Genomic DNA, 288358 nt, shown 5'->3' with positions numbered 1-288358 from the left:
CATCACTCACCCCAATGAAGCTTCGTACACCTTTCCTGAACATATTGCTGCTCAATGTCTGAAAAAAGCCCAAAGCCAGGTTTTAAAAATATCTAGCAACATACCCTAGCTTGCATTTGCTGAGAAGATGGACCATGGACTGCTCTGTGCTTTGTGTGTGGATTACCTAACATTTATAATACCCTGTGAGCTAGAGATCCCAAATTTGCAAGATGAGAAAGTTGGGACCTGGAAATGTAAACCAGTTTGTCTCCACTGTCTCACAGGAATTAGCAGATGTAGAATTCTAATTTTGGCCTGGCTGACTCTAATGCTTGAGGAATTAACATTACCCTATGGCAAAGTGTGTGTGTGTGACAGGTGACGGACTTGTCAGGAGTCCATTTGTAAGGGGATTGTGATATCTCCCAGGAGATAGCTCATTCTGAGTGAAGAACGTGGTAGGCATGCCCACACCAAGCCAGCTAGGAAACTGGTTGTCAGAGCGGATAGGGAATCTGGAATATAGCGTCGTATGTCCCGTATCCGTCTTTATTATCTGAAGCCTTAGAACAGCAGTCCCCAACCTTTTTGGCACAAGGGACTGGTTTCATGGAAGACAATTTTTCCATGGACCAGGGGTTGGGGGCGAATGGTTTCAGGATGATTCAAGTGCATTACATTTATTGTGCACTTTATTTCTAATATTAGTGCATTGTAATATACAACAAAACAATTACACAACTCATCATAATGTAGAATCAATGAGAGCTTTAGCTTGTTTTCCTGAAACTGGACTGGTTTCATTGAAGACAATTTTTCCATGGACCAGGGGTTGGGGGCGAATGGTTTCAGGATGATTCAAGTGCATTACATTTATTGTGCACTTTATTTCTAATATTAGTGCATTGTAATATACAACGAAACAATTACACAACTCATCATAATGTAGAATCAATGAGAGCTTTAGCTTGTTTTCCTGAAACTAGACGGTTTCATCTGAGGGTGATGGGAGACAGTGACAGATCTTCAGGCATTAGATTCTCATAAGGAGCATGCAGCCTAAATCCCTCGAATGCACAGTTCACAATAGGGTTCGTGCTCCTATGAGAATCTAATGCTGCTGCTGATCTGACAGGAAGCAGAGCTCAGGCGGTGATGTGAGTGATGAAGAGTGGCTGTAAATACAGATGAAGCTTCACTTGCTCACCCACCGCTCCTTCCTGCTGTGCAGCCCTGGTTCATAACAGACCACGGACAGGTACCAGTCTGCCTTAGAAGACATCAGGGCCAAATAACCCTCCCCTCAGCTGATACAAAAGTGGAACAACATGTTAGTTTCCTGAGGCTGCTGACAAATTCCCACAGACTTGGGGGCTTCAAACAATAGAAATTTGTTCTCTTATAGTTCTGGAGACTAGGAGTCAAGGTGTTGGCAGAGCTGCACTCCCTCAGGAGGCTCTAAGGGAGATATTGTTCTTTGCGCCTTCCAACTTGACAGATGCCAGTGTTCCTAGGCTTGTGGCTGCATAACTCCAGTCTCTGCCTCCATCTTCACCCGGCCGTCTTCCCCTGTCTCTCCTGTGTGTCTCTTATAAGGATACTTGCCATTGGACTTAGGGTCAACTCAGGTAATTCAGGATGATCTAATCTCCAGATGCTTAACTTAATTCCATCTGCAAATACCCTTTTTCCAAATAAGGACACATTCAGAGGTTCTGGGGATTAGGACATAGACATACATTTTGGGGGGCCACCATTCAACCCTTTACAAGCAATATAGGGCTGTTTTGGATTTATGTGACAGACCACTGCCCAAGTTAAAATAAGCCAAAGGGAAATTTGCAGGTTCATGAAAATGGAAATCCTAGGAGAGGTTCAAGTTTCCAATGGATGGAAGGCTCAAACAATGTTAGCAGGTTTCTTTTCTATCTTTCATTTTGTTTCTCAGCTTTGCTTGTCTCAATTTGACTTTATTTCTTCTGCAGACCTTCCTGATGGGCTGTGACGATGGCCCCTAGAAACCCTCCACACATAACCTTGCAGTTGAAAAAGACAGTCTTCTTTGATAGCTGTAAAGAAAATTCCTAAGGAAAACTCTGATTGGCCATTTTGAGTCACATGCCCATTTCTGCATGTGTTGGGTGGGGGGGGCTTTACAGTGATTGACAAACCCACCAGAACTATATGGAAGAGAGGAAGTATAGTTCCTCCAAGGAAGAGCTGCTGGATGGACAAACTAAATATGTCTACTAAGGACATTCTTCTCCCTCCACTATTAAATGACGTGCAGCTTTACATTTAGAGGGCTCCAGAGGCCTTGCTTCCATGGGAGATAGCAAATACCATACTACACTGAAAATCTGTGAAGGATGTGGTGGGACCAAGGTGGCACTGAGGAGATGAACTCTGTCAGGATTACATGAGGAGTCATAAGGAAGATGCCCATGTGGAGTCCACAGAATCCTCACTGAGGAAGACCTCAAGGGAAATGAGATCCTGTGCATATATTTACAGACTGGTGAGCCCTGGAAATAATAACAAAAGATATCTAGAAAAGCCCTAGATGCTTGGAAACTAAGCAACACACTTCTAAATAATCCATGGGTCTAATAAGAAATCCCAATGGGCATTAGAAAATATATTGAACTAAAAATTAATGAAGTTGTGACATATTGGAGCTTGTGGAAACTGAAGCCGTGCTTAGAGGGATAGCTATGGATATATTTGGGGCAGGGGTCGAAAAAATGGCCTAGACGCAAATTTCAAAAAGATTGAGGCTTGGCAAAAATGGGGGAATTATTGGCTCCTGTAACTGAAAAATCTAAATGGGGGTTCTGTTTTCAGGCACATTTGGATCAGGTGTCAGATATCACCATGAGGACTTAGTAGCATCCCAGCCAGTTTCTCTGCTAGCTTCGCTATTGACTTCCTTCTCAGCCATCTCATGTGATGGCTCTTGACATCCCCAGGCTTATATCCTCTAAGCTTAGCAATTTCAGTGGAAAGAAGATTCTTTCCAAATAGTTCCAGTACAAGTTTCTGGATTGACTCTGATTCTTCTGGCTTGAGTCATGCCCATCTCTGACTCAATCAACGGGGCAAGGGGATAAAATACTCCCATCGGACTTGAGTGGGAAACAGATGGTTTGTGGACAAATGATCACTAGGAATCAGCATGTGTTTTTTAAAAACAAACCAACATCATTTGTTGTTGTTGTTTTTTAAGGGTATTAGTTTTGTTTTTGATTTTTCTTTGACGGGGGGATGGAGACTCACTCTGTCACCCAGGCTGGAGTGCAATGGCGCGATCTTGGCTCACTGCAACCTCCGCCTCCCGGGTTCAAGCAATTCTCCTGCCTCAGCCTCCCGAGTAGCTGGGACTACAGGCACGCCGCCACCACGCCCGGCTAATTTTTGTATTTTTAGTAGAAATGGGGTTCCACCATGTTGGCCAGGCTGGTCTCAAACTCCTGACCTGAAGCAATCTGCCCACCTCGGCCTCCCAAAGTGCGGGGGGTTACAGGCGTGAGCCACCGTGCCCAGCCAAAGGTATTAGTTTTTAAAGTCAGGAGACTGATCCTTGACATGATTTGATTTTCATGAAGCGTTTGACAAAGTCTACCATGATATGTTTGTGGGTGAGATGGAATGTTACTCACAGTATTAATAGCTGATTGAGTTAACCAGCTGGTTGACTGATGGTGATCACATCATCCGTTTTCTAACGAATTTCCAAGCCATCTGCTTAGAATTTGTTTATGATTAGCATGGCAGGCCATCTCTTCAGTTGACCTTCTTCTGGAGAATTCTCTTTAGTGGATAACCCAGATGCTCTGGCAGAATTTTTCAGTATTTTTCTTGGGCAAATGTGTGAAGGGAAATTTTTTTTTAGATTTGAAGATAATATGAAGTGGAAAAGATAAAATAATGCCGTTGATATGGGAACATGTTGAATTTGACTAGAATTTCCTTTAAAAGGGATTAAGAGGATTTTAAATAGTCATCAATATAAAAGCCTGCATTTAGATCTAAAAACTCTCTTGTCCAAGTTTAGAATGTGGGAGAAACATAACCAGCAGCAGCTTATGTGAGAAGAGCAGATTGGAGTGAGCCAACAGGGCAACCCAGCTCTTAAGGAAAATAAATGCAGCTCACACCCAGGGAACTCAGACGACAGTCAGCTCTGACAGGGGGTTCAGTCCCTGGGGCCTCATTTTAAAGGGGATATTGGCAATCTTGAGAGTTCTCCTATCAGGACAGCCCGAATGGTGAGGAATTCTGAACCATCCTGTTGGAATAACAGATGGAATAACTGGATATATTTAGCCTAGGGAATTAGAGACTGAAAAAAAGAACAGCTGCTTTTAAATATTAAAGGGCTGTCATGTAGAGGAGGAAGCAGTCTTGATCTTGTTACTCCAGAACATGCACGAAGAGAATGGGAGAAAATTTTAATACAGTAGATTTGACTCAGGATGTGAGGACGCTTCCTAATAAGTCAATTTGTTAAAAGATGGAGTGAGCCCCCATCCCTCTTTGCTAGCCTGCTTTAGCAGATGCTAGGGGAATTTTTTCAGGCAGAGATGGTGTTTTTAGGAGTCCCCAGATATCCGTGTGGGCTGGAGAGATGGAACCAGTTGATTAAAATCTTTTCCTAGTCTAAGTCCAGGGTGCAGACTCTGAATGGTATGAGCCAGGGTGCAGAAGTGGGGCTGTTGGCTGGCCATGGAAGAGGACCCCTCCACAAATGCCCATGAGCACTGGTGAAGGACAGAGCATCCACTGGGGAAGGCAGCAGGCAGTCTCTTACAACAATGACACGTTATTTTACCAAGGGACACACCGAATGCATCTACTGGAATACAGGCCAATAGGAGTTGGATTTTACTATGCTGGGCAAGCAGGCCCTCCTTGGAAAAATGGTTTGGTTGTGTGGCTTTTGTTTTGCATGCTCTCAGGTGATGTCCTGGGGATACCTCCCAGGAGGAGGTGCAGCGGGCCTCCCTGCAGTGGGTTTGGCACGGGGGCAGGTCTGGCTCTGGTCCAGTAGCTGGCACTGACCCTCACCACCGGCAGCCTAAACAATGCCTGGCCTCCTCTGACTCTAGCAATTTGCAGAACAAACCCATGGCTTCTGAGGAGGAAGCAGAAGAGGCCGCGGTCGTGGAGGGATGAATACAGAGCAGCGGCTCCCCTTTTAAGAGACCTGAAGGGGACCAGGGAAGGGGGGCTATGTCTGTGCCAGGAAGGCAGGCTATGTACCCACTGAAAAAGTAGGACCCCTGTAAGAGACAGTGACGTGTATGGGAAAGAACAGCCTTGAGAGGCAGCTGGGGCCAGGCTGCTGAAGTGAATTTGTCACTGCCATGCAAACCTGTGTGAATTTGGGCAAGTGGCTTAACTTCTTTGTGCCTTAGTTTCCTCATCTACACAAGGGGGGCAGTCATGGTACCTACTTCATAGGGTTGTTAAGAGGATGACATCAATTAATGCTTATTTAAAAAGTACTCAAAACAGTGCTGGGAGCATAGAAAGTGCTAGAAAAGTGCAAAATGAATCAGACTCAGGTTCCTACTCCAATCCTGCCGCTTTCTGGATGTGTGAACTTGAGCAAGTGCCTCAACCTCCCTGGGCCCCTTCTTCATTCATGAAATGGAAATAATAATGCTGACCTCGCAGGGCCACCGTGAGGATCAAGGCGCTGTGCCTATAAGCTCAGTGGGATGGGCAGGCCCTTCGTAAACAACCCTTGTTAATAGCCACATGCCCCGAGGACAAACAAGATTAAATCCTGGACCTCACAAATGCTTTTTTTCCCTAAGATTCCAAATAAAAACAGGCTCAGAGTGTCAGAGATCATTTTCTAAGAGTTACAAAGAGGCCCTGGAGGGCCAGGTGACCTGAAACAATAATAATAGTAACAATAACAACAGCAGAAGCAGGAACAACAGGTCCCAGGCCCTGGGCCAAACACTTTACATACCTTATCCTGTTGAACCCTAATAAGACTGTGAGGCAGGGGCAGGGTGATTAATGATGATGATGATGTTGATGATGATAGTAATAATGATCATTTTATAGATGAAAAAATTGAGCCTCAGAATAACTTGTTCCACCTCACACTGCTTTTTAGGGTGAAACCTGGGGTGGAATAGACATCTCTCAACTCCACACCCATGCTCTGAACCACACGTCCTCCTAAGACACTAAAGGCAATTTCATCAGAATGCAGGGGACCCATGAGGAAGACCGCAGGGTCTTCACTGAATACCAAGATTAAAATGAGCCGAAATTGTGACACGGCTAGTAAAGAATTAACTGTGATGATTTCACTCAGTGCTAGGTTCCCCCAAATGACGTGCTCCTTGTCACCTGCCCTGCCCAAGGCCTGGCTCTGAATATGTGGATACAGCCACATTTGCTTGGTCTTGGTTGACTGGAATTTTTCATTGGCCTGGAAGGCCTTGAACCAGAGTTTCATTCAAGTAGAACTAAGCCTTCAAATGCAAACACTCCAGGTCTGGATTGTGCCCGGACTTAAGCCCACTGATGCTGAGGAGCAAAGGGCCAACAACATCTTTCCCTCTGCTCAGCCTCTGAGCCACACTTGGCTGCTTGCCAGGACAGAAGAGATGAGAAGGTCCCAGCATGGGAGGCTGGGGGCTGTGGGATGTAAGTTCTCAAGATGACCTTTTCCTGCCTGGGAGGGAACTTCACAGCAGGTTGCAGGCTATTCTCTGCAAGTAATGTCTCCAAGGTAGGATGGTTAAGAGCTAGAGATATGTGGGCTTGTGGTTGGGGTGGTGGAGGGGGAGTGTAGGAGAGAAGAGAGAAAGGAGGGCACGAAGGCCAGATCCCAAATACACAAGGGACTCAATTTTGGTGGGGGAGCTTCAGTTCAGAAGGGGAGGGACAGGAGCCCATGAGGCTGGACACGACACAGGAGAAGATCAAATGAAAGGCAAGGCACAGGCCGGGTGCAGTGGCTCACGCCTGTAATCCCAGCACTTTGGGACGCCGAGGCAGGCAGATCATGAGGTCAGGAGTTCGAGACCAGCCTGGCCAATATGGTGAAACCCCATCTCTACTAACAATAGAAAAATTAGCCTGGCGTGGTGGCGTGTGCTTGTAGTCCCAGCTACTCGGGAGGCTGAGGCAGGAGAATTGTTTGAACCCTGGAGGCAGAGGTTGCAGTGAGTCGAGATCACACCACTGCACTCCAGCCTGGGTGACAGAGTGAGACGCCGTCTCAAAAAAAAAAAAAAGAAAAGAAAAAAAAAGAAAGTCACAGCCACCAACAGCAAAATGGGGAGGAAGGGACTTAGAAAAGCAAGCGTATCTGATGAAGATTGGTAATAGCTGAAATAACAATGATGATAATGATTATGATGATGACTAACATTTACTATGTATTTGATTTGCTGTGTGGCAGGCTTGATATTCCTGCTCAGCCTCATTTTACAGAGGTATCTCTTGTCATGCGGAGAAGACAGGTAAAGAACAAAGTTACCAAGAAGAGGTTAGTTCGAGTCGAACTTTCATGCTTGGCAGAGACCAAGAATAACAACCCTAGTAGACAGGAAGCGTCATTGTCTCCAATTTGCAGAAGAGAAAACTCAGACACAGAATTTAATTCACTTGCTCAGGATCACACAGTAAGTGGTAAAGCTGAGATTCGAGGCTACATATTTTGGCTCCAGAGCTCATTGTATCATGGAGAACTGCTAAAGACCTGCATGGGCAGTTGGCATTGAGGATATGATATAAACATTCTATCTTCCCTGTGAGATCTTCAGTAAAATCAATATTTATCATCAGTTCTTCTAATGCAATGGCCTCTTTCTGGCGCCTGGGAAGAGACTGCATCCTGCCTTAAGGTGGACCAGGGATAAAAATAGGCTGATATGGTTTGGCTGTGTCCCCAACCAAATCTCATCTTGAATTGTAGCTCCCATAATTCTCACATGTGGGAGCAACTAGGTGGAGATAATTGAGTCATGGGAGTGGTTTCCCTCATCCTGTTCTCATGGTAGTGAATAAATCACACAAGATCTGATGGTTTTATAAGGAGTTTCCACTTTTGCTTGGCTCTCATTCTCTGTAGTCTGCTGCCATGGAAGACGTGCCTTTCTCCTTCTGCCATGATTGTGAGGCCTCCCCAGCCACATGGAACTGTGAGTCCATTAAACCTCTTTTTCCTTATAAATTACCCAGTCTCAGGTATGTCTTTATCAGCAACGTGAAAACAGACTAACACACAGGCACATATGGAAACAGATAACATTAAGGTCATTCCAGGGCCAGAAAAGAGAGCGGAGTAGGGGGCGGGGAGTTCTGTTCTTTCTAAAGCCTAGAGCAGAGGTAGACTAATCTATCCACACTATATTCTCATGATGCAGCAGTCTCCTTGCATGCCCAACCCAAGCCCAACTTACCATAGCTTCATAGAAAAAGAGTCTGAGATCATTTCTATGTATGTTCTAAAATAGTCGGGACAGGTTAGATTATGCTACAATAACAACATGCCCAACCTGCAATGACTTACAGTCAGAGAGGTTTATGTCTTGCTCAAGCTGCCCATCTGTCATGGGTCAACTATATCCCTGCTTCATGTTATCTTCTTTGGGATCCAGGCTGATGAAGCAGCCCCTTTCTGGACCATTGTCCATCTTGTGGAAGAGAGAAAAGACACACAGCAAACCACACACTGGCTCTTAAAGCTTTTTCCTGGAAGTGACACGTGTCACATCACTTTTGCTTGCATTTCTTGGCAAGAGCAAGTCACAATGTCAAATCTGATGTCAGTAGGGGGCAGGGGATAGGGAACTATCCTCTCCTTCAGGAAGGGCCGGGAAATGTTTTTGAATGATGATACCATCTATGACAGTCTCAATGCATTAAGCCCTTAAGGACAGACAAAAATTCCACCCCTAGCACCATGACCCCCAAAAACGTCCTTGCCCTTGATTAGAATGCATCCTAGGGGGAGGAGGGAAGGAGAGGGAAGCGGGAGCAGAGGGGAGCCCCCTGGAGGCCAGTAGCATAAATTAGAAACAAAAGAAAAGGGGACAGCTTAAGCTGGTGACAAGGGCAAGTGCCCTTGGCCCAGGAAGGAGGGCAGGTGCAAAGGAGGTCTGTCCACTCCCAGCAGGAGGGACTTGCTCAGCGGCTTCCTGGGGCTTCAGAAAGGGGGCAGAGAGGAGGGGAACTCTGGCACTGCCTGAAGCTATTGTCTGGTTAGAAAATGGAACAACTATGTCTCTATGACCCAGTTTTAACACTGTGAGTTTGTAAGGAAGCTAGAGGAAACCAACTTTAATCTCTAAAGAAGCTTAACTTCTCCAAAAAGGAAAAAAAAAGAAAAAAAGCTTCTCTACAAATAAATGCAGTACAGTTCAGTCCTAGAATAGAAAAAGTCCGTCAGAGAGGGGGCCAGAGGGAGCAGCTTGGAGGGAGCAGCTCGGAGGGAGCATCTTTCTGTCCCCTGAGTTTAGACCTTCCTGAGTTGGCAGGAGGAAGACCAGAGAGGGCAAGATGACATGAAGGGATGACAATCACCTGAGGGGTACATAGGGACTGCGACCACATTTCTCAACAAAAACCATGGCAAGTACACTTACAAATACGTTTGTGGGAACTGGGCCAGAATAGTTTAAATTAGAATTGTCCTAAAAATCTGAGATATAAGGTCATAGAGCCCACAGGGCTTCTTACAACTCCCCAAAACAAGGTTCTCTCTGAGGGTTCCTCTCTGAAGGTAAATCACCCTGAATTGACCTTTCTATTAGCTGTTTGAGAATATGATCATTTTTAAAGGGTTCTGAGTTAGCTTCCTGGATCTAAGAAGCCCTTTATGAGAAAGTGGTGTGTGGTGTTGGTTGGCAGGAAAAAACAGGTAACATGTGAGCAAACTTTTGACAAGATTTAACACTCATGTTTTTTGGAGACCAATATATGTGCATGATAATAAGCAAAATCACAGCACAAATTACTTATTGATCCAGTTTGTATATGTTGGTTCAGTTGCTTTAGCAGAGATAAAAATAAGACTGACTTAAACAAGTGGAATGTTCATTTTTCTCTCCTTTAAAGTTTGAGCTGAACAGGGCAATTTTGGGAGAGAGGATGGAGGGCAGTTGCTCTGATCTGGCAGGTCATACAGGGATCCAACTTCCTTTCATTTCACTGTTCTGCTGTTCCCTTTGGTTACATCCTCATTAGGACTGGTTCATTACCCCAAGTTCACCTTCTAGCCTTGGTAAAAGATGTGGAGGGCAAGCAGCTTCCCTGGCAGCTATACACACATCACTTCCATAGCATCCCATTTGTTGGAATTTAGTCACATGACCATGGTTAGGCGCTGGGGGAGCTGGGAAATGTAGTCTGAGTGGTTCTATAACTACCAGGAAGAAGGAAGCATGAGAGAGAGAGGTTCTCATGGGAGAACCATAGTCAGCAAACAGGAAATGATCTATGTTCCTACAAATTGATAAAACAAAAATTGTGTCTTACAAAGTCCCTAAATAGGGTGCTATAACTAATAACTGCCTTCGTGAGTGTTTTTCCACGCTAAAAGAGTTCATGCATGGTCTTCAGCCCTGGGGCCTCTCTGTGGCACCTCTGAAGGCTTCATAACCATTTACTCACACGGCAGAGTGAGATGGGAGATGCCCTTTGTGAATCTGCCAATGGGCCATCTGCTGACTGGTCCCAAAGTCTTCCACGGAGAGTAACCAAAGCCTTCAGAGGTCCTGAGCTGCACCGTGACCCAGGGAAGAATTGAGGAGAAGAGGGAGTCCGAGATTGGCTTCCTCCACTACTGCATCATCTGGGCCCCTGCAATGGCCAAATCTAAAATGCCTCTTATCAAAACCAAGCCTTCTGCTTCTTCTTGTACCTCTCTCTACATCAAAGAATCAGGCCCCACTCCCTCCTCCACCTTTCCATCCCTCTTCTTACAGCTATCTCCATGGACAGCAAAAGAAAGTCCCATGCAAATGACAAGATAATCCCTTTAAGTGTTAGTTTGTGTTCCTGCTGCTTCTGTCTCCTCTTACCCTCATTTCAGGCAGGTGGCCAGGCTTGGCAATTTCTCACTGCAGAAGCAAGCTGAGGCCCAGAGAGGGCCCCTTGCTGCAGAGTGAGTGACATCCCTCGGGTCATAGATCACAGACCTCACTCAGGTGGTTGACCACCATTCTCTAGCCTCTCTCAGAGCCTGCCCCATGGTGGGTTAGAGTCCCCACTAGAGTCCTTACAGGCACTCAGGTTTCCACAGAAACTGCAGCATTGTCCTCGGCTGTCCAGGCAGATGCCTCACAATGTCAAAAAAGCAGGCTGGCTGTCAGCAGGTGGTGAGTGTCCCGTGACAGCAGGGAGGGAGCGCCCAGGCATCACCTGCAGGTCTGGGATGGCAGCTGAGGACCAGGGCAGTTTCCCTGCAAGTTAAGCTGCTGCTAAAATTGGCAGCAGAGGCAAGGCTCATAAAGCAGAAGGGCATTCAGATTGAGGAGGCTGGCCTCCTCCCTTCCCTAGGGCCCATGGAGCCGCTTGCAAGCAGTCAGCTGACTGGTGCCATCATAGGCAGCCTGACATTCCTCATCTGTGCACCTCACTGGAGGCCTTCTAAGGAGAGGGATGGATGGAGGGGAAGAGGACGTGGGGGCAGGAGTAATGGAAAGAAGGAAGAGAGGGGACAGGAGAGAGGAAGGGAAAGAAGGAAGGGAAAGGATAAGAGGAAGGGGTAAGGGAAGGAAGGAAGGGAGGGAGGGAAGGAAGGAAGAGGGGAAGGGAGGGAGGGAAGGATGGGAGGGAGGGAGGGAAGGAAGAGGGGAAGGAAGGGAGGGAGGGAGCAGAGGAAGGGAGGAAGGGAAAAAGGGAGGGAGAGGAGGAAGGGTAGGAGAGAGGGAGGGATTATCTCCTTAGCCCAGTTTAGGGGGCTCAGGCATTTCCAGTTCATACTCCTCATCATCCCAAGTGTTCTGGGTTAAATTGTGCCTCCCTCTGACATGGTTTGGCTGTGTCCCCACCCAAATCTCATCTTGATTGTTGTGGGAGGGACCTGGTGGGAGGTAATTAAATGATGGGGCAGATCTTTCCCATGCTGTTCTCATGATAGTGAATAAGTCTCATGAAATCTGATGGCTTTATAAGAGGTAGTTTCCATGCACAAGCTCTCTGTCTTTGCCTGCTGCCATCCATGTAAGACATTGCTTGCTCTTCCTTGCCTCCCGCCATGATGGTGAGGCTTCCCCAGCCACATGGAAGTGTAAGTCCATTAAACCTCTTTCATTTGTAAATTGCCCAGTCTCAAGTACGTCTTTATCAGCAGCGTGAAAACAGACTACTACATCCTCCTTGCCAAAAAATGGTATTTGAAGCCCTAACCCTCAATATCTTAGAATGTGACCTTATTTGGAAATTGGGTCACTGCAAATGTAATTAGTTGAGGTGAGATCGTCCTGGAGCAGAGTCGGTTCCTCATCCAATATGACTGTTTTTCTTTTCAAAAGACACAGAGGTGTAGGGAGAAAGCCACGTGAGGATGGAGACAGAGATTAGGGTGAGGCTGCTGCAAGCCAAACAATGTCTGGAGCTACCAAAAGCTGGAAGAGGCAGGGAAGGACCCTTCCCCTACAGGTTTCAGAGAGTCCATGGCCCTCCTGACAACTTGATTTTGATCTTCTGGCCTCCAGAACCAGGAGGCAGTAGACTTCTGTTGGTCTAAGCCCCCCAGGTTGTGGTACCTTTGCCACAGCAGCCCTAGGGAACCTGGATACCAGGTATGCTGACTGTCTTCAATCTTACAGTTTTCTTGGAATAAGAGCTGGGGGCTTTGAAGAAGGTGACCCCATCATGGAGCTGGGAGATCCTGGTCAGGCATCGCCTCCCTTCTTGGGGGTTTGTGGCCACAAGAGTGGTGCTCAGTGAAGAGCCCACTTGTAGGGAGGTGACAGAAGAGTGTGAGCCCAGAGCGAGGGCATGGGCAGGTGATGGACCATTCACATCCCATGTAGCTGGAGCAGTCAGCTGACCATGCCCCTTGCTGCAGAGTGGCTAGTGGATGCCAGGACAGTGCCCTGCAGCTTTGGAGTGGCCATGTGTTTGGAATCTCTTCAACTCCCTTCATTCTGGCCTCTTCCACTTCTACCTCTCTACACAAAAGCTCTCATCTCCTCTCCCACAGTTGCTTTTGCGGCCAATTCCAGAGTCCTTGGTTGTCTACTAGAATTGGAGAATAAATCAAAGACCACAGGAATTACAAAAAAAAAAAAAAATACGGGCTCACATTCCCACAGTCTTCCCTGGAGGGGAGGGAGGGCTCTTCTTCCAAAATGCACTTGCTCCTTGCAAGAGATGGGGTGCTTATATTCTCGCCTGGGAAAGAGTTTCCTCCCCCCTCCTCCCACCAAGAGCCAAATGACACCAAAAACAAAGATCAGTTTGGAAGGAGAGGACAGGGTGGGGCAGGCAGTTTGCCTCTCTCAAGTCAACCATGAAAATTATGTCTTCCTTCTTCTTGTGGTCAGGAAAATAATCTCAGGTTGAAAATTTTTAGACGTTCATCTGGATGGAAACTCTGACTTTAAGTCTATTCAGTGGCCTTCACATTAATAAGCCTGTGCTTCTAAAATAGGTTGAAAATCCCTCCACACAAGTGAAGTGGGGGTGCAGGTGGAGGTGCAGCAGCAGCACTCGAGGAGCAGGAGTTCTGGCCTTTCCAGATGCCAGGGCAAGGCATGACAGTCCCATTCTGTCCATCAGAAATGTTGTTTGAGTGCCAATCACCATAAAAACTGTTAACCAAGGATCAAGCCCATGCACTCTATCTAAAATACTCTCTATAAAAACTGACTTCAGTCCTTCTCTCAAAATACCATTTCCTGAGCCCCTCCACAGATCAATCAAGTCTCAATTTCTTGGCCAATAGGGTGCAGGGATCTGAGTTTTCTTAAAAGCTTTCCAGGTGACTCTGATCTACTGTGAGCATGAGATTCATTGGTCTGAGTTCTGTTTACAGACAGTTAAAGAGAGGAAGAACTCTTACTTAACAAGGTGATTCTTTCTAGAGCAGGAATACAGAGCAACACTTCCCAGAAGGAAAAGACATTCACCCATTGGCCTCCTGGAAAACTTTGTTTCCCTTTTTCTTCCTTGTAGCTTATGAGTCAAGAAGTTTCCCCCGATTAGTCATGGTTGCAGGATTGATAAGGACAGTCCCGTCAGTTTGAACCATGGTCCTTACAAGGGTGAAAAGAAGCTGGTATGGAGTCAATTGCTTCTCAACATGTGCAATAAATCTGACTGAGGAAGCAGCTAAGGCTTGTTCTTCAGTTTGGAAACCGAGGTTACCCTGTAAACTCAACTCCAAACCAGGGCTATTTGTCTCACAGAACCCCTGAATGTTCAGATGATCACAGACCTCATTGATCTTGTCCAAGATTGCCTATCTTGCTAGGAACAAGACTGCAATTAAAACGTGAGACTCATAGGAGAGGAGTACAAATCCTACTCTCTTATGGAGATGGCAAAAAGAAATAAAAGCATTGAGGCTGGGCACAGTGGCTCATGCCTATAATCCCAGCACTTTGGGAGGCCAAGGGGGGCGGATCACGAGGTCAAGAGATCAAGACCGTCTTGGCCAACATCATGAAACCCCATCTTTACTAAAAATACAAAAATAAGCTGAGTGCAGTGGCGTGTGCCTGTAGTCCCAGCTACTCGGGAGGCCGAGGCAGGAGAATCGCTTGAACCTGGGAGGCGGAGGTTACAGTGACCCAAGATCGCGCCACTGCACTGCAGCCTGGTGACAGAGGGAGACTCTGTCGAAAAAAAAAAAAGCGTTGAAAAATCAAAGAGCAAGTATGATGCAGATTGGAGAGAGAAGTGCATCTATGTGCTCAAGTTCCTGGGATGCCCCTCCCTGGTGAGCTAGCTGCCCCTGCCAACTTCACCCAGAGTTATTCATAATGACAATGGCTGCCACTACAGAGGCCCACCATGTGCCAGGGACTAAGGTGCAGACTTCTGTAAATACCATCTCGACTCTTTATAATAGCGCTACCATTTTCCCCATTCTATAGAAGGAAACAAAGAAACAGCAACAAGAAAAAACTCACAGGTCCAGAGAGGTAAAATAATACACTCAAGGCCATTTAGCCAGTGGCATGCTGGTGTACAAATCCCGATCTTTCTAAGTCCCAGGATAGCTATTCTTGCCACAAAGTCTCCCACCATGTCTTACACTTTGGGTGCCATCCAGGTCAGAACCTGCATGAGAGATTCCATCTCCTTTACTACTCTGAAGAATTTTATTGCTACACATTGGACTTCTATAACAAAATTTTTCCATAATACAATGGCTTAAATGAGATAAAGGTTTCTTCCCTTTGAAAAAGTCCTGGCAGGTGGCCCAGGGTCACAGGTGAACGCTATGTGGACCCAGGCTCTTATCATCTTGTTGCTTTACCATCTGTACAGGCTTCTTCTTAAACAAATGATCAAAGGTGACTCTCCACCACCTCCACATTCCAGCCCAGGAGAGAGGGAAGAGGAAGGAACGCAGCGCATGCCCCTTTCCTTTTATAGGAACACCCTAGAAATTGCACACACTGTTTCTGCTCACATCCCAGTGGGCTTGAACCTGGCCGTACACTTAGTCATATTTAGACCCAAGAGAGGCTGGATAACTTAGTTTTTGACTGGATTGATCAAGCTGAAACTTTTATTACTATAGAAGGGAGTGAAAGATATTGTGAGAGGCAATAGCAGTCCCCACCACACAATAAATGGAAAAGATTACTTTTTTTTTTGAGACGGAATCTTACTCTGTCGCCCAGGCTGGAGTGCAGTGGCACAGTCTCAGCTCACTGCAACCTCCGTCTCCCAGGTTCAAGTGATTCTCCTGCCTCAGCCTCCTGAGTAGCTGGGACTACAGGTGAATGCCACCACACCCGGCTAATTTTTGTATTTTTAATAGAGGCGGGGTTTCACCATATTGGCCAGGCTGGTCTGGATCTCCTGACCTCATGATCCGCCTGCCTTGGCCTCCCAAAGTGCTGGGATTACAGGCGTGAGCCACCGTGCCTGGCCATTAAAGATTTCTTAACTAGAGCACATACAGAAAAAAATGGAAGCTTGTACTGGAAGTGGAAATCACCAGCTGACCTGTCTTCCAGCTTGTGCTCATGGTCTCCATAGTAACTGCTCTATTTGGATCCTCAAGCCGAAGGACTACTTCACCTATTTCATCATTGGTTTCCTTAGCCGCTGTCTCTTTCTGATACCATTTTTCTGCATCAACAGCATTCTAAGTTGCATTGTAAAATGCAAATCTAATTACATCACTTCCCTGCTTAAATCCTTTTGATGGCTCTTCACTGCCTGCAGGATCAAATCCAATCCACTTAGCAAAGCATTAGTATCTTGGTCAGTTTTTAACTCTCATCTTCTGCTGCCCCTACATTATTACTTTAAGCTCTGAGCAGATGGAGACATCAGCAATTGTTCAAATGCTACAATCTCATCCTTCTTTGCTTTGGATGTGATGTTTCTTCTGCATGGAAGGCCCTTCCCTGCTTTGTCCTTCTAATAAGTGGATTCAGCTCAATCTTCCAGGGTTGAGGCTCAAGATGTAGCTTAAATATTCTTCCTTTGTGCAGCTAAGCTCCCCCCGAAGCCCTCAGGCAGAGTCAGTCAAAGACAGTAGTGGAAAGATGCCAGGTGTTATAATCCGTGGGATCTAGACGCAGAGCTCATCTCTGCCACTTACTAGCTGAGTGAACATGGGCAATTTCTTAATTGCCTTAAAAATTTCATTTTTCTTATCAATATGACAGAGCTAATCATACCTACACCATGACTTTATTGTGAAAAATAAAATATGCATTATGTAATCCCTGACACATAAAAGATGTTCAGCTCTTCTAACTATTATTAATATTATGACTCTGTATATGATTTAAGGTAAAGCTAAGCTGCTGTAACAGAAATACCCTAATAGAACTTCTGGGGAAATTGAATGATCTTGATCTTGATAGTGGTTTGGGTTATGTGGGTGTAATATTCGTCAAAGCTTAACAACTACACACTTAAGATTTATGCATTTCATTGTACATAAGTTTTTTCATCAGAAGAAAGTCTAGTTAATAATTTGCATGCCAAAGTATTTAGGTGGAAATGTAGAGAGGTCTGCAATATACTTTGAATTTTGTTCAAAAATTAAGAAGGACTGATGAGTGAATAGATGGGTGGAAAAATAGGTAGGTCTATAATTTTAAAAAGGAAAGTGCAGTAAAATTTTAATGGTATAATTTAAGCTGTAGATATATAAATGTCTATTGTACAATTTTTTTTAGCTTTTCTATATGTGTGAACATTTTCATAATAAAAATGAATAAAAAGACCCTATCATAAAGTGGTTTTAAAATTATAGCTGTTTCTCCTCCCCCTCAAGTAACAGTTCTAAAGTGAGTGGGCCAGGTTCGTGGGCAGTTCTGTTCCATCTGCCCATTCAAGAGTGCCAGGCTTGTGGGCAGGGACTCAATTTCTTCCAGGTTGTCAAGTCTTTGCTCCATCATCCTCTAGACCCAATGGCATTGTCCTCATCTATGGTCAATGTTGGACTATTCTGCCCCAGTTACAAGGGGAAAAGAGGCAGGAGGTATGCCCATCACCTAAGCCTAGACCCTACCTAGGCAGAGGTAGACATGACTTCTGTCTACATGCCATTGGGAGAAGTGAGTCATGTGGCCACATGTAACCTCAGAGGAGGCTGGGAAATATTGAACTCTACACTCAGGAAGAAGGGGAGTGTCCTTCACTCCGTGCTGTCTGAGAACCCACCAGGAGGCTATTTGCCACATGGAATTGTTGTCATTTGAAGAGTCCTAGTGGACTGCAAATGCCTTGAGGGCAGAAATAGTGTTTTGCATATCTTTGATCACCAAAACCAAATATGGGGCCTGAAATAAGTCTTAAAGAAATGTTTGCTGAACAAATCAATGTGTGAATGAATACATAAATAAATGAAATGAAGTATTAATAGTACTATCTTGGACCACACATTTGTTAGTGTGAATCGACTTTTATCCATGAAAAACAAGCCCTCTCGATTTTATAGATCTATAATATGCCAACTCATTCTAATCAAGTAATTCCTTATTAACTTAGGCCTTCCTCCCATCCCGCCTCCTCCCTCAAATTTGCCTTCATGAGAGATGAGAATTACTATTTATACAAATTTACTAAACACAATCTCAGATGCCTTGGAAGGAAAATATTTGATCTGATTAAGAATGGGGACTATTTTTCACATTATTAAAGCACTTGAGTAGCACTGATTGGATTAAAATAATGTGAACTGGCACATGAAAATTGTCTACTTACTACAATCGTCCCATAAGACTTCTACTTGGTTGTTTTTTAAAAATCTATGTAAATATTTGGAAGTAATTTTATTGTGTTTCTTCCACTATATTCTGCAATTCTAACTTTCATTAACTCATATTGAGCTCTTTACCAATTGATCCAAATTACTGTGTTTTTATTGTACTTCCCCATCATTTAATCTGGGATTTAAAGAAACATGATACTATTGTAGATGGTATTTAGCTCAAGTATTAATTGGATCACTATTGAAAAAGCAGAATAGGAAATCTAATTTTCTCTCTTGTGTTTGATGGATTGTCTTATGAAAACTGCAGAACTGTCCTTCCCAATTCTCATGTTATTTCTTTCTGTGTGATTCCGGAGCCTCCTGCTTTTCTGCATTTACATCAAGACCTCTACTTGTCATTCTGTAATAAATAGTGAATTTCCTGGGCTCTTTTAACTGGATCTCCTTGTGTCTGTATATTGGAATTTATTTTCAGCAGACTGATATTATATGGAAATGCCAGCTCAGAAGATGTGGTGAGCTTTGATAATTCAGGAATTGACTGACAGAAGGAGGACCTCATTTGGGCAGGTATGAGCCTGATTATGTGCCTGATAAGAGAAGGTAATGATACAGAAAAGGGAGATATCTCTAGAAGAGGATAAACAGAAAGTGGGAGGGTTTAATCTGGTTTGGGGATGAGGTAGGAAAGGCTCCAAAGGGAAACTAGGAGGTCAGACTGTTCTAAGTGTGCAGTGGCTGAGAAGAGACCGGTTGACCAGAAAAGGAGGAAAAACAGAATGTCCCCAGGTTCTAGGATGAAGATTGCTAATCGCTTTTCATGAGAGTTCTGGCCAAGTGAGTTGATGCTGGGGTTCTACTTTGAAGGTTGCAAAGTTCAGGTGTCTACAAGATCCTTCTCACTTCTGACACCAACAACAAGTTGAAGGTCCCCAGGACCATCTCAGATTCAATAATTTGCTAGCAAGATGCACAGAACTCAGCAAAGTCATTATATTCATGCTTATGCTTTCTTACAATGAAAGGATACAGATTAAAATCCTCCAAGGGAACAGGCATATAGGTCAGATTTTAGAAGTCATTAAACATGAGTCGTGCAGAAAGCACCTCTCAGATACAACATTTGACATCATGCACAGAGTATTATTAACCAGGAAAAACTCACCAGAGTCTTAGAGTGCACAGTTTTTATTGGGACTTGTTCACGTAGACATGATTGACCATCTGCTGGGCTGACCTTGGTCACCAGCACTTCCAGAGGTCAGGTTGATACTGTGTGGTTCAAAGTCCCCACCATAAATCACATTGGTAACATAGACCCTTTGGGCTATCTCAAGCCCCCCATATAAACAAAGGCATTCTTTTTTTTTTTTTTTTTTTTTTTTTTTTGAGACGGAGTCTCGCTCTATCGCATAGGCTGAAGTGCAGTGGCGCGATCTCGGCTCACTGCAAGCTCCACCTCCTGGGTTCACACCATTCTCCTGCCTCAGAAACATTTCAAGGGCTTAGAAGTTACCTCCCATGTGCTGAGGGCAAAAGTCAAACCTCTTTTGGACAAGGTGAATTCTTTACTGCACAGGAGTCCTTCTTGATCAGGGAGATCTATTCCCAGGGCAGATCAGAGGCTCAAATCTCTGGCAGAATATCAGACTGAAATGAAATGTCCTTGTATCCAGGGGGTAATCTCAGGATCATTACAGGGGATAAAGGCTCAAAGTCTGGTCAGGGAAGATGGGCAATAATGAGAAAGGAGCTGCACCTAGGGCTGAGATACCAGGAGCTTGTTCTGATTTGGGTGCTTATCCTACGATGCTTGGATAGGTCCTTCTGCTTAAAATATCCAGGACTGGGATGACTGAAAACACTTTTTAAAAAAATCCAAGCAGATAGATGCTTGAATCACATTGGTTGTGATTACTAATCGAGCACCTGAAAATTTCTAAGCTATATATAGCTTGACCCAGTCATAGAGAAGATAGTTATATCTAGAATGACTGACACCTCTCATGTGCCGACGTCCTCCCCAAGTGAGGATGGTCTTGGGGACACGTGGACTTTGGACAGCCACAGAGGCCTGGGTGTGGGAGTAGGCTGTAGGCTCCCAACTGCATCCAAGAGGACAAGCTTCTCTTCTCCTTGGGGTGGGGAGAAGGAGTGGTCACAGGTGAGCTCAAGGTTCCTCAAGATTATTCATAAGCTCATGATTAGCAAGGTCTGCTGTCATGCCTGCCTTGCCAGAAGAGTCCAATCCAGAACCAAGCTCCTCCTCCATTCCTCAGGGTAGGCCATATTGGATTGGGATGAGATTACTGAGTATTGAGTGTCTCTAAGACAAAAATAAGGTGGAGAATCCTTCTAGAAAGACTTCAGGGCTGGGTGTGGTGGCTCAAGCCTGTAATCCCAGCGCTTTGGGAGGCCAAGGCAGGTGGATCACTTGAGGCCAGGAGTTTGAGACCAGGCTGGCCACATGGTGAAACCCCATCTCTACTAAAAATACAAAAAAATTATCTGGGCACTGCGGCTTACACCTATAATCCCAGTTACTTGGGAGGCTGAAGCAGGAGAATCGCTTGAACCTGGGAGGTGGAGGTTGCAGTGAGCCAAGACTGCACCACTGCACTCCAGCCTGGGAGACCCTGTCAAAAAAAAAAAAAAAGAAAAAAAAAAGAAAAGAAAAGAAAGGAAGGAAGGAAAGAAAGAAAAGAAGTAAAGAAAGAGAGAAAGAAAGAAGGAGGAAAGAAGGAAAGAAAGAAAGAGAAAAGAAAGAAAGAGAAAGAAAGAAAAAGAAAGAGAGAGAGGAAGACTTCAGCAGACGGTAGCCAACACAACCTCTGTAAGAAATAGTGAATTAGTACTTAGGATCCAGTTGTCTCTCCACCTCCTAACCAGAACAGACTCCAACCATGACTTTCGTATCAGGTGTGTTTCCAGTTTTCTTGGCCCTGTTCCTGATGACTTTCTCTTGGTCACCAGGGATTCTAGACTTCTCTGAAGCTTTGAAACCTGTCAGGTTCTGATTGGTCAGGTCCATCCCATACAAGTGGTTAAATACTTTGAACATCACTTCTAGCTGGGTCCTTTCTTTATCTTCCCCATCAAGGGCTTTCTCTTCTCAAAGAGGAATCCTTGGTCTTTCTGATAGACAAGGATTGCTCCAGAAGCACTTTATGAAATCTTCCACTCCACTCCTTGGATGGTGATCTCCCCTGCCCCCTTCCCCAGAACTTCACAAACCCTAAGGATTCATCTCTGGACAATGAGCAAATCTTCACTGGTTTCACTTTAGCTCAGCACCTAATGTAGTGTTTGGTTCTGAAAAGGCTCCTTTGCGTGTGAGAAACTGTTCTTAAATCTCCCGACAAGAAACTGAGTCACGTTATTTTGCTTTGTATGGGAAATCCATACCATTTCTCCGCCTACCAGTAAGGCTAATCACTGCCAATTCATGGGGATGTTGTGAAAATGAGCCATTTGGGAGGATGCCAAAATAGGCAAAGAAAAGAGGAAAGCAAATTGGCCTGATGGATTTGGTGGCATTAAACACCACAGATGGAGGCATAGCAGCGCACTTAGTAGTATAATGTTTTTAATCCTTGCTTAGAATGTTTATTAAAGAGAGAAGTTACTTAGATTTGTGACAATTGTTAATATGATTATATCACCCTTAAAATTTTTAATTTTTGACTAGATAATATATGCACATATTTTAAAACTCAAAATGATAGGAAAATGTTCACATTAAGAAGTCTGGCTCCTAATCTCCTCCCACTACCCTCCCCCACAGGTAACTACTTCCGTCAGTTCCTTTTGTATCATTTCATGCTTTTTTTTTAATGCAACTATGAACAATAAACTTTCTGCTTTGATTTGAGGGCTGCCACACTAGAAGGCAGAACTTGTCTTCACTCTATAAGCTCAAATTAACAGATACATTCCCAGCCTCCCCTGCAGCTAGGGCGAAGGCATAAGATTTAGGCTCAACCAATGCAAAACACCCTCCCCAGACTTTGAATTGAAAGGTGGTGACAAACTAAAGCAGACATAGTGAAGAATCTTCTCTAGGGCAGCAGCAGCCATATCTGATTTCCAGAGACAGCAGCGCTAGTGTTTCAAGCTGCAGCAGCGTCTTGGGTTCAGGGTCAAGGGGGTCTGCAGCATACACTAAGGCATTTGCAGAGCCAGATTAATGGTTAGTCTAATGACTTAAATTTGGAGGTGACTTACTATAACAAGCCTCTTCCAAGGCCTAGGAGGGTGTTCCAGAAATGTGTTCACATGTTTTTATAAAACCTGCAAAAGCAAGATATTTGAACTGTAATTTGTTAAGGCTGATCATTGTCTCCTTCCACTCCAACGTACCATTTGTCGCACTTCCTTTCATGCTATGTGGTGTTGGAGTGACTGTGGCATTTTTGGGGACAAACTAAGGGGAGGATGCGTTAGGATACATTTCATTTGAGTTCAGTGTGGCATCATTTTTATGTGGTTCCTAATTACTTCTACAGTCTTTGCTGGCCTCCCCGGGGTCAGAATAGCTGCCAGGAAATTTCTACTGTCCACTGTGCCAAATTAACAAACTTCATGATAAGAAATTGAGTTGCAATATAAATATGTCCTGAGTACCAGGCTGTGGAATTACGTGGGGAGTGGAGAGGAAACAAGATCCAAAATGCATGGAGCTAGAAGCTAGTCTGTGGAAAACCCTTCTAGGGGTTGCAGATGAAACTTGATAAGGTTGTTCCAAATTTAACGACAATCCTATAACTTTATATGACAATACCCATAATGGGTATGAAGTTAAAGGAGACTTTTTTTTTTTTTTTTTTTGAGACGGAGTCTCGCTCTGTCACCCAGGTTGGAGTGCAGTGGCGCGATCTCGGCTCACTGCAAGCTCCGCCTCCCAGGTTCACGCCATTCTCCTGCCTCAGCCTCTCCGAGTAGCTGGGACTACAGGCGCCCGCCACCACGCCCGGCTAATTTTTTTTGTATTTTTAGTAGCGATGGGGTTTCGCCGTGGTCTCGATCTCCTGACCTCGTGATCCGCCCGCCTCGGCCTCCCAAAGTGCTGGGATTACAAGCGTGAGCCACCGCGCCCGGCCTAAAGGAGACTTTTCTAAATCATAATTAATGTAAAACAAATTTGGATCTCAGACAGATGATCAAGATTGACATTATCGGTGACAGCATATAATATGATGGGATGAAAACGGCATTTCGCCTCTGTGGCCTTCCTCCCAAAGGCCCATAACCTCAGTCTAACCAAGAGAAAAATGTCAGACAAACCCAAATGGAGGGACGTTCTACAAAATACCTGACCAGCACTCCTCAAAACGGTCAAGGTCAATCAAAAACATAGAAAGTCTGAGAAACTGGCACAGTCTGGAGGAGGCTAAGGAGATAGGATGATTAAATGTAGTATGTTATCTTGAATGAGATCCTGGGACAGAAAAAGAGATGAGAAAACATCTAAGGAAATGTAAATAAAATAAGGAATTGAGTTAATAATAATTTATCAATATTGGTTCATTCATTGTAACAAATATACAACATAGGAAACTGGGTACAAAATATGAAAGAACTCTCTGTACTATCTTCACAACTTTCTGTAAGTATAAAACTATTCTATATGAAAAAGATTACTTAAAAAAGAAATTTGGATCAACCATGCTAAAAGAAAGACCAAATTATCTATTCTTTCTACAGAAGATATTATAAAATTACATTTTATAACCATATTCTTACATAGCCTATTATTGACTGAATGTCTCTCTTCCCCAAATTTATATATCGAAGCTAACCCCCTGTTGTGACTATATTTGTAAGTAGGCATTCGAGAAGTAACTTGGTGTAGACGAGGTCGTGAGGGGCAAAGCTTGACCAAGCCGATACCCTAATTTTGACTCCCAGCCTCCAGAATTGGGAGAAATAAATGTCTGTTGTTTTATCCACCTAGTGTATGACATTATGTTATAGGAGCCCAAGCTGACTAAGACACAGCCAAAAGCAAAATTGAAAAATACACGGGCACAGTGGCTCACGCCTGTAATTCCACTACTTTGGGAGGCTAAGGCAGGTTGATCTCCTGAGGTCAGGAGTTTGAGACCAGCCTGACCATTATGGTGAAACCCTGTCTCTACTAAAAATACAAAAAGTAGCCGGGCATGGTGGCGTGTGCCTGTAATTCCAACTACTTGGGAGACTGAGACAGGAGAATCACTTGAACCTGGGAGGCGGAGGTTGCAATGAGCCAAGATCGCACCACTGCACTCCAGCCTGGGTGACAGAGCAAGACTCTGTCTCAAAAAAGAAAGAAAGAGAGAGAGAGAAAGAAAGAAAGAAAGGAAAGAAAGAAAGATACATTGTAGAGTGGTGTCGTGTAAAAAATTAAAATATTATGTAATATTTCTAAATTTCGTGATGCTTTTATGGGGCATTTGGGAGGTAATTTGGTTTAGATGAGGTCTAAATATTTAACTCTAATGATATTAAATTGGAATTTTTTTTCTCATTATGAATATTTACTTTGGTGCCTTATTTTCTGTTTATTATTTTTATTTTTTCGTTAGAATGGCTCCCAAAACCCAGCTGTGTCTCTGGGTGCGTATGCCCAACAGCAGGCAGTGTGTCAGCGCTGTGTCAGTTCTATGGTGTGATGTGCGGAACCAGTACTGGAATGTAGGCATCAAGGCTGGTTCTTCGGCTCTCCCAAAGGCCAAAGATATCTATTTAAATATCATTTACATAAACCCCTTTATTGCTTAAATCATCTATAATTTGTTTCTGTTGCATATAAATAAGCATTTGATGAATCAGTTGGGCACCATTTAAAGAAGTGGGTCTTAGCCCTGGCTGCACATCAGAATCAAATTCCAAGGGAGTGGAGGGGGCCAGGGGTTGAAATGTACTGATGCCCAATCCCAGACAGATTGACAGCATCTCCAAGGCATTGGTAGTATTTAAAATGTCCAAAGATGATTCTAATATTCAGTCAGGGTTGAGAACTGCCAAATGAGTTTGGTTTCCTGGTGGTCCAAATCAGGTATTTATTTTATAGAGTCCTAATTTTGTGACCATTGTTACAAAATCTTCGGTAGCCATGATACATGCTCAGAAGTGTGAAACAGACCATCTGGGAGCTTTCAGTCTGAACATCCTAAAGTGGGGCCGGGGTGTCTGGGTCTTCCTTTAAGGAAAAACCAAAGAGAAGTGAGCGCCAACTGTCGGCACCGGGAAGTGAGTGAAGGATGTTCAGGACAGCTGTGTTTTGCTGTCACATCTAGGGGTATTGAGAGATTCCAAGAGGGTGTTCTCCAAATTCCCAGAAGCTTCAGACAAATTTGAGTCTATAAAAAACCTTCTATCAGAACTCTTAGTTTTGACATTAATGGGGAAAAAGATGATCTTAAATGGCTTATAGACCCGAGTCCCTGTCCTCATGGAGGAGAAATACAAGAGACTAGCAATTATTTGTGTGACTGTTAAGAAAACAGAAAAGATTCTGTTCACAAAAATATAAGGTATTGAGGGGTTAAAAAAGTGTACAGAATCTAGAACCAGAGATCTACAAACTTTATTGAAAAATATATTTTTAGTTTTTTAGAAATCTACTTCATAAAGTAGACACAATAGCGTTGGGTTTAACATTGTAAACATGTTTATTCAACCCAAACTAACTATATATATTCATTACAATTACAGTCCCTATCCCAATAAAATTATTTCTGGAACTTGATAATGATTTTAAAGTTAATTTGGCAGAATTTGTGAAACTAGTTAGTTTTTTAAGAAGAAAAAGAATAAAGAGGGGCATTTGTTTTTCCAGATATGAAAACATATTTTAAAAGAAAATATAAATAAAATGATACTATCTTAGAAACAGATAGGTATAAAAAGCACAGCTACATCCCTGATCCTGTATAAGTAATGAGGATGAGCTAAAGATGCTGTTCCAATTAAGTGAGGAAGAATGAACCATTTGATAAATGGATTTGGAATAATTAGCTATCTGGAAAAAAAAAAGTGAGATTCCCTTCTCATAACATGTGATAATAATTTGCATATGATTTACATATTTTCTAAAAACATAAGAGTACCGAGAGGAAAAAGAAGTAAAATTTTATGTAAACTTGTAGTAAGAAAAACTTTTAAAGCATAACACCAAAGGAAAAATCAATAAAGTAACATATTGGGAAATAGGATTATAAAAAATATTTTACCCATAAATTTTTAAAAAACATGAAAACACAAAAGGTAAATTACATCTGGGAAAATAGCTGTGACAAATTACAAAGATAGGGTTTAATATCCTTAAAATACAGAGAATTCTGACAGACAACAAGAGAAAGACAGCCCTGTAAAAAAATAAATGGGAGGTCGGGCGCAGTGGCTCACGCCTGTAATCCCAGCACTTTGGGAGGTCAAGGCGGGCAGATCACTTGAGGCCAGGAGTTAGAGACCAGCCTAGCCAACATGACAAAACCCCCTCTCTACTAAAAATACAAAAAATTAGCCAGGTATGGTGGCGGGCACCTGTGATCCCAGCTACTCAGGAGGCTCAGCCAGGAGAATCGCTTGAACTTGGGAGGTAGAGGCTGCAGTGAGCCAAGATTGTGCTGCTGCACTCTAGCCTGGGCAACAGGAGCGAAACTCCATCTATAAATAAATAAATTAGAATAGAATAGAATAGAATAAGAACCAACTATTCTTCCAGTAAGTACAAATAGCCAATTAATGGATGAAAAAAAGTATTCAAACTCATTAGTGAATAGAATGCACACGAAACAAAGAGGAGACACTTTTTGCCTAACAGGTTGACAAACAGAGTGTGGAGAAGACAGTTCACCCCCAAGAAATATAAACTGATAGGTCATTTCTGGAAAACAGTTTGGCACTATGTCTCCAAAGTCATACGAATATGCATGTCCTTTGACTCAGCAATGTCCTTTTGTTTGTTAAAAGCACAAAGAGATAAGGATGTTTAGATATCTGCGAAACGAAAGAATCAATTTTTTAAATAGACAAACCAGAATTTTGTTGAACTTTCTTTATGGTTTGCTATTGTTTTTCTTTTTTCATCTGAATGAGACAAAGGAATGAAGTGACTAAGAAACCATGATATTTTCACTGTTGTCTTCAAGTCTGTTGACACTCTGTTTAAGGATGTTCAATCTAATGTTAATACTTTCAGTAGTGAAAAGTTAGAAAAATCCAGTACATGAAAAACAAATGATTAATGTATGGCACAGTCCTAGAATAAAATACTAGGAGCTACTAAAAATTGTAATTGCAAATTTGCATGTATGGTTATGTTGATTGATACTGTAAGATATTTACCACTCAATTAGGTAAAGCATAAAGTTGGAAAACAATAACCAGGCAAGATCCCATGTTTGTTAAGTAAATATCTTAAAGTGTATTGAGGCTCGGGAAAGAAGCCCAGAAGAATAAACAGCAGAAGCATCCAATATTTCGCTGTGCAGGAGACTTGAGGAGATGATGAGTGGGTTGGTTTTTTTAAAAAAATTATCTGTATTTTTAAAATTTTCTACATTGAAAGTGAATTGCTTTGGTAATGAAGAAAAGATGCTACTGGAAATTTTTGGCTGCCTGGTTTTAATAATTTCTGGAACAAGGCAGAGTCCAAATTAATTATTTAATTAAAAGAAAACTAGAGCAGCCGGCTCCCTCCCCCGATCCTATCTATCTGGGAATAATGAGGCGCTGCGGGCAGTGCCGTGTGTGTGTGTGCGTGTGTGTGTGTGTGTGTGTGTGTGTGTGTGTGTGTGTGTTAGAAAGTCATCGATTCCGTGCCTCCTGTCATTCTCCAGCATCTGTCATCTTGGCTTTCTGTGCTGCCCTGAAGGTGCCTGGGGAACACCCACACATTGTCAAAGAGAAGAGTGCAGAATCCAAGAGAGGTGGAGCGACTGGCCCAAGGTCACGAGCTCCCGAGTCCACGCCGGCCTTGAATCCGGGCCCTTGGGCTGCTGCTTCCCGCACAGCGCGGGACTCACGCCTGCCACGGAAGAGTCAGGTGCCAGCCGGTGCTGTGTGCTCTGCTCAAGTGCCTCCTTTGGCCGTGGGGCTCTGGACCTTCCCTCTCCTCCTTTACTGCTTTCTTGCCACACGGGGGTTGGAGGCGAGGGTGCCTTAAACATTCAAGGCTGTGGAGCAGGCTCAGGCCCTCAGCATCGTGGAGAATGCACCGAAGCCCGCAGAAGCCCACCGTCCTGTGGCAGGGAGAAAAGACGAATGGGTCATAATGCTGTCTCAGAAGGAAATCACAGAGGGCTGGATGTGACCCTTTGCAAGGGACCGAGGACCTTGAGGAGCTGAGAGTTTCCCAGACAGGGTGACACTGGAGCGTTGGAAGAGAGCAGCCTACAGACACCAGAGCTGGGGAGCTGGAGACCCAACAGGACCCTCATGCCTCCTTTGGACCATGGAGCCCAATGCACCCCTGGGGCCTCGCCAGCCTCACAGGGAGGTTTCACAAGCACTGTCCCCAAGCCCCCCTCCTGGTGGCCTGTGATCACAGTCTGAGCAGCCCACGTGTCTGCCCTTCTTTGCCTCCTCCTGTGTCTCCTACCATCAGCTCCCAGCCCAAAGCTTTCCAGAATGGAAGTGGGCTTAGCTCAAGCGGCCTGGAGCATGGAGCCCGTGATGGGAGAGAAGTCACCTCAAGTCCTGTCTGTGATGCACACACAGCTGGATACACAGAGCAAGGCCCAGGGAGTCTGCTGCACCTGAGTTGTTCTTAGAATCTCAGCTTCTAAAGTGAGACATTCTCATGCCCCGCCCCCCTCCCCTCCCGCCAAAGTAGGGGCACTGAAGCCTCTAGGCAGAGCTGTTGAACTAAATGAGCAAGTTCATGTAAAACACCTGGAAGGTGGGAGGCTCTCAATCAATGGCAGTTGCCACTGAGACCACAGTCTCTTCATCAGAAGTGTTGGTGGGATGGCTTTGGTGGTCCCAGCCAGCTTGGCTCTCGGTGAACTAAAAGCGTGAAAGCCTCTCTCCCTCCCTTCAGGAAGCTAACCCAGTTTTCAAACGAAGGAATGACTCTTCACATTGCCATTAATTTTCCTGAAAAGATTTTCTTATATCCATTAGCTATCCACTATAAATAGATTGGGATCTTTTGTTTTTCTAGAAAAAAAAATCATTGTAGCCTTGTATTCTGGGACATTAGATTGTTCTTTTATCCTTGCTTTTTAAAAAACCTTTCAAACGGCTTGCCTTCCATGGAAGAATAAATAGTCTGTCATTTCTGGAGATAACTTGTAAACTAATATCTTAGTTTAAAACAAATTTAGTGGAATAAGATGACTGCAAAGCTAATATTGACTTTTTTGCCGCTTGGCTTCTGTCTCAGCTACTTTGACAGCACCTTTTTCTTTCCCCCTCAACTCTGTCTCACTGTGGAGAGCTCAAGTAAGAAACCAAAGTGTGGCCAGGCAGGGTGGCTCACACCTGTAATCCCACCACTTTGGGAGGCCGACGTGGGCAGATCACCTGAGATCAGGAGTTCAAGACCAGCCTGGCCAACGTGGTGAAACCCCATCTCTACTAAAAATACAAAAATTACCCGGGCGTGGTAGTGTCCGCCTCTAATCCCAGCTACTCGGGAGGCTGCGGCAGGAGAATCGCTTGAACCCAGGAGGCAGAGGTTGCAGTGAGCCAAGATCACACCACTGCATTCCAGCCTGGGTGACAGAGCCAGGCTCCATCTCAAAAAAAAAAAAAAAGCTTCTCCTTTAAGGAAAGGCCAAACGCCAAATGCTATGGGTTGAATTTTGCCCCCACTAACTGCCCAAAATCGTATGTTGAAGTCCTAACCCCCGTACCTCAGAACGTGACCTTATTTGCAAATAGAGTAATTGCAGATATAATTAATTAGGACAAGGTCATACTGGTGTAAGGTGGGTCCTAAATCCAATATGACTGGTATCCTTATAAAAGGGGAAAATTTGGGCACAGACAGGCCCACAGGAGGAAAATCCATGTGAAGATGAAGCCGGAGACCACGGTGATGCATTTATAAACCAAGGAAGGCCAAAGGTTGCTGGAAACCCCCGGAGGGTAGGTGAGAGGCCTGGGACAGATTCCCCCTCGCAGCCTCAGGAGGAACCAGCTCTGCCGACACCTTGATCTTAGACTTCCACCCTCCTGAACTTAGACGACCCATTTCTGCCGTGTGAGCCCCCGGCCTGTGGTGTTTTGTCACGGCAGCCCCCGCAGACCGAAAGGCCAGCTGAGCGCTCCTTTTCTCAGCATCAGCGGGACGGCAGCATTTTCTTCCTCTGTGGGTGGATGGACCCCTTTGCTGCCTTGTTGCTCGAAGGTGCACAGGAGTCCAGCAGCCAAAGGGTTGCTGGTTGGAGACAAAGCCACTTTCAAAATGTTCCGATAGGGAACAGCTGCCTCCTCCAAGCCCACTCTGTGCTAAAGCAGCCCTCCTGGGCCCAGAGCTCTGGCTCTGATGCAGTTCAGAATAATTGCCACGCGGGAGGACAGCAGCCATTTTCGCCGTCAGGGGTCAGAGCCCCTCTGCTCAGATAAAAGCAGCCACAGGGCCACAAGAACAAGGGGAGAAAATAGAGGAAAGGGTGTTCAGGCATCCCAGAGAGCTAGGAACGGCCCCTGCTCCATGTGGGCTCCCCCTTTAGCCAGACAATGGTTTAATTCAAGCTACTGGGGCCCCCTATCCTTGGCCCAGGCACACATCAGGAGTGTGGAGGCTGAACGTGCCTTTAAGAACCAGGACCTGCAGATCTATGAGTCCTGGTATTGAGGCGGCTCTCAGGGAGGTCTCAATGGCTAAGAGGTCAGAAACTGTGGCTTCTGCCATCAGTCTCTCATAAACACCATCATCATAACTCCCATCTCTCCAGCACTTCCTCTGCATTTGGCACTGTGATAAGCACTTTCTGTGCATTTTGTCCTTTCATCCTCTAACTGCCCTATCAGGTGGGTCCCTTTGTTATCTCATCTTATGCATCAGGAAACTGAGGAACAGAGAGGTTAAGGAACTTGCCGAAGGCCACAGAGCTAGTGGGCGACAGAGCCAAGCTCCGTGCTGGTAACCACTGTGGGCTGTGTTCTGCTCTCCGTGGGAAGTCTGTGGGCAGACAGAAGGGCCAAGCAGGAGGATTACAGGGAAGGGCCTCTGAAGTCCGTCATGCAGGGCTAAGTTGGGGTCTTAGAGCCTGCGGCCCTGCAGAACATAAAATCATGCCTTGCAGAGCCGAACAGGGCCTTGAAATCATACAGTCCCCATTTTTCTCACAAAGATGCTAAGGTCTAGGGAGGTGAAGTGGCTGGCCCCAAATCCCAGAGCAAATTAGTGGCAGAACCAGGCCAAGAGCATAGATGTCCTGGTTTCCAACCCAGCGATCTTTGTTAAATACCACGCTGCATCTTAACAAGAGGTAGTAATTTTCTTCCATAGCTTTAGAGATTTGTAAAGGATGCTGAGAAACCCTTCCTGATCCCAAAGGCTGTGACACATTTGGTTGAGTTTGCCACGGCAGTTCTTCTATAGGAGTTGAAAGAGTTGGACAGACACCAGGATTCCAACTGGGATAAGCATCCAAACTGCCATAGGCTGACTCCCCTGGAGAAGACCAACTGCAGGCCAAAATCTCCTAAGATCATATTTTAGATGTGGCGTTGAGTGAATTAACCTTTCGCTAGAAGTCCATCAGTCCTCCTATGCTCATTGTACCAATCACTGATAAATGTCAGCTGAAGACAAGGGAATCATTTTAGCACAGTAGAGACATTGAGAGACTGGATATTAACTATTGATGGTTCTTGAGACGTGTCTACAAAATTCTCCCATCCATTCAACCACTTAACTGTCCATCCTTCCATCCATCCATCCATCTGTCCTTCCATCCATCTATCCATTCATCATCTTTTCATCCATTCACCCATCCTTTCATCCACCCTTCCATTTATTTACTGGATCCTTACTCTGTGTAAAGTATTTTGCTAGACCTTAGGATTTGTGAAAGAACATGGTCTAGCTTCTGACCTTAGAAGAACTTAGATTCAAATGATGGAATCAGGATGGAAAACTATAAATATAACTCTATGCATTCAGTAAAGGAAACAGCCAGAGGCCTGGGGAGGCTAGAGAGGGCTTCTTAGAGAGAGGGATACTTGACTGGATCTTCAGTAGGAATTTTTTAAGCAGAAAAAAGGGGAGAATGGAGGGTATTCCAGATATGGAGGCAAAGATAAACTAAAGCAAGATGAAGGTTAGGGAGGTAATTATGATGATCTGGGCACTAGTGTGGAGTTTGAATCACATTTACAAGATGTGTTCATGACCCTTGTTGCAATTAATTCTCCAACAGCCAAATAAGTTAAGGAAGGTGATGCCAGGGAAGGACATGTGGCACTTACAAGATGAAGTAATTACAAGGGACAAAGAGTAAGACCAAATAGCTAACATCTTTTGAGCTCTCATTATGTGTCAGATCTTCACAAACACTCCTTGAGGTATTACCTCTATTTTCCAGATGAAAAACCAAGACTTAGAGAGCTTGGCCTTGGACTCACCCAAGGTCACTGATATGGCTTGGCCGTGTTTCCACCCACATCTAATCTTGAATTGTAGTTCCCATAATTCCCACGTGTCATGGGATGGACCCAGTGGGAGGTAACTGAATCATGGGGGTGGATCTTTCCCCTGCTGTTCTTGTGGTAATGAATAAGTCTCATAAGATCTGATGGTTTTATAAATGGGAGTTTCCCCTGCACAAGCTTCTCTCTTGCCTGCTGCCATGTAAGACATGCCTTTCGCCTTCCACCATGATTGTGAGGCCTCCCCAGTCACATGGGACTGTAAGTCCATTAAACCTCTTTTTCTTTGTAAGTTACCCAGTCTTGGGTAAACTTTCTTTATCAGTAGTGTGAAAATGTACTAATACAGTCACACAGCCAGCAGGTGCCAGAGACCCGGATTGGGTCTTCAGAGCCCTAGTCCAGATTAGATACAGCCAACTTCTGTTCCGCTGATGAGAGAGCACAAGCTCAGATGACAAGGTTAATAGCAACCTCAATCCTGGGGTTCAGCTTTGAGTTTAAACTTCCTCTTCTGCAAAATGCTCAAATAAGCAGCTGGACTGACCGGAGGAGAAGCTGTGAGCAATGGAATCGGCAAAAGCCAAACCCCAGGCCCAAAAGAGACACCACATCTGCCAGAAGCCAACCTACTCTTGATTATCAACTTACTCTTGATAGCCTGAAGTTATTTGTTCCCCCTACTCTCTTTTTCCTTCTCTCTCCATATGGATTTTATAAACAAGATAAAATCAGAACTCAAAAACTAAATAGACTCTGCGAGTCCTCTGTTACCAGCCAGGGCAGCCCAGCACTGTTTTTGCAGATGTTTTGCAGGTCTGTGTCTGCAAGAGGCCAGAGGCAGGAGGTGAGGGCAGTTCAGCAAGTGCTGGAAGGTAGGGGAGATCAGTTACTGGAAGGCCATGGAGGGTGGAAGATCCTCTGAACAAACACGGCAAGAGGCCTCTGCTTCCTTATCTTTAAGTTTTATGAGTGCCACCACCCCTGCTGTCCTCCTTGCTCTGCCCCCGTAACCTTCATAGTATCCTGATAGCTGTCTTCCTGGCAAAGACTTCGATAAAGATCCAGTTACATGTAAGGTCGGCCCCATTCTTCTTGATTCTCAAGCACAGGCAAACAAGGTTCACATCAGCTAATGGGAATGTACCTTGAGATTGGGCAGGGATGGGCCAGCTTTCTTTGTTGGAGGAGGAACAAAGCTACTCTGTGTGTACCCAGAGAAGCTTTTCGGGAGGGAAGGAAAGCCTCAAAGCTGGGGGTTGTTGTAGGACCAGTGCCTGGAGTGCGTCTTGAGTTTCTTCCTATCCTACTGACTCGATGAGGATTGTACTATAAACGGAGGCTCCAGATCAGTATCAAACTGTGAAGCCACCAGGGTATTCAAACCAACACATTCATATTTTGCTGTTTAAACCTGAAATTCTGGGAAGAGGTAAAATCAAATCTGCTATTGGATTGGCAAGTGGAGCAAGTCCACCATATGTCATGTCAGAAGATGATACCACAATTGCAGAAGGAAAGAAATAGTGTGACATGCAGTTGTAAAAACAGTCATTGAAAGACCAAGCTGGGATTTGAACGCTACACAGTGTGGTTAAAGAGTCCATCAGCTTAGTCAGTACACCATGGGAGCTAGAAGGCTTCACATGTACCTTTCCTGGCATTAAGTGTTTGGACTTCAAGAGGCACAGCCAGTCCAGGGCACTAACCGGGGGGTAAAAACTGGCCCCCCTTGCTCTTAACTTCAGGACTTGAAGGACCTCATGGGAAAATGGAGAATGGAGTTGGGCCTGGTCTGGAGGCTTGGGGGCCATCCTGTAAGCTGTATTTCCCAAAGGGCCACCTGAAGTAGAATCACTCTGAGGCATTGTTAAGATACAGACTTCTGGACCCGGACCCGTAGATTCAGAACTTCGGAGGATAGAACTCTCAGAGGCTGCATTTTAAACAAACTCTTCCTACCCCATACCTGTCACACCCCCTACAGTGACACTGACACATAGTCAAGCTGAGAAGTACCAAGGTGACTGCTTGCTCCCAGCTCACCATTCTGACTTCACATCGCTCCTTCCAGGGGCCGGGAGCAGGGCATGTGGGTAATCGAGTGACATTTGACAACATACAGCTCTTTTATTTATTACCAAGCAATTGTCATCCACATAGATGACTGTGCTCTTTGGGATGCATATTAGTTAAGAGAAACAGAACAAATGGGAGATAAATATGTACAGATAGATGTCAGGTAGATATAGATCGATAGGTAGGTAGGTAGAGATAGATACAGATCTCTCTCTCTCTCTCTCTCTCTCTCTCTCTGTCTATCATCTATCTAAAGAGATTTATTTTAAGGACCAAGCTTCTTCAATTATGGAGGCTGTCAAGTCCAAAATCTGTAGGTTAGGCCAGCAGGCTAGAAACTCAGGCAAGAGTGTGATCCTCTAGTCTTGAGGCAGAATTTCCTCTCTGGGAAATGTCAGTCTTTCCTCATGAGGCCTCTTCCAACTGATTGGGAGCGGGCCATTCACAGTGTTGAGAATAAGCTCCTGTACTTAAAGTCTCCTGATTGTAGATGTTAACCACATTTACAAAATATGTTCACAGCAACATCTGGATCTGTGTTTGATGAAATAACTAGGTACTAGAGTCTCACTAGATTGACACATAAAACTAACTGTCACAGAACATTTCTTAATTGGTTAACCTATTTACCCAAGGTAGAATTGTAGGGAAAGAACATTTGTTGAATAACACACAATAAGGTAACTCTGCAGTTTATGGTAAAAACTGGCTTCAAAGAAAATTCAAAGAGCCCATGTCTGCTGCCAGAGAGAATCTTCCTTAAGCTACCCAAGGCAGAGGGTCGCTTCAGTAATGAGAATCCCAGGTTCAATAAGCAGTGACCTCTCATAATCCTAAGGGGTTTTCTGTCTTATCCAGTCTCCTGGCAGCCCCGAACACTGGCCTCATAATGAACACTTTAATTAAGATGGATGTTTGTGAGTACCAAAGGGAAGGAAAGTTGTGCCTTAATTACTTTGACTCCAATCAAATAATTTTCCTAGCTGTGCCTCCCTTCTTACTGAGAATTTCAAGAGACAAAGAGATGAGGGGTGGGGGGAACCTCAGTTTAGGGAAGATTCATGTATTCATGTAGGTTGGGGTTCTCAACATGGCATCCACAGATTTCCTGGGCATTCTTGCTATTACATATTAAATGTGAATAGGTGTCTTTTGTTATGTGGGCAGAATCCACACTTTCACTGGATGCTTAAGGAGGTCACTGACTCCCAAATAGGTTGAAAACCTTATTGAGTTTGGGAAGATAATACCCTATCATTTACAGGGCAGCAAGTTGGCTGACCCATGGTCATAGGAATTTTATAGATTAACAATATTTGCTTTAAGCTGATGACTTCCAAGTGAGCACTAATTAGCCCAGTAGGTTGAAAAGCCATTCCTGATGTCCGGTTTTCAAGTGGACAGGCTTCTCTGTCTGAGACAGGAGGCTCCCAGGCTGGCCTGGCAGAGGGCTCTGCAGCCACTCAGCCTGGGTTCAGATCCCAGTTCTTATTAGCTGTGTGACCAGGGTGCGTTCCCAGCCCTCTCTGCACCAGTTTCTTCATCTGTAAAATGGGAACAATGATAGTAGCACCTACCTTGCAGGTGTTAACTCTAAGTGAGTTAACACATATAAAGTGAGTTGAGCAGTACTTGGCACAGAGTGGGAGTTTTGACTAAGTTTGGGGGTACATAGGGGTAGTCCCAGGAATTTGTATTTTAACAAGCTCTCCTGGTGATTCCATCTGCAGGTGTTATTTAACCACGCTGTGTCAAGACCCAGTGAAACTGAACTTGCCTATTCACAGTGTAGGGCCCTGCTTTGTAAGTTACCACTCGCCATGCAAAGAAATAGCCGGCGAGCTCCTGATCCCTGGTGCTGGTGCCCTCTGGAGAGCCAGCTGGGCACAGCCAGCTGTGGGCAGGAGGGAATGATGTCCTGGCCCTGCCTGGCCCTCTTGGCAGGGCTTCTTCAATGGTAGAATGCAATCCAAATGTTTCCTGGCAACACGGTGGCAACAGAGGTGATGGGCGGAGCATCTTGGCCAGGATACAGAGCCACCTGCAGGTGCAGCTCCCACCCGCCCTACTGCCGCAGGAACAGGTGCCTCCAGGTGCCTCCTCTCTCCCTCTGCCTCCCAGTCCCCTCCCTGATCCTGATTTCTCCCCCTTCAACTTTTTACTGAGGTTTTCCCCTCTCTGCCCAAATTACAGTGGCTCCAGGGAACATTTAGATTCCAAATTGTCCCAGAAGCTTGATGGCCTCTCGGCTCTGGTTTATGGCAGCCTGTAAGCAGGTGACGCTTCCCAACACCACAAGTTGGCCAGAGCCAGGCCCTGACAAAAAGATGATCTGCAGAAGAGCCCAAAGCAAACAGCCAGGTCCACAGGGAGCAGCATCGGCTCACGGTGGGCAAGAGTGTGGCCTCACGTCTGGGAAAGGTGGAAGGCTGAGAACTAGGACCAAGACAGGCCCCAAGTGGAAGGACAGAGGCAAGTAGGCAGGAAGAGGGAGGAGAGGATCCTTGTCAGAGGAATCAGGGTCGCGATCCACCTGGAGGGACTTAAATTGTCCCCCGCCCTAAGCTCAGCATTGCTCGTGAAAATGGAGGCTGCCCCTCGAGTGGACATCGAGTGGCTGCAACTGCTAGAAGGAGGTAACATACAGGAGTCAGGACCCCATTAGGACATAGCCCAGGGACAGCTGGGGTTGTTTTGTGTTTTTCTGGTTTGTTTGGGTTTTTTTTTTGAGACAGTCTTACTTCGTCACCCAGGCCGGAGTGCAGTGGCACGATCTCAGCTGACTGCAACCTCTGCCTCCTGGGTTCAAGCAATTCTCATGCCTCAGCCTCCCAAGTAGCTGGAATTACAGGTGCCCACCACCACGCCCAGCTAATTTCCGTATTTTTAGTAGAGACAGGATTTTGACATGTTGGTCAGGCTGGTCTCAAACTCCTGGCTTCAAGTGATCCGCCTGCCTCAGCCTCCCAAAGTGCTGGGATTCCAGGCGTGAGCCCCCACTCCTGGCCAAGGGGAGCTCTTTCACAAGCAAGTCACACATTCCAGCAATGGCAACTACCACCATTAAATTTGGAGGCACTTAGTAGGGGTCAGACATACTGTTAGACCCTCTACACCAACCCCATAAACCAAGCTTCAGTGTCAGAAGCAGAATAGCTCTAATAGTTAGGAGTGAGGACTCTGGAGCCAAAAAGTCTGGTTCAAAACCCAGCTCTGCCACTTGCTAGCTATGTGACTTTGGGCTTGTTTCTTAATTTCTCTGATCCTCAATTGCCCATCTGTAAAATGGGTATGACAAAAGGAGCTCCCGCCTCAGCGGTTGTGAAGGTAAATGAGATGATTCATATAAAGCACCAAGCATAGTACCCAGCACCTAGGAAGGAAACAGAAAAATGCTGCTGTCACAGGGTCATTGTTGCTATTATTATTCCTTTTGCTTGGGCTGTAAAGGCTGAGCTCACATGGCCCTGTCAGGGGAGGAAGAGGAGCAGAGAGGTAGGCAAATTGGTGCTCCTTGAACCCATGAGATCTGAGCCCCCAGAAAAGAAACCGCTTTAAACAATATCTTATGTCTGTTTCCCTCTGCCCACACTTTAGAGACGTCAGGAACACACTGCAAACCGCTTTTCACATTTCACACCTCCGGGCAATAGAAACAGCCGGACTTTCCTTGAATAATCTTCCACGAAGACTGCAGAAGACAAGAGTCTTTCTTTGGGAAATAATAATAATACTTCACTCAGAATGTCAATAATAATTAAGCTGGGGGTGTATAGGGAAGAAATAAAAGCAACATCCTTCAAGGCTTATATTACTTCCAATGTGCAAATCTTTGCACACGTGACCTCTCTGCCCCGGTGTGTTATCGATGTACACCCATCAAGGCTTAAGGTAAAGAACTACCACACCCGATTATATGTGTAATGTGGCTGCACCCTTTTAGGCTGAGGGCAAAATGCATCTTATGCAAATATCATCATTGTGCAAAGGCAAATGTAAATGTATAGGGAGAAGGAGCTCTTTGGGGATGGGCGGTCATGCTGGTGGATGTGAGGAAACAGCAAAATAACTGAAAGGAAAGAGAAGACATCTGAATGAGGTCTTTAGAGTTAGGACATGCAAAAGCTGGTGCCTGGTGCGTGGCAATGGATACGTCAGAGGATGGGATGAAAGGGGGAATGATGATGGGTCAGACGCACTGATCCATCATGAGGAAGGACCATGAGCCTGGGAGAGCAGGTTGCTTCAGGGTTGACCCCCAGGGCTGCCATTTCCCAGGGTGATTTTGAGCAGATACCTACTTAACTTGGCAATGCCTTAGAAATCTAGCCCAGAAAGACTTTATACATGATTCTGTTTATTTATATACAAAATAAGAACAAGTATAATTGTAATAATATTTATAAGTTTATTTATATATCTATTTTTTTTTTGCCTAACGTATCAGTAATTATTTTATTTATTTTTTTTTGTTTTTTTTATTGGTAAATTTTTTTATTTTTTAATTTTTTTTATTTATTTATTTTTTATTATACTTTAGGGTTTTAGGGTACATGTGCACAATGTGCAGGTTTGTTACATATGTATCCATGTGCCATGTTGATTTCCTGCACCCATTAACTCGTCATTTAGCATTAGGTGTATCTCCTAATGCTGTCCCTCCTCCCTCCCCCCACCCCATAACAGTCCCTGGAGTGTGATGATCCCCTTCCTGTGTCCATGAGTTCTCATTGTTCAATTCCCACCTATGAGTGAGAACATGCGGTGTTTGGTTTTTTGTCCTTGCGATAGTTTACTGAGAATGATGTTTTCCAGTTTCATCCATGTCCCTACAAAGGACACGAACTCATCATTTTTTATGGCTGCATAGTATTCCATGGTGTATATGTGCCACATTTTCTTAATCCAGTCTATCGTTGTTGGACATTTGGGTTGGTTCCAACTGTTTGCTATTGTGAATAGTGCCGCAATAAACATACGTGTGCATGTGTCTTTATAGCAGCATGATTTATAGTCCTTTGGGTATATACCCAGTAATGGGATGGCTGGGTCAAATGGTATTTCTAGTTCGAGATCCCTGAGGAATTGCCACAATGACTTCCACAATGTTTGAACCAGTTTACAGTCCCACCAACAGTGTAAAAGTGTTCCTATTTCTCCACATCCTCTCCAGCACCTGTTGTTTCCTGATTTTTTAATGATGGCCATTCTAACTGGTGTGAGATGGTATCTCACTGTGGTTTTGATTTGCATTTCTCTGATGGCCAGTGATGATGAGCATTTCTTCATGTGTTTTTTGGCTGCATAAATGTCTTCTTTTGAGAAGTGTCTGTTCATGTCCTCTGCCCACTTTTTGATGGGGTTGTTTGTTTTTTTCTTGTAAATTTGTTTGAGTTCATTGTAGATTCTGGATATTAACCCTTTGTCAGATGAGTAGGTTGCAAAAATTTTCTCCCATTCTGTAGGTTGCCTGTTCACTCTGATGATAGTTTCTTTTGCTGTGCAGAAGCTCTTTAGTTTAATGAGATCCCATTTGTCGATTTTGGCTTTTGTTGCCATTGCTTTTGGTGTTTTAGACATGAAGTCCTTTCCCATGCCTATGTCCTGAATGGTATTGCCTAGGTTTTCTTGTAGGATTTTAATGGTTTTAGGTCTAACATGTAAGTCTTTAATCCATCTTGAATTAATTTTTGTATAAGGTGTAAGGAAGGGATCCAGTTGCAGCTTTCTACATATGGCTAGCCAGTTTTCCCAGCACCATTTATTAAATAGGGAATCCTTTCCCCATTTCTTGTTTTTGTCAGGTTTGTCAAAGATCAGATAGTTGTAGCTATGCGGCATCATTTCTGAGGGCTCTGTTCTGTTCCATTGATCTATGTCTCTGTTGTGGTACCAGTACCATGCTATTTTGGTTACTGTAGCCTTGTAGTATAGTTTAAAGTCAGGTAGCGTGATGCCTCCAGCTTTGTTCTTTTGGCTTAGGATTGACTTGGCGATGCGGGCTCTTTTTTGGTTCCATATGAACTTTAAAGTAGTTTTTTCCAATTCTGTGAAGAAAGTCATTGGTAGCTTGATGGGGATGGCATTGAATCTATAAATTACCTTGGGCAGTATGGCCATTTTCACGATATTGATTCTTCCAACCCATGAGCATGGAATGTTCTTCCATTTGTTTGTATCCTCTTTTATTTCATTGAGCAGTGGTTTGTAGTTCTCCTTGAAGAGGTCCTTCACATCCCTTGTAAGTTGGATTCCTAGGTATTTTATTCTCTTTGAAGCAATTGTGAATGGGAGTTCACTCATGATTTGGCTCTCTGTTTGTCTGTGATTGGTGTACAAGAATGCTTGTGATTTTTGTACATTGATTTTGTATCCTGAGACTTTGCTGAAGTTGCTAATCAGCTTAAGGAGATTTTGGGCTGAGACAATGGGGTTTTCTAGATATATAATCATGTCATCTGCAAACAGGGACAATTTGACTTCCTCTTTTCCTAATTGAATACCCTTTATTTCCTTCTCCTGCCTGATTGCTCTGGCCAGAACTTCCAGCACTATGTTGAATAGGAGTGGTGAGAGAGGGCATCCCTGTCTTGTGCCAGTTTTCAGAGGGAATGCTTCCAGTTTTTGCCCATTCAGTATGATATTGGCTGTGGGTTTGTCATAGATAGCTCTTATTATTTTGAGATACGTCCCATCAATACCTAATTTATTGAGAGTTTTTAGCATGAAGGGTTGTTGAATTTTGTCAAAGGCCTTTTCTGCATCTATTGAGATAATCACATGGTTTTTGTCTTTGGTTCTGTTTATATGCTGGATTACATTTATTGATTTGCGTATGTTGAACCAGCCTTGCATCCCAGGGATGAAGCCCACTTGATCATGGTGGATAAGCTTTTTGATGTGCTGCTGGATTCGGTTTGCCAGTATTTTATTGAGGATTTTTGCATCAATGTTCATCAAGGATATTGGTCTGAAATTCTCTTTTTTGGTTAAGTCTCTGCCAGGTTTTGGTATCAGGATGATGCTGGCTTCGTAAAATGTGTTAGGGAGGATTCCCTCTTTTTCTATCGATTGGAATAGTTTCAGAAGGAATGGTACCAGTTCCTCCTTGTACCTCTGGTAGAATTCAGCTGTGAATCCATCAGGTCCTGGACTCTTTTTGGTTGGTAAGCTATTGATTATTGCCACAATTTCAGAACCTGTTATTGGTCTATTCAGAGATTCAACTTCTTCCTGGTTTAGTCTTGGGAGGGTGTATTTGTCGAGGAATTTATCCATTTCTTCTAGATTTTCTAGTTTATTTGCACAGAGGTGTTTGTAGTATTCTCTGATGGTAGATTGTATTTCTGTGGGATCGGTGGTGACATCCCCTTTTTCGTTTTTTATTGCATCTATTTGATTCTTCTCTCTTTTCTTCTTTATTAGTCTTGCTAGCGGTCCATCAATTTTGTTGATCCTTTCAAAAAACCAGCTCCTGGATTCATTAATTTTTTGAAGGGTTTTTTGTGTCTCTATTTCCTTCAGTTCTGCTCTGATTTTAGTTATTTCTAGCCTTCTGCTAGCTTTTGAATGTGTTTGCTCTTGCTTTTCTAGTTCTTTTAATTGTGATGTTAGGATGTCAATTTTGGATCTTTCCTGCTTTCTCTTGTGGGCATTTAGTGCTATAAATTTCCCTCTACACACTGCTTTGAACGTGTCCCAGAGATTCTGCTATGTTGTGTCTTTGTTCTCGTTGGTTTCAAAGAACATCTTTATTTCTGCCTTCATTTCATTATGTACCCAATAGTCATTCAGGAGCAGGTTGTTCAGTTTCCATGTAGTTGAGCGGTTTTGAGTGAGTTTCTTAATCCTGAGTTCTAGTTTGATTGCACTGTGGTCTGAGAGACAGTTTGTTATAATTTCTGTTCTTTTACATTTGCTGAGGAGAGCTTTACTTCCAACTATGTGGTCAATTTTGGAATAGGTGTGGTGTGGTGCTGAAAAAAATGTATATTCTGTTGACTTGGGGTGGAGAGTTCTGTAGATGTCTATTAGGTCCACTTTATGTAGAGCTGAGTTCAATTCCTGAATATCCTTGTTAACTTTCTGTCTCGTTGATCTGTCTAATGCTGACAGTGGGGTGTTAAAATCTCCCATTATTATTGTGTGGGAGTTTAAGTCCCTTTGTAGGTCACTCAGGACTTGCTTTATGAATCTGGGTGCTCCTGTGTTGGGTGCATATATATTTAGGATAGTTAGCTCTTCTTGTTGAATTGATCCCTTTACCATTATGTAATGGCCTTCTTTGTCTCTTTTGATCTTTGTTGGTTTAAAGTCTATTTTATCAGAGACTAGGATTGCAACCCCTGCCTTTTTTTGATTTCCAGTTGCTTGATAGATCTTCCTCCATCCCTTTATTTTGAGTCTATGTGTGTCTCTGCACGTGAGATGGGTTTCCTGAATACAGCACACTGATGGGTCCTGACTCCTTATCCAGTTTGCCAGTCTGTGTCTTTTGGTTGGAGCATTTAGCCCATTTACATTTAACGTTAATATTGTTATGTGTGAATCTGATCCTGTCATTATGATGTTAGTTGGTTATTTTGCTCGTTAGTTGCTATAGTTTCTTCCTAGCCTCGATGGTCTTTACAGTTTGGCATGTTTTTGCAGTGGCTGGTGCCGGTTGTTCCTTTCCATGTTTAGTGCTTCCTTCAGGAGCTCTTTTAGGGCAGGCCTGGTGGTGACAAAATCACTCAGCGTTTGCTTATCTGTAAAGTATTTTATTTCTCCTTCACTTATGAAGCTTAGTTTGGCGGGATAGGAAATTCTAGGTTGAAAATTCTTTTCTTTAAGAATGGTGAATATCGGCCCCCACTCTCTTCTGGCTTGTAGAGTTTCTGCTGAGAGATCAGCTGTTAGTCTGATGGGCTTCCCTTTGTGGGTAACCCGACCTTTCTCTCTGGCTGCCCTTAACATTTTTTCCTTCATTTCAACTTTGGTGAATCTGACAATAATGTGTCTTGGAGTTGCCCTTCTCGAGGAGTATCTTTGTGGTGTTCTCTGTATTTCCTGAATCTGAATGCTGGCCTGCCTTGCTAGATTGGGGAAGTTCTCCTGGATAATATCTTGCAGAGTGTTTTCCAACTTGGTTCCATTCTCCGCATCATTTTCAGGTACACCAATCAGACGTAGGTTTGGTCTTTTCACATAGTCCCAAATTTCTTGGAGGCTTTGTTCATTTCTTTTTATCCTTTTTTCTCTAAACTTCCCTTCTCTCTTCATTTCATTCATTTCATCTTCCATCAGCGATACCCTTTCTTCCAGTTCATCACATCTGCTACTGAGGCTTCTGCAATCTTCGCGTAGTTCTCGAAACTTGGCTTTCAGCTCCATCGGCTCCTTTAAGCCCTTCTCTCCATTGGTTATTCTAGTTATCCATTCTTCTAATTTTTTTTCAAAGTTTTTAACTTCTTTGCTATTGTTTTGAATTTCCTCTCGTAGCTCAGAGTAGTTTGATCGTCTGAAGCCTTCTTCTCTCAACTCATCAAAGTCATCCTCCATCCAGCTTTGTTCCGTTGCTGGTGAGGAACTGCATTCCTTTGGAGGAGGAGAGGTGCTCTGTTTTTTAGAGTTTCCAGTTTTTGTGCTCTGTTTTTTCCCCATCTTTGTGGTTTTATCTACTTTTTGTCTTTGATGATGGTGATGTACAGATGGGTTTTTGATGTGGATGTCCTTTCTGTTTGTTAGTTTTCCTTCTACCAGACAGGCCCCTCAGCTGCAGGTCTGTTGGAGTTTACTAGAGGTCCACTCCAGACCCTGTTTGGCTGGGTGTCAGCAGCGGTGGCTGCAGAACAGCGGATTTTCGTGAGACCACAAATTCAGCTGTCTGATAGTTCCTCTGAAAGTTTTGTCTCAGAGGAGTACCCGGTTGAATGAGGTGTCAGTCTGTCCCTACTGGGGGGGTGCCTCCCAGTTAGGCTGCTCAGGGGTGAGGGACCCACTTTAGGAGGCAGTCTGTCTGTTCTCAGATCTCCAGCTGCGTGCTGGGAGAACCACTACTCTCTTCAAAGCTGTCAGTCAGACAGGGACAATTAAGTCTGTGGAGGGTCTTGCTGAGTTTTTGTTTGTCTGTGCCCTGCCCCCAGAGGTGGAGCCTACAGAGGCAGGCAGGCCTCCTTGAGCTGTGGTGGGCTCCACCCAGTTCGAGCTTCCTGGCTGCTTTGTTTACCTAAGCAAGCCTGGACAATGGCGGGCACCCCTCCCCCAGCCTCGCTGCCGCCTCGCAGCTTGATCTCAGACTGCTGTGCTAGCAATCAGCGAGACTCCATGGGCATAGGACCCTCCGAGCCAGGTGCGGGACACAATCTCCTAGTGTGCCGTTTTCCAGGCCCGTTGGAAAAGCGCAGTATTAGGATGGGACTGACCCGATATTCCAGGTGCCGTCTGTTTCCCCTTTCTTTGACTAGGAAAGGGAACTCCCTGACCCCTTGCGCTTCCCGAGTGAGGCAATGCCTCGCCCCGCTTCGGCTCGCTCACAGTGCGCTTCACCGACTGTCCTGCACCCACTGTTAGGCACTCCCTAGTGAGATGAAACCGGTACCTCAAGCAGAAATGCAGAAATCACCCGTCTTCTGTGTCGCTGGGGCTGGGAGCTGGAGACCGGAGCTGTTCCTATTCCATATATATCTATTATATATATTTATTTATATATATTATATCTATAATATATATATTTATTTATATATATTATATCTATTATATATTTATTTATATATTATATCTATAATATATATTTATATATCTATAATATATATTTATTTATATATTATATCTATTATATATATTTATTTATATATATTATATCTATAATATATATATTTATTTATATACATAAAGTGTATGCACTCATTTTTCCCCAATCCCTCATGCCCAGGTACGTCATAGGTACTTAGGAAATGCTGGTTTAGTCTATGTTTAGGTTTAGCAGCTGGGTCCAGGGTTGCAGTCCCAAGGAGACAGGCCCTGCTATTCATCCTCTAGCATAGGGTACGAGTAAAATGTCTACTGGACACAAACAATTTCAGACTGTGAATTCCTGGAGGGCAGGGAGGGGCTCTGTGTCACAGTTGAGATCTCACATTGTCCACACAGTAAATATTTAAATGAATAACACGGCAGAGTGGAAACCAGCAAAGGGAGCTCATAGCCAGCCAGGGCAGTGGCCAAGGCTCTGGTCTCTGGGATACAGGTGGAAAATTTCTGGGTAACAGCATCTGTTTCCACACATAGTTGGGGGAGGTGGCTGAAGGGAGCATCTTCTCCTAGAAGGTCCAACGCCATTCTTCAACAAAGCACTCTGGAACTTATGCGAGTGCCTGAGAGACAAAGACTCTTGCCACCTCCCCCCAACCTAGGTTGATAATTCAGCTTAAATCTGAGTTGTGTCAGCGGACTTGGAGTTGGGGTCAGAAACGGCCTTGGCCAATTGTTTGTTGCTCCACTAAGCATCGAAGTTCTGGAGTCAGCAGCGCCCTTCAGTACATCGTTAGGGATCACATGTGGTGATCACACAGTTAGGGACAAAAGTCTCTGCAGCACCTACAGCTGTGCAACTTTGGTGTGTGACTAAAGAATCTCTCCCCATTCCTCCTCCCCCTCCTCTCTCTTTCTCCCTCTCCCTACCCCAGTCCAATACTGCAGAGTGGGAGAAAGTCATGCACATTAGGAGTTTGGAAAGGATTAGTCAATAGAGCCAGGTCAGATGGTTAGCTTTGGGAGGCTGGGGGGATAAAGTTAGATCCTTCACTTCAACCTAGACCAAAATTAATTCCAGATGGCTTAAAGAATTAAATGTAAAACATGAAGCCATTAAAAACGAAACTTCAAAGGTGCTATGGGTTAGGAGATGATCCCACAGATGAACCTCCCGAACATGAAAGTAAGAAAAGGAGTCAAAAAGAAAAAGCTTGCTAGATTTGGGTACATAAAAATACAAAACTTCTGCATGCCAGAAAGACATCCAAAGCAAAATTAAAAGGCAAATCACAAAATGTTTGCAACACTGTTTACACCATATACAATAGGTACATATGCAATATGGCTCATAGTATGAATATTTACAGAATTCTTACAAAACAATAAGAAAATGGGGGGAAAACAACAAAATGGAAAAAAGAATGTGAATACATATTTCACAAAAGAAATGCAAATAAAACACATAAGAAAATAGTTTTTAAAAAGCTAGAAATTAAGTCAATATTATTTAAACCAACAATAAAATGTCACTCAACCTGTCAAAATTAGCAAATATTTTGAAAATTACATTATCCTAAAGATGTGATAATGATCACACTAGTACACTGCTGTAAATGATGGCAGCCTTTCTGGAAAAACAAAGTAAAGTAGAAATATGTATAAAAGATATCAGGTACACTCCTACTCCGTGAGCTGAAACCCCCACTTTTGGAACCTATTCAAAGGAAATAATAAAAGATATAAAGACATGAATGAAGACCTGCATTTAAAGATATTTCCTATGGCATTATTTATAACACTGGAAGACTAGTAAAGGCCCAAATGCCCATCACCTGGGAATTCACTTGAAAAAGCTACTTCCTTGTGATGGGATATGAATTAGCCAATGACATTCATAACTAACGCTAAGTGAATAAACTTATGCCACACTGTATACAAATATGATGTCCGTTTTGGAGTGTCTCTCTTTCTTTCTCTATCTCTCCCTATCTCTATCTCTCTCTTTCTATCACACAGGCACTTACAAGGAAATTAACCAAAATATTAGTAGAGGTTCTGTCAGCAGGGTGAGTGTATTAACACTCTGTACTTTTTACAAGTATGTAGTACTTCTTTAATAAGAAAAAAACCAATTTTTATAATGTAAAACACACAAAATCTTACATGAGCCCCCATCTCCTAACAGCAAGGTGACAAGCACAGGGGTCTCTGGGAGTTGGATGCTGCGTAGCTGTGAATATTTACATGACTTCCTGCACACCACCCACCCATCTACCCATGCCATGGTTGGAATATTCTTTAATAGGTCATACAAAATAAAGTTCACCAAATGATGGCAACCTAGGATTCTAGTAAATTCCTCCATAGGGGACTTTTGTGGAAAGTTGTACCCTAAGCATTACCCAGTGTGGACTCACTACCCTGACTTCTAAAAATTATCCACTGAAGTGCCTCAAGCAGAAGGAGCAACCGCTTAAAGCAGCAGTCAGTGAGCTATGGCTTGTGGGCAAATGGACTCACCACTGGTTTTTGTACAGTTAGGAGTTAAGAAGTTATGAGTTAATAAAATAAAGACTTAGGTTTTGGGCATGTTGGGTTTGAAGTAACTGTGAGGCATCTAGGTGTTTTACATTTTTGCATTCTTATATAAATACCTACATAATATTCTCAATTGTGCCTCTTGCATCTCAGAATGTAAAATGTTTACTAGATGCACGCCCCGCCCCCACAACCACTCTGACTTGGTGTTTGATTATTTGGAGTTGAAACACACGTACCTTAGCCAAACACTCATAACAATTGTCAAACAGTAGTACCTTCTTTGAAAACCAAAGAAAAAAAAGTAATATTACCTACATGTAAGACCATGTAAGGGGGAGAAAGTAATTATCTTATATTACCAAGGAGGCTGATCACTTTTGAGAGTAATTTGAAATTTTATATTGAAAAGCCTTCACTATATGCAAACTTATTTACTAAGCAATTTCACTTTTTGGAATTTATTCTAAGGAAATAATTCTGTATGTACATGAAGATTTAGCTACAAAGATGTTCAATGAAGCATTCACTGTGGAGTTGAAAAATTGGAACCAGCCTCAACGTCCAGCAGTAAGGAATTTGTTGAACAAATTATGGAACATCTATTTGATGTAATATTATGCATTCATAACACATGCATTATTGATGGACATGCAAAGATGTTCGTGATAGGATGTCAAGTAAAACAAAATAGGTTACAACAATTATACAATATGAGCCTATTTTTAATGATTATTAATATGTAGAAAAACCATGAAAGAATATAAACAAAAATGCTAACAGTGGTTACCTCTATGTGATGAGATTATGGATAATTTTTATTTTTCTCCTTTTTTGCTCATCTGGACTTTTGAATTTTTATGCAATGAACATACATTATTTATGCCCCCACTCCCTTTCCACTCCCAAATCCCCAGAAGTAAACTAAAAGCTGATGAAAATACAGTCTGACATGTCTTACAGCATTTTTCAGAAGTGTTGTGCAAATATTATTTGGAATTAATTTTCATCTAGATTGAAGTGAAAGATCTAACTTTATCCCTCCCGTCCCCACCAAAGGCTAACCAACTGATCCAGCTCCATGGACTAATCCTTTCCAAACATTTCATGTACATGACTCTCTCCCATTCTGCATATTTAAAATGAACCAAATGCTGGGCGCAGTGGCTCATACCTATAGTTTTAGCTACTCAGGAAGCTGAGGCTGGAGGATTGCTTGAGGCCAGGAGTTCAAGACCAGCCTGGGCAACATAGTGAGACCCCCAACTCCACAAACAAACAAGCAAAACGTGCCAGAAAGCACCATGTTTCTGTTACCTATTGCTGCAAAACAATATACTCAAACATAATACTCATACCTAATACTCATAATACCCATACGCATACTCAATATACTCATACTTATTGCTACAAAACAATATACTCAAACATAATACTCATACCTAATACTCATAATACCCATACGCATACTCAAACAATATACTCATACTTATTGCTGCAAAACAAGATACTCAAACATAATACTCATACCTAATACTCATAATACCCATACGCATACTAAAACAATATACTCATACTTATTGCTACAAAACAAGATACTCAAACATAATACTCATACCTAATACTCATAATACCCATACGCATACTCAAACAATGTACTCATACTTATTGCTACAAAACAATATACTCAAACATAATACTCATACCTAATACTCGTAATACCCATACGCATACTCAAACAATATACTCATACTTATTGCTATAAAACAATATACTCAAACATAATACTCATACCTAATACTCATAATACCCATACGCATACTCAAACAATGTACTCATACTTATTGCTACAAAACAATATACTCTAACAATATACTCAAAATTTAGTGGCTTAAGACAGCCATCATTTTATTATTCGCTCCAGCTGTTGCAGTCTGGGAAGAGTTCAATGGGTAGAGCTTGTCTTGCTCCACGTGGTGTCAGATTGGGTAGATTGACCAGCTAGAGCTGGCTGGAATGGCTCAACCTGGGTAATCAGCTGGGGCCTCAGCTGTCATGGTTGCCCAGTGGGAAGTGGGTAGTTCCTTGATTCTCCCGCTGTGGCCTCTTCACATGGTGAGTGTGGGCTTTCCTCCTGGCATGACATCTCAGGGTAGCTGGACTTCTTACACGGCAGCTGGCTCCCCCCAGAGGACAAAAGCAGATGCTTTGGGGCCTTTGAAAGACGTTGGGCTGAGCACAGTGGCTCACATTTATAATCCCTGCACTTTGGGAGGCCGTTGGGGGAGGATCACTTGAGGCCAGGAGTTTAAGACGAGCCTGGGCAACATGGCGAAATCCCATCTCTACAAAAAATACAAAAGTTAGCTGGGTGGGGTGGCGTGAGCCTATAGTCCCAATTACTCAATGGGCTGAGGTGGGAGGATCACTTGAGCCCAGGCGGGGGAGGCTGCAGTGAGCTGTCATCATGCCACTGCACTCCAGCCTGGACAACAGAGCAAGATGTTGGCTCTAAAAATGAAAAAAAAAAAAAAAAAAAAGATGTAGATCTAGAATTGGCCCAGGATCACTTCTGCCACACACTTGACTCATTAAAGCAGGCCCAGGCAAGGCCAAATTTAAAGTGAGTTCTGGGAGGTGCAGTTCATTGGGAATCACCAGAAGAGCATTCTCCCACACTCAGCATTTACAGGAATATGTTAGCAGATTCTCTGGATATGCAGACTGCTGGACTACCAATGTATCAGTCGCAGTAATTTATATCCCCTCTACTGGATTTCTCAAATTTGGCAATACCTGTAAAAGGACAGTTTGTTATATATTTTACTGCTAATTTGCACCTCTCATTTGACACGGTGCATGACTGATCTGTTGAAACATCTTAAAATGACTATTTTTATATATGCCAGCCAGTGACATAACTGTCATTAAAATATCAACTTCTACTTATGATTCTCTTAGAAAGAGCTAATAGCATCAATAAATTTGAGTTCAAATATTGCTTCAGAGCCAGACTTCTCTGGTGAGATTCAAATTAGGCTATGTATTTTGGATGCACGTTCAAAAACCATTTCCAGCCAGATCAGTGTCTATCCCAAATTGGCAGGAATGACCAGAGTAGCCCACAGACATTCAGCTGAAGTCACTCTGGCTATGGAAGGCAGGTGAGATGTTGCCTGATAGGGAAAGGGGAATGTGGGAACTGGGGTTCAGGGACAGCAGTGAAACTTCTTGACCTCCCCACTCCCCCCACCACAGCACCTGCCTGTACCATTTTCCTTAGGACAAAAATTGTGTTCCTTGGTTCTCTCTGCTGTCTACTGTCTTTTCCGTCTCCCCCTGTCTGCTGGTGATAAGGTTTGGCTGTGTCCCCACCCAAATCTCATCTTAAATTGTAACTCCTACAATTCCCATGTGTCATGGGAGGAACCTGGTGGGAGGTGATTGAATTATGGGGGTGGGTCTTTCCTGCACTGCTCTCATAATAGTGAATGAGCCTCATGAGATTTGACCTTTTAAAAACTGGGAGTTTCCCTGCACAAGCTCTCAATCTTTTTGCCTGCTGCCATCCATGTAAGACATGACTTACTCCTCCTTGCCTTCTGCCATGATTGTGAGGCCTCCGCAGCCACCTGGAACTGTGAGTCCAATTAAACCTTTTTCTTTTATAAATTGCCCAGTCTCAGGTATACCTTTATCAGCAGTGTGGAAACAGACTAATATAGCTGGTAATTGACGCAATATTATACAACTCAAGTCTTTCTGGGATTAAGACAATATGAGGTGTACACTCTAACTGTCTATCCCTCAGCTCTTTGCACACCTTCCACTACTCCTGCTGGAGTTTTCCTCTTTCCTCATACCCAAACCCCTGAAAGAAGAGCCTGCACTCATGTCTCTTCCATCTCACTTCCCACTCAGTTGTTAGCCTACCCTGTCTCCATCTCCCCCTTCCCCAGAAAGGTCCAGGCAAAGCTTACCCATGACCACCACCCTTAAATCCCTAGTAGACTCTCATCAGCCCATGTGGCTTAACTTCTCTGCAGCTAAAACACCATTGATCCTTCCATCCATTCTTGGCACATGCTTTTATTTGCTTGGTTTTTAGAGCACCTCTGTTCTCTTCCTGTCTTTCCATCCAGCCCCTCTCAGTCTCCTACATGGGCTTCCTCCCTCTGCCCACACCTTGCATGTTGATGTGCCCATCTACCTGTGCTTGGCCTTCCTTTGACTCATAAATTCATGCTAGGCCAAAAGTTCTTAATCTTGAGTCCAGGACTTCATGAAACCCATGATTCCAGAACCAAAAGCCATATGAAGATTTTTGAGTGTGTTATTGTTCTGAGGAGAAAGCCAAAGCTTTCAAAAGATTCCTCCAGGCTGCTGTTACCTACACAAGGACAACCCATTGTCTTAGGCCATGTCATCTGCTGTCCTGGCTTCATCTCAACCCCAAAGGCTGAAGATTTGTTAATATTCATTTCCAACCTGTGTGTCTTTCCTACGCCCCAGTCCTGTGTATGGGTTAGGCCTGTGAATACTTTTCTAAAACTCCTTCTGAGCCACTGAAGTCCCAGGCTGCTGGTGACTCAGAGGTGCTCAAAAACTCTGCTGCAAAAAGCAAGTGTCATAATATTATTCTCTAGCCTGGGTTAATTATAGTGATTTTTCTCTATTCAAGGCAGCTAGAAAATCCTCTATGGCATGCAAGGATTAAGGTTGCTGGGATCTGGGTGCATCTTGCATTTATTGTCTTCCCACTAGCTTTGGTTTTCCTTTTATAGGTTGGCCTAGTCATCTCACAGTTACTTCAAACCCAATATGTCCAAAATCTAAGTCTTTATTGTATTTTTTGAGACAGGGTCTTGCTCTGCCACCTGGGCAGAAGTGCAATGGCACGATCACAACTCACTGCAGCCTCAACCTCCTGGGCTCAAGTGATCCTCCTGCCTAAGCCTCCTGAGTAGCTGGGACTACAAGCACATGCCACCACACCCAGATAGTTTTGGTATTTTTTGTAAAGACCAGGTCTCTCCATGTTGCCCAGGCAGATCGCGAACTCCTGGGCTCAAGCAATCTACCTGCCTTTGCCTCCCAAATTGCTGGGACTACAGGCATGAGCCAGTTCACCTAGCCAATCTGTCTTTAAACCCTAAAACCTGGCTCTTTTTTCTCTCTTACCAAAGCTCCCAAGCTAGAAAATGATCTCCTTTCCTCACCCCATAATCAATCAGTGGCCAAGTCCATTAATGCCACTCCTCTTATGTCACTCCTGGGCCTATATCTTTCTGTCGTCTTCACCTCTGTTGCCTTGGTTTAAGTCAGGGGCTGACCAACTTTCTCTATAAAGGGCCAAATAGTAGATATTTTAGGCTTTACGGGCCATATGGTCTCTGTTGCAACTACTCAGTTCTATCGTTGTAGTGCAAAACAGCTCTAAATAATGTGTAAATTATTTAAATGAGAGTGGCTGAGTTCCAATAAAACTACGTATGAACATTGAAAGTTGAATTTTATATAATTTTCACATATCATGACACATTATTCTAATTTTGATTTTGTTCAACCACTAAAAAATGTAAAATGTACTCTTAGCTTGTAGACCTACAAAAACAGATGACAAGCCAGATTTGGACCATGGGTCACAGTTGGGCAACTCCTACCTTAAAGCATAAGAGCTCCTGCCTGAAATGATCTTCCTTCTGCCAGGGTTTTCCCCTCTGATCATGTGCTGCGGTGCTACTACAGTCATCTTCCTAAGAAAAAAGCTGGGAGCGCCAATCCCCAGCTTAAACCCCCCAGCAGTCCCCATTACCCTGGGAATAAGTGATGTGGTTTGGCTGTGTCCCCACCCACATCTCACCTTAAATTTTAATAATCCTCATGTGTCAAGGGCAGGACCAGGTGAAGATAATTGAATCATGGAGGCGGTTTCCCCCTACTGTTACAGAAGTAGTGAATAAGTTTCACAAGATCTGATGGTTTTATAAATGAGAATTCCCCTGCACAATCTTTCTTGCCCACCGCCATGTAAGAAGTCCCTTTGCTGTTCCTTTATCTTCTGCCATTGTTGTGAGGCCTCCCCAGCCATGTGGAACTGTGAGTCCATTAAACCTCTTTTCTTTACAAATTACCCAGTCTCGGGTATGTCTTTATTAGCAGCGTGAGAACGGACTAATACAGTAAGTTTCTCAACCTCGGCGCTAGTTGTAGGGGCTGTTCTGTGCGTTTAGCAGAATCCCTGCCCTTCACCTATTAGATGCCAGTAGCATTCCCAACTCCCTGGGAGCGATAGTCAAAGACGTCTTCAAGCATGGCAAAATCATCCCTGGGTGACAGCCTCTGCCCTAAGAGTGGAGTCCAAGTCCCCTCCCCTGGCTCTGCCTCCCTCCCCACATTGCTTGTTGTGCCCCTTGCTCCAGCCATGCTAAGCCTCCTGCAGTTTCCCAGGCCTGCAAGGCTCTTCACAGTTCTGTGTTTTTGCTCATCTGTCCCTTCCAAGAATGTCCTCCCCTTCCTGTCACTGGGTAAATGCCCTCTCACCTTTCTTTTTTTTTTTTTTTTTTTTTTGAGATGGAGTCTCGCTCTTGTTGCCCAGGCTGTAGTGCAGTGGAGTGATCTCAGCTCACTGCAACCTCCACTTCCTGAGTTCAAGCGAATCTTCTGCCTCAAAATCCCAAGTAGCTGGGATTACAGGGGCGTGCCACCACGCCCAGCTAATTTCTGTATTTTTAGTAGAGACAGGGTTTCACCATATTGGCCAGGCTGGTCTCGAATTCCTGACCTCACGATCCACCTGCCTCAGCCTCCAAAAGTGCTGGGATTACAGGAGTGAGCCACTGCGCCTGGCCTCACCTTTCAACGTAATTGCACTTGTGTCTTGTGTGTCTCCCCAGACAGGGAGAATTGAGTTTTCCCCACTGTGTTTTCATGGCCACCCCTATGTACTTCTGTCAAAGCACCTAAAATGCCTTTGAACCCTTGTGTAAGTGTTTGTCTCCCGTCCTAAACTGCAAGCCTTTTGAGAGTTTGGGCTGTTCCTGATTCCCCTCTGGATCCTCAGCCTGTGGTCGAATAATTATATGGGTAAACTGAGGCTCAGAAAGTCAATGTCTGTATTGGTGGAGCCTAAGATCAAGAACTTTCATGCTGAGCCCAGGCCAGAAGGTAAGTAAGTCTCCTGGCCCCAGACTTTCTGCCATGTGTACCCCCCAGGCCTTGGCTGACGGTTTTGGTGTCTGAAAACTTTGCTCTTACAAGTAAGAAGGAACCATTTCCACGTGAGAAGGACAAGTTGGGGAAGACACTTTGGACATATGTTGCTGCATCCTATGCTGATCAGTCCCCTATCAAAGCTCTGGAATTTGCTAGCTCTGCCAGTGGGTGAGTCAGAGTGGCTTACAGTGAGATGGATAGGCATCTTTACAAACCTAGCCCGAGGTAACCTGAAGGTAGAAAGACAGCGGCCTCTCCCTGGAGGCTGAGAAAACCAAAGCTAGTGGCAAGACAATAAATGCAAGATGCACCCAGATCCCAGCAACCTAGATCTTTGCATGCCACAGAGGATTTTCTAGCTGCCTTGAATAGAGAAAAATCACTATAATTAACCCAGGCTAGAGAATAATATTATGACACTTGCTTTTTGCTGCAGAGTTTTTGAGCACCTCTGAGTCACTAGCAGCCTGAGATTTTAGCGGCTCAGAAGGAGTTTTAGGAAAGCTTTCATAGGCCTAAGACATCAGGCATCTGGTTTTTATTTCAGAAACCTTAGTAAGTCATGGAGGTCGCTGAGAGGATTATAAAAGCAAAGGCAAGAAGTCGAAAAGCAAGCCAGACCTTCTGAAGGCTGGGGACAGTCCTGCTTTGCTTCTCAGAGGGGGCAATGCTGCAGGCAGCAGACATCTGGACACTTGCTCCATCCAACACCCCAAGCCCTCGGTTTGGACATGGCGGTTGGTGCCTGAGTGTTCAGCCATCTGGACCTCATTCAGAAAGCTTCCTCGGCCCTCTTCTCTGGCTTTTATCAAATGAATCAAGATCCTCTGCCTCTTCCCACACTTCCCTCCCACACATGCAAACCACCATCAATCTGTGACCCCATCAGGGAGCAGGGGAGGTCAGGGCCACCCTCTCCTATCCCCTCGACCCCCATGTAAAACATACAGGAAGAATCATTTGGGAGGAGTAGACCTGAATACAGTAGGCTGTGATCATCTCCCCAACCATCTGCTTTACAGAGGAGGAGCCTGGGGACAGACACTGAAGCACCTGCCCAGGGAAGGCCACTGGCCTGAATATGGCTGGATGGGCTCTAAGGCTCTGCTCTCTCCCAAATTTCCAGCAATAGAGGATGGGTCCCCTAAAATGTGATATTCCACCCCCATGCAATGCTGCGCAGACTTTGAGAGAATGCAGAACTCTTGAAGGGGTGATACAGAAGAATCTTTTTTTTTTTTTTTTTTTTTTGAGATGGAGTCTCTCTCTGTCGCCCAGGCTGGAGTGCAGTGGCACGATCTCAGCTCACTGCAAGCTCCGCCTCCCAGGTGATACAGAACAATCTTGGAGGCACATTGCTAAGTGAATAAAAGCAAGGTATGGAACAGTGACCACTTGGGTGAAGAATGGAGCAAATACATATATTTGCTTGGATGCTACTGTGTGTTGAATTGTATCTCTCAATTGGACGTATCTACATCCAAGTCCCAACCCCCAGTACCTGTGAATGCGGCCTTCTTTGGAAATAGTATCTTTGCTGAGGGAAGCAAGTTGTGGATCTCAAAATGAGATCAGCCTGGATGTAGGATGGGCCTAAACCCACTGATGAGTATCCTTATAAGAGAAAGGAGAGGGAGGTTTGAGACATAGAGGTGCATAGAAGCAGCCATGTGAAAACAGAGGAAGAGATAGGAGTGAGGCTTCCACAAGCCAAGGAACTCCTGGGGCCACCAGAAGCTGGAAGAGGCAAGGAAGGATGTTCCCCCAAAGCCCTCAGAGGGAGTGTGGCTCTGCCAACACCTGGTTTGGGGGCTTCTGGCCTCTACAACTGTGAGAGAATAAATTTGTGTTGTTTTAAGCCACCAAGGTTGTGATACTTTGTTGTAGCAGCCTAGGAAACAAATCCAGATGCCCAGAATATTTTTGGAAGTAAATTTAGATTTTACTGAATACTAGATCATTATTTTAAAAAATCAATAATCAATAGTACTTATATACTAGTAATAAATAGTTAGAAAATAAATATTTTAAACTATACCATTGATGATAGGATCAAATATATTAAGTACATAGGAATAAATATAACAAAAGATATATAAGGCCTCCACATAGAGAAACATAAAATATTATTAAGAAGATCTAAATAAATGAAAGTATATGTTACGTTGTAGACTGGAAGGTTCAATAGCATAAAGATACCCATTCTCCCCAAATGAATTAATGCAATTAAAGTGTAGATTAAATGCAACCAAAAATCAGAATCTAAGTAGATATTTGTAAAAATTGATAAGCTGATTCTAAAATGTGTAAAGAAGTTCAAAAGTTTAAGAAAAGTCAAGACAACCTTGAAGAACAAGAACAAAGAGTTACCCTAGGAACTTACCGTACTGTCAATCCAGACTTATTATTAAGCTACAGTAATTAAGGTAGCATGTTACTGGCACAGAGACAAATCTAATGATGGAACATCCAGGAACAGAATCACATACATATAAACACTTGTTTTTGATTTATAAAAAAAGATCCAGCCGCGTGCGGTGGCTCATGCCTGTAATCCCAGCACTTTGGGAGGCCAAGATCACCTGAGGTCAGGAGTTCCAGACCAGCCTTGCCAACATGGTGAAACCCCATCTCTACTAAAAATACTAAAATTAGCTAGGTGTGGTGGCAGGCACCTATAATCCCAGCTACTCGGGAGGCTGAGGCAGGAGAATACCTTGAACCCGGGAGGCAGAGGTTGCAGTGAGCTGAGACCATGCCATTGCACTCCAGCCTGGGTGACAAGAGAGAAAATCCATCAAAAAAAAAAAAAAATCCATACCTCAGAACAGAGGAGAAATGGGAGCTTTTCCATGAATGATTCCAAGTCAACCGGTTATTCCTAAGGAAAAATATTTCTCTTGCCAGGCACCTCGCATCATACACAGAAATCAATCCCATGTCAATTGTAGACCTAAATGTGAACACCAAAACAGTAACAATCCTAGAAATACAATAGGGAAATGTCTTCCTGAGCTAGGAATAAACAAAATTTTCTTAAACAAGACACCTAAAACAATAACCACAGTGGAAAATACTGATTTACCAGATTTTACAAAAACTGAGTTCTGTTCATCAATAAACACTATTAAGAGAGTGGAACAGAGGCTGAGGTGGGAGGATTGCTTGAGCTCAGGAGTTCAAAACCAGCCTGGGAAACATAGTGAGACACTGTCTTAACAAAAGAGACAGAGTGGAAAGCCACAGTGTAGGATAAGACGTAAGGAAGGACTTGTATAAAGAACCCTTCTACTTAAACAAAAGCAAAAAGACAATCCAAAGGAAAATGATGGGTAAGAAAATGGATCAGGCACTTCATAAAAGAGGCTACCCTGATAAACATAAAAACAAACAAGAAGATGTGGAGCCTCACTATTCAGCAGACAAATGCAAATTAAAACCATAAGAAAAACCATCCTTACCCATCAGAAAAGCTACATTTAAAAAGACTGACAGTATCATTTATTGAAGGATATGGAGCAACTGGAACTCTCATATGCTGCTAGAAGGCAAAAACTGTGCACCCCTTTGGAAAACTGTTTGGTAGTATCTACTAAAGTCACACCTGTATATAGGTTTACCGAAAGACATGAGCAAGAATGTTCATAGCTGCATTATTAGTGAAAGCTGAAAGATGAAACAACCCAAATATCCATTAGCAAGTGAATGAATAGACAAATTGTGATATATTCATATATGGAATACTTAAGTGACTGAATGAATCACTGCTCTAAGCCAAAACATGACATAGGGGGAAGGATGCCAGAATCAAAACAAGACAAATACTTTATGTTCAGACACTAATCTGTGGTGTTAGAAGTCATGAGAAAAGGAAGGGGTAGCGATCACAGAGTGGAGGTGGGGAGGAAGGCTGAAGATAATGATAAGGTTCCATTTCTTCACCTGGATTGTGGTTACATGAGTGTATTTATTTTATGGTGATTCATTGAATTGTACATTTATGATATGCTATGGTCTGAATGTTTGTTGCCCCCCAAATTCATATGGTAAAGCCTAAGCCTAATCCCCAGTGTGATGGAATTAACAAGTATAACCTTTGGGAGGTAATTAGGTCATGAGGGTGGGGCCCTCACCAATGGGATTAGTGCCCTTATAAAGGACTAAAGAGAACAGAGTTTTCCCCTTCCACTGTGTGAGACACAACTAGAAAGCACCATCTATGAACCAGGAAGCAGGCCCTCACCAGACACAGAATCTACTGGTACCTTGATCTTGGACTTCTCAGTCTCCAAAACCATGATAAATAAATTATGTTGTTTGTAAGTGTATTAGTCCGTTTTCACACTGCTATAAAGAATACCTGAGACTGGGTAATTTATAAATAAAGGAGGTTTAATTAACTCATAGTTCTGTACAGTTGGGGAGGCCTCAGGAAACTTACAATCACGGTGGAAGGTGAAGGAGAAGCAAGTACCTTCTTCACAAGAGGAAAAGAGAGCAAAGGAGGAATTGCAAAACCATCAGATCTTGTGAGAACTCACTCACCATCACAAGAACAGCATGGGGGAAGCTGTCCCCATGATCCAATCACCTCCCACCAGGTCCCTCCCTTGACACGTGGGGATTACAATTCAAGATGAGATTTGGGTGGGAACACAGAGCCAAACCATATCAATAAGCCACTCCAGCCATCTGGGTATTTTGTTATAGCAGCCCAAGCAGGCTAGGACATGATGAATATGTGTATAAGGTGCATAAGAAATGTGTATGTTGCTTCACTATTCCCAACATCTACCTATTTATTGAAATGTGTGCGTTGGGTCACTGTGCCTCTGTATCTACTTGTTGATAGAAATGTGTGTTGGGTCACTACGCCTAACTGAGGGGGAACTGAGGTTAGAAATTGACGGGGGGAAACTCAGTCTGGTTTTCCTCTGCTCTCACACCACAACAACCAACACAGAAGACTTCTGTGATCAAATGTGTGTGGGTTTTTCCCCACACGCCAAGGGAGCAATCCGTTCTGCAGCAGACAACAACTGGGTGTCCTCCAGTTCAGTTCCGATGCCATCTACCTGGAGCTAGCATCAGACCCCATAGAGTGAGGGCTCAGTCCCACAAGGCTGCCCTCTGCTTCTGGGGCAATCACAAGCCCCAGGTTATTTTGCCTGTGCTTTTTGATCCACCGGCTATAAACTGGGGTTCCATGACCCCCTTCTTGAGTTTGATTAATTTGCTAGGACTGCTCACAGAACTCAGGGAAACACTTAACCTTTACCAGTGTATTACAAAGGATATTTTAAAATATATAAATAAGCAGACAGATGAAGGATACATAGGTCGAGATCTGGAAAGATCCCAAGCACAGCTGCCTCTATCCCAGTGGAGCTGGGGTGTGCTACCCTCCCAGCACGTTCCTGAGGGCTGTCAGCCACTCAGTAAAGTACGAATCCATCAGTTTATCTTCATCCAAGGCCCAGCTGATAAGTATCCAGGAATAGGGGCCTCGTGAGTGGAAGGAGCAGGGGAAAGTACTATTTTTAAACAAGCCCAGGAGGGAGAAGTCAGGCTCAGATGGATGATCAACCAGAGGCCTCTGGCCAGCCACGAGGCGGCATGGAAGCTCCAGGCACATGAAGACAATGGAAAAGGAATATCTAAGAGCGTAGAAGACAGGATCAGCCGGCTTCCTGGTATTGCCAAGTGTCTGCCCAGCCAGGGATGTTTCAGTCTCACTTCTCCTGGGCCCATCTGTGAAGGTCATTAGAGAATTGGCTTTACTGACAAATCCCACCTGAGCTGGTGGTGCCTGCCTCTATAGGTGACCGGCATGACACCCAGCTCAGTTCAGCCCCAGAGGAGGAGCATTTAACCTGCAGCTCAGCCCTGCCCCACCCTTGAGCACCAGAGGAAGGGCTAGTCAAGGGGGTCCAGTGGTTCAGAGAATAATGGTAGCCTGGGAACCTGGATCCCAGTCTCCAGCCCACACCAGCTTCCCAGTAGCTGTCATTACCTCTTGCAGACCTGCTGAGCCCCCTGAGTGTCCCGTCTACCTTCTGCCTGTCATTACACTCTGCTTGGCCAGCCTGTGCCAGCCTGGCTGCGCCTCCTGCGTGCCCATCAGCCAGGCTGGATCTCCATGCATCTGCCTCACCTCTTTGATTTCTAGGCATGGCTCTTTTTTTTTTTTTTTTTTTGAGATGGAGTCTCACACTCTGTTGCCCAGGCTGGACTGCTATGGCACAATCTCAGCTCACTGCAACCTCCATCTCCCAGGTTCAAGTGACTTGCCTGCCTCAGCCTCTGAGTAGCTGGGATTACAGCCATGTGCTGCCACACCTGGCTAAATTTTGTATTTTTAGTACAGACGGGGTTTCACCATGTTGGCCAGGCTGGTCTTGAACTCCTGACCTCGAGTGATTCTCCCACCTCAGCCTCCCAAAGTGCTGGATTGCAGGCATGAACCACCATGCCTGGCTCTAGGCATGTCTCTTTACCCCAGAGCTCCATGTGGTCAGGAGGAAAATTGCTGTCAGCAAACATGTACCTGGGTTCTGCTGTGAGCCAGGCACTGTTGTAAGCACTTTCCCTGTGTGATCACATGGCCCCACAACAAACGTATATGACATGTACCACATATTAGCATTCCTGTTCTACAGATAAGAAACTGAGGCACAGAGAGGGTAAGAAACTTGGTCAAGGGCACGCAGCTAGTATGTGTAGTACCAGAATTCACACTCTAAACCCTCGTGCTATGCTGAATCAGGCAATAAGGAGGCTGAGTAGTTCAGCACAGTGAGACACTTGCAAGACAGGGGAGTGATCACATACAGCAAGAAAGACAAAAGACTTCCAATGGTGAAGAAAGCATGATGCTTCCATCCTGGCCATTGCTGCCAGCCAGCATGAACACAGCATGAACACAGCCTGTCTGCATCAGGCTGGGACTCCAGTGATGGCAGGAAAAAGAGAAGCCTCTGTTAAGGAAAGAAGCCTTGTTAACAGAGCCGCCTGGCTCCATGCTGGGCTTTGAAGCTGCCTCCCAGCAAAGTTCTGTCGTGGGTCAGGCCCTGCCGAGACCACAGCCAAGGGTCCCTGCAGAGGTAGGAGGGAGCCAGCCCTGCTACAGCTCCAAAGCCAGTCTTGTGATCTTGTCATCTCCTCCTCTGCCTCCTCCTTTCCACCATCACTGGGCTCAGATGACACCACTTGCTCCCTCCTTCCTTGGGGCCTAGGTGGGGGAGGGCAGTCATCCCCCTATTGCTGGCGTCCGAGAGCCTCACCATCCCTGGTCAGTTCCTTATCCCCACCCACTGCTCGGGAAACTGCTTTCATCAACATCTCTTCATCTGCACGGTTTGGGATGAACTGCTTCTTGTTTGAATCCTGTTTGATACATTAGCAGCCCTCCTTTTGTGTGTTTATGATTTAGATCTCTTTTCTGTATGTACAAATTTGGTGTGCACTCAATTTTTTCTTTCTTCACTTATTTATTTTAAAAATGTTTTTAAAATTGTGGCTCTTTTTGTTTTTACATTTTCCTCAAGCACTGACATAACAATTGAAAGTGCCTTATATCTGCATTGTGGAGTGTGTGTGTCTGTGTGTGTGTGTGTGTGTGTGTGTGTGTACAGGTGCACATGACATTAAGGGAAAGCTTTTTTTTTATTTTACTTTAAGTTTTGGGATACATGTGCAGAAAGTGCAGGTTTGTTACGTAGGTATACATGTGCCATGGTGGTTTGCTGCACCCATCAACTCATCATCTAGGCTTTAAGCCCCTCATGCAAGGGAAAACTTTTGACCGTAAAAAATTTAGAAATGTTTAAACAACAAACAGTATCTTAAACAAAACAACAAAGTCTTTAAAAATTACAAAATAAGAAAAAAAGTGGTTGCAAAATACCGACTCCCCTAAATCAATCTATGAATTTAGGGCTAATCTAATAACAACATTATGATGTTTGAGTGGGGAATTGTTGTTGCTAACGAGTTTTTCCCCTCGACTTTTTAAAACCAATCAAAATGTATTGTGGTGCCGGGTACGGTGGCTCACACCTGTAATCCCAGCACTTTGGGATGGCCGAGGCGGGTGGAGCACGAGGTCGGGAGATCGAGACCATCTTGGCTAACACGGTGAAACCCCATCTCTACTAAAAAAAATACAAAAAATTAGCCGGGCATGGTGGTGGGCAACTGTAGTCCCAGCTACTTGGGAGGCTGAGGCAGGAGAATGGCGTGAACCCGGGAGGCGGAGCTTGCAGTGAGCAGAGATTGCACCACTGCACTCCAGCCTGGGTGTAAGAGCAAGACTCTGCCTCAAAAAAAAAAAAAAAAGTGTATTGTGGTAAATATGAAATTACTTGAGGAAATGTCTAATAGCAGTCCCTAGCAAACAGAAATGGTCTTTGTTGTTCTAAACATCTTTATTCAATGATAGTTTAAGTAATAGTGGACCCTCCATTTAAATTAAAATACAATATTTTGCTGGGCATGGTGGCTCATGCCTGTAATCTCAGCACTTTGGGAGGCCAACGTGGGTGGATTGCTTGAGGTCAGGAGTTTGATACCAGCCTGGGAAACATGGCAAATCTCCATCTCTACTAAAAATACAAAAATAAGCTGGGCGTAGTGCTGCACACCTGTAGTCCCAGCTACTCAGGAGGCTGGGGCCCGAGAATCTCTGGAACCCAGAAAGTGGAGGTTGCAGTGAGCCGCGATTGTGCCCCTGCCCTCCAGCCTAGGCAACAGAAAAAGACTGTCTCAAAACAAAACAAAACAAAACAAAACAAGATTTCTATGGCCTAATTGTAGAGAGTTCAGCAACATGAAAAATAATGTATTCATAAGTGTTATATAAAATAAACCTTTATTTGAAAAATACTATCTTAAAGGCCAGGTGCAGTGGCTCGCGCCTGTAATCCCAGCACTTTGGGAGGCCAAGGCAGGTGGATCACATGAGGTTAGGAGTTCAAGACCAGTCTGACCAACATGGAGAAACCCCATCTCTACTGAAAATACACAAAATTAGCCGGGCATGGTGGTGCATACCTGTAATCCCAGCTACTCAGGAGGCTGAGGCAGGAGAATCTCTTGAACCCGGGAGGCGAGGTTGCAGTGAGCCAAGATTGCACCATTGCACTCCAGCCTGGGCAACAAGAGCAAAACTCCATCTCAAAAAAACAAACAAACAAACAAAAAACTATCTTAAAATTATAATACTACGTCTACTCGAATAAGAGCAATGGTAGCATCCATTAAATAAGAGCAGCTGAACTAAAAAGAGATACATCAAAATCACTTTAAAGAGACAGCACAGGCAGATGTCCTGCTGTGGTTGTGGGTGTTCAGGGCCCCCCTGCTGTGAGAGCTGAGTGAAATCTGCAGGTGACCCAGATCCTTGAGCCTCATAGTACCGTCCTCCTCCTTCCTGGAGAACGTGATGATTCAGGGGACCCCCTGGTAGTTCTGGGCCTCTGTGCGTTGTGCTTGGTACAGCAGGAACAAAAAGGCCACTTGGGAAAGGTGAGACTTGAACTTGACATTAGCCAGGATTTTCCTGCTGCGATCATTTTTTTTTTTTCTTAGCACATTGAGTTTTCTCTCAGTCAACAGAACTGCCATCCAATTTTCTTGTACTGTTTCCTCATAGAAGAGAATCTCCTTTTGATAGAAGAAAGTTCTTCGTCATTCTTTGTCCATGTCTTGGGCCATCTTCTTGTAGAGGTTGTGAATCTGATGTGTGTAATTCACATTTCTACACACGCTGGGAAGTTTCTTCTTAATTTCCAAGCAGTGTATTTCCTCCTCAGCCATTTTCTCTGCCATTGCATTACATGTTCTGGATGTAATTTAGTCAGTATTTGAAGCTTCAGCTAAAGCTTCTATATCTCATTTTCAAGCTGTGAATTTTCACACTGCCAAAATGCTTCAGTTTGGGGCCTTTTTATTTGTCCTGCAAGCTCTTCATTCATTTTTATTTTCCTCGCACTATTTTCTGTATAGTTCTTCTTCTTTTCCTTCAGGCCTTTCAAAGGACACTTTAAGTCAAATCATCAATGTGACTCTTCAAATTAACTTCTGACCCATAGATGGGTGGTCTTCAGCATGGTTCAGCCAAAGATTCCAACGGGCTCATTTTATCATTCACAGCCGGTTTCATTTGTGTGTTCAAGGGTTTCAGCATTTGTTCCTTTTTATCTCAAATTCTTTGCTTCCATGCTACAGTTGCTTGTTCAAGAAGTTCTGGACTTCACTGAAGGCCAGCGTCTTCAGAAGCACTGTCTCCAGAAAGAAAAGTGTTTTCATTCAAACCACCTGGCATCTCCTTCTGAAGTTGTTCTTTATGTATGTAGTGCTGAATTTCTGACGTGTATCATTTTTGTTCTCTCTTAAGAAATACAATTCTTGCAAGGCAAATCTACTTGAAACAAATTTCCTCAGTCTTTGTCTGGGAAAGTCTTTCTTCCTCCACTTTTGAAGGGTAATTTTCCTGGGTACAGAGGTCTAAGTTGGTGATTTTTTTTTTCTTCTTTCAACTCTTTAAATAACTCTCTTCTTGCTTATATGGTTTCTGAAAAGACGTCTGATGTAATTTTTATCTTTGTTCCTCTATAGGTAAGGTGCCTCCCCGCCGTCTGGCTTGCTTCAGGATTTTCTCTGTGCCTTTAATTTTCTGTAGTTTAAACATGAGATGCCTGGGTGTAGAGCTCTGATCTTCTGCACACGGCTTTATGACTACCAGATTTCTGTGGTTTTAAAGTGGGAATTTTCCCACATACACCAAATCATGTCAGGAAATTCTAAATCAGAAAAATAAGAGGTTCCCTCAGCATCTATAAATATTCCCCTTTATGTGAACAAGTTCCCAGACTTTTTTTTTTTTTTTACTGGAAACCTGAGCCAAGGCACTCCACAGCCGTTCTGTCTATCCTTGGGCCCCACAAATAAACGCCTTGAATTATGTGGTGCTTTGGGTTTCGGCAGCACGTTTCGCCCAAACTAAACATGTGTGTGCACACATGCTTCTCAAGTGTCCTTCCCCGGGGAGACGGGTGGCCATGGAGAGAAGGTTGATGGTGCTGCCTGCATCAGGGCAAGGGTCAATGTGGCCGAGGGGATGGCTGTCCGCAGTCTCTGGACACGTGGGGATGCTGCGTGCTCCAGCTGCGTGTCAGGGGGACCAGGTATCAAGCAAGTTCGTGTCTTCACGTTTCACACATTGTGGAGCGGGGAGGCGGGAGGGAGTAACACCCCGGGCTAGAGCAATGTTTTGATTGACACCACATGTGTGGGGGTCCAGGTCACACCATGGAAGATGCGGAGAGTCCCTGGCCTTGGAGTGACCCCATTCCCTTGGCCGGCATCTGTCCAGGGTGCATCTGTCAGCTCCCCTGCACAGCGGAGTTCCGCCTTTCTCACTCCTCGGCCTCCCACGGCGTGGAAGGGAAGCCTTGGGCTGTCTTGTGTCCACACACCATCCTGTGCGGGGCCTAGCAGGCTCCTGAGCCAGGCCAGGGGGTACTTATTTCAAGATCTGGAAGAGCCGTCTATAGTTGAGTCCTGTGAACAAAGGCAGGATGTCCTTTCAAGGTGCCAGGTGACAAGGGCCTCCACCCTCAGGAGAGTCTTGCAAGGAATGAAATCCAGACAAGTCTGTCAAGGGGAGGGGAGCCAGGCCCCTGCCTGCTCCGCTGCGCTGCTCCACGTACACACACACTCATGTGTACATGCTCACACACTCACATGTGTACACTCAAACACGTACAGTTACGTGTGCACTCACACACATGCATACACTCACACTCATTGTACACACACTCACGCATATGTACACATGTACATGCACATGTGCATTCACACGCTCACACTTATATGTACACACACTCCCACGTACACACGTGTACACTCACACATATACATACAAGTATCCCACTTGTGTATGCTCTCACACACGTTTACACTCACACCTGTATACATTCACACACGTGTGCACACACGCATACACTCACACAGACATGCGTATGCTTACACACGTCTATGCTCACACACTCATGTACTCATACATGTATGCTGACACGTGTACATCACACACCTGTACACCTACACACTCACATGTACAGTCACACATTTGTGTGCTCACACTCATGTGTACACACTCACATGCTTACAGTCACACATACACATGTGTATACTCACACGTGTACACTCACATACGTGTACACTAACATGCTCACATGTAGTCACACACATTTGTATGCTTACACTCGTGTACATGCTCACACACTCACATATGTACACACATGTGTAAGTCAACACTCATGTGTATACTTACACACATATGCACGCTCACACACGTACACTCACAAACTCATGGGTACACACGTGTATGCGCACACACATATGTGCACACTCACATATGTATGTGCTCACACATGTACACTCATACACAAGTGTGAATTCACTCAACACTCCCAGAACTTACCCACAGTTATACTCTTGCACATTTTCACACATATATAGACACATATATATACTTATACACACATTCATGGACACGCACAAACACATGTGCACTGTCATGCTCACACACTCACATGCACGTACACACTCAAACACACACACTGTCACATATGTGCACACTGTCATGCTCCCACGCATTCACTCACACACACCTCGTTTCCCTACTGGAGACAGAGCCCCACCTAAACAGGTCATTGACTTGTCTTGAACAAAGCCTTTCAAGTCAAACCTCTCCTTCTGCCCTGGCAGGACATAGCAGCCAGGCCAATCCACAGAGCGTGAATCAGGGAAGACCCCCTCAGCGAGACCACTCTAATTTTCTCGAAGCTACCGAGAGGCCGGCTTGCAGGTGGGCTACAGAACACCATCTGCTGGTTGGAACGGGCTTCAGTACCAGCTCTGCCCAGCCGGGCGCCATGGGCTGGGGGACTCCAAGCCTAGTGTAAGCCTGTGTGAAGGGGGTTACCCCAGGCAGCCCTCAAACAGCCGCCCCACCCACCCCCTTCTGCCCGCCCGGGTCCTCTTGCATGTCTCTTGGCCACTGTCATCAAGGTGATCAGCTTTTTTCCCTCGAAGCCCATATTCCTGGGATGCCAGACTTCCCAACACTTTTTCTGCCTGTCCCAGCGTCTCAGCTGTGGCTCGCTGTTGTTTGGGAGATCGCAGAGGACGAATTAAACCATTCGTTGCTCCTTCATTCTTTCTCTCATTCAGTAATAAACACTCACCTAGCACTCCTAGGAGCCAGGCTCTGCTCTGGGAGCTGAGAATACGGCAGTGAACAAAGCAGAGAGGGCTTTGCTCCCATGGAATGGATGTTTCAGTTGTGGGGTTGAGTGGAGGAGCAAAACATCAATAGAGGAAGTGCAGATGCCCATTCAGTATGATATTGGCCATGGGTTTGTCATAAATAGCTCTTATTGAGATATGTTCTATCAATACTTCTTATTGAGAATATTTAGCATGAAGGGATGTTGAATGTTATAGAAGGCTTTTCTTCTTCTGTTGAGATAATCATGTGGTTTTTGTCATTGGTTCTGTTTATGTGATGGATTACATTTATTGATTTGCATACGTAGAACCAGCCTTGCATCCCAGGGATAAAGCCGACTTGATTGTGATGGATAAGCTTTTAATGTGCTCCTGGATTCGGTTTGCCAGTATTTTATTGAGGATTGTGGCATTGATATTCATCAGGGATATTGGCCTCAAATTTTCTTTTTTTGTTGTGTCTCTGCCAGGTTTTGGTATCAGGATGATGCTGGCCTCATAAAATGAGTTATGGAGGATTCCTTCTTTTTCTATTGTTTGGAATAGTTCCAGAAGGAATGGTGCCAGCGCCTCTTTGTACCTCTGGCAGAATTTGGCTGTGAATCCGTCTGGTCCTGGGCTTTTTTTGGTTGGTAGGCTATTAATTACTGCCTCAATTTCAGAACTTATTAGTCTATTCAGGGATTTGACTTCTTCCTGGTTTGGTCTTGGGAGGGTGTATGTGTCCAGGAATTTATCCATTTCTTCTAGATTTTCTAGTTTATTGGCGTAGAGGTGTTTATAGTATTCTCTGAGGTTAGTTTGTATTTCTGTGGTATCAGTGGTGATATCCCCTTTATCATTTTTTATTGTGTCTATTTGATTCTTCTCTCTTTTCTTCTTTATTAGTCTAGCTAGTGGTCCATCTATTTTGTTAATTTTTTCAAAAAACAGCTCCTGGATTCGGTGATTTTTTGAGGGGTTTTTCACGTCTCTACCTCCTTCAGTTCTGCTCTGATCTTAGTTATTTCTTGTCTTCTGCTAGCTTTTGAATTTGTTCACTCTTGCTTCTCTAGTTCTTTTAATTGTGATGTTAAGGTATCAATTCTGGATTTTTCCCACTTTCCCATGTGTGCATTTAGTGCTATGAATTTCCCTCTTAACACCGTTTTAGCTGTGTCCTAAAGATTCTAGTATGTTGTCTCTTTGTTCTCATTGGTTTTAAGGAACTTCTTTATTTTTTCCCTAATTTCGTTATTTACCCAGTAGTCATTCAGGAGCAGGTTGTTCAATTTCCACGTAGTTGTGCAGTTTTGAGTGAGTTTCTTAATCCTGAGTTATAATTTGATTGCATTGTGGTCTGAGAGACTGTTTGTTATGATTTGTGTTCTTTTGCATTTGCTGAGGAGTGTTTTACTTCCAATTATGTGGTTGATTTTAGAATACGTGCTGTGTGGCCCTGAGAAGAATGTATACTCTGTCGATTTGGGGTGGAGAATTCTGTAGATGTCTATTAGGTCCACTTGGTCCCGAGCTAAGTTCAAGTCCTGAATATCCTTGTTAATTTTCTGTCTCATTGATCTGTCTAATATTGACAGTGGGGTGTTAAAGTCTCCCACTATTATTGTGTGGGAGTATAAGTCTTTGTAGGTCTCTAAGAACTTGTTTTATGAATCTGGGTGCTCCTGTATTGGGTGCATATATATTTACAATAGTTAGCTCTTCTTGTTGCATTGATCCCTTTACCTTTGAAAACCAGCACAAGACAAGGATGCCCTCTCTCACCACTCCTATTCAACATAGTATTGGAAGTTCTGGCCAGGGCAGTCAGGCAAGAGAAAGAAATAAAGCGTATTCAGATAGGAAGAGAGGAAGTCAAATTGTCTCCGTTTGCAGATGACATGACTGTACATTTAGAATACCCCATCTTCTCAGCCCCAAAACTCCTCAAGCTGATAAGCAACTTCAGCAAAGTCTCAGGATACAAAATCAATGGGTAAAAATCACAAGCATTCCTATACACCAACAATAGACAAGCAGAGAACAAAATCATGAGTGAACTCCCATTCACAATTGCTACAAAGAGAATAAAACTCCTAGGAATACAACTTACAAGGGACGTGAAGGACTTCTTCATGGAGAACTACAAAACCACTGCTCAAGGAAATAAAAGAGGACACAAACAAATGGAAAAACATTCCATGCTCATGGATAGGAAGAATCAATATCGTGAAAATAGCCATACTACCCAAAGTAATTTATAGATTCAATGCTATTCCCATCAACCTACCAGTGACTTTCTTTGCAGAATTAGAAAAAACTACTTAAAATTTCATATGGAAACAAAAAAGAGCTCTTATAGCCAAGACAATCCTAAGCAAAAAGAACAAAGCTGGAGGCATCATGCTACCTGACTTCAAACTATACTACATGGTTACAGTAACCAAAACAGCATGTTACTGGTACCAAAACAGATGTATAGACCAATGGAACAGAACAGAGACCTCAGAAATAACACCACATGTCTACAACAATCTGATCTTCGACAAACCTGACAAACAAGAAATGGGGAAAGGATTTCCTATTTAATAAATTGTGCTGGGAAAACTGGCTAGCCATATGCAGAAAACAGAAACTGGACCCCTTCCTTACACCTTATACAAAAATTAACTCAAGATGGACTAAAGACTTAAATGTAAAACCCAAAATCATAAAAACCCTAAAAGAAAACCTAGGCGATACCATTCAGGATATAGGCATGGGCAAAGACTTCATGACTAAAACACCAAAAGCAATGGCAACAAAAGCCAAAATTGACAAATGGGATCTAATCAAACTAAAGAGCTTCTGCACAGCAAAAGAAACTGTCATCAACATGAAGAGGCATCCTACGGAATGGGATAAAATTTTTGCAAGCTACCCATCTGACAAAGATCTAATACGCAGAATCTACAAGAAACTTAAACAAATTTATAAGAAAAAAAAAACAACCCCATCAAAAAGTGGGCAAAATAAGACATTTATGCAGCCAACAAACATATGAAAAAAACCTCATCGTCATTGGTCACTACAGAAATGCAAATCAAAACCAAAATGAGATACCATCTCATGTCAGTTAGAATGGCGATTAATAAAAAGTCAGGAAACAACAGATGCTGGCAAGGCTGTGGAGATATAGGAACGCTTTTACACTGTTGGTGGGAGTGTAAATTAGTTCAGCCATTGTGGAAGACAGTGCGGCGATTCCTCAAGGATCTAGAACCAGAAATACCATTTGACCCAGCAATCCCATTACTGGGTATATTCCCAAAGGATTATAAATCATTCTACTATAAAGACACATGCACAAATATGTTTATTGCAGCACTATTTACAATATTGCAAATACTTGGAACCAACCCAAATGCCCATCAACGATAGACTGGATAAAGAAAATGTGGCACATATACACCAGTGAATACTATGGAGCCAGAAAAAAGAATGCATTCATGTCCGTTTGCAGGCACATGGATGAAGCTGGAAGCCATCATTCTCAGCAAATTAACACAGTGACGGAAAACCAAACACTGCATATTCTCACTCATAAGTGGGGGTTGAACAATGAGAACACATGGACACGGGGTGGGGAACATCACACACCGGGGCCTGCCAGGGCATGGGGGGAAAGGGGAGGGAGAGCATTAGGACAAACACCTAATGCATGTGGGGCTTAAAACCTAGATGATGGGTCGATGGGTGCAGCAAACCACCATGGCACATGTATACCTATGTAACAAACCTGCACATTCTGCACATGTGTCCCAGAATGTAAAGTAAAATAAAAATTAAAAAAAAAAAGAAGTGGAGATGAAGCTGAGTGCTGTGGACAGACATAAAGTCTGGAGGAGGCACTGCGCCTTGGAGCAGGGGCTTTGGTGAAGGTGCCAGGGCAGGGCCTTGGCTTCCTCCCTGCTAAGGTGGGAAGCTGCGGGACAGTGCCAGGCTCATGCTCCCAAGGGGTCACTCTGGCTGAGGGCGGGACAAAGGTGGAAGAAGGGAGAACAGCCCAGGAAGAGGACGGTGGTGGCTTGGAGCAGGTGTTTGGGGCAGAGCTGGTGAGCAAGGGTTGGGCCTTCTGCCCAGGCACTTGACATAGGGGTCATTGCATGCCCGAGCCCTGCTCTTCATTTTCCCCGGGCATACAGCCCCTCACGCTCAGGCTTGGACTGCTCCATTTCAGTTCCTCCCCCCCGACATCAACCCTTTCTCCTGATGTTGTCAGTGGGTTATTCAGGTTCTCGACTTAGCTGCTTAAGAGATTTTGAGAGTGAGTCAAAAGTGAAAGTAAGTAGTTTATTGCAAAGTGAAAAGTACACTCTGATAGCTGGGTCAGAGTGGGCTGCTCGAGATAATGAGACAGTGCCCACCGACATTGGGGAAGCTCCCTTTACGGGAGTCTTGCACAATATTCATGAAGGGGTGGGAATGGGCATTGTTGTTAAGCATGCCGTGGGAGGTCTCCCGGATGCCCACACACTATTGCTGTACACGCTAGCACGTACATCCCATGTCTCATTAGCATCTTAAATCTCTACCCAGGGGTGTGTGTTTTAGCATAAAATGAGCATGGTTCAGCTTAAGGACATTGGTCATGGACTTGTGCACCTGTGCGGGCTTGGGGATTTTCCCTTTTGCCCCTGCTCCTCTCTGCTCTAGGATGTCTTAACCACGAGCCCCAGATGCAGTTTGTGCACTGTCGGGTGGTTTGTTCTCTCCATCAATTTGGCAAGTTTCCTGTTTCTTTTCAAGGGAGGCTATGACCACCTTCTCCAACCTCCCTCCCGACACTCTGTCTTCCAGCTGCCCTAGTCCTCTAAACCCAACTGGCTGCATCTCCCATACTCCAGAGTCCTTGCCCTGGGGGCCTCGAACTCCAACCAGACACCGGGGAAGTCTGGTCACTTTCCCACTCCTGTTGCCCAGTGACAGCCCCGGAATTTGTATAGAGGAAAGTCTTGGGGGCAACATCTCATTGGAAGCAGGCCTTGAAGCCATTGATTCACTATGATGGAGATAATGTTGGTGGTCCATATCAAAGAAAGGTGGGGGAAGGGTGAAGACGGGTGCTAAAGCCCCTTCCCAAGCTGCCCTTGGTGTTGCTATTGTGTGCTCTGCTACTCATCACCCCTAGACCGGGAGCAACTTAGTGCTGTGATGTCACATCACTTTGGAAACCCCAGCTCCTAACTCAGGCCAGGCTCCCAGTAAGCAAAGACACGAAGGATGATTGGATCTCAGAATTGGATTGGCGTCCAGGCAAATGTGAAGAGAAGGAAATTGTCCTCATATTCAGACACTTCCTTGTATTCCAAACTATAGTCCATCCTAAAGCTCTGAGATTCATTGCAATAGAAGCCAACTCTAGCCCCTGGGGCCCACTAGGTCTCGCTGAATTCTCAGACGACATTTTATGTCACATTAATCTACTGCATGCACAAAAACACCTCAATCACTCCCATTCCAGCTAGACATGAATTGTTCTCAAGCCACTAATATCTTCTGCCACAGAGAATCTTTTCTGATGCTTTCTTCATAAAATAAGATTTAAACTCTGCTGTGCCTGTGGGGTATATGTGTAGGGGGAGAATGGGAAGGCACACGAGAAATGGTCTTTGATAAGAGCGTGATTTGACCAGGAATACTTCAGTGATGAAGCATCACATGTCAGAGGGTCAGGGACATTTTGCTGAGCTATTTCAGTATGCATTCAGCTTCTCTGAGCTGAGACTAAATTTGCAGGACAGATCCAGTCAAAAGCCCAGAGTAAAGTGCAGACGCTCAAAATGTGAGCTGGACACATTTAGCTTCTTTATGAAGGCTATTGCTGAAGCTCGATGATGTCAAGCAATCAATTCTGAATTATCCACTTTAATCCAATTAAATAAACGTATGTATCTTATAGCAAGATACCCTGTTAGGTGCTAGGGAGGGACGCTGAAATCCCTGCCCTTGAAGGACTCGTAATTGGGTTGAGAGTCAGATGCCCCACAGCAAGCTCTAATACAAGACAAATTAAGCAAAAAAGGACACCCCTTGAAATTACTAGAAGCATACAGAGGACCCAGGTGGACTTCATGGAGGTGGTGGCATTTGAGCTGGTCTTTGAAGGAAGGTGAGATCATGCTCAGGTGAAGGTGTGGGGGAGAACGCTGCAGATAGAACCAGCCTGTGAAGTAAGGACCTATGCTGATGGATGTCCCGTTGTGAAGGTTCAAAATGGGGGGGGAGGATCAATTGTTTGGGGAGGGAGGGTGGAAAAGAAGGGCATCATCAGGTGATGTTAAGGGAACATCTGCAAAAGGGTAGGCATGGGGTAGCCCAAAGGGGTCCAGCAATTCTTCAGTGTCATGTGGACCGTGGAGAAGATGAGAGAGAATGCTGGTCCTCCGCCCTCCAAGGCTGATGTAACAGCCTTCAGCATCTTACATCTGTGCTCACTTTCTTTTCTCTACTCCTTAACCTAACAGAGGACCCCTCCTTTATCTTCCCAAGCCCATTTAGCATCTGATGTGCAGACTATAATAAGAAAAACCTAGAATCATATAGAAAAACCTTCCCCAAACTAGGAGGGAGCCAAGAGACCACAGAATGACTCGGACACGAGTCATTCTTAGTGAGTAGATTAGTTTATTAGAACTTACGTGTGAGGCTCTCCTGGATGGCAGCAGAATAGCTTTAGAGATCTGCACTGCCTCCCATCCTTTAGCTAATTTTCTGGCTCTTTGCCCGCTGTGTGTGTGATGGGACTGTTTTCCTTGATGGGTTCTCAGATACACTACAAGCTGTTTGGGTTATCAGGGACATCTGCCCTTTGGCTGGGCATGATGGCTTTGGCTCATCAACTGGCCTTCAGGGTTCAGGCAGTGGACATACACCCTTAAGTAACCTGGTGGGGGGCCTGCCACACTGCACCGACAAGCATAGGGTAACCTGGTTGTTGGCTTTGCCCAGTACTAGCTGGGTGACATTAGGAACCTACTGTCTCTATCTGAGTCAACTTCCTTGTGTGTCTGTCAGTGATGGCAATACCTGCTTCCCAGGACTGTTGTGAGTGTTAAATGAAGTAATGCACGTAAGGGGACAAATAGTATATACACAATAAGTGGTGGCTGCCATTATATCAGCCTGCACAGACACCAGCCACGGGCAGAACAACCTAACACACAACTGACCAGACAAGGGACCGTCACTCAACAGCTCTATATATATCAATGCAAGCGTCCACAGTGGTTGAGCACAAGCACTTGAAGCATAACCAGTGGTTTCTTTGTGTGGCCTGGCTGTTATTAATAACAGCCAGTTTATTAATAATGCTGATGTTGGCCTCTGGGCTTTGGCAAACCCTTTTGATCAAAGCATGAATCGACTCGGCAACCATAATGAACTGCTCACATGCTGAGGCAGAACCCACTCATCCCCTTATCAGTCTGTTCTTGACACAATGTACTTTACTATGACATTATCAAAAGCAGCCTCAACTTGGCTTTCTCATAGAAAGCAACTCCCCACCCTCAAAAAAGGCAGTTTCTGTGACTGCAAAGAGCACAGTATATTTTATGGGTGGTATGAAATGGATGAAAGAGGGTCAGGAAGACCTAAGCTTGGGACATGGTGTGGCAAACACCATTAGCTGAATCATCAGCAGTCATTCCATTTAATTTCCTGCAAAAATAAAAACTAAACAATGGACTTTGCAGGTAAGTGGGTGAGCATACAAAAACACTGCACCCTAGAGAATGAGTCTTGATTGGCCAAGCCTATCTTGCAATCACCTTCCCTTTGATTAGTGATTGGTCTTGAAGTGAGCATGTGACACCTTGCTGGCCAATGAGAGATAGGAGGAGTCTGCTGGGGACTTTCTGGGAAAGACACTTCATTTGCAATCAAGAGTGAGGCTCAGTAAGGACCGCTTTTAGGCACCTACTTTTTGTCTTCTATCCAGTCATTTGTGGGACATTCCCAGTCCCATATTGCAAGCTCACAAAAAACAGGGATAATGTCTTAGTCACACTTTTACCCCTCAAGTTCCTGGTTCAGGTGAGATGTTTAAATGTTGAATGATCACACAGGTATTTGATACATATTTCTTGTTTGAAAAAAATTGCTCTAACAGCAATGGTTCTCAACCATGGGTGGTTCCCCACCTCCACCGCCCCGGGGACATTTGACAATGTCTGGTGACGTTTTTGTTTGTCATGAGTGGCTGGGTGTAGCGGGTGCTACTGGCATCTGGTGGGTAGAGGCCAGGGATGCAGCTCAACATCTTACAAGGCACAGAACAGCCCCTCTCCAAAGAACGATCAAATCCAGAATGTCAATGGGCCAACGTTGAAGATCCCTGCTCCAGACAACCAGATAGGAATGCATTCTCTAGATTCCTTTTGGAAAGGCTGAAATAAATGTTTGAAATTTTTTTAAGGGTAAAATTGTAAGACACTAGACCCAGGATCATCTTAGCTGATTAACAAACATACATGAACTGTTCTCTGTCAGTGGGGAGAACCCTGTGTAGTTAGTCTATGCTTCCTCAACACACCAGCAGCATCTCATGGCAAGAAGCTCCAAGGTGATTCTTCAATAAAGAGGTGGGTACAGCTGGGGCCTCCCAACCTCAGGGTCGTGTTCTGTAGCTTACAGGTGCAGTGAGTCATGGTAGCCACACTTCTGGGCCACGTAGGGGGATATCTACTGAGGGGGATGCTGGGAACTAAAATCTTTCCCTTCGTTACTCAGAAGAATGACCTCCTAACCAACAAAGCGCAGCCTGTGAGGAACATTTCTCGTGTGGCCTTTGAGGCAGGGAGGGCCCAGAAGAACACATTGGGTAGACTGCCTCTGGCAAAGGCTATGTGGCAGGGCCTCCTGCAGCGTTGGGCGGTGACCTGGGGGCTGCTTGAAGAAGATCAGAAGATGGCTAGTCTGGTCATGCTGAACAGGATGGAGGCCCAGCCCCCGCCAGTGGACAGAGTCCTCCCTGGGGCCTGAGGATGACAGGTCTGCCCCTCCCAGGCTCTCATCCCACCCAGCTTGTATGGCAGCTTGTTTTCTTTTCACCCCCAGAAAAGCAGCCCTTGCTGTTTCTTCTGCCTGATTTCACAGTCTTGGGTGATTAGTGAGCCTCTACCCTGGCCCTTCTGGAAAATGCAACCCTGGCCTGTACAATACAGGCAGAATTCCTTGTGGAAGCATGGTTTCTGTGTGTTGCCTCTCTCCTCCCCCACCAGTTGGCCAGTGCAAGTCTAGCTCACAAGCAAGGTACTTCCACACATCATGAGCGTGGTGGGGCTGTCTCTTCTCACACGTGTTGAATCCCACTTTTAGTTCCAGGAGCACTTTGGCCAACAAAGATTGTCTCTGGATTACCATTTTCCTAGTTAAGTCCGGGACTTCCCTGGATGAAGATGAGATGAAGGAGGAAGAGGGTGCAGGTGTTCTCACCCTGCCTGAGCGGACAGGAAAACTCACACTCCCTCTAGAGAAGGCCCCAGGGGCTCCTGGGCTGTCTGGTGAGTTTCCATCTAGGATTTTAGAAACAGATGCTGGGCTTGGGTAAGAGTCTGGAATAGCCGAGGTCCATCTTAACAGCCTTCACCTCTCCCTGTCTCCTCCCAGGTCTGGGGCCCCCTGCTTCCATGCTATAAGCGCTGCTCCTGCCTGAGACACAGGGGACCTAATAAATGCATGCAAACTGAGGCACCAATGACATCATGCTACATTTTCAGGATTTAAAAAGCAGCAAGGGGCCTCTAAAAATGCTATCCTAGACTCTGCCGTCAGAGTGGAAACAGTTTTGTTTTGGGTCTTGGGAAATGTTCCCTAATTATTCCATTCTCTGGATTCTCTGTTCATCAAACCTCCAGCTTCCCTTCACACACCCTAACCTCCCGCACACAAAATTGGGAACTCCAACATCTGTAGTGTCAGACAGGCTGAGGCCTTCCCGGTACGTCTGGGGGTGGGGGGCGGGGGGAGCAGGGAAACAATTGTTAGGAGTATCTTCCAGCAATTCTGCTTCAGCTGCACGTGACACTGAGCAGTGCTTACCCTTGCGAGGAGGAAAGTGCATGAGGGAGAAACCTCCTCTTCATTTCCTGGGGCTCAGTGGCCACCAGCACCAGCAGCAGCTTTGACCACATGCTGGAGCCCATCATCTCCAGAAGAGTCCGTTAGTGAGACCTCTGTGGCTGTCAACCAAGCACTATGGACCAAAGACACACATGCATGCATGCACATCCCACAGGTGGCTAGCACTACAGCAGAATGGGAAGAAAGGAGTCATCTGAATGAATGACTTGGAAGAACCTCATGCAATTTAGCAGCTTTCTCTCTCCAGATATTACTCTGGATCACCCACAGAAAGGATAAGAAGGGGCAAGTTCTCTGTAGCTACAAGGGGCTTAGTTGTATAGCTGATGGAGGGGAGGGTGTTTGGGTTCATGAAGGCCTGGGCTTTCAAAACCCTTTCCGTGGGAATATGGTCCTCTGGATATGCTATGATAAATGGTCATGCCGGTGATTTCCATCTATCCTCCTGCCTTCGGCACTAAACCCTGCAAGGTGGGCCTGACCCACTTAGGCTGTATCACAACCTCCCTCCACTCTGGCTTCCAGTGGGAGGCACCAGCGCAGTGAGAGGGAGCAGAGGACGGATAAGAGAGAGAGCTCCAGATATTTATTTTCCCAGCTCCTTTCCTGTTGAGTTGCTCAAAATTGGCTGTGTCAAGCCAGCAGATGACACAGCCCCTTTCAGATAGCTCTTGCTGTTCTGCTGCCCTCTTTGATTGGGGGTAACCACTTTCTGTCTTTGCCCCTCCAAGAAAGGGGTGTGTACTAGTCCATTTGCCCTGCTACAAAGAAATACCTGAGGCTGGATCATCTATAAAGAAAAAGGTTTATTTGGCTCATAGTTCTGCAGGCTGTAGAGGAAACAGCACTGGCATCTGCTTCTGGTGAGGGGCTCAGGAAGATTGCAATCATGGTGGAAGGTGAAGGGGAGCCGGACTGTCTCATGGCGAGAGAGGGAGCAAGAGAGAGGGGGAGGAGGTGCCATGCTGTTTTTAAACAGCTAGATCTCTTGTGAACTCATAGAGTGAGAACTCACTTTACCACTATAAAGACAGTGCCAAGCTACTCGTGAGGGATCACCCCTGTGACCCAAATACCTCCCAGTAGACTCCACCTCCAACATTGCGGATCACATTTCAACATGAGATTTGGAGGGAACAAACATCCAAACCATATCAGGGTAGTAACAGCACTCTGCTCTTGCTGGCCCCCGGGCTTCTGCACTGTCTTTTGTGGTTTCTCTAAACCAGTCCACATCTTTGTCAATAGGTTTTTTCTTTTAAGAAAACATCCCTCAGTTTGGGTATGCCCATGCCAGGACCTAGATAGAGTGGACCTGGATAGAGTGGACCCAGATAGAGTGGACCTGGATGGAGTGGATGGAGTGGATCTGAATGGAGTGGACCTGGATGCAGTGGACCCGGATGGAGTGGACCCAGATGGAGTGGATCTGGATGAAGTGGATCTAGATGGAGTGGCTCTGGATGAAGTGGATCTGGATGGAGTTCACCTGGATGGAGTGGACCTAGATATAGTGGATCTGGATGAAGTGGACCCAGATGGAGTGGACCCGGATGGAATGGACCCAGATGGAGTGGACCTGGATGGAGTGGATCTGGATGGAGTGGACTTGGATGGAGTGGATCTGGATGGAATGGACCTGGATGGAGTGGATCTGGATGAAGTGGATCTGGATGGAGTGGACCTGGATGGAGTGCACCTGAATGGAGTGGACCCAGATGGAGTGGACCTGGATACAGTGGATCTGGATGAAGTGGATCTGGATGGAGTGGACCTGGATGGAGTGGATCTGGATGAAGTGGATCTGGATGGAGTGGACCTGGATGGAGTGCACCTGAATGGAGTGGACCCAGATGGAGTGGACCTGGATACAGTGGATCTGGATGAAGTGGATCTGGATGGAGTGGACCTGGATGGAGTGGATCTGGATGAAGTGGATCTGGATGGAGGGGACCTGGATGGAGTGCACCTGAATGGAGTGGACCCAGATGGAGTGGACCTGGATACAGTGGATCTGGATGAAGTGGATCTGGATGGAGTGGACCTGGATGGAGTGCACCTGGATGGAGTGGATCTGGATGGAATGGACCTGGATGGAGTGCACCTGGATGGAGTGGATCTGGATGGAATGGACCTGGATGGAGTGGACTCAGATGGAGTGGACCCAGATGGAGTGGACCCGGATGGAGCGAATCCAGATGGAGTGGACCTGGATGGAGCACACCTGGATGGAGTTCTCTTGGATGGAGTGGACCGGGATGGAGTAGACCTGGATACAGTGGACCTGGATGGAGAGGACCTGGATACAGTGGACCTGGATGGAGTGGACCCGGATGGAGAGGACCTGGATGGAGTGGATCTCAATGGAGTGGACCTGGATGAAATAGACCTGGGTGGAATAGACCTGGATGGAGGAAATGAGCCTCTGGGATTCCAGCTGGGTCTATGGAGCCTGATGTGAACCATCACTATGATTAAAATAACATGGTATTTTCACCCTTCTAGCTCATTTCCACCCCTCACCTGATACTGAACTAGCCAGCAAGACCTCCTCTCATTCATTCTGGTTTTGCCTCAAGAATTAACAAGCCACACCTATTTCAGCAACTGCCCCAGTGCGTATCCTCTTTAACAGGCAGAGGTAGAACTCAGACTTCTTCCACATGAAGCAGGAATCCTCTACCCCTTATTCTTCAGTTGTAGAGGAAGGGGAAAAATGTTAAAGAGAGAATGACAAAGTCCATTAAAATATTATATTTCATTCCTGGGAGAGTATCTTCCTAACAATTCTGTGTCCTTGAAGTTACCACTTCCCCAGAAAACATTGTCGTTCTGTCCTCACTGGGGTAGAGGCGCCCTAAGGGCAGAGATGTTTGTGATGTTCATTTCTATATCTCAAGTGCTTAGTACAGTACCTGGTGCATAGTGGGTGTGGGGTGTGTGTGTGTGTGTGTGTGTGTGTGTGTGTGTGTGTGTGTGTATGAGATAGAGAGGGGCGGGGAGAGAGAAGAGGAGCAGGAGGAGGAGGAGGAGAGAAACAGACGGGTGGATGAATGGATAGACAGATGATATAGTTGGCCCTTGGATAATGCAGAGGTTAGGAGTGCTGACCCCCATGCAGTGGAAGACCCCAGTATAGCTTTTGACTCCCCTAAAACTTAACTTCTAATAGCCTACTGTTGACCCGACGCCCTGCCAATAACACAGTTGATTAACACACATTGTATGTTATATGTATTATATCCTGTATTCTTACGATAAATAAACTATTGAAAAGAAAACGTTATTAATACAATCATGAGAAAGAGAAAATACATTTACTGTTGATTAAGTGGAAGTGGAGCATCATAAATGTCTTCATCATAATTGTCTTCGGGTTATGTGGGATGAGAAGGAGGAAGAGGAGGGGTTGGTGTTGCCGTCTCAGGGGTGGCAGAGGCAGAAGGAAATCCATGTAGAAGTGGACCTGCACAGTTCAAATCATGTCATTCAAGGGTCAACTGTGCATGTAATCAGACCTGTCCCTTAGGCTGAGAGGAGGTTTGAGGTATTTCAGAGCTCCAACATCCCACGAGATGTGAGAGTCAGAGCAAACCCGAGACACGGAAATCCAAAGGGATGGGGCCAGTGCTGCCAGGGAGACCAGCCTGCTCCATGTGGTCCCTGGTCAGTGATGGGGGTGGCCAGCCTGGGGTAAGAGATGTGAGAAAAGGGAGGTCACCGACCCTGTGCCCAGGCAGCCAGGTTGAGTCCCTTGGCTGGTTCTCAAACTCTGGGCGCATAGCAGACATCTTAGGGAGAGGCTCTTGTTTAAAATGTTGACTCCAGTGATCTAGCCGCAAAGAGTCTGAACTGGTCTAGGGTAGGTCCAGGACCTGCACTGAAACAAACATCCCTGTGTTGTTTAGAAGCAGGTGGTCCCTGGACCATATCTCGAGAAACGTGGCCCTAGAGGACAGAGAAAACTGTTTTTCCAGGTGGTGTCGAGAAACGTGGCCCTAGAGGACAGAGAAAACTGTTTCTCCAGGTGGGGACCCCAGAAAAAGTGCTCTCCTCCAGGTAATTGCAAAGAGCTAAGAGGGGTCTGCAGGTGAGCCCACCTGGGAAAACCACCCAGCCCCAAGGGCACCTGAAGATGCGCACTGTCACTTGGAGGTATAATCCCAGGTACAGCTGTGCAGAGCGATGGGCACGGGTGGAAAGGAAGCAGAGTGGCTACGAGTTAAGGGAACAGGGCTCCCTGCTGTCCCAGGATCTCATCAGTGCCTGGCTCATGGTCAGCCCCTGGTAAGAGTCTGTTAAATGACTGTGGCCCATGAGGAGGGATGACTGATGACTTAGTAAAACCCACATATTTTAATTTGTTTTAGAAATTCTCAGCCTTGACTGACTCTTGAAACCTCCTGGGGAGTGTTAAAAATCTTGTTGCTTGAGTTCCAACCCTAGAGATTTCAATTTAATTGGTCTGGGGTATGGCCTGGATATGGTTTTTGTTTTGTTTTGTTTTGTTTGTTTTGAAAGCTCCCCAGTGTATCTTATGTGTATTCAAACTGAGAACCACTGCTTTAGCTGTTGGTGAACTTGTATGTATGAAGTTGGACTGTATAAAATTGGCCTACAAAAATGGCAATTTTGTATGGTTGAAGTTGATACTGCCGTTGATGGGTTGGCTTTGCTTCTCTTTGATTCATTTCTGTGTTCGGTTGTTGAAGTAAAAACACCTGAAGCCAAACAAAGCCCAGGTGGTTCTTATTTGCAATGCTGAATGAGATATATCTGAAGATGAGCTGGTCCCAGCTCAGGCACGGCAGAGAAACCCTCCCTCCTGGGAGCAATGACCCTTCTCATTGGAAGCTTTGAGATGCTTGCTCTTCGCTGGGGCCAAATCACAAACCTATTCTGTGCCTGAGAGCAGACAAAAGGTGTCAGTATGAACCCGGTTTCCTAATTCACCTTCTAATGTAGGAAAGCCTTAACTGGATGCATGTGCAAAACGCTCTGAAACCAAGACGCTAAGTGCTCTGCCAAACATTTTCACTTCTTCATTGACAACTGGTAATCTGGCCCCAGTGGGGTCCCATGCAAGACAAATAGGGGGAAGGGAAGGGGATGATGGAGAAGGGGAAGTCCCAAAATTAGCCATAAGGGAAACACTAAGCTTCATTCTTTTCCGTCCTTTTCCTGTCTGTCTCTTGCTTGGAAAGATGCAGTGTGGGAGCTATCCATCCACAAGAGTCTCTCTTCTGACACCAACTGCAAAGTTCAAGGGAACACAGTACCTATCCTGAGGCTCCATAATTCACTAGAAGGTCTCACAGAGTTCACTGAAAGCTGTTATCCTCATGGTTATGGTTTATTCCAAGAAAAGGATACAGAGTCAGCCAAGGGAAGAGGAGCATTGCGTGAAGCCCAAGAGTTCCCACTGTGGAGCTTCCATTAACCTCTCCCATGGAGCTGACAGTGTCACTCTCCCAGCATGGGTGTGGGACAGTATGCACAGACTGTTGCCAACTACGGAAGCTCTCCTGAGCCTTGATGTCTAGAGTCTTGAATGGGGCTCCATCACTTAAACTTGGTTGGCTGCCCACGTGGCTGACCTCAGTCTCCAGCCGCTCCAGAGATCAACAAATACCACATGGCCCTAAGCCCCCACCCTGTATCACATTTTTGGTGTTGCTCAAAACTTCCGGGCAAACAAAGACACACCATGACATGAAATCTCAAGGGCTTAGAGATCATCTCCCAGGAGCCAATGGCAAAGGCCAGGTCTCTCTTTGAGCAAGGTTCAAGGTTTTACTACACAGAAGGTGAGATTTCTCTCTCCCTTCAGGGGAGTCTCATCCAGTTCTCTTCACTGAGCCTCACTCATCTGGACGTACTCAATTCCTCAGGCTATTTATCTTTTTTAGATCAGATACCACCTCCAAACCCTAATCTAGATAAGCCCTGGGTCTTTGGGGCCCACCGGTGATATGGGCAGAGACTGATTAGAACTGCAATGTGTGCACTCTGCCAAAACGTTCCATGCAGGTGATGTCTAGATGCCTTAAGTATAAGCCAATTCTAATTCACTTCTTTTTTTTTTTTTTTAATCTTGGAGATTTGTCACCTTCACTAAAGTGAAGTTACAACAGGAATTTGTCATATTAATTGAGGATATTCAATTCTGAAATAGGCGACAGGAAAACGAATGGGTTGTATAAAACCGAAAACGTGAAGTGCAGAGAATGAGTAAGCAAGTAGCTTGTAAGATGAGCAGGAGCCATAAAAGATGTCAAGTACAGATAATAAGTTAGTGACATGTAAGAGATGTGTGAGTTTTTAAAAAGAACGGAGTAGCAAGAGCAATTATAGATAGAAAAGGATGGAAAGGAATGAAAGACCAAGTTATAAGGCAAGGGGTCATGCAACTTCTAACCTGATGGTTTTGTCATTTTTTTACTGGCCACCCATTGGTAACACTCAGTATGTCCCACTCGAGATCTCACATGCTCTGCCCAAGGAATACAGATAAGATCCGTAACTGTTCATTGAACTGGTTGGCAGACTACAGGAGTACCCCTTTATCCACAAGAGATATGTTCCCAGGCCCCCAGTGGATCCCTAAACCACAGATAGTACTGAACCTGGTCACCATCAGTCAAGACACATGTGTGTTCATATCTTCCACCCACAAATTTAATATATTTTCCATCTTAACTGAGCTCTGTCATCATGCACTGTGGCCATAACTTCTGCAGTTTAAGCTGAAACAGCAAAACTAGCACACACTTCTTTTTCTTTCTTCACAATTTCATGGATAGAAGATTCATCTTTACCATAGATCTTAGCAACCTCAGTCAATGATCTTTTTCTTATTAAGTCAAGAACGTTCACCTTTTCACTTATAGGAAACACCTTACGGCTTCTCTTTGGCATATCTGAACTGCCAGCATCACTACTCTTATGCTTTGGGGCATTATGAAGTCAAATAAAGGCGATCTGAAGGCAAGCACTGCAATACCTCAGTGGATCTGATAATCGAGATGACTCCTAAGCATCTACAGGGTGGAGACGCTGGACAAAGGAAGGATTCACATCTCAGGTGGGATGGAGCAGAACAGTGCAAGATTTCATCACACTAATCAGAATGGTACATGATTTAAAACTTATATATTGTTTATTTCTGGAATTTTCCATTGAATATTTCATTTCCATTCAATATTCTCAGACCATAGGTAAATGGAACTGCAAAAAGGAAAACCTCAGATAAGGGGGGGCTACTGTGCTGCTGTGACCAGGTGTGATTGCTCCCGCATCTCTCCCATAAAACAAGCAAGTGTTGATTGCAGGCACCTCTGCCTGCTGAGCCACTGTTCAATATTCCTTGGGGGAGGTAGATGCAGACAGCAGAGAAACAGGATGCACGAACATCATGTAACTCCGGATTGAGGTGGGTGGTCTTTCCACCCCACCTTCACACTATACTCAGTGTGGCTACCTGTGATGGTTAACACTGAGTGTCAACTTGATTGGACTGAAGGATGCAAAGTATTGATCCTCGGTGTGTCTGCGAAGGTGTTGCCAAAGAAGATTAACATTTGAGTCAGTGGACTCGGAAAGGCAGACCCATCCTCAATCTGGGTGGGCACCATCTAATCAGCTGCCAGCATGGCTAGGATATTGAGCAGGCAGAAGAATGTGAAAAGACTGGACTAGCTTAGCCTCCCAGCCTCCATCTTTCTCCTGTGTTGGATGCTTCCTGCCTTCAAACATCAGACTCCAAGTTCTTCAGCTTTGGGACTCAGACTGCCTTCTTTGCTTCTCAGCTTGCAGATGGCCTGTTGTGGGACCTTGTGATTGTGTGAGTTAATACTACTTAATATACTCCCCTTTATATATATATATCCTGTTAGTTCTGTCCCTCTAGAGAACCCTGACTAATACACTACCTAACCCATCCCTATCCCCTTGCTTCTTGTTGTGTGTTTCATGTTAATTTAATAAACCATGAGATTTAAGCATCTTAATTGGGCCTCTGTGCTTTCTGTTTTGAGACCACCAGAATTGTTTTCAGGGTGATATACTTGGAGGCTACCACTGGATCGTGGTATTTCCTACAGGATGACAGCAAGAATTAAGTGTTACAATCTATTTTATTTTATTATTTTTTTCTTTTTTTATTTTATTTTATTTATTTATTTATTTTTTATTTTTTATTATTATACTTTAGGTTTTAGGGTACATGTGCACAATGTGCAGGTTTGTTACATATGTATCCATGTGCCATGTTGATTTCCTGCACCCATTAACTCGTCATTTAGCATTAGGTATATCTCCTAATGCTGTCCCTCCCCCCTCCCCCCACCCCACAACAGTCCCCGGAGTGTGATGTTCCCCTTCCTGTGTCCATGAGTTCTCATTGTTCAATTCCCACCTATGAGTGAGAACATGCGGTGTTTGGTTTTTTGTCCTTGCGATAGTTTACTGAGAATGATGTTTTCCAGTTTCATCCATGTCCCTACAAAGGACATGAACTCATCATTTTTTATGGCTACGTAGTATTCCATGGTGTATATGTGCCACATTTTCTTAATCCAGTCTATCGTTGTTGGACATTTGGGTTGGTTCCAAGTCTTTGCTATTGTGAATAGTGCCGCCATAAACATACGTGTGCATGTGTCTTTATAGCAGCATGATTTATAGTCCTTTGGGTATATACCCAGTAATGGAATGGCTGGGTCAAATGGTATTTCTAGTTCTAGATCCCTGAGGAATCGCCACACTGACTTCCACAATGGTTGAACTAGTTTACAGTCCCACCAACAGTGTAAAAGTGTTCCTATTTCTCCACATCCTCTCCAGCACCTGTTGTTTCCTGACTTTTTAATGATGGCCATTCTAACTGGTGTGAGATGGTATCTCACTGTGGTTTTGATTTGCATTTCTCTGATGGCCAGTGATGATGAGCATTTCTTCATGTGTTTTTTGGCTGCATAAATGTCTTCTTTTGAGAAGTGTCTGTTTTAAAAGCAAACTTGACATCCAACTAAGGGGTGAACCCAGCTATCGTGACCTTTAAGGAAGGGAAGAGGAAGGTGTGGGCAGGGCTCCCTGAGGCTCCCGCAGTAGCATTTGCTCCGTCACAGACCCGAAAGGAGACTGAATGTTCAGGCAAATGTTGCGCCAGAGACAACCCTTGGCCTTAGCAATTCCTAAGCAAAAGGAAGATTGAGAATGCCAGAATCTGACTACTTAGTTTGCTTATCCCAAATTATACTACCAGTATTTTACTTTTTAAATGAGACAGGGACACTGGGACCATCTATACTTTGTTCTCAGAGGAAGTTTCACCTAAGAGGAGGTCAGGATCCAAGACTAAAGGTCCTCTCCCTTTACCTGGAATGATTAAAAGCAAAACAAATTATTATAGGAATCGCTTCTCAGCATTTCGGCTAAGATCAAGAGTAGTAAGTTATTAGAGGAGAAGAGGGACTTATCCTAAGAGACTTGACATGGTCTTCGAGGAAAAATAGGAGTGGGGTGGAGGGAATCTAGCCCTGGGGAAAGAAAAGTGAGAGGGGGCTGGGGCAGGGCTTGAGAACTGTGCTCCCCACCGAGTTTCACCTCTCTCCCTTCATCCCCTACTGTGCACTTCTTCTCTTTCCCTTAATAATTCTCCATAATTCTAAAATGATTCTAGGAGAGAGTTAAGAAAACAGATGTGGGTCGAAGGCTCTGGAAGAATTGCAAATGGTTAAACAACATAAGATGTTCAACCTTGCCAGGCTCAGTGGCTCATGCCTATAATCCCAGTACTTTGGGAGGTCGAGGCCGGCAGATCACCTGAGGTCAGGAGTTCGAGACCAGCCTGGCCAACATGGTGAAACCCCGTGTCTACTTAAAATACAAAAATTAGCCAGGTGTGGTGGCAGGCACCTGTAATCCCAGCTACTTGGGAGGCTGAGGCAGGAGAATTGCTTGAAACTGGGAGGCAGAGGTTGCAGTGAGCCAAGATCGTGCCATTGCACTCCAGCCTAGGGAACAAGAGTGAGACTTCGTCTCAAAAAAAAAAAAAAAAAAAAAAAAAAAAAAAAGATGTTCAACCTCACAAGTAACTCCAGAAATAGGAATGAAAAACAACATGATTCCTTGGGAAAAACAACAGAGGGATATGGTTTTCACTCTTACCAAATAAGGTAACTTTAAGCCTGTAACTTGCTGGGTATGCCTCAAGATGTAAATGATTCTGATTTTGGGTTTTTTTAATGATAGTGAAATAATATTATATCAACAAAAGCTGCAGGTATTTGGAATTTAATAAAAGCACAGTAGCTAGAATCTACTGAAATCATAACTCAAGGCAGTTTTGTGAGACGACAGTGCTTTCTCTTTGCCATTGGTCATTTGGAGATTTCATTTGGTGAAATCGAAGCCGACAACAGCACTGAATTTTATAGGAGAAAGTTATCCAGTCTCTGTGTTGCTCAGACTCTCCCGCACTCTACTGGCCTGTGCAGCCCTGAGCCTGAGTCGGAATAATAGAACTAATAAGCTGTCAAAACTTAGGTACCTTCCTTGTTAGCAGCTCTTCTTCCGTCCCTGTTCACAGAAAACTGGAATTTGGAGGTACAGCGAAGAGGCTGGGTTTCCTCTGAAATGACAGCTTAGCATCGTCTAAGAACAGGAATATGCAAGATGAAATGTTCACATGTCCCTTTCAGCCTTCATTTGTTGAAGGACAGATTTTATTCTGTATGCCGGAATGAATTTCCTATTCCCCTTTTTTCTCGACTTCCTCTAATTCCACTAAAAAAGAGGAAGTGGTTAAGAAATGAAGCTCTTGCGTCGCAGAAATGCCATAAAGCATTGTTCTTGTGCCTTGGTCTATCCACATCCTACCTCCCAAAGTGGCAGTTCTACAAGATATCAGGGTTCCAGGATGAGGGACAGCCCCAGGGAATCAGGCCAATCCCTTGGAAAGTTTTGCAATAGTTCTGAATGGTGAAAAGGGGAAAATTACTGCATTGTGATCATTAAGGATTCTCCAGCCATGTTCTGGGCAGAATTAGTGCAGTAAGGTTTGGTAGGATTTCACTGGCCACCAGCATCATGACCATCAGGGCAGTTCACCAAAACATTTAAATCAAAGAACAAGACGATGTGAAAGAAATACTGGCAAAACCTCCCACCTTGGTCTTCTTTTATAAACTGGTCTAAGTTGTTATAGTGGTACATTTGGCCTCAAGCCTTTGAAACTAACAAGCTGGGGATTATGGCCAGCAGGGAGGACTGCAAATATAGGCCTTGCCTTAAAATTCCCAATTGTGTCTGCCCAGGAGCTGTTGGCACCACATGGATGGGGCGGGCTGGGTGCCAGAGCAGCCTGCCTGTTCCCGGCTACAGATTATGATGTCTGTGCAGCTGCCTTTCATTCACAGCTTCCCTGAATGGTGCCAAAGTTAATTCCTCCAGGAATAGCCCCACCAGTCACAATGAAGGGGGGTAATGCCCAGGATGCCCCCATCATTCTCACTCCTGGAACGGGCTTGCTGCCATCAACAGCCAAAGGGAGAGGTCAGGCAGCAGAAAAGCCTGGGAGGCCCTGGAAACCCCCTAAGCTTCTCCACAACAGTGCCGGTCTCATCTGTTGCAGCCAAGGCGAGAGTCCCACATCATCCATGTGAATACAGAGACATGAACCTGATGCCAAGGGCAGGATGACCACTCAGAAAGGCTCCTGCTAGGCTCCTGTGACTTGATAGTGTGTCTATGACCCACCTTCATGGGGACTTCAGTGCTAAAACTGGGAAAGGCCTGGGCAAACTGGGATGCGGTTGTCCCCCTGCCTAGAGGACCCCATGCCCTGTATTTCTCTTTAAAGCCTCAGGTGGGAACCCTGCAAGCCTGTATTCCACCCTGGGGAGACCAGCATGCTGTGCATTGGCTCCAGGGAGCACCACGCAGTCCCCGGCACTTCCAACTCTATGTTCTTTGCAGGCGAAGCAGCTCTATTAGCAGGTGTCTGAAGAAGGTCGCAGGTGCGAGCAGGTAGAAGGAAAGCACACCGAAGCTGGGGGATGCACACACAAAATGGGTAAAAGCGATCCCTGGAGGTCTGGGCAGAGCACCGGGAGTATCCTGGGGTGCTCTTACCCTCCCACTGGACAGATGAGCAAAGTGAGGTACAGGGACATTAAGTAACTTGCCCAACATTAAAGAGCTTTGGTTTAGATGCCTTGATTTGGAACTTCTGGCCACCAGAACTGTGAGAGAATAAAATGTGTTGCTCTAGGCCACCCTGCTAGTGGTACTTTATTACAGCAGCCACTGAAAACTCTGGCAGGAGGGATCCGTGATGATGGACTTGGAGGCATGGTTGCAAGCGTTGTTTCACTGAACAGACACAGCGGGGGCAGCTGCTGGGGGATTGAGGTCGAGGTCAAACACGGTCACTGCTGGAGCAATTCTGTAATCAGCCATGGTTAGCTGAAACCTCATTCTCTATGCAAACCCCAAATGACTGTTTTCCCTTTTGAACCTCAAGAACACACGCTAGAAGTCAGTGCTCCCTGTCAGCCAGCCACTTATGGTGAGATTTCCAGGTCTGGTGGCTTATTGCACCAATAAGCTAATAAGGAGATTGGCAATGCCAAACACACATCAGGGAGCCTCTGTCCTCCCACTGGGCACCCCTGTTCCAGGTCACTAGGCTTGAGAAGTCACCCAGAACACAGGAAACCCAGTGACCTGCCGGACTCGCAGCCCAGGGAGAGGGAAATTGGGCATCTTGGAAACTCCTCCCTGCTCCTTCAAGTTCACTCACAGTAGGGAAGCCAGGGCCCCTTGAGTCCCTAGAGTAGTCAGACTCACAGAGACAGAAAGTAGAACGGGAGTTGCCAAAGCCTGTGGGGAGAGGGAATGTGAAGTTGTTTAATTGGCACAGAGTTTTCATTTTGGAAGATGGAAAAAAGGTCTGGAGATGGATGCTGGTGATGGCAGCATAATACTGTGAATGGTTTTTTTGTTGTTGTTTTTATTGTATTGTATTGTATTGTATTGTATTGTATTGTATTGTATTGAGAGAGAGCCTCACTCTGTCTCCCAGACTGGGGTGCAGTGACACAATCTCGGCTCACTACAACCTCCGCCTCCCGGGTTCAAGCGATTTTCTTGCCTCAGTCTCCCGAGTAGCTGGGATTACAGGCGCCCACCACCACACCTGGCTAATTTTTGTATTTTTAGTAGAGATGGGGTTTCTCCATGTTGGCCAGGCTGGTCTTGAACTCCTGACCTCAGGTGATCCACCTGCCTCGGCTTCCCAAAGTTCTGGGATTACAGGCATGAGCCACCGCGCCTGGCCTGAATGTTCTTAACGCCACTGAGCTGTGCACTTCAACATCTTTAAAATGGTCAATTTTGTGTTACTTGTATTTAAAAAAATTTTTTAAATGTTATTGCTGTGGAACCTGGGGAAGAGTACAGAGGAATTTTCTGTACTCCTTTTGCCACTTATATGTGAGTCTAAAATTATTTCAAAATAAAAATTTTTTTAAATGAACAAACCATATAAAAGGGTAACACATGCATTTCTAAATGTATAGAAAAAAATTATAAGAGGATACACTAAATTAGGTCATGGGATTTGGTGGTAACTTTTTTTGTTTTTTTTTCTGCTCTTCTGGGCTTATTAACTATCACAATTAGGGTGAAAAAACTTTTAGGAAGTCGCTTGCTACCTTTCCAGTAACACGTAAAAATGTTATTCTCTTTTTGACATTCAAGGACCACAACGAAGTCACAGCTTAAAATCTCCAACAATCTTCACAATGCCCAGCATGTTTTAGATGCAAATAAATTTTCGTTGAAGAAATTGTAATCACTATTCCTTTTATAATCATGCTAAGATGAAAACCAGACAGACCAGTGGCTATTAAAGGAAACAAAAGGCATCAGTCCCAGCCGATGCTATATCCTGGGCAGGAAAGAATGTCATCGCCATAAACAAACTAGTGGCCTTAGCCACTGGCGATCAGGAAACTTTTCTATAAAGTTCATCACAACATCGGGGCTCTGGTATCTTTCATCAGATCCTCTGTCCCTTTCCACACTCCCACCCCCAAGCCAGCCCACCCCACAAATTGCAGAGAAAAGTTTTCTCTAGAGTCACTGTGGGAAAGTTTGAACAAAATTTCTCACCCCCCAGCTAGCTGGCTGTTTTGAATTGTTATCTCCCTTAAATCGATATGTTCAGGTGAGAATGAGACCTTATTGGAAGATGGAGTTCTGTTATAGACCGAATATTTGTGTCCCCCCCAAATTTATATGTTGAAACCCTAGCCCCCAAGGTGATGGTATTAGGAGGTAGAACCTTAGGGCTAAATTTGGTCATGAGAATGGAGGCTCCATGATGAGATTAGTGCCCTTATTAGAAAAGGAAGACATTAGATCTCTCTCTTTCTCTGCTGTGTGAGGACACAGGGACAGAGGAGAGAGGAATCTCACTGGAACTCAGCCATGCCAGCACCCTGACCTTGGATTTCGAAACGTCCAGAACTGTGAGAAACAGATGTCTGTCGTTTAAGCCACCCAGACTATGGTACTTTGTTATCACAGCCCAAGCAGAATAAGACAGGGTCTTGAGAGAGGTAATCAAGTTAAAACGAAGTCATCAGGGTGGTCCCTAATTCAATATACCTGGCCTCACAACGTGCTGGGATTATAGGCGTGAGCCACCACACCTGGCCCCCTGGTGTTCTTATAAAAGGAGAAGTTTGGACACAGAGACAGACATGCACGAGTGGGGCCCTCAGAGAAGACAGCAGATGCACGGTAAGGAGCACCCTGAGCATGGCTAAAGCACAAAGTTGCAGGCAAAAAAGAGTAAAAGCTGAGCTTGGAAGGTGAGCAGGGGCCACACTGCACTGGGCCCCATATTCTTGCTAAGGAGTGAGGACGTTAGCTGAGAGTTATTCCAGAGGCACCAAAGATGTTAAGCTTTAATGTTTAACGTCAAACATTAAGGATTGACATGGTCAAAGTTTAATATTGGTTAAGAGCAGTGGCCAGTTGGACAAGGGATAGATTTGAGAAAGCCCATCAGATGGTTGCTGTGATAAGCTTGGCCAGAGGCAGCAAAGGCCTGTGTGATGGCTACTGAAGAACGGGAGAGGCTTCAGTGAGGATGGGACAGAGCAAACTCTTGAGGCTTGTTGAATGTGGGAACCGAGGGAGAAGAGAACTTAGCACAATGGCCAGGATTCTGGCTTGGGGGCCTCTGGGAAATATAGATAGAGGCCATAGGCATGGGAGCAGATTTAGAGGCAAAACAGGTGAAACGGGGCCAGGTGTGGTGGCTCACGCCTGTAATCCCAGCACTTTGGGAGGCCAAGGTGGGTGGATCACCTGAGGTCGGGAGTTCGAGACCAGCCTGACCAACATGGAGAAACCCCATCTCTACTAAAAATACAAAATTAGCTGGGCCTGGTGGCGCATGCCTGTAATCCCAGCACTTTGGGAGGCCAAGTCGGGTGGATCACCTGAGGTTGGGAGTTCGAGACCAGCCTGACCAACATGGAGAAACCCCGTCTCTACTAAAAACACAAAATTAGCTGGGTGTGGTGGTGCATGCCTGTAATCCCAGCTACTCGGGAGGCTGAGGCAGGAGAATCACTTGAACCCGGGAGGCGGAGGTTGTGGCCAGCCAAGATCGTGCCATTGCACTGCAGCCTGGGGAATGAGTGAAACTCCGTCTCAAAAACAAACAAACAACAACAACAAAAAAAAACAGGTGAAAACAGGTCAGTTCAGCTTTGTTGAACTGAGGTTGACTTTGAGGTTCCTATGGGATACCTGGGAGACTTCCAACCAGAAATTGGACACTCGCATCTGAAGTTCCAGGGGACATAGATGTTCATGACTTCGGCTTGGGAATAGGAGTTGGAATGCTTGAAATGCTATGAGTGAGAAGGCTGTGGATGGAAGACAGAGACAGCAACACTCAGAATACTTGAAAGAGGAAATCTCCAGGAATCCTTGGAAAGGTGGGAGGAGAATCACAGAGCTGGGATAATAGAGTGTTTCTAGAAGGAGTGTGTGTTAGTCTGCTCGGGCTCCCATAGCAAACACAAGGCTGGGTGCCTTCAATGAGGCATTGATTTTCTCACAGTTCTGGAGGCTGGACGTCCATGATCCAGAAATTGGCAGGTTTGGTTTCTCCTGAGGCCTCTCCTTGGCTTCCAGATGTTCACCTTCTTGCTGTGTCCTCATGTGGCCTTGCCTTTGTGCACGCATCCCTGGTCTGTCTCTCTCTCTCTCTCTCTCTCTCTTCCCACCCCCACCTCCTTAGAGGGACATCAGTCCTATTGGATTAGGGCCTTGCCTTTATGATCTGATTTAACTTTAATTATCTCCTTAAAGATCCTATCTCCAAATACAGTCACATGGGAGGTCAGCGCTTCAACACATGAATTGGGGTGGGTGGCAGGGGACACACAGTTTCAACCATGACAGAGAGAGAGCCCAGAGAAATAAATGAAAAATGTCCATTATATTTTGCCACAAGGGAGCTGGTGAAGCTAGAGAGCAATTTCAATGAGGCAGTGGGAGAAGAATCCAGAATGCAGGGGAGCAAGATGCACTGAACAATGTTTAAATATGGGAGCAGCAATTTCTATTTCAGTCAGTTTCAATTTCAGCATTTTCATTAAATTTGGGTAAGTTGGGATAAGAAGGGAAAGAGAGAAGAGACTGACGCTGCAACTGTGTGGGATTGATCTAGGGCAGTACTGGCATGGTTTACTGTCATTGATGGGGGCTCTATGGAAGAGTTTGATGGGGAATTTCTGGGGGTGTCTCCTAGCTGAGTGACATGTAGTGCTTCTAAGGACAGCACAGACATTTCTAGCTCTGCACCGTGAATATCTGTCCAACCAATGAAATGGATTTCTGTGTACCCAAGGAGGTGTCCCTTGAGGCCGGGGGAAATCAAAGACCAGTCTTAACGGGGACTTGCTACAACCTGCCTTGCAGGCAAATTTGTGCCAGAGGGTAAGGAAGTGCGGGTGCCTCTTGCCTGAGTAAAAATGATAGCAGTTTTAGGAACAAAGAGTTTTGCATTTTGCATAAAGTAACGCAGTGGGGCCAGCAAGACATTTGACATGTTAAAAAGGAACATTTGGAGAAAGAGCCAACCACGGATGGCAAAGACAAGAGTTAAGGGTTGTCATGGAAGGTTTAAGGAAGGAAAGAGATGGCTCTGCCATGGTGCCTCATCACTCACAAGGGCTGTGGAAGTGCTGAACCGGGCAGTGTGCTGAACAAGTAATTGTGAGCATGTTGGCCGGAGTGTTACATTCAGAGGGAAGAGAACTGGGACAGCAGGGAAACTTCTGTGAAAACTTGCCAACGATTTTGAATGATAAACTTACACTCAAAGCCTTGGCATTTGCTCTGATTTTTCAAGGGAGGTTTGAAAAAATATAAAGCACACATGTTTTAGAGAAAAATAATGACCGATCATAGAACATAGTGTTTCTATTATGATCCAGAAGTAAAGCATCAACGTTTGCCATAGAAAGCCTCAACATCCCTGAGACGTAAGAAAAATACCTATTTCAGGCCGGGCACGGTGGCTCACGCTTGTAATCCCAGCACTTTGGGAGGCCGAGGCGGGCGGATCACGAGGTCAGGAGATCGAGACCACGGTGAAACCCCGTCTCTACTAAAAATACAAAAAAAAAATTAGCCGGGCGTGGTGGTGGGCGCCTGTAGTCCCAGCTACTCAGAGAGGCTGAGGCAGGAGAATGGCATGAACCCGGGAGGCGGAGCTTGCAGTGAGCCGAGATTGCGCCACTGCACTCCAGCCTGGGCGACAGAGCGAGACTCCATCTCAAAAAAAAAAAAAGAAAAGAAAAAAAAATACCTATTTCAAAAGTGAAGAGAATGCTCATTTGCTCCTTTAACATCAATGACATTGTTCATGTTCAATGCATCCCACAAAAGCAGAAAGCTGATCAGATTGTTTTAGGCATAAATACTAAAGTGACTGGAAAATGTTAAAGCCTTTTTCTTTTTTTAAGACGGAGCCTTGCTCTGTCACCCAGGCTGGAGTGCAGTGGTGCCATCCCGGCTCACTGCACCCTCCACCTCCCAGGTTCAAGTGATTCTCCTGCCTCAGCCTCTTGAGTAGCTGGGACTACAGGCACCCGCCCCCACGCCCAGTTAATTTTTTGTATTTTTAGTAGAGACGGGGTTTCACTGTGTTAGCCAGGATGGTCTCGATCTCCTGACCTCGTGATCCACCCGCCTTGGCCTCCCAAAGTGCTGGGATTACAGGCATGAGCCACCATGCGCGGCCAAGTCTTTTTTTAAAAGAAACTCTGGCTGTGTTTGCTTCTCAGCCTTGATAATTCTTTGGGCTCAATGCTTACTTCCTGTCACACAGGGTTGTTTTTTGTTTGTTTGTTTTTTAATAATTAATTTTTATTTTATTTCAATGGTTTTTGGGGTACAGGTGGTTTTTGGTTACATGGATAAGTTCTTTAGTGGTGATTTCTGAGGTTTTAGTGCATCCATCACCCAAGCAGTGTACACTGTATCCAATGTGTTGTCTTTGATCCCTCACCTGAGAGAGAAGGTTGGGAAGGGGGGTGAGGGATATATGAGTCCATTATATAATTCTTATGTTTTTTCATTCTCATAGCTTAGCCCCCACTTATAACTGAGAACATACAATATTTGGTTTTCCATTCCTAAGTTACTTCACTTAGTTAGAATAATGGCCTCCAGCTCCATCCAAGTTGCTGCAAAAGATATTATTTCATTCCTTTTTATGGCTGAGTAGTATTCCATGGTGTACATATACCACTTATCCAGTCATTTGTTGATGGGCACTTAGGTTGGTTCCACATCTCTGCAATTGTGAATTGTGCTGCTATAAATATGTGTATGTATGCTGTCACACAGTTTTTGATGAAAGATGTTATTTAATGCTCTTGATTACCAATCTATTTCACCAGATATGATTCCAATTGACTTTTGGTTGTTAATTCCACTCACAAAGAAATTGAATTTGCCACTATTGGTAACATTCAAAAGAATGTAATGAACGAGGGCTCCTTGGAGAAATGGCTGATTCTAGGGCTGGAGCAAGGGAAATACAACATGAGCTTGGAGCATCTTGTAGTGCCAGGAGGTAAGGAATGCTCAAAAATCAAAGGGAAGGAAGCATGTTAAAGAGAAACAGGAATCAGCCTGAAAGAGCTCCCAATGGCCAAAGCCGCAACAGTTTGAGCAACAACATAAATAATGCTGTATTGGATTATAACCCAAACTATAAAATAAATATCTATGAGTCCATACTGATATAAATAAACGATCAAGTAAATAAAATAATGGGGGAAAAGAGACACATCTTCCTTAAAGGAGAATTTGAAATAATACATGTAAATATTCACCCCTCTAGGGGGTGGCACTCAATCCCTCCCACACCTTAAGGGTAGGCTAGACTTAGTGACTTACTTCCAAAGACTAGAGAAAGGGAGAAATAGAAGCTTTGCAATAGAGAAACCTGGGAAACTCTACCTGAACTGAGTGATGGTTAAGGTAAACTCTTCCTTAACCGAGGTCAATACCATAAGTAATATGTGGCTATCATGTACTCCCTGATATGATGTGATGAAAAGGACACTTCACCTTTATGGCATTCTTAACAAAAATCCATAACCCCAGTTTATTCATGATGAAAGCAACAGGCAAACCCAGACTGGGGAACCTTCAGTAGGATACTGGGCTAGTTCTCCTCAAGACTCTCAAGGTCATGAAAAACAAGAAAAGACTGACCAATTGCTTCAAACCACAGGAGACTGTAAAGATGTAACAACTGAATGCAATTGAGTACCCTGAGTTGGATCCTGGAACAGAAAGAGGACATTAAGGAAAAAAACTAGTGATACCCAAGTAAAACCTGGAGTTTAGTTAATAGTGATAACCCAATGCCACTTTCTTCATTTTGACAAATGTAATGGATTATATAAGATGCTAACAATGGGGGAAACTGAATGAGGGGTATGTGGGGACTCTCTATACTATCTTTGTAACTTTTCTGTGAATCTTCAATTATTGCAAAATAAAAAGTTGATTTTTGTTAAGAAAAAAAAAAACATGATGAATTCCACAGGCAAAACAGAATTCCACAAAAGCATTTTGAAAAAGGGTAGTGACACTAGAACACGTGTTCAGTCTCTCAAGGGGCCAAAATCAATTCTGATTTTGTTTTGTTTTGTTTTTGTTTTTTATTTTCAGTGAAGAATCTGTCCTTGGCAGGGGGGCAACTTGTCCATAGCTGCTTAATGCAGATCAAGGTTGAGAACCAGACCCCTTGACTCTGTCCAATAGCACAATAGCACAGCCACCATGCAATAGCTAATGCTTCTGTAGCACCCACTTGGTACAGCCTGTCCTAAGTGTCTTGCATATATTAACTCTTTAATCATAGCATTGATCCTATGTCTTAGTCAATTTTCTGTTGCTGTAACTGGGTACCTGAGACTGGGCAATTTATAAAAAAATTTATTTCTTACAGTTCTGGAGGCTGGGAAGTCCAAAGCCAAAGGGCTGCAACTAGTGAGAGTCTTCTCCTGGTGGGGACTCTGTAGAGTCCTGAGGTGGTGCAGGGCATCACATGACAAGGGGCTCACGAGAGACAGCCAACCTGCTTTTCTACAACTAACCCATTCCAGTGATAAATCACTAATCCATTAACCCATTAACTGGGGAATGGATTAATTCATTCATGAGGGCAGAGCCCTCATGACCCAATCACCTCTTAAAGGACCCCCACCCCAACACTGTCACATTGGGGATTAAGTTTCAATATGAGTTTCAGAAGGGACAAAAATTCAAGCAATACCACCTTATTACCTCAAATCCCTGTTTCGTGGATGGTTCCTGATTTGATGTGTATTTTACTGCACCATGCTAAATGTCAAGCGTAGAAAGAGAGTGGGCTTCATCCTCCCCTCTGGAGTTGGTACTGGTGGCCCTTGATAGCCCTTCATCTTTGGGGCACTTGACTTAGCAAGAAGCAAACAAGAGGTAGAACTGGTAAGATCTGTAAATGGACTAGATGCAGGAGATGAAGGGAGAGTGTGGTTCAGGATGATGCTCAGGTTGGGGCTTGGGCAAAGTGGAGTCTGTGATGCCCTTCATCATACAAGAGGGAGCACAGGAAGACCTGGTCTTGGGGAATGAGCTGATTGGCTCTGTACATACTGAATTGAATGTGGATCTTCTCTGGGGTTTGATAAACCTGCCTGATGCTCCAGAGAATATTCTGTTCTAGAGATACAGTTTTGGGGTCAACAAAATGTTGACAATCTATGTGCTTTTTGAGGAATCACAGGTTATGTCAAGACTCCATAAACGCTTGGCACAGCATTCCCACAATCAAGAGCCCCCACTCCGACCCCCAAGTCATCCTAGTTGTCTCTCTGATTCCTTTGTGCAAGTCTGTGTTAGGAGGTCACCAGATCATCAGCTTGGCCCCAGGATATGTGTTCCTTGGAGTGGGCCTGTCAATCACTCCAAATGATCAGATGTGGATTCCTTTCCTCCCTTTTGTAAGGGTCCCAAAGTTTCCACCCAAAAGGTCACATCCTACCATCTTCTACTCTGGATGTCCCGAGACGTCACAGAGTTGAATCCCCCATTGTGGCCCCATGTCAGGTCCTGACTCATCAGGCCTTCAGCCCCGGTGACAGCAAAAGAGGGCCCTTAACTAGTATACTGGGTTGAATAGTGTCTCCTCCAAAATTCATGTCCGCTGGGACCTCAGAAGGTAAGCTTATTTGAAAATAGGGTTATTGAAAGTGTAATTAGTTCAGGTGAGTTCATACTGGGTTGGGGTGGATCCCTAACTAGATCCAGTGACTTGTGTCCTTATAAGAAGGAAATGTGAAGACACACACAGGGAATAACACCATGTAAAGATGGCGGCAGAGAATGGAGGAATGCTCCTATGGCCAAAGAATGCCAAGGATTGCTGGGAGCCACCAGAAATAGGAAGATGCAAGGAAGGATCCTTCCCTACAGCCTTCAGAGAGAGAATGGCCCTGCTGACACCTTGATTTCAGACATCTTGTCTCCAGAATTGTGGAGGAATACATTTCTGTTGTAAGACATCAAGTGTGTGAGAATTTGTTATAACAGCCCTAGGAAATGAATGCAGCCAGGCAGACATGAGTGAGAAGACATCTCGCCACTCCTGTAAGACACTGAATACATAAACGGATGATGGCCAGATCACATACGACAATAGAACTCAGGCCCTCAGCCTCTGCAGTAACCGATCCATGAAGCCAAATCTCTGCAGCTGTGGGCCCGGAGTGGCCAGGACTTGGTCAACGACTGCCAGCTTTCCGACTTTTGCCCTCACTTTCATCTCAGAAAAAAAGTCAAATATTCCCCCAAAACCAAAATCACATAAAATGTCTGATATGGTTTGGGTCTGTGTCCTAGCCTAAATCTCAAGTCAAATTATAAGCTCCAGTGTCAGAAGTGGGGCCCAGGGGGAGGTGACTGGATCACGGAGGCGAGTTTCCCCTTTGGTGCTATTCTCATGATACTGAGTGAATTATCACTAGATCTGGCTGTTTAAAAGTGTGTAGCAGCTCTCCCATTGCTCTTCTCCTCCAGTCATGAAAGACAAGCCTGCTTCCTCTTCACCTTCTGCCATGATTGTCAGTTTCCCGAGGCTTCCCCAGAAGCGGAGCAGATGCCAGAATCATGCTTCCTGGACAGCCTGTGGAACCATGAGCCACTTAAACTTCTTTTCTTTATAAATTACCCATTCTCAGGTAGTTCTTTATAGCAGTGTGAGAATGAACTAATACAATGTCCTACTGCTAGTTAGGCCACCTCCAGTTTCCCTGTGCCAACAACCTCCAGTCAGAGCCTAGCTGAAGCCTTCTTTTTTCCCCCAATGACACTTTCCCCCTCCTCTGCCTGCCTTTGAGTCTCTGCCCCGTGCAAGTGATGGTGGCCAACTCCCTTGCTACAGCAAGCTCTGAATAAACAGCCTGTTTGTTCTCTGTGAAGGGGCTTCATTATTTCCACACCTGGGCTTGTGGGTGTATCAGTTTACCAGGGTTGCCATAACAAAACACCACAGACTGAGTGGCTTAAACAACAGAAATTATTTTCTCACAGTTCTGGAGACTAGCAGTCCAAGATTAAGGTGTTGGCAGGTTCAGTTTCTCCAGAGGCCTCTCTCTTTGGCTGGCAGACAGCTGCCTTCTCACAGTGTCCTCACATGGTCTTTCCTCTGTGTGCCTGAATTCCTGGTGTGTCTTTTTGTGTGTCCCAATTTCCCCTTCTTATAAGGACACCAGTCACACTGGATTAGGGCCCACCTTAATCACTTAATCACCTTTTAAAAGCCCTAGCTCCAAATGCAGACACATTCTGAAGTACTGGGGGACAGGCTTCCACATGAATTTGGGGGGCATAATTCAGCCCATAGCAGTGGGGAAGTGAGCAGGTTAGCTGGGGTGAGACATAGCTGTGTGAACATCATCTTGATTAGCTACCCATCTCCTGTGAAAACGCCTAATTAACCAACTATAGCTTCGAGATGTTTTTGCGCAACACAGCTGGAAGCTTGGGCTGACGAGGCATGAAAGTGAGGCTAACACAGTACTTCAGTCAGGATTTACTTTGACTTTACAGAGCAGTTTGGGCCCAGTACACTGGCCTCAAACAGCTGTGTGGGTGGAGAGTGTGGTAGGGTACCTGTTCTGGCTTATTTGATAGTCACCTTATCTCCTTGCCAAATCCCTATAAGGTCACCAAAAGAAAACAATCAAATAGACACACATGCGTTTGACGACAGGGCAATGGCTTCACCGTGCAACCGGGGCTTGTGATTCCTTGCTTTCAGGGTGGTGAGTGGATCCGTGGTAGGAGGAGGCAATGCTGTAAAGGCTATTTGTACCCAAAGTTAGAGCTCTATTTGTTTTCCAGACCCTCTATTTTTTTGTTTATTGTGTATTTGAGGGTTTACACCGTGGATTAAGGAAGTATTTCCTTTCTTTGAACTGCCCTCCCAGAAATCCACTAATCTAATTCATCTAACTCCCCTTAACATTTATTATCAACTTAATTCATCCATCCAACCATCCCTCCATTCATTCGCCCACCCATCCATCCATTCATCACCTACCCATTCATCCATCATCTACCCATTCATCCCAGCAACCATCTATCATCTACTCATCTATCCTTCCATCCATCCATCTAACCATCTATCCATTCACCTACCCATCCAACCATTCATCATCTATCCATCCTGCCATTCATCTATTCACCATCTACCCATCCTCTATACATGCGTCTATCCATTCACCCATTCACCATCCATCCATCATCTACCCATCCATTCCACCAACCATCCATCCATCATCTACTCATTCATCCATGTGGTTGGATCACTGGGTATAGTTAAAAAGATAAGTAAGACAGTGCCCCAGAGCCCTGGGAGAAATAGTAATGTAACAATTATTACACGTAATCATTGCTGCTAGGAGTACTCAGCGGAGGGCAAGACAAACCAAACTCAGGAAGGTGAAAAGAGCACTCACATACACCCTCTTCATTCAAACACTCCTCACAAATCAATTTCCTTCTTCCTACTATGGCCATCACCATGTCCACCCTTTCTGTTGTGCAAAATTTTGCAAAAGGGACTGAGTAGACCCCAGACATCATGACACCCCAAAGCACCCCAGATCCTCTTTTAATTCTGGGTTCTTTGTCCAGGTTCCTGGGAGGAGAACTGAGCTTGAAGGCAGAAGCTGCGACTGACAAATTGTGAGTTCTTCAATGAATCATTTCTCCATTCTGGTCTCAATTGCATCATCTGCTTATTAAAATGATTCCCCGAATGTCCCAAAGCATAGAGGACAATAAGGGTTTTACTCACAAAATTCAACTGATTTTGCATCCGGGATACATAATACATTAGTTTTAGGTAAAAATGTTTTGTTTTGTTTTGTTTTGTTTTGTTTTAAAAGTAGTAGTGAGGCTGGGTGGGTTGGCTGACACCTGTAATCCCAACACTTTGGGAGGCTGTGGGCAGATCACCTGAGGTCAGGAGTTCAAGACCAGCCTGGCCAACATGGTGAAACACCATCTCTACTAAAAATACAAAAATTAGCCGGGCATGGTGGTGCACACCTGTAGTCCCAGCTATTTGAGAGGCTGAGGCACGAGAATTTCTTGAACCTGGGAAGTGGAGGTTGCAGTGAGTCAAGATCGTGCCACTGCACTCCAGCCTGGGTGGCAGAGGGACACTCTGTCTCAAAAAAAAAAAAAAAAAAAAAAAGCAGTGAGTTGCAAAATGCAGCCCCAACAAGCTGCATTGTGCTTAGCCTGAGAATCTGAAAATCCAAAATTTCTTCATTCAAACTTCTGGAGATCTAAGCTCAGGGCTGGGTGACCACCATTGTTCCTGTGATTCTCTGAGTTGGCCTAATGGTCTGAACGTGAGAATGGCTCAAATAATTCAAGAGGCTGTGGGTGGTAAGGACTCTGAATGGCTCTTTGAAATTCTCTAACTCAGATGACATGAGTCATCTTTCACTGGCGGGTACACTTGTCCATCCCAATGGCCCGCACGTCATCCAGTTGTGAGTAATGGTAATGATCTGTCTACAAGCATCATCCAGCTTCACATCTGCTCCAGATTTAGACTTGTTTCCTGAGACTTTGAGTAAGCTCTGTCTTTTTATAAGCAATTAAGAGCCCATTTTTGAGAGGCTATTCACAAAAGAGAAAAGGGAAAAAGCTTGAATGGAAAACAGCTTGGGAACTAGGGCCACGTTCCATTCTGCACAGATAAGGCAGGATTGAATCTAAAGGTGGGGACCAAATGGTAATGACAGACTCAAGACCAGGATGGCTCTCCTGAAGCACTGCCATTCCTGTGGCTGGCAACCAACCGTGGAAATCTACCAAAAGCAACGCAGGAAGGAGTGGCAAAGAAAAGAGCCAGGGTCTCTCCCCACCTCCAAGTTCCCTTAGATTGAATCATTTTGCAACTCTCTTAACAAGTTTGTTACCATTAGCCACAGGCCCTTCTGAGAGCCCACTGGCCCAGATGTCACAAAAGGAGGCCTCTCTGTCTTTCAAGTGATGAGTTCCTAACATGAACGTTTGTGGTGTGTGATTGCAGAAGTCCTGATTGTGTCAACTGGGCGTGATGGCTCACGCCTGTATTCCCAGCAATTTGGGAGGCTGAGGCAGGAGGATTGCTTGAGCCCGGGAGTTGGAAACCAGCCTGGGCAATATAGTGAGACCCTATCTCTACAAAAAAACTTAAAAAATTAGCCGAGCATGGTGGCATGTGCCTGTAGTCTCAACTACTTGGGAGGCTGAAGTGAGAGGATCACTTGAGCCCAGGAGGTCGAGGCTGCAGGGAGCCATGGTTGCACCACTGTACTCCAGCATAAGTAACAGAGTGAGACTCTGTCTCAAAAAACAAACAAAAACTAAAAACAAAAACAACCCACAAAACTAATCTATAAAATAGAGAAAATATGACACTTCACGGAGTTTTTGTGAAGATTAAATCAGGGGTTAGCAAAATAACTACCCAAGGGCCAAAATCTGCTATGGCCTGTTTTCGTAGGTCCACCAGATAAGAATGGTTTTTATATTTTCAAAGGGTTATAACAAAAACAAAAACTAAACTTAAAAACAACACAGAGTAATATGCAACAGACTAATATGCAACAGTCACCTACCAAGCCTAAAATATTTATTTTCTGGTCCTTAACAGAAAAAGTTTGCAGACCTCTGGATTAAAAGAAGAAAGCAACTTGAAAATAATTGGCATACTGAGCTTAAAGCACAGGAAACACTTAGAAAAGGTGGAATTTCAGGCCGGGCCCAGAGGCTCACGCCTGTAATCCTAGCACTTTGAGAGACCAAGGCAGGCGGATTGCCTGAGCTCAGGAGTCCAAGACCAGCCTAGGCAACATGGTGAAACTCTGTCTCTACTAAAATACAAAAAATTAGCTGGTGTGGCGGTGGGTGCCTGTAGTTCCAGCTACTCAGGAGATTGAAGCAGAATTGCTTGAACACGGGAGGCAGAGGTTGCAGTGAGCTGAGATCGCGCCACTGCACTCCAGCCTGGGTGACAGAGTGAGACTCTGTTTCAAAAAAGAAAGAAAAGAAAAGGAGAGGAGAGGGCAGAATTCCACTCCAAAAAAGAGAAATTTTCTGAGAGTGATTTAGTCAGAAAAGGATAAATGGAAATTTGGCATATAAGGCAAAACATATGAGATTCCTAGAAGATGTAAATTTTACTATCTGACCTTTTCCCCGTGTTAGTCGGCTTGGGCTACTGTTAGGAAATACCTGACTGGGATCTAAGCAACAGACATTTATAGCCTCCCAGTTCTGGAGGATGGAAGTCTGAGATCAAGGTGTTGGCAGAGCTGGTTCGTTTTGAGGCTTCACTCCTGAGGCTGCCTTCTCTGTGTCCTCACCTGGTCTTTCCTCCGTCTGGTGTCCCATTGTGCGTCCATATCTCACTTTTTTTTTTTTTTTTTTTTGAGATGGAGTCTAGCACTGTCGCCCAGGCTGGAGTGCCAGTGGTGCGATCTCGGCTCACTGCAACCTCCGCCTCCCGGCTTCAAGCAATTCTCCTGCCTCAGCCTCCCAAGTAGCTGGGATTACAGGTGCCTGCCACAACGCCCAGCTAATTTTTTGTATTTTTAGTAGAGATGGGGTTCCACTATGTTGGCCAGGCTGGTCTCAAACTCCTGACCTCGTGACCCGCCCACCTCAGCCTCTCAAAGTGCTGGGATTACAGGCATGAGCCACCACGCCCGGCCCAGACCTCACATTTTTATAAGGGCACTTGTCAGATTTGATTAGGTTCCTTCCTAAAGGCCTCATTTTAACTTACTCACCTCTTTAAATGCCCTATCTCTAAGTAGTCACATTCTGAGGTACTGGGGCTGAGAGTTTCAACATATGAATTTGTGGAGGAAAGAATTCAGCCCAAAACACTCTCCTTAAATATTAACATTTACCAATGCTAATTATTTTATTTTAAAAAAGTAACTGTTTACTAAGAGCTGCTATAATTGTGTGACAATTGGAAAAGGCTAGTCCAGTTTTAGGGTACCTTTAAATGGCAGGCATCTCGGCCGGGCACGGTGGCTCATGCCTGTAATCCTGGAACTTTGGGAAGCCAAGGCGGGCGTATCACTTGAGGTCGGGAGTCCGAGACCAGCCTGGCCAACATGGTGAAACCCTCGTCTCTACTAAAAATACAAACATTAGCTGGGCATGGTGGTGTGTGCCTATAGTCTCAGCTACTCAGGAGGCTGAGGCACGAGAATCGCTTGAACCCAGGAGGTGGAGGTTGCAGTGAATTGAGATTGCGCCACTGCATTCCAGCCTGGGTGACAGAGGGAGACTCCATCTCAAAACAAAAGCAAAGGCAAAAACAAAAACAAAGAACAAATAAATGGCAGGCAGCTGTACTTTCCCTAAGATGGGAGAAACATTAGCTGCACCCCAAATAGCCCTATGCTCCCGTATTTCCCAGCCTCTTACTCACAGACAAGGCAGTATGACCAGTTCCAGTCAATGGGCTGTGGGAGAAGTGATGAGCCCCCTCATAGAGAATTTAAGGGCTGGTGGAAAACTCTCCAGCTGTGCCTTCCTGTGCTGGAGCAGCCAAAGACGTTTCATTCTGAAGGGACAGAGCCACAAGCTGGATGTAGCCTGGATCCCTGAGTCACCATATGGAAGACAGCCGTTTTGTAGTCAGCCCAGCCTCATAAAAATATTTTAAGAAATAAACCTTTATTGGGCAAGTCACAGAGATTTGGAATTTAATTTGTGATCATAGCAAAGCCTAATCTGTCTAGCATACTGGTTGCCAGAGGAGGTGACCACTGAACACTGATGAAGGAGTCAGGGGAAGGCATTCTCATCTCAGATCTGCCAAGAACTTCACTGCCCTACTTTCGGCAAGAAGACTTGTTCCCAATATAGGCTTGCAATTTGCCCTTTCCAGCTGGCTATAGTCACAAGACTAGAAAGAACACATTTTTAAAAAAATATATAGAGTTTAAATGTAAACCAAAGCCTTTGCTTTCAAAATTGCTAATGGCCCATCTTCCAAGTAGGAAATACAAAGAGCTGAGGCCCTGAAGTCAGACCCGTTTATTTTTTTCACCTGTAAATGATACAGCTTCCTGTGCCATCTTTAAGTTTTAAATCACTCAACTCCAATTGATCCTCAAGTTTGCTCCACATAAAGCTATTCTATCCTTCCAAAATTGTTTGCCCCAAATGCCTCATTATTGGAACACCATCAGCTCAGATGTGGATACCTGTGGAGGGGGACTTCAAATTCTGAAATGTTCCTCACCTTGTCTTCCAAAGCCTCCTCAGCTTTCTCCCCCAACCCCGGTCCCTTAGTGCCCACAGACATCAACTCCTAGAGATAACTGTGTGTCACAAAAACATGTCCACAGAGAGGAAGTACAAATATATACCCCATTTGTCTTTGCAACCAGATGTCTGGAAAGCTCCCTTGACAGAAAAGCTGCCACAAATAATATACTCATTTACTACTCAGGAAATACACTCCCTTCATTGAAAAGTGATGACATGAAATTGAACCAACTCCCAGTACCGCTCTGAATTATTCTTACTGTGCCTGTAGCTCACAGAAGACCCTACAAAGAAAATAAATACAATAACCAACAGGCTTCCAGACTCCCCCTAAAAGATAGCAGTTTTGCATTCTTTTTTTTTTTTTTTTTTTTTTTTTTTTGGAGTTTGTATGAGTTTGTTTTATTTACTTGTTTCTTTTTTTTTTTTTTTTTGTTATACTTTAGGGTTTTAGGGTACATGTGCACAATGTGCAGGTTTGTTACATATGTATCCATGTGCCATGTTGATTTCCTGCACCCATTAACTCGTCATTTAGCATTAGGTGTATCTCCTAATGCTGTCCCTCCCCCCTCCCCCCACCCCACAACAGTCCCCGGAGTGTGATGTTCCCCTTCCTGTGTCCATGAGTTCTCATTGTTCAATTCCCACCTATGAGAGAGAACATGCGGTGTTTGGTTTTTTGTCCTTGCGATAGTTTACTGAGAATGATGTTTTCCAGTTTCATCCATGTCCCTACAAAGGACACGAACTCATCATTTTTTATGGCTGCATAGTATTCCATGGTGTATATGTGCCACATTTTCTTAATCCAGTCTATCGTTGTTGGACATTTGGGTTGGTTCCAACTCTTTGCTATTGTGAATAGTGCCGCAATAAACATACGTGTGCATGTGTCTTTATAGCAGCATGATTTATAGTCCTTTGGGTATATACCCAGTAATGGAATGGCTGGGTCAAATGGTATTTCTAGTTCTAGATCCCTGAGGAATCGCCACACTGACTTCCACAATGGTTGAACTAGTTTACAGTCCCACCAACAGTGTAAAAGTGTTCCTATTTCTCCACATCCTCTCCAGCACCTGTTGTTTCCTGATTTTTTAATGATGGCCATTCTAACTGGTGTGAGATGGTATCTCACTGTGGTTTTGATTTGCATTTCTCTGATGGCCAGTGATGATGAGCATTTCTTCATGTGTTTTCTGGCTGCATAAATGTCTTCTTTTGAGAAGTGTCTGTTCATGTCCTCTGCCCACTTTTTGATGGGGTTGTTTGTTTTTTTCTTGTAAATTTGTTTGAGTTCATTGTAGATTCTGGATATTAGCCCTTTGTCAGATGAGTAGGTTGCAAAAATTTTCTCCCATTCTGTAGGTTGCCTGTTCATTCTGATGATAGTTTCTTTTGCTGTGCAGAAGCTCTTTAGTTTAATGAGATCCCATTTGTCGATTTTGGCTTTTGTTGCCATTGCTTTTGGTGTTTTAGACATGAAGTCCTTGCCCACGCCTATGTCCTGAATGGTATTGCCTAGGTTTTCTTGTAGGATTTTAATGGTTTTAGGTCTAACATATAAGTCTTTAATCCATCTTGAATTAATTTTTGTATAAGGTGTAAGGAAGGGATCCAGTTGCAGCTTTCTACATATGGCTAGCCAGTTTTCCCAGCACCATTTATTAAATAGGGAATCCTTTCCCCATTTCTTGTTTTTGTCAGGTTTGTCAAAGATCAGATAGTTGTAGCTATGCGGCATCATTTCTGAGGGCTCTGTTCTGTTCCATTGATCTATGTCTCTGTTGTGGTACCAGTACCATGCTATTTTGGTTACTGTAGCCTTGTAGTATAGTTTAAAGTCAGGTAGCGTGATGCCTCCAGCTTTGTTCTTTTGGCTTAGGATTGACTTGGCGATGCGGGCTCTTTTTTGGTTCCATATGAACTTTAAAGTAGTTTTTTCCAATTCTGTGAAGAAAGTCATTGGTAGCTTGATGGGGATGGCATTGAATCTATAAATTACCTTGGGCAGTATGGCCATTTTCACGATATTGATTCTTCCAACCCATGAGCATGGAATGTTCTTCCATTTGTTTGTATCCTCTTTTATTTCATTGAGCAGTGGTTTGTAGTTCTCCTTGAAGAGGTCCTTCACCTCCCTTGTAAGTTGGATTCCTAGGTATTTTATTCTCTTTGAAGCAATTGTGAATGGGAGTTCACTCATGATTTGGCTCTCTGTTTGTCTGTGATTGGTGTACAAGAATGCTTGTGATTTTTGTACATTAATTTTGTATCCTGAGACTTCGCTGAAGTTGCTAATCAGCTTAAGGAGATTTTGGGCTGAGACAATGGGGTTTTCTAGATATACAATCATGTCATCTGCAAACAGGGACAATTTGACTTCCTCTTTTCCTAATTGAATACCTTTTATTTCCTTCTCCTGCCTGATTGCTCTGGCCAGAACTTCCAGCACTATGTTGAATAGGAGCGGTGAGAGAGGGCATCCCTGTCTTGTGCCAGTTTTCAGAGGGAATGCTTCCAGTTTTTGCCCATTCAGTATGATATTGGCTGTGGGTTTGTCATAGATAGCTCTTATTATTTTGAGATACGTCCCATCAATACCTAATTTGTTGAGAGTTTTTAGCATGAAGGGTTGTTGAATTTTGTCAAAGGCCTTTTCTGCATCTATTGAGATAATCATGTGGTTTTTGTCTTTGGTTCTGTTTATATGCTGGATTACATTTATTGATTTGCGTATGTTGAACCAGCCTTGCATCCCAGGGATGAAGCCCACTTGATCATGGTGGATAAGCTTTTTGATGTGCTGCTGGATTCGGTTTGCCAGTATTTTATTGAGGATTTTTGCATCAATGTTCATCAAGGATATTGGTCTGAAATTCTCTTTTTTGGTTATGTCTCTGCCAGGTTTTGGTATCAGGACGATGCTGGCTTCATAAAATGTGTTAGGGAGGATTCCCTCTTTTTCTATCGATTGGAATAGTTTCAGAAGGAATGGTACCAGTTCCTCCTTGTACCTCTGGTAGAATTCAGCTGTGAATCCATCAGCTCCTGGACTCCTTTTGGTTGGTAAGCTATTGATTATTGCCACAATTTCAGAACCTGTTATTGGTCTATTCAGAGATTCAACTTCTTCCTGGTTTAGTCTTGGGAGGGTGTATTTGTCGAGGAATTTATCCATTTCTTCTAGATTTTCTAGTTTATTTGCATAGAGGTGTTTGTAGTATTCTCTGATGGTAGATTGTATTTCTGTGGGATCGGTGGTGATATCCCCTTTTTCGTTTTTTATTGCATCTATTTGATTCTTCTCTCTTTTCTTCTTTATTAGTCTTGCTAGCGGTCCATCAATTTTGTTGATCCTTTCAAAAAACCAGCTCCTGGATTCATTAATTTTTTGAAGGGTTTTTTGTGTCTCTATTTCCTTCAGTTCTGCTCTGATTTTAGTTATTTCTAGCCTTCTGCTAGCTTTTGAATGTGTTTGCTCTTGCTTTTCTAGTTCTTTTAATTGTGATGTTAGGGAGTCAATTTTGGATCTTTCCTGCTTTCTCTTGTGGGCATTTAGTGCTATAAATTTCCCTCTACACACTGCTTTGAATGTGTCCCAGAGATTCTGGTATGTTGTGTCTTTGTTCTCGTTGGTTTCAAAGAACATCTTTATTTCTGCCTTCATTTCATTATGTACCCAATAGTCATTCAGGAGCAGGTTGTTCAGTTTCCATGTAGTAGAGCGGTTTTGAGTGAGTTTCTTAATCCTGAGTTCTAGTTTGATTGCACTGTGGTCTGAGAGACAGTTTGTTATAATTTCTGTTCTTTTACATTTGCTGAGGAGAGCTTTACTTCCAACTATGTGGTCAATTTTGGAATAGGTGTGGTGTGGTGCTGAAAAAAATGTATATTCTGTTGACTTGGGGTGGAGAGTTCTGTAGATGTCTATTAGGTCCACTTTATGTAGAGCTGAGTTCAATTCCTGGATATCCTTGTTAACTTTCTGTCTCGTTGATCTGTCTAATGCTGACAGTGGGGTGTTAAAATCTCCCATTATTATTGTGTGGGAGTTTAAGTCCCTTTGTAGGTCACTCAGGACTTGCTTTATGAATCTGGGTGCTCCTGTGTTGGGTGCATATATATTTAGGATAGTTAGCTCTTCTTGTTGAATTGATCCCTTTACCATTATGTAATGGCCTTCTTTGTCTCTTTTGATCTTTGTTGGTTTAAAGTCTATTTTATCAGAGACTAGGATTGCAACCCCTGCCTTTTTTTGTTTTCCAGTTGCTTGATAGATCTTCTTCCATCCCTTTATTTTGAGTCTATGTGTGTCTCTGCACGTGAGATGGGTTTCCTGAATACAGCACACTGATGGGTCCTGACTCCTTATCCAGTTTGCCAGTCTGTGTCTTTTGATTGGAGCATTTAGCCCATTTACATTTAACGTTAATATTGTTATGTGTGAATCTGATCCTGTCATTATGATGTTAGTTGGTTATTTTGCTCGTTAGTTGCTATAGTTTCTTCCTAGTCTCGATGGTCTTTACAATTTGGCATGTTTTTGCAGTGGCTGGTGCCGGTTGTTCCTTTCCATGTTTAGTGCTTCCTTCAGGAGCTCTTTTAGGGCAGGCCTGGTGGTGACAAAATCACTCAGCGTTTGCTTGTCTGTAAAGTGTTTTATTTCTCCTTCACTTATGAAGCTTAGTTTGGCGGGATAGGAGATTCTGGGTTGAAAATTCTTTTCTTTAAGAATGTTGAATATCGGCCCCCACTCTCTTCTGGCTTGTAGAGTTTCTGCTGAGAGATCAGCTGTTAAGTCTGATGGGCTTCCCTTTGTGGGTAACCGGACCTTTCTCTCTGGCTGCCCTTAACATTTTTTCTTTCATTTCAACTTTGGTGAATCTGACAATAATGTGTCTTGGAGTTGCCCTTCTCGAGGAGTATCTTTGTGGCATTCTCTGTATTTCCTGAATCTGAATGCTGGCCTGCCTTGCTAGATTGGGGAAGTTCTCCTGGATAATATCTTGCAGAGTGTTTTCCAACTTGGTTCCATTCTCCCCATCATTTTCAGGTACACCAATCAGACGTAGGTTTGGTCTTTTCACATAGTCCCAAATTTCTTGGAGGCTTTGTTCATTTCTTTTTATCCTTTTTTCTCTAAACTTCCCTTCTCTCTTCATTTCATTCATTTCATCTTCCATCAGCGATACCCTTTCTTCCAGTTGATCGCATCAGCTACTGAGGCTTCTGCAATCTTCGCGTAGTTCTCGAAACTTGGCTTTCAGCTCCATCAGCTCCTTGAAGCCCTTCTCTCCATTGGTTATTCTAGTTATCCATTCTTCTAATTTTTTTTCAAAGTTTTTAACTTCTTTGCTGTTGTTTTGAATTTCCTCTCGTAGCTCAGAGTAGTTTGATCGTCTGAAGCCTTCTTCTCTCAACTCATCAAAGTCATCCTCCATCCAGCTTTGTTCCGTTGCTGGTGAGGAACTGCGTTCCTTTGGAGGAGGAGAGGTGCTCTGTTTTTTAGAGTTTCCAGTTTTTTTGGTCTGTTTTTTCCCCATCTTTGTGGTTTTATCTACTTTTTGTCTTTGATGATGGTGATGTACAGATGGGTTTTTGGTGTGGATGTGTTTTCTGTTTGTTAGTTTTCCTTCTACCAGACAGGACCCTCAGCTGCAGGTCTGTTGGAGTTTACTAGAGGTGCACTCCAGACCCTGTTTGGCTGGGTGTCAGCAGCGGTGGCTGCAGAACAGCGGATTTTCGTGAGACCACAAATTCAGCTGTCTGATAGTTCCTCTGAAAGTTTTGTCTCAGAGAAGTACCAGGTTGAATGAGGTGTCAGTCTGTCCCTACTTGGGGGGTGCCTCCCAGTTAGGCTGCTCAGGGGTGAGGGACCCACTTTAGGAGGCAGTCTGACCGTTCTCAGATCTCCAGCTGCATGCTGGGAGAACCACTACTCTCTTCAAAGCTGTCAGTCAGACAGGGACATTTAAGTCTGTGGAAGTTCTTGCAGAGTTTTTGTTTGTCTGTGCCCTGCCCCCAGAGGTGGAGCCTACAGAGGCAGGCAGGCCTCCTTGAGCTGTGGTGGGCTCCACCCAGTTCGAGCTTCCTGGCTGCTTTGTTTACCTAAGCAAGCCTGGGCAATGGCGGGCGCCCCTCCCCCAGCCTCGCTGCCGCCTCGCAGCTTGATCTCAGACTGCTGTGCTAGCAATCAGCGAGACTCCGTGGGCATAGGACCCTCCGAGCCAGGTGCGGGACACAATCTCCTAGTGTGCCGTTTTCCAGGCCCGTTGGAAAAGCGCAGTATTAGGATGGGACTGACCCGATATTCCAGGTGCCGTCTGCTTCCCCTTTCTTTGACTAGGAAAGGGAACTCCCTGACCCCTTGCGCTTCCCGAGTGAGGCAATGCCTCGCCCCGCTTCGGCTCGCTCACAGTGCGCTTCACCGACTGTCCTGCACCCACTGTTAGGCACTCCCTAGTGAGATGAAACCAGTACCTCAAGCAGAAATGCAGAAATCACCCGTCTTCTGTGTCGCTGGGGCTGGGAGCTGGAGACCGGAGCTGTTCCTATTCGGCCACCTTGGCTCCACCTCATCCAGTTTTGCATTCTTTCTAAATTTGCTTCAGTGTATGATATGGCTCTATAGGAAATGTTTTATTGATTTAATCTAGTAAAACCCAGTAGCCTCTTAATAGCTAAAGTAGATAACAAGGCTATCCAGGGGTTTGCTGTTTACTTGGGAAGTCAATTGAGAAAGACAGAGTTCCCAAAGAAAGCTGTCTTCCTCCAGCATCAAGAGTGGATGGGACAAAGAGCGTAAGGCTCAGGAAGCTGCACAGTTTTGAAAAGGTCTTAAAAATGCAAGACCTGGTCCCTGCAGGAACTTCAAAAATACCTGTTGCAATGACAGCTTGATCTGTTGTTGACATCCCCCTCTGACCATGGCAGCCACTGATTTCTCCGTGTTCTTTGAGGGAGAAACTCTGTTCCAGGCCAGCTCTAATGCTAGCTCATCTGGGGATTCTGGGGTGTCCTTAAACCATCTGGGGCCCTAGTTTTCCCTTCTTCAGAAAGGCTAGGGCTGAGCCAGAGAATCTTAGATCCTTTTCTATTCTAAAGTGTTGTGATTCTTACAAGAAAACATTGTCATCAAAACTAGATACTTGTTCTTTTCCCCCAGAATCCAACTATTGAGGGCTTCATGCAGTCAACAGTGAGCTTCTCCACTTTCTATGTGACCCTCTAAGGCTTCATCCCCTCACCGTCCAGGGAGAAACAAGGGTTAAAGCAAGGTGGTATATATGAAAAACGTTTTGTGAACAGTTATGAAGGAAGCAGTAACTGGGACAATTTCAAGAGGTCATCTAGATCCCACCCTCCCATTCCATCCCAACATCCCTCTTCCCCTATCCATGACCAAGTCCTCCTACAAAGACAAAATCTAGAAGTCATGTTCAGACCTGTCATTCTTCATGTGCCATTTTCAGAGTCTCCAAGGAAGATCCTAATCTCCCCAAATGAAAAAGGTTGATTCTTCTCGAACTGCCACCTGCAGTGTGTATGGCAGAAAGACTCTTGTAGGCACACCTGTTGCAGGAAAAATAAGGCAGGGAAACTGGCCCAGAAAATGCCCCCCAATGCAATTCCCGCTTGTTTCCTGTCAGATGCTAGGTCAAGAGCTTTACGTAAGGCCAGGTGCAGTGGCTCACGCCTGTAATCTCAGCACTTTGGGAGGCCAAGGTGGGCAGATCGCTGGAGCCCAGGAGTTTGAGATCAGCCTGAGCAACATGGCAAAACCCCGTTTCTACAAAATACAAAAAAAATTAGCTAGGCATTGTGGTGCACAACTGTAGTCCCAGCTACTTGGGAGGCTGAGATGGGAGGATCGCTTGAATCTGGAGAGGTTGAGGCTGCAGTGAACTGTGATTGTGCCACTGCACTCCAGCCTGGGTGACAGAGCAAGACCCTGTCTCAAAAAAAAAAAAAAAAAAAAAAAAAAGAACTTCACATAAAAGATGGCACCTGTACTATTATTTGCAATGTACTTAGATGTTTTAAGATTTATCAGCAAATAAAGAAGCAGTCATAGTGAGGGAAAAGTGTATTTCACAGTCATTACAAAAGTACATATATCTAATAATGGTGACATAAATATAGTCCTTACTTATGACCAAATCATACGATTAAAATGGACATTTCCTCCTGGACTTCACACAATGACAGTCCAGTCAATTTCTGTCAGTAACTACAGGGTGACTGGAATCACAGGCACAGACTGAGGAAGACAGTCACGGTCGAACAGACAACACGCTTCGGACTTACCAAAGGGAGAGTCAAGCTTTCCATATAAATATAATAAAATAATAAAGAATCTAACATTTCTCCTTTCACTCAGTTTCATAGATTTGTCGGGTGCTCACACACACACACAAATACAGTTGATCCCCTTTCCTCACTCCCCCTCCCCCTCAGCTCTCACTGGGTTTAGAATAAACCTGAGTTCAGAGTCCAGGTCACCAACGGCAACGCGGTCAGTTAGCGGCACATCTGCAGCTGTTCTTGAAGCATGCCAGGAATGAGAAGCACGTTCTCCACGAGCTAACGGCAAGGCGGAAGCACTCCTGTTCTCAAGGAAAAGGTATCAGGGGCTCCAGAAAGTTCCCAATGCACAGGTATACACCCTGCAAGCCTGCAAAGTGGAGCCATTGCAGCTGGAAACCGTCTTTAGAAAAGGTACACTTCATGTCAAATGGAGAGACGGTCTTAGATGATTATTTTCCTCTCTCTGCTTATAAAGTTCTATTTTCTTTTTTTGGAGACAGGGTCTCACTTTGCCATCTAGGCTGGAATGCAGTAGCATGATCTTGGCTCACTGCAGCCTCGACCTCCTAGGTTCAAGTGATCCTCCCACCTCAGTCCCCGAAGTAGCTGGGACTACAGGCACGTGCCACCACACCCAGCTAATTTTTTTGTATTTTTTGGTAGAGATGGGCTTTTGCCATGTTTCCCAGGCTGCTCTCAAACTCCTGAGCTCAAGCAATCCACCTGCCTCAGCCTCCCAAAGTGCTGGGATTACAGGCGTGAGTCACCACGCCTGGCCTAAAAGCTCTGTTTTCAATGGTAAGTTCTGGAACCCAGTCTGAAGCTATACAAAAAATAACACCAATGGCCAAGGGGTCCTGACTTCATCCTAGAATGCCCTAGAGCTGCAGTGATCCCCTAGGGAAGAAAGAGGCAGCTCCAGGTCTCGACAAGGTTGGCCAAATATCCATTCTCTCCTGCTCTGTCAGAGACGTGAGGGACTGAAGGATGTCACCACTGGTGAAGGAGAGAATGACTCAGAACTACCTCTCTGCCCTCTGGCAAGGCTGCCTGCCAGGGAAACAAAGGCTGGCTTTGCAATTCTAGATTTGGGTTTTGGGATCCATGGACTGAGATAACTATACGAGGTGGCCACAGAGGTGGTCTCTGGTCACACCTGCACCGGTCAAAAGTTGAAGACTCCAGGCCATTCTGTAACCAGTCTCCTACACTAACCCCTATCCAACCTGTGCTGATGAGTCTTCTTTTTCTGATTCTTCTCACCAATGATTGCACCCTCTCAAGTGCCAGCTGGATACAGTCAGACAACACGGGGGTTCACAAAACACACACAGGGGGCACAGACACAATACTGGAGACACATCTTTGGTTCGATCCTTGGAGAAAGGTGTGAAAACACAACGTGGACTGAACCCTGTTGGAGGAGCTCGGCTTTCCTCGAAGAAGAAACCGGCCTGTATCTGAACAGGTTCTCTGCCAGGCAAGCCTGCTCCCAGCTCCCAGCAAACTCACTGAGCTCTGACCCACACTAGTTCTGTGGGCAGCTTGAAATCTGCATCGCACAGAGGTAATGCTGCCTTCTCGCCATCTGAATTATGCTCTGAATTGTCACAATCATCTTTTCTCTCTTTCTACAGAACCAGCTGTAACCATGTTCTATGCCTTCCAGAAGGATGAGGGCTATGCCTTAAACAACAGGATGAACACAGGACCACCAAGACTTGCCCTGCCTGTGGGCCACAGCACTCAGCACATCACCACAGTCAGCTTGTTTGCTCTCCACCCTGAACCCTCCTGTGAAAACGTGAGTTTGGTGGAATTGCTTCTCATCTCTCCATCCAAGTTTTAAAAAATTATGTTATTTCCATTTACCGACATCACATTTAAAAAAAAATATCTTTGGAAAAGATAATTCAATTATTAGCATGTTTCAACAACAATCTGTCAAAATCTTGCTTGGGAAATGAGTGTCTCCTTCAGTCTTTCTCTTCTGTCGGGGTCCCCACTGTTTGGTTTGATCTTGGTCCAAAGCTCTTCTCCGTCTTCCTCTGAGGATCCCGGGCCTGTCCCCGGCTCCTGCTGGCCTTCGGGGTAATCCCTGCTATGAAAGGCAGGGCTGCTACACTCCGCAGGGGAAACGTGGCCTGGATGAATGACTGTGATATTGTTCTCTCCCTGTGACTGTGGCCGACTGCTGTGAGAGGCACACATGTAGCACAGCGTGAAGAAATGTGGTAACAGTCCATAATCTGAGTGCCCCAGAAGGCTCATGCCCCGTTCTCCCCCCAAGCCTGGGGGAAGTGGGAACCGGAAAGGGTTGGTGAGTGCTTGGGAGGAGGGAAGATCTGAATGATAGGAATTGGCTGCCCCTGGAGCCAACCCTCCTAGCGATTCCAGCATCTCTGAGGGTCCCTAAGCGAGGTTGGGTTGTGCAGGCTTTGGGTCTGTGGATTCAGCTACAGGTGGGACACTGCATGGCAGGAACCAATGGGGCAACTAAGGATGCTCTACGCGGGGTCTTGGAATGTTCACACCCTCACAGATGTGTGGAGCTCTGTTCCGTTGCTGTTTGCTAGAGATACCCCAAATCCCGCTGGCCCAAGTTAGCACTGGGTCTTGACCCCATCGGCCATGTCAAAGGCAAGGTTCACGGGGGCTAGGGGCTGCAGTGGGGGCAGGCTGGCCTCCAGGGGCCTATCTGCAGATGGCTGCAGACTCTGATGGCGCTTCCTCAACATCTGTCCGATGCCCATCATGGGGAACCGGCCTCGGCTTTTCACACAATTCGGGCTCCCCAGAGGCTGCATGGGGCCATTGCTGGAAACCGGAGGTGGGGAACACAGGCCCTCCTCTTTTGGGGAGCTGTTCTTATCTTCATGAGCAAAAGAGACCAGAGTTGGATGCAAAGGAGTATGGAGAGGCGACATGCTTCCAGATGGCAGACCCGGGGACAGCGTCCTCTCGCTGGAATTTCTGCGAGCCAAGCTGACCGGGGAGTTCAGAACCCTGTAGTGATGAGAGGGAGACAGCACTTCTATGTGGTCGTCGCGCTCCACAGACTCGAAGGAGCACACCATGTCCAGCATCAGGGGGTCTTCCTTGTGGGGGATGCCAGTGCTTCCGGGCCCTGGCTGATGGGGCTCCGGTTTCTTCACAATCCTCGGGGTCCTGGGAGGTGGCACAGGGATGAACTCCATGGAAGAAGAAGCCACACAATTGGAATCCGAGGTTTTGCGGAAAATATTGCGGCAGCCAAAGGAATCTGCACACCAAGAAAGCGTAAACAATCATGAGGGTGCCTGGACAGTGCTCACGACCCTCCTCCTGCCTGCTGTGACCTCCAGCTTAACTGACACAGTTCCCCGCCAAGGTCAGAAGAAACCAACCAGCAAACAGCCTTGGCTACTTTGCAAAAGTCACCAGCAGCGTGTCACTCTCCCCACAGAGGGCAGGCAGTCTTTCTAGGACGGAGGGACAGAGGGCTGGCGACAGGAGGTCTCCTGGATTCCAATTTGCCTCATGGCCCCAGCCTAACATCATCCCTGCTTTTGGTTGCTTAAAATTCTGGACCCTAGGCAGTAGTGGCTCACGCCTGTAATCCTAGCACCTTGGGAGGCCAAGGTGGGAAGACTGCTTGAGCCCAGGAGTTCAAGACCAGCGTGGGCAATACGGCAAGACCCCAGTCTCTAAAGAAATTTTTAAAAATTAGCCGGGTGTAGTGGCATGCACCTGTGGTCCTAGCTACTTGGGAGACTGAGGTAGGAGGATCACCTGAGCCTGGGAAGTGGAGGCTGCAGTGAGCCGTGATGGCACTACTGCACTGCAGCCTGGGTGACAGAATGAGACTCTGTCTCAAAAAAAAAAAAAAAAGAAAAGAAAAAAAAAAATTCTGGACCTTGCCAAAGGATCTTGGAATAAAAAAGTACATGCACTCAACAGCACATCCACAAAACTCCCAGAAGCACACCAAGGTCCCCTGACTGAACTGCTGCCAATCTGGTCCTTGGACAGCCCACAGTGGAAGGCGTGTTTCCCTCATGACTTTTAAAAAATTTATTTATTGTGGTAAAAAACACGCAACAGAAACGTTATCATCTGAACCATTTTTAAGTGTACAGTTCAGCAGTAATAAGTATATTCACACTGTTGTAGAATCAATCTCCAGAACTGTCTTCCTGTTGCAAATCTAACACTCCATATACACCCCCACTCTCGGAAACCCCCAGCAACCACCATTTTACTGCCTGTCTCTATGAATCTAACCACTCTAGGGACCTCATATGAGTGGAATCACACAGTATCCGCCATCAGTGACTGGCGTGATTCACTTAGCATAATGTCCTCCAGGTTCATCTGTGTTGGAGCATGTGTCAGGATTTCCTTCCCTTTTAAGGCTCCCTCATGACTTCTGATCTGGATGGAGCCTCATCCAATTCCGAATGGGGGTAGAACATCATCCATCCATACAGTTAAGGCAACCTGCCAGATCCCCATGGTTTCTGTCTCTGGTTGGCATAGACTAGAATCCAGATTTGCAAACTGGGCCAGAAAAGAAAGGGGAAACCCCCTACAGATTTGGGGGTTAAAGCCAAGTTCATGCGGAATAAGCTCTGTCTTAGCTTCTTTCTTCTCCCATAACGTTTTATAGGCTCTGTGGAGGCCCAGTTGCAGGAGCAAGCTCCTGCCCACTGGGATCAATTTTGGGAGCAGCTGAGGACACTGGGAAGCCTCCCTGCCTTGCAGAAATAAACACACAGGCACCGAAATGAAACAGGCCGGCACAGGCACCTGAGATGCATCAGCAGAAAGAAGTAAAACTTCATTAATGGCCAAGGTCTCCAATGTTCCAGCTGCCACATGGACACTGCTGCCCCTCCCTGATCCACTGCATGCTCTGCCCCAGGGAAAGCAGGTTGCTTTGGGCAATGTGGGGACAGTGGCCTCTCTCCGGGAGCAGCATGGGAGGTAGAAGGACAGGAGGCAGATTCAAGTCCCGCTCAGGGACTAACTGCCCACTACACCTAAGTGTATCTCAGCCAGCCACGGCCCTCTCTGAACCTGGTTCTTCATATTTAAGGAGATTGAGTTCCAAGAAGTGTCTCATCCCCCTCAGTAATAAGAAGCTCTCCTCTACCTCACAGCTCTGCTTCAGGATGCCCTCAGCTCCTGTGTCCCCTCTTGGTGTTTCTACCATGTGTTAAGCCTGTGCCCAGTAAGGTCTGCTTTTTGCATCTTTTAACACTCGTCCCAGAGGAGGGAAACCCACATTTGTCAGTTCTCTGGGATGGGCTGGATTCTGACTCAGGTGAGGGAGCTTATATATGCATCTCATCTCATCTACCCAACAGCTCTGACAGGTGGGAGCCCTTACAAATAATCCAGTGAAGATCCTCAGCAGTAAAGGAACTCGGACCTCGGCTGGCAGTAGAGCTGGGATTTGAACTCAGGGAGATACCCGGTCTCTGCTCTGCACCCCATCTCTACTCCCACAATTCCTTACAGCCTCATCTCTGCCCCTGCAGTACCACACACCCTGACCTCTGCTCCTGCAATACTGTGCCTCCCAACCTCTGTTCTGACAATATCATCCACCCCAATTTCTGTTTCCATAATACTTTGCACCCCATCTCTGTTTTCTCAAATCCTTCCTGCACAGGTGGCTAATGCCACACAGCTTGGTCCCGGACTGTGCTCAGGCAACCTCAGGTCCATTAATCCTGCTTTTCTGTGGGCACAGGAATCATCTCTGCTCTAGGGCCCATTTGATCATCCCCTGTGGGGGCTACACAGCGGACACACAGCCCAACACGAGTGGCCTGAGAGAGTCCCCAGAGCTGACCCACCTTTGTCGGGGAAGCTGGACTTGGAGGCCTTCCGGTCCTTCAGGAGGGCTTTGGTGTTCTGAATCTGTGTCATGAGCGAGCCTGAGGGCTGTTTGTGCGAGGGAAGGTTCTTGTCCAACTTCTTAGAGAATGGTCGATGAAGAAAATCCCCTCTTTTTTCTTGTTCTTTGGGCTTTTTATCCTGCAAATCAGAAGCAAACATACGCACTTAGACACACACTAGAAGATACAATGAGATTCCTCTTTGAAAAGTCATCCAAACCGATTAGAGAAACTCCAGCTTTTCAATACTCTATGCTCTCAATGTGTGTTGAATGAGGGAGGAGCTGTGGCCCAGCCAATGCTCCAGGAAGCCCATCTCCCTCTGCCTGGGCAGTGAGTGGCCTTCAAAGGACCCCAGCTCCCTTTCGCTGTGCTCTTTCAAGGCATTCCAGCAAGGGCAGGGCATTCCTAGGAGGTCAATTCTTCTGGAACAAGCCCAACAAACTAAGATGAAGCAGAGCAGGACTTCTGGAAACCTACTGTCTGCATGTAAAGATTGTGCCTACAGTAATGGCTTTGCGAAGGCAACTGGAAACATAACTGCTTCCACCTTCACATCAGGTTCTATTTGGGGCAGTCAAGCCAACACAACACATACAACAAATCCAGAGAGCCCTGAGCGGTCCTGATGGGCTTCCAGCCCTTTCTACCCTAATTGTGTGAGCACTTACTTGCGTGCTTAGGACTCGTGTGTATGCACGTGTGAAGGAGGTAGCAGAATTTGCCTCGTGGTGGGTCATGTCTTTAGTGCAGTGTCTGGCAGCCTGCATGTTCTCAAAAAAGGCTGGCGGCATCTGAAGGTTTCATACATATGAAACTTTTTTTTTTTTTGAGGCAGGGTCTTGTGCTATCACCCAGGCTGGGGTGCAGTGGTATCATCATATCTCACTGCAACTCGAGCTCCTGGGCTCAAGTGATCCTCCCACCTCAGCCTCCTGAGTAGCTGGGACTACTGGTGTGCACCACCATGCCCAGCTATTTTTTAAAAAAAGATTTCTTGTACAGATGGGGTCTCGTTATGTTATCCAGGCTGGTTTTGAACTCCTGCCTCAAGCAACCCTCCTGTCTCAGCTTCCCAAAATGCTGGGACCACAGATGTGAGCCAAAACGCTTGGCAGTGGCCATTCTTTTTTTTCTTTTTTTTTCTTTTTTTTTTTTTTAAGACGGAGTCTCGCTCTATCGCCCAGGCCGGAGTGCAGTGGCGCGATCTCGGCTCACTGCAAGCTCTGCCTCCCAGGTTCACGCCATTCTCCTGCCTCAGCCTCTCCGAGCAGCTGGGACTACAGGCCCCGGCCACCACGCCCGGCCAATTTTTTGTATTTTTAGTAGAGACGGGGTTTCACCGTGGTCTCAATCTCCTGACCTCGTGATCCGCCCGCCTCGGCCTCCCAAAGTGCTGGGATTACAAGCGTGAGCCACCGCGCCCGGCCGTGGCCATTCTTTTGGTTTAAATCTTGCCTTCGTTGTACTAGATTATAATCCATCTGATAGGAATGAATTTGACTATTTTATATACCTTCAAGTCCACAGCCTCTGGCATAAAGCCAGATGCTTACAGAAAGCTTAATAAATAGTTATTAAAATGTTTTTTAAAAGGGCTGGTAGAAACTGAACTGAATTAAAACTAACTCAGTTCAAGCTTCTGGGAAGGGTGATGTCACTAAGAAGCAGCAGCAGTTCTTTTTCCAGCCCTAAAGCCTGTGTTTGGTGTTTACTATTAAAGCGACTCCACCTCTGACCTCACCGTGGGTGAGGAGGAAAAAAAGACTTTTCTTTTTCACATTTTTGCCCTCAACTTTAAGAGCATTTGCAAACCAAGAGAGCTCATCTATTTTTTCATTCATGTTGTTGAGAAGCTTCTCAGGGAAATATCTCTTTACACTTTCACAGCCCGTTCTAATAAGGATGTTCAAAGTCTGCAGATTAGAGTTCATGATGTCCAGTTTTTGAGTGGGAAAGACGACAGGGTAGATGTGGGAAGTGGGGATGCTGAGCCTCGTGGCAAGTGCCACTGTGAGGGGCTACAGCTCCCTGGGGCCCTGGCCTGTAGCTGATGTGGCTCCTCCCCAACAAAGAGGTGACATGGGAAGACAGGAGAGGCAAAGCTTCCTCAAACTCCCTCCTCGGCACCTTCACAGCTGCCACCAGCCTTTTTTGAGAACATGCAGGGTGCCAGACACTGCACTGAGGGCGTGACCTACCACAAGGCAAATTCTGCTACCTCCTTTACATGTGAAGAAACAGCCTGCAGCGCTTATGTAATCCACCCATGAGCCCGATGGAAACGCGGATTTTCCCAGCCCCGAAGTTGATGTTGTCAACCCTTGACTTGACACCACAGTCTCAGAGCCGGGGGCAGGGTCAGGCGGTTCCAGGGATGGAAAGGCCCAGAGGCAGGAGCATGCCACAGTCCTAGGCTCCTGCAGTGGGATCCGAATGTTCCAGAGAAGGTTCTGTGCTCCAGGGTGTTGTCTGGGATGCCATGAAGGGGAACGTGTCCTCCGGGTCACCTTGGTTGAAGCCAGCAAAGGACAATCACCGTTTTCCACGGCTTTCCTCTCCCTTTGTGTGCATGACACACCAACAGGCCACCTTCTCCAAGGCAAAGGAGAACAAGCTTTTGCACACACACTTACACACACAGAGACACACACCCATCCAGCAGCAAAGGCAATGTTACTGGCTTTCCTGAAAAATCTGGCACAATCTCCTTTTACTTGGTTCCCTTTCTCTACTTTTATGCAAAAGTCACCAGCTCTACCTGCTAACACCTTCTACAGGAAAACGTAATCAAATGCACCTTTGTCATACATTTCCAAACAATATTTGGCAGAAAAGACAACACTGCAGTTCCTTCTGTTTTAGGATTGCTTTTTAAATCGATCAGCAAACATTTTTTTTCAGGCTGCTCTGTGGCCCATAGCCGTGAGAGCTGCCGGTGGCTGTCTAGGTTTCTTTTCATTGCTTTCTAACTCTCCTTGGGTTCTCAAAAGCTTAACAATCAAGATGCAAAACTTCTGCGGACCAGTATCACCACCCAGTTACGGTCTATGGGCACCTAGTGGTGTGTAATGCGTGGGGGTTTGCTGTGGAAAGAGACCAAGGTTGGCCTGTAAGACCAAATTTCTCCTGTCGCTGACAAGGGGGCTATTTGGAAATGAGCAGAAAGCTGCTATGCGGGCAGAAAAGAGGAAAAATGCACCCCCGGGCAGAAAATTCCAGGAAACCCTGCCAAGGCCACCAACTTCATCCCAACATCCTGCACCCTGGTATGTCCTCCAAGAACCCCGAGAATATCCTTCTCCAGCTGAAAAGAATCAGTGATTTCATAGTAACCGGTTTCTAAGGAGAAATCAAGAAATTCACCCCACCTGCTCCCTGTCGGGGACAAACCTCAGAGTCAGTCCACGCAGAAGGGTCAACAGCCCAGAGAAAGCATGTTTATTTACAACTAGCCAATCTCCCTGCCCTCCAAGCACATGTTACCAAATGCAACCAATCACCCGATTAGACTTTTTCATTTGCATGGCCTGTTTTCTCCAAAAGAAATTTCCTAGGGAGCAGGATGCTAAATTGCCTTACATAACAGAAACAGATCTTCAGAGGGACTATCACCTCCCCCTTCCACATGCAAGCTCCTCACACGGCAAGGCTGCCGCCTGCAGAGACTCCTGGCTTCCCTCCGATGTGCTCCAGCACCCACATGGACTTGAGGGTGGGCGATGGAATTCAAGCTCTCGGTTCGAAGCCCACCCTCTCGCACCTTCATGGCACAGTTCCAAATCTCCCAAGGCAGATCAGAGAAAAGACCACATGAGGCCCCAGAGGCAAGCCATACACTAAACAGCTTCTTGTTCTCTATCAACTATTTCCACCCACTGCAGATGTGCACAGACATTTGCAAAGTGGGACATTTTGAAAACGCGGCCCCATGAACAATCATTTACCCAGGATCCTTCATGTTGTGTATTGTCCCGTGGAGGAGACAGAGATGCCTACAGGAGGAGGAAACCCATCCTTAGCCTCTGAGGTCCAAGCTCCAGAGAGCTGGTTCCCTTCGGAGTCTTCCCTGATGGCTGCGCAACTGGGGGTATGATGGCCACTGAAGAATGACCCCAGGCTTCAGTGTTCCAAAGACCCACACCACCCCCTTCTTTCCTGGCGTGGCTGCTGCGGGTGCTCCACCTGAGGACCCCAGCCATGGTCACAGCTCGGCAGTACCGAAGTCTGGAGTCCATTCCTCGCTCTCTCCATAATGTGTTGGGTGACCTTGGGCAATTCACTTCTCCTCGAGGGAGTTGTTTTCCCACGTGTAACCAAAAGTGTGGATCCTTCCCAGCTCTGGGAGGATAACAATGAACACACATCACATCTGCTTTATTGCCTGAACAGCAAAGGCATCCATTTAACAGGGATGGACGCTTGCTTTGCATCCTAATCACCCCAGGCCGGAGGATGGATGGCTGCCTGGGAAATCTGCCTCTTTCCACGTGTGGCAGAGGAGCGCTGGGAGCTGAGGCGAGTTTTCTTTGAGTAGCTCTATCAAGTCCAGCTCAACACAGGCTTTTCTGGAGCTTTCCTTCCCTCTGATGATTAATAAACCTCACCAGGCTGTTTGGTGTGTCAGAACCAAGTGCTGACCACTGCCACCTGGGATGGCCCAAGGCCCAGATGTCGTTGGCTGGTTGGTTTTGGTTCCTTGTTGCCCATCACATAAGAAGGAACCTGATTTTGCTGCAGAAAAACCTACAAGTGAGTGGATAAAAAGAGGGCTTTGGGCCGGGCTTTGGCTCATGCTTGTAATCCTAGCACTTTGGGAGGCCGAGGCGGGCAGATCACTTGAGGTCAGGAGTTTGAGACCAGCCTGGCCAAGATGGTGAAATCCTGTCTCTACTAAAAATACAAAAATTAGCCTGGCATGGTGGAGAGCGTCTGTAGTCCCAGCTACTTGAGAGTTGAGACAGGAGAATCACTTGAGCTTGGAAGGCAGAGGTTACAGTGAGCCAAGATCATACCACTGCACTCCAGCCTGGGTGACACAGCAAGACTCCACCTCAACAAAAAAAAAAGGGGGGGGGGGTTTGTTCATAAATTAGGCCATTGAGCCAGGAAGCTCTAGATAGCTGCAAACTCCATTTCTCATACAGGTGGGAACAGAAATGCACAGCCAGGTGTAGAGTTGTAACAAGACAATAAAAAACGGTCAATTCCACATAGCAAGAACCAATGTGATCTAAAGGGATTCTGATAAACTCACTCACAACAGGATTCTGCATGTTTTAATTCTGGGTAAGGATGGGGCTAGCAGAGCCTGCTGCCCTGGGCAGAGACTGACCAACCCTTAGGATCATATGTGATGGTTAATTTCATATGTCAATTTGCCTAGGCCATTAGTACCCAGTTGTTTGGCCAAACACCAGTCTAGATGGTTCTGTGAAGGTGGTTTTAAAGATGTGATTAACAGGCCAGGCACAGTGGCTCACGCCTATAATCCTAGCACTTTGGGAGGCTGAGGCAGGTGGATCACTTGAGGTCAGGAGTTCGAGATCAGCCTGGCCAACGTGGTGAAACTCCATCTCTACTAAAAATACAAAAGCTAGCCAGGCATGATGGTGGGCACCTGTAATCCCAGCTACTTGGGAGGCTGAGGCAGGAGAATTGCTTGAACCCGGCAGGCTGAGGTTGCAGTGAGCCAAGATCATACCATTGCACTCCAGCCTGGGTGACAGAGCAAGACTCAATAAACAAACAAATAAATAAATAAAGTGATTAACATTTAAATTAGTAGATTTCAAGTAGATTATCCTCCATAATGTGGGTGGGTCTCATTCAATCAGTCAACAGCCTTAAAATAAAAAGAATGAGGTCTCCTGGCAAAAGAAATTCTGCCTCTAGATGGCCTTCGGACTTGAAGCTGCAACATCAACTCATCCAACCTACTGGTCTACCCTGCAGATTTCAGACTTGCCAACCCCCACAATTGTCTGAGCCAACTCCTTAAAATAAATCTCAGTCTCAATCTCTCTCTCTCTCTCTCCATTCTCTATTGGTTCTGTTTCTCTGGAGAACCCTGACTAACACATAATAATCCCCCAAGTTCTTACCTGCACGGCATGGAATTCAAGATCTCTTGTCCAGGTGTCCAGAGAGGCCTGTGAAAAGGAACATCCTTCAACAATTCGAGAATCTGCACCTGCTATTTATTCCCTAAATGCTTCCCCTACGGCCCTGCAGCTCTGGTTGAGAATTATTCATTTCAGTTTTCATAGACAGAAAGCAAATCCTAAAATTGCCATGGAAGTAGACAGCAGATGTCCTAACTTGTGTGCTGAATGGATTTTCTAGGTAAACTTTTTATTAAAATCTAAGATGCCGTATGGAGGAGTACTCTAATGATAAGTCAGCAGCTCAATGTTTTCTCAAACGGCAAAGACACCCACAGAAATGGCACTTGGATCAAGAAACAGAACACAGCCAGCATCTGGAAGGTCCTCCCTGCCATCCCCATGTCCTCTCCCAGGCATTCTGTCCCTCAAAGTAACCACACTTTTTTTTTTTTTTTTTTGAGACTGAGTCTCGCTCTGTCACCCAGGTTAGAGTGCAGTAGCACGACCTTGGATCACTGCAACCTCTGCCTCCCAGGTTCAAGCGATTCTCCTGCCTCAGCCACCCGAGTAGCTGGGATTACAGGTGTGCACCACCACACCCGGCTAATTTTTGTATTTTTAGTAGATACGGGGTTTCACCATGTTGGCCAGGCTGGCCTTGAACTCCTGACCTCAAGTGATCCACCCGTCTTGGTCTCCCAAAGTTCTGGGATTACAGGCATGAGCACTGAGCCCGGCCAAGTAACTATACTTCTGATTTCTAACAGCTCAGATTGCTGGATCTGATTCTGATTCAACAAAAAATACATAAAACTGCCTTTAAATGTTTCATTCCTATTTGGGTTGAACTGTATTCTCCTAAAATTCATAGGTTAAAGTCTAACCCCAGGACCTCAGAATTTGACCTTATTTGGAGAGAGAGTCTTTACAGAGGTAATCAAGTTTAAATGAGGCTATTAGGGTGAGCCCTAATGCAGTATGACTGGTGTCCTTTAAAAATGTGGAAATTTGGGCCAGGCACGGTGACTCACATCTGTAATCCCAGCCACTTGAGAGTCTGAGATGAGCAGATGGCTTAAGCTCAGGAGTTCAAGACCAGCCGGGCAACATGTTGAAACACCCTCTCTATGAAAAATTAGCCAGGCATAATGGTGCATGCCTATAGTCCCAGCTACTAGGGAGGCTGAGGTGGGAGGATCACCTGAGCCGGGGAGGTCAAGGCTGAAATGAAATATGATTGTGTCATTGCACTCTAGCTTGGCCTGGAAACAAAGAAAGAAAAAGGAAGGAGGGGAGGGGGAGGGAGGGGAAGAGAGAGGATGGGGAAGGGAGAAAAAGAGAGAGAGAGAGAAAGAAAGGAGGGAGGGAGGGAGGGAAGGAAAAAAGGAAGAAAGAAGAGGAAGAAAAAGAGAGAAAGAAAGAGAGAGAGAGAAAGAAAGAGAAAGAAAGGAGAAAGAAAGAAAGAAAAAAAAGAAAGAGAGAAAGAAAGAAAAGAGAGAAAAATGAGGGAGGGAGGAGAGAAAAGAACAGGGAAATTGGGACACAGATACACACACAGGAGAATGCTGTGTGAAGATGAAGGCAGAGATTGTAGTGATGCATCCATAAGCCCTGAACCTGGCCTCCAGAACTGTGAAAAGTTACATTTCTACCCATTTTGTGGTGCTTGTTAGAGCAGCCAAGCAGACGAATCCAGTTCCCCGCCACCCTCTCTGTCAGTTTTCTTCCAAAACTCCAACATTACTCTGTCATTGCAGAGGAGACCTCCTAGCTGGATTTGACATTTTCCCATACATTAACATTATTTTTCAAAAGACTTGAACAAAACTTGCTCTGGGCTCTCTATGGCTTTGATAAGCCAATTTAAAAATGATAACCTCCCCACCTCGACCCCCAAAGTCCGGAGGGTTATCTTTTTCAGAAAAAGGAGTCTGTCGGGCACACACGATAGGCGTCCTCAGATGAGAAATGCACCCCACTTTTATAGAAACGGTCTCTGCCTTTGACAGGAAAAAGAGGTAGAGAAAATGGTAAAGTTGTAAAATCACTGCACGGTAACCCCAAGAGGGAAGTTTTTGCAACTTAATTCAGCTCCTTTGTCTCCTAGGAGAAAACGAACCGGAATCAAAAGGAACAAAGAGGCCACTGCTTGCACTCAGTGCCCGGGACACGGCTTGATGACAGCCCTGGGGGACACGAGCCCTGGGCCACACCCTGGTTTGCTCACAGTCTGAAACCTCTCCACCACTCCCTCTCCCCATCCAGCGCCACCCCCTGCCATGTGGTGCGGACGACGACTGGAAGGTCCTCTGGCTCTGAGTGGACCTTCCCTGTGAGGCCTGGGCCCTTCCCTTTCCTGAACCAGCCCCACTCCACTTTCTAGGTTCCTCGGGAGACAAGCTGGATCATCTGGTAATAGCTGTCATTTAATTAGAGAAGTATCGCTGCAGTTTAGAGGAAACAAATGGATCATAGAAAATGGAATGCTGTTTGCCCATTAGTGTTCCTATTTAAATCCTAACCGTTAAATATTTCAACAAATGTTTAAAACGCTCGCCGTGTGTCTTCAGGACAGAGGAAATAATAGAGAAAAGGAATCGGGATGAAAGAAGGGCCACTTTCCCACTCTATTTCTGGCCCCTTCCGACACACACTCGCAGTGGGGCGGGTGTGAGGTCAGGGTGGACCAGGGTATCGGCAAGGTGGCTTAGGGGCCACCTAGAGCACACACATTGGGCTCTCCATGCACCTAAATTTGCACTGTTATTTGAGGCCCTTATGAGTGACATGCAAAGCACAAGGGAGGAAGTCTAACAGTGAATTCTGCATCCCCTGGACTCTGGCTGGGGAGACCACCCTCAATGCAGGTGACCATAAGAGGTCCCTCCCTGCCATAAGGCACGGCCATTTGCTGATGATAACGTCATATGTGTGCTAGGCTGCAGGTATCCCCCTGCCTTTAATCCAGCCAGGTATCCCACCTGGAATGTCCTACCTATGCCGGTTGCTTATTCCAGTCCTATCCATTTTCTGAGACTCTGATCAGGGCCCACTTGATCTTTTCATTTGTTTATTGAGCAAATATTTATTGAGCACCTACTACATGCCAGGCATCGTGTGGCCTCTGGGAATATTGTGAGGAGCAAAAGGGACGCAGAGCCCACTCTTCTGGAACTCACAGCCCAGAGGGGAGAAATGTTAATCAAACAACCCCAAAACAAATAAACAGCTGCAAATGGGACAGGCCCCAGGATGTAGAACGTGGTAAGCAGATAGGATCGATAGGATAAGACTGGATGGCAGAGGTCAGGGAACAGCAGGGGCCCATGGGGAGGTGATCTTGCTCTGGGGTCTGAAGACACTTAGGTTTAGCAAAGAGGAGCAGGGAAAACATTCTGGAAGAGGGAGTGGCATGTGCACAGCCCCCGCAGGCAGAGAGATCACAGCAAGCCTGAAGGCTGTGGACTGAGCACAGGGCGGGATGCAGCGCTGTGTGTGGGCCATGTGGCTAGGAGACAAGGCAGGAGAAGCAAGCTGGGGCTGAACCACACAGGGCGACCATGCACGGAGTCTGCCTGGCAAATGAAGGAAGCCTCCGAAGGTCTCAAGCAGGAAAGTGATATGATGCGGTGTGATGGTGAAAAGCTCGCTCTGATGGCCAGGCAAGAGAGAGTGGCGGGCCACCATCCCGAAAGCAAGAGAGTCAGTTAGGAGGGCATAGCAGAAGTCCAGGACAGAGGTGATGTGGCTGGGACCAGGTGTGGGGATGGAGACGGAAAGAGTGCAGGGGTTGGAGGGGTTTAGCAGTCAAATTGGCAGAATGTGGCGATGGGTTGGCTCTGGGGGTAAGGGGAGGGTCAAAGTCAAGGACTCTTGGGTTTCTTCCCTGCACTGCTGGGAGGATGGGGCTGCTACTGTGGTGGGGGACGGAGGGGGTAGGGGGAGAGTCTGGTTCAGAGCGTGCTAGATTCAAGACCCCTTCGTTCATGCAAGAGGGGGTTAACATTTAGTAAGCAACTGGCCAGAGGGGTCTAGAGTTCAGGGGGCATCTGGGTCCCTACCACCTGGCTCTCTGGCTTTAAGCCTGAAAGCCACACCTGGGATTGTGGCTTAGCTTCTGCAGCTGCAGCTGCAGCCCACCTTCCAAAGGGCTTGTCTCCATCCTCATCTTCCCCGAGCCCCACAGCCTGTCTTGAGGAAGGGGGCATCCAGCCTGGGGTCAAGGCTAAGGCCCACCATTCCTGCCTGGCCTCGAGCATCCTTCTATCGAGGTCATGTTCTCTCCCTTCACTGCAGTGTCACTGACGGAGAGGCAGATGCTCACTGACTTCAGTTCCCCTCTCCCACCCCCCAAATCCATGCAACCTCTCTTCTGCCTTTGGCACTTCACGAAGCTGTTCTTTCTAACCTCCTCAGGACAACTAGCTGCCCAGTAGACAATGCTGACCATTTCACGTGTGACCTTTCCTCTGTTCCCACGGGCCCCACCCCAGCATCACTGCCTTCTGGCTGCTCTGCCCCCTGCCTGCCACCCCCAGCCCTGTCTTTGCCTGTTTCTCCTCTCTCTCTGCCCCAGGGTCTGTCTGAAATGGAGACCTGTGCCATTGCCCACCTCGATGCTGGGGGCAAGTCCCTCTCCTGAGCTCCCCTCACATTCACAACAGAGCCCTGCATCTGGGCACTCCCTGTCATCAGTGTCTCTGGACACCTGCTTCACTGGCTGCCTAAGAGCCCAGTGTGGGCCCCGGTAACCACCAGGCTCCACTGTAGCCCTGCGTGCAAGACAAGCCCAGAGAAGAATCTTCTAGGGTGATGTGCACCGCTCATGGGATCAGGATGAAAACTTTACGTCGGAAAAGGAAAGAGGGGAGAGGCCAGGCTCAGTGACCTCGCTGGGGCATAGACAAAGGGTCCCTTTTTGATCCCTTCTCAAATGAAGGAACTTCTGGGTGGGTGACATGATTTGTCCCCACCCAAATCTCCCCTTGAATTGTAATAATCCCCATGTGTCAAGGGTGGGGACAGGTGGAGATCACTGAATCATGGGGGCAGTTTCTCCCATACTGTTCTCATGGTAGTGAATAAGTCTCACAAGATCTGATGGTTTTATAAAGGGGAGTTCCCCTACACAAGCTCTCTTGCCTGCCGCCATGTAAGACGTGACTTTGCTCCTCATTTACCTTCTGCCATGATTGTGAGGCCTCCCCAGCCATGTGAAACTGTGAGTCCATTAAACCTCTTTCCTTTATAAATTACCCAGTCTCAGGTATGTCTTTATTAGCAGCGTGAGAACAGACTAATAGACCTGGGTGTCCCAGGAGAGAGGTTCCTGTGGCAAGGACACTCAGGGGACATAAACAGGCTCCAGAGGGAAAAGGGAAGGAGGTTCCCAGGAAAATCACTGAGGGAAAGAAGAGCTTGTGTGGCAAAAAGTGGATGAGGGGCCCTGAGGCCACACCCCACCCCTGGCCCCCTCCCTGGATCTGGAATTCACAGGCACAGTTTCCTAACAAACATGGATGTGGGATGTTTGCTGCAGGAGCCTAGTTTTTATTCTGAAATCAAAGAGTTGTGTTCTTTTTCTCTAGGTACGTCCCAGGCTACATCAGGTCACCAGGGACAGCTGGCCAGGAAAGCCTGCCTGATCCCAAACTTTCCCGTTCCTCATCTCACTTTCTTCTGATGCCACGTGCTACACTCAGCTCTATTTTTAAGCATCTCATTTTTTTCTAGCATTTGCATTTTTTTCCTTTTATTTTTAGTTGACGCATAATCATTATACATCTTTTTTATGGGACAGAGAGTGATATTTCCATCTATGTATTCAATATGTAATGATCCAATCAGGGTGATCAGCATATTTATTACCTCAAATATTTATCATTTCTTTTTATTGGGAACATTCAAAATTCTCTTTTAGCTTTTTGAATATACATAATAAGTTATTGTTAACTATAGTCACCCTACGGTGCCACAGAACACCAGAACTTACTCCTTCTGTCTAGCCGTAATTTCATGTTCGTTAAGCAACCTCTCTCTACCCTCCCTTCCCCCTGCCATTCCAAGCCTCTAATAACCACAGTTTTACTCTGTACTTCTATGAGATCAATTTTTGCTACTTTCACTCACATATGGGTGAGACACTGAAACATCTTTTTCATTTTGGGAGATCCTGACAGTAGTTTTCAACTTTGGCTGCTCATTGGAACATCCAGGGAGCTTTAAAAACTCCTGATACCTGAGTCTCACTTCCCAAGATTCAATGGAACGGGTCTGAGGTGCGGCCTGGGCATCCAGATGTTTAAACGCTCCCCGTGACTTTAACATGCAGCCACAGCTGAGAACCATGGTTTAGACACCGCGAAGCCGGTTCCGCTGTAAACCATTTCTCAAGGGCTCAGTTATGAGCGTAAGTATGTGTCTTTTGCTACTTCAGTGTCCCACAGTAATTGGTTTCTTTTCCAATTACTGCAAATGGAAATCCACCCTTCCTAAGACACCCTGAGGTTTGCTTCAGGAGACACTCACCTCATAGGACTCCTTGGGGGCCCTGTACTTTTCTATCTGGTAAAGCCGGGTCTTGTAGCAGAGGCTGTCCTGGATGTCAGATTTCTACCAGAGGAGAAAAGAAAAAGCACAGCTCAACTCTCAGAAATAGAAATGCCCATTAAGCAGTCATTAATTTTTAAACCAGCGCTTGGCTGAGAGAACGCTGGAAATGTTTGGCAGGCCAGTAAATTGCAGCATCAAGTCTGACCCCAGGACGGCCTGCAGGCAGGATGCAGCGTGGGGAGAGCCCTGGGCGCAGAGTCGGGTCACCTACTTGCGTTACTATCGCTTCCAGCAAAGGGCCAGGTGACCCTGAGTAGATCACTGCCCCCTGCAGGGCCTCAGTTCTTTTATCTGTGCAATAAGACTACTCAAAAACACGAACGTAGAAACCAAGAAAATGAGCTGGAAAGAATAACTTATTTTATTGAACCACTACATAGAACATGGATCTTGCTTGTTTGCTTTATTTTAAAACAGCACAGGGCTGGGCGCAGTGGCTCTTACCTGTAATCCCAGCACTTTGGGAGGCCGAGGCGGGTGGATCACCTGAGGTCAGGAGTTCGAGACCAGCCTGGCCAACATGGCGAAACCCTGTCTCTAGTAAAAATACAAAAATAGCCGAGCGTGGTGGCACACGCCTGTAGTCCCAGCTACTCGGGTGGTTGAGGCAGGAGAATCACTTGAATCTGGGAGGTGGAGGTTGCAGTGAGCCAAGATCACGCCACTGCACTCCAGCCTGGGTGAGAGAGTGAGACTCTGTCTCTCAAAAAAATAAAAATAAAAATAAACAAAAAACAAAAAACAGTGCACACACACACACAAACACACACACAAACACACGTACACACTGCTCCCCACTACCACCACCCAAATGAAAGCCACAACAATTCATAACATGGCTCAAAGAAGAAGATAAACAGCTGAACCTAAGCTGAGGCAGGTGCAATCCTGTCTGGAGATGGGTAAAATAAAAACATGAATTAATTAATCAACCAACAAATAGTTAATAAATGCCCTTACAGGCTCTCTATCTTAAAATACAAGCTTCGTATTTAAAAGAGGAAACCAAAAGAGAAGGGAAGAGATGACAATTAAGAGATAACATTTTACTTTTTAGTTCACTAGATTGGGCTTCAAAATTATACACAGGGTGTAAATAATTGGTTGATAAAATTAATAACCGGGACAGTGCATACAGTACAATTAAATTAGCCATGTGCAGAAATTACTGAGCAGTTGAGTTGTCTGTAGGGATTAATTCACTCTAGTTAAAAACAGCCACTCGCCTAGAGTATGGATTCTCAGACTAGGTAAGCCCTATGATTTAAGAATTAAATGTCAAACAGACATCATAAAACTCACAACTGGTCTGAGAATCCACACTCTAGGCAAGCAGGTGTTTCTAACTAGAGTGAATTAATCCCCACAGACAACTTGTTCAGGAATAAGACACAGAAGCCCACTCTCACCACTTCTATTCAACATAGTACTGCATGTCCTAGCCAGAGCACTTAGGCAAGAGAAAGAAATCAAAGGCACCCTCAGGAAGAATAGCTAAGGAATGCTGGGATTAATACCTAGGTGATGGGTTGATCTGTGCAGCAAACCACCATGGCACATGTTTACTTATGTAACAAACCTGCACATCCTAAACATGTACCCCGGAACTTAAAAGTTGAAGAAAAGATAAAAATATTTGGGAAATTGTTAAAATAAATAAATAAGTAAATAAATAAATAAAAGGAATCAAAATTGGAAGGAAGTTCAACTGTCCCTGTTTGCAGATACACAATCTTATATATAGAAAACCCTAAAGACTCTACCAAAAAACTGTTTGAACTACTAAATGAATTTGGTAAAGTTGTGGAATGCAAAATCAATATACAAAAATCAATAGTGTTTTCATACACTAACAACAAACTATTCAAAAATGAAATCAATGCCACTTACAATAGCCATAAAAAAATCAAATGCTTAGGAATAAATGTAACCAAGGAAGTGAAAGATCTGTACACTGAAAACTATAAGACATTGATGAAAGAAATTGAAGAAGACACAAGTAAATGAAAAGATTCCATGTTCATAGATTGGAATAATTAATGTGATTAAAATGTCCATACTATACTAAGCAATCTACGGATTTAATGGAATCCCTGTCAAAATTCCAATGACGTTTTTCACAGAAACAGAAAAAAAAATCCTAACATTTGTATGGAACCACAAAAGACCCTGAATAGCCAAAGTCATTTTGAACAATAAGATCAAAGCTTAGGCATCACACCACCTGACTTCAAAACATATCACAAAGCTATAGAAACCAAAACAGCATGATACTGGCATAAAAACAGAGACACATAGACCAATGGAATAGAAAAGAGAGTCCAAAAATGAATCCATGCACTTATGGTCAACTACTTTTTGACAAAGCTGCCAAGAACACAGAATGGGGAAAGGAGATCCTCTTAAATAAATGGTGTTGGAAAACTTGACATCCACAGAGAATGAAATCAGACCCCATCTCACATCATCTGCAAAAGTCAACTCAAAATGAGTTAAAGACTTAGGCCCAGGCCACAGTGGCTCACGCCTGTAATCCCAGCACTTTGGGAGGCTGAGGCGGGCAGATCACCTGAGGTCAGGAGTTCAAGACCAGCCTGACCAACATGGAGAAACCCCATCTCTACTAAAAATACAAAATTAGCTGGGCGTGGTGGCGCATGCCTGTAATCACAGCTACTTGGGAGGCTAAGGCAGGAGAATCGCTTGAACCTGGGAGGCGGAGGTTGCAGTGAGTGGAGATCTCGCCATTGCACTCCAGCCTGGGTAACAAGAAAGAAACTCCATCTCAAAAAAAAAAAAAAAAAAGACTTAGGACCGGGCCGGGTACGGTGGCTCACACCTGTAATCCCAGCACTTTGGGAGGCAGAGGCAGGTGGATCACAAGGTCAAGAGATCGAGACCAGTCTGGCCAACTTGGTGAAACCCCATCTCTACTAAAAATACAAAAATTAGCCGGGTGTGGTGGCAGGCAGGTGCCTGTAATCCCAGCTACTCAGAAGGCTGAGGCAGGAGAATTGCTTGAAGCTGGGAGGTGAAGGTTGCAGTGAGCCGAGATTGCGCCACTGCACTCCAGCCTGGCAACAGAGCGAGACTCCGTCTCCAAAAAAAAAAAAAGACGACGACGATGACTTAGGCCCAGTGCGGTGGCTCACACCTATAATCCCAGCACTTTGGGAGGCCGAGGCGGGTGGACCACAAGGTCAGGAGTTTGAGACCAGCCTGGCCAACATAGTGAAACCCTGTCTCCACTAAAAATACAAAAATTTGCCGGGGATGGTGGCGTGCACGTGTAATCCCAGCTACTCGGGAGGCTAAGGCGGGAGAATCGCTTGAACCCGGGAGGCAGAGGTTGCAGTGAGCTGAGATCACGCTACTGCACTCCAGCTTGGGTGACAGAGTGAGACTTCATCTCGAAAAATAAATAAATAAATAAACAAACAAGATTCGAAACTATAAAACTGCTAGAAAACAACCTACGGAAAAAGCTCCATTACATTGGTCTGGACAATGATTTTTTGGACATGACTCCCAAAGCACAGGCAACAAAAGCACAAATAGACAAATGTAATTACATCAAACTCAAAAGCTCTGCACAACAAAGGAAATAATCAACAGAGTAAAGAGACCTATGGAATGGGATAAAATATTTGTATAAACCATACATCTGACAACATATAAACAATGCAAACAACTCAATAGCCAGGAAACAATCCAATTAAAAAGTGCACATAGGATCTGAAGACATTTCTCAAAAGAAGACATAGAAATGGCCAATAGGGGCTCGGCGCAGTGGCTCACGCCTGTAATCCCAGCACTTTGGGAGGCCGAGGTGGGTGGTTCACGAGGTCAAGAGATCGAGACCATCCTGGCCAACATGGTGAAACCCTGTCTCTACTAAAAATACTAAAATTAGCTGGGCGTGGTGGTGTGCACCTGCAGTCCCAGCTACTCAGGAGACTGAGGCAGGAGAATCTCTTAAACCGGGGCGGCAGAGGTTGCAGTGAATAGAGATTGCAGTGAGCCGAGATCATGCCACTGCACTCCAGCCTGGTGACAGAGTAAGACTCTCTCTCAGAAGAAAAAAAAAGAAAAAAAAAGAAATGGCCAATAGGTATGCTCAACATCACCAATCATAAGAGAAATGCAAATTAAAGCTACAATGAGATATTGCCTTACATCTGGAAGAATAGCTTTTATCATAAAGATGGAAGGTACCACATGCTGGAGAGGATGTGGAGAAGAAAGAACCTTTGCACACTGTCGGTGGGAATGTAAATCAGTACAACCATTATGGAAATCGGTATGGTTCCTCAAAAAAGTAAAAGTAAAACTACCATGTGATCCAGCAATTCCACTTCTGGGTCTATATCCAAAGGAGATGAAATCAATATGTTGAAGACACATATGCACCTCCACCCCATGTTCAATGCAGCATTATTTACAATAGCCAGGAAATGGCTATTGTGTCCATCAACGGATGAATGAATAAATTAAGTGTGTGGTACATATATATAATGGAATACTATTCAACCTTTAAAAAGACAGAAATTCTGTCATTTTTGACAATCTGGATGAACCTAGAGGACATTATGCTAAGTGAAATAAGCCAGGCACACAAAGACAAATAGTATATGGTCTCACTTACTGTAGGTCATAGAAGTAGAGTAGAATGATGGTTACCAGGGGCTGAAGGGGATGAGGGAAAGTGGGCAGAAGCGATATTGGTCAAAAGATACAAAATTTCAGTTAAACAGGAGGAAAAAAATTCAAGACATGATTGAACAATGTGGTGACTATAGTTAGTAACAGTGTATTTATTATTGTAAATTGCTAAGAGAATAGATTTTCAATGGTCTCACCACAAATAAATGATAAATTTGTGTGGTTATACATATATTATTTAGCTTGATTTAGCCATTCCACAATGTATATATATTTCAAAGCATCATGTTGTACAGGATAAATATATACCATTTTTTTGGTCAATTAAATAAATTTAATTGAAAACGACCCCCAAACTTTTTCCAGTTAGAATGACACCAGCTGAGTTTCCAGATAATGTTCTCAGATGACAAAGCCACACTCTGCTTTGCAACACTTGCAACCTGGATGCTGGGCAAAGCAGACAGGCAGAAATGCAGCAGCTGGCAACACACCCAGGCACATCAGGACACAGTCTAAGAGCTTCAGGCCAGGCGCAGTGGCTCATGCCTGTAATCCCAGCACTTTGGGAGGCCTAGGCGGGCAGACTGCTTGAGCCCAGGAGTTTGAGACCAGCCTGGGCAACAGGGTGAAACCCCATCTCTACAAAAAATACAATTAGCCTCCACTTCCCAGGCTCAAGCGATCCTCCTGCCCCAGCCTCCTGAATAGCTGGGACTATAGGAGGATGGCTTGAACCCGGGAAGTCGAGGCTCCAGTGATCCATGATTGTGCCACTGCACTCCAGCCTGGGCGACAGAGTGAGACTCTTTGTTTTGTTTTGGTTTTAAAAGACAAAAAAGCTTCAGACAAAATGTCTCTCTTGCTTAGCATTAGCTATGTAATTGTTTAAGAAGAGCGTGAATGACAAAAGCTTGTATCTCTAAATGTGGAAGTAAACATAGGAAAGTTTTTTAAAACCTAAGACCCCTCCATCTTACTTGGTCAGCACCTGAAGAACTAGTTCCACCAAAAGAAGAATGTTTGGAACTGTTAACTTACTTGGGAAAGTAGCAATGTCATTCTCTAATAAGTGAAATCATGAACTTTATAATATAGTCAGTTTCATGAAAACACATTTGAATAACTAAGTTTTGAACAGCATTCATCACCTAAAAAAGAAAATCAGTGCCTTAACCCTCTTTTCTTCCTTTTATCTGAAGACTATTTAAATTCTTAACTTTTATCCTCTATAGCATGGTGGTGTCCAAATGGTATGACCCTAATCCCTTATGTGTGACAAACTTGTAAGCAGGCACCTACAATATATGCATATTTATAAATTATAAGCATGTAACATTGTACAAATATATCATGTATGCTATAAGATACATAATAAATAGAAATTTTAAAGTATGAGAAAGAAGTTTGGGGAATACAGTCTTTTTACAAAAGAGAAATGAGGCCGGGCATAGTGGCTCACAGCTGTATTCCTAGCACTTTGGGTGGCCAAGGTGGGCAGATTGCTTGAGCTCAGGAATTCAAGACCAGCCTGGGCAACATGGCAAAACCCCATCTTTACCAAAAATACAAAAATTAGTTGGTCATGGTGGTGCGTGCCTGTAGTCCCAGCTACTCAGGACACTGAGGTGGGAGAATCGCTTGAACCCAGGAAGTAGATGTTGCAGTGAGCCGAGATCACGCCAGTGCACTCTAGCCTGGGTGACACAGTGAGACCTCAACTCAAAACAAAAAAGAAAGAGGGCCAGGTGCTTTGGTTCATGCCTATAATCCCAGCACTTTGGGAAGCTGAGGTAGGAGAATCACTTGAAGTCAGGAGTTTGAGACCAGCCTGGCCAATACGGCAAAACTCCATCTCTACTAAAAATACAAAAATTAGCCAAGCGTGGTGGCACGTGCCTGTGGTCCCAGCTACTCAGGAGGCTGAGGCAGGAGAATCACTTGAACCTGGGAGGCAGAAGTTGCAGTGAGCCGAGATTGTCCCACTGCACACCAGCCTAGGTGACCGAGCGAGACTGTCTCAAAAAAAAAAAAAAAGTCTCAAAAAAACAATTAAAACAAGAGAAATGAGAGAGAAACAGCTTCAAGTCCAGTATGTCTTTTATGTTCCTCGTGATGAGAGAACAGAGAACTGCTGTGTGATGCAAGAGATTTTCTGAATCTCTCATCATATAATAAAATAAAATAAATAGTATACTATATGTTGAAAGTCCTGCCTTTCTGGATTTGATATCTCTTCTCCAGTAGCTTTCTATGAGCAAGGCAGCCACAGTGACACCATCTGTGAAATCTAACTCAAAGCATTGACTCTGTCCCCATCAGAGAGGTGCCACCCCATCATACAGAGCACGTTTTTTCCCCCATAAAACACTGTTAAAGCTTTTTACTGTTGAGAGTATTTCTTCTCATGTAGATCTTTCCTTTGGTGGTTCACAAAACAAACAAACAAACAAACAAAAAAAGTAGTTCTGTGGATAATTTCCTGCGGAAGCACAATCTAGCCAATATTCTGAGCTAAATCAGCTTAGAAACATCTGTACTTTCATCCAAATGTTTAACCAACCTCCCGTGGAGCATCTTCATCTGTTCAGCAATGCTTTCTAGATGGCTCCCAAATCGATTTGCTAACAAAAGATACACACTGACCAACTTGTCCTCTGGGTATTAATTTGGTCATCTCCACCATGCCAGCGAGAATATCATTTCCCCAACTGCAGGTAGATTTTCATCTTTAGCTCTCATATAGAAACCTCAAAAAGGTTTCTAAGCCTATTGTCTAGTGAAATTTGGTGACATATTGGGCTATCACGTGACTTCAAATAGCACATGTTCTGGATGGTAAATGTCTTCCTAACAGTGACAACTCCACGCCATCAGATGTCAAGGCGCAAGAGGCCCAGGGTGAAGGTGGTCCTTCGTGAAAGTGAACACTCAGTCAAATTTCAGATAGGCTTCCTGGCAATTCTGAATTTCTTTGGGTGACTCCCTGTTAGAGCTGGTCAGCACCCACCATTCTGAGTAAAAGCATGAGCTGCTGTATGCAGACTCCATATTGTCTTGGATCCAATTTGCAGAATTCTTTTTAAGCCATTGTCCATTTGGAGAGAGACAATTTAAGGCACATAAATTCTCTTACTCAGGCACACAGAAACTGCCTGTGGCAAAAATGATGAAGAGGACAGGGTGTCAGGGTCCCACCATCCACCCCACGCTGTGGAAACCCCAAAGGTACCTCGCAGGTGACACCGGACACTTGGACTTTCTGACACTCAGACTGAGGGAAGGTGCCAGAGTCAGGCCAGGGAAGTCCAGTTTTGTTCTTATTTTTTGGAGAAGTTAAACCTAAATAGTGGCTTTCTCATATATAGTACCACAGTTCAGAGACAAATGCCCGGGAGGCACTGCCACCTAAGTTTTATGACCAGAGAACCCTCCAATGCCTCCAACATGGAGAACCCAAAGAGCTAAGAGGGAGCAGAACAAAAAAAAGGCAACAGAGCTGTTGAAGGAAAAAGAGGCTTGAACCCATCCCAATTCTGCCCAAGGCTTAACTCGGTGGGAGAGTATTTGAAAAACATTGCGGATAAAAGGCACTCCCTGAGAAGCAGGTTTAGCTACGACTTTATCCCACATTCAGAAAACTCAGCCTCACATTAGATTAAATTAGCAGCTTGGATCAAGTGTCAGCAACTGAGAAACACTTTGGGTGTAGGAGCTCTTTTTTCCTCAGGCAGCAGAGATGATCGCCTCTAGGGTCACACTTACCCCTGACAAATAGCGCTCCAGTTTCTTGTTTAAGAGGAAGTAGATGGCCAGGATGTGGCAGGCGCGGTTGGAGAGCACGGTGTTGATCACGTCGCTGTTCTTGTAACCCAGCTTCTCGGTCATGTGCAGCACGACGCTCGGGCTCAGGTCTTCCAGAGAAATCCTGCGAGGCGCACAGAGAGAGGACCAGTCACCCCTGCACTTCACAGAGAGCCCCACACAGACCCCCTGGGCACAATCAGCTTCATTCATTCACTCATTCATTCATTGACTTGAGTTTTTATTTTGAAAATGTTCACATATTCAGAAAAGTGGAGGGAATAGTACAATCACTTTATGTATACCATCATCTAGATGTACCAGTGATCACTTTGCTATCCTTGCATTTTTTTTTTTGCTGAAGTATTTTAAATTACAAACATCATGACATTTTACCCCTTAATCCTTGTGTGCACCTTCAAAAACCAAAGATGTCCCCCGCAGAACCACAACACCATCAACATACCCAATACAATTTTAATAATCACTTAATAGCATCTAATACCCAGATTATACTCAAATTTCCCAACTGTCCCCCAGATTTCCTTATGATCACACATTCTTTCCTTAAAATGTATTTGTTGCCATAGCAGAAGCCACCCTGACTCTGGATTTTGGGGTAGAAAAGGAAGGTATTCTGGAACTAGCCAGATCATGTTTAGGGGAACAGAAAGAGCTCATAAGTTCATACATGGGGGGTTCAGGGCTCAGCTGCAAAGTGGGGTGCTCTCAGAGGAAGAGAGTTAAAGCTACTTCACAGGGGTACTGTGAAGATAAACTCCTTGGGATAAAATGGCAAAGAAATACCGGGCTTCATTCATCTACTCATTCATTTGTTCACCCTCCCAGTGGGGAAGAGAGAATGTAAATTCACTTAGTCATCCTGATAGTCCTATGAGTAGGTACTATCATTACCCCAACTTTACAGATAACAAAACCAAAGCCCACAGCAATGCAGTACCTTGCCCAGGGTCACACAGGCAGGAAGTGACAGCCCTAGAATTAAGAACTGGCAGCCGGGTTCAGTGTCCAGATGCTCACTGCTTCCCAAATAAACAGACACATCCATCATCATCATTATCATCATCATCACCACCACCATCACCATCATCCAATGGCTACGGGGACCAAGAAATCAGGGGGAGGGCTCTAAGGGAGTGTGTGTTGGTAGTGGGGCTGTGTCAAAAGAACATTCTAAATCCCTTAAGAGTGATACAAAGAATGATGCATTCTGAGCAAACTATCGCAAGGACAGAAAACCAAACATCGCATGTTCCCACTCATGGTGGGAATTGAACAATGAGAACACTTGGACACAGGGTTGGGAACATCACACACCAGGGCCTGTGGTGGGGAAGGGGGAGAGATAGCATTAGGAGATATACCTAATGTAAATGATGAGTTAATGGGTGCAGAAAACCAACATGGCACATGTATATATATGTAACAAACCTGCACGTTGTGCACATGTACCCTAGAACTTAAAAGTATAATAAAAAAATAAAAAAGTATAATAAAAGCATAATAAATAAATAAATAAATAAATAAATAAATAAATAAAAAGAGTGATACAAAGAGGGCAATCGGAGCAGAAGGCAAGCTTATCTGGCTGGAGAGCCACTAGCCTCCATGTCAAGGGGTCTGAAGACATTTTGGACGGAACCTCAGAACCACAATGCCCAGAGAGGTAGCCCCACAATTATAAAGAAGAGGAGACTTTGCAAGTTCTCCTGTAAGAAGAGAACTTGCCCAGTTCACACGGCCGGTTGGCAGGGGCACCGAGAGCAGAACGAGGTCTCCTGACCGTTGCCTGCCACCGGTCGGTGTAACCTACATCAGTTCTCCCTCCACTACTTTTGCCTAAGTGCTGTCCCAAAAAGCAAACAAATGAAAACACACCCAACAAACAATGAGATCAGCCTTCCTCATTCCTGTTTGTCCCAAAATTACACATTCCAGATAACACATGGGAGAGGGACTGGCACGATTACTGGTTTAAAAAGTATATTAATAACATGTTTGTTTTTTAAAGTAACTACTTGAGGTCTACCAAAACAATGCAGAGGGAACAGTGGTCTGGAAATACCTGGGAATCCCAAGAGCAGGGCACCCCCAGAGGGCATGGGGTGTTCTGGAAGAAAGGTCAGCAGCGTGGAAAGGAGGGGTGTGCACAGGGGTAGACACCCCATCTCTGCCTTTTATGTCCAGTATCTTCAAAAACGAGCTCTGCCAAAATGTAAATGGTCAACTGACTCTGGACTGAGAGGAATAGTTTAAACATTTTCCCATAAACAATGCATAAACCTGGTGCTCTCCAGTATCACTTATCAAATCTGTATATGGCTGCATGTTTGGATGACACAGAGAATGGTACAATGTTCCAGAATACTAGATATAATCTGAATTGAGCAAATTCACATGCAATCCATTTTGATACCATGGATCTAATTTGGTCTAATTCTGTCCCGTATTGCCTGCGACCTCCTCCCTTCCCACCTGCTCAAAAGCTAACTGGAGGGGTGGAGAGACTGTCCAGGCCCTGCAGGGAGACAGAAAGAGGCAGCAAGGCTGGCTCTGTACAAATGTCTGAAACCCAACACTTTAGGAGACTGAGGCACGGAGATTGCTTGGGGCCAAGAGTTTAAGACCAGTCTGGGCAACAGAGCAAAAGCCCCATCTCTACAACAAAAACAGAAACACTTAGCTGGGGATGGTAGCACATGCCTGTTGTCCCTCTACTATAGAAGCTGAGGCATGAGGGTCACTCGAGCCCAGGAGTTCTAGGTCACAGTGAGCTGTGATTGCACCACAGGACTCCAGTCTGGGCTACGAAGGAAGACCTGTCTCAAAAAAAAAAAAGGCTGCACCTGGATCAGGACAGGAGCTGGGCACCTAGCAAACATCTGTTGACTGACTGACACAAACATTTATTTATAAAAAATTTACTTCCAAAGACATTACCCTCTTTGCTTTTAGAGATCAACTTGGAGGCTGAAATGACTTCATAGGAGAAGGCTTTATAGAAGAGTAATGTAAAATACGAGACCTTTATTTTCCTTACTTTCTCAAAAGGAAAATATTGACAACATTTAAAATACATCTGGGGCTAGGTATGTTGGGAAACTATAAAACATACTTTATAAAGAAAATATCCCACACTTTGGGAGGCCGAGGCGGGCGGATCACGAGGTCAGGAGATTGAGACCACGGTGAAACCCCGTCTCTACTAAAAAATACAAAAAATTAGCCGGGCGTGGTGGTGGGCGCCTGTAGTCCCAGCTACTCAGAGAGGCTGAGGCAGGAGAATGGTGTGAACCCGGGAGGCGGAGCTTGCAGCGAGTCGAGATTGCGCCACTGCACTCCAGCCTGGGTGACAGAGCGAGACTCCGTCTCAAAAAAAAAAAAAAAAAAAGAAAAAAGAAAATATCCCTTTCTCTGCTTGTATGTTCTCACTCCCTTTACATGCCAGTAAAACCAGAAAAAATAAATTTAAAAAATACATTTTTTGTCTTAAAGATAAATGTTTTTCAAAATCAACACTGTAAATAACATGTACCTCCCCCAACAGCTTAGAATTCTGGTTCCAGGCCAGACACGGTGGTGGCTCATGCCTGTAATCCCAGCACTTTGGGAGGCTGCAGCAGGCGGATCACTTGAGGCCAGGAGTTTATGACCAGCCTGGGCAACATGGTGAAACCCCGTCTCTACTAAAAATACAAAAATTAGCCAGGCCTGGTGGCACTAATCCCAGCTACTCAGGAGGCTGAGGAAGGAGAACCGCTTGATCCCGGGAGGCAGAGATTGCAGTGAGCCGAGATTGCACCACTACACTCCAGCCTGGGTGACAGATCAAGACTCTGTCTCAAAAAAAATAAATAAATAAAAATAAAGAAGAATAATTCTGGTTCCACTACTTAAAAACCAAACACTGATTTGCCTCTAGTATAAAACCAGCAATGGGCCTTACACAGAAGACACTGAGTGCTGTTTTCCTTAGCATGTGAGATCTCAGCCAGTTTTACAATCCACTTAACCAGTTTCATGTGCAGCCATTATGCTTCTGACCAAGTCCAAATGCAAAAACCATTACGTTCATCTGGCAACAACAGGATAGGAGTTTGAATTTAAGTTTTAATCTATCAAAGCCTGTCTGCAAACTATGAGAAAGCTACAAAATGAGATGTCACCTCGTAATTCTTTGTGAATGAAGATGCAGCCAACAAGGAGGGGAAATACCGTCTTTCTAACACCAACTCCACTTCCTTCAACAGCTGCCGCATTGAGTGGATTGATTATGCTCATTTAGGCGGTGATTACATGAGCTTAATGACTCATGTGGCCACCAGCGAGGCCCCCTCCTTTAACAGAAAGCATACCTGTGTGCTGCTCTCCATCAAGAGTATGGATAATGAGGTAAGGTCCTTTCAGCTTTGCTCCCTGCCTCGCTTTGGAGTAGTATTTCTGGTGTCTGTTTCAGATCCTGGCCCACATCGAGCTGTTATTGGAAAACAGCAATCTATTTCCAGGTTCCCTTGGTAACCTAAGTCACCTAGACTTTGTTTAAATTACCTCCCATGAGCCAAATGCTAGAATTCTAGACGGCAACGGAGTGAAACCACCTCCTCTCTGGGCACAGTGAGTGTAAATTCGGCACTGAAGTGTGGATGCAGACTCCCACGCCCCTTTAAAGTTTTTCTAGAGCTTCCATCCCAAGCAGAGCCCTCCCTGGCCATCTTCTTTGAAGGACTCAGCACTTCTGCTTTCATAAGACTTGGTGGGTGTTTCTAGAGGCATTGAACCTATGACCACACAAGACACCCCTTTCTCTGCCCTTTCAGTCTCCCATCTGCCCCTCTGGGTAAGCAGTTCTCTTGTCTTCATCCAAGCCCGGTCAAATGTGCAAGCCACCCTAGGTCTGAAGGAAGAAGGAAAGTGGGTCCCAGTTTCGGAAGGTACTGAACCCATGTGGTCTCCTTGTTTGCTCGAAAACAGCCAAAATAAGGGTCCTCATTCCCTTGCTCAGGTTAGTTAGAAATAGGACAAATGAGTAGAAAAAAATACACAAGGAAATGTTTTTGACCGGGCGCGGTGGCTCAAGCCTGTAATCTCAGCACCTTGAGAGGCAGGAGGATCGCTTGAGCCCAGGAGTTTGAGATCAGCCTGGGTAACATGGCAAAACCCTATCTCTGAAGAAAAATAGAAAAATTTGCCTGACATGGTGGCTCACACCTGTGATCGCAGCTACTCAGGAGGCTGAGGTGGGAGAATCACTTGAGCTCAGGAGGTGGAGGCTGTAGCGAGCCACGATCATGCTACTACACTCTAGACTGGGTGACAGAGTGAGGTTCTGTCTCAAAAAAAAAGAAAAAAGAGAAATGTTTTTGAATCTGTAGTTAGTGCACCAACATGGAGAAGCGTGGGCTGCCACAGGGAGCCCATCAGTGCTCCTATGCTGTGGGTTCCTGTCTGCAAGCTTTGCTTAAAGAACCCGCTTCATGGAAACTGATAAAGTGAAGCCTTCACGGAAAGTCCACAGGGACACCCGGCCTACAGCAAATGACTCCTATGCCTTTCCTTCCCGCCTCCCACATTTTAAGGCAGGGGTCTTAGGACTGAAATAAACATCAAGAACAAGGCAGAAGAAGGCATCTAAGGGTGGTTTGGAAAGGGCGGGGCGATCCCATGTTTCTCTCTGATGTTGGCAAGTGGGCTTGTGAGCTGATCTCACACACACAAGCACACTCACACAAAGACCGGCCGGGCATGTTGGCTCACACGTGAAATCCCAGCACTTTGGGAGGCCGAGGCAGGCGGATCACTTGAAGTCAGGAGTTCAAGACCAGCCTGGGCAATATGGTGAAACCCCGTCTACTAAAAATACAAAATTAGCCTGGTGTGGTGGCACGTGCCTGTAATCCCAGCTACTTGGGAGGCTGAGGCATAAGAATTGCTTGAACCCAGGAGGCAGAGGTTGCAGTGAGCTGAGATTACGCCACTGCACTCCAGCCTAGGTGACAGAGCCAGACTATGTATCAAAAAAACAAAACAAAGACACACACACACACGCACACACACACCCAGACACACACAGAAATTTACACACAGAAAGACACACAACACATACACACACACAGACACAACACCCGTGCATATGGGAGACCCAAGCAGACATAGACACTCTCACACACACACACACACTCAGGCCACAGCTAGTCTCAAAGGTCCCTTAGTGTGAACTAGAAAGAGGCACCCCCTGGGAAGATACAGACCCTCAAAGCCTGGATATCAGCCTCCACTCACCTCTCCTCCAGGTGCCCCTGCAGGGCACACGGCATAACAGCACACGGTGGCCCTGTCTACGCTTCCTCTTGTGGATGTGTGGGTGTGGGTGTTAGGGGGAAGGGGAGATAGCCAAGAGAGAGTGCGGCTTTTCCTTCAATCACGGGCAGCTTTCCGTCCGGAACTGCTCAGGGCTCGCAGGACAGGCCGCATCTCTCCCGAGGAGTCCCTCTGGGTGCACGAAATTACCTGTTGGGATAGGTGACATTACAGGGCACTTTGCCCGTGTAATTCTCATTAAGCCAGCGATTCGCCAGTGCCTGCTGAATATTTGGCCTCTTCACAGGATCCGGTTCCAGGAGAGAGCGCAGGAAACTGATGGCACCTGGGAGACATTCGGGAAAGAACGCACGCATGTTACAGGCTGAACGCAGACACCAATGAAAGCCGCCATCACAGGGGACTCGCCACCTCGCCTGCCCATCCCGAGCCACTGCTGGGGTGATCTGTTCTCTGGGTCTCTGGGCAGGGTGCTGATTCAATGATTCGTGGAGCTTGGTTTCAGCCCCACCTCCCTTCAGACTGGAGGGGTGTGGAAAATCCCATTTCCCCCTCTCCCTCTTTAAAAAAGACACACCACATATCCAAAGAATTTAATTTCCCTGTCCAAGGGGAGCAACTGGTACATGATAAAGCAAGAACCAGTTTGGGTCTCCCCATTCCCTGTGTTTCCCAAGAAAAACTGTGGTCTTTTCTTGTTGCTTATAGGTGAGCCAAAGAGATGTTCTATTGACAGGCTTGTAGGAACGAAAGAAAATAAACAGAAAATGCCTGCTCGCAAGGTAGGTTTTTGAGCACTCAGGGAGAAGCCAGAAGTGTACAGGCATCCTAAGTTAGACCTCCCAAGTGGGGACCACAGGACACTCAGAGTCTCAAGGGGCCAGAGAGGTCCTGCTTTCTGATCCTTTCCTTTAAAGCCTTTCTGCACGGCCGCCCACCTCCCTGCTTTGGCCTCCCAAAGTGCTGGGATTATAGGTGTGAGCCACCGCACCTGGCCAAAAATAATGCTTTAAATGCCCTGGGTTTCCTTTCATTTCAAATATTTACAGAGCACTTGTTGTCCATTCAAGCACTGGAGATAAGAAGCTAATTCATCTCTAAGCAGAATATTTGCATCCTTTAAGATTATAACAATGGAAACAACTGTATGAGAGGTAAAAATGCGTTTATAATGCACATGAAGCCTTTTATTTTGTATTTATTTTATTCATTATTTTTTATATTTTGGAGACAGAGTCTCACACTGTCGCCCAGGCTGGAGTGCAGTGGCACCACCATGGCTTACTGCTGCCTTGATCTCTCTGGCTCAGGTGACCCTCCCACCTCAGCCTTCCAAGTAGGTGAGACTACAGGCATGCACCATCACGCCTGGATAATTTTTTTATTTTTTTGGTAGAGATGGGGTTTTGCCATGTTGCCCAGGCTGGTCTTAAACCCCTGAGCTCAAGCGATCCTCCTGCCTCAGCCTCCCAAAGTGTTCGGATTAAGTGTGTGAGCCACCACACCCAGCCCATGAAGGCTCTTCTAAGGCTACAAAATTGTTCAGCAGGAGAATATACAGCATACCCACAGATGGGCAAAGAACGTCAGGGATGACTTCAAAATGCAGACGGTCTGTCTTGCTTGAGTTGTGGGACTGTGATATTTTCTTATGCTATAGCCCTTATTTTACAAAGTATTGCTGTAATGTTTTTGCAATATAAAGAATTCCTTGATGTAGCTTTGTACTTGATTTCCAACATACCAAATAATAGATCCCAGAAAATAATAATGTGCTTGGTCCCCCAATTTTTCTATCCTTCTCTTCAAAGTTATTTTTTCAGTTTTCTAAGGTAATCTTCTTTGCAAGGAGAAGTCATAAAATGTCTTACTTTCTCAAAAGCTTTAAGTTGTCATTTTAACATTGTTCTTGAGGAAATGCTGAGCCTTTTGTCAACTCATTTGCTGCAGGGTGAAAATGAGGCCATCAAAAAAGGGGCCAGTTGTGATGCCAGAATCAACTCAAGAGAAACAATCTTTGCTAGGTCATGCAGCCAGGTCAACCTCCATGGTCAACCCACCACCAGGGTGGGTTCCCATACTGTTGAAGAGGTTACCAGGTCATCTCTCTTTCAATAGTAGGTAGTCTCTACTGGGTATCTACCCAAAGGAAAATAGGTCATTACATGAAAAAGACACTTGCACACATGTTTATAGCAGCACAATTCACAATTGCAAAAATAAGGAACCAGCCCAAATGCCCAACACTTAACAAGTGGATAAAGAAAATGTGACATATATATACATATGTCATATACATAAACACCAAGGAATACTACTCAGTCATAAAAAGGAACAAAGTAATGGCATTTGCAGCAACCTGGATGGAGTTGGAGACCATTATTCTAAGTGAAGTAACCCAGGAATGGAAAAACCAAACATTGTGTATTCTCACTTGTAAGTGGGAGCTAAGCTATGAAGGTGCAAAGGCATAAGAATGATACAATGGACTTTGGGGACTTGGAGGGGAGGGCAGGAGGGGGGCGAGGGATAATAGACTACACACTGGGTACAGTGTACACTGCACAGGCGACGGATGCACCAAAATCTCAGAAATCACCACTAAGGAACTTATCCATGTAACCAAACACCACCTGTTCCTGAAATACGTACTGGAATTTTGAAAAAAGGAAATATTGCCAGGAGCGGTGGCTCACAACTGTAATCCCAGCACTTTGGGAGGCCGAGGTGCGTGGATCACCTGAGGTCAGGAGTTCAAGACCAGCCTGACCAACATGGCGAAACCCCGTCTCTACTAAAAATACAAAAATTAGCTGGGCGTGGTGGTGCATGCCTGTAATCCCAGCTACTCGGGAGGCTGAAGTGGTAGAATTGCTTGAACTCAGGAGGCAGAGGTTGCAGTAAGCTGAGATCACACCACTGCACTCCAGCCTGGGTAACAGAGAGAGAATCTGTCTCAAAATTTAAAAAAAAAAAAAAAGAACAGTGGGGTGGGTAGAAATGCATGTGTGGAGGCCATGAGGTACATTTACCACTGTAAGTGTTATCGCTGGATACTCAGCTAAAACTTTCCAACAACATACTTTTAAAAAAAAATTTTTTTTTTAACTTTTACTTTAGGTTTGGGGGTACATGTGCAGGTTTGTTATATAGGTAAACTCATGTCATGGGAGTTTGTTGTACGATTATTTCATCACCCAGATACTAATCCTAGTACCCAATAGTTATTTTTTCTGCACCTCTCTCTCCTTCCACTCTCCACCCTCAAGTAGACCCCAGTGCCTATTGTTTCCCTCTTTGTGTCCATGAGTTCTCATTACTTAGCTCCCACTTATAAGTGAGAACATACGGTATTTGGTTTTCTGTTCCTGTGTTAGTTTGCTAAGGATGATGGCCTCCAGCTCCATCCATGTTCTATAATAACCCAAAAATCAAACAGATCTCTGCTTTTCAGAATGTCTATCTCCCTTCCCTTAACACCCCTGCATTGGAAGAGTCATTTAGATCTTAACTGGGGGCATCTATTGGTCAGATAAAAAAGATGAGGGCGTAATGAGTCGGAGCGGGTGGGCTGTTGAGTTAATGTTTTCTGAGACATTGCTGTTGCTTACCCTCAAAGGACTTGGGCAACAGGCCAGGCTTTTTCAAAGTATGATGAACCAGAAGTGCTAAGGACAAACTGGATGTGCATTTTTGTTCTATTTTCATAACCGAGCGCTCTGCATCTTCAAAAACTGCTGATGAGCACAGTAATTTTAGTTCAAATCTCCACTGACGAATTTTCTTCCTTTGGACGTCACAGACATTGCATTACTATCCCAAAAGGACTTTGAGAATATCCTTAGAGCTCTTCGAAGTTTGTTTTAGGGTCCTGAAAACCCCTATGCCTTATAAGCAAAATAGATTAAAATATTCCTCACCATCCTGGAAAGCCATGCCAGGCATGGCCACGGGCCACACGCCACCCTCCACCCCTCTGACATAACACTTAGGTTCTCCACTTACGCCTGGAAAAATAGTACTACCCTGCTCAACGTAACACACAGCACACCTTCCTCCATCGCAAACCCCACTTTCTTTCATGAGCCATCAGCTTTCCAAAGTCTGGACTGGCTTGTGTGAGCATCTGAACACTGTACCAAGTGAAAGGGCTGCAGGTCTGTCATCAGACTTTTCACATTAGTGTAGCCTGATAGATGCAAATAGAGACCCCTCCCTGCTTGAAGCTCCCTCTTCATCACTTCCCAAGCTAAAGAATTATTTGATAATCTGATCATCATGCCTTCTTGGACATCGTAATTAGCACTGACTCAACCCTCATAAAAGCTAACACTTCTCCTCCAGTTTGACTTTGGAGAATTCACGGCACAAAACCATCATAACCTGAAGTGACTGCTTGGAATGTATTACAAATGCTAGCATTGAGGTGTAGTGATGAAAAGGTAAGCAGTCTGAAAAATTGCTCAGCCATAAAAGGCATTTGCTACTCTGTGACATACAAGTGCCAACAAGCAAAAAGAAAGTGTGTAGAAGAGAGACTTAGAAAGGCCCTCGAAGCTTAAGTTTGCAAACGGCATGACAGAGATGAATGAAGGGCAGTTCTTTGGAAGTGTGTTCTGTGGATTCACAAGGGCAATAATGCTGTTTTCAACTCAAGTTTGGTAAAAATTCTTCCAACTTAATCTTTAAAAAGAGCAGAAGAATTAATAGATATGATCATTACATATATGAGTGACAGGGCCAGGTGCAGTAGCTCATGCCTGTAACCCCAGCAGTTTGAGAGTCCGACGCAGGAGGATTGCTTGAGCCCAGGAGTTCAAGACCAGCCTGAGCAACATAGGGAGACCCTCTCTCTATAAAAAATACACCGCACCCCGCCCCCGGCAAAAAAAATTAGCTTGGCATGGTGGCTTGCACCTGCAGTCCCAGCTACTTGGGAGGCTAAGGCAGGAAGACTGCTTGGTTTCGGAGGCTGAGGCTGCAGTGAGCCATGATTGTGCCACTGCACTCCAGCCAGGATGACACAGTGAAACCTTGTCTTAGACAAAAACAGAAACAAATATGAATGACAGAGTCATCCAATTAATAAAGATGTGCATTAGTTAGACAGAAAACTGGCATATTTTCTATTTGGATTGACATTACTCAAAACATAAGGTCATAGAGACAATAGATAATACCTCCAACTTTTTGTGGGGGGGGGGTGCGTCTTATACTAAATAAAATCAGAGAAGAGTGAAATAACACAGCATGGTAGGAAAATCTAGGTTTTCAGTCAAGCAGACTTAATCTCTCTAAGACTCAATTTCCTCACTGGTAAACAGGGACTTACCTTGCAGGATTGTATAAAAACAACACCACATGGAAAACATCTACAAAGGATTATTCAATAAATGGCAGCTACTCATGTTACTGGTAAACTAGTATTTTTGGATATAAGCAGGGCCAGGCTGGTTGGAAGGGAGAGGAGATAAACTTAGTGGGGTGCAAAGGATTGAAAAAATGGGAGGCTGTCAGAAGGGCAGCAGCTGATCCTCAAACCTGAAGACATTCACTCTATGAACAAGGTAATATGCCCTGGGCTGCCTCAGCAGCTGGTGCAGTGCTCTGGGCCCTGCTGGGTCAGGACAATTCCCAATCCTGAGTCATCAAAATAATCTATGGGCCACCTTTCCAGGTCACATAGACACATTAACACCAGAGTCAGCAACCTAGATTCCCTGAGTGTCTATCACGTGCAAACAGCTCACTTGACACCTGGCTCAAAGGATTTCAATCCTAGTTGAAAAAAGATATTTCTATATCACAATAGTTATTTTAAAAAGGAGGAGATGGGGAGAGCATCAGATTTCTTAATTAGAAAATCAGATATAGAAATGCGATTCATGCTTGACAAGTTAAGACAACAAAGTCCTGTAGGAATGTGAAGATCTTTAACAAGCACACACAGAGCTTAAGGCCAAGGCAAAGCTGTCCGCTCAAAGCAGGAGCTATGTGAGGTTGGACAGCAATTCCAGTGATGCTGAAATTGCCGGGAACATTTTTAATATGTCTTCTTTGGGACTAACTTTGGACCATTTTTTAACATCTTCAGAACTGCAACTCTTGCTTCTTTAAGGTTAAATTTAATTTTCACAAAAAACACTTAGAGCCCAGCCTGCTAAGACTGTGTAATATTATTGAAAGTAAAAACAAGGTATGGTTCTGAAGCAATGAGATTGATTTTCTTGTGTTATTAACCTACCTGCACTTGTCTGCTCCTTTTCCCACAGCTGTGTGGGGCTCATGCTAATGCTAATCAACAAATATTTCTGGCTTTTCACTTTCAACGCGCGTGGTAAGGTTGCACTGCCCCATTCTCTTTAGTTGGGTGAAGCCACGTGCCATGTTTTAGAAAGCTTCCACTTACAACTGGAAGATTGGTGGAAGATTTAATTGCTGATGAAAGAGCTTCTCTTTCTCTTTCCCTTTCTCCCTCTGCATGAACCAGAAATGTTGGAAGTGGTGGCTGCTCCATCAGCCTTGGGCCCTTGGCTAGGCAGAACGTTTCACTGTTTGAACCAACTCTCAATTGAGATGCAGCATGACTGAGAAATAAACCTTTGTGGTCCTGAGCCACTAAGACTTGGGGGCTGATTGTTACTGCAGCATAACCTGGTCTATTCTGACTAATACAATGAAATGGCAGCAGATCAGCAGTTCTCCAGCTCCTCAGGCTCTCATCAGGTTCAAAGACAGCACTATCTGCCTTTCCCAACTGTGGGGGTACATTCATCCTCCTTTTGTCCTTGGTTATGGGTCACTTGAATAAAACAGGCTCTGAACCCTCAAAGAAACTTTGGAATCACTCTGAGAGATGGCAATATTTATGACTATATAACCCCTACAGAGACTGCTTTGAAAGCCTGCATTTATTTGGAAACATCACATCTTATTTGTACTGCAATGAGATATTATTAGACCCCTATCAGAATAACTAAAATAAAAAATAATAATAGCATCAAATGCTGGCAAGGATGCAGAGATTATGCACATATTGCTAGTGGGAATGCAAAATGGTCCAGCCACTCTGAACAAGAGGCTTGGCAGTTTCTTACAAAACTAAATACGTGCTTACTACCCAACCCAGCAGTTTCACTCTTAGGCATCTGTCCCAGAGAAATGAAACCATATTCTCAGAAAAACTTAAACATGAATGTTCACAGCATCTTTATTCATAATAGCCCCAAACTGGAAACAACTCAACGGTCCTTCAGTGGGTGAATGGTGAAACAAACTGCGGTATACCCACACCAGGAGATACTACTCACCAATAAAAAGAAACAGCTCAGATTATCTCAAGGGAATTATGCTGAGTGGGGAAAAAAAGTGATTTACATATAGCATTTTCGAAATGACAAAATTATAGATGATACAGGGTAGTGGCTGACAGGGCTTAGGGAGAGCAGGAGGAAGGGAGGTAACTGTGGCTACAGAGGAGCAGCACGAGGGATCCTTGTGAGGGAACTGTCTTGCATCTTGACTGTGGTGGCTGTCACACAAATTACTCATGTGATAAAACTCCATAGAACTAATATACACCAACACACATGAGTGTACATAAAACTTGTGAAATCTGAACAAGGTCAATGTGTTTTATCAATGTTAATTTCCCAGTGGTGATATTATACCACAGTTATACAATATATTACTATTGGGGGAAACTGGGTGATATGGTTTGGCTGTGCCTTGACCCAAATCTCACCTTGAATTGTAATAATCCCCACATGTCAAGGGTGGGGCCAGGTGGAGATAACTGAATCATGGGGGCAGTTCATTGCTGTTCTCATGGTAGTGAATAAGTCTCACGAGATCAGATGGTTTTATAAATAGGATTTCCCCTGCACAAGCTCTCTTGCCTGCCACCATCTAAGATGTTCCTTTGCTCTTCCTTCATCTTCCACCATGATTGTGAGGCCTCCCCAGCCATGTGGAACTGTGAGTCAATTAAACCTATTTTCTTTATAGATTACCCAGTCTCAGGTAAGTCTTTATTAGCAGCATGAGAACGGACTAATACACTGGATGAAGGCTATTTGGATCTCTTTGTATTATTTCTAGCAATTGTGTGTGCATCTACAATTATGTCACAATGAAAAGTTTTTAAAATAATCTTATTTGTTAAAAAAAAAAACAAACCTTTTTACTCTCTGTACCCTTGTCCCAATTTATTTTATTTTCTTTAGAGCACTTAACATACCAAATACCACACGTTTATTACCCATTTATTTATTTTTAGCCTCCCCTGCTGATATATAAGCTTTATAAGGGTACAGACTAGTTTGTTCTCTGTCTTCCTTAATCTAGAACACACCTAGCACATAATTGGTGCACAATACATATTCATGGAATAAGCTAATGAGTATGAAATACGGAATGAATGAATGAATGGGCACACCTCGGAATGCTCTGCCACACTTTCAACATTTCTGAAAGCTCTAAAACTTAAATATGACAACTGGTTTGACATTTTGCACATTTTCTAACTCCAAGAGTTATGACTCTCAGTGCAGAAATATTTCTTTTATAATGACAGAGCTGTAACTCATCTTCCCAAGGACTTAATGCCTCCTTTGCTTTCAAGCCTCCAGAGATTCTCCCCTCCCTTGAGGTGACAGTATGGGCTGAATTAGATAATTGCATACAAGAACGTGTCTCCACTTAGATTCCACTTGGCAAGATAAATTCAGCGTCAGCTTCATGCATGCTTTTAAACTCAGAAGAAAAATGCATAACAGTAGTAAAATAAAATGCCATATTTTAACTATCATAAGTATCATAAGTTGCAGTTAAATAATTGCTTTCTTCTTTGGTCAAAAGCCTTATCTTAGTGAAGCTGAGTTTATTCTAAGGAGCCAATTAAATGCTCATCAAAGCCAAACCAAGGCCAGGAACTTGAATTGTGAACCAAACAAAAGAACAAATTGTACTGATTTACTGGATCTGAAACCAAACCTTAATACAAACTGTTTACTGAAATGTGAACCAGCTAAAGCTTGAGAGAACTTTTCAAACACACCTGATGATTCAGTCCAATCAAGTAACAACCTCTATATATTTAAAAAGCTTTTGAATGGGCTCAAAACCACAACTCACAAAACAAATCACAGCCCCAACTTGAATGCAACAAACATTTCTTGACAGTAATTGCAGAAAGAAGCCATATTGGAAATGCGACCATAAACTCTCTTTTCCAAGTCAACATCATAAGATGGTGAGTTTTAAAACAATCAAGACTGCAATTGTTTTTTAAATGGAGAATATCAGATCCTTTGGATCTACGTGTTTTGTGCAGAAGGAGGAAGGAGAAGTTAGGGGTTCAGAATTTTAACAGAACAGGAAAGGATACAGGTGAAAGGCACGAGTGGCCATTGAGAGATGGGAAACCCAACCACCCCTTGACACTTCTATTTAACACTAGAAAGAAACTTATAACAATGGGATAGACATAACACCATTACTGCAGAATAAATACTGTTTCACAGGTGGACCCAAACTGGTCACAACAGCAGTCCTGAACCGTGATCTAGAGCAGCAGGTGCATTACCTGTGGAGAGCTGAGTGGGGAGGGGGTTCATTTCTTTGTCCACCATCTTCTGGTACAAAGCCCTCAGGCTGAAAGGCTCCACCGTGAAAGGCAGCGTCCCGGTCAACATGGCATACATGTTCACACCTCTGAAAAGAGAGACATACACATGAAAGCGGAGTCAGGTCCCCTGGGGAGGGGAAGACACTGGGGATACGGGCTTCACCAAAGCGTGGGAGCTGCTGCTTCCATGCCAACCTCAACAGGCCCTCTTCAAAGTCATCTTTGTAGAACGCTCAGTGTCACGGTGAAAGAGTTGGGTGAGGTCGGACGCAGTGGCTCATGCCTGTAATCCCAGCACTTTGGGAGGTGGATCACCTGAGGTCAGGAGTTCGAGACCAGCCTGTGTAGCACCTCCATCCTCAACCTCTGCCTCATCGGCCTGGACCACTACCTGCTCATCCTCTCGCTGCTGTGCTACAGGCTGTGCATGAAGCCCCCGCACACCCTGGCGCCCATCTCTACTAAAAATACAAAAATTAGCCAGGCGTGGTGGTGGACACCTGTAATCCCAGCTACTGGGGAGGCTGAGGCAGGAGGATCACTTGAACCCAGGAGGCGGAGGTTGCACTGAGCCAAGATCACGCCATTGCACTCCAGCCTGAGCGTCAAGAGTGAAATTCCGTCTCAAAAAAAGAAAAAAGAAAGAAAGAAAGGCTTGGGTGAGAGCACTTGAATGTGAAGACCCGGAAGGGGACCACAGAGAAAAGCAGGAGTTTCAAGACCATCAGGAGCCACCTCCTGAGGAGGGGAACCATGGCTCTCTGCTCTCTCCGAATGTTATGGCAGGAAGAAGTCAACAGCAAGGAGGTCCAGACCAAGCAATGTGAGAAACACCTGGGAGACATCAGGGACTTCAATTAAGAGTAGTACTGCCATTGTGTGGTTTTCCAAGGATGGCTTACAAGGTGGTACCTGGAAAAGGCTGACCAAAAAATACAGGAAAAGCCCTCTACACTGGAAGCTCCAGTCACAGCCAAACTGTGAGCCAGGTTACAACTCAGCCCTCAGAAACGAAGGCTCATAACAAAACCTGGCGTTTTGCTCTACTCTTTAATTTTGCCTTGGCTTGTAACTACAGAAATTTCTGGGGAGGTTCCCTTCCTTCCTGCCCTGATTTTTTTATTGTTTATTGTAAGATTCTGCCACCTGGCCCCAACCCAACATCTCAGATGTGGTTGAAATACCTTCTAAGGAAGCTTAACTGCACGTATCCAAAGCCAATCTAGAGAACAGAAACATCTTCTTAGAGGATCTTTATTTTCCTGATGTGCAAATCTAATATCATTTTGATGAGATTTCCTGATGGGGATGAAATGCCTGCCTACCAAGAGGTCTCAAGTGTTCAAAAGCGCCCAAGGGAATATACTTTAAAAACAGGTACTAAGATTTCCAGTCAAAACAAATCCAATGAGACTGATTGAAATTAAGACCCTTGAGGCCCAATTCCACAGAGGCACCTCTGAATTAAGGCATTTCAGATAATGACAGGTACTGGAGCCCACGGCTCCCGCTAGAAATCATTCGCAAATTTCAGACATATAGTAAGACCTGGTTCCCACTCACAGTGGAGTTAGTTCCAAACACACAGTGGAGTTAGGGGGACAGATGCATAAACATTCATTCCACAAATACTTGCTGGATGGCTCTCTGCCCCAGGCAAGACTATAGGTGCTGGGTACTGGAGACCAGAGAAAGACCTGCCCTCTTGGTTTTGAGTGGAGAAGAAGACAGGCAAGCAACGTGCAAACAAATAGATGAGCACAGTCCTTTCAAGCGGTGATCAGTGCAAAAGGAATAAGAAAATGCTGAATTGCACCACTTTTGACCACAAGAGGAGTTCAATGAAGGGAGAATGAGAACTTAGAAACAGGTACATGAAGAGGGAACGTGCCACACAGGTAGTGACTGCATGTGTGTGAGCTCGTGTATCTTTGGCTGGCTGGTTGTATGGATGGAGAAATAAAAAGTGCATAAACAAAGAAATGGAAACAAGAATGAACAAGGCACACACAGAGCTATTTGGGCGGCATTTCCCTGTGTGTGTTTAGTGGAACATGTACCCCAGGGGAGTAATAGGGGTTAGGCAGATACAAGTGGTATGACCAAATAATTCAGGGAGTAGTAATATCATTTAAGTGGATTAAAGTGGCTCAGAATGGAAAGTAGGAAACTATGGCAGGAAATTAGCAGGTTGCTGTTAAAATCGGAATAGGAATGATGGCATGCAACAGAAAGGGAAAGGCAAAGATGCAGTGGAGACATTTGAAGGGCAGATGCCAGGTGGCAAACTCAGAATGCAGGACCAATGGTGGTAACAGAATGGTACTGAGGATGCTGAGGAGGAGAGACAGGTTAGGGGTGCAGGGAAGGAGTATCAGGGCTAGTGATATGTTCGAGAACATACTATGCAATGCTGCACTTTTGAGTATGTTTGAGGTAGAGCTAAACATTCTTGCTTCGAAAAATTCTTGGAGGTCGGTAAGAGGGAATGCTAAAAGGGTCCCAAAATTGTAGAGTTTTGCATACAAAGAGGACTTGGACACATGGCTTTTATGGATGGAAACCTTCTGGCACATCCCACAAAGTTGTTGCGGGGACCACTGAACAGCCTCCGAGACAAGCTGTTCCCAATGCTTCTGAGCCAGCCTGTTCCATCCAGGGCGATTCTATGCAACAATAAAGCTTTCCAAGACTAAGCCAATGTCTACATCTTCTATTCATTGGTTGTGGAAGAAGACCAGTTGCTCTTGCATGATCAGCACTTCACATCTTTGAAAACTGGAACCAGGATCTTCCCACCCTTCTGGGTCTTCCCCAGGCTGGGACCTCAGGCCTTTTGCCTGTGCTTTATTTGACACGATTGAGAGTCTCCTCAACAACCCAGTCCTCTGCCCTGAATACACACCAGCAGGTTCATGCAGTTAATGAGCTTCAATGTTTCCATGCTACATAGCAAAGACCTCATATTTCAACAGAGTTGGAGCGAATTAAGAGGAGGAAAAAACAAAACCAAGATTCTGTCCCTGCTCACCACCTCTGAGTGCCTAATCTTGGCTCTAACATTCACACCTAAAGCTGAAGAGCCTGCTACTTATACAATATCATTTTTTTCTGCAGTAAGTGCTTCATAATGCCTAACTCATGCAGTGCTTCTCAAACTGAGGTACACAGAAACATCCTCGGGGTGCAGCAGTTCTAATTTTTATTTTCTTTTTGGCAATAGACTAAAACATTTCACAAAGCATAACCAGGGACACTGGATGACCACCACATAACTAAGAACACCCTCCACCGCACACACCCAATTTCAGTGCCTGCTTTGGTATTTCTTTTTTTTTTTTTTTGAAATGGAGTCTCGCTCTGTCACCCAGGCTGGAGTGCAGTGGCGTGATCACAGCTCACTGCAAGCTCCGCCCCCCGGGTTCTCGCCATTCTCCTGCCTCAGCCTCCCGAGTAGCTGGGACTACAGGCGCCCACCACCACGCCCAGCTAATTTTGTATTTTTAGTAGAGACAGGGTTTCACTGTGTTAGCCAGGATGGTCTCGATCTCCTGATCTCGTGATCTGCCTGTCTCGGCCTCCCAAAGTGCTGGGATTACAGGCATGAGCCACCGTGCCCGGCCCTGCTTTAGTATTTCTTTACCAATGCACTATTTTTGCCAAAAAAAAAAAAATCACTTTTATTGTCATAGCCCAATGAGAAGGAAGCAGAGGTGGACTTAATGTGTCAGTGATGCGTCTATGTGTCTGTCAGTGGAAAGGAAAGTCTCCTGGTGACTGGAATAGTGTGTGGTCCGTCCTCAGACCAGTGACATCAGCACTACCTGAGAACTTGTTGAAAATGCACATTCAGCCAGGCGCAATGGCTCACACCTGTAATTCCAGCAATTTGGGAGGCTGAGGCGGGTGGCTCTCTTGAGCTCAGGAGTGCGAGATCAGCCTGGGCGGGCAATATGGTGAGACCTCATTTCTACAAAAAATACCAAAATTAGCCAGGCATGGTGGCATGTGCCTGTAAGTCCCAGCTACTTGGAGGGCTGAGGTGTGAGGATCACTTGAGCCCAGAAGGTTAGGGCTGCAGTGAGATGTAAGTGTGCCACTGCACTGCAGCTTGGGCGACACAGCAAGACCCTGACTCAAAAAAAAAAGAAAGAAAGAAAGAGAAAAAAGAAAGGAAGGAAGGAAGGAAGGAGAAAAAGAAAGAAAGAAAAGAGAGAGAGAAAGGAAGGAAGGAAGGAAGGAAGGAAGGAAGGAAGGAAGGAAGGAAATGCACATTCCTGGATGCCACTGCACATCTCCAGAATCAGAAACTCTGCAGTGTTTTTGCAAGCTCTCCAGGTGCTTCTGATGCGTACTCAAAAAATTGGAAAGCCTTGGAAGAATGAAAAGTTTTAGGGGAGGCGAGACATCACAAGATGGGCCTGACAAGCTCAAAGAACCTGTGCCCAGCAGTGAGAACTGCACTCATGCTGTGTACAGCCATTTCCTTCCCACAAAACATTAGCCATTGCATTAACATTGCTAATTTGAATATTCTGGGGTTCTTTTACTCTTGGTTCTATTTAACTTGTAAATGAGTTTTGGTTTTTCAGTTGTACACGGCCATAAATAAAAGGAGTTTAATTTGGGGCTCATGTACTTATAAGTAACATTTAAATAAAAATAACTCACGTCAACACACACAGTTATCAAGAATGTTCTTCCTTTAAAAAGACAGTGTATAATACTCAAGTGTGCAGAACACTGCTCTATGACCTTTTACGTTCCCTTTAATCTTTAGGGCACACCTAGCTTCCTGTCCCAGGTTAGGGTGTCGTATAGTGCAGATGCCTCTAGGAGGCAGGACATCATGATAATGGGAGGACAACCCCACTAAAGGGGTTTGGAGAGCATATGAGGCCAGAGGTGCAACTCTAAAGCCTTTACGAATGTTTCTTTCTTGAAGGAGACCCTGAGACACCAAACTGCTTGCCTTCTTGTCACTGACTGGCTTCAACAGACGCCAAAAATCTCCTCAAGTCACTGCATATTACACTGGTCTTTGCCTCTCTCCATCATCTGGCTGGGACCACAGATAAGATTAACAGATGCTTGTCTTCAAGATGGAGCCAGAGCCATCCAGGTGGCACGTCTGGCCAGGGTTGAGCAAGCAGTTTTTATGGTAACTTTAATTGATGACTTTATAAACTGATTCCAGAATTCTATTTCTTTTGGAGGAATTTATCATCGATGAAAAAAAAAAACTGTCACAAATCCTTAAAGAGGACCCACTTCTCTCATGCTAGGGTCTCTCATCCATAAGATGTGGATAATAACAGTACCTACCTCTCAGATGGTATGAGGGTCACATCAACTAAGCCACAGAAAGACCTGAATTCTGTAGTTGGAATAAATTAAGCCTGATAAATTGTGATCTATTGTTTCATCAAAAAACCTTTCTTAAAATAAGAGGGAAAAAGCTACAGTTTTATTTGTACTGTATTGCCAAATAAGAATGGAAACCTGGCTGGGCACAGTGGCTCACACCTGTAATCCCAGCATTTCAGGAGGCTGAGGCAGGCAGATCACCAGAGGTCAGGAGTTCGAGACCAGCCTGACCAACATGGAGAAACCCCGTCTCTACTAAAAATACATAATGAAGTGGGCTTGGTGGTGCATGCCTATAATCCCAGCTACTTGGGAGGCTGAGGCAGGAGAAACTCTTGAACCCGGGAGTTGGAAGTTGTGGTGAGCAGAGATTGCGCCATTGCCTGGGCAACAAGAGCAAAACTCCATCTCAAAAGAAAAAAAAAAAAAAGAATGGAAACCTATGTGAACAGTCATACAGTCCTAGCTAGGAGATTTTAAAAAGGGAAACCAGATTGAGCATCTTAATTCCTCTCCCCTGGAGTTTCCATACATGTTTAATATCTGGATAAAGAGAAACCTAGTCCCTCTGACATTTCAGAAGTATGTGAGGACACCAAGGGAAAAATGTGGAATGCAGTTTATAAACCTCTGTAATCCCATAGAATTAGTAGGAGTTTCAAAACATGTTCAGAATTTCCTGACGGGTCTTTTGAAATATGGCCCAGGGGCTTTCTGGATTCTCTGTGGCAGACATGGGATTCCCAAGAATCAAAGACAGTCTTAACAAATGAGAGGGATGAGAGACTGGGACAAGAGAGGGCAACAATCAAATACGACTGGGGGTTTTTCCAGCAGAATGAAATAAGGATGAGCTATCGCAGGACAGAAGAAAACCCAAAGATACTAGTCAGCGTAGAATACTCTGATCTCAAAAGAGGAAGAAAGGCAGACACTGGGGGGAGCAGCTGAAAGAAGAGGAAAAGGGCCCTTACTTATGAAATACAAACGGGAAAGCTTTGGAGTTAAGTCAAAAGCCAAATAGCCATCCTGATATTTAGTCTGGTACACAAAATAGTATTCCCTGGAGGAAAAGCCGTGGTATCACCTGCCATGCCAAAGAGGAAAGACATGGAGTCACTGCTCCCTGGAGAAGTCGCTGGCAATTTTAACAAGATGCAAGGGACAAAGCAATGGACAGAGTCACCCCAGCAGGTGGAGGGAGGGTCTGATTACTTGCTCTTAAGGGGCATGTGGACAGGAGCCTCGGAAACTGACCAGTTTACAAACAGTGCAGCCAAGAGGACCTTCGGGAGATGCACCTTGCTTCTGTGTGGCTCTCCAAGAAAGGAATTCCCTTGGAAAAATTAAAAATAACTTCCACCTGAAAGCAATATCTTTCCATCTTTCAGTATCAACTTTTAATAATACAACTTCCAATTTAAGGTCTTGAAAGTAGACTGGGAACCAATTCATCCATTTGGAAAATCTCAGATTTCACCACTGTTCCATTAAATGGTCTATGTTTAGCAAGAAATTATTTTCTTGTGGATTTCAAAATGGTTGTTTCTTTTCCTTTCCTTCCTTCCTTTCTTCTATGTTAAATATACATGCTAGCTACAAAAAAAAAAAAATCTCATACTTTATAACTGAATAATCTCAGAAGCTAAGGGAAACCTCTCTCTTAAAAGTCAAAAGCCCTAAGGTTCCCCAAAGGAGTCATAGCTTTCCTCTTCCCACCGCCTCCTGCTAGCCTTCATTTTGAGAGGGTCTCAACAGAGAGAAAACACTAGTACCATCTTTCTATATTTGACCCCTGCCAGTAGCTGATGATATCTGGTAGTACTTTTACAAAACACTGAGTCTGAGGACTAGAACAAATTCTCTCACTCTCCCTCCTGAACATCCAGTTCTATATGGAGACAGGAGAGCTATTTGGAGACATGGTGCCTCTTGGCCGAGTTGTCCACCCAAAGGTACAGCACTGGAGACAGGGATTTTTTTTCCACTAAGTGAAAACAGATTCAATGAGCTAGGAAGGTGGACTGAGTGTGTTGTGCGTGACTCTCCAGGAGGCACCAGGCCCTCACGCAAATACTTCACCCATCCATCCCAGGGGCCCCCATGAGAGCAAAGGACAGCTTTAGTCCAAAAATGTTGCGTTCTCAGTCTTCTCGGGACAGAATTCTCAATTTCTGTTTTCCTTACCAGTAGGGATTCACTGAAGGTTGCACATGAGTATTGTAATATTCTGAAGATAAAGTTAATTTTGATTCTTTTCAATTAAAAAACACATCTGCATTAAAGTTGTTTTAAATTAGCATGTATGTCACTCTGAGGAAAAGTCAATTCACAGTAATAAAAGTTCAATGCACCAGAATGAATATTTTTGGTTTTTGTGTCTGAAACCTCAAAGTTCATTGGAGACACACACACATCTATATGTTTTTTATATATATATATATATACACACACACATATATCTGGGGTAAAGGAAAGAAGTGAATTACTTTACAGCTATTTTTTATGGTCTTGAAAATAATGACCATTGAAAATAATGGAAAACCCCCAAGAAAGCGCATTGTTAATTATGGCTTCACTAGCGGTGGGTCCTGGGGGCCCTGTTTGTAGGGAAGAGCTTTCTTTCCCAAGGTTTCTTTCAATGACAGGCTGATTTTCTTCCTAAATCTATCTCAGAAGTTGTGGATAAAGTCCCGGCCATCCATCAGGTCCAAAGCCTTCAGGGAGGGGAGTTTGCTTTTCTGGAAGTGAACTCTTCATTCTGTTTTTGTTTCAGAGCCATAAAGAGAGAAGCCATTTCATAGTAACAGTGTCTAACCCACCGAGAAAATCGGTTCCATTTTCACTCTCATTTTAAGCAGCCTTCTACATTAAATTCACTTTTGGTTTTCCATTTCCACTTCTGCCAGCAAAGTCATGGGCACCAAACAGAAACCTAACTTCTATCTCAGACACAAAATCAGACCCCAAGTTTACACAGATAGAAAGTTTGCTCAGACCTCAAAGCAGTAGGACATTCATCTCTTAAAAGGTGCTGAAGTTTTATGTTTTTGCCAAAATTAAGAGGAAGAGAAATCAGATGTGTCCCACCTACCAGCCTTTTGCATATGCTGTTCCCTCTGCCTGGAACGTCTCCCCACCTGTTCTCCACCTGGCCGTCTCCACTCATCTTTGAGGAACACATCAAACTTGCCTACAGATGCCTTCCTGACTTAACCCAGCTGTGCAGCCATATGTGCTAGGGCGGCCATAACAAAAGAATCTGGTTCTTTTTCTCACCAGTTTACTTTTGACCTTTCCTGGCTTTCTTCCCTGACACCTTCCTCTTCCCACAACTGGTTCCTTCTCATTCTTAGGATCTGGTTTTGAAGTCATCTCCTCAAGAGGCCACTCCATCTTGTTCCCTGAATCCCTCTCACTTCCTCCACAGCCATTACCACACTCAGTTTATAGCGTTTTAAAACACCGGCTGTTTGTCCCACTGGCATGTAAACCCCACCAGAGGAAGAACAACGTCACAGACGCAGTAGAGGGTGGTAATTCAGAGGCCTAGAGGCAAACCAGGCAGGTCAAATCGTGGCTCTGTCACACACTGGCTGTGTCATGTGGGCAAGTGGCTGAGGCCCTTCATGCCTCAGTTTCCACACCTTTAAATGGAGAGTAATACAGCACTGCCTTGAAGGGTTGTTAGGCGGATAGGATGAGTCAATACATGCTGATCATTACGAAGAGCCTGGCACCTCCCCTCTCTCTTGCTTCCTCTCCCGCCATGTGATCTCTGCACACACTGGTCCCCTGCACCTTCCACCATGAGTGGAAGCAGCCTGGGGCCTCACCAGAAGCAGATGCTGCCACCATGCTTCTTGTACAGCCTGCAGAACCGTGAGCCAAATAGAGCTCTTTTCCGTATGAATGACCCAGCCTCAGGTGTTCCTTTGCAGCAACAAAAGACAGACTAAGATAGGGGACCTCTTGGTCTTTCAGGCTCCTATAGCCTTTTGTGCTTTTGTGTGTGTGTGTGTGTGTGTGCACAAATTCTTCCTCTCATAGCTTCTCATTTAGCATAAATGAGTTCTCTAACTGTTAAGAAAGTGACTATAGACCCACATATTCATATTCATGCACTCAATACATATTTATTGAGGGAAGACAGTGTGCCAGACACCTGTGAGAGTTCTTAAGCGTTGGAAGAAATCCATAATGGATTTCCTCCCATATACAACTCTGATCCACTGGTATTAGCTGCTGGGAGGAGCTGTGTTGAGGGGGATTCAGAGGCGTTCTCAGAAGTGAAGTCCATGACTAGCAATGCCCTAGAAGGGAAGGCATCCTCTGCTGCTCCCTGCTCCATTCCACTAGCTCCACATGACCCCAGCCCACCTGGGCCCGTCATCAGCACACCACACACACCCCATATGCAGCCTGCACACCAGACCACACCTGCGAAGTAACTGGGAGCCCAGCCTTCGGCAAAGTGTGGCTCCTACTACATTCGGGCTCACGTGTGCCTCTAGGCAGTGCTCACCACTCTCTTCTATCTGTGCAAACTGGGGGCAAGAGATGTGTCTCACAGGACTGTCCTGAGGTTCAGGGGTGACTAACCAGGGCGCCCAGCCCGCTCAGGAGCAGAAGCTGATTCCTGACCTGTTTCACCTCCTCGCTGACAAGCAGGTCCTCTTAGCCAGGGTTCCAGAAGAGTCGGCCCCTTCTGGGAAAGTTCCAGGAATTCTTTATCTCTCCACATCTCGTTCTGGTCTGTTTCTTCTCAATCTCCAACCGGAACATCCTGAGCTCCTCTCGCTTCTAGAGCCTTGAGCTGACCCACATTCCCCTGTTTGCTTTCTCAGCCAGCTTCAGCCCTGACCTTCCAGCTTCTGTTTCCCTGGATAAAATGCCTGCTCCTTCCTCCTGCCCCTCCTTCCCTTTTCTCTTCCTTCCTCCCTCCCTCCCTCCCTCCTTCCTTTCCTTCTTTCCTTTCTCCTTCCTCTCCCCTCCTTCCCACCTCCTTTTTCTCCTCCCTCCCCTCCTCCAGGTTCCACCAGGTGCTGAGGAAATCCTGGGAGTGAGCCAAGTGGTCCCTGCCCCGTCAGCTACAGCCCAGAGGGTTCCAGCAGGTGGACAGAGACCTCACGGTGAGGCCCAGGAACACAGATAGCCAGGGGCTGGAGTGTACATGGGAGGGCCTCAAAGCCAGCCAGCTGGAGACACAGAGGGCTGCCCAGAGGAACCGGCACCCAACACCACGAGAGGGAAAAAGAGGGGGTTCCAGGCCCAACACCACGAGAGGGAAAAAGAGGGGGTTCCAGGCCCAACACTACGAGAGGGAAAAAGAGGGGGTTCCAGGCCCAACACCACGAAAGGGAAAAAGAGGGGGTTCCAGACCCAACACCACGAGAGGGAAAAAGAGGGGGTTCCAGACCCAACACCACGAGAGGGAAAAAGAGGGGGTTCCAGGCCGAAGGAACTGTGCATGTAAGGGCTGGAATGTGGCAGGAGCAGGCTGTGTTCAGGGAATAGGAAACAACGCCGGGTTAGCCAGAGAATGGGTGGGGGGAGAAGGGGAGGGAGCATGCCTTCGACGAGGCCACAGGGCAAGCAAGCGTCCCCACATGCCACGTTGGAGAGCTGGGGCTGTATCTTGAGACCCTGAAAGGACCCTGCTTGGTTCAAATCCCACTCCACCACTTAGCAGCTCTATGACCTTGGGCGATTTTATTCATTTCTCTTATGATGGGTTTCTTCTTCCATAAAATAGGGTAATAGAGAGTAATGATTGCACTGGGTCATCGTGAAACTAAGTGACATGGTGTCTGGCACACATCAGGCACTAAGTAAGCGTTAGCTTTTCTGCCAACCTGGACAAGGGGGTTACAGTGAATATGAAGAGAGGCAGGGGAATTCCAGAAATGCTCCGGATCAACACACTCTTCATGCAAACGAGCCTTTCCCGTCTATACCTTAATCAGAACCTCACTCTGTCTACAGCCCATTTCCCTATGGCATAGATTGGTCCTACCCCAGAATCCAAGACTCTGAACTGACCCTGTACCATCACTGACAGGGGATGGTGGAGGGGGTGACTCACTGGGACCACGGGGGACCCAGGCTCTACCTTTGGTGCAACTGAGGATTCATCCTTCGAATATTTATTGTGCTTACTCCCGGTGGCCCTTCCTGTACCAGACCCTGGGAACAAGATGGTGAACCAGACCAACCAATTCCCTCCCCTCGTGCAGAGTTCTTGCTAGCTGGGGAGACAGGAGAGGAATGGATTTAAAACAGGAAAAGGACAGGCATTGAGAGGTGCCGAGGAGGAAATTAAAAGGGTGAGGAGAGAGTATGGGGGACTCTCTGGCAGGGAGCTCAGAGATGATCTCGGCAGTGGCGCCACTGGCTTGAGACTGGGATATGGGAATGCGCAGGCGCCATTCGCTTGAGAATGCACAGGCGCCATTGGCTTGAGAATGGGATGTGGGAATGCGCAGGCGCCACTGGCTTGAGAATGGGATGTGGGAATGCGCAGGCGCCACTGGCTTGACAATGGGATGTGGGAATGCGCAGGCCATCCAAAGAGCTGGGAAAGGATATTCCAGGCATCACAAGTGAACGGCCGGGCGCGTGGCTCATGCCCGTAATCCCTGCACTTTGGGAGGCTGAGGCAGGCGGTTCACCTGAGGTCAAGAGTTCGAGACCAGCCTGGCCAGCATGGTGAAACTTCGTCTCCACTAAAAATACAAAAATTGGCTGGGCATGGTGGTGCATGCCTGTAATCTCAGCTACTTGGGAGGCCGAGGCAGGGGAATCACTTGAACCTGGGAAGGGGAGGTTGCAGTGAGCTGAGATCACATGACTGCACTCTAGCCTGGGCGACAGAGAAAGACTCTGCCTCAAAAAAAAACAAGCCCAGATGTGGGAGAGACAAAAGGGAGCTCAATATGTCTGAGGAACTGTGAGCAGGGCAGGGGGTAGGAGAGATGGGCGAGCAAGTCCCGCAAGGAGCACGGGCCAGGCTGCAGGATGGAGCTTCACACAGAGGGCGATGGGAAGCTAAGGGCAGGAGGAAGGGAAATAAATGAGTCACAGAGCCAGAATGTGAGCTCTGTGAGGGCAGGACATGGTTTTCTTCTCTCCTCAGCACCGCAGTGAATTTTGGTAAAGGCCACTCTGACAGTTTGTGCAGAAAAAAACAGAAGGAACAGAGATGGAAAGCCAGGCCCCAAAGAATCCCTGAGGACATGCTCCTGAGCCTGTCACCTATGCATGCCATCCAGGACTCAGGCGTGATTTCATAAGGAAGGCACAGTGGAGACAGCAGGAGGAACAGTGACTTTCAGAAGCTTGATAACTCACATGGACCAGACATCGATTTTGGGGCCGTATTTCTTCCTGGCAAGCAGTTCAGGTGCAGCATAGGCAGGGCTGCCACACTGTGTGCTGAACGGATCCGAGTAACCCAGGATCCCTGCGCAGTTGCTCAAACCAAAGTCTGCAAAGAGAGGTGAACAAAACAAGCTCCGAATTAGAAAACTGCAGAAATGAAGAGGGAGAAAAAAAAGGATAAAGGGCAGCAGGAAAGGAAACATTCTCTCAGGCTAACACATCATTTAGCATCCTAAAGAAAATCATAGCAGCTGCAAACCATAACGTCTGGATACAAGACTCAAGGCAAAAGAATTCCCTGGCTTAGCTGAGAGCATTTTACATCCGGCCTCACTGTTAAAGCCAGTTACAGCAAACAGTATGCTGAACTAAAACCTATTTCCATCCAATCTTGTAAATGAGTCAACCAGGAAAAAAAGAGAGAATTCGCTTTCTAGGATGAAGGCAGGAAGAAAGAACAGGCAGAGGGGATTTGAGTTAGCTCCCAAGCCGCCAAGTAGGGAAAAGATGAGGGAAGATTGATTCTCTCTGGCTGCCTGTGTCACCCTCAGTGACATGCAATCCAGCCACTTACAGTTGACTTTTTCAGCTGAATGTTTTCGTTTCATGAAAGTCTTTTAAAAATTCCCCCTAAGCTATGCAGCACATATAGTGACTTGAAGAGGGGAAAAATACACCCAACAGTTTAAACAACGCTGAATGTTGGCTGGAAAAGTAACACCAGAAAGATGGCAATGCAAACTAGACTAAGCGACCTCATGGCACTGCTTTGTTCCCGGATGATTAACATGCCCAGGAAGAGGGGGGAGAAAGCCCACTGCATTGAGTGATTTTGGGTCTATTATGCCTTCTGCGCCATGTTTATCTTTTGATTTTAAAGATACTGAAACCGACAGGTAATTAGAGAGCTGTTACTGTTATGCCCTCATCTGAATCTTTCCTTAATCTTTGTTGATCTCAGAATTAAGATCACAGTTCATCCTTTGAACTTCAATGTAAATATTATGGTCCATCCCCCCTAAACAGTAAGACTCAGGCTGCAGGGCTCAGGCAGAGACAGGCTTCCAGTCTTGAACAAAACTCTCGCACTTTCTCAATCGGCAGTATTTATGTCTAGTTTCACGAATGTATTCTCACCTCACTCTAACATGTCTCCACCTGCAAGGCACATGACCATTAAGAACGTTGTAGGAAATCTCAGGGGAGGAGAAATACAGTCCAGTCTGTGAAGTTAATCGCACACCATGGATCAAGATGTCACAGCCAAAATGTTTTCCAAAAGTCATTGCATTAAGCTTTTTTAAAGAGAATCTCATCTAAGCAGAGCTCAGAAAACTCTTGACGGCTCTAAACATCACCCAGACTCTTCAGCCCAAACTACAAGAGGGAATGGCAAGCAAACCAACCAGGCACGCTGCATGTCCAAACACTGAGCTCTTCTTTTGTTTTTTTATGATTCCATTTTTCTCTCTTAACCTCCCTCCCCTTCTCCTCCTTGACTCCCTTACTCTTCCCTCCCCAACCCTCCCCCTACACCCCATTTCCTTTCCCATCGACCCAGCCAGCGCCCATAGACCTCACAAACCCTGTCCAAGATAAGTCCTTCAGGAGTCATGGGTGTGGGACTGTCTCTGGATTCCCATCTTAGGAGGAGATCTCAGTTAAAAAGAACCTGAGAACCCCTGTTCTCACACCCCACCCCTCAGGATCACTGAAACGGGAAGAAAAGGGGGTGAATATTTTTTTAAGAAGAAAAATCTGCCAGGGGCAGTGGCCCATGCCTGTAATCCCAGCACTTTGGGAGGCCAAGGTGGCCAGATCACCTGAGGCCAATAGTTCGAAACCAGCCTGGGCAACATGGCGAAACCCTGTCTCTACTAAAAATACAAAATTAGCCAGGCGTGGAGGCGCACACCTGTTGTCCCAGCTACTCGGGAGGCTGAGGCAGGAGAATTGCTTGAACCTGGAAGGCAAAAGTTGCAGTGAGCCGAGACTGCGCCACTGCACTCCAGCCTGGGAGACAGAACGAGACTCCACCTCAAAAAGAAAGGTGGGAGGGAGAAGAAAAATAGTATTGTGCTTTAAACTGGAGGGTTGTTTGACTGCTTTCAGTTTGAAAATGAACCCAAAAGAATGTTAACGAATAAACAAATGTGTGAGGAGTACCTACTGTGAGAGACAGCACCATCAGATAAAGACAATAATAGCTGGGGAGGCCCAATTTCATCAGAGTCCTAGAAATTGTTATCTCTAAACTTCTGAGATCAAAGCAAAAGACTCTGTTCCTAATCTCAACAGCGGTCCCTTCATAGCAAAGGGCTGCCTCGATCTGTTCACTTCCTCACCTCCCTGAGACCTGAGGTCCAGAAAGAAGGACTTGTTCTCAGAAGAGGGCAGAAAGAGAGATAAGAGGCCAGATCACCCTCCACCATCCCAGGCAAGTTTGGGAACAGTCTGGCCTTATCTTGAGCACAGTTTCAAGAAGATAACATAGCAGAGGAGTTGGGAGGTGAAAGAGATAGAATCTGCATGTTAAGCAACTTAGGTTGATCTAGCCAAAAGGGTTTGATTTAAAATACATTTGTAGAGAAACAACCAGTTTGCTTCACATTTATAATTGTAACTATTAAAACTGCACACATCTGCCTATAATTGGAATTGTGGAATTTGAGAGAAGGCCACCTCCCAGCAATGTCACATGGGTCTGTCTCAATTAGGTTTGGTAAATATATCAGCCAACGACCACTCAGTTTTCTGAGAGCTACAGAATGAATCTCACAAAATGCCCAAGTGAACCTGCTTTGGAATACTGAAGTGCAAAACTCTCCTAAGTTGCAGCTCTTCCATTTTAAGATGAAACTTACCAAACATCAGACTGCTTTTTTTGAAAGGGAAAAAAACCTCCTGATTAAATCAAATCTTACTCCTGGTAATTCTAGTTAATTTGAAACATGGCTTAAGTAGATTTATTTAAACCAAATTCTTTCAAAGAAAGAGAAACTATTAAGAGGCAATCATAATAGCTATAATCACCTTTGAAAAAAAAAAGTAGGTAATGCCTTTGAAGAAAAGAAGGTTCAAAGAGCTTTCAAGTTACAAAAAAAGACAGGAGTTGGAAGACCTTTGATCTAAATTGCCCAACCCAGGGGCAAGAAACCTCACAACACACTGGGCCTTCATCTCTCCCTCCATGCCTTCCGGAAATTCAGTTCTTTCTCAACAAAATGCAGTTCCCACCAGCCCTCAGGGGTGGTCTAAGGTCTCTCTTGGGGCAGGCGTGAGGTAGGGTTCCTCAGTTTCCACTGCTCAGGAGAGAACTGGCGACCAAACTGGCATCTTTAACAAAGGGAAATCCAACGGTCACTGCCTCCTTTCTAGCAGGTGTGGGCATCCTGCTTTCTGAAGGGGCCGATTTTGTCCCAAATACCTAAAATGTCTTTGTAGTACCCATTCAGCCATTGCCAGCAGAGAAGTGATGACTCTGAGGGATTTGAATAAAATGTTTCCTGGTACCCAAAGAGTGACCATAACATGCAGCAAGGGGGGAAGGGGCGAGCTCTGATTTAGGTGTATAATTGCCTCACTTGACTGGACAGGTCTCCTCTAAGAGGTTCTATTATTCAACCAATCCGTGAGCTCCTTATAAAAGCATCCACTGATTGCAGCAGTAAAATGATTGGTTTTCCTAGAATCTCCTGAGCAAACATCCAACCAATAAAAAGGTCTGTACATTTCACCATTGCTTATTCCACAAGATAGTTCTGTCAGTGGTCACCTAGGGCTACCACTTAAGGAGAAAGCAGAGAGACCAAGCACAGAGGAGACAGAGGGGCAAGAGAGAAAGGAAGAAACAGGATGGGCAATGCCCACCTGAGATGTGGAAACTCCGTCTGCACCTTACATGACTCACCAGCGTCAGTCTTTTTGAGACAGAGTCTTGCTCTGTCGCCCAGGCTGGAGTGCAGTGTCACGATCTTGGCTCACTGCAACCTCTGCCTCCCAGGTTCAAGAGATTCTCCTGCCTCAGCCTCCTGAGTAGCTGGGATTACGGGTGCGCGCTACCATGCCTGGCTAATTTTTGCATTTTTAATAGAGACAGGGGTTTCACATGTTAGTCAGGCTGGTCTTTCACGTGTTAGTCGGGCTGACCTTGTGATCCACCCGCCTCGGCCTCCCAAAGTGGGATTAGAGGTGTGAGCCACCGCACCTGGCCGATTCTAACTTTTACTGTCATATAAATACAGCTGTTACAAAGTCTGTTCTTACAGTCTCTGGCGCTGTTAAGACAACTCTATCACTGTCACCTCCACATTTTCCAAAGAACAGTTACAGGGAACCTAAAGCAAAAAACTCCTTTCCTCCATTCCCTACCCCACACCAGGAGGCCCCATTGTTTAACACTCCAGATCTCGGAAATGAGGACCAGAGAGACTTCCTGCAAGCATTTCAACACGAGTGCCTTGTTTTCCAGCTTCTGCACTTGGCCCCTCAAGACAACTAAAATGCAATAGTAAAACAATTTAACAAAAAGAAAATCAGCCAGGCATGGTGGCTCATGCCTGTAATCCCAGCACTTTGGGAGGCCAAGGCGGGCAGATCACCTGAAATCAGGAGTTCGAGACCAGCCTGGCCAACATGGTGAAACCCCATCTCTACTAAAAATACAAAAATTAGCCAGGTGTGGTGGTGGATGCCTGTAATCCCAGCTACTCAGGAGGCTGAGAAAGGAGAATCGCTTGAACAAGGGAGGAGGAGGCTGCAGTGAGCCGAGATTGCACCACTGCACTCCAGCCTGGGCAACAGAGGGAGACTCCATCTCCGGAAAAAAAAAAAAAAAAAAAGAGAGTGGAAAGAAAAGAAAAAGAAAATAAATCCTTTGAATTATCTAAGAATCTTCTAAGAATAGATTCTTCTAAATGCTTTTGGGGAAAAATTGGTTTCCTCTTCACGATCAACTTTCTAATAATAAGTGTATCCATCAACACCTATCAGTGGTGTTTAATTATCCAGAGTCTGTGCGTCCTCTTGCCCAATACTGAATTGGGAGCTGACGGTAATCACAAAATATCTAATAAGTCATTTTAATGATGTGTTTTGGAGAATCTTGTAATGACTTTCAGCATTCGTCAAACAAAAGTTCCTTCTTGGGCATAAAAGTTAAATTCACAAAGTCCTATTGATCCTTCTCTTTTCCCCCCATATAAAGTCTTTTCAAGCCATTGAGGTGAAAGAAATTACTTGCATTTGGGGCAGGAGAAAAAAGAAAAGAGAGGAATAAAAGATGGTGCCATCTGATATCTGGCTATAAAAACGATGCCCTGAATTCTGCCCAGAGTGACCACAGAGGGAGACAATAACAACAGAACCACCTGAATTCGTCTAGAAAATGAGTCGTGCAGTGAATTTGCTATGGTCCCTGAATTATGAACCAATCGTGATGCTCCATCTTGTATCTTCCTTCTGATTGGTTCAGACTTCTAATTATCCCTTTGTGGGGACTTCTCTGCACAGCTCCCATTGTACCAACAAGCCTGAATAAAGATTATATTAAAAAGAGAAGGTCAATTGCATTCTCCCTTATTTTAGGCATCCCTGCATTCACCAAGAAGTGGAATGAGATATGGCGAAGCTATGGGAAGCATTTCTAAGCCAAACTATCTTTCACTATTTTTAAGAAGTTTTCCGGTTAATCCAAATAAAAATAAATTCTACAAAAGGTCAGCTCCGTCTGAATTTATGGAGAAGCTATAGTTTGAATAAGACAAGGAAACACATGACCCATTTTTAAAACCATTATTAAATATTGGAGGTAAAAGAAGATAATCTAGAATATTGTCTGGGTATTAGAGATAGACCATGGATAATTTTCAAAGTTGAGAACTGACAACACAACACTTAAAAGATAATTTTGCTTTAAAAAAAAAAAGTCATACCAATCAGCTTGATATTATTGTCTTCATCTAGTAGCAAATTCTCTATCTTCAAGTCTCTGAAATAAACAAAACCACACAACATTTCAGATAAGCATTCGAAATAATGGAATTACATTTTGCTTCTGAAGGGAAATGAACTGTTTTTAGAGCCACTTCTAACCAACCCATAAAGCTTTCTGCCAAAACTCAATCAACAAGTAAATATTTAAAAGACATGATATATTAATAATTAATTGCTGTAGACTATAAAAGCTGAAGAATTTCAGAGACAACAGACAGCAAACAGGACAGAAGGGATCATAAAAAGTTTCTGGAAAAAGCAAGACCTAAACTGGAACCTGGAAGTTAAGCAGAACCAGGGTGTGGGGAGAGAGGAACACATCACTCAAGATGGCACAGCCTGAGCGGCCAGGCAAATAGTTCATACGAATGTGGCCCTGGGTTGGTGACACTACGAGCAACATCAGATTTGGGGAAGCAATTCAAAAAAAAAAAAAACACACATTAGGCCGGGCGCGGTGGCTCATGCCTATAATCCCAGCACTTTGGGAGGCCAAGGTGGGCAGATCACCTGAGGTCGTGAGTTCCAGACCAGCCTAACATGGAGAAACCCCATGTCTACTAAAAATACAAAATTAGCTGGGCATGGCGGGCGCATGCCTGTAATTCCAGCAACTCAGGAGGCTGAGGCAGGAGAATTGCTTGTACCCGGGAGGCAGAGGTTGCGGTGAGCCGAGATGGCACCATTGCACTCCAGCCTGGGCAATAAGAATGAAACTGCATCTCAAAAAAAGAAAAAAAAAAAAAAACACACACGTGAAAGCCAACTTAACTGATGAGTCCAGTGACCTCCATGTTTGGAGCCCAAGGGTCATAACAAACTGGCACGTGATGATAAGTTTATCTATCTAGCAGGCAGATATTATAATGGGCAAAATAATGGACTCCAAAGATATTGGTGTCCTAATTCCTGGTGTCACGCCCGAGAATATGTTAACTTTACAGAGCTAAAGGGAATTAAGTTCCAGATGGAATGAAGATTGATAATCAGATAATGGGTGATGCCATGCATTGACACTGAGGTGATGGGAGGAGGTGGAAGGGAGAAATGAACCCAGGGTCATGTTGAGTGTGAGGTGTCTCTGGTGTCTGTGCCTGCAACTGTAAGCTCCTAGAAGGCAGGAAACATGTCTGCCCTGCTTCCCATTGCACCCCAGTACCTTTGTACATTCCAGGTACTCAGTAAATACCAATGAATCCAGATTACCAATGAGATCATTTGAGATTTCAGAAGCAGAAGTATTTATGTGGGCAAAAGGATGTACTTGGACATCAAAACCATCTAGGTCAATTATTATCAGCTCTAGCATCTTAAATTGTAGCCTGCCAATGCAGGCATACCTTGAATGTTAACTACGTAAAAACACTCTTACACACATACACACAGACACACACAAACACACACACACACACGTTCTCTTCCACTGTTTTTAAACATACCATTCTTGGTCCAGCTTTTATTTTCTCACTTTTGAATAGAGAGATAGGCAAGAGAAATGTTTCTTTTTCCTCTTATCACTGTCGTAGGGAATTGAATGGTGTAATCATGCTAAAACAAAAATGGCAACTGATACACTATGTCAATATCTGAAACAAAAAGGAGCGGTAGCTAGGACTGGCTGTGGCAAACAGGACAGCAGTGCCCCACTTAACGGGGACAGCTGCTCACGGCTCGGTCCCAGCACTGCCAGCTCACCTCATTCTACAGAAGAAGCCAAAGGTCTGGATTTGATCTCAATTTTTAAATGTTGGCAACAAACTCATATTTAAAACAACCATAACCCCAACCTTGCAGGCTACCAGTTTTCAACCTCAATATAGGCAGACGCTGAAGCCTTGAAAGGACATGAGATTGTGAAGGTGACGGCAGAGAACTGGTGCGGGGGAAAGACCAACAGGCTGGTGGGGAACACTGGCATTCACAGCAAACTGGGAAAGAACAGTTGCGGGGGTGGGCAGGGGTTATGTCGGCCAGGCTGTTGTCACAGGAAGGGCAAGACTACAAGATGGTAAGAATTAAGGAGTCAAATGCAGAAAAAAGGGTGAACTCTAAAAAGTGTCCAACAGATTCAAAGTTGCCAATAGCCTTAAGGCTGGGTGCTGGCTGAGAAGGAAGATCTATGTTCAAACTGGGGATATAAACAGACATTCCCCAATCCAATGCGCCTACCAATGGGAGGAAAAATTACGTACTTTTCCTTCACTCCAAATGAAACAACACACAGAATACTTCAAAACTGTGTCTGCCTTTTAAAGATATCACATGTGTCCAAATAAACGGTGACTCCAAATATACGGTGACATCCTTGCTTTTCCAACAGGAAGACCTTGTCCCTCAGTAAAAGGTTTTTGGAACACACAAATGTATAATTTTTAGGAATGCAATAGAATTATTAAGTGACTGTTGATACTACTTATCTTTGAAGCTGCATCCTCCTATTTAAGACCATACATTAAAAGGTTAACATAGTTAATTTAAGAAATACTGTTTCCACACTGTCATATTTCATGAAACAATTTTATTCAAACTAGTCACAGGCAGAACCAGGATGACTTTCTGAGTCATTCTGCAGTGGTTCAATGTAACATGATCTTTCAAGTGACTGGATATTTGAGATAAAGTATTTTTTAAATTTGCATATGATGCACTTGCTGGAAATCTTATCCCAAATCATACGCACCCATTTAAAATCTCCATAAATTAACCACTCAGTGAACTGTTTTGAGACTGGTCTCTCAAACTCTCACAATCAAGAGACCATATCTCTAGAAGTTATTATTAAAGCCACATAAATGCTTTTACCTTCCTTCCTACTGGGATCCTCGAGTGATTTCTAGAGCACCCAAAGTCATCAGTGAGCCAAATAAAGGTTTATGTGTCTTCTCTAACTAGTACTTTGTTATTGAAAATAAAATACTATGACTGAAATTGTGTCCTTATCATATGAGAGATTTGCAAGGACTCTGTAAGGCACTTCCTCTTTTCTGAAGATACTGAAGATGTAATATCAGCCTGACTTCTATTCAAGCATATATGGTAATTCCAAAACACACACATGCATACACAAAATAGTATGCCAGCAATATCCCACACTGTGATTCCGTGAACCATGATTATAAACAGCAGCACTCTCTAAATCTAAAGGAAGGCCACAGTTTGTTTCAAACGAAATTAAGCCTCTTTGCCTGGGAAGAATGGAAGCCACGCTAAGGCATTAAAGGAGAAATTTGGTTCAGAAGAAATACTGTGGGGAAAAACAACCTAAAGAGGCGAGGTAAAAGATAGCAACTGCCAAGAACAATACAACTAAGTTGGGTAATTCTGGGGCCACAAAAGCCTAGAGAACAACCACAATGATTAGAAGAATGATATAAACGAAAGACCAAAAATAAGAGAAAATGCAAAAGAAAAAAAAAATACCCGCTTTTAAAATCTAGCAAATGTCCTAAAACTAGGGCAGGATGTATTAAAAATAATTATTAGGCAAACTGAGAAAAAAATAAAATCAGTTCAAAGTCACTATCTTCCCACCCATAGCATCCCATTATAACCAACTCCCATCCCCTAAGAAAAATACACAGAATAAACCTGGTTAACCTGGGTTATTTGTCCAGATTTCTAAAAGGTTTCAGTGACAACCAATCCAACTGCTTAAAGGTTCCATGGCTAGTTAATGGGAGGGTGAGCTACTTCTGTCTCTGTCCAAAAGATCAGTGTACTTACCCATGCAAAAGAAAAGAACATTCAATAGCCTTTGGCTTTATTTACTTCCACTTCCTGCTCTGTCCTTTGTAACTTATCCAATAGAAAGAGGAAGAACACTTTCCCCCAGACTTTAGGACAAAAGGCACTAAAATCTCATTTTTTAAAATAGCTTTTACCTAGGTATTTACCCAAATGAGTGGATAACTTATGGACATAAATGTTTATAGCAGTTTCCATCATTCTTTCCCCAAACTGGAAGCACCCAAGATGTCCTTCAGTAGCAGAATGGATAAAAAACTTTGGCATATCCAAGCAATGGCATATTCAGTGATAAAAAGAAATAAGGTCGGGCGCGGTGGCTCACACCCGTAATCCCAGCACTTTGGGAAGCTGAGGCAGGTTGATCACCTGAAGTCAGTTCAAGACCAGCCGGGCCAAAATGGTAAAACCCCGTCTCTACTAAAAATACAAAAATCAGCCAGGCGTGGTGGCACACACCTGTAATCCCAGCTACTCGCTTGAACTCGGGAGGCGGAGGTTGCAGTGAGCCAAGATTGCGCCACTGCACTCCAGCCTAGGGCAACAGAGTGAGACTCCGTCTCAAAAAATAAAAAAGAAAAAGATATTACAGAATATCTTTTTATCTTCAGTGATAAAAACAAATAAGATATTGAGCCAAAAATGGTGTGATTCACTCGAAAAGACATGGAGGAACGTCAAATGCATGCTTTTAATTGAAAGAAGCTAGTCAGAAATGGCTACATACTGTTTGACTCCAACGGTATGACATTCTGGGAATCTATGGTGATGGTAAAAAGAGCAGTGGCTGCCAGGGGTTGGGGTGTGGGAGGGAAGAAAGGAGAGATTAATAGGTGGAGTATAGAGGGGTTTTAGGGTGTTAAAATTATTCTTCATGATAGTGTAGTGGTGTTACATGATACTGTGCATTTATCAAAATCCATAGAACTGGACATCACAGAGTGAACCCTAAGGTAAACTCAGACCTTAGTTAATAAGACTGTATCCATACTGGTTCATCCATTGTAACAAATGTGCCAGGGGAACACAAGATATTGGTAACAGGGAAAATATGAGTGGGGGGAAGGTATGCGGGAACTCTCTTGTAGTTTCTCTGCAAGTCTTCTGTAAATCTATAACTGCTCTAAAAAACATTGTCTATAAATTTGTGTAAAAGCAGCTTTTGGATACATTTCCCTTCCCTAGGCAATCCATACTAAGAATGGTACGACTACAACCAAGTGCCTCACTCAGGCAGTTCACTGTGGGACATCCTTAGCCCCCTGAAGTTATGTCCCTGAGTCCATTCAGAACAGTGGGCAACCCAGACCCTCTGCTCAGCTACTCAACAGTGATCAAAGAGGACACAAATGATCCAAAGAGGCAGAAAAATTGAGAGACACCTGGAATAAAAAAGGAAGGGTGAAAATAAATCATTCTACCCAAAAGACACTACAGCGCTATTCACAACAGCAAAGACACGGAACCAACCTAGCTGCCTATCAAAGGTGGACTGGGTAAAGAAAACGGGGTACATATGTACCATGGAATACTATGCAGCCATAAAAAAGAATGAAATCATGCCCTCTGCAGCCACATGGATGCTGCTGAAGGTCATTATCCTGAGCAAATTAACATAGAAACAAAAAATCAAATACTGCATGTTCTTCCTTATAAGTGGGAGCTGAACATTGGGTACATACGGACACGAAGACAGGAACAGATACTGAGGACTACCAGAGGAGGGTGGGAAAGAGGAGGACGAGGGTTGAAAAACTACCTATTGGGTACTATGCACAGTACCTGGGTGATGGAATCTATACCCCAAACCTCAGCATCACGCAATATACCCATGTAACAAACCTGCACAGGTACACCCTGAAGCTAAAATAAAAGTTGAAAGTTTTAAAAAGGGTAAATTTCCTCATAAGGTTTCAGTGTTCATGTATTATAATGGACCTTTAAAAAAAAAATACGAGCAAGCCCCTATTATCCAGAATACTGGCTCTATCAGAAAACCTCCTTGTGGCCCATGTGAAAAGCCTGATGTTTACTCTAGCTCCATCCCAAGAGCAAAACATTTGGCTCTGCTAAGTATGAGACATGCTTTATGGGAAGGAAGGTGAAGGGCAGGCTGGTCGGCACATGACAATGGGGTGAGGGAAGTAGAATGCCCACTTCATGTGAATGGTCCTTGATCTGATTAACTTCTTTCAGTGAGGGGAGAGGGAAGCAGGAGGATCTTCCTTCAGTCCTGCCATCTGAAGAGTTCCCCCTGTGGCATATAAACTGGAAATTCAGTGTTAACTTTTTTTTTTTTTTTTTTTTTTTTTTTGAGACGGAGTCTTGCTCTGTTCCCCAGGCTGGAGTGCAGTGGCACAATCTCAGCTCACTGCAGCCTCTGCCTCCTGGGTTCAAGCGATTCTCTTGCCTCAGCCTCCCGAGTAGCTGGGAGTACAAGTGCGCACCACCATGCCCAGCTAATTTTTTGTATTTTTAGTAGAGGCGGGGTTTCACCATATTGGCCAGGATGGTCTCAATCTCTTGACCTCGTGATTCGCCCGCCTCAGCCTCCCAAAGTGCTGGGATTACAGGCGCGAGCCACTGCACCTGGCCCAGTGTTAACTTTTAACTGAGAACGAATGTGAAGGAGAAGAGAATGGCCCTGGGATAGATGGGAAGTTGCTTTTTCTTGGCCAATGGGCCTTCAAAGAGGAGCTAGGAGAAGCAACAAAGGGGTGTGGCTCAAGGTACAGAAGGTAGTGCAGGGCCAGGCATGGTGGCCCACACCTGTAATCCCACCTCTTTGGGAGGCTGAGGCAGGTGGATCACCTGAGGTCAGGAGTTCAAGGCCAGCCTGGCCAACATGGTGAAACCCCGTCTCTACTAAAAATACAAAAATTAGCCGGGTGTGGTGATGGGCGCCTGTAGTCTCAGCTACAGGCTGGAGAGGCTGAGGCATGAGCATCGCTTGAACCTGGCAGGTGGAGGTTGCAGAGAGCCGAGAATGCACCACTGCACTCCAGCCTGGGGGATACAGCGAGACTCTGTATCAAAAAAAAAAAAAGAAGAAGAAGAAGGCAGCGCAGGAGGATGGGTTGGTGAGGACAGTGCTGGAGGTAAGGATGCAGGGGTGCAGGGGATGTCTTGGGAACAACAGACAGCACCGATATACCAACCAGAAGCCACGGTGAAGCAGGAGCAGGGAGCTCAGCAGAGAAGAGGCCACTAGAGAGACAGTGGTGTGGGTTCAGAAGGCTTCAGGACCCTTCTCTGCTCATTAGGCAGTTCCAGGGAGAAATGCTCAAAGGGGACCCGTCACAGCAGACAGACCAGATGTTGAGATAAGTGCAGGGTGTTTTTACAGAGATCTGGAAAGGACCTAAGGGGAGAAGACTCCTCCACACCCCCTAGGTATCACCTAATCACAGCCCTTTGTTTGAAGTTCTTTCAAAAGCACAAGCAGGCAAACAGGCCCCCACAGCCTACCAAGCAACCCCTTCCCCTCCCCTCCAGCCACCCATCCAGACTCTCCTTGCCTCTCTTTCAAGACGGTCAGTTGGAAGGTTCTGAGACTGGCCGCCATAAACTGAGTCACTGCCCTCCAGGACAGAGGGTGCGAGGGAGGAGAGTCAGGGAGGGTCCTGTTGCCATGACAAACATACAGGTGCTCCCCCACCCCTGGGGGCAGAAAGGCAGCTGCTCCAACCCTGTGGAGCAAAGAGGCAGACGGGAGCAGTGCTGGGGAAGTGGAAATCAGGAGTGCGTGTGTGTGTTTATGCCTGAGTGTGTAAGTACACGAGTTTGTGTGGGCACACTGCAAGTGTGAGCACATGTTCATGTGACTATGTGCATGTATGTGCATGCACGTGGGGGAGAGCATGTGTACATGTGTTGCATACACACATGTGTGTGAGCTCTCACGTGTCAGCGTGCACCCTGTGTATATGGCCGTGGGCATGTGTGTGTGTGCGTGTGTGCGCGCACATGCATCCGGGGTCGTGGGATGGAAGAAGGCAGATGGGAAAAGGCAGTCTCTCCCCTGGGCCTCCACAGGCCATGCCCAGCCCAGGAGGTCTAGGCTGAGGGGCAGGAACTCAGGAAACAGCCTGGGGGAGCCGCTCAGGGTTGAGTCCAAAGAACTGAATGGTATAGCACTGAGGCATCAGGAGAGGAGAGAAGGGGAGGAGAGCATGAGACGTGGCAGAACCAGTGAACGCCCCGAGTGGGGAGGCTGAGCAAAGACAGGGAGCCAAGCAAGGGGGCCTGGGGAAGGGAGTAAGGACAGGTACTGGGGTCTGGCTCTCTCTAATGGACCCGCCAACCAGGCCCGGGCAAGTCATTTAAACTCCCGGAGCTTCTGATTCTCCCCAGGAACCCGGGCATCATGAGAAGGGTTACCCAGCAGGGCCACTGGCAGAGGGAAATGCCACAATGGATTCCTGAGGACTTTGCGGGCCACTCCATTTATGAGGTGAGAGGCTGGAGGTGAGGATAATAAAGTGAAAGATTCTAAGACAAGGTGAAGAGGAAAGACTCCAGAAAATACTTAAAAGAGGTGATTAATTTGGCCATAAGCAAACAGTATTGGGGGACGTGCCCCCCAGCTCAATGAAAGGTAAGAGAGAAGGGGCCCAGGGAAGGATAGACCCAAATCAGACAGGATTAAGTTGGATGGAAAAAGTTTTGCCTACAGGGATGGTCACAAGATGGATTTTAATAATAAACTAAGAATAAAGCATCCCAAACTCCCCAAGCACATAACTCTCCAAGGTAACAGGCATTTTGCAGGGAACATGATTTTTTTTTTTTAATTAGGTCTTATCTTCAAAAGCACTGTATTAAAAGCAAATGATGTGCAAATTCTTGATTTATTTACAATATGGGTATTTTGGTAAAATACAAGAATAATGTGTTATCCATGAACCTGATTTATTTATTCAAAAGGAAACCTTTATTGAGTTCCCGTAATGTTCCAGAAACAAATTCTGTTTATAAAACTGAAAGACCCATTCACCAGAAAGATGCCACTCTACAAATTGTGACCTAAAAAATAAACACATTGACACTAAGTCAATGAAGAAACTCCTTTGAAATTCCAGGGAGAATATGGACTATTCCAGAACATAGGACTGGCTACCAGAAAGCTTCCATCCCAGTGCAAACTCTGACACTAGCTGTATTCATTCAATTTTCCTTCCTTCATTCAACAAAGTCTTACTGTGTGCCCACTGGGCTGAGCACTGGGCTAAGCTATGGCCTGTGCAGAAGGCAGATAGAGAAAAGTAACCACGGGATATGTGCCCAGAAAGAAAAGTAGAGGGTGCTGAGAGTCTATGCCCAGGGGGCCAAGCCTGGAGGGCTTCCCAGAGAAGGTGAGCCTGGAGCTGGGACCTGAAGGATGAGTAGAATTCAGCCAAAGCCAACAAGGGCAGTGCAAGCAGAGAACAGCTGTGGGACCCTGAGCACGGAGAACTGTGGGTCTCAGCTTCCCGTGGATAAAATGAATGGGCTGGACTGAGTAGTAATTACAGAGAACATGGATTCAGTCCTTACACAGTGTCTTGGTTTTTAGTACTTTATGCAGATTGACTTATTTAATCCTCACAACAGCCATGTGAAGTGGATAATCCATTTTCCCTGTTGTGTAGCTGTGGAAAGAGAGGCACAAAAGCCTGAGTGATTTGCCCAGCACCACTTTCGAGTGGTCAAACCAGCATGTGGACAAGGGGGTCAGGCTTTCGCATCAGCGCTGCAGACCACTGTACATCCCAGTCTATGAAGCTGTTGGGCTGGAGCTTTGCAAGAGCTCACATTTCCAATGCTATTTTTTTAAACCCAATTAAACACAAAACTTTTGCTGTAACTGGTGCCTCCAGATATGTGCTCGCTCTCAGCAGAAGGCCCTGGGATTCCACCCAGCTTCTAGATGTGAGCAGAAATCGTTCCTTCTCATCTGCTGTCCCCTCCCTCTCCTCTCCAAGAAAACCTGAAAGTTAACAGAACTTCTTAACCCCCCAACAAGCACAGGTTGTGCCTGCTTCTTGTCAGGCCCAAAAGAACAAAGAAGGGCCTCCTCTCTTCCACCGCCTTCCTCTTAAGCGCAGAGAGCCCTTTTCTCCACATTGATGAATGGATAAGGTCATGGCCCTGGGAGCCACGGTGTTGACACACATCCGAGCTCAGGCTCGGACTCCCTTTGATCATGTGTCTCTTTCTCCTGGTCCTGCAGCCCTGTGGCTTTTCTCTTCCTGCTTAGGGATGGTGGTATTGTATTACCCAGTTGTGTTTTATCTGTATAGTTTGATTGGACTTTGTTATTTTGAATGAACACACGAATCTCAGATTAGCCTCTCAGCAGAATCAGCATTCTTGGTGATTCACGTTAAGAGTTGATGCTCTATATACAATAGGCAAATCATCAGATTTTGGCATCCTGCTGGGTGAGCACGTTTAGGGGAAGGAAAAACGACTCGTTATATTTTAGACAAGCTTAGACAATTCTAAAATAGAATAGTAAAGAAGTTAGAACACAGTCTACCTTTGTAAGAACGAACAACAGCCCTAGACACAGAGACTGTGCAAAGTCCAATCTAATAGGAAGCTCTCTGCCAGCAAAGTGAATCTGCTTTATACATGCTTGGTTTCCTTTGTTAAAAAAAAAACAACCTACTTGTCATATTTATTGTTTCTTTTAAATGATGTTTAAACAGTTCTGGAAAGATAAATAAATATTTCGATTTAATGCCACAGGAAATGAGGGCTCTGCTAGCATTAAGTTGATTATGACATAACAACATAATATCAGCCTAATCAGGAACTGCATTTTTAAAGCATCCCCTAACACACACACACACACACACACACACACACACACACACACCCAAAAGCCCCTTAAATCACTGTACACATATAGCCACAAAAAATCATCCTGAATCCTTTTGCGTCATCCAATGTATTTACTCAGAAATCTTCCCACCAGGGACTCCAGGGCCTCTCTGAAATGCAATACTCTCTTATTCATTTGAAAAATCTAACCTCAAAATAATTTATGAAATTCATTCCACCTTTGCAGCATAAAGGAGAAAATTCTTTATGAGAAAGGGCTCCAGTGAAGAACATACCAGTGGTCAGCTGAAATACGAACACCCAAAATTAGTGGTATAGAGTCTTTGAAAGTCAAGACATTCCGTTAAAGCCACTATGAATATATTCTAAACAAGCATTTTAATGTGAGGTCTCAACCACCTAATCACCTATGTCCGTGTGCGGTGACACCCATTAACATGATTTTTAGAGGGAAAAGTGAAAAAAATCTTCCTAAATCGTCCCTGTATTTCCAATCTTCTCTAACTTTAAAAGATCTGAGCCCTTGCCATTATTGGATTATAAATATATTCCTGAGGAGAGAGAGGCAGAAGTAGAAAAAGCTGGAGATCAGAGAAAGAAAAAGTATACCGTCTTTGCTATCAAAACATTATTAAATTCATTGCTTTGACATTCTGACAGTAATTGCGCTGAGAGGGATTGGATTTTGTTAAAATTACTTTAAAAGGGCTGTTGAGAATTGCCTGCAGGAGAGGCCAGTGTACAAGGCGCAGCTTCCACTTGGTTTTCTTTGTTCTTCTCGCAATCCTGAGAAGCTCGGTGCTCATCCTCTTTTTGACAGCACAAAACCCTTGGAAAAAACACCCCGAGAACCACAAAAAGCTCTGCCGCTCGCAGTCCCTGGTTCTATTTTCCACTGTGACCTGCGGAGTCGGTAATCCAAGCTGATTCACTTGTGAGGTTTCTGCCTTTGTCATCTTAATAAACAAAGACAGAGCCAGGCACACTTACGACTATCATTTTCCTAATAACGGCAGCGCTATGACACCTCAGGCTACCCAAGGGTATTGTTGGGAAGAGCCAAAAATAGCATGATTCACTTACCATTTCTGAACGTTCTCTTCGTTGCTAATCTAAGCCCAAAGAGTTCTAATGAAGGGTGATCTCATGACGACATGCATGACTAAGAATACGTATGTGAAGAGGTGCTCTCACCTCAGTGAGGCGGAAATGATTGGCCTGAATGGTGCCTACCCAAGGCTGGCTCTAGAAAAGGCCTGGACAATGGTCCTCCCCTGGGTTTAGACATGAGAGGGCAGAGCATCCCACGGCACCAATCCCATTAGTAAGGAGACAGCTCTCTCCACCTTGGAAGTCTAAGTTCTATTACGCAAAGGCTGGAGCTGCTTTCATCACTGATCAGAAAATAAATGGCTTTCATGGCTGGACACGGTGGCTCACACCTGTAATCCCAGGACTGGGGGTGTGGCCGAGGAGGGTAGATCATTTGAGATCAGGAGTTTGAGACCAGCCTAAGTAACAACATGGCGAAACCCCATCTCTACTAAAAATACAAAAAATAGATGGGCATGGTGGCATGTGCCTATAAGCCCAGCTACTCGGGAGGCTGAGGCAGGAGAATCTCTTGAACCCGGGAGGCGGAAACTGCAGTGAGCCGAGATTGCGCCACTGCACTCCAGCCTGGGCAACAGAGCGAGACTCCATCGAAAGAAAGAAAAGAAGGAAAGAAAGAAAAGAAAGAAAGAAAGAAAGAAAGAAAGAAAGAAAGAAAGAAAGAAAGAAAGAAAGAAAGAAAGAAAGAAAGAAAGGCTTTCAAACAGATAGAGCTAGATTATCATTATTAAAATTAAAATTAGATTTATCATTAAATGTCGAATTTTTTTTAAATACGTGTTTCCTCAAAAGGATAAAGAAAGCTGACATATGACCCAGCAATTCCACTCCTAAGAGTGGAGTTTTCTGAGAAGTGAAAACAGTGCTCATACCAGTATTACCAGCCAAAGTGTGAGAACAACTCAAATGGATCAGCCAACTGTGGTATACGCATACATGGGGTATTATGCAGTCATAAAAAGGAAGGAGACACTGACACATGCTATAACTTAGACAAACCTAAAAAACATAATGTTACATAAAGAAATCAATCACAAAGACCGTGTATTATATAATTCCATTTATATGAAATGTCCAGAATAGGCAAATCCATAGACACAGAAAGTAAATTAGTAGTTGCCAGGGCTGAGGGAAGAAGGAAATGGGGAGTGACTGCTAATGGGTAAAGGGTTTCTTTTGGGGGAGTAATAAAAATATTCTAAAATTAGAAGGTAGTGATGGTTGCACAACTCTGTGAATACATTAAAAAACACTAGATTATACACTTTTAAATGGTGACTTTTATAGTGCATAAATTTATTGATTTAAAAATATTTTAACATACATGTGCACATGTGTGTGCATGTTTATATATATACACACACATAAATATATCATGCCTCAATCTTGCTTTCTAAAATAAGCACCAATTAAAAATGATTTCTAGGCCTGGCACGGTGGCTCATGCCTGTAATCCCAACACTTCGGGAGGCCGAGGAGGGCGGATCACCTGAGGTCAGGAGTTCGAGACCAGCCTGACCAACATGGAGAAACCCTGTCTCTACTAAAAATACAAAATTAGCCGGGCATGGTGGCACACGCCTGTAATCCCAGCTACTAGGAAGGGTGACGCAGGAGAATCACTTGAACTTGGGAAGTGGAGGTTGCAGTGAGCCAAGATTGCACCACTGCACTCCAGCCTGGGTGACAAAGCAAGACTCAGTCTCAAAAAAAAAAAAAAAAAAAAAAAAGATTTCTGATTGTTCTCAATAACGCAGAGTAATTATTGATCATAATTCCACAAAGGAAGAACCATGCATTTATTGATGAAGCCAACACTCCCTTGGAGGAAAAGAGGGAGCTTTTATTTCTTTAAATTCATTGGATTTTATTTTCACACAGTACTAAAAGCAGGCACCCACCACCAATGGCAACATTGCTAAGAACGCTGTTTCCATTCACTTTCTTTGTAGAGCCCCCACCTAGGAAACAACAAGCTATTAAAAACAAGCTTGATTTTTCTAACTATTTGCAAGACTGGTTTGGTTTGTGGAAAACACTCCTTGATTTCAAGGGCAAGTTCAAAATTCGAATGGTGATTCAATTTCATTGAATAAAACAGCTATTGAGTGGCTACTATATGTAAAGCAAAGACAATGAAAGCACCATCATCCCTAGCACTAATCTCATGCCATTTTAACACTGGCTCTTTCAGGCACCTAAACAACTGGTCTCATGACTACGCAAACAAGAAGAAAAGCAGCTAACACTTACCTGATGCCTACTAGGTACCAAACACTGTCCCAAGCTCTTCCCATATATTAACTCATTGACCCTTACTCCAACTGAGAGAGAAGTGTTATTATTGTTCCCATTTTACAGATTAAGAGACCGAGGCTCAGAGAGGTTAAGTAACTTGCCCAGGGTCACAGAACTGTTACAGGGCAGAGCCAGGTTGCAAGCCCAGTCACTCTGGCTTCAGATTCTACTATTTTAACCCTCACACTGGCATTAACCCAATTCACAAAACAATTCCATGGAACAAAAATACACAAAAATTCCCAGCCTGGCCAACATGGTAGAAACCCCGTCTCTATTAAAAATACAAAACAATTAGCTGGGCGTGGTGGCAGGTGCCTGTAATCCCAGCTACTTGGGAGGCTGAGGCAGGAGAATTGCTTGAACCCACGAGGCGGAGGTTGCAGTGAGCCGTGACTGTGTCATTGCACTCCGGCCTGGGCAACAAGAACAAAACTCCGTCTCAGAAAAATGAACAAATAAATAAAATAAAATAAAAATATAGAAAAATCGTAAAACAGGCTGCAATTGCTCAGCCTTTCTCGGAGGCTTAGAGGGTACTATAGCCCAGTGCCACCCACGGAGCACACAGTCAGCGATCACCAGCGTGGCCTGGCCCTTACCTGTGGACCACTCCAGCCCGGTGCAGGTGCTCTACGGCGGAGATGAGCTGCCGGATGTATCTGCGGGCTTCAGACTCCTCCAGCCGCTTCTTCTCATAGATCTTGTGCATCAGGTTGCCCCCAGGGCACAGCTCCATGACCAGGTAGTAGCTGTTTTCCGTCTCCAAAATATCAAGGAGCTGAGTGATATTGGGGTGGCGGATCATCTGCTGGATCTGACCCTCTCGCCGCAGGTTTTTGGTGACATAGGTGTCCTTTTTGGCTCTCTTCTTATCGATGACTTTTATGGCCACCTAAGGAGAAAACAAGAACATGCCTGTTATTAGACATTACAGACAATAGCGATTCCTTGGCTACTCACAGGAACCCAAGAAAAATGCTAGCTATGTCTCTGCAGAGGAGAAACACCTTATCTAAAACAGCATCAACAGAAAATATATATATACACATTTATATTTATGCATATACCATACACACACACACACACACACACACACACACACACACACATATAGGTATAACATTAGGAAAAATCAAAAGGTCCAATTATTAAGGAAGACAATGGAATTTACCTAAGAAAACCTGAATGGTTGTCTGGAAGGTGCAGTGCAGGATTAATGTCAAATTTATTTTTCTACAGGATGGGAAGATGAAATAACAATTTCTCTTCCAGCAAAGGGCTTGTCCCAGTCCCGCTCAGGGACTCACCATCATCTCCCTCCAGGTCTGAGGACCCCCAGCCACTTCAGAAACAGCTAAATCTGCCCCCAATCTTAGTTCCAAGGCATGGTTGGGGGACACTGCCCAAAGATGCAGCACCCCTAGCCTTGCCCCCTCCTCTCTCTGCCCTGCACAGGCCCTCAAGCCTCAGGGTCCACCTCCTTCCCTTGATGAATTGCCTCCTAGGGAAACTTGGCCCCCACTGTCAGGCCCCAACCTTTGTTGTTACTCAGGATCACATTTCTACTACCCCCAGGAAGCTCCTCCTGGGCCATTCCCCCTATAATCAACTAGTCATAAGATGCAGGGTGGGAGGGAGGGAAGAACAGAAGGAAGGATGGAGGAACAGAGGGAAGGGAAGATTGTCTATTCTACCCAAATCCGCATCTGTCCCCAGTCCTCTTTCCTTTAGGGGAAGTCACCTCTCCATTGTATTCACCCTTTTCCTTCCCTTCCCTTCCCTCCCTCCCTCCCTTCCTTCTTTCCTTCCTTCCTCCCTCCCTTCCTTCCTTTCCTTCCTTCATCCCTCCCTTCCCTCCCTCCTTCCCTCTCTCCCTCCCCTTCCTCTTTCCTTCCTTCCTTTCTTTCTTCTTCTCTCTCTCTTTTTCTCTTTCTTTCTTTCTTGACAGAGTCTCTCTGTTGCCCAGGCTGGAGTACATGGTGCAATCATGGCTCATTGAAGCCTCAAACTCCTGGGCTTAAGTGATCCTCCCACCTCAGCCTCCCAGGAGCTGGGACTATAAGCACACGCCACCACGGCTGGCTAATCTTTTTCTTTTTGTAGAGATGGATCTCCCCATGTGGCCCAGGCTGGTCTTGAACTCCTGGCCTCCAGTGCTTCTCCCCGTCAGCCTCCCAAAGCGCTGGTGTCAAAGGCGTGAGTCACCACGCCTGGCTGCCCTGTTCCTTCTTTTGTCTTCACTCCCCTGTCTAATGTGTCAGCCACTGATGTCAACACATGATGTCAATGTCTTCTTCCAGCTGCCTCGCCACCTGTCATTCCTCCCTGTTCCCCTACACCACCCGTCTGGTTCATTCCAACCACTGCCCCAGTGCCCAGACACCCTGTCATGAACTGAGACGTGAGCACCCCAGGAACAGCTTCATACACAGCTATGGAGCCTCCGGGTGCAGGATGAAGTCAGTGGACCTTCCATTTCTTGTTATTTCTCTTTTTTGTAATTACATTTTGTACCTGTTTCACAATGCACTCAATATGCATTATATGCAATATGCCATACACAGAGGTACAAGTACAGAAATAAATAATAAGTAAAAAAATACAGATGAATACATGTTTTCAGTGAGGGGCTCAAATATTATTTTGTGGACATAGTTCATAATAAAGAAAAAAACAGAAGTCTGAGATCTAATGTAGAGTGTGGTGACCAGGGTTAACAATAACGTATTGCACACTTGAAAACTGCTAAGAGGCCGGGCGTGGTGGCTCGTGCCTGTAATCCCAACACTTTGGGAGGCCGAGGCGGGTGAATTACTTGAGGTCAGGAGTTCAAGACCAGCCCGGCCAACACGGTGAAACCCTGTCTCTACTAAAAATACAAAAATTAGATGGGCGTGGTGGTGGACGCCTGGAATCCCAGCTACTTGGGAGGCTTAGGGAGGAGAATCACTTGAACCCAGGAGGTAGAGGTTGCAGTGAGCCAAGATTGTGCCATTGCACTCCAGACTGGGCAACAAAAACAAAACTCCGTCTCAAAAAAAAAGAAAGAAAACTGCTAAGAGGCCGGGCACTGTGGCTCGTGCCTGTAATCTCAGCACTTTGGGAGGCCAAGGCGGGTGGATCACTTGAGGTCAGAAGTTCGAGACCAGTCTGGCCAACATGGTGAAACCCTGTCTCTACGAAAAATACAAAAATTAGCTGGGTGTGGTGGTGGACACCTGGAATCCCAGCTACTCAGGAGGCTGAGGCAGGAGGCAGGAGAATCGCTTGAACCCGGGAGGTAGAGGTTGCAGCGAGCAGAGATTGTGCCATTGCATTCCAGCCTGGGCGACAAGAACAAAACTCCATCTCAAAAAAAAAGAAGAAAGAAAACTGCTAAGAGAGATATTTTTAATGTTCTCAACACACACACAAAAACGATAACCCCGTCAGGTGATGGACATGTCCATGAGCTTGACCGTGGTAACCATTTCACAACGCGCTCACTCATCGAAGCCCCACCCTGCATACTGTAAGCACACGCGGTCATCTGTCAGTGAAACCTCAATAAAGCTGAAGAAAACCTTCAAAAACAAAAAGAAAACAAAAAAGGGAAAAAGTCCAAACTAAAGGCAAACCTTAAATTAAACAAAATAGTGAACGAATCAATAAAAGTCTGGCCACCCCCAGTGTGGACTAAGGCATGGCTGTCACCTCTTCCTGAGGCTCCTCCTGGCCTCTTGAATTCATTCTACACTCCGCCTCCAAATCAGAGGGTCTGGAACTCTGATTTCTTGCAGAAGCTCTTGAGGTCTCACTGCTGCCTATGGGAGCACCCAAGCATCTTCTCCATCAGCCCCACCACCACCCGGCCCCAACTCCTCCCAGCTTTCCCTCCGGCATGTCTCGTCACTCCCTGGGACATGCATTCTATCACTCTCCAGGTACCCCAGCCACCCCCTTCCCCCACTCAAGTCCCCAACCCCAGGTCCTTCAGAGGCTAACCTCCCTTCCAGAGAGATTCCCCTGCATCTTCCTTCCCTATGTCCCTACACAACAGCATCTGCGGTAAGACGTAAGGAAGTCATGGCTTAACACAGGGACCACACCCCCTGCACGACACACAGCGCTTCATAAACAGCAAGTGACTAATAGTGACTAACCAATGGAATCACCAAAGCAAAGATGGCTGTAAACAGCATAATGTATTATCTCCTCTATAAAGCACTGTCTCCTTTTTTTTTTTTTTTTTTTTTTTTGAGATGGAGTCTCTCTCTGTGGCCCAGGCTGGAGTGCAGTGGCACAATCTCGGCTCCCTGCACCCTCTGCCTCCCGGGTTCAAGCAATTCTCCTGCCTGAGCCTCCTGAGTAGCTGGGATTACAGGCACCCTCCACCACACCCAGCTAATTTTTGTGTTTTTAGTAGAGACAGGGTTTGGCCATGTTGGCCAGGCTAGTCTCAAACTCCTGGCCTCAAGTGATCCGCCCACCTCGGCCTCCCAAAGTGCGGGGATTATAGGAATGAGCCACCGTGCCCAGCCCAGTCTCATTTTAATAGGGAGGTTCAGGCCCTTAATCCAAAGATGGGAGTGACAAAGAGTCAATCAGCCCCCAAGGGGACCAGACAGGCTAGAAGAGCCCTGCCGTCCTCACAGCATGGGGCCTGCACTTCCCCAAGTCAGCTGGGGCCGATGCCCTCAGCCCACAGGAGGTAAAGTTACACTCTGGCTGTGTCTGGCCCCAAGTAGTTCAAGGGATGCTAAACTAACAGCTTTGTTAACTGTTACCCTCCAAAAACACATAGACACACACATATTTCATATCCATCCTCTTGGGGAGGTGGAGAAAAAGAAACGCTGAAAAGTACAATTAGGCATTGTCTTTGCTCCACTCCGTGTTGCAGTATTTAAAAAATTACACCCTCTGGCAATGAAATTCTTAAAAGTACTGTGAACAAACAAGTCTAAAGGCCCAGCAGTAATACAATCTGCCTTTTTAACAGAGTATACGATTATTGTTAAGATACCTTATTGAGCTCTTTAATTGCCTGTACCAGGTTGAATAATGGCCTAATCTCTGGATCATATGACTTTATTTGGAAAAAGGGTCTTTGCAGAAGTGATTAAGTGAAGAATTCTGAGATGAGATTAACCTAGATTACCTGGGTAGGCCCTAAATGTCCTCATAAGTGTCCTTATAAAATAGAGAAAGAAGGAGTTTTCACACAAATAAGCAGAGGGGGCAGCCACAGGAGGAAGGAGGCAGACATTGGGGTGAGGGGCCACAAGCCAAGGAATGCTGGCTGCCGCTGGAAACCGGAAGAAGCAGGGAAGGACCCTCCCCTAGAGTCTCTGGAGGGAGCGTGGCCCTGCCAATACTTTTTAAGACTTCTGGCCTCCAGAACTGTGAGATAATCAATTTGTTACTTTAAGCCACCAGAGTAGTAATTCGTTATAGCAGCCACAAGAAACAAATAGCTTCCCTGAAAAAATAAGAAAGGAATCTATCTGATGCCCTTTGGGATGCATTTCCAGGCACTGAGAGACCCTCCTTGGCAGTGGGGAATGATGCCACCTTTCACCGGCAGCCTCTCTCTCCTCCTCACTCTAGCCCTTCAGTGTAGTCTCAGGAACCTCCAACAATTCCTCGTTGACTCCACCGTCCCCTCTGCTCCCCCACGTCCATGAGACCCACAGAGAGCAAAGTCTTCACGAACTCCCTCTCAGGCTCCACTCCCAGGACTGAACCAGCCCATATCAGGGTTTTGCACCTCCACGAGCTATGTCAGAGTAGGACCCTATGAAGCTCCGTAATTGGTTAGCAAGTGTCTACACTGCAGACCCCTCTGAACAGAAAGGACAGCCCAGGTGGCTCTTTCCATGAGTCTGGACCTCATTATCACAGCGGTACGATTACAGTCATCCTAACAATTAGTGTTGGTTCCCACATGCCAGGCTTAGGAGTGCATGCTAGGCTTTTCTTTGGGCAGTTCTTCCTGTACCTTCCGACTTCTGTGCAAATGCAGTATTTCCAAGCACTTCTCCCCACTCTCTCACTTCTTGCTCTTTCTGTAGCCCATCCTCCTCCCTTTCCTGAAGGTGAAAGGACAAGGCAATGAGGTGATCTATGGTGCTGGGGAAATACCCCCTGGAAACCCCATCCAGCCCCTCATCCTCATACCACTCGGTCCAGCCCCTCCTCCTCATACCACTAGGTCCAGCCCCTCCTCCTCATACCACTCGGTCCAGCCCCTCCTCCTCATACCACTCGGTCCAGCCCCTCCTCCTCATACCACTCGGTCCAGCCCAGGCCTTGGGCCATCGTACCAAGGCCTTCCGTGAAGCAGGCCCAGTGTGGTGAGTCGAAAAATGGCCTCCCAAAGATAGGCCCACATCCTAATCCCTGGAACCTGAAAATGTCATCTTTAGGGGGATGGGACTCTGCAGACATGATGAAGTTAATGGTCTTGAGATGGGGAGGCTGTCCTGGATTAACTGGGTGAGTCCTAAATGCCATCAAAAGTGTCTTTAAAAGACGAGGGGATCAGATAGACAAGCAGAGAAGAAAGCAAAGTGAAGATGGAGACAAGAGAATAACATGGCCACAAGCCCAGGAGATGCCAGTAGCCACCAGGGGCTGGGAGAAGCAAAATCCAAGTCTCCCCTTGGGTCTCTGGAGGAAGCATGGCCCTACTGACACCTTAATCTCCAATGAGACTGTTTGGACTTCCAGCCTCCAGACTGTGAGGGAATCACTTTCTGTTGTTTAAAGCCACCAAGTTTGTGGTCATTTGTTACAGCAGCTACAGGAAACTAACACCCCTGGTGTGTGCCCGACCATCATCTGACACCTTGATTCCCAAGTTCTGCCAGTCAAGGGTCCCTCCATGAAAACCCTGAGCCCTTAAGCTACCTCACCTTGGAGAAGGTTTCCTATTAAGCTCCCACTCGATTTTCAAATACCAGCTCATTACCAGCTTGTTTTCATCCACCCCCTGACTTACAAGCTCCACGTTGCTAATACTGAAATGGAATGCCATTCTTGATTACACAAAACCATTTAATCGACTTCATCTATAACAACTGAAATGGGGAAAAAAATGAATGGGAAATTAAGGAAAAGTCAATCAGTGATCAGCAAAGGGAGACATCTAATTCAATTTGACAGTAATCAGAGGTTTGCAGGCAAAACAAAGCTAACACTGACTCTAACTGGGTAAAGCCCAATGCAATAATGGATCTCTAGCTGCAAAATAAACTACTTGAGTCGGGAGAGTTTTACAGAGTGAAATTAAATCTCTGCTATCAAATGGCAGTAAAGTAAGCAAGTTTAGCATGTTCCAGGCAACAGGAGTGATAGCACCACACCAATCAATGGCTCTTACCAACGCTGCAGGTTCCCCGATTCACTTAAGGATGAGGCCCCCAGCCAATGCTGCCAGGGAACTCCCAATTCAGTCCAGGGGTGTGTGTGTGTGTGTGTGTGTGTGTGTGTATGTTTGGGAATGGGAGTTTCAGGAGGGTATCTAAGCCTGGATGTCATCATGAGCACAAGAAAAACAACTTTCTGTCAAAGATCAGTAGAACCGAGGCTCATCAATAGATCCAAGTTGCAAGGCTTTTCAAAAGTTTACAAAGGAATCAGTTTTCCAAAGATTCCCCCCATATTTCCAAGATTAGTAGCAAAGTCCTGCAGTGGTGGAAAATTAGTAGAAAGAGAAGAGCATGGTTCCAATATATGACAGTTGAAAGAGATTATTCATCAACTTCTTTTATTAATTAAGAAATAGCTTGTGCAACATGGTGAAACCTCATCTCACAAAAATTAACCAGGCGTGGTGGCTCGTGCCAGTAGTCCCAGCTGCTCGGGAGGCTGAGGTGAGACAATCACTTGAGTCCGGGAGTTCCAGGCTGTAGTGATCTATGATCTCACCACTGCACTCAAGCCTAGGCGACAGAGTGAGACCCTGTCTCAGAAAAAGGAAAAACAGAAAGCATTTCTCACAACACGGTAACTCCACCCTCCTCCTTCCCTGCCAAACAAACACCACCAATCAATGATGATAGATAAAATCAGCAAACCACTTTTAAATAAATAGCTAAGCTCATAAGAAAGCAATGGAAATCCCCCAAGGCCAAAAAATCACTAGCAGCAGCTACAGAGACAACGAAATACAAGACGCAGGAGAGACAGAAAGAGAGGAAATACAAGATGCAGGAGAGACAGAAAGAGAGGAAACCGAGCCGGGTGTGGTGGCTCACACCTGTCACCCCAGCACTTTGGGAGGCTGAGGCTGGCGATAACTTGAGGTCAGGAGTTCGAGACCAGCCTGGGCAACATGGTGAAACCCCATCTCTACTAAAAATACAAAAATTAGCTGGGCATGGTGGTGCACACCTGTAGTCCCAGCTACTTGGGAGGCTGAGGCAGGAGAATCACTTGAACCTGGGAGGCAGAGCGTGCAGTGAACCAAGAAAGCTCCATTGCACTCCAGCCTGGGTGACAGAGCAAGACTCCATCTCAAAAAAAAAAAAAGAAAGAAAGAAAAGAAAGAGAGAGGAAACCTTAAGGAAGGAGAGGAAGAGGAGGAAGAGTTTGCCCTGCACGAAAGGGAAGCACTGCTCTCCGCAACACAGGAGGAAGAGGCCATGTGTGTGGATCCCAACCCATCAAGAGAGAGATCACTTGCTAACTGCCAAGGAATTCATGCTTGACGGCCTTTGTTAGGTATTAGGAGAAAAAAATCCAATGTAGAATTTTACTTAGAATAAGGGAGCACAAAATCACCCAGGCTCAGTAATGCACCCAGTAATGACACACACTTCCATCTACCAATAGGTCCCTAAGATAATGTACATAAAGAAAGCACTTAGGGCCGGGCACACTGGCTCACATCTGTAATCCCAGCACTTTGGGAGGCCGAGGCCGGCGGATCATGAAGCCAGGAGATCAAGACCATCCTGGCTAACACAGTAAAACCCCATCTCTACTAAAAATACAAAAAATTAGCCGGGCGTGGTGGCAGGCGCCTGTAGTCCCAGGTACTCGGGAGGCTGAGGCAGGAGAATGGCATGAACCCGGGAGGCGGAGCTTGCAGTGAGCCGAGATCGCGCCACTGCACTCCAGCCTGAGCGACAGAGCGAGACTCCGTCTCAAAAAAAAAAAAAAAAAAGAAAGAAAGCACTTAGTACAATGTCTGGCACATACGAAATGCTCCTTAAATTGATGCTGTTATTATCATTACCAATTTACTTTCAATGAATCAATCCGTAGAGAGGGTGAAAAAGCATTCAAGCTCAGTTCAGCTAAGGAAAACAATGTGCATTTCCTTGACCGGTGGCTTCAGCATATTAAAAAAGACGGCTGAACTCTATCTCAGTGTTTTGAACTCTCTGGAATAGAGTTGCTTTTAAATCCCAAGTCAGTGACTTCCTATCAGGCGAGTCTCTCATCTTCTTTAAATATTGACTTAGCTGAGACTGTCAACATAGGATCAGAGTTAACAGGATTTTAAATTCATCCCTTCCTCCTGTATCACCCTTCACTGCCTTTAAAATTCATTACTCTGAAACACATCAAGTATTGATGTATCCAATCTCCAAAATGAGAAGTCAGATGTAAAATGGATCTTCTGTACGACTGAGAGGAAGAAAAAAAAAATACTGATCAAAGAGACTCCTCTTTAATATCGCAGAAACATACATACGTGTTTTACACATTACACAATGTGCTGTATTTTAGAAAGTTCATAGCCTTTCCTTAATCAAAGCACTTTTACACCACGTTTTAAATAATCAAAACGCACAGGGAATGGGAAGCCCTGATCAACTGAGTTTTCTTTTCACATGGAAATTATCCCCAAAAAAGCTTTCTTCCCAGAACACTGTGGTTTCTTAATGAATACTGTATACTAAACTCAAATGAATCTTTCCTTCTTCAACAAACATTTATTAAACACCTAAAATATACCTGCCAGGGTTCTAGGTATAAGTGTATGCAGGTTGAACATCTCTAATCTCTAACCTGAAAACCCAAAATCCAACATGTTCCAAAATCTGAAACTTGTTCAGCATCAACACGACACCTATAGAAAATGCTCACTGGAGTATCTGGAATTAAGGGTGCTCCATTGGGTACAAAGCAAATAAAAAAAAAAAAAAAATCCCAAATCTAAAACACTTCTGGTCCCAAGCAGATAAGGGATAATTAACCTGTACTATAAAAGAGTCCTGGATCTTTAGGTCCATTTGTCGGGGAGGGGAGGATAATTCAGATTCATTTTAATGGTTCAAGATTGCTATCTGCAATAGACTGAATCGCGTATGTTGAAGCCCTAACCCCCAACGTGACTGTATTTGAAGAGAGAGACTTTAAAGAGGTTATTAACGTTAAATGAGGTCATTAGAGTGGGGCTCTCATCCAATAGGACTGATGTCCTTATAAGAAGGGGAAGAGACACCAGAACTCTCTCTGTCTCTGAGCCCGCACAGAAAGGTCATGTGAGGACACAGAGAGAAGGCAGTCATCTAGAAGCCAAGGGGAGGGTCTTGGGAGAAACCAACCCCACTGGCACCTTGATCTCAGAATTCCAGACTCCAGGACTGTGAAACGTGAATTTCTGTTGTTTTAAGCCTCCTACTCCATGGTATTTTGTTGTGGCAGCCTGAGCAGGCTAACAGACCATCTGAGCATCCTACAATTCTACGGGATTCCCTGCAGAAGAGTAAAACTGTAAGAACAAAGGGAAGCATTCATTCACTGCGGGCTAGGGCCAGGTCTTTTTTTTTTTTTTTTTTTTTTTTTGAGACAGAGTTTCACTCTTGTTGCCCAGGTTGGAGGGCAATGGCGAGATCTCAGCTCACTGCAACCTCCGCCTCCTGGGTTCAAGTGATTCTCCTGCCTCAGCCTTCCGAGTAGCTGGGATTACAGGCATGAGCCACCATGCCCGGCTAATTTTGTATTTTTAGTAGAGACGGGGTTTCTCCATGTTGGTCAGGCTGGTCTTGAACTCCTGACCACAGGTGATCCACCCACCTTGGCCTCCCAAAGTGCTAGGATTACAGACATGAGCCACCACGCCCAGCCTAGGGCCAGGTCTTACCGTTCCTCTTCCACTCTCCTCCTGCGTTCCCCAGTCTGGGGACGTCATAGCAACAGCAGCTGGGCACACAGGCTCTGAAGCTGCAAACCCTGGCTCTGAGAGCATTCCTCAGAGTCCTCAATAAGTGGTAGTCGGTAGGCTCTGCATGTTTGGTTCAGAGGAGTGGGTAGACACGGAAGCGCAGACAGCCCCTGCCCCGGACTGCCACTCCCACCACTCCCTGTGACTGCCTCACCAAGGTCCCCCGTACCCGGAGGCTACTCTCCCTGCTGACCTCTCACACTCTCCTTGCCCTCCCAGGTCCCACACCTCCTGCTTCTCCCCCTGTAGCCTCCCTGAGGTTCTGTCCCAGGCCTTCCTCTGCTGGGGAGGCACGCGTCCACCCCTCCACTTCCAGCACGCTCATGACTGTCCATCTGCCCATGAGTGCCAATGCCTGTCCTGCTCACACCTCTTCCTGAGCTCTGATGTGCCTCTGGCCATCTCCACCTGGATAATCTGTGGGCCTCCGAGCCTGTCACCTCTCCCTGCCCCAACTCCTCTGTGGGGCTCCCAGCTCAGCCTAGAGCACCACCATCCACAGGTGGCCCCACTGTAACATCCTCCTCCAGCCACCCTGCCCCTATTCCCACACCTCATTCATCACCAAGAGTCTGTCACCTCCACCTTGGACAATCTCCCTCCCCTTCCCCTTCCTTCCCGTACTCCCCTACTGCAGCCCCACCATCATCCCTCTGGCAGAGTTGGGCCTCCCTGCTAATCTCTCTGCCTCCTGTCTCCCACCCCCACCCAGCTCGGCCTGGTATTCCTTCCCACACACTCTTGGCCAGGTCAACCCCAATTCCCACCCACCACTGGCCTCAGGTTACAGTTTGCTTCCCCATCCAGACTGGCTGGGGTCACTCTGGGCCTCCCCAGCTGTCACACCCATCACACATACGCTTAGCTGATATGATACCCTCCACTGTACTTTCCACGAAAGTAGGAATGATGTCTGACCTCCCAGCACCCTAGCACGGTGCTGGGCTCATGGGAGCAAGGGAAAGAGGGAATCAATGAATAAATGAATGCATGTGTGGAAAATCCCACCAGGGCACTACAGGAGGTCAATATAAGTTCTTGGTCATCTCTACTATTGCCTTGGGAAGTCCCACGACTTCAGCCCTCAGATTTCCCAATTACAATGTAGGCAGACCAGTGCCTTCCCTTCAAACATTAAAATCATTTAAATCAAATGTGAGTGCTATCTGTGGACACCGTTTCAGCTTGTGTGCGATCGTGATGCAGAGAGTCCACAGACCTCTGTGTGAGAAATGTCCCCCAGGCAGACGGCTTGAGGCCTGGAGTTCCAAACCAGCCTGGGCCACACGGTGAAACCCCGTCTCTACCAAACAAATACAAAAACTTGGCCAGGCGTGGTGGTGCAGGCCTGTGTTCCCAGCTCCTTGAGAGGCTGACGTGGGAAAAGGGCTTAACCCTGGGAGGTTGACACTGCAGCGAGCCGTGATCACACTACTGCACTTCAGCCTGGGAGACAGAGTGAGGCCCTGTCTCAAACAAAAAAAGAGAAATGACCCCTTCTCAGAGAGGCTTCCCCAACCAGCCTAATTACAACTCTACCCCTCTCTCCCCCGACCGAGGCACTTACAATCTCCTAACCCTATTTTCCCGCGTAACTCACTAGGCTACAATAGATTTTCCTTCGTCACCATAAGAAATTCTCCCATCTCCAGACCCCTGCTGGGATCAGCCCTTTTGGCTCCTTCTCACCCTTTTTCAAGGCCAGGCCCATTCTTTTCCTAGAACACTTCCAGAACCCCCTTCCAGGCACCAAACCCTCGGTCATTTCAAAAATGACTGAACCTGGTGTGTCCAGTGTCCAGCGCAGCGTCAGGAACCCGGAAGGAGCTCCATCAGCATGCCCTGGATAACAACAGGACCAGCATGGACCTGGAAAGAAGATGGGGAGAGAGGGATGGGGGGGCGGGGGGAAGGACAGATGCATGGCCACGGCCAGCCCCAATCCCAGGTGTGCCTTCCAGATTCCAATTTGGGGTGGACAGCAGCCGTACAACTGACGCCAAATGCCAATGCTAGAAAGTAGGTACGAGGAGACCGAGCAGCTCTGGGAAAGTCCCAACAGAAACAGAAATTTAGGATCCGCGCTGAGCCCAAGGCAGTGGACTATCATCCCTGCTTGCCATCCAGCCTTTCCTGCTGCAGAAAATGGTTTCTCACTTCCTAAAAGTGTGACTAAGAATTGGGGACAGGACATGGGGAGAAGGGGTGCTGGGGAGACCTCACAGGCGCAGCATTACAGCAGGCGATCCATGACAGGAGGACCCTCATTCTTCACCACCAGCCCCCACGTGTCCCCCTAAAATTCCTGACATGCCAACGTCTAATTCTGGGTGGTCCCCTTGGTGGGCACCCCATCTCTCTCCCAAACTTGTCTGAGCTGTCACCTTCTCCAGATCAGCTAATCTAAAGGGACAGGAAGGCTCCCCAAAAGTGAGGACCATGGAAGCACACCCAGGCTCCACATGGCTCCCAAAGGAAAGAATCCACGTCATGAGGATGCCTGCGCCACTCCCATCAGGCAGCCCACGGCTCCTGCGGCTTGACCCGCCTCCTCGTTGTTCCTCAGCAGCAGAAACAGGGGTGTTTGTTCTCTCCTGGGGACCTTGGCCACATAGCACTCCCTCAATCTCTAAGATCCTGCCGAAATGTCAGCTCTTAGAGAAGCTTCCCTGACTCACCCACTTATAACCACATCATCTGGAGCTCACAACCCCTGTGCCCCGAGGCTATTTGTTCCGTAGCACTTATCACCTCTGAAGTCCCACAGAACTGAGTGAGCATGGAATCTGCCTGATGCTTAGAAGCCCCAGAAGGGAAGAGATGGTCCCTTACTGACATGCTTACCACATCCAGAACAGCCCCCGCACACAGGCGGCGCTCAATGAGTATTTCTTGAATGAATGAATCCACGTGCAGTTGGAAGAAGAAGAAGCTATTAACTATTTCAGAACCTGTTATGGGCTAAGTCGTGTCCGCCCCCAAAATTCCAGCCCCAGTGTGATTGTACAGTTGACCCTCCATGGGTTCCAACCTCAGATCAGAAATGTTGGGGAAAATAATTCACAAAGTTCCAATAGGCAAAACTTGAATTTGCCTCATGCCAAGTGCTAAGTTGAATCCATGTGAATGAAGTGATGTGTAGGCATTGCATGAGGTATTCTAAGTAAGGTGGGGATGATTTAAAATATACAGCTGGATAGGCATAGGATATATGCAAATACGACACTATTTGTTATCAGGAACTTGAGCATCCTTGAATTCTGGTATCAGAAGGAGATCCTGCCCAGCACTTTGGGAGGCCGAGGCGGGCGGATCACCTGAGGTTGGGAGTTCGAGACCAGCCTGGCCAACATGGCAAAACCCCATTTCAACTAAAAATACAAAAATTAGTCAGACATGGTGGCGCATGCCTGTAATCCCAGCTACTAGGGAGGCTGAGGCACGAGAATCACTTGAACCCCAGAGGCAGAAGTTGTGGTGAGCCGAGATCACGCCACTGTACTCCAACCTGAGTGATTGAGTGAGACTCGGTCTCAAAAAAAAAAAAAAAGGATATCCTGAAACCAACCCCTGCAGATACAGAAAGATGGCTGTATTTGGAAACAGGGCCTTTAAAAAGGGAAATAAGGTTAAATGAGGACATGAGGGTGATGCCCTAATCCAACAGGACTGGTGTCTTGATACGGAGAGAGAGAGACACCAGGGATGACAGCACAGAGGATGTCTGTGTGAAGACACAGTGGGAAGGCAGCCTTCAGACAGCCAAGGAGAGGAGGCCTCAGGAGAAACCAAACCTACTGACCCCTTGATCTCAGGCTTCCAGCCTGCAGAACTCAGAGAAAATCAATGTCTGTTGTCGAAGGCCCCCCAGGTCTGTGTTATTTACTGTACTAGCCCCAGCAAACCAAAGCAGAACCTTTATGAAACCTTTATGATGGTTATTAGTAATAACAGAATGGCTCGCTTTGTAAATCTCATCATAAAAATTCAAACCTGGTTGACAGCACTGGAGGAAATGATTTGGGCAGGGTGGGCAAAGGGAAAGCCCCCAGAGCAATGAAGGAAATGACGAGAGCCTGAGGGTTCCCGGCTCCGGCCCAAGCCTGAATTCCGCAGAAAAGGGCTGAAAACTGTGGTGATTAGTATGACCCAGTGGGGAGTTTTGAAAATAAATTGGTTTCACATCGTCTTCCAAAGAAACGATGTGTGTAAATGCATCCGAGTGGAACGTGCTCCTGTGTGGATGATACTTATTTAACAGCAGAAAATATCCTTTGCTGGCTTTATAATTAATTTCAGTGTTGCTCCGATTCACAGAGAAACCATGCTAGACAGCAAACACACACATCCCTGTCTTTTACAGGGGCCCATTAATTGCTGCTATTTATGTAGCAGCGCTCAACTGCCTCTGACCTCTGGCTCCCCGCTGGTCACCCTCCTGCTGCTGAGCTAAAATTCGCCTTTTTGTAAATGAGGGGAAAAGTTTCCTTCCCCAGTTTAAACAAAAAAGCTCATTAGGACTGATCTTGGCGATGCTAACAGAACCAGGTGCTGGGCAAAGGCAAAAAGCAAGCCTCTAGAGAAAAAACAATGTCAGCTCCCAACGCAGGGCTGGGAAACCCTCCCACACCCACCCAGGGGCGTTCTGAAGCCACTTTCCCGGGGATCCTCTGCGCCCAGGCTCCAGCCCCAATTCAGTAAGCAGATCACCCTGGAAACGTATCCTGCTGGTGAGAAACTAGAAACTGGTTCCTGCAAGAGAGGAATGCAAAACAGAGAATTTTGAGATAGCAAAGGTAGAATGGCTGGGCTGTACAGACAACCGTGGGGCTTGTGCAATTGCTGGAATTCTTATCAGAAGGCTGCTACTTAGTTAAAATACGTGTTCTTCCTTTGTCCAAGATGCATTTATTATCCACAAGGATAAAATTAACCCTCAGTCCCTCCGGAGTGCTGCCCACTTGCAGTGCACAAAACTCAGGAATCTTAAGGGGAGATGAGTATTGTTAAAACAGGTAATGCTAGCATCCTGTCTCTATGGTTTGGAAAAGAGTCAAAAGGGCCCAGTTTACAAGTTTTTTGAGACCATGTGTGATTCATCTTGGTATGCCCCAAGATGTTTGACCCCTGAAATACAATTGATAAATATATTGGCAAAAAAAATCCTGAACACCCAATGGTCTTAAATCCTCAGAAACTCCCATTCCCCAGTAGCCCTGTCTGTTCCCAGTCTCTTCCAACTCTGCCCCATTTTTAATCACCCAGAGTGTAACTCCACAACAACAGAGAGGAAGCCTCAAATGACATAATCTAAAAGCAAACAGATCCACGGGATCCAAAAAAACAATGGGCTGGTTATGCAGGACCACCCCTCGCCATGACGGGGAACTTGCTGAGAATCCCAGCTGGACAACCTGACGTGGTGGGCAGCCTGCACCCCACTCTCCCTCCCTGCCTTTCAAAAGTCACATATTCACAACAGTTCCTCCTTGCTGAGGCCTGCCTTCTCCCCACCTGTTGCCCGACCGGTTCATCCCCTTTCCCCTTGCCCCTCCCCACGATGGACTGCCAAGTCTCCTCCGAAAGGTTCCTTCCTGGCCACCCCCCCTGCTCTGGCCAGCCTCCTGACAGGCCCGTAGCTCTCCTCCACCCTCCCGGCTTTCAGCCCTTTCTCGCACTGAGGCCCCAGAGTCTTCTTTCTAAGGACAGTACAGTCATCATCTAAATAAAGTCCAGATTCCTCAATGAGATATTGAAAGTCCTTCATGATCTGCTGCCAGCACGCCCCCCACTCCCACCCACACCTCCCTCTCCACTTTTTTTTTTTTCTTGGAACAAAGTTTATTTTGACTAGCTTACATTCTATCAATTTTTGTTTAGCCCAGTTGCCTATGGTCAAATAAAATTTTCATTCTTTAAATGCTTTCACACAATAGTCATAGTGAGACACACACTCTTTAAGTTTTTGTTCATTTAAAAAAAAATTTTTTTATTGTGGTAAAAACACCTAAATAAAAGTTACTGTCCTCACTATTTTTTTTTTTCTTTTGAGATGGAGACTTGCTCTGTCACCCAGGCTGGAATGCAATGGCAGGATCTCAGCTCACTGCAATCTCCATCTCCCAGGTCCAAGTGATCCCCCCACTGCAGCCTCCCTAGTAGCTGGGACGACAGGTGGCCGCCACCATGCCTGACTAATTTTTGTATTTTTAATACAGACAAGGTTTCTCCATGTTGGCCAGGCTGGTCTCAAACTCCTGACCTCAAGTAATCCGCCTGCCTCAGCCTCCCAGAGTGCTGGGATTACAGGTGTGAGCCAGCACTCCCGGCCCGTCCTCACCACTTTTAAGTGCACAGGTCAGAGGTGTGAAATATATTCACGTGATTGTGTCTCCTCTCTACTTTTTATATCTTCCAAGTGTGCCCCGTGCTGCCTCCCTGCTTCTCACATGTCCAACCCATCAACGGTCCCCACCTGGGCACTATCACTCGGTTCAGAGGGAACAACCGGTACCTCTGAGCAACCTCGGAATGGCACAAGAGAATCCACAGGAGACATCCTCGCCTCAGCCACATGTCCAGTGCCATCCAACCAAGATCTGTAAGCCACATAAGTAATGTTACATTTCCTAGTAGCCACAGTACGTAAAAGGATACAGGTGAAATTAACTAACACTCTATTTCCTATAACCCCATTTATCTAAAATATTATCATCTCAGCATGTGACCAATATTTTGAAATTCTTAAGGAGACATTTTGCATTCTTTTTTTTCATACTATGATGTTTTGAGATCTGGTGTGTGTTTTACAATTTGAGCACATCTCAGTTAGGACAAGGCACGTTTCTTTTTTTTTTTTTTGAGATGCAGTTTTGCTCTTGTTGCCCAGGCTGGAGTGCAATGACGAGATCTCAGTTCACTTCAACCTCAGCCTCCTGGGTTCAAGAAATTCTCCTGCCTCAGCCTCCTAAGTAGCTGGGATAACTGGTGCCCGCCACCATGCCTGGCTAATTTTTCTATTTTTAGTAGAGCCAGAGTTTCACCATGTTGGCCAGGCTGGTCTCAAACTCCTGACCTCAGGTGATCCACCCACCTTGGCCTCCCAAAATGCTGGGATTACAGGTGTGAGCCACCACACCGGGCCAGACCAGGCACATTTCAAGTGTTCAACAGCTACATGTGGTGAAAGGCAACTGTATGAGACAGGGAAGTTCTGGCTGCCTGGCTTTGGGCAAACCATACACCCTCTGAGCCCAGGGACCAGCTGACTGCCTGCCTGAGACCTAGCACTCAAAACACAAAGTCTGGGCCGGGTGCAGTGGCTTACACCTGTAATCCCAGCGCTTTAGGAGGCTGAGGTAGGCAGATCGCTTGAGCCCAGGAGTTCGAGACCAGCCTGGGCAACATGGTGAAGCTCCATCTCTACAAAAAATACAAACATTAGCCATGTGTGATGGCACACATCTGTGGTCCCAGCTACTTGGGACGCTGATGCAGGAGCCTGAGCCCGGGAGGCAGAGGTTGCAGTGAGCCGAGATCATGCCACTGCATTCCAGCCTGGGCGACAGAGCAAGATTCTCTCTCAAAAACAATTAAACAGGCCAGGCGCAGTGGCTCACGCTTATAATCCCAGCACTTTGGGAGGCCGAGGCGGGCGGATCACGAGGTCAGGAGATCGAGACCACGGTGAAACCCCGTCTCTACTAAAAATACAAAAAATTAGCCGGGCGTGGTGGCGGGCGCCTGTAGTCCCAGCTACTCGGAGAGGCTGAGGCAGGAGAATGGCGTGAACCCGGGAGGCGAAGCTTGCAGTGAGCCGAGATCGTGCCACTGCACTCCAGCCTGGGTGAGAGAGCGAGACTCCGTCTCAAAAAAAAAAAAAAAAAAAACAATTAAACAAACAACAGCAACCACAAAATCTGTAGAATGAATGAAGGAAGGAAGAAATGCTCTGTTTTCTCATCTGCAAAGTGCATATGAGATTACCAGTCACCCACATTTGTGATGAGAATTAAATCATGTCTTTTGGAACCCAGCTGAGGTCAGAGTCCCAGCACTGAGAAATCCTATGGCAAGAAACTTAACCTCAGTAGGCCTCGATTATTCATCAGTAAGCCAGGGGTAATAATGGTGGCCAAGGTAAACATGGAAAGTGCTTGCACGTAGTGACCATCCATTAATTGTAGCTAAAACTGAGCCAACAATAATAACAACACAGTGGAATTAAGATATAGCTAATAGATGCAGATGATGCTAAGGGGAAATATCAAAGCAAGCCAGTGCATGGCAGGGGCAGGGGTGCAAAAACCCAGGGGAGGGAGAGACACAGCAGCTCCAGGAAAAAAAAAAATTAAAATAACAGCTGTACACTAAACTGAACACAGGAATCCTTATCACAGCTCCTCCCAGCCCCAGGCCCGCTGGTGGCCCATTCACAGGAGGTCTTCAATAAACCTCTGCAGATGGCTTCTCTATGCTATGAGAACACGAGGCTTCCTTCCTCCCCGCCTAAATCACACACTAAACATCAGGGCCAGCCCCCGTGCCTGTGTTCATGAGAAAGGGAAAAGTAGGGCTTTTTTCCACTCTGCCCTGATTTATTCATGTGCGTTTACGGTGTCAGTCTGTACAAAGCAGAATTTGTGTTCCTGCAATGACTCCATAAATCCTCCTGGCCTCCCTGCACTGGCTAGGAATAATGAATGCTCTGCTTCCACTGACAGCAGATAATGGCTCTCAGGAAGGGCCAGGAATCCATAAGCAGATAACAGGGAGCTCAGTGGGAGGTGGGCGCAGGTTCGCACACCCGTGTGCGCAGGGTGGGAAGAACGACATGGAGATCATAAGATGCCGGCCTTGACTCCTTTTTCTTTTTTCAGTACATTTTGCTCTTTCAATCATTGTAATTAATGTCTCCCAATGTGTTTGTTTGCTAGGGTTGTCACAACAAGGTATCACAGACTGTGTGGCTTACTGTCTCACAATTTTGAAAGGATACAAGTCTGAGATCAAGGTGTGAGCAGGACTGGTTACTTCTGGGGCCTCTCTCCTAGGCTTGTAGATGGCTTTAAAAAGTAACAGGTGAAATAAACTAATAATCTATTTCCTATTACCCCATTTATCGTCTCCTTGTGTCTTCATGCGGTCTTCCCTATGTGTCTGTGTCCAAATTTCCTCTTCTTATAAAGACATCAATCAGATTGGATCAAGACCCACCCACAGGACCTCACTTTAACTCAACTACCTCTTTTTTTGTTTGTTTGTTTTTTTTTTTGAGACACAGTCTCACTCTGTTGCCCAGGCTGGAGTGCAGTGGTGCAATCTTGGCTCACTGCAACCTCTGCCTCCCGGGTTCAAGCAATTCTCCCATCTCAACCTCCCGGGTAGCTGGGATTACAGGTGCGCACCACCGCGCTGGCTACTATTTTTAGTAGAGACAGGGTTTGAGGCCAGGCTGACCTCAAACTCCTGACCTCAGGTGATCTGCCCACCTTGGCATCCCAAAGTGCTAGGATTACAGGCATGAGCCACCACATCCCACTCAACTATCTCTTTAAAGACTATCTCCAAATCGAATCACATTCTATGGCACTAGGAGTTAAGGCTTCAACATGTGAATGTGGGGGTGGGACACAATTCAGGCCATAACACCAGTAAAATTTATCACAAATTCTAGTGCTAAGGAAAAAAGAAATAGATCTAAAACAGGGAAGACCCACGGAAACTCCGGAGAGGAAGCAACATGACTCGACGAAACGCCAACAATCCCAAGACATCTCCAAGCAAACTTGATACTTTGAGTTCCTTTTCTCTCTGTCGCATGTTTTCCCAGCTCATGACTTTCTCAATACTATTTTAAGCTATTAACTTTTCTGCAAATAAGCCTATCGTTGGCATCTTTGGAGACATCTTTACGTCTTGCTTATCTTTGCAAAAAGAGGTCACCGTCTTTTTATTTGCATTAGTCACCTTGGATTTTCATTTTCTCGGCTGCTTTCAGTGAGGCATAAAGTTTAGGAAACATCAGATAAATGTAGTTTCTACTCTTTACCATTTGTTCAACCATTTAAAGTTTAGCAACATGTAAACAGAGACAGAAGGGGCCCGAAGAGTAGACCCAAAAAGATTTCCTGAAGCAAGATACATGTTGAAATCTCCTGGGATTTCAATATTTGAACATAAAAGGCCAATCTTGTGTGGTGAATAGCCATGATTTGTATACTAGATGGAGAACCGAGACTAATTGCTTAGCTTACAGGAAAAGGGGAACTCAAAATACCTCCATAAAGAGGTACTTAAACTCTTGCAGTAACTGTAACTACTGGATGAGAAATTCACAGCTACCCGCAAGCGGGCTATTTCTTCAGTTGATTTTGTTTAGTTTTCTTTAAACAGCATCACGACTTAAGAGTAACATCATCTAAATCAGCTATCAGAAGACAAAAAGAAGAAATCAATGACTTTCAACCAATACTGTTGATCCCATTAGATACAACCTGAGGATGTTTTAGAAAAACTAACTTAAAACATTCCTCTTACTTTCTCCAAAATCTTCTGGGTCTCTTCTTGTGAACATGCAGAAATAGCACAGTCCTTCTGAAACTGTGATCACTGAAGGAACAATTGGGGGTTTTACTTTTGTTTCCGTTAACGGAGGGGTAAATTTTATTTAATAGAGGTTTGGGGACTTGCCTAGAGTCACACAGACAATTCCAAGACTGAGACACAAACATTTCTATTCTATCCAGAACACTAACTTTCAAAATTATTTTAAAATATAGACTTCTTATTCATCATTTAGTCAACAGCCTAGCTGTAAAGGTAATTTTTTTTTTGGCAAGAGTAAATTAATCTGTGTGGCCAAGAATGAAAATTATTTTCAACTCCACAGTATTCTTAGTACCTAGCGAACATTTTTTACTATTCCAATGACTAAAAAGTAACTAATGAAACAATATGAAATATACACACACAGCAACATGAATATTTATATAGTCAAGTTCAATAAAAAAATTATTTCTAGAGAGCAGAATATCATTGACTTCAAAGGGATGTTTTCCACTTGCAAGAACATAATCATGAAAATACATTTCAAATTCTGAGACATCTTTTTTGATTCGTGGTGCAGGGGTAGCTGTGATTGGAGTTATTATTCTCAGTGTATGATTTCCTATCCCACTGGGCCCATACTCTGAATTTGGGTCAAGCATCAGTTATCCATTGCTTTCATCAACATTAATGGAGCTTTGTAATGTTAAAATCATGTTAGAAAGAGTTTAATGTGTCTTTCATCGAATCAAGATTTATTGGTTGCAAATTCCACCTCTCTCCTGCACCAAGAAAAAAAAAAGTAAAATTAGACACTTTGATCATGATCATATTTTCAAAAGTGGATCAGTAGTGTTAATCTCATTATATTAAACACATTTTATCATTACATAAAGAAAAGATTAATAGTGTGAGAGCTTATAATTAAGCAGCACACAGGGTGGATCTCCATGGTCTAGAAAATCAATAAGTAGGCAACTGTCTGATTAACTTAAGCTTAGTAAATATTCCAGGTGGCTGGGAGATCCATTTAGTGGTCTAAATTAACTAGTTTAGCTGTCGATAAGCATGCAATTGATGAGCTATTTGGACAATCGCCGTTTCTCTGTAAATTGCATGGTGTGAAAACAAAAAGGCATAGGTGTAGACTACAGTCATCAAGCCATATAAACCTCCAACTGGGACTAGTTTCCTTGAATAAGCACTTGACAAGCAAGACCCTGCAAAACACTGTACATGTTTCATGTAACTCCCACAAGCCCTACGAGGAAGAAGATGCCATTATTTCCCCTTTTTACAGAGGGGAAACTTTTGGTTCACACACATTAATAAACTTGCCCACGGCTGGGCACGGTGGCTCACACCTGTAATCCCAGCACTTTGGGAGGCCGAGGCAGGTGGATCACCTGAGGTCGGGAGTTCGAGACCAGCCTGACCAACATGGAGAAACCCCATCTCTACTAAACATACAAAATCAGCCAGGCGTGGTGGCACATGCCTGGAATCCCAGCTACTCAGGAGGCTGAGGCAGGAGAATCGCTTGAACCTGGGAGGCGGAGGTTGCGGTGAGCCAAGATCGTGCCATTGCACTCCAGCCTGGGCAACAAAAGCAAAACTCTATCTCAAAAAAAAAAAAAAAAAATAGAAACTTGCCCACAGGCTATCCAGCTGGGACATGGTCAGGCATGGACGTGACTCTCAACCGACAGCTAAGTAGCCCCTTGCCATCTAGAGGGGTGGTATGACCTGGTTGAGGCCTGAGCTGGGCCTGAAATAACCCAATGGGTTATTTGATCATTGTGAACACCTAAATCAGGTAGTAGTTCAATGTGACCAAAGAAAAACAAAAACATCTTACTCTCCAAATTTGTTACTTTAAAAGCATAATTCCCGTATCTCTACATCCTAGCAAGACAACCTATGCTCTCTTAGCATACAGAAGTAGCCTTACTACACCTGAGCATCATAGCTTAGTTTGCAGAGGGAGAAACAGTATAGGTGAGAAACAGAATAGGTGAGCCACAAGTTTAAACATTAGCTAAATACAGATGTGACTGACCGTGGGTCCTTAACTTTGAGACTTCAAAGCTCCCTCTGAGGCGGCCTGCCAATCTCTGTGGCCTGTCAAGCAGAGGTGACACAGGCTGCCTGCTCAGCCCAAGTTCATCACTCGTGCCACCAGCCTGATGCCTCCACATCAGAGAACTCCTGGCAATGCATTAAAAGCCAGGTGTACAAACCGGGAGTTGTTTTCCCAGGGCCTAGAGGGGGACAGTACAGGCGGAGATGGTCACACCCTTCTACTCACCTCTGAGGGTGCATCTCTCCCCTCTGCAAACTTCAGCGACCAACCAAGTCACCCAGCAGACACACCCCAGACTCTACAGAAGAACTCAAGCTGAGAACCTGCTATGTGTTATGTGTCCCCCAACAAATTTCATGCTGAAATCCTAACCCCTAGCAGCTCAGAAGGTGACCTTGTTTGGAAATCAGGTCATCGCAGATGTAATTAATTAAGACGACATTATTTGTGTGTACCCTAATCCAATATGACTGGCGTCCTTATAAAAAGGGGAAATTTGGACACAGAGACAGAGAATGCCATGGGAAGGCTGGAGTCGCGCTGCCAGGAGCCACGGAAGTGCCAGAAGCTGGGAGAGGGGCCTGAAAGAGACCCTTCCCCAAAGCCCTCAAACGGTGCACCTTGATTTTGGACTTCCGGCTCCTTCTGGCTTACTGTGAGACGGTTTCCGTTGTTCTAAGGTCTGTGGACACATTGTCATGGCAGCCCCAGGAAACGAATGTAGTACTCAAGGGCTACAGGCATTTGATCCATACTGAAACCACCCTGGGAAATTCTTCCCAACCACTCCGTGTCCAGTCCATCAGAAAGTTAAACAATAAACACGATAAACCCAAGGCTGACTCTGGATAAAGGCTTACTTCCAGAGTACTGATTAACTCAGGTATCACTGCGCACACAGGGCTCTGTAGTAGAGTGCTGTTGTTAAGAGAGCCAGACTCAAAAAGGAGACCTTTGGACCATGACAAAACCTCAGAATTGTAGCCAGAGCTTCCACATGGAGACCTGCATTCTACCGACTCTGTCAAAGTACCCACTATTTGTGAAAAATCATGATGAGCACAGTAGAGTTTGTGTGTGTGTGTGTGTGTGTGTGTGTGTGTGTGGGTATGTGTGTGTATGTGTGTTTCAGTAACTAAGACCTGGTTCTAGCCTAAATAATCCTGCAAACTGGGAGGCAGCTAACACACGCTTGCTTGTGCTCAAGATGTTGCATGGAGTAAGAGAGGTGACATGGAGACAGAACAAAGAGCGGGGAGAAGCTACCTCCAGCTGGGCAGAGGAGGGCAGGCTCCACGAAGAACCAACGTGGCATTTCAGTGGGGCTGGAAGGAGCTAGGAGGGTGGGCCTGGAGAGTCTGTGGACTCATTAGGGTTCATTTCTAGACAATTAGGATGGATTATGCTGCAAGGAACAGGGGATGGGGAGAATGAACAAGGATTAAACTAGACTGTGTCAAAGGGACTCAGTAGGAGATAAAAATCAAAAAGCAGCCAGAGGCTGGGAGCAGTGGCTCATGCCTGTAATCCCAGCATTTTGGGAGGCCAAGGAGGGTGGATCACTTGAAGTCAAGAGTTCAAGACCAGCCTGGCCAACATGGTGAAACTCCATTTCCACTTAAAAAGAAATTAGCTAGGCGTGGTAATAGGCACCTGTAATCCCAGCTATGTGGGAGGCTGAGGCAGGAGAATTGCTTGAACCTGGGAGGCAGAGGTTGTAGTGAGCCAAGATCGCGCCACTGCACTGCAGCCTGGGTGACAAGAGTGAAACTCCGTCTAAAAAAAAAAAAACACAGCAGCCAGAGGTGTAACTTATAGGAGCTGAATAACCCAAAAGGGACTGAGAAGATGGAGGAACCAAGATGGTGCTGAGCAGGAGTAGCAGGGAATGAAGAAGAGGCAGAGTGGTCAGTGGCAAAGGCAACGAGTTTGGTTTAGAACACATTATAGGTTAAATTGTGTTTCCCATAAGGATACGTTGAAGTCCTAACCACCAGTACCTCGGAATGTGACCTTATTTGAAGATGGGGTCATTGCAGATGTAATTAGTCAAGATAAGATCATAGTGGAGTAGGATGGGTCCCTAATCCCATAGAGCTTGGTGTCTTTACAATAAGAGGAAACACAGACACACACACAGAGCAAAGGTCATGCGAATTTGCAGGCAGAAACTGGAGTGATGCATCTACAAGCCAAAGCAGGCCAAAGACTGCAGGCAACCACCAGAGCTAGGAAAAAAAGAAGATTCTCCTCCCCTACAGCACTCAGGGAAGAGCATGGCTCTGCCAACGCCTTGATTTCGTACTTCTGGCCTCCAGAACTGTGAGACAATAAATTTCTGTTGTTTGACGCCACCCAGTTTATGGTACTTTGTTATGGCAGCCCAGGAAACTAATACAGAATGTAAAAAGGGAAGATCTAAGTAAAATTAGTGCAGCAGGAAGTCGTTGCCAGCCTCGACTTTTTAAATCATTTCCTCCACGGCACCAAGTGCAGAATGAGCTTTTCCCCTTTTATACTCATAAACCTACCGAGAACAAGGCAACAGGGTGGGAACTTAAGAGCAGCTTATCATCATTCAGTTTCCACGATAACATACATTACAAGTGTTTGTAACGTTAAACCATAAAAGAGAATAAGCTCACAGATGGTATTCCTTAAGAGGAGCCTAACAAACTATTTAGGCATATTGATCGGATGCTTTGTGGATATTAAAAGCTTTGCTTTCATATCAGTCTTCCTTCTAGCATCAACAGACACTGCCCTTTCTCTCAAACTTCTCAAACTCATTCCAAGCAGAGCTGGCCTGACATTAATCATCCTCTCTCCTTACATTTCCAGAAGCTTGGACCCCACTCCTGCCCTGTTCCACCCCACCCCACAACAAAGCTCAATGCAGGGCCTCTCCATAGGGGTGACCAAAAGACGGGAGAGTCCTCCAGGGTCGAGAAGAAAAGTGAGCTGCAAAAGGCACATTTAGTCCACCTATTTTTGCCCTAATAAAAAACCCACGGCCGGGCGCGGTGGCTCACGCTTGTAATCCCAGCAGTTTGGGAGGCTGAGGTGGGCAGATCACTTGATGCCAGGAGTTTGAGACCAGCCTGGCCAACATGGTAAAACCCTGTCTCTACTAAAAATACAAAAAATTAGCCAGGCATCGTGGCGGGCGCCTATAGTCCCAGCTACTTGGGAGGCTGAGGCAAGAGAATCACTTGAACCTGGGAGGTGGAGGTTGCAGTGAGCCGAGATCATGCCATTGCACTTCAGCCTAGGCAACAAGAGCGAAACTACGTCTCAAAAATAGATAAATACCCACAAAGTATAAAGCTTGTCCTAATGGTAACCACAAAACATAAAATGGTTTTGCCAGGTGGGGTTTCACTACAGAGCATACAGATTAAAAAATAAGACTGAGAAATACTGCCCTGTGTGACTCACCTCTCGGCCTTCTCCTGGAAGCCAGACCAGCTGGGGGTCTTGTACCTCAAGTCTGTTTCCAGAGTCTAAGGTCTTCCTTACCAGAATGTCAGCACAGCTGTCGCATCTCTGCAGTGCATCCCTACTCCACGTAGCCTCCCTCTCTCTCTCTCTCCAAGAGAACTGTCAATGAACCATAAGCCCAAGTGCACTTAACAATGATGAGCATCCTGGGGCAGGGGAGGAGGTGAGCATCTCGGAAAGGTAGAACACGGTGGAACAGAGGCAATGAAGCTACCTAGAAGGTCCAGGCAGCACCCTCCACCCAAAGCCCAAGGAACATCAATGCCTGGGGCAGTCTACCTTTTAGCCCTGACCACCCCACCTCCTTCACTGTCCTCTTGGCCTTTGCCTGTCTCTTGCCCTTTGCTTCCAGACTCCAAATACCTTTTTGTGGCTAATGAGATGGGATAAGAAAAACAATAACATGGTGTCATGGGTCAATTCTGTCCCCCCAAAAGATGCTGGAGTCCTAACTCCCAGCATCCGTGAATGTGACCTTATTTGGAAATAGTCTTTGCAGATGACCCAGTTAAGATGAGGTCATTACGGTGGGCCCTAATCCAACATGACTGTGTCTTTATTAAATGGAAAATTTGAACAAGAGGCAGACATGCACAGAGGGAAGATGATGTGAAGACGCAGGGAGGATGCCCTTCAAGCCAGGAATGCCTGGGGCTATCAGAGGCTGGAAGACAGGCCTGGAAAGAGCCTTTCCTTGCAGCCCTCGGAGGGAACCAACTCACCTCGATCTTAGATTTCTGACCTCCAGAATGAGACAATAAATTTTCATTGTTGAAGCCACACAGCTTTTTGTTGTTGCCACACAGCTTTTTGTTGTTGTTGCTATTTTTTTTTGTTTTGGTTTCTTTGAGACAGGGTCTTGCTCTGTCACCCCAGCTGGAGTGAGTGGTGCGATCTCGGCTCACTGCAGCCTCCACCTCCTAGGCTCAAGCGATCCTCCCACTTCAGCCTCCCAAAAGTAGCTGAGACTACAGGCCTTCGCCACCACTTCTGGGTAGTTTTTGTATTTTGTAGACACAGGGTCTCCCCAGGTTGCCCGGGCTTGTCTCAAACCCCTGAGCTCAAGCAATCGCCCGCCTTGGCCTCCCAAAGTGCTGGGGTTACAGTTGTGAGCCACCGCGCCTGGCCCTAAGCCACACAGTTTATAGTACTTTGTCATGGCAGCCACAGGCAACTAATCCACATGACATCATGCTACTAGCAACAACATTTTTTAGTTGATCACTTTAAGAGTGTTCCTAAAGGGTGAACATTTTCAGAGCCACAGAGAATAATCTTTTGGGTTCACACAAATCATATGCAAAGTAATCACAAGTCATGTGTCAATATCCTACAAACAACATAAAGAGCTTTATGGACCATCCTAATAATTTCATACATCTGTATGTGTCCATGAAGAAATTCTAATAGCAACCTCGAACACCTTCTTCTTTTGATGGTGTTTTGTAGAAATATGCCAGGCAAACCAAGAAACCAGGAACAACATTTTCTTGTTTTTGTTTGTTTTTTTCTTGACCCAACATGGAATGAGACAGCACACAACACCATACGAGTCAGGAATCCAATGAGTATTATTGATTTCCTAACTCAAGGAGGAGATTGTTTCCAGGTATCGTGGTATCTGGACAGAATGTGATTTGTTACAGAACAGAGTTTAGTGAGGCAAGAAGTGAGAGAGAGAAACCCCAGGTTCCTTCCCAGAGGAAAAAGTTACTGAAGGGGAGGATCTCATTAGAAAGTGGTCTCATGAATCAGGCGAAGTTTCCCAGCATGATTCCTGAAGCTGACCTTAGCTTCTGGGACACTCAGCAAATGGAGGTATATGAAGAGTGTATTAGTTGGCCAGTGCTGCCGTAACAAAGGATTATAGACTGGGCAGCTCCAGCAACAGAACTGTATTTTCTCACAGTTCTGGAGGCCCAAAGTCTGAGATCAAAGTGTCAGCAGGGTTGCTTCCTCCTGAGGCCCTTCTCCTTGGCGTGTAGATGGCCACCTTCTCACTGTGCCTTTGCGCAGTCTCTCTCTGTGTGTGCGCACGTCTGTGTCCAAATTTCCTCTTCTTCTAGGGACACCAGCTATATTGAATTAAGGCCTATCCAGATAACCTCATTTCACCTTAATTACCTCTTTATGATCCTATCTCCAAATGCAGTCACCTTCTGAGATACTGGGGGTTAGGACTTCAACATATGAATTTGGGGTTGGGGGTCATAATTCAGCCCATAGCAAACACCTGGACAGATACAAGACTTGTCAGGTTCAAGGTAATGCCCTCCTTCACACTGACCCTCTACCAGGGGTGATCAGGATGACAAGAGCTCAGGAAACACTGCGAAACACACAGCAGCTCAGTGGCCCTTTCAGATGCAGAAGCCACACTGAGCAACTCTATTTCAAAGGTTGCTTAAGCCTGGGCACCAGTGAGGCACGGCCCACCCAGCTGTTTGTGATAAATCAGAAGTTACTCTCCTAATGCTGAAATTTTCCTCTGTCACACAGAGATGGATGGGCATCTCCGATTACACACACGTGTACCACCACGTACCATTCCCAGAAAAGAAAAATCTCTGTTTCAAGGCTGGTTTTTCATTCTCTCCACTTGCACGTAATTGTCACAGGCCCGTTATTAAATTGTCACACCATTTCCCCATCCAAGAAAGGAACTGGGCTGATAAGTAATCAACACTCTGGGGGGAATTTTTCTCTTCGAATTTGCAGACTGGAGTCTCTGAGACCCTAGTTCAACAGCTGCTTCAGCTCTTAACACACAGGAAGTCTGAGAGCCCTGGGCCCCTGAAGCAGGTTGAATGATGACTCAGGAGACACAAAGTTCACAGGTCTCATGAAGGGCATTCCCCCAAGACCCTAATTGTTACACAGGCCAGAGCATGTCTTGTGTCTCCTGGGCCTTGAGTGACATAAACACACTGAATTTATTTATCATCCAAATTCTTCACCTTGCTTCTCTTTCTCTTACAGAACAAGCAACAAAGCAGGCTTTGCCAAAGAAAGAGACCAGGACTGATTCTGCAGATTTTTACCTGAGATTCGCTAAAATCCTGGGATACTTAATCAGTCATTGTTGGAAGAACCGTGGCCTTTCCACTGTAATAACATGAGTTCCGTGTTTGTGATTCACAGCTTAGCTCCAACTCCAGAAGGCAGGCTCCACTGAGGGCAGATTTGATTCTTGAGCCTGTTCACAGTGCCACTTGGTGCCTCAGACAAAAGCACCCAATGGAGGGGGCCATTTTGGGGGAGAAATCCAGACCCCACTTGGCTTGCCAACTCTGTGCCCTAGAGCAAAGGGTATATTTTCCTCTCGAAATGCTGTCTGCTTGCTAAACCATGCACTTTGCAGCTGCATCCATTCAAACAGGAAGCCTTTGTCCAACTGGGCTGCCCAGAGGGGACGCCTTTTCTAATTGGCCCACTTGAGGATGTGCTTTTTTTTAATTGGTTCACCCAGAGGGGGTGTCTTTTTCTAATTGGTCTGGCAAGGCACAGCTTTTCCAATGTGTATAAAAGCCCATACAGGTTATCAGCAGCTCTGCATAAAAAGGGCCACCATTAAGTGTTTGAATGAAAAAACAAACAATCATCTCCAAGTAAAGGTAATGTTTGTTTTATTTTTTAAGCTAGTTACAACTGGGAAATTTCCCCAGCAGTGAGTATTCTGACATCACAGTACACCTGGCAAATGGCTTGAGATGCAGAATTCTGAGTCTAAAAATGGATTTTACGAAAATGGAAAGAGCGTTCCATGAGTGTAGAGGGAATGATCTGGAAAAGGGAGAAGTCATCAGCTATTTTCTCCTTTCTCTTTTCTTTCTTCCTTTCCCTTCCCCTAGGCCCTGGGATGACCTCCCCTTCCACAACAAAGAGGTCTTAGACGTGTTTTCTTTCAGATTTGACATTTAATACTTTAAACTCCAAAATTAGCTCTAATTCAAGAAGCATTCCTGTCCCACAGGCAACAGGAAGCAATCAATAGTCTATTCTCACACCAGAGGACAACTGGCAGCCAAAAGCAGTTGAAAAGGTACAAGAATAACGCAGCCTTGGGGAAGAAGGGAGAAACCACAGGAATTGGAAACCCAGAAATTTTGGCAATAAGAATCCAAGACAAAATTCTCAGCCCAGTCCCGGAAGCTAAAGAGGCCTTAGATCACATTGGAAATGACAGAACTTCTAGCAAAGGGTCAGTGAAAAAAATGCAGCAAGCTATCCCTAAAACTACAAACATTGGAGAAAGTATAACCCTTAAAGGCAGTAACATGTTTTCCTGAGTGTTGAGGCAACAGTTGCCTACCCGATCAAAAACATGGAGAATTAAATTGGCCCACAAACTTTCTCAAACCATACTAATCTGGTAACTCATGTAGGATCATCTATAAATAGCATTCTTTCTTCCACTGTGAAAAGGATTCTCTGCTGTTAAAGGATGCTCAGTGGCAAAAAGGTGACAAGGAGGTGAGGCCAGTAAGGATTCCAGTATCACACTTCTACCATGATGTCATCAATCCCAGAAATACAAGACAACCCAGTAATACCCATGTTGGGGCTCAGGACACACCAACCACCCCGAAACATGACTATAAAAGACCAGACCATGACACTCCAATTAGAGTTCTTTGGCATAGTTTGAGCTGGTTATCCTGAGAAACTGCAAACATAGAAGTAGCTCCGAAAAGCTGTCCTTTTGCAAATGATAATAATAATAATGTCTATAAAGAAAATTCATGTTATCGGGAAGAGAGTTGCTCCAGGTAACTTTTTATTACCTGGAAGACTTTTATCCGCATGACAAGACAACCTTTATTCACCACCGTACATTCCTTCCCCTCATCTCCAAGTATCACCACCAGCCCCAAAGCCCCAAGCCCCTATTCTTTTCTGTAGCTCAGGTTGCTGTAGAAGCTTCCATGGCCTGGCCTTTCTTGGAGTCTCATATTCTGTGGGACTCCCATGCATACGATGTCCTTAAATATGGTTTTCCTCCTGCTACTCTGTCTTATGTCGATTTAATTCGTAGCCCAACCAAATAAGTAGATGGGTAGAGGGAAGACATTTTTCCCTCCCCTACATCCAGGAAGAGCAAAAAGTGAAACACAGGAGGAGGCAGAGAAGCCAGGAATAGTGAGAAGCCTTGAGGCAGGATGCTCCCTAGGAACCACAGAAGCTGCCAAGAAAGGGAGGTCCGCGGCAGAGGTGGGCAAGAGGGAAGTGGAATCCCAGGAATGCAGACCTCCGGAGAGGCATTCTGGTCCTCAGGGAGGTGTTGACGGAAGAGGCGCCCCCATCATCTTTTTCCTCACCTCCCTTTATCCTTAAAATAAAATGCCATTATCTATGATAAACTGAGTGGGTATCTGTTTCTTACTATCTAAAAGACCCTAAATAATACATACTTTTAAGGTGTAAATATAACTATGAAAGTCTAAATGAAGAGAATAACCAACTACCATTTCTTTTTTTTTTTATTTCTTTCCTTTTTTTTTTTATTTTTTCAGAGAGAGTCTGGCTCTGTTGCCCAGGTTAAAGTGCAGTGGCGCAATCTCGGCTCACTGCAACCTCCGCCTCCTGGGTTCAAGCGATTTTCCTGCCTCAGACTCCCAAGTAGCTGGGACTAAAGGCGTGTGCCACCAGGCCTGGCTAATTTTTTGGTTATTTTCTTATAGAGGCAGAGGTCTCACCATGTTGGCCAGGTTGGTCTTGAACTCCTGATCTCAGGTGATCCGCCCACCTCGGCCTCCCAAAGTGCTGGGATTACAGGCGTGAGCCACCGCGTCTGGCCACTGTTTCTTGACTAACACAGTAATGACTGTATTTTCAGGCTATGTGCTTTACACACACACACACACACACACACACACACTCTCTCTCTCTCTCTCTCTCTCTATATATATATATATTTTTTTTTTTAAACCAAATTCTCATTGAATATCATGAAGCATGGTTGTCACCATTTTGCAGATACAGAAGCTGAAGTTTAGAGTTTTTGAACACTGTGCCCAAGATCACACGGACACCAAGTAGCAGAAAGCAGATGGGAGTCCCAAGCTGTCAGCCCCCACAGCCTGTGCTGTAGTACGTAACACCGACAGGTTAAACCATTATGTAACGGATTAGAATATATAGTCAAATATCCCTACCCAATGCAAAGATTTTTCTGCAGACAACTGTGAAACACTGGACCCACTGATCATTCATAAGACAAAACCAACAGCAAGCCCTCTAGTTTACTTATGCATAAAAGCAATAAGAGAAAACTAAAGATAAAAGACTACTGGATTGGTTAGACAAAACGCAAAATTTCTATGTGCCTCTGCCCCCTTGCTAAAATAAAAGCACCATAAGATGAATCAAAAGGCAAACGATCACCTGGGAGAAAATATTTGCAACATAACAAAGTGTTAAATAGAGTTTAGCTAAAGATGCTTCCTTACATATTTCAAGTTCAGCCTAATGGTTTCTCTGTACATAGTGAACTGTAACCTAACTTGTATGTGTAAACAGAATTCTAACAGGATGTGTAAACAGATGTGTAATAATACATTTAATAGTATTATTAAATGGAACCTACTCTCGTACCAGTCACAGAGTCTGGGCCAATCACAGGTGTGTTCACATGTTCAAATAAGGCAAATGCCAAGCTATAAACAATCCAGCTGTTTCTTTCTTTTCTTTTCTTTTTGTTTGTTTGTTTGTTTGTTTGAGACACAGTCTCACTCTGTCGCCCAGGCTGGTGTGCAGTGGCGCAATCTCCGCTCACTGCAACCTCCACCTCCTGGGTTCAAGCTATTCTCGTGCCTCAGCCACCCGAGTAGCTGGGATTGCAGAGGTGGGCCACCACGCCCAGCTAATTTTTGTATTTTTAGTAGAGACAGGGGTTCACCACATTGGCCAGGCTGGTCTCAAACTCCTGACCTCAAGTGATCCACCCACCTCGGCCTCCCAAAGTGCTGGGATTACAGGCATGAGCCACCACATCCGGCCTGTTTCTGTACACCTCACTTCCATTTTGTCTGGTTGGGGGCCAGGGCCGGGGGCTGCTCAGTTTTCAAATCATTCTTTCCTCAATTAAATTGTCAAATTTAATTTGTCGAAAGTTTTTTTTAAAACAAAAGATTAAAAAGCTAATATCTGTAATATGAAAAGAGTTTCCATAAACCAATAAGATAAACAGGAGAAAGATAGAGGAAAATTATTAGTAACAGTTCATAAAAGAAGAAACACATTTTCAATCAAGTACACAAATTATGATTAGCCTTACTAATTATCAAAATGCTCAGTTAAAAAGTCACTTTCATATCTGTTATGTCACTTGGTATAACCTTTCTGAAGTGCAATGTGGCAATATGTCAAAAGCCTTCCAAGTATTTATCTTAAGGAATGACTCAGAGATGAACATACAAGGATAGCAATAGCAGTATCATGTATCCAGGGAAAATTTTGAAACAACCTCAATGTCCAACAATTGGGAACTGGATTTAAAAAGTACAGCAACTCCAAATAATGGAATGCTATGCATCACCAGAAATCAAACTTTAAAAGAATATTTACCGGCCGGGCGCGGGGGCTCATGCCTGTAATCCCAGCACTTTGGGAGGCCAAGGCAGGTAGATCACCTGAGGTCAGGAGTTCGAGACCAGCCTGACCAACATGGTGAAATCCTGTCTCTACTAAAAATACAAAAATTAGCTGGGCACAGTGGTGGGTGCCTGTAATACCAGCTACTTGGAAGGCTGACGCAGGAGAATCACTTGAACCCGGGAGACAGAGGTTGCAGCGAGCCGAGACTGTGCCATTGCACTCCAGTCTGAGCAACAGAGTGAGACTGTCTCAAAAAAAAAAAAAAAAAAAAAGGTATCTAAAACAGAGAGAGTGGATAATGCAATGTGATTAGTATAGTAACAAGTGGCAAAGTTGACAATAAAAAAGCATGTATAAGTGGCCATGATTTAGATGGCAACTATCAAATATGAGCCCAAGATTTCTTTTGATCTGTTAAAAATCTCAAATATTCTGGAATATACCTGTGACCTAACTGATTTAAAGAATTTTAAAATTCTTAATGCTTGGTCAAAAATACTTAAAAGTATATTATTTAAAAAGTATGTATAGTTGATCATAGAAAAAACACTGATTTATATTAGACTTTTTAAAAATAAATGCACTGTTGAGTAATATGTCCCTTTGAAATCTGGAGGAGATAATTCTAAGTCTGAACACTTGAAAGAAACTATCTGTTACCCCACACGTTCTCAGGTACTTTCTCAGCTGCTTTAATGGCCTTTATGGTAAAAAGCTCATTCCTGATCTTGGAAAAAGCATCTCAGAGTAATAAATTAGGTGGGAGTACAACAGCCATCCAGCACCTTCCCTCCAGAGAGAAATTCAAGTTTTATTATGTCAAATAGGCCTTGAAATTGCAACTACTTCTCACAAATGTTAGCTTTTAATAGAATAAAATGTCACCCTATGGGAATGACACTATACAAACCTGGAGACGTGTTTTCAAAACAAGTTTTCTTTATTGGTATTATTAAATGTAAATGTTCAACTGAGAACTGAGTCATCGACTAGTTTCTCTAATTAAATTTTTAACCTGGAATCAAGAATGCACTGAGAAAGCTACATCAGAGCAGCAGCAATTCCAACTAAAAACCAGATTATATAAGTGATAACACTTATCTTTATCCATTTGGTTTCACTACAGTAGGGCTCAGATAAAATGTTAAAATATTCTGATCTCAGACTCCACAGCTAACTTTCCCTAAGCTTCCTTTTCACCTAGGGCACTTCCTCATTCCATTTGCTTCTCATGTCCTTTCTCAGCCCAACTGAGGACTAAGCAATGGCTTGGGAGAGCTGGTCTGGCTCCAAATCGTCCGCATAATAAGGCAAAAGCGTTGGGTATTTTGTTTTGTTTTTAATAAGTAATCTGTGTTCATTCTCGTAGGAGGATGGTTTAACGAGGAGACTGGAAGGGACTGTTCACTGTGCGACATAAGAATGCGCTTCCAGCTTCACGATGTGATTCAAAAACCTCTCTCCCCTCCAGTAGATTTTTCAACCGCCAGTGCAAAAGAGAAGTACTAGAGTTAGACTGATGCTAACCAGAGCTACTGAGAGAGCTACCAGTCCCCACTGTTTCCTTCACTGAGGAAGTCTGCTAACAAAAAGGTATATGTGTGTGTTTATATTTAGCATAGTATTATATAATTTACTATTTAGCATAGTATTATATAATTTATGTGTATAATATATAACATTTAATGTTATATATTATACACATATACATCTGTGTATATGCATGTATTTTTATATATATATATACACATACACATTTGTGTGTGCACATACAACACCCATTTTTTTTTTTTTGCATTTTTTTGTTTGTTTTTGTTTTTGTTTTGAGATGGAGTTTCACTCCTGTTGCCCAGGCTGGAGTACAATGGCACAATCTCGGCTCACCATAACCTCTGCCTCCTAGGTTCAAGTTATTCTCCTGCCTCAGCCTCCCGAGTGGCTGGGATTACAGGCATGCGCCACCACGTCCGGCTAATTTTGTATTTTTAGTGGAGACAGGGTTTCACCATGTTGGTCAGGCTGGTCTCAAACTCCCGACCTCAAGTGATCTGCCCGCCTCGGCCTCCCAAAGTGCTGGGAATACAGGCGTGAGCCACTGCCTCCAGCCTAACACACATATTATTAATAGCTCAAGCTCCTCATCTCATGTGACTCCATAAAGATGGTAGACCTGTACTACATATGTGAGAAAAGCACCCCTCGGTCCCTGCGAGCACACATGGATGTTATTATTACTCACAAAAGCATCCCAGTAATGCCCAGGGCTTTGGGCTTTACTTCATCACTGATTCATGACCTGATTGGCTGCTTATTAACAGTGTTATTTGGAAACCTGCAGTTTGGACTCCAAACACTCTGACGAAATGTTTTCCTGGGTGAATATGGTTTTGGCATTATCTGAGGGGCTTCCTCAAATCCAAGACTTCCTACATTAAGCTTGAGAGTCCTGGGCAAACCAAGATTCTGGTCATCTTAATCTGCAAAATCAGGACAACAGTACCTACCACAAAAGGCTACTATGAAGAGTAAGTTGTCTTATGCAGCAAAGCATCCAAGACATGGCCCAGCAGATGGTACAAGATCCACAGATGTTCATTATTTTCGTGATCAGTATGCCCTCCTTATGATCAAAGTACCCATTTCTTTCCTGCAGGTTTTTACTGATTTGGAAGGTTATGCAGTCATAACCTGTCTACCTGTGTTCTGCTCCAGGTAGACAAGGGAATCACTAAGAATCCAAACTTGACTCTGTCATCCCTAAACAGAGCTGGCGAGGCTCCCTGAAGGTGGTTACAACATCCACTGTTCCTTTATCTCTTAGCACCACGCTCTGTGCTCACGGGTCACCCACTACTGCTGCACGCTTTCAAGTTGCTACACACAGAGCTCCAGCAAAGAGCCGATGGTGACAAAGAGAGGAGCTTCACGTACGACAGCATCTGAAGAAAGGCAGAAAGATGGCCTGACAATTTACCAAAAAGCCTTGGGGTTGAACGTAAGACAACAAGAACTCAAATAGAGGATTAAAATGGCAGTGGTGATGCAGGGAGGGTGCCCAGAATGAATCAAATGGCTCAGAAAATGGGCAAGAGAAGCAAGCAGGATTGCAAAATGTTTTGGCAGGAATATGGCTTAGGAGACTAATAAACTTATAAAAAAAATTACAGTCAAAGAGACAGACTCCAAACCTACATATATCTCCATGGGAAACATCCAAAATAAAATGTATGTTTGCAAATAGCAACTTCTCCCATCTGTTGCAGTGTTGCTACATTTTCTCAGGAAAGAGCGAGGGTCCATTAACAGTCCCCTGACACTGCAAAATACTGTCTCGTTCTGGTTGGTCACCTGTCACTCAGATACCTAGGTGCCTAACCAAATCCCTGCAGAAAGCACAGCTGTTCAGGGGCCAGGACTTTTCTACAGAGCACCAGCCAGACAACCCATTCAACATAGTCATCACCCAGACAGGCACACCCAGAGCAGCAAGGAATGACAGAAACATACAGCGCTTGCAGAACCAGAGCCTGCCAACTTGGACATTACCCCCTAGGAGGCTGTCCACATGTCTTGGGAAGATCAAACCATGCTTGGATCCATTCATAAAATATTTTCTGGCCAGGTGCGGTGGCTCATGCCACCCGGCACTTTGGGAGGCCAAGGCAGGTGGATCACCTGAGGTCAGGAGTTCAAGACCAGCCTGACCAGCCTGACTCCGTCTCTACTAAAAATACAAAAATTAGCTGGGCGTGGTGGTGTGCACCTGTAATCTCAGCTACTTGAGAGGCTGAAGCAGGAGAATCGCTTGAACCCGGGAGGCGGAGGTTGCAGTGAGCCAAAATCCAGCCTGGGCAATAAGAGCAAACTGTCTCAAAAGAAAAACAAAATATTTTCTGAGCATATTCTCTGTACCAGAAACTATTCTTGGCACTGGGGATAGAGCAGTGGTCTCTTCCTCATAGGGCTTACACTCTAGTGGGGAGACAAACACATCAACTCTAAATATATGCCACAGGATCAGGTGATGTTAAAGGTTTAATTATGTCCCCCCAGAATTCATCTGTTGGAGTCCTAACCCCAGTATCTCAGTACTTTATTTGAATATGAGGGGTCTTTTTTTTTTTTTTTTGAGACAGTCTCATTCTGTCTCCCAGTTTGGAGTACAATGGCGCAATCTCGGCTCACTGCAACCTCCGCCTCCCAGCCAGGTTCATGTGATTCTCATGCCTCAGCTTCCTGAGTAGCTGGGTTTACAGGTGTGCACCACCACGCCCAGATAATTTTTGTATTTTTCATAGAGACAGGGTTTCACCGTGTTGGCCAGACTGGTCTCAAACTCCTGACCTCAGGTGATCTGCCTGCCTCAGCTTCCCAAAGAGCTAAGATTATAGGCGTGAGCCACTGCACCTAGCCCCCTGAATATGAGGTCTTTAGAGAAGTAATCAAGTTAAAGTGAGGTCATTAAGGTGGGCCCTGATCCAATTTGAACTGGTGTCCTTATCAAAAGAGAACATAGGCCAAGCGTGGTGGCTCACGTCTGTAGTCTGTAATCCCAGCATTTTGGGAGGCTGAGGTGGGTGGATCACGAGGTCAGGAGTTCAAGACCAGCTTGACCAACGTGGTGAAATGGTCTTTACTAAAAATACAAAAATTAGCTGGGTATGGTGGTGCGCGCCTGTCATCCCAGCTACTCAGGAGGCTGAGGCAGGAAAATCGCTTGAACCCGGGAGGCGGAGATTGCAGTGAGCCAAGATTGTGCCACTACACAACAGTCTGGGCAACAGAGGAAGTCTCTGTCTCAAAAAAAAAAAAAAAAAAAAAAAAAAATACAAAAGGGAACATTTGGACAGAGAGACAGACACACGTGGAGGCCAGACGATATAAAGAGACACAGGAAGAAGACAGCCATGGATAAGCTGAGGAGCAGGGCATGGAACAGATCCTTTCTGCACAGCCTCAGAAGCACCCACCCTGCCAACACCTTGATTTTGGACTTCTGGCCTCCAGAATGAGAGACAGTAAGGCCTTGCTATTCCAGCCCCCAGGTCTGTGGTGCTCTCTTATGGCAGCTCTAGCAAACCAGTCCAGGTGGTGAGGAGGGACAAAGCAGACTGAAGGGGCAGAGAGTGACAGGGGACAGGGCATTCAGAGATGGTCGTCAAGCCGAGGCCACAGGAATTCCAACAGCAGGGCCCGCCTGTCGGCCCCACCAAGGCTGCTCCTCAGAGGGCTTCTCAAGTAGACAGAGCCCCTCGAAGAGTGCCAAAGTGCATGCACTGTCACACGCATTAATGTATTCATACCTGTCTTAGTGCATTTTATGTCCAAGTTACATAGTGGCTCTTGCTCCTTGAAAGGTTTCCATTTCCCTCAATATTCCCCCTTTCTCTTTCTTCTCAACCACTGTCTTAGTCAGTTTGGGCTGGTGTAACATAATACCATAATACCATAATACCATAGACTGGATGCCTTATAAAGAACAGACAATTTGGCCAGGCGCGGTGACTCGTGCCTGTAATCCTAGCACTTTGGGATGCTGAGGTGGGTGGATCACCTCAGGTCAGGAGTTCGAGACCAGCCTGACCAACAAGGCAAAACCCCGTCTCTACTAAAAATACAAAAATTAGCCGGGCGTGGTGGCATGCACCTGTAGTCCCAGCTACTCGGGAAGCTGAGACAGGAGAATCACTTGACCCAGAAGGTGGAGGTTGCAGTGAGCCAAGATGGCGCCATCACACTCTAGCCTGGCCGACAAAGAGTGACATTCCATCAAAAAAAAGAAAAAAAAAAAAGAACAGACATGTATTTCTCACAATTCTGGAGCCTGAGAAGTATAAGCCTAACACACCGGCAGATCCAGTGGCTGATGAGGGCCTGTTTTCTGGCTCAGAGAAATGGCACCTTTTCACTGAGTCCTCATATGGTAGAAGGGCAAACAAGCTCCTTTAGGCACCCTTTATTTATTTATTATTTTTTGAGACACAGTTTTGCTCTTGTCACCCAGGCTAGAGTGCAATGTCATGATCTTGGCCCACTGCAACCTCCGCCTCCCAGGTTCAAGTGATTCTCCTGCCTCAGCCTCCCAAGTAGCTGGGATTACAGGTGCCCACCACCACACCTGGCTAATTTTTGTATTTTCAGTAGAGACGGGGTTTCGCCATGTTGGTCAGGCTGGTGTCAAGCTCCTTACCTCAAGTGATCCACCCACCTCGGCCTCCCAAAGTCTGGGATTACAGGTGTGAGCCACCATGCCTGGACTTTTTTATTTTTTTATTTTTTCACTACAATCTCAGTCAGGCACCTTTTATAAGGGCACTAATCCCATTCATGAGGGTAGATCTCATCACCCCCCAAAGGCCCCATCTCCAAATACCATCACACTGGAGGTTGGAATTTCAACAAAAGAATTTTGGGGGACACAAACATTCTGATCATAGCAACCATCCACCATAAATGGTACCACCTTTCCCATGAAGAGATGATGGGACATGGATTCACACTTGTCTTACTTAAACCAGCAAGAGTCAAAGATTTCCAAAGACCATCCCACACAGTATCATGCCTCTCCCTTGCAATCCAGGCATGGTAAAGGTGGGGGCAGAATCAAGAGTGCTTAGTCCAGGGTCATGGTTGCAGAACCAACCTGCCTAGCCTGAGTGTGTATAATCTGCAACTTTAGCCCAACTGGCACTGGTGTTAACAAACCAAGGTGACCCAAACCCTCAGCTCAGTAATCTGCAGACCTCCATTTTCTCAGCAGAGCCAACAAGGATGGGCAACAAAGCAGTGGCTCTTAATATTTTAGAAGTAAATAACTCCATTTAGAATATGACAAAACCCATGGACCCTCTCCTCAGAAATATGTTTACATGCACACAATTGATAGGGCTCCACAGACCTCCAAAACTTATCAATTATCCTTCTCTAGTTCATGAACTCCCAAGAAATAACTTCTGCAAATGGCAAGAACCACAAAGAAAAAGAGAAAGAATAATGAGGAGCGAGGGAAGATGGTAGACACTGAAAACATATCACTCAAAGAAGACTAATTTCCTTAATATAAAAAGAGCTCCTATAAATCAATAAGAAAAAGGCCAAAACCCCAAAAGAAAATTGGGGAATGGACATGAACAATGAATAGAAATGAAGTACAAACAGTTGAGAAGCTATGAAAATATACTCAACTCCCATGTAAATAAGAGAAACAATAAATAAGACAAGATACCATGTTTAATACACTCGATTGGCAAAGATCAAAATGAGTACCCTGTTGGCTGACACGTGGAAAAGCAAACACTCCCATACCAGATGGGTGTGATTATAAGTTGGGAACCCTTATAAATTATAAGGGTTATAAATGTGATTATAAATTTCCAACCTCTATGGCAGGCAATTTGGCAATACTTATCAACAGTTAAAACAGACATACCTTTTGGCCTAAGACTAGGAATTTACCCCTCAGACACACTGAGGGGTCACATTTACAAAGTGACAAATGGTCATGGAAATTTACTGAAGTATGGTTTAGGAATAACGAAAAAAAAATTATGTACTACCTAAATGTCCATCAACAAGAGATGGTTAAGTCAACATGATACCTCCACACAAATGACTACTATGCAATAATTAATTAACATAAAGAATGAGGCAATTCTGTAGTAGTCATGGGGAAGAATGCTCAAGACATATTGCTAAGTGAAAAAGCAAGATAATGAACAGCATGTTCAGTTTAAAAATACATCTGCCCTGGTGGGTGGGAAGGATGGATAAAGAGAAGCTGGTTCATGGGTACAAACATACATAGATAGAAGAACTAAAATTCTAATGTTTGTTAGCGTGACTATACTTAGCAGCAATACTTTGTATATTTCAAGGTAACTAGAACAGAGGACTTGATATGATACCAACCCATGGAAATGAATACTCAGGTGATGGACACGCCTATACTCTGGCTTGATCGTTACACGCTCCATGCATGAACACTCACATGTACCCCATAAATATGTAAAATATTATGTATCAATAAAGAAGAAAAATCTGCCCCTACCTACACATTTACAAATATGTATGTGGGTCTCTATGTGTATAGGGTATCTCTGGAGGGATACACAAGGACTAGAAGGAGGAGTGACCTCTCACGAGAAGATCCAGGAACTGAAGAGCCCAGATAAGAAGCAGTTACCTCTCACTGCAAACCCTCTCAGAAACTTTGAATTTCAGACCATGTGTCTGTATTAACAATTCCAAAACTCAACCAAATGCATCTTGAAAACACAAAGATGATTAAAAACCAAAAAGAACCCAGTGATTAGAAGTTGCAGAGCTAGGGCAGAGTGGCCACCGTAAGAGTGCTAAGAGGAGGTTAACAGGTGGCTCTACCCTGAGTAGTTTTTTTTGTCCATGAGAATGTCCCAAACTGTTACTCTACTCATCAAAAATCCAAATTCCCACAACTCCTTCAACAACTTTTCCCACCATTCACAAGTGATGGGGCAGGGAGGGTCTCTTCCCAGGAAAGTGCCTGTCTCTGAAGTAGGCATGCTGGCCCACAACTTGGCCCAACTCTCAGTTGCCCCAGAGTTCTCAGGAAAAAACCCATAGAGCATATAAAGTGAGCTTTCAACCTTGTAAGTACTGAGAAACACTACGGAGCCCTGATGATTCTAACCTAAGAGAAATGTGAAGCCAGAAAATTTCCCAGCGTGTGGCACATAGAATCTGCTAATGAGATGCCACACCGGCTGCTCCCTCATTGCAGGGAGAGAGACCACAATCGAGCAGCAAGGTAGGGCAGGCTGGAGAGAAGCTGGTTCATGGGTACAAACATACATAGATAGAAGGACTAAATGCTAATGTTTGCTATGGGGACTATACTTAGCAGCAATATGTATATTTCTTTGTTGTTGTTGTTGCTGTTGTTATGGAGTTTTTGCTCTTGTTGCCCAGGCTGGAGTGCAGTGGCACAATCTCGGCTCACTGCAACCTCCATCTCCTTGGTTCAAGCGACTCTCCTGCCTCAGCCTCTCGAGTAGCTGGGATTACAGGCACATACACTTGGCTAATTTTTTTGTATTTTTAGTAGAGACAGGGTTTCACCATGTTGGCCAGGCTGGTCTCAAACTCCTGACTTCAGGTGATCCGCCCTCCTCGGCCTCCCAAAGTGCTGGGATTACACACGTGAGCCACCACGCCTGGCCATACTTTGTATATTTCAAGGTAACAAGATGAGAAGACTTGATACCAACACGTGGAAATGATGACTACTCATATCCAAAGTGGGCATGGAAAAGATACCCGCGTTGTCTGTAGTCCATATGGTATGGACTCAGATGAAAAGCCCTGGACTCTGACCCTGTCTCTTTCAGTAAACAGCAAATGCTGGGCTGCACCCCCAGATTCCCCATCAGTGCTGAAGAATTGACTCCCCCAGCCGCAGGCTCTCAGCTGTGAGCTCTCCCCAGGAACCGCCCTCAGCAACTGTCCTGTCCAAGGCCATGCCCCTTGCCTGGGCAGCCCCCATCAAGAACTGGCCCATGCAGAAATATAAATCCCAGTCCTCTCATCCCAAATTGGCCAGCTCTGAAGGGCCAGCTCAGCTCCAGCGCTCACCACGGCATGGGCGGGGGCTTTGGCTGAGAGCGGTATTGGAGCCCAGCTTCTCCCTCTGCCCAGTGCTGCTTTGCCCCTCCCCTTGCAGAGGTCAGTTCTGAGAGTGATCCCTAAAAGCACATTCATCTCCTTCCCAAGATCCGCTTGCCACAACCCAATACTGACAGCCTAAAAAGGTGCTGGGGCTTGAACTATGCTCCCCCAAAAGATACCTTCAAGTCCCCTTGGTACCCATGGATATGATCTTCTTTGGAAATAGGGACTTTGTAGATGTCATCGAGTTAAAATGAGGCAATACTCATCAGAGAAATGCAAATCAAAACCACTGTGAGATACCATCTCACACCAGTTAGAATGGCCATCATTAAAAAAGCAGGAAACAACAGGTGCTGGAGAGGATGTGGAGAAATAGGAACACTTGTACACTGTTGGTGGGACTGTAAACTAGTTCAACCATTGTGGAAGTCAGTGTGGCGATTCCTCAGGGATCTCGAACTAGAAATACCATTTGACCCAGCCATCCCATTACTGGGTATATACCCAAAGGACTATAAATCATGCTGCTATAAAGACACATGCACACGTATGTTTATTGCGGCACTATTCACAATAGCAAAGACTTGGAACCAACCCAAATGTCCAACAACGATAGACTGGATTAAGAAAATGTGGCACATATACACCATGGAATACTATGCAGCCATAAAAAATGATGAGTTCATGTCCTTTGTAGGGACATGGATGAAACTGGAAAACATCATTCTCGGTAAACTATCGCAAGGACAAAAAACCAAACACTGCATGTTCTCACTCATAGGTGGGAATTGAACAATGAGAACTCATGGACACAGGAAGGGGAACATCACACTCCGGGGACTGTTGTGGGGTGGGGGGAGGGGGGAGGGACAGCATTAGGAGATATACCTAATGCTAAATGATGAGTTAATGGGTGCAGCAAACCAACATGGCACATGGATACATATGTAACAAACCTGCACATTGTGCACATGTACCCTAAAACCTAAAGTATAATAAAAAAATAAATAAATAAAATAAAATGAGGCAATACTGGATTAGGGTAGACCTACATCCCATGACTGGTGTCCTTATAAAGAGACATAGGAAGAGATTAAGAGACAGAAGAGACACTCAGAGGGAGGAAGACTGTGTGAAGACAGACGCAGAGACAGAGTGCTGCAGTCATAAGCCAGAAAACGCCCAAGAGTGCTGGCCACCACGGGAAGCTAGAAAGAGGCAAGGAAGGATCCTCCCTATGGCTGCAGAGGGAGCATGGCCCTGCCAACACCTTGGTTTTGGATTTCCAGCCTCCAGAACTGTGACAGAATAAATTGCTGTTGTTGAAGCCACACAGTGTGTGGTAATTTGTTAGAACCATCCTAGCAAACTCATAGAGAATGTCAGAGAGAAGATCTACTCAGGGCACCCTTCTACGTAATCAAGGCAGGCAAGAACACCAGCAAGCTGGTTGTTACCCCCCAGGGCTGCTGCAGGCATCTAACAAGAATGTGCACGGGAGGGGCACCCTGAAAAAAACCATAAAACACTGTAGCACTGGGCTGGTGCTGGTGATGGAGGAGAGGAAACAGCTCTCTCCAATTCACAGAGGCATCCCCCTGCTCGGGGACTATTCAGGCCTTGTGTTTCTAGCTCTTTCCTGCTGGTCATCTTACCACCCAGTGGCACCTCCTATCAGAAAGCGTGAAATTCAATTCAGGTCAGCACTTAGACCAGGGCTGAGTAGAGAAAGAAGTTTCCCCCATCAGCTAACATAAGGCCTGGGGATTATCTACGGGTTTCAATTAGCCAAGAGAGCAGGTCTCTCCCTTACCATAAATAATCGGGAGGGAATATATGTCCCAAGGCCAAAATGACAACCCTGTGCCCAAGCCTCCTTCCCACGGAGAACACCCCAACCTGTCCCTCTCTTCGGGGGCACACGGCTGCTACTCACCACCCCTTCTGGGCAGATAAACCCTGGGATGGATGATTGCCACGCTGACCTCCAATAGCTGGCAGCATGCAGAATTCTATAGTCTCACAGACCTGAGTCGGATTGGTATGCACGGGTAGCTATAGCCGTGACTCAACACCTGCAGAGAAAATGTAGGGTTGTACTCCTCTCTGTGGGCACCGTTTCTGCACTGCTGCGCTGACTCAAAGCACCCTTTGAAGTCCGTGGGACCTGTATCAATGAACACTAGGAACCAGGCCCTACGTGCCAATTTCCATCATTCACAAGTACTTCAAAAAGATGAGGCAGGGCAGGAAGTTCAAAAGAATCCGCCCGCAACTGCAGAATGCAATCCTCGAAATTACAGGCACTGCCTTGTCACACAGGGCTCACCAAGCAGGTGCTTTGCAAATGCCTCCTTCTTGCCAAGAAGTCCCTGCCAAGGATTAATAGGAATTTCCAGTTCTCTAAGCATTTCTTGTTCCTAAGAGCGATTACCCCTAAATTTCTAGCACTTCAAAAATACAGGATTTAGCACCTGTTTGTTTCAGAAATACTTGCTAAAAACAGATCTGCCAAAAGGCCACCTCTAAAATTAGTCATATTTCCTGCTCTGCAAAACATAGTAAATCGTATTTTTAGTAACTCCTTCACTCCAGGTATCTGGCACTGTCATGCTCTAAGCACGATTATTGGCAACTTAGTAAGCAGGCAACCCTTATTCTTAGCCTAAAAATAGTTCCGATGGAAGTGACAAGCAGGCTTATTATTTTTTAACCAAGGGTTAGAACAAGATATTTCAACATCTTAACCAATCATTTTATGTACTCAACTTTGTATCTCAGTGAGACTCAATCACAAAAGAAGGTAACAGTGGCATGGACTGTCTGTTCTTGTTCTGTAGTTTGCCTGCCTACAACACTGGCTCAATACCTGAGATACACCTACTCTTTTCTCAGTTCAGCTTTTCCAACTATATTTTTTCAACTTTTATCAATTTTTTACAAAACATAATAACCTGTCATGTGCCAGAGACCATGCCTCTCATAGGTATCATGAGCCAACACCAGGGTTAAAGCAACTCTCATGTGTCAGCCACCCAAGTAGCTGGGACTACAGGTGTGCACCACCACACCCAACTAATTTTTGTATTTTTAGTAGAGACAGGGTTTCTCCATGTTGGCCAGGCTGATCTAGAACTTCTGACCTCAAGTGATCCACCCACCTTGGCCTCCCAAAGTGCTAGGATTACAGGCATGAGCCACCACGTCTGTCCTGTTTCTGGACCTCACTTCAATTTTCTGTGAGTCACTTTCCTTCTTCTGTTGATAGATGATATTATCTGATCATGCAGCAGCCCCCAAGTCCCTCTGTCTGGTTGAGGGCCAGGGCGGGGGGCACCTGTTATGTGCCAGAGACCACGCCTCTCCTAGGTATCACAAACCAATACCAGGCTCTGCAAGCACAACCACTCCAGGTGTTTCAAAGTCATTACCCCACACTGCTGCTCAGCAGCTTTGCTCTTCGTCTCAAAGCCAGAGAATGGTACTTTTCAGAATCTGCTTTTCTGATCATTTTCCCTGGTCTAATCATCAACTTTGGTCAAACACACTCAGCCCCGACTGTGAAGGTACCTATTAAGAGTTTCACATGGCCAAGTGAACTATTTATTTTTAAAGCCAGATTAACAGAGATTGCATTAACTCAAAGGAGGACAAAATTAGGTCTCGGCCACACACCATCTTTTCTTTACAAGCAGTAAAAGAGCTATCTAGATTCAAATGGCTTCTAAACAAACAACTTCAGAGGAAAAGCAGGCAAAAGATTGTCCTACAGGCAGTGGTAGCAAAAGGAGCCTCTCGATGAGACCGAATTGAAACCTAAAAGGAAAGTCGGGAAAAACTGGCTCCCTTTGTCATCTGGACGCAGACAGTGATTCCCAGCAAACCATGAAGGATTTCACCCAAAGCTTTTTGGAAATGTAACCAAGTCGAAACACAACACACTACACACACACACCCCCGCCCATACCAAATGCCTTCAACCAGCAATACCCTAGAGTTTAGCACAAATCACCCAAAACTAATTCTCACAGTTTGAGAATGCAGCTATGAAGCAGGCCAAACTTGGGGTGCCCTCTAAACTTGTTTCCCTATGCCCTCTTTCAGCTTTTTCATGGACTGATTTCCCAAGACAAGCTGCCCTGAATCCTTTCGCTCCACATGGGCTGGGAGTACTTCTCACTAGAGTATTAATGACTGCATTCCCCTCCTAATGTGGAATGTATCCTTTATAAAAGGATGGGCCAGGTGCAGTGGCTCACATCTGTAATCGTAGCACTTTGGGAGGCCAAAGTGGGAGGATCGCTTGAGGCCAGGAGTTGGAGACCAGCCTGAGCAAGACAGTGAGACCCCTGTCTTTACAAAAAATTAAAAAAATAAAAAGATAGGACAGGAGAAAAGTGAAGTTCTAAATCCAAAATGTACACACCCCAAGAAAAGAGGAATTAATGAGGGAAAGAGGCTTCCCTGGGTCACCCACAGTGGGGGACACTAGAGGTTTAATGACCTCCTTTTCCTCAGCTCTGCTCACTGGAGGAAACTTTCCCCAGGCCAAAACCATCTTAGTAGCTCACCTTTTAAAACAACTTCAAGTTGCAAATAGCCTGAGGCTGTCGTCATCTTTGTTTTGGCCTTAGTTAGGCAATACCCAAAACTAGAGTGGGGATGAGGGCTCATTTTAATTTAGCAGTCCTTCTCAGAGTCAAGCATACACACACACACACACACACACACACACACACACACACACATTTTAATCCCTACAATTTGCTAAAACCCAAATCTATTAGTTAAGCATTAAAGGTGCTGGATTTGGGAGATAAATGCTATGAATGACACCATTGTTTCTTTAAAGCCAGCAATTGAGTGAACTAAAATCCAGATTTCTCCCAATGCCCACAATCCCTGGAGCACTGATTCTCCCTGCTGGGGTGGAGCATCCCGGGAAAACCAAGTTTTTCAACACAGACATTTCTCCCCTGCCTCCTTCTCCACCCAAAGAACCACCATCCTTAACCGCAGTCCACCAATGGGTCCGGGGGAATAATTTTACATCCAATTAACATCTCCTGTCATTGCAACAATGAAGTGAGATTCATCATTTAAGAAAGATAAGATGGGAGAGAAAGGGGAGTGGGCACCTGGGGGAGCAGCGAGTCTCTTCATGTGAATCCTATTTGGGCAGGAATTGCCTGCATGTCGGGGTTCCCAGTGGGCCCAGCACACAGCTCCAGAACCCAAGCGCTGGCTGAGCTCTGAATCCACCCCCAGGCAGTTCAGCCAAAGCCAAGAGTTCTATAGTGCAAAAATGCGCTGCTACAGAGCCAGAGGCACAGCACAACACAGCAAGGTGGAGAGAAGCCAGAAGTCTGTGCACCAGGGCAGGCGAGAAGAATGTACTTGCAGTGTTTGCCATTACGTTGTGAGCATAAAGACTCGCCTCTTTCCGTTATGTTTAGAGAGGAAATATGCACGACCAGACTGAATCCTATACGTTTCCAATGAAAATAAACTTCCATCGCCACTGCCAACAGGAATTTACACAGGGCCAGGAGAAGAGAGCTCACTCTAATTAGCCAACTGTGTGGCCTCGCAGCATCCTCGCGCCCTGAACGGACTCGCAGTGTGGAAGTCAGACAGCTCACTACGAATCGAATCGAATCAAATCGAGGAGTGTAAGTGTGCCTCGATCCCTGCGGACTAGAACGAGGTTTGGAGGTTTTTCCTTTTTCTTTGAAGAGTTACTCAAGTTCATACTGAACACTCCTTTTTTGCATGGGAATTCAGGCAGGAGGCACTTCTAAAAACTACTCACTCGAACCCCACGTACCCATAATAAAGGGGTGCCTCACTCAAAACGGCTGTAGGGAACACACGGAAAATGACAAGGGTGACGGAGACCTGCATTCACAGGCAAGAGGCTCCAAGTCAAAGTGGGGAAATGGGGTGGGGGGGGAAATTAAAGGTGGGGTGAGGCTGGAGACAGGCAGGAAGGGCAGGTTGGCCCTGTGACCAGGGGTTTCACAGGGCAGCCCCAGGCTGGGCAGAGGCCCCCAGGTCAGAAGGCAGAGGGCTTGGCTCCCAGGCCACCTGCTCGGTTGGGAAGTGAACTCGGCCTTCCCTCCTTGCGGCTGACGCCTCCCTGACCCACGGACCACACAAAGGAGCTGGTCCCCCTCCAGGTTTGAGCCACCCCCAGCCTGGGGGCAGTCTTGAGCCCGAGATGACAGGAGCTTGGGGCAGCTCCAGCCTGGATTGGCTCTGAGCTCGGGCAGCTCCAGCCTGGGGTGACCCGGCCTCAAAAGCGAGTCACCAGCTCCTGGGTTTCTTCTCACAGCTCTAAGTTACACCTTCCACCTACCTGCCCCTCACCTGGCAAGGGTTCACAACCATCTAACTTCCAGCAAGGCTGGAGAGGTGCCCCTTTCGGTCTCGCGGAGGTCCCCTTTCCTTTCCCCTCTTCTAGAAAGATAAGAAGGCATCTCCCAATCTCTGGGGGGAGGTATCTGTAGTTCTGTTCCTGCCAGTAGCAGGGTCTTCTCTGCAGCTCCCACCCTGAGGCTGGAGGGCACAGAGGAGCTGGGGGAACGGAGAGAAGGGGATGAGACGGAGAGAAGGGGATGAGAATGGCGGGGATGAGAATGGTGGGTGATGGGGGGCAGGGGTGGGAGGGTTGAGTGGATGGAGAGGAGCACAGGTTGAGGGATGGACAGGTGGAGGGCGGAGGCAAAAACCCTCGTCTGTGCACGAAAAATTCCCCAGCTGCCGGAGCCCACAGGTGGGAAGGAACGCAGGATCTCAGCCTTCCCCCACCTCCTCCCAGAGCCCAGGACGGGGATCAGACTCTAAGCTCCCCCAGAGGCTGGCTGTTAGCTTTCCTGCTCCCCCCCGCCCCCCGACATAAGAGCCCACCTCCTCTAGCCCTGGTTCCCGCCTCGCCACGGATCCGCAGCCCCTGCCGGCCTGAAGGGCAGAGGGGCCCCATCCCGCCCCCCGCGCTAGTGTCCGCCAGGCGGCGCCCTTCCACGAGCAGAACGGCCGCGCGGGACGCTTCCCGGGGCAAGGCCGTCCCCTCCCAAGCCCCTAGCCCCCAGGCAGCGGACCCCAGGCCGCCCTTCGGGAAAGGCTGCGAGAGGCTGGGCGCGCGTTTTAACCCAACAGGAAAGCCGGGCGGAGGGGGAAGGCGCTTGGCCCGGGACTGCACACTGGGACTCCCAGTGCAGTGCTCCCCGCGGGGTCCTGGCCGCCGACTCCCGCCCCTGTGCCCCAGTCCCACGGCGCCCAGGAGACTCACCTTCTCCCCGGTCAGCACGTGCAGCCCCTCGCGCACCTTGGCGAAGGAGCCCTCGCCCAGCTTCCTGCTGCCGATGAGGTAGTTGCCCACGCGCTTGTGGTGCTGGAAGTCGCGGAGCCGCTCGCGGGGCACGCCGCTCACCCAGGCAGGCAGGAAACTTCCCTCGCAGGCCGCCGCGGGCCTGGCCGCGTCCTCCGCGCCGCCGCCGCCCCCAGGCGCCGCCGGCTCCCCCAGGAGCCCGTCCCCCGCCGCCGCCGGCATCGCGCTCGCCCGCGGCCCGCGCGGCTCCTTCTCGGCTCCCGCGCTCGCAGCTCCTCCTCTCCAGGCTCCTCGGCTTCCCCGGCTCCTTCGGCTTCTCCCGCCGCCGCCCTGGGCCCAGCCCCGCCCCGCCCGGGTCTCCGCACCCAGCGCCCGGGGCCGCCGCGATCACGCCCCCCGCGCCGCCAAGCGAGGCGCGCAGACAATAGCGGCCGCCCAGGGGACGCGGTACCAGGGACCCCGCCCCCAAAAGTTCTTCCTCGGAGGGTCGCCCGGGCCCCTTTCAGGACACCAGGATCCCGCCCCGGGTCCCGTCCAGGAAGCTAATGACAGTCGCCCCGCTCGGGCGTGCGGGGTGGGGCGCGGTCCGGCGGTGCCTGGGTCCCGGGGTCCGGGTGCCTGGGTGCCTGGGTCCGGGATCCCGGGCGCCTCCGCAGCCTCCGCCTCGCCGCCGCCGTCTGGCCCGCACGGGCTTGGGTCCGGCTCCAGCGATCGCTCCTAGCCGTGCGCTGGGCGGCCGCTCCCGCCGGAGAGAAGAGCGCGGCGGGCTGCAGGCGCCCTCTGGAAGGCAGCAGAAGAAAGCCCCATTCAGTTTGAATTTGCAGAAATTTAATCCGCTCGCGGGCGGCGGGAACAGATGCGAGCTCCACTCCGCAGCCCGTGCACTTTCAAATCCCTAGTAGCCCCTCCTTCCCCGCGCGCCACAGTCAAACTCGACCCTCGCTGGAGAGGGGAGGGCCCGGGGAGGGGAGCTGCTGAGTGGACGGAGGAGCCACCTGAGCGCCAGACAGGGCGACCCTGCGCGGTCTCGGAGGCGCGCGCTCCCGGGCCGCCCAGGTCGGGCCGCCTCCGGCTGCGCCTCTCGCCCGGATTCTGGGCTTGGGTTTTCTGGACCTTTCGGCAGTGAAATCCCCCACTGGCCGCACCCACCCGGGGCGGGGGGAAGAGGGAAGGCTCTCGAACTCCGTAGACTGTGGGTCGGGTTGCGTGCCCGGCCCTGAGTCCGGCACACAGTAGGGCCCCCTGGATCTGGGGTGTTAGGATAGATGGATGGCTGGAAGAAAGAGTGGGGAGGTGGCCAGGCGTCTGCCCTGGCTCGCACGCAGCCTGGTTGGCTGTGTTGGAGGAGGCGCAGCCACAGCAGTAATAGTAGCAGCAGCAACGCAGGAACCAGGGCGTTTGCTGCCTCTGCTTGTAGCTTACACCTTCTTTGCCTTCCACTGAAATGATGCCTGTGATTGCAGGAGGTGGACCGGCGCTCGCCTCTCTTCGATGCTTTTGTTCTGCAAGCGCTGTGACTGTGCTCATCGCATAAACAATTGCAACTGCCCTGACGACACTGGACCCTCTCCCAGGATCCCCAACGTCTTCTCAAACCGAAAATGAAGAATCTTGTGAGGGAGAAGCAGGAGGGTAGGTCGGAGGAGGCATTTACAAAATGCTACCTGTTGAGGTGCCCGCATTTGATGGAAACTTCACCCCGATCATGCAACATCAGAGCTGAAGGAAGGATTTGGTCCTAACAAAGTTCCTTTCATTGTTTATTCCTGAGTAAACAAGTATGGCATCGACCCATAGCAATGCTTTGAGATTGGGGGTGGGGGGTGGGGGGAACAACAGCTGTCATCAATCCAGTGTCTGAGGGGCTCGCTGACCCATCTGAAGAAGGACGGAGAGAAACGCCTGCTTTCAATACATCTAATTTTAAATACGCTACTGTATTCATCCACCTACCTGTTACAAGTCACCAGCCTGTTATTATGACTGAACATACTGCGTTTTCTGTTGTTCTGTCTCATTGTTCCCGTTTACCAATATTAAAGATACAGCTTAAAATATTTTTCTTGCTGTGCTTAAGGGACTTCTTTGCTCCCACCGGCCTTGACTATTTCAGTAAGGTTCATTCAATCCTTTTAATGTCTCTAATTCAGTAATCAAATCTTAACAGGACAGTTGCATGGGAGGGGAATGGTGACTAGCATGGTGCCAGCAGAATAGATGTCCAGCAACTGTCTAAAGAATGAGGAATATGGAGCTCACTTTGGGGTAAAAACCACTCTGAGGCCGGGCGCGGTGGCTCATGCCTGTAATCCTAGCACTTTGGGAGGCTGAGGCGGGTAGATCACGAGGTCAGGAGTTCAAGACCAGCCTGGCCAAGATGGTGAAACCCTGTCTCTACTAAAAATACAAAAATTAGCCAGGCGTGGTGGCGGGCGCCTGTAATCCCAGCTACTCTGGAGGCTGAGGCACAGAATTGCTTGAATCCAGGAGGCGGAGGTTGCAGTGAGCCGAAATCTTGCCACTGCACTCCAGCCTGGGCGACAGAGCAAGACTCCTTCTCAAAAAAAAAAAAAAAAAAAAAAAAAAAAAAACCGCTCTGAATCTTCCATCAGAAACAGTTTGGGAGTCCACCCAATGTTGTGTTAATAGAGTATGATTTTTTTTAATGTTAGGACATGCACTCTTTATGAAAATTTAGAGATTTATTTATTAAGGTTTAAGGCAAATTTCAGAGACTGTTCCCCAAAGTATTTTTATGGTCTAAAAAAAAAAGTTTCATAAAAATGGTGGATGACATTTACAATGAAATAGAGATTTTCTTTCCTTTTAATTATCCTCTCAGGGCAGAGGTCAGGAAAGGGGTGTAGAAGAGAGAAAATCCAGGCCCATTAAATCTTTTTCAAGCCTGCTGCCTGGGTTTGATTCAAGTTCACTGCTAATTCCATAAGCTGGGATGGATGCCAAAGAGAAGTCCAAATCCTACCCGTGCGTTCCCTTTGTAACTGGTTTTTGAACTACAAGTCCTAGTCTCTGAAATGGCCTGTTTAACAAGAAATCGCCCCAGAAATGTCTTTATGTAAAACAAATTAGTACACAATATATTGCCCTCATATTCAGTGTGCAGAAAGCATCTGATTATTCAATGCGACAGTAATGCAGCATTGAAAATTCTCTGCTAATTAGCCCAAACTAAATTTCTAGCCTTATCCTCCTGCGGAGTTCCCAGGTGGGGGGGCGGTGCTGGCTGGGATCCGGCCTCCCTACTGCCACACCTTTGCCTGTGCCTTGCCCGCCCCCAATATGCTGTCTCCGACTCATTTCCAGCTAGCACAGGTGTTCCCTTTCCCATGAAGCCCTCCCCAACCAATAAGCTGCAAGAAGCCCACCTCCCTCTGTTGTCTCTTAGTTCAGTCGTTTCACATTCCTCTTATGTCCTGTAGTACTTATTATCTATAGCTTTCTTCTCTTTTAGACTCATTGAGGACAGGAGCTGTGTCTAATTTCATTATTTGCCCTACAGTACCTAGCACAGTGTCTGAGACATGATCATTGTTCAGTAAACATCTGTTGAATAAACGAATGAAAGTAATCATTCACTGATTCTCAAGTGGGGGTTTACTGCTCCTGAGAGCAAGACCCCATCTAGTCCTGGGGGAGACAAGTTACCAGTGACTTTCTAAAAGCATTTTTAGGTGCATTGTTGGTTGCCTTTGGGGATCAACAAATATAATTGTTTGTCTTGTCGAAGATGGCTCATTCTCTAACTTGGATGAGTTAACCCTTTCAGAAACAGGACCAATCCCAGTGCGCTGTGAAGCCTCGGGAAGCTTTCTCAGTTGACTCGTACCAGCTGCTTCCTTCCTTCCCTTTTCCTTCCCCATCTCCTCGCCCCATATGGCTGGGAGACTGCCTCTGTGCTCCCACAGAACGCCAGCTTCTAGACCCAGCTGGAAGCAGTCAAAGACAATTAGAAGTAATCAGGCTAGCACAGCCAGGAAATGAGAGTTGGCTAGAAGGGGTTAGGCTGGCAGAAGCCGGCTGGTAACTGGAGAAGGAACGGATGGCAAAGCAAAGACGGCAGACATGGATCAACTTTGCCTGGAAGACATCATGTGAACTCTGTATGTTCATGTTCCCCAAACAAAGCGTCCCATAAATAACAGACTGGACTTGAACCCGTGTCCCCAGAGTTCATGTCCAGCATTATTCTTTCACAACACCCAGCTGTTGAACGTGCACAATGCAACAGCTGAGGAAGAAAGGGTTCCCTGGGCATAAAGACTCGTGTGCAAAGGCAGCCCAGTGTGCTAGTGCAGAGCAGGCTGCTGCCAGCATCCCCACAATGAAACGCTTCTCTAAAAATGAGTCGTGACACTTACCTTTTGGTGCTTCAGTTTCCTTAAGCTACAAAAATGGGATATTAAGGAATTGTGTGGAGTCAATCAGATTATGCACACAAAGCACTCAGATCAGTGCGTGGCACATTATAAGTACAAGGTGAATTTTGACTTTCACACCTTCCATCAATATGACTATCATCATCATAAACTAAGAGAAGTCACTCAAGAATGCCCCAGAGGTCCACCAGCACAATTGCCCCGGTAGCTGATGAATCCAAAAGCATAATCTGCGGGTTGGATCTCTTCCCTGAAACTAGAGTACTATGTCAACCCTCTTCAACTCTGCCAGGCTGTCTGATAGGATCTCACTCACATTTAACTTGGGATACACACACACATACACACAAACACACCCCTCTGTACTTCTTTCCTAAGGCTTCACCCAAATTCACCCCAAAATTTAGCAGTCATCCTTTGCTTCCTCTGCTTCTTGATCCTCATATCCAACCCATCAGCAAATCCTATACCCGCCTGTGACCCTTTCTCTCACTTCCTAAGTGGCATCCTTTGCTTCCACGCCAAAGCCAAAACCAGTTCTTCAAAATGGGAATCAGTAATCCCAGCACTTAAGGAGGCCAAGGAGGGAAGATCACCTGAGGTCAGGAGTTCAAGACCAGCCTGGCCAACATGGCGGAACCCCATCTCTACTAAAAATACAAAAATCAACCGGGCGTGTTGGCAGGCACCTGTAATCCCAGCTACTCAGGAGGCTAAGGCAGGGAGAATCACTTGAACCCTGGAGGTGGAGGTTGCAGTGAGCCAAGATCATGCCATTGCACTCTAGCCTAGGCGACAGAACAAGACTCTATCTCAAAAAAAAAAAAAATATGAATCAGATCATATCACTTACCTGCACTTGAAAGCTGTTCAACAGACCCCTGCAGAAAAGATTCCCCAAGCACTTTATCATGATATGGCCCTGCCTCCCTCTTCACTGTCACCTCCTGGGAGCCAGACAGCAAGCTGCATCAAAGCCTTTACCCTGCATCAAAGCCTTTACCTCTGTGTCTTGGTCTGCTCAGACTGCCATAACAAAACACCTAGACTGGGTGGCTTAAACACCAGACATTTCTTTCTCATTGTTCTGAGGAATCCAAGATTTAGGTTCCAGCAGATATACATGTATAGAGATTTACTCTAAGGAACTGACTCACATGATGATGGAGACTGAGAAGTCCAGAACGAAAGTGCTAGCAGATTCAGTTCCTGATGAAGGCTCTCTTCCTGGCTGACAGACGAGTGCACTCGCCAAGTGCTCTCATGGCAGAAAGACACACGGCCCTGGTCTCTTCTTCTTTCTATAAGGACACCAATCGGATCATGAGGGTCCCACTCTCATGCCCTCAATTAAGCCTAAATGCCTTCTGAAGGTCTCACCTCCAAATACCATCACATCAGAGGTCACAGCTGCAACGTATGAACTTGAGCCGGGGGGATACGAATATTCAGTTCATGACACTCTGCCAACAATACACTTCTTCAACATCGCTGAAGTTTCTCGCTTCATTCAGGGCTCTGCTCTCTCAATCGGAAAATCAGAAATCAGGCAGACTGTCCCAGGGTCCCTAATCGCCACACTCAACTTTTCATGTCATCATCATTAGCTAACAGAAGAATGTACATTCACTTGTTTATGTGTTTATTCTCTCTCTCTCTCATATTTAATGTCCATGAAGCGAGGGACTTTGTATCCCAACACCCATGCATGCCTGGTACACTGTACATGTTCAGCAATGGCAATGCGGAGCTTCATCTCAACTCTTAATCTGTCCATGTGGGAGAGGAAGGAGTTGCTGAGCTTTGGGTGGTTGTGGCCCTGCAGGATGATGGTGTACGGATGGTGACACCAGGCCAACCTCCTGCAGCTGCTTCCCAGTAGCCACTGAGCTGATACTCAAGAAGAAAAAGGTGCATTCTTCAAACAAGAGGCTGATGGCTTCTCTCAAGACTCATCACAGTTGTACCTCCGTTGGTCTCCAAAAGCTGAATGTAATGGCTATTTCAGTAAGAAAAATGTACCTGCCACCTCCCAACTACAGATGGGCCCAGGGCTTCAGGATGTCTTGATGTGTGGTCTCTTCCTCTAAATCCCAGATGAAGGCTATTGAGAAGGAATGGAATTTTAAGTATTCTATAGGAAGAGGCCATCACACATACTGAGCTGGACCATTTCTCTTTGTATGCATGTCTCATTCAAAAGTGGCCTCCCATCTTACAATGACACCAACATCATCCCTATGGCCCTACCAGGCCCAGCACAATCTGCATCCCACCCTCGAGGGCTCATCTCTCTTCCCTCATCCCATTATGTCTCTGATCTCACCTCCTCCTATTCACTGCCTTCCAGCCACACTGACCTGTGTGTGGGACCCACTCCCCCAGCGGGCTCTTTTTATTTTTTTGGAATATTATTCCGAGAAATATCTACAGAGCTGGCTTCCTCACCATCTTCCGGTCTTTGCTCAAATGCCACCTTCTCTGTGGGCCTTTTCTCTGACCTTTTCTCTCTGATGCAAATTTCCCCTGGGCTACGCCCCACCCCCCTGCACCCCACCTCTGTATCCCCTTCCCTGCTTTATTTTCCTTCACAGCACTTATTGCCATCTGACAAATTACATCATTTCCCTCTTTGTTTTGCTTGTTGTCTGGCTCCTTCCCTAGAATGTCTGCTCCATGAGGGCTGGGACTTTCGTTAAGTCCACTATACATGGTGTCTGGCCCCTGGGGAGTGCTCAGCACAAATTCGTTGTGGTTGACTAAATTTGTAATTCACAGGGTCTCTCGTTGCAGAAGCGGACGACCATAATAAATGAGAAGGCAGAAAGGAGAAACGCAACAAAACCAGGTCCTGCTGGAGAAAGCACACATCATAAAGACATATGGCAAAAGATCAATATTCATGCCTCAAAGAGGAGCCTCCACGACAAGCTCCACATTTGTATTATGGCAGGGAGGGAAAGGCTATTGTTAGCACTGAGGCTTACTTACAGACTCTGGCTGGGTGCTGACTCCTGTCCATTTCTTAGTAGGGATTGAGTACAGCCTGCAGCAGCGAGGGGTCTGGGGGTACTTAAAAGTGAGCACGTACAACAGAGCATGGTCTACGGTGTGGCCAGCAGGTGGAGATGCAGTGAGGCGGAGGGCACCCTGGAACTGAGCCCACTCACCAATCACAGGACTGGGCACGCGGGCTGATTGCAGAAGCCTGCCTGGCACAGCCAGGTGGACAGATGCAGACAAAAAGAGGCCGGCGCCCCCTGCTGGTCAACTCGGCTCTGGTTTCCCTCCGCAGCCCAGAGGGGCCCAAGAAACCGGGAAGAGAATGCAGCGCTGGAGGCCAGAGCTGCCTCCGTGGCCCTGGGCAGGGCACTTACTGTCTCTGAGCATCCGCTTTCTCCATCTGGAAAGGAAGAACTTCTCCCTGTCATTCCTAAGTCCCAGGACTGCTGCCAGGGTAAAATGAGGCAAATTATGGGCATATGCTACGAAAATAGAAGCTATTTTGGTTATCGTTCTTAGCACGGCATTCTTAAATCAGAGCGAAAAGTGTCTGGGACATAAATCTGAAAACGATACATTTAAAATAAAGCAAAGAGTGAATGGGTGAAAAGACCTGTTTGTCCGGGGCTTTTCCATTCCGTGGCGGAGGCTTTCTGCTGAGCATTCACATGCGATACATACATCTGCAGGCTTTAGGCCCACTGCCATGCAGAACATGCCACCATCCTAGGCCTGCTCCCCAACCCTCACCTTCCAGTTTCCCTCCTTCCAGGCCCCGATCAACTGCCCAAGCCATTTGCTACTGCCAATGGGTCCATGTGTGTAGAAAGATAGTGATGATAGATAGATAGATAGATGATTGATAGATAGATAGATAGATAGATAGATAGATAGATAGATAGACAGACAGACAGATTTTTTAGATAGGGTCCCGCTCTGTTGCCCAGGCTAGAGTGCAGTGGTGCCATCACAGCTCACTGCAGCAGCCTCAATCTCCTGGGCTCAAGTGATCCTCCCATCAGCCTCCCAAACAGCTGGGACTATAGGCATGCACCACACGCCTGGCTACTTTTTTTTGTATTTTTTGTAGAGGCGGGGTTTTGCCATGTTGCTCAGGCTGGTCTCAAACTGCTGAGCTCAAGCCATCCTCCCTCCTCAGCCTCCCAAAATGCTGGGATTACAGGCATGAGTCACTGTGCCCGACAAATAATAGATAATTAGTAAAGAGATAGACCAATAAATAGATGATAGATAGATAATTGATAGAAATAGATGATAGATTCAATAGATAGAAGGATGATACATGACAGATACATAATGAATGACCAATGGATGATAGATAATTAATAGATACGGATAAAGAGATAGAGAGACAGATGATACCTAGATAGATAGGTGATTAATAGAAAATAGATCAATAGACATATTGATCAGTAGATGATGAACAAGAAGAAGGAGGAGGAGAAGGGAAGGAAGGAAGGATGGGAGGGAGGGAGGGAGTGAGGAAGGGAGGGAGGGAGTGAGGAAGGAAGGAAGGAAGGAAGGAAGGAAGGAAGGAAGGAAGGAAGGGGAAACAAGGCAGGGAGGGAGGGAGGAAGGAGGAAGGGAAGGGGGAAGATAGGTATTCTTTATCTAAACCAAGTAGATGACCTGGTGCACCAATGAAGCTCCACCCTTCAGGGTTTCCCCTTGATGTTGTCTTTCCGGCCCATCCTGAGTACAGCTGTAGTGCAGTCACTGTCCATTTTTGTCCACATTCACCATCCAAGATCCAAGCTCACTTTTTCTTCCTCCATCTGTGGGTCATAAGGATTTCCCCTTCCAAATGTGGCCGTAGGTGTGAGTTGAGGGAGTACCCTTGGTGCAACAGTGGTGGGGGCTCTGGAAGTCTGAGCTAGCTGCCAGTGTAGCTGGCTTGGGCCTTCAGGCCCTGCTGATACATTTGATCATGGATGCAGAACTTCTGTCTTGCCTTGGATACTGCAGGGCCCACCCAGCCTTAGAACCTGATGAGCCTGTGCAGGGCAGCTCTAGAAGTGCGTATGGTCACTTGGTGTCCCATGTCCAGGTGCTTCATCTCTACTGTGGTCCAGCAGCAGCACACCCGGAGCTCTTTAATGAAGAGTGTAAAATTTTCCACTGCAGATGGCATGGCCTTGCTCCGGAGCCCTAGGGGTCCTTCATTATTCCCCCGTGGAACTTTCCGTAAACTGAACATGGTGGCCTTTCCCCACCTCTGAGATCACTAGTAACCTAAGGCATGCTGGATTGTTCAGCCCAAGCAGAAGGGCTGTTTGCACTGCAGCCTGAGTCTACTCCAGAGCCCTCCTCTGGGCCTTACTTACAGGAGGTAGCCTTCCATGTAATCCAGTCTATGGGTAGGAAGAGTATTCCCAGATATGGAATATGCCGCCTCCAGAAACCATGGAACCTACCAGCACTGTGCATCCTTCTTCATGGTGGGAGATGTGAGATGCAATAATTTATCCTTTACATTGATCCCCAGTGCGCCTCGGAACAGCAGACTTCTACAACTGATGTGATGGACTCTGAAACTTAGGGTTTGTCTCCCATGATCTGAAGCCCATGTGTCTTTCCAAGGCCTTCAGTACACTTGCTGCATCTTGCTCATCCATCTGATATCTGATTCACATGAGGCATGATACAGTGGACCAGGGTGCCGTTCTGCAGGATGCCTAGGAGGTCCAGTTCTCTTCAGACTATATATCACACATGACAGAGGGTAGGAGAGTTAGCACCACCTGAGGGAAGACTAAATACATACGATTGTCTGGTGAAGGGAATGCAAACAGTTTTTTTTTTCCTTTCAAGAGTGATGGAAAATAACTCATTCACCAGAACAATGGCCACATATCATCCCCTAAAGGCTACATTCATCTGTTTTAGTAAAAAATACCATACCAGGCCAGGCTGGGCACAGTGGCTCATGCCTGAAATCCCAGCACTTTGGGAGGCTGAGGTGGGTGGGTGACAGGGTCAGAAGTTCAAGACCAGCCTGGCCAAGATGGTGAAACCCTGTCTCTACTAAAAATACAAAAATTTTCCAGGCATGGTGGTGGGTGCCTATAATCCCAGCTACTCAGGAGGCTGAGGCAGAGAATTGCTTGAACTCAGGAGGCAGAGGTTGCAGTGAACCAAGATCATGCCACTGGACTCCAGCCTAGGTGACAGAGCAAGACTCTGTCTCAAAAAAAAAAAAAAAAGTATCATACCAAGCCCAGCAGCTGCAATCTGGGCTCCTTCTGATGGAGTTTGCAGTAGTGCACTATCATTATCCAGAATCCAGTGGTTTCTGCAGGGGCCAGGCTGGTGAATTAAATAGAGGTGGGCTGGGGCCATCACACCTGCATCTTCTAAGTCCTTAAGGCTGACACTCATCTCCAGCACTCTTGGGATGCACAATTGTCTTTCAGTCTTAGGGCCTTCCACTCAGCCTTCTGTTACAACATCTCTTACCTCACAGGCCAAATAGTGCGGCGGTTATGGCAGGTACCAAGTGTATCCATTCCAATTGTACAGTTGGCAGCTGTGGAAACAACCACCACCTAAGTCCATGGAGGCAGTGGACCCACTGCGGCTCGACCCAGGCCTAGACTGAATGAATCATCTTGTACCTATCGGCCCCCACCCTGACAGGGAGTCTACAATGAGGCTTTAATTCTCTGGGTATCAATTCAGACCTAAATAGTCATTGAAGTGTCTGGTCTCTATATTAATTATTTATTATGGTGTAACAAATTACACTAAAATTTAGTAGCTTAAAACAGCAACAAACATTTATTATCTCACAGAGTTTCTGTGGGTCTGGAATTTGGGAATGGCTGACCTGTGAGGTTATGGCATAAGGTCGTTCACGAGGTTGCAGTCAAGATGTGGGTTGGAGGCCGGGCGTCGTGGCTCATGCCTGTAATCCCAGCACTTTGGGAGGCCGAGGCAAGCGAATCATAAAGTCAGGAGATCGAGACCATCCTGGCCAACATGGTGAAACCCCGCCTCTATTAAAATACAAAAAAAATAGTTTTTGTGTGTGTCTTTTCCAGGAGTCTTGTCACCACTACAGTCCTAGCTACTTGGGAGGCTGAGGCTCAGGAATCACTTGAACTCGGGAGGCAGAGGTTGCAGTGAGCCGAGATCACTCCCCTGCACTCCAGTCTGGCAACAGGGCAAGACTCCACTCAAAAAAAAAAAAAAAAAAAAAAGATGTGGGTTGGAGCTACAGTCAACTGAAAGCTTCATTGGAAATGGAAGATCCAGTTCTATGATGCATGTCTGTTATTCTTGGGGGCTGTTCCCAGGAAGCCTTAGTTCCTTGCTACTTGAACCTCTCCAAAGGTTGGTTTGAGTGTCCTTATGAAATGGCAGTTGGCTCCTCCCAAATGCAGTGATGTTTAAGAGCAAGGCAGAAGCCACAGTGTATTTATGCCTTAACTTCAGAAGTCACACCCCATCATTTGCACAATGTCCTATTTGTTACAGGTCAGCCCCATTCAACATGCAAGAGGACCACACAGAGGCATGAAGACTAGGAGGTGAGCTAGGAGCTGACCTTGGGAGCTAGCTGCCATGCCCCTTCCTCTTGCATGTGGTTACCCAAGCAAGTGGCCTTAAGGGACGGATTGGCCGAATCATTGCTGGCATGTTTGCTGTAATATAGTAAAGTCCTGTCTCCCAAATATCCAGACTTCTCTTCAGTCAATGGACTCCAGGTTAGAAAATTGGCTCAAGTTTGAAAACTGAGCAAAGGATCATGATTTGTTTATTGGGCAGCTGCCCTCAGCTTCCTGAGCATCCACCCTTGATTTCTTCTAGTTGTATAAAGTAAATAATATCCTCACTTGTTTGCCATCTGTCTTACCCCTGGGGACATTACACTCTTTAACTGTTTTCACCGCTCCCTGTGGGTGAATCCTCCCTGACTGCCATCCAACTTTAATGCTCTTTATCATAACTGCACCTGCCTGGCTTCTGGTAATTGAGTGCTGCCACCTGGCCTCTGTTAGTTCAATGTCCTATCATATCAATTTATATCAATAAACCAAATTCTGCAGTGGCATCTCCTACTACAGCCCTGGGAGAACCACCACTGAGCTTCTCACTGCTTCCAGCGCCCCTCTCACTAGTGCATTTCTTATTGCTTAGGACAATGGAAGGTCCTCTGTGCCTTTGTGTGCAATACAATCAATTGGTGAGGTTTCTAGCCTTGTGTGTGTATGAGTTCTAGATGCCCACTTCTCTGAGGCCTTCTCTGTCTGCCATGGCAGTTCTGGCATTTCTGGCATTTCTGTTTCACTTAGTGGAGTCCAGTGCTTTTCCCAGGCTCCAAGAGCCATCCCAGTAGCGAGTCACTTCCAGGGCTCTTGCCAGCATATTAAATTCTAGATCCCAGCAGGATGCTCCCAAATTGATAAGTTCTCCCTTATCCAACTTTGTGTTTCACTCCCCTTGATCCAGCACCTGAGAATCCAGTCTCTTTCATTCTTCTGCCAGCACACATTGGGTAAATCCTCCTGCTCCTTCAACATAGGGTTGCATTGCTCCCTTATTCAGTTCACCAGCTGTGCCATGTTGTGACTTAACTCTACTTGTTGGCCTCTTGGCCAGGAAGGGAAGTAGGATTAGGGTCTCTGCATCATCTCCAAGGAAAAGGAAGGGACTGCCCTTAACAGGGAGATGAGACTACAATAGTGCTTTTAGTTTGGATGTCTGACCATTCCAAATCTCAAGATGTAATTTGATCTACAATGTTAATGGGAGGTGTTTGGGCCATGGGGGCAGATCCCCCATGAATAGATTAGTGCCCTTTCTGGGCTGGGAAGAAGCGATTGAATTCTTGCTCTATTCGTTCTCATGAAAGCTGGTTGTTACAAAGAGCCTGGCACCTCGTCCAGCCCTTTTCCTTCCTCCCTCACCATGTGATCTCTGCACACGCTGGTCCGCTTCACCTTCCACCTTGAGTGGAAGCAGCCTGAGGCCTCACCCAAAGCAGATGCTGTTGCCAGGCTTTTTATACAGCATTAGTCAATCCATAATAAATATTACTGTAAAATAAATAATAAAATGAATTACAATGGCTAAAATGCACACAGTAAAATATGCTAGAGATGTAAACATAAATACCATTCATTGTAATTAAAATTTACAAATATTATCCCAGCATGAGCCAAATAGATGTCTTTTCTTTGTCAATCACCCAGCCTCAGTATTCCTTTATAGCAACACAAATGGACTAAGACAAATAGTGAAGATAAATGAGTGCTCCAGCGTCAACGTAGACATGAAAAGTAGAAGAAGTGTGGAAACCAAATGCTCTTTTGAGATCAAAAGCCTAATATCCAAAATAGGAACCAATCTCAAAAGAGAATTAATACATTTAAGCTTATACAAACAGAAATCTAGATGCATAATAGAAAATTCAGAGTCCAGACTTGCCCTCAAAAAAATGTAATAAAAGATTTTAATGTGGTCTACCTTAATTAAAGTAAAAAAATCTAGCTTTTTGAACTAAAAGTAGAACCACCATTTGATTCAACAATCCCACTACTAGGTATCTACCCAGAGGAAAAGAAGTCATTATACGAAAAAGATGCTTGCACACACATGGTGATAGCAGCACAATTAGCAATTGCAAAAATGTGGAACCAGCCCAAATGCCCATCAGTCAATGAGTGGATAAAGAAACTGTGGTATACATATGTATTACGGAATACTACTCAGCCATAAAAAGAGATGATTTAATGGCATTCACAGCAACCTGGATGGGATTGGAGACTATTATTCTAAGTGAAGTAACTCAGGAATGGAAGACCAAACATTGTATGTTCTCACTCATAAGTGGGAGCTAAGCTATGAAGATGCAAAGGCATAGTAATGATACAGTGGACTTTGGAGGCTCAGGGGGAAAGGGCGGGAAGGGGGTGAGGAATAAAAGACTACAAATTGGGTTCAGTGTATAGTGTTCAGGTAATAGGTGCACCAAAATCTCACAAATCACCACTAAAGAACTTACTCATACAACCAAATACCACCTGTTCCCCCAAAACTTATGGAAATGAAAAATTAAAAAAAAATAAAATAAATTTTAAAAATTCTAGCTTTTTAGTGATACAGTACATAGCACAAAAGAAAACAGGTGTAAAATTCAAGTTTTGGGCAGGGCGCGGTGGCTCACGCCTGTAATCCCAGCACTTTGGGAGGCCGAGGTGGGCCAATCACTTGAGGTCCAGAGTTCGAGATTAGCCTGGCCAATATGGTGAAACCCCGCCTCTACTAAAAATACAAAAATTAGCCAGGTGTGGTGGTGGGCACCTGTAGTCCCAGCTACTCGGGAGGCTGAGGAGAATTGCTTGAACCCAGGAAGCAGAGGTTGCAGTGAGCCAAGATCATACACTCCCGCCTAAGTGACAGAGTGAGACTTTGTCTCAAAAAAAAAAAAAAAAAAATTAGCCAGGAGTGATGGCACACGCCTGTAGTCCTAGCTACTGTGGAGGCTGAGGCGGGAGAATCACTTGAACCCAGGAGTCGGAGGTTGTAGTGAGCCGAGATTGCCCCATTGCACTCCAGCCTGGATAACACAGTGAGACTGTGTCTCAAAAAAAAAAAAAAAAAAAAAAAATTCAAGCTTTGGTGACTTGGTGACTGGCCAATGGTGTGCATTCACTTCCAAAAAAAGTGCTGAAGACTGATAAGGAAGAAAAACCCAGGAACCAAAGTAAAAACAACATGTAATACTTCCATGGAAGTATGATAAGAGGAACCATTAGGCTTTTTTGCCAGTTATTCCTCAGGGGAAAAAAATGTGGAAAGGAGATACCATTTGTGAATTGAGATAGTAGAATATTTCTATTTCTATTTTTATTTATTTATGCAATGAACCTCTGGGCTTCCTGAAATTTTAATTAAGAATTCAAATATCCCAAAATATATTTTACAATTTCTGTAAACTCTAAGAATAATCAGACAGTTCTGATGTGTAAACTAAGAATAATCAGACAGTTCTGATGTGAACTTAAGTCTTTGTGTGGGGCCTATGGAAACATCTGGAATTCTTCACAGGTGGCAGGAGAAAGACTGAGATGCAGTGTCTCAGGTGAGATGAGATTTATGATGTATCATGGTGTCATAAGCTATGAATATAACCCATCATCACCAGGAATCAACTTCCTTCCCAAGGGACTTCTGAGTCCCTTAAGAATGACGGGAAACAATACAGACACTTCTAAGTACCCAGTATTGTCTTTCAGGTCCCAGGAACCCTGTTAACCGAACCCAGCCAGGACCACCGTGTTGCAAGCGCATAATCCTGGAAGTCAAGCTGCCAAAGTCCCAGCTGATATAAAGTACCAGTATGTTGTTATAACAGAAATTTCCTTAGCGTAACAACAACAAAAAAAGTCTTGGCTGGGTGCTGTGGCTCACGCCTGTAATCCCAGCACTTTGGGAGGCTGAAGCAGGCAGATCACCTGAGGTCAGGAGTTCAAGACCAGCCTGGCCAACATGGCGGAAACCCCGTCTCTACTAAAAATGCAAAAATTAGCTGGGCGTGGTGGCAGTCGCCTGTAATCCCAGCTACTCGAGAGGCCGAGGCAGGTGGATCATGAGGTCAGGAGATCAAGACCATCCTGGCTAACACGGTGAAACCCTTCTCTACTAAAAAATACAAAAAATTAGCCAGGCATGGTGGCGGGTGCCTGTAATCCCAGCTACTCGGGAAGCTGAGGCGGGAGAATGGCGTGAACCTGGGAGGCGGAGCTTGCAGTGAGCCGAGATAGCATGACTGCACTCCAGCCTGGGTGACAGAGCAAGACTCTGTCTCAAAAAAAAAAAAAAAATCTCTTTATGTGCAAATTTTCATATTCTTCCCAGAACCCAGTGAAACAGCTAGCAAAAAATGCCAACATTCCTATGTTGCTGTGAGGGAAAAGAAGGAAGCAAAGTTTGAGCCTATAGTCACATACTCTAGCATGTGTCTGGAACATGATTCCAACTATTGCAAGGAATTCCTCATAACGCCAGTGCTCACTTCACTTCCACAGAAAGAAGACACGGTAAAAGAGCAGGAAGTTGGAAGACATAGTGGGAAACCTCTGCTGAACAGAGATCTTATAAGTATTCATTAGAGGCTGGTGTCAGTAGTAGTGATAATGTCACCACAGACTGTCAAGCTGATGCTGCTATAACACTACCAGAGAAAACAACTATAAATCATTTTTTTTTCACTCTAAGAACTTGGAGCCTTTATTCTTTTATTCCACTATCATTTGCTCTAAAGAAGATATATATATATATATACACACACACATATATATATTTGCACTGAATATTTTGCAAAGATGTGATATTTTGTTATATATAGAGATATATATTTTTATGTGATGTATAGATATATGTTTATATATAAAATATGTATATTATATATATGTGATAGAAATGTCTATTTTATGTGAGATATATATATATATATAGATAGATAGAGAGAGAGAGAGAGAGAGAGATGTTTTATAAGTCATCTTCCTGATACTGTTGAAGTGATTTGACATCACACTGGCCAGACTAAATATTAGACAGTTGGCCGGGTGTGGTGTCTCCTGCCTGTAGTCCCAGCACTTTGGGAGACCAAGACAGGAGGATCACTTGAGCCCAGGAGCTCAAGATGAGCCTGGGCAACATGGTGAAACCCTCTCTCTACAAAAAGTACAAAAACTAGTTGGGCGTGGTGGCACACGCCTGTGGTCCTAGCTACTCAGGAGGCTGAGGTGGGAGGATCACTTGAGCCTAGGAGGCTCAATGAGGTCGCAGTGAGCCATGCTCACACCACTGCACTCCAGCTCGCGTTACGGAGTGAGATCCTCTCTCAATAAATAAATATTAGATACCATAAAGCCAAACATAGAATGTGCAGTTTTAAAGCAAGTAGAACTTAATATATGTATATAGGGAGAGCTTGATTATACAAAGATCATAAATTTTAAATACAGCTATCTTATAGTACAGTACAGTATAGTATAGTATCATGTTTCTTTACTATAAAAATTAGAGACTATAAAAATTAGAGTATGCCTTGGTACAACACCCGTCATTAATATGACTAAAGTTGTGAAAAATGAGACAGGATGGTCCCTAACAAGATTAAAACTCATAGAACGCTATCATGTTCTAAGAGATGAAGCACTGTATCACTATCGCGCAATAAAACCTGAATTTCCTCTTTATGTATATCTAGGCTCCAGATCTTTGTTCAAGCAAGTTTGCAAGTCATGGGTAATGTGCTATAGTCACGACTCTCGAGGTGCAATTTTCTTTGCTCCTAAGAACTGAGATGAATAGGTTTGCAGTGGAATTCAATTACTAGGGACACATTTCATTTTCAAATCTGAACATTTTGGCAAAGATGTGATATTTTTAGAAAGCCTCCTGATATTTCCTTTCAGAAGCACTACTGATTTGGTTGAAATACCAACTGTAACCAAGCAAAAACCATAGAAGTAAATACTTAGAATAAAGGAGAATACCCTTATGTTTTATTGCTTTTATTTTTATTGTTTTTGACCGAAATATGTGTTTAGATAGCTTTATTGTTTTAAAATAAAAGACATCTAATTTAAAATATGCAAAAAGGATTTTGTTGGATGTTCAGTTTTGGTTCCTCCAAAATGAGAAAATTATATGAATATATACCAGTGATCTTGGAAATGCACATACTTTTTGACCCAACAAGTTTACTTCTAGGAATTTATCCTTAAAAGAATTCCTAGAGGCTGGTTATGGTGGTTCATGCCTGTAATCCCTGCACTTTGGAAGGCTGAGATAGGAGGATCGCTTCAGGGCAGGAATTTGAGACAAGCCTCAGCAACATAGCGAGACCCCATCTCTACAAAAAATTTTAGAAATTGGCTGGTTGTGGTGGTATGTTCATGTAGTCCCAGCTGCTGGAGCCTGAGGCAGGAAGATTGCTTGAGCCCTGGAGTTTGAGGCTGCAGTGAGCTATGATTACACCACTGCACTCCAGCCTGAGTGACAGAATGAGACCCTGTCTCTAATAAAATAAAAATAAAAAACAGTAAGTAAATAAAGCCCAGCAGATCCAGCTGTTTTTTAGACCCTGTCTCAAAAAAAAAAGAATTCCTAGAAAAGTGTGCAAAGATGTTCACATAAATGTATTTATTGCTGTGTTTACTTAGGATATTTTACAAAACACTGAAGACATCCACTTGTCTAATACTAGGGGAATTAAATAGGTAAAATATGATATCTTCAAAAAGCATGCAACTACACAGCCAACTACACAGCAATTCCACAATTATTATGGTGTAGAAGAGTATTTACGGGCATGGGAAAGTTATAATACTAAGTAGAACAATACTATAATGTTAATAGTACTTATAGAAATAATCTTTGAGTAAAAAGAATATATGCATATTAAGTCCAAGCATTGAAAAAACAGGTAGAAGCATATTCTAATAGTGATCATCCCTAGGTGGTAAAATAAGTATAATATTTATTTTGTTTGGCTTGGGCTTTTCTGTTTATGCAATCAACAAACATTTTTTGAATACCTTTTATGTGCTAGGAACTACACTATGGGCTAAGCATGGAAGATGGTTTTGGAACATGGCCTAAAATTTTTGGACACTCTTTCAATTGAGAGATCCGTGTCCCCCTCCTGTTGAATCTGGGCTGATGACTGCTTGAACCAACAGAGTGCGACAGAAGTGAAGCAATGTGACTTTTGTAACTAGACCATAAAAGGTCAAGCCGCTTACACCTGGCTTTCTTGGGATGCCCACTGTCTGAAGACCCCCTTTGGGAAGTTCTCTCTCCAAACCCAGTCACCCTGCTGTGACACACCCAAGTCCCATGGGAGGCCACACACAATGCTCCATCAACTGTCACAGTTCAGCCCATTTTTCATCCATCCCAGCCCAGGCACCAGAAGTGTCCATAAAGAAGCCAGTTTAGGTTCCTACAGCCCCCACTGTCTTAGCCCCCAGACTAAAGTCTTGCCAGCAAAGGCCAAGACATCATGGAGTAGAGAATAACCATCCCCACGGTGCCCTTTCTAAATCTACACTCACAGAATGTGTGAGTATAATAAAACAACTGCTAACAGCTGTGCCACTAAATTTGGGATGCATTGTTACACGGCAAAGATAACCAGAACAGCATGTCGCAGTGAATAACACACTGGTAGACAGAGCCAAGAGCAAAAAAGTTACCAACCTATAACCATAGCTGCAACTATCTGTACACTGGTCAGATAACTGTACCTGTAACTAACAAGCAAGATAGCTACAAGTGATGCTATGAAGAAAATGAAGATTATGGGACTTGTCTGTTGCATTTATCACTAACTGCTGCACTATGTAATATACTTTACTGATTTATCTTGTCTGTTATTTTAATTAGAGTTCTCCAGGGAAGCAAAACCAATAGGAGATTATATATATACCATATACACACACACACACACACACACCCCGCATATATATATATATATATATATACACACACCACATAAATGGTATATATATATTGTATTATATATTATGGTGTATATATACATATATATGGTGTGTATATATATATATGGTGTATATATATGCACACCATAATATATAATACAATATATATATTATGGTGTGTGTATTATATATTATGGTGTGTATATATATATATATATGGTGTATATATATATATATGGTATATATATATATATACACACACCATAATATATAATACAATATATATTATGGTGTGTGTGTGTGTGTGTGTATATATATATATACACACATAATGGGTATATATATATATATACACACACACACACATAATGGGTATATATACACATACAGGAGGTATATAGATCAAAGTGTTTTATATATATAGGAGTATATAGATCAAGGTGTTTTATACATACATACACACACACATACAGGAGGTATATAGATCAAGGTGTTTTATATATATATGAATTGATCTATACACCCCCTGTATATATACCTACATACCCCCATATATATGTGTGCCCCCTGTATATATGTATATCTATATACCTATCTATATATATATCTATATATGTGAATTGATCTATATACCCCCTGTATATATATCTACATACCCCCGTATATATATCTACATACCCCTTGTATGTATGTATACCCCCTGTATATATGTAGGGGGTATATATATATATATCTGTATACCCCCGTGTGTGTGTGTATATGTATATATATGAATTGATCTATATACCCCCTGTGTATATAAATCAAAGGGGGTACATAGATCAAAGTGCAAGCAGATTCAGTATATGGTAAAGGAGACCCCATCTATGAACTAGAGACCCCCTTGTTCATTCATAGATAGTGCCTTCTCACTGTGTCTTCACATGGCAGAGCAAAAGGTATATATATATATATATATACACACACACACACATGCCCCCTGTTGGGATATATATATAAGGAAGGAGGTCAGTACGGCAAGAGTGCTGGATACAACGTATGGAGCAATCAATGAGGGATGATGGTGAAGAAACAGCAGCAGCCAGGCCTTTGTAGCATTGCAACCTCCTGTTGGTATATGTATATATATAATACCGCCTATTGGTTTTGTTTCTCTGGAGAACTCTGATTAAACCAATAAACTTAAATAAGTAAAACAGATATAGTTATACACATATACATGGAAAGAGATGTACATGTATGTACATCATATACATATACATACATATGTGTGAATGTACATGCATGTTTACATACATTACATTCGTGTATACATACATCCATATGCATGTATATGCACACATGTATGTGTACATGCATTATGTATATGCATGCATATGGAAGTATATACATGCATATGTGCATGCATGTATATGCATGTATGTATACCTAGAGAGATTTATTTTAATATACAGAGCAATTAATGAGGGATGTTGGTGAAGAGATAGCAGCAGCCAGGCCTTTAGAGCAAGCATTGCAGCCAGGACCTCTTTGCACAATTAGAGACAGGCACCCTTTCCTCAGAGCAGAGGTCATCCCATGGAAGGACACAAGACCAGAATCAAGTTGGATGTCAGCCCCTTGGCCACCTGGGCCATGCACCCTGGAAAAACACAGGTGGCTCGATTTACCCAGTGACAAAAGTCTGACTCATTGGAAAAGGACAGAAGGAGGAAGGCCGTAAAAAGGCTCCTTCATGGAGAAGTGATAAAGGCTCCTTGGGCAAGGGTCATGGCAGCAGCATGGAGAGACAGACTAATGGTGCTTGATGACGGATTCATTGTGAGAGGTAAAGAAAAGGGGAGGCAGGAGTGCTTTCGCCTGAGCTGCTATAACGAAAATACCATAGACTGGCGGCTTAAACAACAAATATTTACTTCTCACAGTTCTGGACGCTGCAAAGTCCAAGTTCAAGGTGCAAACAGATTCAGTATCTGGTGAAGGACAACCCATCTATGAACCGGAGACCTCCTTGCCTATTGATAAATGGTGGCTTCTCACCGTATCATCACTTGGCAGAGCAAAAGCTCTCTGTGAGCTCTGTATTAGTCCATTCTCACACTGCTAATAAAGACATACCCGAGACTGGGTAATTTATAAGGGAAAGAGGTTTAATGAACTTACAATTCTACATGGCTGTGGAGGCCTCACAATCATGGTGGAAGGCGAAGGAGGAGCAAAGACATGTCTTACATGGTGGCAGGCAAGAGAAGTGTCAAGTGAAAGAGGGAAAAGCCCCTTATAAAGCCATCGGATCTCATGAGAACTCACTCACTATCACAAGAACAGCAGCATGGGGTAAGAGCCCTCATGATTCAATTACCTCCCACAGGGTCCCTCCCACAACACATGGGGATTGTGAGAACTATGATTCAAGATGAGATTTGGGTGAGGACACAGTCAGACCATATCAACCTCCTTCATAAGGGCACTAACCATATTCATGGTCCAATCACCCTCCAAAGGCCCCACCTCCTAATACCATCACATTAGGGGCTAGGATTTCAACATGGGAATTTTGAGGAGACAGAAACAGTCCATAGCAGAGAGTAATAGGGAAATCATTATCCGTAACTCCAAATTGGAGTCTCAGCAGCTGGGTGTGTGACGTGCCATGACTGAGATAGTCCGGTCTGAAGGAGGAAGGTGTATCAGATGGAGGGTGGCTTGGCGTCATGGAGGTGGAGAAAGATCAGGAGTTCAGTTAGACACCAGGTGGACATAGTAAATAGGCTTTGGACATACAAACATGGAACTTAGAAGAGAAGACTGGCTGAAGACATAAATTTGAGAGTCTGCAGCATATTCTTATTTTTTTTAGATGGAGTCTCACTCTGTCGCTAGGCTGGAATGCAGTGGTGCGATGTCAGCCCACCGCAACTTCTGCCTCCCGGGTTCAAGCAATTCTCCTGCCTCAGCCTCCTGAGTAGCTGGGACTACAGGCGCCCACCACCACGCTAATTTTTGTATTTTTAGTAGAGACGGGGTTTCACAACGTTAGCCAGGATGGTCTTGGTCTCCTGACCTCGTGATCTGCCTGCCTCAGCCTCCCAAAGCATTGGGATTACAAGCATGAGCCACTGCGCCTGGCTTGCAGCATATATTAATAGATGGATTTGAAACTCTGGGCCTAGATGGGACTACCTAGGGATGGGGGATAGAACAGAGAAAAGAAGAACACTGGGGATACAGCCTGCAACTTTTCTGCACTGTGCCTCCAATTCCCTGCAATAATCATATTGCTGTGGTTCAGATGTGTGCTCCAAAACTTGATCCCCAGTGTGGAGGTGTTGGGAAGTGGACCTTTAAGAAGTCTTTAGGTCACAAGGGCTCTACTGAATGGATTAATGCCATTTTCACAGGAGTAGGTTCCTTATGAAAAGACAGGTTCAGCCCCCTTTGTCTATCTCCGTCTCTATCTCTACCTCTAGCTCTCTCTTCACAATTTCTCCTCTGTCATGGGATAACACAGCACAAAGGCCCTCACCAGATATGGCCCCCGATCTTGGACTTCCCAGCCCCCTGAACTGTGAAAAAATACATTTCTGTTCTTTATAAAGTACCTGGTCTCAGGCCTTTTGTTACAGCAGCACAAAATGGACAAAACCTCTTATGCTAAGGCTTGAATTAGGAGAAAAATGAAGAAATATCATCTTCTAAAAGATGAGAGGGCATCACACTGATGTTCCTTTCCATTGGAAACAGATGGTGCATTTGGAAGGGAAAATGGAAGATGACAGAATGAAGCAAGGATTCTGAATAAAAGCGTGGGCAGAGTTGAGGGAAACAGACAAAGGAGGGAGGTCCTCTGAGGGGAGCAAAAGCCGGGAGCACATCTCGCCCCTGGACTTGGAGGAGCAGAGGAGGGAGGGGTGTTTAAGTCCAGCACATGTTGTGGCCAAGGGCAGGGAGCTGCAGCGATTCCACAAACAGCGCCCAGCAGGGAAGCAGCCAGGCAGGCAGTGCTCCCACATCTCTCCTTGTCCACTCGCAGCTCTGCCTGGGGCCTTACCATGGCCAAACCCAAGGAGAACCTAGGGGGCAAGGAGAGAGGTGGGAGAGACTCAAGATTCACCAATAACTCTAAGGATAATCCTCCTCTAACTTCAATCTTAATTATTTTATGCACCTTATATTATTGATAGGTTAAGGGTCTATCTTTTTTTTTTTTTTTTTTTGAGACAGAATCTCACTCTGTCCCCCAGGCTGGAGTGGAGTGGCGTGATCTTGGTTCGCTGCAACCTCCGTCCCCCAGGTTCAAGCAATTATCCTGCCTCAGCCTCCTGAGTAGCTGGGATTACAGGCACGCACCACCACACCCAGCTGATTTTTTGTATTTTTAGTAGAGACGGGGTTTCACCATATTGACCAGGCTAGTCTTGAACTCCTGACCTCAGGTGATCCACCCACCTCAGCCTCCCAAACTGCTGGGATTACAGGCATAAGCCACCGCACCCGGCCCAAAAAAACTGTCTTGAGACATCTCTTTTTCAATCCTTTAGATGCTTCCACATGAAATGTGAGACAAGGCGTCTGCACTCTTTGGGATTCAGCAAAAATATGATAAAAACAGCTCCATTATCACTTCCTGTCATGCCTTGTATATGGGAAACTAATATTTGACAACAGTGGACGTTTAAATCATAAGGGAAAAGACCAGCCATTCAGTAAGTGATGATGTGACATGTGGTTATCAACTGAAGGAAAAAAAAATTAACCCCTACTTCATGCCAATAATACAGATTAATTCCATCAGGATTAAAGCCCCAAAACAGTTTTAAAGTATTAGCTAGAAATAGAGGGTAACATGTTTATCCTCAGCTTTCTTAAGGGACAAAAAGCAAAAACCATACAAAAAAATAATAAATTTGTTCATCTGTAGGAACCATGAGAACACGCCTAGAAGGTCTGTAACTACAGAGAGCCATAATTGTCCAAAGGCTTGGCCGCTAATTACTAAGCACAGTGGGGATATACTAAGATAGACCACACTTGGTTTCATGGCTGTGAGACCCGTGCACTCACTCAGGGTCCCGAACTCAGAAGGACTCTGCGCTCAGTTGAGCGCTCTGCTATTTTGTCTTGAAATTCTCTCTCTCTCTCTCTCTTTTTTTTTTTTTTTTTTTTTGAGACAGGGTTTTACTCCATCACCCAGGCTAGAGTGCAGTGACCCGATCACAGCTCACTGTAGCCTTGACTTCCTGGGCTCAGGTGGTCCTCCCACCTCAGCCTCCTAAGTAACTGGCACTACAGGTGCGTGCCACCATGTCTGGCTAATTTTTTGTATTCTTAAAAGAGATAGGGTTTCACCATGTTGCCCAGGCTGGTCTCGAACTCCTAGCCTCAAGCAATCCACCCACCTTGGCCCCCCAAAGTGCTGGGATTACAGACAGGAGCCACTGCGCCCAGCCCAAAATTCTTAATACATTTTTAACACTGAGTCCTGCATATTAATTTTGCACTGGACCATCAAATTATGTGGCTAATCCTGCCTGGAGACAGGACCCCTCTGATGGCCAGTGTTGGCTCAAGGGCCACATGGCATTCTTGTGGAACCTTCTTTAAACTTCCTATCAGTAGAGGAAACTTCCACTCACCCTTCCCTCCTTTCATCTCTCAAGGTTTGAGGGTGAGGCCAGGTGTGGTGGTTCACACCTGTAATCCCAGCACTTTAGGAGGATGAGACAGATGGATCACAAGGTCAGGAGTTCAAGACCAGCCTGGCCAATATAGTGAAAACCCACCTCTACTTAAAAAAAAAAAAAAAAAAATATATATATATATATATATATATATATATATATATATATATATATATAAAACAATTAGCCAGGAATGGTGGCATGCACATAGTCCTATAGTCCCAGCTACTCAGGAGCCTGAGGCAGGAGAATCACTTGAACCCGGGAGATGGAGGTTGCGGTGAGCTGAGATCATGCCACTGCACTCCAGCCTGGGCAACAGAGCGAGACTCTATCAAAAAAAAAAAAAAAAGGGTCTGAGGGCGAGGGGTATCCCCTTCCCATTTTCTCACAGGCATTTGCCCTAATAAAATTCCCACGCACTTAATCCAATGTTAATGTCTGTTTCTTGGGGGACCTAGAAGCTTAAGCAGTAACTAAAGAGGTCAGACAATACAGGTGGAAAGACAAGAATTTCTGACTTCCTCACTTACTGCCTGGCAGGCCAAGAGCATAAGGTCTGGGTTGGTAAGTAGGGCAAGGATAACCCCTGTTACAAGGTATGGCTCTAATGTGACAGATTTCACCAGCGGTGGCCTGGCCAAATGTCCAGTGGCAGAGAAGCCTGTGGCAGGTGCAATGATGTGGGCTTTGAAAAATCTGGGGGAACAAAGACTATAAAGACAATAGTGTTGGTTGAGTAATGCTAAGCCACACTGCCACCCTGCAGAAAGATGATGAGGGACTGAGGGTTGATTACCAGCAGTAAATGGCCAAGGATGAGAGCCAGAGGACCTGGGTGGCAGCCCACAAAGAGGCCCTATCGCTGCAAAGGAAGAACTGACACAGGCCAGCAGCTGGCTAAAGATGCAATTCTGGTGCAGATAGCTCTGGAGATGTTTAAAAGCTCAGCCAAGGCAAGGGTGGCAGGCAACGGGCAAGGCCCTGATGAGGCAAACCTGGATGGATGCAACCCAGTCTGCAGAATAAAGCCAAACAAAAGCAAGGCGAAAGACAGAGAGTCCTGGTAATATTGCATGAGCTCCTGGATCCAGTCATATCTAAAGGCAAAATCCATCTCTGGACTTTTCAACTTTGAGAAGCAGAATCATTTCCTTTTGCAAAGGCAACTTTGAGTTGAGATTTTTGTCACTTACACTGCAGAGTCCAACCACAGCTTTCTCTTGTATATCTTTTTACACAGAGAAGCATCTTCCCCTTACGAAATCCAGCCACAACAAAAATTCTACATGCTTTCTTTCATGTTTTTGCAGAAAAGGGGGAAATTGTGGACTCACACAGAGCATGATTCCATAGGTTGGTCTTGTTTCAATCAAGAAAATCCTCATGGCAGCCTGGAATCCATTTCATTCCTTCATACTCTGCACCCTGTTTTGAGGCTTCCTGTTGGCGGACAATTTGTTTTACATGAGATGGCTCCAGATTAGTTTTTAAGCCCCGTCTTATACAATCTGGCTCTGGAACTAAGCTCTTCAACTCCTGGGGGGTTTACAGCCTTCCTTTCTGCTGATGTGAATTTCTTCTTAATCCTTGGAAGTTCCAGACCGTTTTCCTTCTAATATTTTACAACACATTTTGAAAAGGCAAAATAGATATGGGTTTGGGGACTGGATGTTGTGGTTTCCTTACCCAATTGGTGGGGAGTGTTGAAGGCCACTTGTGACTTAGTTGTGACAGTAAAAATCTTGAGATTATTTTCAGCTCATTTCAGCTCTCCCCATAACACAAAAAGCACAACATCTCAGGGATTCCTACTCAGAAAAACTGGCTTACAGGGTTGGGAGCTGAGAATGCATTGATACCTGGTTGTTGATTGTATATAGTTGTTTAATCAGCACATATTTACTGAGCACTAGAGCACTTTGCATTATTGTTACCGAATATTTGCTATCATTCCCTATGGAAAGATCATATTTCCCTGTGCCAATGACATCCAGTGAAGCCATTTAACTTGTTTAGCCCAGGAGATGTCAATAGCAGAGACCTGTCTAACTCCCAGGTGGAAGCTGTAAGAACAAATGTTAACTTCACTGTGTTTTTAATTCACCCCCACTATGGACAAGTGATGCTCCAGAAAGAGGCTGCTCTGTTAGCTGGAGTCCAAAAGTCAGGTCAGACTCAAACTGGAGACAGAGACAAGGCACAATGAACATATAATATGAGCAAGAAATAAACGACTCCTGTTGTAAGTCACTGAGATTTAGGGGACATTTGTTACAGCAGCTTAATATAGACTACCCTGAACCACACACATACTCACTATGTGCTCCTCATTGTACAGATGCATAAACCTACAACTATTAGGCCATGGCCCCAAAATAGCTTTGCTTAATAAGAACTTCTATTAAATAAGGGCATTCCCTACACCACAGAAGCCTTCAAATTTTCTTTAGGCAGCAGAACCTCCTCCCCCACATACACAGATTGTCAACTACAAAGCAGACACCAGCAGAGCTGCTCTAGTTGAAGGAGTGAGGGCCAGAAACTTGGCAGTTCTGTCTCCCCAAAGACCAAGCCCAACCCCATGTCAGATATCTGGCCAACACTCAGTGAATATTTGTTGAATAAATAAACAGATATACTATTTCCTGCAGAATTCATTAAAGACTCTCTGGAAACCGAGTGTTCCATGGAAGAAAATTCAAAATTCCCTTTAGCAACAGGACCCTACAGGTTGTTTCAGATGCAGTTGTCAAATTTATATGTATAGAAGAAGAGAACAAGAGCAGAGACAGTAAGGATTCAGATCTTATTTCAACCAGTGGTTCTATCTTTCCAGTCATGGTTCTGTAAGAGACGTTCATGATTGTTATTAAATAGTTTTGTTAAGTGTTTCCTATGGCATCTTTTTCATGGTCCAGCCAACTGCAGACATGCTAATAAACAGAGAAGAGGGACAAAGACAAAAGGTCTAACAATTCACACATTGAGTAATTAGCCCTAAAGCAACCATTCAACCTCCTGTGTGGACAGTGTACATTAGAGAAAATGCTGGGAAAAAAACCTGATAAACTCTAGAGAATTGGCTCAAAATTACACTTTCTATTTTTTGTTCTTTGAGACAGAGTCTTGCTCCGTTGCCAAGGCTAGAGGGCAATGGCATGATCATGGCTCACTGCAGCCTCCATCTCCTGGGCTCAAGAGATCCTCCCACTTCGAGTAGTTGGGAGGACAGCCACGTGACACTGCACCTACATAGTTTTTTAATATTTTGTAGATATGGAGTGTTACTCTTGCCCAGGCTGGTCTCAAATTCCTTCGCTCAAGCAATCCTCCCACCTTGGCCTCCCAAAGTTGTGGGATTACAGGCATGAGCCACTGCACCTGTCCTCAAAATTATAATTTAAATATAAAATGAATTCCTCTTCTTACTAAATCTCTGTTTCTCCTTCTCTCTCTTCCCAGAAGTGGAGCCTGCTATACACAATGAACCCAATGCTCATATTATTCTAGTAACAGTGATCTGTTAGCACAGGATTCTGTGAAAAGAATAATGGGGGTGGGAGATCTGCTGGGAAGATGGCCGACTAAGATACTAGATAACAGCAAAAAGCTCCCACAACGGACGCCTTCTATGCTGCCTAACACACAAGGATCTTTAAAACCCTTTTAAAATTTATAGTTTAGCTCACAAGGAAGAAGGAAAGAAGAAACTCTACTGGCCACATAGAGGAGAGAACTGAAAAGCGCTATGTAAGCTGGCACTGTAGATGTGCAGGGGCCTGGTAGTTGGTTTAAATAACCAAGGTACTTGGGTTTCAGTGCTCATGTGGGAATAGTTGCTGAGGCATTGGGCAAGATGAAGAGGGGGGAACTAAAGCCCCTGTGTGGATCTGAATCGTCAAAGAGCTGCAGCCTCAGAAAATGGATGGTATCTCAGCTCAGGCTACCATAACAAATTACCATCAACTGAGTGGCTTATAAGCAACAGAAATGTATTTCTCACAGTTCTGGAGGCTACTGGTCTGAGATCAGGGGGCCAGTATGGTCGGATTCTGGTGAGGGCGCTCTTCTGGGTCGCAGACAGCCACCTTCTCATCGGAGCCTCACGTGGCAGAAGAGGGTAAGCTACCTCTCTGGGATCCATTTTATAAGGGTCCTAGTCCCACTCATGAGGGCTCCACCCATTACCGCCTAAAGGCCCCACTTCCCAGTCTATCACAATGGTGATTATATTTCAACATATGAATTTTAGGGAGACAAAAGTCTTCATTCCCTAACTGGTGGGCCAGAAAACATTCATCTATCAGCTCAGTGAGTATTTAAGAAAGGAAGCTCATACCATCACCTTTTAAAAGGAGAGAACTATTTACTTTAACATTTCTGTCGTTGTTACCAATTTAACATGTCTTTTTCACTCCTAAGTCTGTCTTTACTCACGCTCTTGTTATAAAGTACTTTAGGTTTGAGTAGTCTGCTCCTAGGCCTATTTTTCCCATAAACCCTTCTTCTTTTTAGTGTGTAATTTCCTGAATGCAAGATCCGATTTTTTAGTACACCAATTGTGTGCAAGATGTTGTGCTTGGTGTCCTTGGAGAATCATAGATGACTGGCACAGGCCATACAACTGAAGCCAATGCAACTTAGGAGAGAAAATAAAAGCAACTAAAGTAATTATGATATGACCAAAAATGTGGCAAGGTCCATGTATGAAAGACAAAACATTCAAAGGAAATTCAGGTAATTTGGGCTTTTTAGCCAATACTTAAAAAGAAAATCTAAGTACCTACTAGTTATTCTGGAAGAAAAGCTAACATTGCTATTACGAAGTTGCTGATTGTTTTCAGCATTTCTTAATTTTATTGGCAACACCTTAGATTTCACGTGGACTTCCTTTTTCATGTCCAGTTTTATTTGTTTAATATTTTAGTCAATAATTGCTCCCTATTAGTTCATTATTCATCTTTAGAGTATATAAATCGTCTTGGAAAAAAATCAAAGTGACCCTCCAGTGAACCTCTACTTATGCAGAATGTTTATATGAATAACACATGGTAGATACAAATCTTCATCAAATATCTCTACTGTTGAAAGGGATAAGATCATAACCATTCATAATTAAAGAAAGAGAAAGTCTCTATACTTAACATCTGTACTCTGTGAGATGAATCCAAAGAACCACAGATCAATAAATAGCACCCAAAATGTAATGATGGTCAAGACTGTCAACATTGACAGAGACCCATCAGATTGACTCTTCTAGTGACACTGAAATGATGCCTACCAGTTGGATCAGTTTTCAGATTCATGTCGCACCTCCTATGCTCATGTAAAAATGGCCAGTTTAGTAGTTGTTAATTATGTTAAAGCTTATTTTATACCCCAGTGTTTACTAATTGTTTTCTTATTTTATGTAAAAGCGAGTCTAAAAAAAAGGTCTTTCCAAGAACACACAACATAAATGTATACTTCTATTTGAAACTCTCAGAGACTTTCTCTTACTAGAAACTGCAGAGAAACATCACCAGGAATGGCAGAGTAAGGATCTCCAAAAAGCTGCTCCTCCACAAAAACAACAAGAACACACAAAAAAAAAAAGAAAAAGAAAGAAGGAAGGAAGGAAGGGAGGGAGGAAGGAAGGAAGGAAGGAAGGAAGGAAGGAAGGAAGGAATGAGGGAGGGAGGGAGGGAGGGAGGGAGGAAGGAAGGAAGGAAGGAAGGAAGGAAGGAGGGAGGGAGGGAGGGAGGGAAGGAAAGAAGGAGGGAAGGAAGGAAGGAGGGAAGGAAGGAAGGAGGGAAGGAAGGAGAAAGAAAGAAAAAGAAAGAAAGAAAGAAAGAGAGAGAGAAAGAAAGAAAAAAAGAAAGAAAGAAAGAGAAAGAAAGACTAGCAACAATAGTATCAACTTTTTCAGAACTCTAGAAATTAGGCAAAGGTTTGCAACAATCCATAAAGAAAACATAACAATTATAAACATATATACACCTGACAACGGAGCCTCAAAATACATGAAGCAAAATCAGACAAAATGAACAGATATTAAAGGAGAAATAGATAAGTCAACAATAATAGTTGGAGACTTCAAAATAGATAGAACAACTATACATAATCCATGAGGAAACAGAAAACTTGAACAACATTATAACACAACTAGATCTAACAGACATCTATAGAACACTGCACCCAAAGAGAGAACAACACACATTCTTCTAAAGTACACATGGAAAATTATTCAGGAAAGACTATACATTAAGCCATAAAATAAGATGTTGATGTGTTTAAAAGGGCTGAAATAAGAAATGCCTGTTTTCTGACCACAATGCAATGAAATTAAAAATCAGTTACAGAAGGCAATTTGGGAAATTTACATAAATATGAAAATTAATACAACTAAAGAACCAATGAGTCAAAGAAGAAATCACACAAGATACTTTTAGATAAATGAAAATATCTACCAAGAAAAGAGATTAATAAGTTTATTGATTTATTATAAATTTATAAATGAATTATCATGTTTTTTTAAAAAGCAACTGCAGAGCTCTTAAATTTTTTTTTCTTTTTGAGACAGAGTCTTGCTCTGTTACCCAGGCTGGAATGCAGTGGCATGATCTCGGCTCACTGCAACCTCCGTCTCCTGGCTTCAAGCAACTTTCCTGCCTCAGCCTCCCAAGTAGCTGGGATTACAGGCATGCACCACCATGTCCAGCTAATTTTTGTATTTTTAGTAGAGACAGGGTTTCACCATGTTGGCCAGCTGGTCTTGAACTCCTGACATCAAGTGATCCATCTATCTTGGCCTCTCAAAGTGCTGTGGCCTCTCAAAGTGCTGTGGCCTCTCAAAGTGCTGTGAGCCACCACGCCCAGCCTTTAAACTTTTTTTTAATTTTTATTTTTATTTTTATTTTTTTAATTTTTATTTTTTTAGCTCCCAACCTGATTTCTGAATGCAAAGCTTTTAAAATATTATTTTGGGGTTTTTTTTTCCCCTAGACAGTTTTCAACTCACATTGACACTGATTTTCAAAGAGCAATAATCAAGCCTGCTGCTCTATGATAGTACCAAACTGGAAAAGGATTTATTATTAATTTTTAGGGTTGCCATATGGAGCTGAGGCATTAGGAGAGGGAAAGACCCAACCTACTGTGCCCAGCAGAGAGGGCAGAAGGTGAAAATCACCCCAAATTCACTCTTCTACCTTCTCATCTTCAGCCAGTGCCTTCCACTGGCCAAACCCAAATGGAAGGCAGAGGTTAAGGAAGGCTTCTGATGTAGTCTGTAAAGATGAACCTTACAGAACACCGAGTAAGGTGGAGAGCTGGCGAGCGGAGATAGAGACACAAATGAAGAATGCCCAACACCCATTCTTATGTCACTTTGCATGAGATTTAAAGTCAGGGTAGAAGCCGAGTTGCTTAATTGGGAACCAGTTCGCAAGTCTTGGGTAGGGAAGGGCAGAGCACCTTGATCTGCCATTACATTAAAACAATAAGAAGTACATCAAGGTACTTTTAGAAAAACAAGGGTCCTGATTGCCAGACAGTGATGTCCATCATGGACATCTTTTAGAGACTTTTTTTTTCTTTTGAGACAGTCTCGCTCTGTCACCCAGGCTGTAGTGCAGTGGCATGGTCTCAGCTCACCACAACCTTCATTTCCTGGGTTCAAGTGATTCTTGTGCCTCAGCCTACCAAGTAGCTGGGATTATAGGCACGCACCACCACGCCTGGTTAATTTTTTAATTTTTAGTAGAGATAGGGTTTTGCATGATGGCCAGGCTGGTCTCAAACTCCTGGCCTCAAGTGATCTGCCCGCCTCGGCCTCCCAAAGTGCTGGGATTACAGGCATGAGAAGAGCTTTATTTTTAAAGATTTTAGTACTGTTGTAATCCCAAACAACTGGCTATGCCACAAAAATGAAAATGAAATGGATTGTAAAACCACTTGCACCCTATCATTGACTCTTCCCTATCCATGACTGGTTAAATATGGGGGGCAGATCATGAGGTCAAGAGATCGAGACCATCCTGGCCAACATGGTGAAACCCTGTCTCTACTAAAAATACAAAATTAGCTGGGCATGGAGGCATGTGCCTGTAGTCCCAGCTACTTGGGAGGCTGAGGCAGGAGAATCACTTGAACCCGGGAGGCAGAGGTTGCAACGAGCCCAGATCGTGCCACTGCACTCCAGCCTGGCGACAGAGCAAGACTCTGTCAAAAAAAAAAAAAAAAAAAAAAAAAATCCAGTGGAAGGTAAATAAATAAATAAATAAGCCTCTAAAAAATTCTAAAGAAATTTTGCTTCTCTCTTTCGTGGAGCTCCATGTGAGTATATATGTGGGTTGAGGAGGGGTAGCTGACAGCTCCAGTCTAGGTCACAGAGTTGTATTTTTTTAACTTTAAATGTATTTTATTTTTAGACACCTATATATGCTATGGTTTTTTTTTTTCCTCAAAAACAATGCCTCCCCTCCAGATAAATCATGGTCAAAATAAAGTGCTCAAGGTGACATCAGTCCTATTTGTCTTCAATGGTGTGTAGATGACAAGTGGCAGCCAGTTATAATGACAAGTGATAGATCCAAAGCAATTGCCAAATCTGTTAACATTTTTCCATTTCTAAATCATCCTTAAAGAAAATCATCTATGGGGTCACGTCATCTTCATGGTAGTCCAGTAGAGCCAGCATGCCATCTGGATTCATGTCCTCAAAAATAATGAACTGGTAGTTTTTGAAATTAGCAAGGATGTGCTTGATTTGTTCTGCAGTCTGTCATAAAAGATTTTACTTTTTACAGTCTCTGTTCTTCACGTTTGCCTTTGACTCTTCTCATGTAATTTTTGATATACTTCCTGTAGGCTTCTTTTGTGGAGCTGGTTTCTGGCAAGTGATGTTTCATGATGATAACAACAGCATCAAATACTGTGCTTTCTGTACCTTTACCCTAGGGGTCTTCAGTGGAGGCATTCTCACTAATGGGCAAGTCTTCCATGTTACCCTCTGTCCTACTGAACTTTTTCCCCTCCACCTCAAGGCACAGCTTGTCCGTGATCTCCAGGATCTTTGTAAAAGTCAGAGGATACCTCTTTGTGGCTGATGAGATCTCAGTAGGTAATCATGAAGGCAGTTGGAGGGAGTTGACGGTGGTGCTAGCTTAGCAGGAGCCTGGAGCTCGGAGCGAGCTCTGTGCAGCTGGAGCAGTGCTCAGGCGGAAGTGGAGAGCAGGTGGCAAAGCCAGAGTTGTATCTCTTAATGCCAGTGCCAGGGATCTTGACTTCCAGGTCCTCTCTGTTGAATTGAAGGCATGGGAGATGGAGGAGAGAGTCACAGTTCCTTTCTGCAAGTTCCACCAGCAACTATAAAAACAACTCTGAGCACAGCATTGGCTGATGGACCACTTCCCCCAGCTAGTACCACCCTAGTGGGTATGAGCACTGGCATGGCCTGGAAGGCATTGAAATCTTTCCCTCTGGTGACATTGTATCATCAAGGGAGTGCAAATAGGGTCCTGATAGTTAAATTATCTCTGATGGTAATTTCTAGCAATTACAAGTCTGACACAGGGTGCAAGCAAGCTAGATTAGCTGTCATTAAGTCACCTTCCTTCATGTTTTAACACAGACTCGAGGAATCTTAGCACACGAAGGAATCTTAGAGATAACAAACAAAACAGCTAACATCGAAGGGTGCTTATATTCCAGGCACTGTTCTAAGGGCTTTGCATAAAATGATCACCAAACATCCTCATTTTGCTAATAAGATCCTGTAGCACACAGTGGCTAAACTAAGTTATCCAAGATCACTCAGCTGGTAGGTGGCTGATCCAAGATCAAAATTAGAGTCCTTGCTTTCTCCACTGTGCCATACTGCCTAGAAATAATCTAGGCAACATTAAATTCAAATGTCAAATGAGGCAACTAAGACTTGAGAGAACAGAATTGTCCAATGTCACACAACTAGTTACTGAGAAAGCTAAAATTAGACCATCTTCTGATTCCCACGCCATGGCATTTTCCATGATACAATGGAGAAAGGAGAAAATTCCAATATTTGACAGTTGCCTATTCTACCCACTATGACATGGAAGCAAAAATGATGAATGAGTGAGAAACAGAAGAGAACATCTAACTGAGCTCTGTATTTTATCTAAGTCTAGGACTTGATATAATTCCCCTTTTCTTTCTTTGGGGTTGCTTGAGCAAAGCTGACATAAAAAGCTCTCTATGTTCTTCTAATACTGGAGGGCACCACACAGAGCAATAAGCGTATGCACCATCAGAAACAGTATGCAAATTTGAATGTGAAGAAAACTCATTTGATTCTCCATCTGTCTCCCTGTTTAATTACTTAGCCATAAATTAGCACTTTTTACTATCTACATTCAGCAAATGTGATCAATTCACTGACTTTAATGTCAAATAAGGAATACTTTTGACTTTCAAGTATTTATCCTTTTAATTTACATTCACATTTTGAAATACAAATTAACTGTTGAAATCCACCCAAATACAATGTTGGAGGATTTTTTTTTCTGTCTTCTCATTAATGACATTTCTTTGATTGAATCATTGATGAGATGCTTTTTTGAAACTTGGTTTTTTTCCCCTAAAGGGCAAGAAAAGAAAGTGCTTTCAACATTTAAAGGAAATAATTAGGAAACATATCATGAACGGTGTGAACTTGGGGCCTTAAAGACACAGCGCCTGTAAGCCTGCTCACATTTGCTTACAGCCTAAGGCCACATGCTGCCGTCTCTACTTCACTAGGCACCAAGCCACCATCCAGGCCCAAATGGAAAATAGACAGGACGAGACAATTTCTGGTTATTCTATATTCTTAAAATAGCAGGGATGAGAACAGGCCCTCAGAGGTAGAAAGTGCTTAAGAAAATAGATAATAAAATAACCATATAAGTGTATATGCCTAAGCAGTACACTGATATCTTGCTCCTCCTTATTCCTTGCCGACAAAATTCCAATTTTATGTGGGAAGGTAATGTGCTCAGCTTCAGGCAATGGATCAGGATTGGTTAAAGCCAATCATGACAATCCTATTCCCTAAGGTTCCAGTTCCTTTTCACCTACAGAGAGCCATGGGATACAATCCTAATTCGCAAAAGATAATGGAAAGTCTTCTAGGGCTTCCTGGAAAGCTTCTGTCTTCTCGACATAAGCTCTGGGGTGCTTCTCCCACCCTTTCTTGTTACGAATGTAGATGTGATATTTGGAGTGGTGAAGCCATCTTGAGATCGTGAGAGAAAGACAAAAAGTACTGCAAGGATGCCAGCCCCAAGATCTTTGAGTGCCTGAACTAATGCCAAGAGCCACCTACCTTTGGACTTCTCATTGTGTGAAAAAATAAATCTTCTGTTACATGCAACTGAATGCATTCCTATCCTATATATATATATACATATATACACACACACACACACACACACATATATACACATATGTATATATATGCATATATATATAGGCTATATATATGTGTATATATATATGAGCTGCAAAATACATTTAACTACAAAAGTGATAAAGTACATTAACAAAAGGGGAAAACTTACTGGAAATCTAAGAGCTAGTTCAATGTCTGCTTTCCAATTGAGCCTCTAAACACCCAGCTGGTCCAATTTCAGTTCCTCAATTGGATGCTGATTCATCAACCCACTAAGACAGTGGGTTCTAAAGTGTGGTCTCCAGGCTGGAACAATTGCAAGAGAGATGTGTTGGTATTTTGAATGATGTGTTCAGCCAGCTCTGGGAGAAAAGATAGGCAATGAACATTCTGACTGGTTTCCCTGCTCCAACCTTACCATGTACAGAGTGTTGAGAAGTTATTAAGCCTCCTAGCTAAGGAGATTCAAGGTTGGCACCTCTGGAACCAGGTAAGAAGCCTTCCCAATAATTCTAATAGTCCAGGAAAAAAAAACAGAGCTGTACCCAAAGTGATCTACAGATTCCAAGCAGTCCCTGTCAAAATTGCAATAAACTGTTTTGCAGAAATAGAAAAACTGATCCTCACATTTACATGGAATTGCAAGGGGGCTCTGAATAGCTAAAATAATCTTGAAAAAAAAAAAAGAACAAAATCAGAGGGTTCAAGTCCCAATTTGAAAACTTACTTATAAAACAAAAGTAATCAAAGCAATGTGGTACTGGCATAAGGATAGACATATAGACCAATGGAAAAGAATTAAGAGTCCAAAAATAAATCCATGCATATATGGCCAATTGATTTTTGACAAGGATGCCAAGACCATTCAATAGGAAAATAACAGTCTCTTCAACAGATGGTGCTGGGACAACTGAATTTTCACATGTAAAAGAATGAATTGAAGTTGGACCCTTATCTTACACCATATAAAAAAGCTAACTCAAAATAGATCAATGACCTAAATATAACAGCTAAAACAATAAAACTCCTCAAAGGAAATATAAAGGTAAATTTCTGAGCCCTTGAATTTGGCAATGGCATCTTAGATATGGCACCAAAAACACAAAGTCACAGAAGAAAATATAAATAAACTAGACTTGATCAAAATCTGAAACTTTTGTTCATCAAAGAACATTATCAAGAAAGTGAAAAGACAGCCTACAGAATGGGAGAAAATATTTGCAAATTACTTATCTCACAAGGGTTTAGTATCCAGATTATGTAAAGAACTCCTGTAAGTCAACAACAAAAAGACAAACAACTCAATTAAAAAATGCGCAAAGGACTTGAATATACATTTCTCCAAAGAAGTTACATAAATGGTTAATAAGCACATAAAAGATGCTCAATGTCATTAGTCATTAGGGAAATGCACACTAAAACCACAATGAGATACCACTTCACACCTACTAGGATGGCTGCCATTTTTTAAATTGAAATGAACAAATATTGTAGAGCATGTAAAGAAACTGGAACTTTCATACTTGCTGGTAGAGATGTAAAATGGTGCAGCCTTTGTGGAAAACAGTTTAGTGGTTCCTCAAAAAACTAAACATAGACTTACCATATGACACAGCAATCCCATTCCTTACACAAAAGAAGTGGAAACAGTGACTCAACCAGATACGTGTACACCAGTGGTCATTGCAGCATTATTCATAATAGTCAAAAGGTAGAAGAAACAACCCATGTTCATCAACAGACGAATGAATAAACACGATATGGTTTATCCATACAATGAAATATTATTGAGCCAAAGAAAGGAATGAAGTTCTGACACATGCTACAACATAATCGAACCTTGAAAACATTACGCTGAGTGAAATAAGCCAGACACAAAAAGACAAATATCATATAACTCCATTTACTTGAGGTCCCTAGAGTATGCAAATTCATAAAGACAGAAAGTAGATTAGAGGTTATTGGGATCACAGGAGAGAGAATGGGAAGTTACTATGTAATGGATACGGAAGTTCTGTTTAAGGTGATGAAAAAGTTTTAGAACCAGATAGATAGTGTAACAGTTGCACAACATTGTGAATGCACTTAACGACACTTTAAAATGGTTAAAATGGATAATTTTATGTTATATGTATTTTACCGCAATAAAATAAATATAAGCAAACAAACAAAAGCAAGGTGCCCAAAAGCTGGGACCCAGAGCCCTGGTAAAAGGTATCACCTCCAACCTTTCGGTGTGGGCACTGTATTAGTCCATTATTGCACTGCTATAGAGATAGTATCTGAAACTGGGTAATTTATAAACAAAAGAGGTTTAATTGACTCACAGTTCCACATGGCTGGGGAGACCTCAGGAAACTTACAATCATGGCGGAAGGCAAAGGAGAAGCAAGTAACTTCTTCACAAGGTGGCAGGAAAGACAGAAGAGCCCAGGGGAAACTGGCATTTATAAAACCATCAGATTTTGTGAGAACTCCCTCACTATCATGAGAACAGCAGCGTGGAAACCACCTCCATGATCCAGCCACTTCCCACCAGGTCTCTCAACACCTGGGGATTACAATTCAAGATGAGATTTGGCTGGGAACACAAAGCCTAACCATATCAGCCACCTCTCTTGATGTCCTGCTCCCGTCTTCATGAGAATCCAAGGATTTCTGATCAAGAGCTCCAAGCTAATGCTTAGCTACGAGAACGGAGTGTCTTAAGGTTGCTGCCCTGAGGAAGTTACTGGGGTTTTTCCCTCCCTTTTAATTCATGATCATGATTAGTTATCATTGAGGTATTTTTCTCCTGGGCTTTCTTTCTGACAGAAGATCTACAGATTAATGTTTGAGAAGCACAAAAAGCACTATGGTTTGACCCCAAAATTGAGTCTAATCATGGAACCCTTCTCAATTTGGATAGCTGAGTAATCCAAGAGTCTGCTAACTAAACAGGCCCTATTCATATAACAGTAAGGGCTGTCCTTTCCCTACTTTCTTCTTCATTAATTAATTAATGTGTGTATGGTTTTCTTTTTAACTTTTATTTTAGGTTCAGGGGTACATGTGCCTAGTAGGTGCAGGTTTGCCGTATAGGTAAATTGTGTATCACTGGGGTTTTGTGTACAGATTATTGCATCACCTGGTAAGACGCATAGTACCAAGTAGGTAGTTTTTTGATCTTCTCTGTCCTCCCACTTTCCACCCTCAAACAGGCCCCAGTGTCTGTTGTTCCCTTCTTTGTGTCCACGTGTTCTCAATGTTTAGCTCCCACTTATAGCTGAGGACATGCAGTATTTGGTTTTCTGTAGCTGTGTTAGTTCGCTTAGGATAATATCAGGCTTTCCTATATAGAGCCCATGTGCTCTATGGCTACTCAACTCAGTTGACTGGGGTACAAAAGTACATTATTAGAACTTTTATACTGATTTCTTATTTTTACCCTCTATTTTTACATATTTGTTGTAATGTCAATAATATATTAGTACAGTAGCATGCCTATTACATGTGTTATATAGTTATATGGTTCATCCTTGAATAATGTGGAGGTTAGGAGGGCTGACCCCTTCGTACAGTCTAAAATCTGTGTATAACTTTCACTCCCCAAAAACTTCATCACCAGTAGCCTATGTTGACTGAAAGCCTTACCAATAAAATAAACGGTTGGTTAATACTAATTTTGTATGTTCTATGTATTAGACACTGTATTCTTACAATAAAATAAGTTAGAGAAAAGAAAATGTGATGGAAATCATAAGAAAGAGAAAATATATTTACTATTCATCAAGTGGAAGTGGGTCATCATAAAGGTCTCCATCCTCATGATCCTCACACTGAGCAGACTTCATGTAGAATCGATCAGTTCCATAAAATGGAATAGAGTGTCCATGTCCAAAATTGTTCTTTACTGATAGAGGCACCTGAGCAGAAATGGTAAGACACCACTGCTTTAGTACCTCTGGCAAGAAAGAGGGTGTGTTGCTCCCCGCTTTGACTGGGGCTTGCTTCAGGCAGCTTCCCTGCCTTCCGGCCTCCCAACCAAGGCTCTCAGTTCCCTCTCTGTGCACCCTCTCTGCAGACCCATCACCGCCTCACCCACTTCTGGTCCAAGACCAGTTTGTATAACAAATTTACTGGGGATTGGAGGGCCATTGAAGGGCATTATGATTTATAATGGTAAAAAACTTAAATAGGCAACATCACAGTTCTGAAAAGTTTCTTGTTTACTCCCACCACTGGGAACTTTGCTCAGGCCATCTTTTCCCCCAGCTCTGGCTTCCTACCAGGTCACTGGGCTCCTCCTCTCTCATGAGAGAGCCTCTTCCACTTTTAAGAAGCTTCTAGGCTGGGCATAATGGCTCATGCCTATAATCCCAACACTTAGAGAGACCGGGGCAGGAGAATCACTTGAGCCCAGGAGTTCAAGGCTGCAGTGAGCTATGATCATGCCACTGCCTGCAGCCTAGGTAGCAGAGCAAGACCTTGTCAAAGAAAGAAGAAGGAGGAGAAGAAGAGGAAAAAGAAGAACAAGTTTCTAGCAATTCTAGATTCTTATTGTTTGATCACACACAATAATGCAGTACTGTCTTTGCTCACATCGCGTCTTCCAAACTCTAGCCACAGAGGTGGACAACCAAAATCTGCCTACTAGGGTGTTCCCTAAAACAGCATGTTTTTTTTTTCCCTAAGTGGATCCTACAGTCTTTCCAGACAGTGATTTCCAAAGTGTGGTCCAAGAGCCTTGAGCAGCTAAATCACATAAGTACTTATTTAAAACACAGATCCCGGGGCCCCAGTCTAGTGCAACTGAATTCAGTGAAAGCTGAGGTTTAACCTAGGAAGCTGCTCCTCTGGGTGATTCTGATGCACACTGAGGTTTGAGAAGAACTGTCCTGTAGGTAGATGACTCAACTTGCAGATAGTTATTGTTCTTTTAGTTACAGTTGATTTGATACTGAATGTGTTTGAGCGAATTAATCTTTTGCCCTGTCTTACCCATTCCTTTACTTGTGTTCTGACTATTTTTCCAAAACACATCTTGAACCGGTATTTAAATGCAACCCTCCAGGGGAATGGACCCAACAGGTGCACACTTTGGTGAACTGATAGCGCTTCTGCAAAGATTGAAAAAAAGGCATCCCTTCTGGGGACACAGTTCTACACAAGAGCAAGACACAAGCCAAACAGGTGTGGGCTAGGTTCAGCTGGGGACTCTTGTCAACAACTTACACACCCTTGCCTTTGGAAAAACCAAGAAAAATAATAATTATCTTAGCTCTTCTTTCAGGTTTGTGCTATCCTGAGGAAAATGGGCAGGAGCTAGTGCCTAAATTTCCTGGAACTGGGACAGCAAATAGCTGAAACATCTGCACTGAAGCTGCTGCAATGAGTTTATGTTCTTGATTACTACTGAAGAAAAAAATTATTCTGACACTTGTTAAAATGGTAAGGAAGACTTTATTTGGGATTATTGCAATTTGTGTCAAAACTACTGCAATAGAGGAAGGAGATTAGGCTCATCGCCAAATATAGCAAAGACATCTGGGGATTTATAGCCAGTGAGCAGGGGAGAAGGTCAGTGGAAGTGAAATTACTATGAGGAGACATCAAGGGTATGAGGACTCTCTAAACTGACTAAACAGGATGCCTGCTGAAGGCAGCCCAAGGTGATCAGATAGCAAGGGTAGGGGGACTCTGTCTAAACGGACTTAGCAGGATTCTCGCTACAACTGGGCTAGGCAGACCTGGCAAGGACAGTGGCCCAGGCCGAAGCCTAGTTGAAAAGAGGGCTTGGAGGAGCCTGACTAAAGTTTGGCCAAGTGGAGAGTCTTTGGCATTACTCAGTGGCGTCATAGCTTTCCTTCTTGATTACTCAAAGGTGTCATTGGGTCTGAAACACCATCGTGCCCTCAGTGGCTACTGAGGTATGCAGGGTGTGTTCTTCCTGCACTAAATGGCCCCAGGAGATGCCTTCCCAGGTTAAGTCTGGCTGTAATATTTTGGTTGTCACTCTTCTGATTATTCCATTAGCTGTTGTCTTTACTCTTGTCAGCATGCTCGATTTTCCAATTTACTGTTCCAGTCTGCTGTGAACTAGAGAATCAGACTGCTGGGTATGTGTGAAATATGTCAAATTAGTATGGTAGAATGAGGATGCTAGAATTCTGGTTGTTTATTCTGAGAGACACTGGGCCAAATTCCCCTTAAAAGCCTAGTGCTACTTCTCCTCACCATTTATAATTCTCTCTTCTCATTCTGGGGGGAAAAAAGAACAAATTAACACAGAAAGATGTTGTATTTAAGGAATAAGAACTGCAGGTACCTGGTTCAGAGACAGAAATTCCACAGCACTGCAAGAAATTCAACACATAGATCCCTGCAAAGCCTGTGCAAGAAATCTATCCCAAAGACCAAAAAGAGGCAGGCCTAGTCGTGGAGATGTGATTAAATGCTGTAGCTGTCAGTCACATTTGCCCCAAGAGAGGCCCTGAAAGTTCCAGCACTTTCCCCTCCTTCTGAGCAGATCCTAGTTTCAGGGTCCCCTACAAGTTGGTGGCTCTTGTGTTGCTTAGACTCATGCAAGCATAAATGATCTCACCAACAGAGCAGAGATCTGTGTGATTATAGCTAAAAGATGTATTTTTTTTGAGATGGAATTTCACTCTTGCCGCCCAGGCTGGAGGGCAATGTCACGATCTCAACTCACTGCAACCTCCGCCTCTCCGGTTCAGGCAATTCTCCTTCCTCAGCCTTCTGAATAGCTGGGATTACAGGCACATGCCACTACGCCCTGCTAATTTTTGTATTTTTGCTAGAAACGGGGTTTCACCATGTTGGCCAGGCTGGTCTCGAACTCCCGACCTCAAGTGATCTGCCCGCCTGAGCCTCCCAAAGTGCTGGGATAACAGGCGTGAGCCACCGTGCCCAGCCTAAAAGATGTATTATAATTTCTGAATGAAAATAAAGAGAGAGCAAAATGACTCTTTGAGGAATCTATGTCTGCAGACATCCTACAACATTTATCTCATCCCCAAGAATTCACTAGAACTAAAGGAAAGACTCCACCCCGGATTTTGGCCAACAAATACAATA

General features: G+C 45.0%; 2 protein-coding genes and 1 pseudogene across 3 annotated transcripts; all 3 read right to left on the bottom strand.

Moving 5' to 3' along the window:
* Positions 1-116465: 116465 nt before the first annotated feature.
* HUNK (hormonally up-regulated Neu-associated kinase) lies at positions 116466-251011 on the bottom strand. Of its 2 annotated transcripts, XM_030806251.1 has the most exons (12): positions 250749-251011; positions 249884-250616; positions 193065-193357; positions 178419-178474; positions 172456-172591; positions 159697-159824; positions 150300-150435; positions 143733-143895; positions 135222-135305; positions 128691-128738; positions 122545-122725; positions 116466-119963 (listed from the first exon to the last, which is right to left on the bottom strand). In XM_030806251.1, exons 3-12 carry the CDS (start codon positions 193268-193270, stop codon positions 119305-119307), a joined length of 1797 nt encoding a protein of 598 aa, XP_030662111.1. In that variant the 5' UTR covers positions 193271-193357; positions 249884-250616; positions 250749-251011; the 3' UTR covers positions 116466-119304. The 2 variants fall into 2 exon arrangements, with proteins under 2 accessions (XP_030662111.1, XP_003263903.1); XM_003263855.4 differs by lacking the exons at positions 249884-250616; positions 250749-251011 and adding an exon at positions 244291-244551.
* Positions 244601-249666, bottom strand: LOC115833150. Its single transcript, XM_030806252.1, has 2 exons — positions 249580-249666; positions 244601-246207 (listed from the first exon to the last, which is right to left on the bottom strand). Exon 2 carries the CDS (start codon positions 245854-245856, stop codon positions 245158-245160), a length of 699 nt encoding a protein of 232 aa, XP_030662112.1. The 5' UTR covers positions 245857-246207; positions 249580-249666; the 3' UTR covers positions 244601-245157.
* Positions 251012-278485: 27474 nt separating the features above from the next.
* On the bottom strand, positions 278486-279003 carry LOC100607240 (annotated as a pseudogene).
* Between the last annotated feature and the right edge of the window lie 9355 nt (positions 279004-288358).

Source organism: Nomascus leucogenys, chromosome 25, assembly GCF_006542625.1.
Source record: "Nomascus leucogenys isolate Asia chromosome 25, Asia_NLE_v1, whole genome shotgun sequence".
In the NCBI taxonomy this organism is placed as follows: Eukaryota; Metazoa; Chordata; class Mammalia; order Primates; family Hylobatidae; genus Nomascus; species Nomascus leucogenys.
This window is presented reverse-complemented; position numbering and strand designations above follow the sequence as displayed.

Coding starts and splice junctions, on each gene's coding strand:
- HUNK (XM_003263855.4), bottom strand. CDS start 244,551: ATGCCGGCGGCGGCGGGGGACGGGCTCCTGGGGGAGCCGGCGGCGCCT. Junction 178,475..193,064: donor CGGGCTGGAGTGGTCCACAG/GTAAGGGCCAGG, acceptor TGTTTATTTCAG/AGACTTGAAGATAGAGAATT. Junction 122,726..128,690: donor TTGAATTCCATGCCGTGCAG/GTAAGAACTTGG, acceptor TCTGATTTGCAG/GATAAAAAGCCCAAAGAACA.
- LOC115833150 (XM_030806252.1), bottom strand. CDS start 245,856: ATGAGCACAGTCACAGCGCTTGCAGAACAAAAGCATCGAAGAGAGGCG.